This window comes from Pipra filicauda, unplaced genomic scaffold, assembly GCF_003945595.2.
Source record: "Pipra filicauda isolate LSUMZ 115617 unplaced genomic scaffold, ASM394559v2 scaffold213_size2393758_pilon, whole genome shotgun sequence".
Taxonomy (NCBI): domain Eukaryota; kingdom Metazoa; phylum Chordata; class Aves; order Passeriformes; family Pipridae; genus Pipra; species Pipra filicauda.
Window position 1 is genome coordinate 1,540,101 of NW_024104325.1, and position 262,421 is coordinate 1,802,521.

General features: G+C 42.3%; 2 protein-coding genes across 5 annotated transcripts; one reads left to right on the forward strand and one right to left on the reverse strand.

The window, feature by feature from the left end:
• Positions 1-20,530: 20,530 nt before the first annotated feature.
• Positions 20,531-118,441, reverse strand: ADD3 (adducin 3). Of its 3 annotated transcripts, XM_027735246.2 has the most exons (16): positions 118,363-118,441; positions 84,703-84,748; positions 47,304-47,527; positions 34,547-34,685; positions 32,906-33,057; positions 32,710-32,790; positions 31,510-31,659; positions 30,467-30,610; positions 30,280-30,378; positions 30,012-30,194; positions 28,565-28,822; positions 27,376-27,495; positions 25,946-26,035; positions 24,603-24,723; positions 23,609-23,704; positions 20,531-22,910 (listed from the first exon to the last, which is right to left on the reverse strand). In XM_027735246.2, the coding sequence occupies exons 3-16, from the start codon at positions 47,496-47,498 to the stop codon at positions 22,612-22,614; spliced, it is 2,127 nt and encodes a 708-aa protein (XP_027591047.1). In that variant the 5' UTR covers positions 47,499-47,527; positions 84,703-84,748; positions 118,363-118,441; the 3' UTR covers positions 20,531-22,611. The 3 variants fall into 3 exon arrangements, with proteins under 3 accessions (XP_027591047.1, XP_027591053.1, XP_027591048.1); XM_027735252.2 differs by lacking the exon at positions 23,609-23,704 and having other exon boundaries at positions 20,533-22,910; positions 118,363-118,440; XM_027735247.2 differs by lacking the exons at positions 84,703-84,748; positions 118,363-118,441 and adding an exon at positions 51,981-52,245 and having other exon boundaries at positions 22,499-22,910.
• A 21,466-nt stretch (positions 118,442-139,907) lies between these two features.
• Positions 139,908-171,249, forward strand: XPNPEP1 (X-prolyl aminopeptidase 1). Of its 2 annotated transcripts, none has more exons than XM_027735286.2 (21): positions 139,908-139,971; positions 141,522-141,617; positions 144,309-144,439; positions 149,948-150,011; positions 151,730-151,834; positions 152,142-152,234; positions 153,129-153,272; positions 153,667-153,762; positions 155,956-156,037; positions 156,999-157,209; positions 160,018-160,107; positions 161,427-161,477; positions 162,617-162,675; positions 163,361-163,438; positions 163,954-164,025; positions 165,617-165,677; positions 166,503-166,572; positions 167,758-167,931; positions 168,784-168,860; positions 169,572-169,670; positions 170,685-171,249. In XM_027735286.2, exons 3-21 carry the CDS (start codon positions 144,323-144,325, stop codon positions 170,811-170,813), a joined length of 1,872 nt encoding a protein of 623 aa, XP_027591087.1. In that variant the 5' UTR covers positions 139,908-139,971; positions 141,522-141,617; positions 144,309-144,322; the 3' UTR covers positions 170,814-171,249. The 2 variants fall into 2 exon arrangements, with proteins under 2 accessions (XP_027591087.1, XP_027591088.1); XM_027735287.2 differs by lacking the exon at positions 139,908-139,971 and adding an exon at positions 140,309-140,330.
• Positions 171,250-262,421: the final 91,172 nt, after the last annotated feature.

Consider the following 262,421-nt stretch of genomic DNA (forward strand, 5'->3'; position numbering starts at 1 on the left):
TTTTGCAGTCAGGCAGGTGAGAAAGAGCATGTGCACCCTGGGGAGAGAGCACAGGACCTCACACAGGCCAAGGAGGAGGGCAAGGATTTGCACTTCCACAAGTCATTTGCCGTCTCAGGTCCATGAATTTTGAGGGAGTAGGTGTGGACCGCACTGTCACCAGGCCATCAGCAAGCCACCCTCCTGGCTCCCCTTCCATCACCCGAGCCACGGAGCTATGTTGGCAGCAGGAAATCCCGCTCCTGCCTGGCCGGTCAGGTTGGTCTGGATCCATTGAGGAGCCCTGTGGGAGCGGCCGGGGTGAAGCATTGCCCCGGAGATGTGCTGGGGTGTGGGGACCTGCTCAAGCCTGGCTGTTGTGGGGTTCCATGGGCCTCGCCGGGCTCGCCGGCCTCCCAGAGATCAGCACTGGAGGGAAGCAGAGGAGAGGTCGTGGTGGCGTCTAAAAATGCTGTATTGCTAAGTGTTAATTGGTACCTGGAGCCTGCAGTGTCACAGGGAACTGAATCATCTGAGAGGGAACGATGCCCCAGACTGCAGCACATGCAATGAAGTCCCTCTGGCTCTCAATTGCTGGGGGCCAGCAGGCTATTTTTGGGAAGCATGGCTGCAGGATTTCATCAGTCACATGCCCTTCCCGCAGCACGTGCCGGGGCTGGGCCAACTCTCCGTGCGGCTCAACCCAGCCTCTCTCATGGCCATATGGCACCTCCATGCCAGCAGCACCGCATGGCTGCTGCCACATCAGCAATGCCAAAGTCCCATCACTGCTTTTGGCAGCCTGAAATGGGCTGATGGGTCTGAGGAAGGGCAGGAAACATCAGCTGGATTTAGTTGTGGCCTGGAGAAGAGTGGAGAGAAGGCAGAGCTTGGTGTGCTGGGAGTGGAGCGGGACAGCACTCTGCTGCTGGGCTGGGGTGTGCTCAGCACAGGCGACTGGCCATCCAGAAGAGAGGGATTTAACCTGGGAAAGCAAAGGCTGATCAGAGCAGGGGTGGAGGTGACAACCAGGCTGAGCCATAAGCTACATCCAGGCAAGTGAAGGATTAAAAAAGTACTTGGTTTTTATTGACTTCACTAACAAGCTGAGATAAGACACGATTCCTGCTTTACAAGCATGCACTCCTATTAAACCATCAGTCAGAAAGTCTTTGGCTTTCTAATTGTACAGGGACCAAGACAGGGGTGAGATTCTGCTCTAACCAGTCCTGGTTGCATCCACTGGAAACCTGGGCACAAGCAGTTGTCCAGCTCAGCATAGCACTGAGGGCACCTCTCTGCCTGCTCACCATCAGGGAAAAGGCTTTCCATGACCTTCGTTTAAAAGTACACCAAAGGCAGCAGAAGCAAACAGCATCAGATTGCCTAAAAATCAGATGATTTAAAAATCTCAGCCCCTCTCCCAAATGAGGATGTGTATGTCCATCCAGAGTCCTTTGAGCTTACCCTGAAGTCTCACTGTCAGTTTTTTCTCTGGAAAGTGATGGTGGCGCTGCTTCTTGGACAAAAGTGGAGGGACCAAGTGGAATTCCAGGGGTCCATGGAAATGGGGTGGGAGGGGGTGAGCTGCTGGCACAGCCCCACCACCCACACCTTCAGCATGGCCTCTGCTTCCCAGGCACATGGCCAAAGAATCACTCACCAAATGGGAGATCCCTGGAACTTTTATCAGCAGCCTGTGGCCATGCGCTGCCCTTGGTACAGCACGGCACAGTGAGGGTAGCATGGCCCAGAGGAGCAGAGGTTGGGTGCCCACAGTGCTGTTGACAAATTCACACTCATGGAAGTGGGAAAAATATCCACGCTATCATTTGGGGATTGGGCCAGGTCAGAGGTAAAGTTGCTGGAGTGCTTTCATTTTGCAGTGCTCCATAACACAGCAAGGTGCAAAGCTGCCTAGTGGTTGCCATGAGAAACCCATGGGTTAGAGAGTGAGCATCCCTTCTCCTCTGTGGTGGAAATCATCTCATGTGTGTGTGTGTGTGTGTGTGTGTGTGGTGCCCTTGTTGGGAAACAGAACTACTACTCTGAGCACAAATTGTAAGTCCCCTTTGTTGGTTGTATTTTGACCTTGGTCTGGTGGTATCACACACACCAGCTGTTTCCCCACATTGCAGGTGTTGTCTGTTCAGCTTGTTCCAGTGGCAGCACCAGTGTAAATCACCTCCTGGACAGACCTAGCAGGGTTCACAGAAGTCGGGGCCAGGACAACCCTGGGTTTTGGTCTGCAAAGGCTCCTGGAAGCACCTGCTCTCTCTCTGCTCTCCCTCCCATTTTAATCCTTTTATAAAATTTAATCTGCCTTTAAATGCTACTGCTGCCCTTTTGGAAGGATGAACCCATTTTCCAAGCGATAGTTGCACTGCCTGTCTGCCAAGGGCAGGCATTTCTCACTGCGCAAGAGTGACATCAAGATATTAAAAAATTGTTTGGAGGGCTATCACGTATCTTTTTTTTTTTTTTTAAGGAAACAGTTGTTGTGGTAATGATGGGCTAGAGCTGGTCTGGAGCAGCTGTACCCTGGGGGGGGAGCAGATCTATGATGGATCCTGGGTGACTCCTAAAGGCTTGATTTTGCTGTTGGACCCGGGAAGTTTATGAGCTCAAGCCCCAGCCAAGAAGCTGCTACTGCAACCAGGATGGTTCTAGTAGGCACTGTTAGCCCTTGCAGCCCTTTTGGGTGCCCAAGTGGGTTGCCCAGCAGTGCCCCAACAACTGCTGTGTGTGGATTTTCCTGTGCCACTGCGTTCACTAGGACACGCTGTAGGTTGCAGCAGAGAAGCAGAAAGCCTCCAGTCCTGCTAAGAAGCATGGCTACAAGGAAGAGCATTTTCTTCTTCAGCAATTGTTTTCCTGCTCTGATATCATCCTTTTCGCTTCCAAGTATCCAGGTGCTTGTTTTTTCATTGCAACATGGTTTGCAAAAAAAATCAGTCCTTGGACTTGGAACTCTGTGGTGTCTCAGGCCGCAGGGGCTTGTTTAGCGGGTGAGCTCCATATGAGGAGATGTGTTACTGGCATCACTCTTTGTGATCAGCCAAGTGGCCCAGCCCACTGGTGAGGACAGGTATTGCCCTGCTCCTCACCCAGGCACGATTTGATTGGGGTATAGAAATCTGCCCGCACAGAGAGATGCACCGAGGTCAGTGAAATCTTGCATTTCATCTTTCACTAGTCAATAACTAGTACATGTAGCTCTCCCCAGCACTGGCTACAGGCTCTCCTGGCAGGCCATCAGCTGTCACCTGCTATTGCTGCCTCTTGTTCCTGGTCCTGAGGTGGGACATGGAACCATGATTTGCAGCAGAGCCGCACGTCCTTCTGTAGGGCAGGTAGATGTTTGCAGCCAAGGGTCATGTCTTCTTAGGAATGCTGTCAGATCCTGACTCTCACTTGGCCAGACCCAGAGTGGGGAGATGCATCCAGCCCTGTTACGAAGCCATCATTAAGAAGATTTTTCACTTCCCCAGTTAGTCCTCAAATTAAAAAAGAGATCAGAGTAACTTAGAGAATAGCCCTTGTCAATGTTTTGGGTGTCTGCTCCAGCTCTCAAACACATGGGGTGGATCCTCAGGCTCTTGAGCAGACCTGATGGCTCTTTGCTGGGGCTCAGGGAAGTGCTGTGATTTCACTGGGTGTCTCTGGCTGCCCACGGGTACATCACCTCTGAGATCTGTCGTTTGATGCTCTTTTTTGGTGTGTGCTAGAAATAACTAAACTAGAAAGAGTGTTGATGTTCCCTCTTGCCTGCTCCTGCCTTGCCCAGCCATACCTACTTACCTCGGATCCATTTATGCTGCTGTTATTTACTGTTTCATCCTACCTCTAAAGCTTCTACATTTCCTTTGAAATCTCTCCTTGCAAGCTCCCTCTGTGGTGCCCCCTGATCTCCTCTGGCATTCATTAGGCAAAGCTGAGCTATGACCTGTGCATATACAATGACCATTTTTTATTTCTCCCTCCAGCCTCCTAACTACCCTCCCCACTTTCTATCTTTGCAATTGTAGGTTTTCTCTGTTGCAGACTGGGAGCTTGCACAAGCTCTTCTCAGCTCCTACTAGTTCTTCACTGTTCATGCTTGGCCTTTTACAGTAGTTGCCATGCAGTACTGATATAAAAATAATAAAGAATTTTTCTTGCCCACTCTTAAGGGAAAGCAGACATATGGTCTGAAATTGCCTTGTGCCAGCACAAAAAAGCACATCTCCGGGTGGGTGGATTCACTGCTGAATATTCCTGGTGGGTCTAGGTGGCTTCATAAGGGGTGGATGGGACCTGATGAGGTGGGTGGGAAGATGTAAGTGGTGAAAGGCTCAAGTGCACATCCCTGGTGGAAAGGGCCAAGTGAAGGATCTAGTTCTCCATCTGTTCAGCTGAAAACTTTACACCACTCCTAGGAATACACTGATTGATCCTTGAGTCTGGGCTGGGCTGGCAGATCAAAAGAAGGTCATTTGACATTGCTCCAGGCAGAAGGATCTTGTAATATTCTCAGTGTGCAATTTTGCATGCTCTGGCTTTGGGTTTTTGTGTTAAACTCGGTGTCTGTGACATCCAACACATTGCTGGGATTTGTGCTTTCTGGGCCAGGGCCAAGGGGCCGTTAGGACAAGCCCAGTAGGATGCACTGGGGGAAGAGCAGGGAAAGAGAATCCCACACCTCCTAGTGGATGGTAGTTTGAGCCTCTTCTCACTTTTGAATACCTTGTGTCCCTCCATCCAGCTGGCCTTTTAACCAATTTCACAGCAAACAACCTCCCGATCCCCCTGTGTTTTGATACATTAGTTCAGGATGGCCTTCCTGAGGTGCTGACGGCTGAAATCGGGCATCTCTGGGGCCATGCACAAATTGGACCTGCTCAGGTGCCTCATTTTTCCCTTTCACCCCCCTGAGCCTGATGTCTTGGCAAGCCAGCTGCAGAAAATAAAGCCTAGAGGAAAACAAAGGCAGCAGCTTTATGAGGACGAGTGTCCTGGGAGGATTCCAGTCGCACTCCTACAAGATGATGGAGCACACAAGAATGATGGTCAGGGGTTTGGAGGGATGGGGGCTCAGTTTTGGCCTTCCCAGACTGTCCCTTCAGCAACACCTTATTTCTGCTTTCCAAAGCTTTTGGAGCTTGAACTCATCATACAGTCTCTACAGAGGAGATCTGGGTGTTTGCAGAATCAATTTAGTTTCCTTGGATTTCATGGCTAACTTGGGCCAGCTGGGGCTGGTGTTAAGGTGGGAAATCCATCAGGGTACAGCTGATACTTGACTCTAGCATGGCAGCAACAAAATAATAGTGAAGATCTACATTCTTCCCTTCAAAGGGGCTTTCTGGTTACTCTGAATAAAAAGCTGGATAAAGGTTTAATTTTGAAAATTTGTTAAATTTTGAAAAAATATCATGTGCTAAAGGGATTATGCCCAGACCTGGAGTTACTGCTCATCTGCAGTCAGTAGAAGGGGTCAGTGCCCAGGGAAAGACTGCAGGAGCCCGATGGGCACAGGCTGCTGGGGTGGATTTGGAGGCCAGTGGGGCACAAGGACTCTGCCCTTGGCCCTAATGCCATGCCACAGTGGCAGGGGAAAGCAGAAAGTGGCCCCCAGCTGTGATACCAGCAGTGATGGACACCAGCTGGCCAAGGGAGTGCATAGCTTGAAGGGGATAGTGCTTCCTGGGAGTAGCTCTGCTTCAGGAGGAACCTTGGGAGCATCCAGTGCCACGAGCCACCAGCTCTGCTGGTTCAGTGTGGTTGCAATGCATTGAGAGGTAACTCACAAGTCTCACAGTGTAATTACAGTTGCCTAATTATTTCCTTCATTTCTCACAAGCATCTCCCTCTAACACCTCTGTGTCCTGGCAGCACAGCTCGCATCGCCTCTGTGGGCCACTGGCAGGCAGGTTTCGACTACAGAAGCTGATGCAGGAGGGTTTCCTAGTACATCCCAAGAACAGAAAAAACACAGCAGTGTTTGGGTGCAGTTTTGCTCATCTTTACTTGCTTGACAGCCTAATATTCAAATATGAAGATCGGCGCCACTGCTACTCCAAGCATGTGGTGTCATAAGGGGAGGGCGAAACCAGAGGGGATCTGCTGGGTCATTTAGTCCAACTATTCTGAGCAGCCACGTCATATAATCCCCTCCACAAATTTCCCAGTCTCCCAGCAGCCCCCACCAGTTAATACCCATTTGTTCGTGTGCCAACATTATCTGTGGTTTAAAAGCTATTTTCTCTCCCCAGTATTTCCCTACAGTTTCCTCCTCATCTTCCTCTGTTTCCTCTATTCTAACTAAGGAGAAGGATCATGCACCCTCCCAGGCTGATCCTGCCCGGCATCCTCTGCCTTCATCCCAGCCATGGATGATTGTTGCACCAGCACCATGGGCAAGTCTCAGCATCCATCCTGCCCCTGGTTTGCTGCCCACAGCCACACCACGTGGATGGCTTTTCATTCCTTTCCAATCGACTGAGGTCCTCATGTCTTATGCCAACCATAGGCCAATGTATGTCACAGCAAAACCCACTGATGCTTGTCCTGACTCTCCTTTTGTGCAGGTCTCAGCTCTGCTGAGTGGGGGTTACACCCCCAAGCCTTTTGCTCCCTTTGGCCAGCACATTACTCAGTTTGCAGCTAATTTATTAATCCTCGCCTGCTCTGGTTCCACTGATGATGACTCTCACAGTGTGGTCAGATACCTGTCTGAAAAAGGCATTTGATCCTGTTGCATTGCCTGGCCTAGAAAAATCTCTGGTTGCAAAGAGAAATTTGCATTTTTAACCCTGTGTCCTTCCTCTCCAGGACTGTGACTGTTGTTTCCTTCAGGACTCCACTTGCTGTAGGATACCCCAAATAGCAAACAGCTTGCAGAATAAAGCCAAATAAAATGCCCCCAAACCAATGTGCAGAGCAGGAGAGAGTGACTGTGGGTTCCTGATAGGGCCAACCTGGCAGAACACTTGCTTAAATCAGCAGCTGATTGTGGGCAATGGCTTTGGCAGGAACATGTTTGCTCCATGTTACTGATGTGCTGCCCTGCCATGAGTATTCACCTTCCCGGGAACCCCTCGGGCACTCTTTGTTCAGGGCTCACAAAACTCTCTCTGGTCCTTTGAGTGTTGACTCTCAGAAAGCTGGTACCAGAGAGGAGCACAAATTATCTGCTCTGCATTTCAGAAGGCTGAACTCAATGGCAGATGACTGTCCACACAGTCAATTTAAATCCTTGGCTGCAATGAGACTCCAATGCTGATTTTTGAATCGCCTGCTCCAGCTGCTTCGCTATAAGAGCATCACTTCAATGATGCTTAAAGATACTCTTTTCAAACGTACCCCTCTAAATCTACCAAGAAATGCTTTCAGCACCTGCGGGAAGCTGATCCTAGAGACTCTTGTTCAAACCTACTCCCTTTTTTTTGTATAACAGCGAGAAAACACTCCAGCCTGCAGTGAGATAGCCCCATCCCTTAGAGTGCTAACAGCATCTGGAGGGAAAAGTTATTTATTGGGGTGCCCAGGACTAGCAGCAGGATTCATGGTCTTCAAAACACTTGGTATGATTCAGCGTTGGAGCCTGAGGGCTGGAGATGTGAATGTGCTGTGGATCATGGCAGGTGAAGCAGAATGACAGCAAATCTCACCTGGGGACAGTGCAGGAGGCTGCTGGTGGGGAGGCACTGACAAAAGCTCAGTGCCAGGAGCTCAGGCACAAAGGCACTGAAGAAGATGACATAGAAAACTGGGGTTGATTTGATGGGCATCCAAGCTGAAGCACTAAGTCCTACAAGGGACGTACAGGATGCGACCACCCAGCTCTACTGCCAAAGAGAACATCTGGAAAGCAGCCAGAGAAAGGCTGTGCAGGGCAAGAGCAGAGTCCTGTGACTGCTGGTGAGCTGACCCGGCACCATACAGGATGGACATCGCCAGCCACTTGGACTCAAATCAAACCAGTGAAAACTCACTGGATCCAGGCGTCAATCCTCCCTGGTCCCTGCCAAATTCTGCCCTGCACAGGTTTCACCCAGCCAGGCAGCCAGACACGGCAGAGGGTAGAGCAAAGACATAAATAAAAAGGTTAATGTTTTCCACCCGTCACTCCCAGCTGCCATGCAGATTGCAGCTGTTTCTCCCCAGTCACGCTGGCCACAATACTCGTTGGGTTGGTATTTAATTGCCTCTCCCTAACAACGCATTAGGCAGGGTGTAATTTGCCGGCGCTGGTCAAACAATACAGATAAACCCGGTTTGCACACAAAGGCAGCGGAGCAGGGAAACTCCGCTGTCTGATTCTGCTCCCCTTTGGAGCTGGTGGCTCCAGACATGGGCGGGATGTGAAGCAACAGACGTCTTGGCCTTCGGGAGGAGGAAGGAAAATGTCAAATAACAGGAGACACCCTCTTGCGCTGTGGTGAGCTGGGGTGAAGCTCTGAGTGCCCACAACGTCACCAGGGTTGGGCTGCCATGTGCCAGCGCAGGGGCTGCCAACCTGTTGTTGCAGCTCAGCACATCCCTTTTCCTGGGTTTCCTTTTCTTTTTCCTGAATTTCAGGTGTCAAGATATATTAAGACTTCTCTCTGTGCTATTTTTTATCCTTAATGGTGTGAGCACATATATGGGAGATGACAACTTCACTCCTGTGTGGGAATCACCCAGCTGGATATTAAAAACACAAGAGATTCTTAACTTAGGAGGTAGAAGAGCTGCCATAACACCTATGGTGGCTCTCAGTGTTTCTCGGGACTTTGGTTTCAGCAGAAGTAGGTAAAAAAGGAACAAAAAAGGGAAAGCTTCACCCCTCACCCACATCTTACCCTGGCTCTGCAGCACCACGATACTCAGAGCATCCTTGCCCTTCCCAGCTCCCCTCACACCCCAGCAGAGAGAGATTTCACCCAGATGCTATGAATAAATGAGAAGGAGAGAGTTAAAAATTAGCCTGTCCTTGCAATGCAAGTGCTGAAAAAGCAAAACACGCCCTTCCTTGTGCTGGCCTAGGGCACGGACCTGTGTTTATGAGCACATCTAATACAGTCATGTATTAGTAAAAAAGATAAATGAGCAACCCCCAATATTGATATAGAGAGAAGGGCAGTTATATAGATCATGGGTGGATATTAGTGTTCCTTAAATATTTACCCAAAATAAACTGTTAGTCAGAGTTGCTGTTAGAGGACTGCAAATTGCCAGCAAGCAGTGAGCCTTAAAATGCTTGGAAATGAAGTATCCCCATTAAAATTACCTCGGGAATCACTTTTTTGGGGGCACTCCAGTATTTTTAGGACAGTGGGGGTGTGATCCTACCTGGGCAGCGGGTATTCCTGTGGATCACCCACTTTGTGCTTGGATTAGCAGGAGCCCAACTGCCCTGCCTCACCCTGCAGAGGGTAGTCTTGTTTGGGATGGCACCAGCCTCCCTCATCTCATCCCTGGACTGCTCAGTGTGCGCGTGCCACACACGCAATAGAACCAGCTGCTTCGTCACCAAGTTGCACATTAATGCCCACACCTACAGTGTGGGATAATTTATGAGGAACTGTCAGATAGCCCTGTCCCAGTGCCCGACGTCCTGGCACCTGGTACCTGACATGTGCCCAGGCACAGGCGCCACCACTGCCGCCTTCTTGGACGCAAGCTGGGAGGAAGCAAACAAACAGCAGAAAAAGGGGCTGTTTGTTTGAAGGTCTCTGGAACAGGAGGAAATCAAGGGCGCGTCAAAATGGAAAAGCACAAAGACAGCAGGGAAATGGGGTTTATTTATAAACTTTGAGAAGACGGCTGTGAACAATGGGGTACCACCCACCCAGAGATGGAAGAGGAGTCTGGGTCTCTCAGCCACCGGCACAGCAGGATGGGCTTGCTGGAGAGACCTGGCTGAGCACTCAGCCTGTGGAATTGGGGGTTCTCCAGAATGTGGCTCTACCACCTGTGCAGAGCCCTATCCTTTTCAGGCAGGCATGGAATGCTTCCTGGCTTCCTCCAAAGGTCCACTGCACCAAAATATCTGTGTTAGCAATGGTAAAGGGCTGCACAACATCCATGGTGCATGTTTCCCTGTGGGGTAGTTGGGAGCCCCCATCAGCGGGCAGGTTTTTGGGGTAGGTCCTGTTTGTGTGCAGCAGCGGCTCTGAGCGCGTTTCAGAGCAGGTGATGCAACAGCAAATCTCACTCCTGCTTGTTGGCAGTTTGTTGTCCAGTTTGTCCAGGCTGCCCAGGAGCGGTTTGTCACTTACTGCACAGCCTCATTTCTAATGATTTTTCTCTTGTCTACAAGGAGGGTCCAGGTGAGCCATGGCCAGTGGCAAGTCATACCCTGGTGTTGTTTTCCAAATGCTGGGCTGGAGAGAGGAGTGGGCAGAGGTTTGGCAGGGCCACTGGAGCAGCTCTCATTCACTACACTCCCAGCCAAGAGGCCCTTCACCTCTCTGTACATCTTATGTGATATTTTAAAACAATCCCAGGAAAGGCAGCCAGCCTGGGTTGCGGCATGCTCTCCTGTGCAGAGTTTAAGCTGTGGGGGGTGGTATATTGGAGATCACCCCATCAAGCCCCAGCAAATGAATTTGATGATCATCTCAGACCTGACTTATCCTTTCCTCCCTGGTGGAACAGAGCATCAGTATCTTTTTCAATCAAAATATTTTTGGAGAGGCACCCTCCTGAACTATTTAAGCTGGGATTGCCCCTCCCTGTTCCCTTCACTGCTGCTTAGCCCTTGGCCCAGAGCCAAAGCATGCGCCGAAACTGAGCCCTGTGCCCTGGGCTCCTGGGGACACAGTCCTGGCAGTGCCAGGCCTGGATCTGGTCAGGAGTTCAAGAGCTCCACTGCCTTTGCTTTAGGAGCAGGAAGGTCACAGCAGGAATCCAGTAAATCCATTACCCAGGTGTTTAAGGCCGTGTGGGTAGTCGAGTGCATGGATAAGAGCCCTGCAGAATGAGGCCCAAGCAAAGAAATTTGTCACTACAGTTCCTTTCCTTTCATACACATATAAAGTTAAATCTATGCAACAGAAGAATTATCCTATGGACTCTTCTTGCTTTTCAAATGTTTTTGGTTTTGGTTTTTTTTAAGTGATGATTGCACAAACCTTTTTTCCTCAGCAGAGGTGGCTGAGGAAGGCAGCAGTCCTGGAAAAGATTACATGAACATAGAAATGACAACGATGTTTTCACTGAGAACTTTAGAAGTTTCAATGCATACACACAGGGATCTGCATATCTGTGTGTATACCCACCTGACCCCATAACCACATACTCCCATTTTCCCTTGCGATGTTAAATGCTCTCTCTGACAACTGCAGCTGGATGAAGTGGAGTGGTACACAGCACTAATGAGACTGGCAAGGTAACTCACAGAGACAGGAACCAGACACTGCACCAACAGGAGAGTAATAGGATGAAGGGAACCATCAGTAACTTGACATTATCCCTGCTGCCCAGCAAGTGCAGCATTGAGCATCACTGGTTCTCCAACAGCCGCCAGAGGAAGCTGAAGCAGGGGAATGGCCATCCTAGTCTCGAGCCACAGCACTTCAGTTAACACAGGAGCTAAGACCTGTTATCATTCCTTTAGGACTGGGGGAATTGTGTTGTATAATCCTAAAATCAATCCATAACTGTATATATCAAGTTAGAGGCAGCTGCCAAAAATGGCACACACACATAGGCACTCATGTTCCTCAAAAAGGCTGTCTGGCTTTGTGCAGGAAAAGATATTTAATCCATATGCTGGGCACAGGCTGACATGCCAGACCTTCTCTTCGTACGGGAATATGCCCCTTTCAATCTGAATTTTCCAGATATTAAGACATTTGTGGGGTACAGAGACATGGGCATTAAGGCAGGCAGAGGTACATTAGTGGTTCGTCTGGAAGGGGAAAATCTCATTGCTGACCCACAGATCTGAAGAATTTGCCCTTTTATAGCCTGGCTAAAACCAGGTTGGCTCTGGCTGCCTCCACCTGCCTGTGCCCCAAAGCAGCTCAGACGGGAGGGCAGCGTGCCCAGTGCTCCTCCTGCGGCAGCTCAGCTTCAGCTCCAGAGTCCATATCAGCCAAGAGGTGATAGTGATGGGAGCTGGGCCACAGCAGTTGCTGTTCTGATGCTTCTCCAGCCATCCCGCTGCAGCCAGGGGTGTCCAGGGCTGCACCACACATGCTGTCAGGCCAGTGGGTTTGGTGCCCAGAGGGGAATTGCAGTTGCCATCCCTGACAGCTCTATTGCAGATCTCAGACTTCTGTTCAAAGTTATTTATTTATGGTAGGAACCACTTCTCCTCTCTCAAAAACTGCCAGAGCTCAGATTATCCTGCAGGAGTAATTTGCAGCCTCTCCTTCAAGCCCCTACACAGGCACAGAGAGGCTCTGGGTGAGGAGCATCCGTTTCCTGCCCAGCCAAGCAGGAGAAGAGCTCAAACTCGCTTCTCACAGCATCCCCTCATGTTGTTAGGAACAAGTCAAAGCACTAAAGATGCTCAAGATCACAAGTTCATGTTAAAACCCCATGGCACTTCACGACCTTGCTGCTGCAAAGAGCCACATAATGCATTGGCCCACGGAGATGAGATTGGTGCCCTTGGCATTGCATACGGATCCTGCACTGCTTTAACACCCTCTGCAGCTGTCCAGGGCTCTGGTGAGGCAGGTGCTGCACTGTGTGTGGTGCAGATGGCAGCTGTACAGATGCCGAGGGAGCGTGGCACTGTGTTCCAGATCACCCAGACACCACTTTGGTTCTTTCTCGTCATATCGATTTCTCAAAGTAAACGTGTTTTTTCCGACTGTCCAGTAATTCAGTGGTATTGACAGCCTTGATTAGATCTAAATGACAGCAGGACTAAATGGGGGGAGCAGCGCTCCTCTGCTTTAGGGGCAGCACCTGGGGTGCACCGGGATTAAAGGCCGAATCCTGATCTCGAAGGGGGCAAATGAAAAGTGCGTGGCTTTCACAAAACTCACCCTGAAATGGCACTGGCAGCACATGACGAGCCTCCATGAGCTGTGCCGTGCTGATGTTCAGGGTTCAGGGAGGCTGGAAGTGCTGTCTGGAAGCCCCATCCCTCCAGGAGAACCTTTGACCGGCTCACACAAACCTTCCGCAGGTTGAAAATAACCTCTCAGATGAGATTATTTTCACATAGACAGAGGTGCTGGTCCCCTGTGTAAAACATAGTGATCTCTCTAGCCAAATTGCTGCCTGTGTAGCACTGTCACTGTGTTCACACCAGCACTCATGTGGGTTAAATTGAAGGCAGAGGCTGATAGCAAAAGCAAAGTGTACATTGCTTTCAAACTTAAAATGCCCAGTGTAAGAAAATCATCAAGAATGGAAGAATATACTGAGTTGGAAGGGACCCACAAGGATTATTGGGCCCAACTCCCTTGTCACCCCTTGTTTGCACAAAGCTCATTTTCAATGAAGGGATAGGACAACTGTTATTCCTTGAAATATTTGTGAGAGGCTCAGTAGCCCCAGTGAGTGGCTGGTACCACAGGTATCCTGGTGCTGGCAGGATGGAACAGGTAACACTCACAAAGCACCTTCACCCCCACCCTGAGAAGGCATTTGGGACATCTCTAGTACCATAAAGCAACTGGAAAAGCAGAAATCAAGCCAAATGGAGTGAGTCATCAGCCCCAAACATCTGGTCATAAGAAAATCACTCCAATACCCCAAATATTCTCCTATTAAACAGACAGTGGTAGAGCAAATTCTGCCCAACATTCCTCTTTCAGGTCACTTGTGAATTTGGTCCCATTAAATAAACCCAGGAAGAACCAGCTGCTCCAGCTGAAGGCGAATGATCACATGTAGGTGACATGCCAGCACTTAAATGGATGTGGTTACTTATTAGATGTAAACACTGTTGAATAAATCTAAATAAATTCTAATTATTTATACAGCATATTCCTAATGTTAGTTGAATGTTGCCAACTTTAAAATAAAACTGGGTAAATGTTTTAATGCCTCTGTAGATATAATTAGCATGTGTAATATGTATATACAAATATACATAATATATGTAATTATAGGTATTGGTGTTTGAGAGAGCTGTCTAGCCAGATGGAAAGAGTAAGTACTGAAAACACTGTGCCACTGTCTGCTAGAGAGGGGAGAATGCTTAAACTCACTGGAATATGAAACTGGTAGTTGGTATTTGAGGAAGGGAGTTATTGCCCTATGTTCCCTGTCTGCTGAGTGAATTTGACAGCCAACTTCTCCTTCTTGTCCATCCAGCTAAAAAAGAATTGAGGTTGGAAGTGTCTGACATCCAAGGGCAAAGCACTGTGTATAAACCACAGCTGCTACACTGTGTTCAGAGTTTTCTGTAGGTCCTTTTTAGCACCCAGCAAAGGTGCAACTCAGGAGATGAGGCAAGTTTGGTCCTCTGGTGCACCTCTGAGGCTCCAGCACAGCACCTGCCTGAGGACATGACTGCAACTCCTGGGTGATAAATAGAGTCCTGTGTTTGTCCTCCCTGCTCAGCTGGGCTTGTCCCACACATCCTCTGCACAGGTCACTGGTACTGCAGACCCCAGAGACACTTTCAGATCAGCTGTGCTGAGAAACTCCCCTGCTGCTTCTGCCTTCCCTTCTCCACTCCAAACACCTGGCAGGTGGTAGACAAGAAGCAGCAAGGTAGACATCCTCCACTTCATGACCCATCTGGGCTTTAGACTATAGTGTGGCCATGGCAAGAACTGGTCCTTGTGGCTTGTCTTGCTGACAGAGAGGTACCACACATTTGCTTGTGCAGCACTGGCTGCAATTTCTTTTCACTCAAGTTCGATATTTGGGCTTTGGAGTCCAAGGAGCAGGGTTCCATGCCAAAGGGGCCTTCAGGCAGACAGAGGGACATGGTGATGGCCTCCAACACACAGGCCATGGTGCAACAAGTCCATCCCACCACCCCAGCTTAGAGCTAGATTTCTTTACAACAAGTATTTCACAAGCAAGGTACCTTCTCAGGCAGACACAGCTTGGACTGAGCGTACACAAGTTTAATGAAGTTATGAAAGTTTGCAGACCCTCTGTTATTGCTGTTGGAACAGAAGGAAAAGGAATGAGCCACCAGCTGCTTTACCGCCCCACGTGGCCATCAGTGCAGGGACTCGAAGTGTCCCCAAGCTTCAGTGCCATTGTGCCAAGTGCCAGCTTGTGAGACATGCTGAGGCAGGCCCCTGCACTGCCATTAACACTGAGAGACCCTTAACATGCCATGTTTATTAAGGGTCAATTAGCTGCTCTCAGCACCTCGGATACAGAAAATCAGCCATCTGCGGCAACCTTCCCTTTCCCGTTTCAGTGAGGGCATGGAGGAGAGGGGAAGAGCTGGGCTGCTGGGATGTTCATTGGGAAACTCAGCCCCTGCAAGGTACTCAAGCACAACAGCCACTCAACACGCTGCTGCTGGGGGCTGCTTTTCCCCCCGCAGCTCAGGGGTTATTTGTCTCTCAATGCATCAAGCCGAGGACTGAACAAGCAACTTGCTCTTCTCCAGCTCTCCCTGGCATCGCAAACGTGCTCAGCTCCTTGAGAAAAGCCAGGCCATTAAGTCAAGCATCTCATTTTAGGCAATGTTTGAACTTTCTGTACCTTTGGGACGAGAGAGATGAGTGCTGCGTCTGGTAAGGAGGTCAGAGAGCAGCCAGCAGCTGGCATACCAAAGGTCAAACCCAGCACCAACAGGCAATGTCTGCCAGGGCTGGGAGCTCTCAGAGCTGTGCCGGGGACCGTGTCATCACCCCAGAGAATTTTAGTCATTCCTTACAGAGTTTAACTACTCGCTAACCCGATAACCCAGGGCACAAGTTTTGTTTTTATGACATTTGCAAATTAAAAATTTGCAAAAGCTACAGTAGCGTCCAGAGACAGGTGGTTGTACGGAAGTACCACTGCAAATGCAAAAGGAAATGCGCCTGGAAATTTAAGACGCTGAAGTAGGTGGGACAGAAAAGTGCAGAGGTACCAGTGGATATTGCATATCTACCCCTGGAGAGACAGGGAGCCCTGGGAAGGGCCTTCAGCAGACCCTTACTCTTCTGTCCGGGGTGAGTGAAGGGCTGGGCAGCTCTGGCACAGAGGGAATGAAACCTCTCAAATCAGTTGATCCCACATCCCTCCAGCATTCTGCCTGGGATTGGCATGAAGCACTCCAACTAAATGTGGGAAGAGAAGGACACAAAGCCTGTAGGAGATGTCCCCTTCCTTGTGTGTCCCTGTGCCACACAGTGATGGCAGCCAAGTGTCAGGTATAGCAAATATTTCCAGGTGAGGTGCTCATGCCTGGCGTGGGCGGCCAAAACCAACATGTCCACTTTCTCCAGTCCCAAAGCCCTCCACAACAAGAGCTCCCAAAGGAGCTTGGCAAGATGTTGCTCAGCACAGAACACATGCATTTCTGGGGTGAAATTTAAGTGCAAGAATAGGTTGGAGTTCCTGAAAAATGAGATTGAAGAAGAGCTTTACCACCACTGAAGCCAGAGTTCAGCCCAGCTCTCAGCTCTGTGGTGCAAACACCCCAGTTCCAGGGGGTTGGCAGAAGATGACCAGGATCTCACCTTGAGTGCTAGCCCTTGGCAGCAACACCTTGAACCATACACACTTTCTCAAATACCCACTCCCCCACAGAAAATCCAGCAGCACCTTCAGGATAAAAAAATGGAGTCAGTCTGAAAAGACACTTGCTGGGGATGCAGTGGCCCGGGAAGCCTTTGTGCACACACCAGCAGCCAGTTCTGCCCCTAATTCATTTTTTCATTCCCTTTTTCATTGTTGATACACAGCCATTCTCATACAGGTGTGAAGGACGAGGTGTTTTGCACTTAACTTCTTTGGCTGGGGAAGGCAAGAGAGACTAAAAAGGAGAAACTGAACAGCAGAGAGCAGCCCATCAGCATTGGGAGGGCAGGTGGATGCAGAAGGATTTGTCCCACATTTCCATTGCTCTGGACTGCAGGGATGCTGTCAGAGCTGACACGTGTCTCCTGGAGTCTGGGCAGCCCGGCATGGCTGGCAGGGCAGGGTGGACAGCGGGCAGGAGGAGGCCAGTGAACCTCAGCCCCGCATTTGCTGGCTGCCAGACTGTTCTTTCCCTCTTCATTTATCTAACATTAAAATAAAACAAGTCAGGAGCTGCTGGCAGCGAAGGGACAGGTGTGGTGAAGAGTGGAGCTGGCTTCAGCCAGTGCCGAGTGGCAGCTACTGAGGCTCCTTTGGGCACATGCAGGCTCAGCTGCTCTCCAGAGTGGCCAAACAAATGCAATACCAAGAGGGACACGGCCTGTGCTCACCCAGGCTGCACCCCTGGAGTGATGTTCCCTACCCTGGCCAGAGCTTCAGCAGTAGAGGGAGGAGGAGCCGCACACAGGGGCAAATGGCACCTTTACCTCCTCGGTTCCTGTGCCTGCTGGCACTGGGGAGTGTCACCATCTTTGGGTCGTGCCTCTTCACAGAATGTGACAGTGACCCCCTGTGCTCACCCTACTCTGTGGCCAGACTCAGTATCAAATGCAACCCTTGACTCTGCCAGGATAATGTCTCTGCCATGGCACAGCTTGATTTAAAGATACAGCTGAGGAACTGCATTAATGTCACACCTCAGTATAAGATCCTAGAGGGAAAACCATCTGAATCTGTTGCATGTGAGCTCAAGCCTTTGGTTTTCTCTCCCTGAGTTTGATCCAGTGCAAACACTGATCAGGGTTAGGAAGGAGAAACTAGAAAAGTCAGGCAAGACAGGCCAAAAAGCAAGTTCTGCTAAACACATGCTCTAGGTACTTCCAGACACCTTTATGGGCTTCATTAACAGGCAGATCCCCAGTAAGAAACACTGACAACACCTTTCACTCTTTTGAAAGTAAAACAATTGAAGACAGTTCAGAGCATCTGTCCCTTTGATAACACATAGGAGAGATACAATAGTATATAATAATATGCTATATTTATACATATATATTATAAATAATATATACAATATATTATGTAAAATATAACATACATCTATCTCCATCCTCCCCCTTTCTCTGATTTTCCATGCACAACAGTTAACAGCACCAACAGCTCAGACTTTCCCTTCTCTTTGACCACTACAGAAAAACAATAGTAACAACTCAGAACAAGGGTCCAACTTGCCCAGTAGGCTGTTTCCCACAAAGATGAAGGAAAGACAGTCAGAGGAAGGTGTCAAACACAGTGATGCTTTCTGAGACCTTGCCCTCAGCCTCCAGCTATGTGCAATTCAGGGACTGGGGCTGAGACCAAGATGCCAAGTGCAGTCTGGCAGAATTTATCTGCTGCAGAGCAAGAAGACACAAGCAGGCCAGCAGTAGCAAAGCACATAATTCCCTTTTAAAGAGACACATAAAAATTTACCACAAACTGCCAAAACTGGTGTGATTAAACTTGCGAAGCAGCAGGTTTTTCTAGTACTTCCTTCACTGTAGATCCTCCTAGAGACACAGCTGCTGTGACTTCTGGTTCTCTGCTCACATACCCGCACTTCACCCAAGGGAGAAGGTCAGCAAGGCTCTGCCTCAGCCCCAAGACACCTGAAGCTCTGCTGCTTCTCAGTCATCCCTGTCCCCCCTGCACACTTCCACTGGAGTCTCCTGTCACTTCTGCCCCCACCATCCAGAAACGCTCAGAGCTATCTGGCCTGTGGGTAAGGTTCCTAGAGAGAAAATATTGAACATAAGGATATTCTCCTGCTCAGTGGAGTCAACCAACATTCTTAGCTAGTTGCAAAAGTGCAACTAGGATGGAGGGGAGCAGAGGAGTTTTGCTTCCCAGACAAAGCCTGCTCCACTGATGGATTTTGAAATGAATCAATATAGAAAATGAGTCCGACAGCTTTCATCTCTCTCATGTCTGCTTTCATCTTGCTATTCTGGAATAAAGCCCACAAAATCTCCAAAATACCTTCTTTGAAAGCGCTTTGTTGGTGGCTTTGCAACTGCAGGGAACAAAGGCAGCAAACGTGAAAGTCTGATGCCACCTAAAGGCCGCTTGAATTTTCACCTCTCAGAGGCTGTGTTGGTGACTCAACCACAATTTCAGAGTGCTCAACAACATACAGTGACTCAACCGGCAAGGCAGGAAAATATGGCCTGTTACAGCCCCAACCATGACATCATTCTGTCTTCTTGTGAAATCTAAAGCCTGATACCTCATTGTGCAAATTTTGCAAAATCTGGTTTGCTATGTAACACATCTCCAGAGCAGGTGAGAGTCTGTAAAAGATGATGGCAGGTGATCACCTGGATCACAACACAGATTTTAGTACGGCTGTACATAGACAAAAGTGGGGTAGAAAGATGCACAGCTTTACAAATCCTTTTCCTTTTTAATGTTCTCAGGTAGCAGCTTGAATGTAATTCTTTATAGCAACCACTGCTTCTCTGTATTGCTCTCTCTCGGGTTAAGTAGCCTGATGACAATAATTATTTCCTATCAGGTCAATGACCCATTTTGAAGCTCATCTTTCCAAAGGCTCCTGCTTCTCAAGATTTAAGCCTTAATCTGTTATGCCTGTTATGAACATCTACTTTATTTCCATGCTTTGGTTTGCAGAATCTCAGATCTTTGTGACACCATAAAAGAGTAAGATTTAAGTGAAAATGAAGGGTCCGATGTGGTTTGTAGACCCTTGGGAATAGAGAGTTCAAAGAAGAAAACTATAGACACACTTGGCCTTACAGTGTACACTCCTCTGTGTTGACACAGTGTCTACTTTGACATTAGTGCAGCCCTGAGCAGACTGCAGATGCTCCTGGAGACAAATGATCGTCAGAAAATTACTTAAATCTTGGATAAGATTTATTTAAAATGCTAAACCAAAATTATCCTCCCACATAGGGACCGAGTTCATGAAACTGTCACCAAACTCAGAGGGCTGAATTTTGACTTGCTTGTAAACAGAAACAAAAGGCTGATTTGTGGAAGGACAGGGAAAATAAACATTTGTGAAGTCCTTAAAGACATTTCACAGAGTTGATACAGCTACAAAAACATTAGACTGCAACTTCTGCAGCCTCAGAGGCTCTGACATATACCATATGCTGGCAGGGCATGACAGATATCTACAAATAACTTCGTATTAAAAGCCTTCCCTACAGGAAAACTTTGTTTTCATTAATGAAAAAAAAAAAAAAGGTAATTTCTGCAAGCTATTTCCCTGTTTTGTACTTACACAGCACTTAAACCACCCCAGCCACACGTCCTGGGCCATCACATCTAAGCCCATGATGCTGCAGAGCAAAAGATGCAGCCCAAGTCACCTGGGGCTCAAAACAACTGCCTGCCAGTGCCATGTTTTTTACCACAGGCCTGTCCTTTTTCACCTCCAGGACCTGTGACAGAGAGAACAACTGTTTAACAACAGGATCAGGTTATTTGCTTGCATAGCTTTCAGGATAAGCACAAGCAAGGAGCCATCTTCAGAATAAATTCTTGAGAACCAACATGCATAATCAGAGCATCTTCTCTACAAGGGAGAGATATAAGAGGACTGTATAAACAAAAGGCTGCCATATGAGATCCATATATTTAAAATACTGTTTATTTGTGATTTAACATTAATTAGCATTACATCTATGAGCAATTTCAGATAACATTTATATATTTTCCACAGGACACAAGAGTTGGCTGGCTCATTCTTTATGCCAAAGCAAGTAAATAGAGGCATTAGCAAAAGGTGCAAATAGTTCACGGTTGCATTTTAAAAAATATTTATGCACATTGCATTCATTTAGATATATTTTTAAAAAAGTTATGAAAAGCGTAGTTCACAGGTTACTGTTTCTACATATGTTGTAATACAACACAAATAATGTAGAACATAAAAAACAAAGTAAGCAACTGAAAGTTTCCACTATGATTAAAAACACTGATTCCAGTATTTAGTGATAGCTAGAAAATTGTTTCCAGGATCCATTCCAACATCGCATTATCACACTTACACGGTCAAAGCTAACCAGCCCCGAACATGCTATAATCAACATTTTTGCATGCCAAACCACTCTCCAGCCATATTTAACAATTATATATGGTATAATATTTCAACCGGCAATTTGGGAATCACATGGATGTTAAAAACATACTTCCTATTGCGATGACTGATTTACAGACATTTGACACAGCGAAGAAACCCCTATGTTAATTTCTATGTTTAGTTTGTATTTACAATACAGTAAAAGTACTAAAATGACAATACAAGTAAAAATGAGTAAGTGGCAGTACCACCCTTACCCATGGCACTAGGCTCTGATTTGCTCTGGGTTCATCCAAAGGACAACACAGATTCACAAGACCCTTTTACAATTTGAATGAAACTGAATTAAAAACCCACAGTGTTGCACTCTGTATGAATCCATACAAATTATTTAAAACATCTAATATGGAAATGTCACTCTGCTGATTTAATAAAAATATCCCGCAATCCATATCATATAGTTAAAAAAAATAATCACCGAACTTTTACTTTCTTTGTCTCCTCCTATTTTCCTACTATTTCACTTTCCCTTTTAACAGTTTTGTTTCCTTCATTTGGTTATGTTAAGAGATTATTTTTCTTCATTCATTAACAATACCATGAGAGAAAAAAAGAACAACCCATGACTAATTTTTAAACATGAATCCAGTTCAATTTTATATGCTTTTATCCTTTGATTTCTAAGTCCCTGGATTCCTGAATTATATTTAAGTATATTCTAAACCAAGCATTCTTAAATACACTCTAACTATTAAATGCTTGGTTCACATGCTTATCATACCTTTATACTGAATGGTATACAAACATTTGAACATATAAAATCTTCTTTTTGTTTTGCCAGTTAAACTAAATTATCAATGTTAAGTGTATAAAATCCCCCTTCTTGAAAAATAAGGGTTTCCCCCGCCCCAACTGATAGAATAAAAAAGAAGTCTTCAAAAATTATATTTCACTAAAATGAAATATTTGGCAAAAAAGTTATTGAATAATGGAATTCTTTAGACATTTTGTATAATTCCAAATAAACTTTCTCTTACACAGTTTTTCCCCTAATATTATGTGCCAGTGTATAATATTTCTATGTGAGCTAATCTTAAAAAAGATTTAAAGGTGTGCTGTTAATATGTACCCACTCGAACAGGGGTACAGAAACATAAAATATATGGTCAAAAATCACAATACAAAAATGTATGATCTGGTTTCCAAATGAGACAGCAGTTTTAAAAAGTCATATGATCACTCAACAGTAACTTTAATAAAGACTTTAACTGTACTGAAAATTTTAAGGTCTGCAAAATACTCCAAGCAGAACTTGCTGCTGCATACTGTGATGGTATTTGACCTTGCTATGATGGTAATGGAGCACCTGCCAGTGTAGTTCTACATGAAACTAATCAATGTTTCCAGCCCTCATAGCAATTTTGGACACAGTTAAGTGAGAGATGAATTAACTTTCAATTAACATGTAAAGTTTTTTTTGTCTCTTTGTTTTTTTTTTTTAAAGCAAAACCTCTTCCAGTTTCTTTTTGTTTAGGTTAAAAGTCCAGTTACTGCACACCCCTAACACTACGCTGTTAATGGAAAACTTAAACGTTTAAAATGTGCAATGTCTCCTCACAACAGAACTGCACTTATGCTTCTACTTTCTCCTTCTTTTTACTCTTTTTCAGGAAGGATGGGGTGCGGAATTTCTTCTTCTTCTTTGATGGGGATTTGGAAGGTGACCCTTCAGGAGACAGGGCCTCTTCTATCTTTTCAGAGCTTTTGATGGTAATCTCTACGCTCTCCACAGTACTTGTGGTTAACTGACTGACCCTCTTGGTGAGATCCTCTTCCACGTCATGTGCATCTTCCTTCCCATTCACCACCACAACTGGCATCTCCACAGATATTAGGTTTGCATTCTGGGTATAGGAATCCTCATGGTTTTCTGAAAGAGCAAATGATTTTGCAATCATTTATGTACACTACTTTGCAAAAAAAAACCCAGTATAGAAGCAAATACTGTGAGTCTGGACTCTGATCCAAAGAATGAAACCCAGAGTGCTTAGATGTGGGTTTTTCCCCTTTATCCACACTCTTTGTTGTTGTAAGCAGATAATACTGTGAAAATGTCATCAAAGGAAAATGGGCTGAAAAATCTAACTTTATCTCTGCCAGGTGCATACGCAGATCAAACTGCATAGAGTATGTACAAATACAGTCTACACAGCATAGATGTACGTAGTCTCAAGCACACTCAAAATTACACTTTACTGCAAGAGACTAATTCCATACAGAAGTCTTTGGAGAACTTCCCTTTCAAAATGCCTACTTAGACTTTGCTAGGAAAGTCTTAGGCATAAAATCTAATCTTAACATATTCAATAAAATAAAAGTTTAATATCTATTTCCTTCATCAGATTAATATCCAAGTTTCAGCATGCCTTGTGTTGTTTTCTGTTTGTGAGAATTATGTATTAGAAAAGACTGGGAAAAATAGTTTTCTGGACAAAGTCCCTCCCAGACTTTGTAGAAGTGGGCTCTTTCTGGCTCAGTTGATTTCATGCAAGTGTAAGAATGCAGCAGAAAAGTGGATGACTTGGGTTATTGGAGCCATTGGCATTGTACAGAAATTGCATGGAATACCTTCTAATTTTTCTGGGACATTTTGCGGGGATTGAGTTTGTGACTGAATTTGTGACACAGATGAACCGTCATCTGAGAATAATTCCTGTTCAGCATCTGCAGGACAAGATTGGAGTTAGTAGCCATGCAAAAGTGAAAGTCAAGCAAGAGTGTCAGTGCTAGTGCTACAAGACTTACAGCTCTGCTATAGCATTGCCTTGCTCAGGCTGACAACTTCAAGAAGTTACAATACACAATTGAAACACTACAGAATTGTGGATTTACATGTTTTATCCACTAAAAATCATTATATATTAGTTCTTTAATAGAAAGGATTAAAAAGCTGGCAGGGTTGCATTTCAAGTGCCATGCCCCGTGGTCTTCTCTAGCCATAAGTCACAGTCTGCTGTTACAGTAAGCTACTATAGTATGTCCTGAATGTGACATATAACAAAATTGGTTTATTACACAGTATTAGTGAAGAAGAAATCACAGTGTTATTGTTAAAAAAAAACATATAAAAGATCAACACTGAATTAGTAATTCTCTATGAAACAGTAGTATTGGTAGTATTGGAAAAAGATGTAAAAAGTGAAAGAGTTGTGCACACTGAGAGAACAGAAGAAAAATTAAAGGAGCCGAGACCAAACATCCCAGTAAACTTTAGCTCAGCTGGGCACATCTAACTTTAATATCAACTCTGAGGAGGAGGTTGGACTACGATGACCTTCAGGGACTCTCCCACCTGAAGTTATTCTATGATTCTGACAAGAAAATTCATCATGTTAAAGTGTGTTTCTGTCAACCCCATTTCTGTGCAAACCTTTCATTGCTTCAATTTTACCACTAACTAAAGAACAAACAACATTTAAAAAAGAATTCTACCACCTCAAGGAATGATGAGTTCTAAAGTAGCTGTATGTGTTAATAATTAACATGTATACAATTTTACAGTAGGTATTTTCCCACTCATTATTAAAATGTAAACCCCAACAATCTAAACCACATCACTGACCTTCCAGCCCTTGCTGCTTGCGCTCAATTGTTTTCTTGTACTCTTCCAGTTCCTTTTCAGTGAGATGGCTGAACGGGTTGGGCGGTGCCGGTGGCGCGTGCTCGTCATCAAATTGCATTGGCTGGAAAAGAGAAAACCACAGAATTTAACAGTTAAAAAAAGAAGCAAAAGCAAGACATACAGAGACAATGTCTCTTTTTTTGCCCAGAGTTTGTGACACCAGATTCCCAGGGAATACAGAACTAAAACACGGATGCATCCAGGCAAAAGTTACCCCATCTAAGAGGCATTCTCATAATAATGAATACTGACTGCTGAGCTGTAAAAGAATTACCCTTTTGCAGCAGTTAAGTAATTAGTTGTTTGTTTTTTTTTTTGTTTGGGTGCTTTGGTTTTTTTTTAATCAAGGGGGGACAGCTCCAGAGTAGAGACCTGCCTTAAGAGTTTACAGTTCAGGGCCTCTTCACAGAAGTGAAAGTCCTTTCACACAGTTGATCCTAACAGGGGATCAAAAATGAGGTTTCCCTATTTTCTACAGATGCCCAAGTTCTAGGATTTTTTTTTGCAGGAAAGTAACTGTGCTCATGTTCCTGTTTAGGAATCTAAGTGGAAGGTCTCCAAGATGAATCTTAAAATGACAAATTTTAAAATCATTCTCATGTTGAAAGAAAATTCATTTGCAAAATATTCTTTTTGTCTGAAATAAATAAGGAAACCCAGTGTTATCTCAAAACAATAGTTGAAACCAAAATGGGAAAATAAGACTTACTAACTCATGGACAGTTGAAAACTAGATTTATAGGTTTCCAATTAGAATTCATCACAGTTTGTTGGATAACTTTATTAGGGATATCTGTGTTGTTTGGAAGTAAGTATATTCTATTCAAGAAAAGATTACTGTGGACAGTCAAGAAACTAAAAAACCTCCCTCCCAGTAAGAAGCCTGTTTCTAATGAAAGCTGTGTCTTCTACATGGTCAAATCCCACCTTTTAAACTCAGATATTTCAGGGCCTCAATCACTACTGTGGACATCAGTTCCACAAACTAATGAAGATTATTTTTGGCCCCATGCATTGCAAAGTTCATCCTCTCTCACTTAGACAGGGTCCTACTTCATTAATATTAATAGTGGCAAACTTAACGTGCATATCGCGATTTGAAACTAACATTTTAAACCTTTCAAATGAAATATGAATAAAATGTGTCACACCTCTGAAATTTGGCATGAAAATAATCAGTTCTAACCAATCGCTTAAAAAGACAATGGCCCGAACTGACATTTGAAAGACAGGCAGCCAGACAACTCAAACAGCTGTAAATTAGTGAATTACGTTGTACTCACTGAACTTGGCTTTTTATCCACAACGATCCCTGCGAGCAGCTGAGACTGTGGTCCTGCTGTCTTTAGGTCATATCGGTTTTGCTCCCTTATCTATACAGAGAAAGTAAACCTGGTTAGAAACAGGTATTTCTCTTTAACAAATCCTACGCCCATGAGCTTTCCAAAGCCATTAACACACTGAATGGCTGGAGGATCAAGCTGTATGCTGCTGCACCTAAAAACTAAGAACTCTTCTTCCACCTCTGAATATACAGCATATATTATTTCGATATTGCAGTACTCCCAAATATCCACCATAGTCCCAGCTCCTGCACTTCATCATGCAAGCCAATGTTTAGAAATAAGCTCCAAGGAATATTCTCTGAACCTGTCCTCCCCACCTCATAAATGACACATGTTCAGCTACTGGAGAGAACTCTGTGGTCATAAAGGTTGGTAAAGTTTTTCCTTTTGTGAATAGCTTATTATTTTCCCTAAACTAACAGCCCTAACTTCAAATTGTCAGTGCTTAAGAGACTGACAGATCAGATATAAATACCAATACAGATCTTATAAAAAAATTCTAAACCAGAAAATTAGGAATAAACTATCTATGAGACAGTGACATGCATGAATTTAAAAATCATTGCCTGGGACACGTATTATTAATCCCTAGATGATTAGAGGGTGCCTTTCCAGTTCTGAGGAAGGGATTTGCTCCTTTTAACTCCAGTCTCCAAGGATACTGATATAGTGCTTTCCAAAAAAGAAAAAAATATGTAATCAAATGAAAAATGTCCTGAATATCTGTTAATATAGTTATGCTGAGGGTGGAGTATTTGGTCAGTCTGATAGTCAGTGTCTTATGTGCTGGAAGGGAAAAGCGGTGAGATATTTCTGTTTACAGAGAGGTCCAAAAATAATCTCTCGTTTTCTTTTTTTTACTGCCATTAGAAAGAGGACTGGGTCACAAAAACTCCAGCCTAATAAGCACTAGGCAAATTAAAACAGAGCAGAGCAAGATTAGAGTCTGAGATTGAATCATGCTGTAGATGATGCACAGCAACTCGGTTCATGTTGACACCTAATTATCCACTAAATATGACACTAAATAGCAGGGACTACCCTTTCCAATCTATAATTTCCAGAGTTAATACTCATCCTTCAGACTACTGCACTCAAAATTTAAATATATACATACTACGTATGTGTCTCCAGACTTCACGTATGTCACACATTTAAATACACGCTTTTGAGTGTCTCCAGACTTCACGTATGTCACACATTTAAATACACGCTTCTGAGTGCCAAAAATCACACATAGTGTAAGAAACTTCTTAATAAAATCAAAACATCTGAAAATGTTATTTTACTGCTCTGCTGAATCATTGCTTGAACATATAATTTTACTTGGAAATGTTACAATTTTCAGTTCATCACACTTCGTTTACCTTATTTCTCTTTTCCAACACTTCACTTGGGTTTGTGTTTAGAGGGACAAATTGGTTTGGATCTTCAATTTTGATTGGCGTTCCTCCACTAGTCTTGGAAGAGTCGTCAGCTTTCATCCACTTAAAGGGGAAGAAAATAAAGAAGCTAAAACTTCCAGCATGATGGAGAGGAACAATTCTTAGTGTTGTCTTACTGCTAATGAAGAGATATAAAAGAAAGGACTTTCTGCCTTTATTTTCGATTCCACATGACACTCACAAAATAATCCCATCTCCTTACAGGTTTATGTGTTTGCCCAAGAGGATTTAAGTTGCCTTGAACATATACAATTAAGATTACTTTTTTGTAAACACTGAAATACATTCCAGAAAAATGCAGTATTACGGTGTACTTATGACTCTGTATTTAGGAAGGATCACAATTCCTAGTAACTGGGACATAGATCCAGAGACCTTGTTCATGCAATTGACTTCCACCTTTGCACATTCTGACTGCAGGTTTTTTCTCTTCATAAGCAGGGTTTCCTTCTAAACTTAAGTTTAGAAACCTGCCAGCCTGCCAGCAGGAGGAGCTGATGCTTTTGCAGTTGTACTGCACAACTGGGAGTAGTCAATAGCAAATAACACACTTTGTAGTCCCATGAAAGCCACCTCTCTGCAGGCTGGAAACTTAAGTAGAAGCATCTTGGTGAGCTGCAGGAGGGGGAAAAAAATCTTGATCATCATTAAAAGCCGTAGCATGAACAGACTCTTTGAAAGCTGTTTTCAGCAGGCTCACAAACAGGAAAGGGGCAGCTAGAGATGGATTAGAGCTTGTGTCTCCCTTGTATAAAAAAAGAGAACCACCCCTGGATGATTTAAAACCTTACTATGTTTGTTGGTTAACTAATAGCACAAAAAGATCCGGCAGAAAATCTGTTGTCTGCTTCAGGAATCAGAATAGCTAGTAACAACAGGGAAATAATTGTTAAATTTTATCATAAACTGTTACTCTTACAAACTATTAACCCCCCCCTCACCAAACAAAGGGAACCCTTAGTACTAATGTCATTAAGTCTCTGAAAAGCCTATTTTAATTTGCTTGATAAACTTACTTGCTAATCCTGTTAAAGATTTTCTCATAAAAACTGTGCATAACTTACTTTCAAATAGGGCAAAAATGAAGTGGCTGCCCAAAATCTCTACCTACCGTGATCTTAGTCCTGGGACTGGTTTCCCCGTTCCAGGACTCCTCAGGCACATTAACTTTCAAGTACGTGTTTGGAGAGTTCAGCCATCTTGTCTTTTCTCTCTGTTGCTTCTGTGCAAGGAATTTCAGGGGGGAAAGTGGGACTGTATCATCTTCAAAGGAAAAGGCAGTCACAGTGGCTGGGATCTCAACATCACTCTTATGTCTGGGTTTTTCCCTGACTAATGGTTGCCTATAGGCATAGCCAGTTCTGTATCCCTACAGAGAAGTAAAAAAGAAAAATAATTAAAAACATAAATAGAAGGAATTATTTATTAAAAATCAGAAAAAGGTATCCAAAGTAGCAATGGATTTTTTGTGCTGCCCTATATGCATTAAGCAGGTCCACTGAGTTCTCTTCAGAGACCTGGTTAGTGGTGTTGTCCATCATTAATTCATACTATTTACATTCAAGAGACATATTTACAACACAGTACAGCAGCAGTTGAACAGGACTCCACTCTCACTTCACCTTCCTCCTGCCTTTGCACATGTATGACCACCAAATGACCCCCTGCTCAGGTTATGGTCTAGGCAGCTTCCATGAGGACATTTATGTCTTGCACAACAGCACATCCCAGCTCATGACACTCCCCCACTCCTCACTCTATTGGTATGGGAGGCTGTTCCAGAATTCATAGAGCAGTGAAATGGACATTTTAAAAATAATAAATTATCATCTGATTTCCTAATCATACAATGGTTTGGGTTGGAAGGGATGACCTTAAAGATCATCTAGTTCCAAGTCCCCTGCCATAGGCAGGGATGCCATTCACTAGATCAGGTTGCTCAAGTCCCCATCCTGGCCTTGAACACTTCCAGGGATGAGGCAGCCACAACATCCCTGGGCAACCTGTTCCAGTGCCTCACCACCTTCACAGTAAGGAATTTCTTTCTAAAATCTAATTTAAACCTGGCAGTTTAAAACCATTGCCCCTTGTCCTGTCACTTTCTGCACATATTAAAAGTCCCTCTCCCTCCTTTTTATAAGCCCCTCTAAGGTACTGAAAGGCCTCAGTGAGTTTTCCCTGGAGCCTTTTCTTCTCCTAATACTAGAGTTAATAACAAAATATAGAGAGGGAACCTGCCATGTCTATTTACTAGGTGGTAATTACAATATATTTTTACTATTAAGCTACTATAAGGAGCAAATCATGTTTGTAAGATGGTTGGACAAAATCAAAGTCCAAAGCATTATAAATTCTTATCATGACAAAATACCACTGTCAGAAACAGTGACATATGACAAACTAAAGCAAGTAGAATAGATTTTACATACACAAAGTTGCTCTGTCTTCGTTTCAAAAATCACAAAGAAACCAGAAAAAATTGTTTGCTTTCCAGAAGCTAATCCTGCACTCAAAAGCTTACAGGGACCATATGGACAACACCATCCATGTGCTCTCACCAGGTTGTCCAGCATCCGCATGAGCGCTTCAAATTCTTGCTCCCCAACTTTCCATTTGTGTTGCGAAGCCATATTAACTCCACCTCCTCCCATTGCTGCCACGGCGTGCGTGGAAGGCTTGAACTTCTGCAGATCCAGTAGTAGGAGATTGTCTATCCCACCTGCTCCAGCTAATGCATGAACCTGGGGACACCAGTGATTATTTCATTTGTGAAAAAGCTTTTGCAGCATAAGTGTTTGGAATTAAATACAGATAATTCTCTCTCACCTGTGTTTCACAGGCCAGCTGCACATTGAAAATATAGTGGAATGCTTCTTCCAGTGTCTCTCCTAGTGCTACCACACCATGGTTTCTCAAGACTAATACCTAGTAAATGAAGACACTAATGTTAAGTGGTAGAAACTGGCACAGGACATGAAAATCGTTTATGAAGAGCATGAAGGAGGTTGAATACCTTGCAACTGGGTCCAAGAACTTTTTGAAGTTGAATTCTCTCATCCTGTTCATCAAGAGATCCCTGGTAGTTGTAATAAGCAACATCTCCCAGAATCAGAGCCTCTTGTGATATGGGAAGGATGCCACATTTCATAGAGGAAACCTGTTTCATGAAAATGAAGTGCTGATAATTAGGAAAAAATGAAACTTAAAACTCATATCTCAACCACCCAAGCCTTAGCAGGATGTACTTTTGTATCTTTGCTACAAGAGAGACAAACTCTCCACAGTGAAAGCTTAGAATCAATCCCCCTCTACCAGACTAGTTTCCAATAGGATGACAGAGGTGCTGCTACCCAGCCTAGGAACAGATTCATTAGAGGAAAATACAAATTAACCCAACTGAGTTAATTTTTGTGAATTTTTATCCATGTTTAATTCTCAGCATAAGCTTAATTTTTTTTCCTTCTTTCGCACATTTATAATTTCAAAAAGCTAGTATAAAAGAAATTATTGATCCCTTTTTTTTTTGTCTGTGGTCAAGGAATACATATATATTTATAGATAAATAAATTAATATTATTTTATTTCAAACCAGTTTTTTCAAGCCTCATTACATTTTTATCACTATTATGCAGACCATTTTAAATTTATGTTAAGTATGACATTTTAATAGTGACATAAATCCAAACTGAACATAACTACTAATTAAACCACCTAAAAAATGGAACTGCATAATGCAAATGATGATCTATATAGCATAATATATTGTCTAAGATGCTATAAATGAAACTTGTGTAAACCCTATGCTTTACAACCTCCACAACCTGACCATAACGATATCTAAGCATCACTTTATTTCTATCCCATTTCACTGCAGTGGCCCAGCCCTCTTTCTCTGGTTATTTGATAACCTCAGACTCTTGTTTGCCAGCATAGAGCCGGTATTAAAAACAAAAATAAAATCACTGCCATGAGCAGTGATTGAGATTCAGAAACACACTTTTAAGTTCATAAGGTAAAGCTGTTTTCTTTTACTCTTTATCCTGAAGGAAGACTTACAGCCGCCGTTGCAGGGGTGTGTATGTGTATCACACATCTGACGTCGGGGCGGGTGGAGTAGATGGCCACGTGTGGACTGAATCCTACACTGTCAATACTAAGAGCTGTACTTCCCTGGTCCACTACATCTCCTAGGATGTTTACTTTAACCTGAAAGAGCCAAACAAACAAATGATATTCAGAAAGTTTGTGACAATTTCAATAGTCTAGAAACTACCCTCCCTTTCTTATTTAGCACCAAATTCCCCCCTATGTATTTAGGGCTCAGAGCACAAAAAAAAGTAGGAGAGCAGCCATGAATCTGTGTGTCAATAAACCATCCTGCTGTACAAGCCCCTGACAGTTGTTGGAAGTCCAGCCATGGAAGAAGTAAGGATAAGACTCTGATACAACATATATTCCACTTCAGTCTAGCTGACCTTTCCTGGTTTCTGACTTTCAAAAATTAATTTTGTTAACATTTCCTACATTTTAAATATGAAGAAAATTCAGCCCCTGAGAAATGTCCAGTAGGAACATTAAATGCATAAGGAATTTTCAGTTTCGTGGGAACATTAAAATTGTAATTCCTGTATCAACAAAAAACAACAGCAAGGTCATATCTCAAGGTGTTTTGTTATGTAATGCTGTCAATCTCTATCTGGTACCCTTTTGACCTGGAGGTAAGTTTCCTTACAGATATCTACTGTCACGAAGAACATATGGCAGGTTCTGCACCAAAAGATGTGTGATTTATCAGCTGCCATTGCCTAAATAACAGCCTGTAACTTCACCCAGCTCATTTATTGGGCCTAGAGAAGATATTCAACTTTATTTCCCCACTTAAAACAATAAGAGCTGATTCTACTAACGCTTCTCCTGTGGAGTAATTTCACACATATTATCATACTGTCAGGTTATAAAAGGTTACTGCTACACAGAGGCTATTTGATGAGCTTCATCAGACAGGGAAACAAAACCGCTGCTCCACACTGAAACTGAAGACAAAGCAACAGAAAGTAAAGCTAAACCTAAGGAGAAATGCTGAGAAACAAAGGATGCTAGTATCTAAAGTTAATCAGCTTTTCATCTGGTGGATAAATATTAAAAAAACCCAAATAACAGCGTGATTATAGATTAGAAGTCCATTTTAGCAGCCACAGAAGTATTTTAGAAAACAGGTTGAGCCTCATTGGTTATTACAGGAGGTGAATCACGTACCAAATTAGAAGCTGAAGCTTCAGAAAAGGACAGACCTCTTGGAATGATTAGAATATGGTCATGTTCTTTGCTTACTCTTACCTGCAAAGGAAGAATAAAATAGATTACTGATCTTATTTACTTTATTCAGGGGAAAAATAATTTGAATGAATAAGTAGCATTCTAAATAAAAAATGTTATTCTTTAAAATACTTACTGTGATATAGGTATTTGGCAAATGTGCCCACCCAAACAAGTCAGCCAGTCTATATAAACTGGCTAACTTGCAACGAGTAAGTTTTTCTCCCTTAACAAACGAGGAGGTATCTATCCCAGGTAGGTCATTGATGGGTGTAATCATTCCATGGCCTGAGAAACAGACAAAAAAAGATGATAGCCACTTGGACAATTAAATGACTTCTAGCACAATCTTCCAGATGCAGTGTATTTAAGTTGTTAGCCTAGCAGTACCAGCAATTACTAGACTGGAACTTCACTACTGGGATTTCTAAGGTTGTTACTGAAACATCTGTTACTTTAAGACAGTAGGAACCATACCTGAATTTAAGTGTTCCTCCCTTTTCAAATCTAAGAGAGGTGAAATAAAGGTTTTCCTGAGCTCTCTCCTGAATCAATATCCTGTACAGGACTGGAAATGTGCTTTAAGACATTTGTCACTAATGAAGTATTTTTACATGTTACTTTGTTTTGTTTTTTTTTTTTTTTTACAGGACAACACATTCCTTATGGACTTCTGACACCAATATAACTACTTTGAAGAGCTATCTCAGTACTTTAATTCAGTCCTAATGAGAAAATTAGGATTAGTGCAAGAGTTCTCAAAGGGATTAACAGAAGGGATCACCTCTTAACAGAGAAATCACAAAGATCAATTCATCTCTTTGACTTGTGACTACACAAACATACCCTTTTCCCCTTCGTGAATACATAATATCTTTTGGACAGCTTACAACCTTTGTTTACAGGGAGAATTACAACCAGAAGAAGTAAAAACCATTTTGGTTTTCAGCAAAAAGAGTATGCACTTTGAGATCAGTCACCACTGCCTCTGGGTAAATGTAGCAGAGACAACAGTCGGACACATCATTTCAGTAACCAACCAGAGATGTGAAGATGAGACTGTTTGGGCTCTTTGCTCTTCTATTCCACTCGTTTTGTTAAATGAACCCTGAAGCACCATTTTGGGACCAATTCTCAAAAAATTATGAATGCTGACAGCTGCCACTGTACTTCAGGCTTGTAAGCTCCTGTATGATGTCCACCCACAGAACCTAAATTGACTTGGGCGTTTCAATGCTTCATGACTTGGAAAGAAGAACTTGGGTGTTAACTGAAAGATCCCAGTGACATCTCTATAACTGGAGTGCAGACTACAAGCTGTTTTTAACTGTGGGAGCTGTTTGTGTAATGACTCAATTTGCCAGGGTATTCTTCCCCCCCCTTGTTTTTTTTTTTTTTTAGTAACAATTTGTATGCAAGAGTAGAAAAATAAACAATCTGAATGGCAATGTACTTCACATCTCGGTTTATGCTCATGTTAAAACTGCTAATAATAACAGGGCACAACATTTTGTTCCCTAACCCAGTTAAACTTTTATTTGCAAATTATAGAACTGAGTGTGAGGATCCCAACCATTTTGTACATCATTATACAAATCAAGGAATCTGGGAGAAAGAAGCCTAAAAAGGCAAGTTAAGGCCACCATCTGTACTACTTCACAGCTGAGGCAAGCTCTGGCAGAATTTGTATTCAAAGAAAGTGGAGATCACAACATTGCCGGTGACAATTAAAAAAAAAAAAAAAGGAAAAGTGCAATTATATGTTTGATTCACTTACTGAGTGAAGCTGAAGAAAAACCTGTAAAAGTGCTCGCTGTAATGTATTCAGCAATCTGCTGTAACGCAAGCAGTCCAGTGGGGTTATTGCCCTTCTTCATCTGTTCTTGAATAAGGCATTCCAGATCTTCTCTAAAAGCCTGTAGAAACATTTGAGAATCATCAAGGAAACCTGGCTTTGATAACCATATTTCTATTATAGGTGGGGCTGGTAGTTTTGCCTCTTATTGTTACATGAAACTTCCCCTTAGACCTTGTTTTTAGCTGCTTATAACTTTGCCAGACTTTAACCATCTGACCTGAAGTTTGTGTGCTGGGTATTTGCAATTTGGGGGGCAGAAAGGAGGAGTTTGGTCGCAGAGGATTAACTATTTCCCAGTACAAGACAAGATAAAATGTATTTTTTTAAATGATAAAAAACATTTTTATGAATAATTAAAGTGTTGTCCATATTTTGGAAGATGTACTTGAAATTTGACCAGGATACGCTGCTTTTAGTACTAGATATTTTTTAATAATGTAGTCCCTCTGAAAATCCATCCAAATTTGATAAAGTTATAAACAACTGGAAAACTGGAGCTCATCCATGCTCAAGTAGTATCACAGACATGCAGAAACTAGAAGGAATGCCAGGATGCTATCTCCTCTCTCTTTCCTTCTCCCAAAGGGAAAACCCCTCCCTTCTTTTCCTGAATAAAATGTCTGCAAGCCCAAGAGATATAGTCTTGCAGAATATATCATGAAAAAGGTTTTTATAGTATCAAATTTAATATACTATGCACTGTGGACAAAGCCTGTTCCTTTGAAATGACAGGCAGATTATCCCCTATCCACAGCGAATGCCTGTCCTAGGACTACTGCAATCCTGACATTTCTGGACTAAGTAAATTCTGTTCCTTCAAACTTCCATTATAAGTTACATTTGCTACCTCTCTCATTATTTCTTGGCAGCATCTTCCAGCCTTTGTCCAAACTAGCAGTACCCAAAGCTGCACACAACACGAGCTGAGGTGTATTGCGAACACTCCTGCCAGTTCATTCCAAAAAGACATTTGGTGTCTTTACCAGCAGCTGGCTCCCATTTTAACTCCAGGCTATTCCCTGTATGTAATTGCTCCTTGCAGTTTGCCTTGCTTAGCGGAGTACTTGCTCTCAATTAAAAAAAGAAAATAGTTCTGTATGACAAACGTGATTTCCTCACTGAATTTTAATTCAGGCCTTCAAAACGCCCACTTTGCTGGGTAAAATCCACCAATCTCATGACAGCCTGTTCATCAACAGGTTTTGACTCTGTAAGAGAGAGCACTACTGGACTCCTAAAAACGTCCTCAAGATTCTACTTGATATGGCCTCTTGGTTGGACAGTTGAGCCTCCACAACTGCACTTTAATGACCGAGTTTTCAGACACCCATGCTCTCCTTAGAATAATTTTTGTCAGGATTGAGTGTACCTGAGACTTGACAGATAAATAAAGCCTCTAAAGATTCCCACCAACTGACTATGCAGTGACCTGTTCCATGGATTTCTCAACACAGACCAGACTATGCTCGTGGCAGCCCTCAAATTGCTGAACAACCTCTTGGCAGTCTGAAGGTGCACAGGCAAAGTCAGATTTTTGTCTTCAGAGGTTCATGGAGGTAACATCTATGCAGCAGGAGAAAGCAGCAGATGAGAAAAAGGAAAGAAGAAACAGTGAATTGCGTGAGGAAAGGAACCTAACTGGGAGAAAAGTGGAAGTATGGGAGGTGCCTCAGCAGTGAGAGCCTGTAAAGACCTGATGGGAGGGAGTTATGGGGAGGCAGCTGCCAGAAAAGCAAAGTACTTGTATAAAACACCAAGTGGTTGGAGAAAACATCCTGACTTTCATCCTTCATCTATGAGCAGATGATGTGAAACCCACCCCCTTCAATCTGATTCAGCTCTGAGGATGGCCATCATCCTCGTGTTCCAATGGCAATGCGGATGCCTGGACTGCTGGAAGTTAAGACAAGCAGGGGATGTGTCTTGGTCCCTGTTGCACCTAGGTAATAATCTTTAAGCACAGACACCTTGTCTTTGTGCCTCATTTGGCACACAGTGGCTCATTCTCACTAGAAAAGCAGGTCAGTATTTTTTCTCTTCTTGTGGCTCAGCATGCAGCCCTGTGCCTTTTGTGGAGGCTGCACATACTCTGCTGAGGTAACAATTATTATTTATCTGACAAGATTTTCTGTGGGCAGATAATTACTGTAAATCCAAGTGCTTCACAAACATTAACTTACTAATTCACAAAATGTGCCTTTAAGATGCAGCAAGGCCCTGTTATTTCCACAGAATGCCAGTGAGGAGGTCAAGGTAAGGTGCTTCCACCAATTTGGGATGTTCATTCCGAGAGGCCCAGAGCCCCATTTGCAGAACACTGGGCAGTAAGTAGCTTCTCACATACACAAAGCTCAACTCTCACTGAAAATTCAAGTGCAGCACTGAGTGTCTAGCGCACTGCTGTTCCCCAGGGTATCAAGTCGGATACATGGAAAATCACAGTCTGAAAAATGGGAAACAGATGATTTGGCATCACTCATGCCTGAGATGGGTTAGTACCTGAATCTGAGCATCTCTCACCAAAGTGGTTTTGAATGAAAAACCACCGAAATGGTTTTGAATGAAAATCAGATGTGCATGATTTATACAATCCCCTGTAGAAGACAAGGGTTTTTCAAATAAATAGAAGATGCATTTTGGTGGTCAAACAGCTCAGAGGCCATAGAAAAAGGAGTCGAGGTTCAACCTCCATATTTTATCAAAAGTGAAAAAAACGTAAAACAACAGAGGTACTTCCTTGGTTCTTGGCACATCACATCCCCCATGTTACAAAACACTTAAAACAGACATTCGGGCACCAGCCGTCCCAGTGCCAGCTCCCTCCCCTACTGATGGTTCACCATGAGATGATGGCTTTATGTGACTTTCTGCTTCTGTTCCCATGACCTATTAAGATTGCAGAGATGACCGGCCAATATATTCCATCAGGAAGCTACATTTACTTTCAAATTCTGTCATTTCAAGATATTTAGTTACTTCTCAATTATTACTGAAAGAGGCCCCCTGCAAGAAACTCTACCATTTTACACTCTGTAAGGCTGAAATGTTCTTTCAGCCTTGTTTACAATATGTATATATGGAAACTGCACATTTGTAGTCTCCTGGGGGCCATGTGGAAGACGGAATTCATGATATTCATGGAAGCATTTGCTTGGGAGGAGATGGAGATAAACAGTTATCTGTATTACATTAAATCATTCCCACTTCAATTCAACGAGGACTATAAAAAAGATCTGCAAAAACATTCACAGTAAATTCTTACCAATTATATTTAGAATTTTTTTTTATAACCTGTACAAGTAATATTACTTCTATAGCAGAAAGAAAGGTAGTATAATTGATAGTATTTTGGGCAATTTTTGACAGAAAGATCGTTTATTTCTTATTGTATTTTTAATTCTTCTGCTTTTTGATCATGTTGTTTTCAGTCCTCTGAGCTTAGTTTTGCTCTTTTATGCTAACAGTAGTATGTTAACATACTTGCTGAGACTACTACAAATGAGGATTTAGGGTTGTATCAACAATTCTGTTAAAGCAAAAAAGTAGCATCCCTTAAAGATAATTTTAGAAATAACAGAAGATAGGTAAGAGCCAGGAAAGTAGGAAATATGGAGGTTTGGGATGAGCTGTAAAACAGAGGTGAGAATATGGATGAAGTGCATAGAATCAAGTATGCAATTTATCCACACGCCACTGAGTAGTGATGTTTTCTAGCAGCCTTCAGCATGTCACACACGTGACTCATGCACACTTCTTCATGGACATTTATGAATATTTCCGTACCTTTCATTCAATGCTACAGACCTTTAAAACCTAAAAAGGTCTTTATGTCCTTAAATGACTATCCCATGTGTGCTCACACAACCTTCCCCCATTTCTGCTAATGGGTATGGAGCCTGGAGACCAAGTGGTTTGGTTTTGCTTTGATTCATAAGACTGTGATATGTACATATGTGACATTACACTGCAACTGCCCACAAGTGATCAAGTAAAAGTCATACTTGAGAGAGATGTTTTCAAAAAGATGACAAACACGCTGCTCTGGCACAAAGCAGATATTTTTCATGCAGAAAGGTCACTGGTAATTTCAGATGTAGTATTTGACAAGAAAATGCTGACAAAGTAAAACTGTACTGTCAGATGAATGAAAAATTGTGTTATTCGGCTGTAAGCTCAGCATTGCTCAATCAAGAGAAAGTTTCAGCTCTGGGATTTAAATGGCTCTTTGGGGTTTTTGTTTGTTTGTTTTAAACCACTAAAACCTTAGATATAAGTTACTACAGTAACTTTTCACAGTGACTTTTCACAGCAGGGTACCCAAAGTGAGAAGCACAGCACTTCATGGCTGTCCATGATCCCATCATCAACAGAGCTGCACCACTTCTGGACTTGGACAACCTGTGTGCCCACAGCACTGCCACAGCTGGATAACCCACCATGCCATAGCTGAGAATCATTTCCTGTTTGCACAAGCATCCTTCTGCCTTCAGCAAGTTCATCTGCCCAGCCAAGCACCTGTGTCCCCCCCTTGTTTGTGCTGAAACAGCTCCCCAAGCACCCCACTGAAAGTTTGCATAGGGAGCAGCCTGTGGTATGACAACTGGGCCCAGGACAGCTACTAGAAAAGAGGTAAAGCAACTTTTCAGACAAGATGCACAACTGGGAGGGTGCTTTTATTCACCTGGCAGCAGCAGACACCCAAGCGAGCAGCCTGACCTTGGTATGCCGCAGGCTGCTGCTCTGCTCCCATCTCACCTTCTCAATGTCACTCCACCACCTTGATTTAAGACATGAATTTACTCACAACTCACCAGTAAAAATAAACAGGGCAGCTCAACCTGTTCCTAAAACTGTTTCTAGAACACCACTCTTTCCAAAACTGCAGTCAGCTCTTTTAAACCAGCTTAGACAGCCTTACACAGTACTGCAGCTGGCAGAACAGACACAGCTTTTCTTGATGGAGTCATTAGTAGCATGATTAGGTCAAGGCCTTTCTAACACCATAAAATTACTTCTCCAGAAATATTTCCAATCATTTTCCAAATACACATCATAAACTCAGGCAGTTTAGATGCAAGAATCTTACAGTTTAGATCTGCAACAGCTCTCTGAAACTTGAGAGTGAAGTTAGAAGCCTTAGTTCTCACTCATTTACTTCCATTTTCTTTCAGAAGAGCAGTCTAAGTGTGAACTGACAGTGTAAATTTGGGCTTTTAAGAATCAAAGCAACATTTGCATGTACCAGTTGACAACTGGTATTTTTCAGTCAATATATGCAGAAAAACTGGAATAAGCAACTTGCTAGAATAACCTATTTTACATGGGTACGCAAATATATATAGCACAGAATAATGACGCTGTTAAAAAATTTGGTATTAATCTCTTCATTTTGGTAGGCAGATCTCTGAGGATATTAAAAAGTACACAGGCTCTTAAGTATTTTGACCATCTATGCTATTTCTTGTTTGTTGACCACTGATTTCTCCGTATATCCACTCAAAAGAAGTAGAAAAAAAAATAAGAAAAAACCCAATGGTATACAGGTCACCTGCAAATACTCCACACCATCGCAAACCTTTAAGGGGAGAAAGCATGTGCTCACATCAGGACTAATTACAGTAATGTCCAAACAGTCTCATGTCATTCCAAAGGAAAGTAGCCCCTACATTTCATAGAAGCACTTAAAAGCTGCAGAACAATATGAGAAACCCCTTCACCCATTTTCACGTTTGCCCATTTTAAACAGAGTTTATATATCCAAAAACCATTTTCAAAAAGTGTATAGCTCCACTTATCTATGTTACATATAAACGCGCCCACACAGAGTCTCTAAGCTAAATCTCAACCACTGAAGAAAAGTTTCAAAACTTAACTGGTATTTTGTTCTCGAGAGTGAAGAGACGTTAATTTTAACTCCTGTGCTGCAAACACAGCTGCCCGTGGAGAGGAAGACCTTCACCCAAACAGCCGATACAGCTCATAACAGGCTGTTTGAAGACTGGAGTTTAGATACAAACAGCCGGTGCCCCGAGTGGAAAAGGGTGGAGTTGGCCACAAAAAAACCGCCACTGAGTTAAGGCTGGCGGGGAGAAGATAAGAGCCACAAAAAAGTGTTTGTTAATGCCATGGAAAAGAAAAAGGGAGAGGGGGCTTCTGTGTTAAGACAGAAAGAAATAGCCTCAGTAATAACTACAGGGAATTAGCTAAAGTTATAATAATCTCTTCACTTGCAGTGAAGCGTGAGGGTACCTGGGCTGGATTTAGTGACTCAACTGACAGCAAGGCTGTCCCCAAACAGAGCTCGACTGTGCCAGTTTTTCCAGCTCTTCTAACCCAGCACACACTGACTTTCCTGTGAGCTGAAGCAGCATGTTTACTCCTGAGATAAGCAGCCTAGAGATAACCTACGATTACAGCAAAACCCGAAGCACCAAACTCCTTTGCAAAGCCCATCTCCAGCACACCCAGCTGCCGACTTCCCAGCGCCAGCCATCCCCACGCTCAGAGCTGCTGCTGTGAATGGGGGTCTGGGTCCCTCCCTCGTGTTTTCTCATGGAATAAAGCCACACTGTGCGTCTTGCTGGATGGAATATAACCACTGAAATTTAAAATGCCAGAAGACATGAAATTTCAGCTCCTCAGGGGTCTCACATTTCTAAGCATAATTAAGTGGTTTTCAGTAAGTGCAGGAGTAGGGATCACATGTGGTGTCAATGCACCAGGAGGGATGGCAGGTAGAGCTCTTGTAGGGCACTCTGGATGAATGTCCTCCTGCAGTCAGGGAGGAAACTCATCAGTCATAACCTTCCAGGATTTTCCAGGCACTGTTAAGAGCGTGTACTAAACCAAAGGATTATTTAACAGCCCAAAATAATAATAATAAAAAAGGATTTAAAAATTAATTGAGCTAAGTAAATACTTTAATTGTTATTCTTTACTTGTACTGCAGTGGAAACTCCTCTTCCTGCCCTCATCAGACCAAGCTGATGCCTTAATTGGACAGAATCTACAAGACCAGCAAATGAAAGAAAAAGAGTGGATTTTGTTACAGTGCATTTTATATCTCCTTATTACTGACCTAGGAAAATAAATCAGATCACAGTGCTATTTGCAATTAATAACTTCAACTACACAGAGCATCATAGAAGAGTCAGCACACAAAGGAAGACGGATCTGATTGTTCGATGATTTCAATAATCTAAAGAACATGGCACCAGAAGTACAACAGAATCTGTAGACATCCCCCAAGACTACAAGAACCCAAACCCAAGCAGTTAACAACCAGCAGGAACATTAGAAACACGGATATGAGGGAAAAAAATATCGTTTTGGATACTGTTGGCATTTATATCTAATGGAAACCACAGTTCAAACTAAACGGAAAGCAGCAACATGGAAATAAGAGAGGAGTGAAAGGCACCCCATTTTTAAGGTGAGGAAGCAGGGAAATAAAATAGCACTCGTGGTGCAGGACATGAGTGTGATTTGACCATGAACCATTGCAGCTACAGAAATGAAAGTTACGCAATGGAATTTCTTGGGTCCTCACAGACATCTAGTGGATGGCCTTGGTTTAAGACAACACCCTTAGCACAAATTCCCTCTCACTGAAATTGTTGTCATGGCTCAGAGAGGATCTTTAAGGGACATTTTTTGGTATGTCTTAAATGCTGAGTTGAGTTCCTGTCTCCCAGTGAACAAAACACTGCACAGGTTGTATGACAAAAGCATGCAATTAAATAAGCTATTGCAACAAGAGGAGAGTCATGACTCCCCAGCAGGAAATTGGGAAGATGTCAGAGAAGACAAAAGCCAGAAGAAGGAGCTACAAGGCAAGAGGGCTGCCCAGTGAGGAGGCCCCCAGGTGATGTACAAGGTTGTGAGCCCTTTGTGGCCAAAGGCTTCTGAAGGATCTGAAAGGCTTTTGAACTTGTGAGAAAAGAGCAGTAGAAGCCAAAACATATGAGGAACTGAAAGGACTTTGATATTTTTAAGAAAATAAACTGCCTCAAAAGGGAGTGGTATTACAAAAATACTAGATGTTCACTCGATACAAATAAAGTAAGCTAAACAACTGCAAAAGCTGGGGAAAAAAATAAATCAAACCATCCTTCATCTCTGAACTGATAGTTTGAAAATAACATAGCTAGGAAAAAAAAATTCAAGTGTGGGTGGGATTGCTTGTTTTTGAGGAGAAAAATCTGTCTGCATGCTGCATGCTAAGGCAGACTTCTGAAGAGAGGAGTTGCTAAGCTGCACAGTTCTCTCCCCACTTTCTTGGGCAAGACTGGCTAGTGTGGGAGGCGGGGGGGGGGTATGCATGTACAAGGCAGGAAGGAAGAGAGGCACAGGAGAGAAGGACATTTTTAACCTCAGCATAAACCCCCCCCTTATTTTGCAATCCTGGTGGATAGACCTGATCCAGGGCCTTCATGTAATGGCAGCATCAAGCCAAAATCATCCTGAACACTCTGCAGAGCTGTGGTGGGTTGGTAGACACTCTCTGTATCCAACACAGAATTAAAGCAGAGCATGATGAGATCCTGCCAACGCAGTGCTCAACTTCAGAAAAAAAAACCCCAAACCCAAGCTCCAAATAGCTGTGCAAAAATAGGAAGTGCACATTCAATGGGTCTCAACAAGCCACTCAACATTTTCATTTTGGAAAATTCAAAACATAAACTGGGCATTTAAATTCCAATCACCAGGCATTTTTATGTTTACATAAAACAGCTGTTCAACTCACAACTTCATACACAAATTTGACTACTCCAACTTCTTATGTCAGTAAAAATAATGAAGTATATCTCATATAACAGCTTATGTACAAGAATGCATCCGCTCTCATTTCCACCCTGACCTGCAGCTTTCCTTCAAATACAGTGATATAAAGGGGATGTATGGTACTCCTCAGTGCAGTTTAAGCTGTGATCCTAATTTCCTGTCAGATTACACACAGTCCTGTTAGCTAAAACCTGTAGTTAGCTTTCCTGCTGGTGAAAGAGTTGTTTCACAGGGTCTCACTGCACTGGAAGCAGCGTGGCACTGCCGCCTGCCTGCAGAAACACACATCACCTTCCCTGGCTCTGGGAGGGCTGTGGGGATTTTCTCCCTTCTCTATGTTCATTCAGCTCCTCAATGCTGAACAGATTGTTCAGTCTTCACACACACCATGACTGCACAACCATTGCCTTTCCCTTTTTTTTTTTTTTGATAGTCTTTGTCTTTTAAGAGTTTCTGGTTGCTATGGTGAGGGCACCAGAGAAATGCTAGAAGGAAATGAAGGCCAGAAGGACTTGCATACCATAACTGAAATAAGGGGTCTGATGGTGAAGCAAATACATGTTTACTCTTTGAAAGACATAGTTAATCTGTATAACAAGCAACATATGACTGCTTAGCAGACAGACAGAACTGTTTTTAACTAAGTTAAGTTGGAAAATATTTTAAAAAAACCCTAAACAACCAACCCATCTTTTCAAATTTTGGATATATTATAGAGCAAGTACCTCAGACCCAAGAAGCAATGCACTGAAGAAATGCAGTACCTTTCCTTTAAAAATAACAACACACTACCGGAACCTCCTCAAACTGAAGACATTACTAAAATAAACCTAAATGGCTTTATCCCAAAGATTGGCCAGCAGTATCTCTGGATGCTTTCAGGCTGCTCAGACCCAGCTGATATTAATTTCTTTCCACCTTTCTAACAGACACAGAACAGCAAACATGTGAGTGCTATCAGATTGTCCAGGCTGTCAGATGTTCATGGGCTACATGCAATATTAGGCAAACACGTCTGAGAACTCACTGATAATGTCAGGACATTCTCTGTGGGCAACGGTCATAAAACTCCTATGATTTGTTTAAGGCTTATTATGAACAGACTCTAAGACATTAGCAAACATCAGAGGTAATGGAAATAGCTTTTCAGTAGCTTTTAAATTATTTAATTTAGGAAAGGGAAATTGCACATCAGAGAGGAGTAGTCAGACTGCACACTAGTATGTGACCAAACAGCACATCAGAGAGATGCAGCAGTTTGATGTCTGAAGATGTCTGGTTAGGGCTGTAGCCCTTACAATAACAGGCACTGAACAAAATATACTGCGGTTCCTGAAATATATTCTCTAATTTATTTTCTTGCTACAGGATTTAGATTTTCCTACTTGAAAGAAAGAAAAAAGCTTGTTAATAAAACCAGATTAAATCAATACCTAAACTTCCTGCTATATGACAGTGATTAACCCTTTAGGTTTGCACCTTTGCTCAGAGAAAGTGCATGTTCAAAGCTCACCTCAAGTCCATACATGCTTCTATATTTTTAAGACAGTTACCAGCTTTGCTACATACACCTCATATTTACTAATACTTGCCAGAATATGAGTCAATCACTGTTTCTCTGATCTGAATCCATATATCAAGACTTGGTGAAGATATGAACGCATATATCTAAGACTGGGTGAAGATTTACCATCAAGCAAGCTCTTCTTTAAAATGTTTCTGATAACCTCTCTTCCTCTTCTTCTAAACACCTTCAAATGATATCCTTGCCAACTGGAATAATCCAGAAAAGCAACAAAGTTCTATGAAAATGTCTAATGCAATGTAATTCTGCAGCTACAGAACAAAAACACTAAGCACAATACTCATCAATCAATCCTGAACCTGTGTTACACAGACTGATAACAGGAAAAATACTTTCTGGACATTTCGTGATAAATTTTAAATTCAGGAGATCAAGGTAATTATTTTCAGTCCTGAGTCTCAAGAACAGTATGGTCCATGGCAGCGGGAACCTGGAAGAAATACTGCCCCTTCCATCCCCAAATCAGAAAATCAGTTGTGCAATTTGCTTGATGGACATTTGGTCACAGATACTGTAGAAAAATGCTTTTATTTCCTCACACAAGAAATCACAGCAGGGTTCGTCTAAATTTTCTGTATCAAGGGAGAATAAAAGAAGATACTCGAGGGGAAATTGCAGCTCAGACAACTCCTCTTCGTGCCTGATCACACACTCAGCTCCCACGTTCCTGTTGTTCCCTGAGCCAAGCAGGCAGCAGGCCCCTGGCTTATTTGGACAACTGCTCCCTTACACAACAAAAACTTGCAACTTACTGGCAGCTCCAAACAGACACTTTCCAAAAAGTGCTGGGCTCAGCTTCTCTTGCAGCAGGACACTAACAGCAGCCCAGCAGCTCTTTGTCCCTCAACCTTCTATTAAAACAGTTACCTAAACTCAGGGGTTGCCCCTCTTCATACCCCTTCCTAAAATCTGCACCCTGACACTGTACATATTGAAAAAAACACCACAGAGGCTGCAGCAAAGGGACATTAATTACATCTGGTAGACTTGGCAAAAGGTGCCCCCCAAAATGTTAATGAAATAGTTATGCTCATCAGATTCAATACTGCCATCAAAAGGACCAAAAAACAACATACATACAAACGCAAACAAGATCTCTCTAACTTATTTTTACCTCTTAGGCTAAAGATTTAGTCTTTTCTGTGAGTCCTGGCTATTCATTATGTGAATATTTTAATAGGAAGGGGGAGACTCTGATCACATTTTACAACTGAGTGTTTAACCTAAAATTATCATGATTTAAGCATTATGCAATACCTCCTTAGAATATTTTCTTTATAAAAGAGCCTGGCTGCAAACCCAAGCTTGCACAAATTGACTTGAAAAATAATAAATTCCTTAGTCAACAGGTTCACATTATACTCAAAGCAACACACAGATCCAAGAGACACTCCAGGACAACACTTTAGCAAACAATCCTGTTATTCATGGATGACTATAATAGAGTGATTACTAACAGCTGTTTGCCATCTTATTACATATGGAAAAGCTTCAAAAAAAGTTACAGAAGCAGCACCCCAACTTACAGAGGAACTGAAGAGAGAAGGATCTGTAAAGCTACTTAACCCCTTCTCAGTCCCCATTATTCTCATTACTCAACACCCCCACAGGCTCACCCTCGCACAGGCCTTGCTTGCTCCCTACGGCTTCAAAATACTTAAGGCAACAGTATTATTTTCCAGTGTATTCATCGAGTTAAGCCCAAAGAATACAGGCATTAAAATATAAAATAAAGCTACTATGAGTGTGGCTCAATAGATGTGATAGAATTATATGTAGCCTACACAAGTATTGAACTTACACAACCAGTAGATGAGTGCCAATATGGCCAAGTACAGGTATGATTACCCCCAAGGACATAAAAAGAACACACAGTCTACCTTTTAAATAAATTTAACTCAATCATAGATGTTAATTAAAGCATTCTTGATGCAAAGGTTAGGTTAATATTCAAACCCAGAATGCAGAACATCAAGTAATACCCTAATTTATTTCTATTTGACCAATGACTCCTTCACTCTCTTTCCTGCCCCTAAGTTCTAATTAAGTACCCTGCAGCCAGCCACATCTTTTTGTAATACTGCAATGGAGCATAAGAATGTAAAAGCACCCGGAGAAAAAACAACACAATAAAGGCTGCTTGTTCACAGACAAAACACTATGCAAACAAAATGCTGGATAATCTCTTTCGTGATTCTTCTTAGGAGATGGTTCAGAGATATTCTATCTAGCTGTGACACAGATTTCTTTTTCTTAGTCTCCAAAAATAACACCCTTTCCTTTTTATTCCCCCTTAATGGCACTCACAGGGCTCTGCAGTATCTGAGTGACTCTCTTCCTTTGCTCCATCATGTTGAAGTCCTGTCTCAGGTCAGGAGACATGTTTCTCTCCCGGAGATACTCTGGGTCGTTCTCATTGATGCGATCGAAGTACCGCTCTTTGTGAGGCATCGTGGCCGGGGGAGGAGTAGTGACCACCACCTGACTGGCATCAGTACTCATCCTTCAGCAGTGCAGAGGGCAGGCTTCACCTGAAACATGAAAAAGAGGGAAGAACGGTTAACAATTCAAAGCAGGTAATTGCATATAACTTCCAAGTCTGGACACAACTAATGCTCTTTTTCGTGTCCGCAGAACACCATCTGAAATGAAAGGAGACCAAATGAACAACAGTCATAATCAGAAAACTGTGGAAAAATCCTAGAAAAGTGCTTAAAACCCATTAATAAGTTTTCTGATAGCACATAACCATCACTATTCAAGTTAAAATGAAACCCCAGCAGAACAAAATTAAGAATGAAATTTGAAATGACCATTATATATTTTATGACAAACTTTCCTGTATCATTTTAGACTGCACTTATCACCCCCCCAAGGTTTTTATACAGCTCTCCTTCCTGAGCTGTTCAAGCAAACACATCCAGAAAACAACAGCCTCTGTTTAATATCTGCTAAGAGCTCATCTCCCAACTTGAAGGAAGGCATTCCTCAATTACAGCATTTCCAAAGCATCTCATAACTGCAGCTTCAAGGCAAGGCATCAGGCCACTCAAAGACCACCAGGAAATTTCTGCAGAGCTCCAGCTGGTGTCCGTACTTTCAGGAGACACTTGGAGACAACTGCAGAGAAGGTTATATCTTGGGTTACGCAGGAGTGAGGTTACATCCACACCAAATAGCTGAGTTTTAGTTTTTCTCCTTTTGTGAGCAATTGTATGCAAAGATTCTCACTAAAGCTCATCACCTTAAGAAAAAAAAAACACCCCAAGAACTTTCATGTCTTGGTAGAAGGTTCAAAATCTCATTAAAAAACCTGATAAGCATTTTTAAACACAAACAGAACTGGATCAAAAGGAAAGGAGAAGACACCTGTATTTTCATACAAAGAATAAGGCTCAGAAGCACACTCAGGAACACCATTCCTCAAAAGGCTACTGAAGAGGGATGCTTTCTCAGGTTTGAGGAATAAAGAGAAGCAAGATTTGAAGGAAGAGATAGTGCATTATGAAAATGCACATTTTAACATGCAAATATCTACATTCAGTAATATATGTAATACAAAAATATCTGCATGCAAATATATTTGGTATGTAGATAATTCACATCTTCTGAGGAAAAAAGCCAAAGTGTTAAACAGCGTGGTTTGACATTATGGTATCAGTGGTTTAAAGTGTCCTTGCTCTGTGGCACAGTTCACCCATCCCTCATTCAGGTCACTGCAAATACTGTTTGGGGTATTCTGCGAACAGTGGAGCATCTGAACTGCTTCAACTATAACCTCACATATTTTCCAGATGAAACACTAGGAAGCCCTGTCAAAACCAGCTCCAGCAGCCCAAGCCCTCCTCCTGCCTGCAGCAAGTCCTGTCGGTCCTTGTGCTGCACCCTCTGCTGCACAGCCACGCCAGGAACAAGGCTGGCAGGAGGATGCAAATTGGTTTTCAGCCAGTTTCCCACACTGATTCCCAAATGGCTTTGCTGACACAATGCAAGGGAGAGTGCAAGGATGAAATCCTGGGGCACTGCAGCCCTGCAACCAAGCATGAAACTCCAGACACAAAACAAGACAGACACCACCTATGGAGCTGGGAAAGCATTAGCAGCTAAGAGCCAAGACAACCACATCTACAATTTTCTTGTAAATTTGGGATCAAGATGAAATACAACAGTTTTTACAGGTTGTAATTGGGTTTGTTCTTTCTGCCCTCTTTTTTTGTTTTGTTTTGTTTTTGAGAGAGACACACACACGTGATCTGGGATGCAATGTTATCCAGCTGCACACACATAGCTCCCAAGAGGTACCTGGCATGCTGGATGAACATACCATGTTCTGGGATGTATAATTCACATCCTGGAGACAAGCTCCATGAACTCTGATGGCTTCATTCCAGAGGCTGTGGAAACACGTCGGTGAGTTTTTCATTTGCTGCTTGAGTGCAACATGAGTTCACTCGGCATTTGCTGACTGACCGCGGGGAAGCCTGGTATGTGTGATCAGTTTAGGGATGCTGGGGAGAAAACAAGGGGCTTGCTTCAAGGAAGTGAGGGTTTGGGAAAAATCTAGTAGAAGTATAAAAGGAGCTTAAGTTTTTCTAAAGAATTAACTATTGTCTTTCCCAAGTGGGAGCACTGAAGCAGAAGGATAAGCCTCCTGGGTTAGTGCCTGGGACTATGATCACTGCTCAGCTTAAGAAAGATACCTTATAAATGTAATCATGTATTAGGTCTCCACTCCTCTAACCTGAGTGTACCTCCCTCTTTCTCCCCCCACCCAAAGTGATGAGGTTTAAGATGAGAAAGAAAAGAAGCATCAGGAGAAAATACAAGACCTTGAGCTCTCTCGCCAAATGCCACAAGGTATGAAGAGCTTGAGACCAGACCCGTCATTCTACACTGTTCTCCATTTGTGCTGGGTTATGAGCCTCCATCTGAGCCAGAACAGACACTTTCCAGCACCTGCAGGTAACTGAAAGCAGTCTAGAAACGCAGATAGCAAAAATCTTGCTTGAATTGGTGACTAGCTGTGACTCCTCCTCTTTTCTTCCTTCCCAGGAGTTGTCTTATCTGATTGTTTTTTTCCCTAAAATGCTCCTGAGTCCCGTTACCAAGTAGCAGACTTGCTCAGCTGCTGATCCACTCAGTTGACTGGATCAACTACACGCATGTGTGAACTTCAAAACAAGTTTATTGTTGTTATTATTATAGGTTTACAGGACATAATTAGTTCAAGTCCGTTACTTTGCAATTCACTCTTACAGTGACATAAAAGCCCATTCATCTGTAAAAATGACACAAATGTGGCTAGCAAAACCTAAAATCCACAAAAAAGATTTTTCTAATTGCTTTGGACTTTATTTTTTCCTCTTTTCTTTTAGCTTGGTTTGTTACCTCTAGCCATTAAGATTATAACATTAAAGTCCTTGTACTACAAACCCCCCTCCATTACTGAACATAATATGGGTATTGGGTCCAGTTGTTCTTATTAGGTCTGGTTCAATGCCCGCTCTGTTGGGCCCAGGCTGACTCTCATATAACCCCTACTGTATCCAGGAAATTTTTTAAACAAATCGGCCATTCTTTTATTATTTATTTGCATCATCCACTGATTTCTTTTTAAGAAAGAGGACATTTGTTAAAAATGCGATTGGCTTTTGGGGATCAAAAAATCAGTACCTCCCCTTCTCAGCACAGAACTGGCAATGACATAAAAGTAAGTATTTGCAGAAAACCCAGATCCCAAAATCTATGAATGGTGATAGAGGATCCTCTCCCCCTCCCCATGTTTATTTTTTTTTTTTGCAAGATACTTTTGCCTAGAAATAAAATCAGCTTTGCTGCAAGGCTACTTTTAGCTTTCACCCCTTCCGATGATGTATTTATGAACTGCAGAAATTGAGGTCCCACCTTCCTAAGCAGTACTAGCTAACGTTTCTTCTGCACGCTCAAGAGTGGTTCCAGAGACTGGGGCACAAGTAGAAATGACAGACCCCATAGCAACATGACACTTTATCTAGACAGGTCAGAAAGGACAAACACAGAGAAATCAAACAAACTAGGATCTGATTCTATCCTGGTGAGAGACACCACTCTCGCTCAGCTGAGACACAATTTAGCCCACATTTTGGCCTAACTTGCACATGCTGACATGCTAAAAAGAGATTCAAAGCATATGGAAGAGTAAGCTCCCCACCCATGGTTCAAGTGTTCCAAAGGGGACAAGAGAAACTAAGAAGAGTAAGTCAGCAGGGATAAATTTTTGTTACACAGAATCTTCACGTCTGCTGAAAATACTTTTAGGGACCTGTGAAAGGAAGAGGCTCACAAACTGTTGCTACAAAGTAACTTGTTAATCTAACTCTGCTTCCCCCTTCTAATTCTGCCCTCCTGGTTCATGCTGAACTCAATTCTGATACAAAAGAAAACAGGTCGTGTCCTCCCGTGCTTTGATGCCTTATATAGCTCATGGGTTTGGCCTCCATATCCTGTTCTGTATTTTATACTCGTAACTGGGCTAGAGAGAAAGTAGAACATTCCCCCTCCCACCCCATCAGGAAACTGTGTATCACTCTACTTAGGAGTAAGTTCTATTTAACAAAAGCTTCCAATTTATTCCAGGAACTTGAAACTGTTGATTTTAGGTTGCAACATTACATCCTGAGCATCCCTATCTGACAGTTTGTATAGTCTAGGTAACATGCTGTGCTGCTTTTGTTGCAAATAACTATTTTGAATGTCAAATCACAAAAGAAAAAAAAAAGATAATAAAGAGGTCAGAGAAACAAGAAGTACTAAAGAAAAAAAATGCAAGAGACCAAATGCAAGGAAAATTTATCTTGCCAAAGAACTCCCCGGAAAGAACTGACTTGATGTATTTATATCTTTCATAATGTACTGAATGTATATAAAAATAAATACCACCACAAGACAGAGTAACAGAAAAGGGACCAAATCATTACATCACCTAGCAACGGAACATTAACCTACCTTTTATGCTGATTTTTTATGGCTGGTTTCAGACATCTCCATTTTCTCTATGCAGTACAATCCATCTTATTGAGAGTTTCCAGCCCTGCAAACCTGCAGTGTGTGCGCTGCATCATTAACAGGAGCGACTGATCTCAGGTCTGAGCACTCGAGTGAGACTACACTGCATGTGAGCAGCTCCTTTTTAAGGAGCACGTTGTGCTATTCTGCTCTCGCTATTTCTCGTCTGCTTGTTTTTAAGGAACACTCTGCTCTTTCTTCCCCCCACCCTCCAGTATCTTGTCTGCCAGGAGACTTGTTGGAAGCAAACTGGGTGTCTCTTGATCTCAGTTCCAGCCTCCCTATGAAACAGGCAGGTTCCAGTCTGAATCAAAGACTTGGCTTTAGAGAACACCTCCAGCTGCGTAAGTAAGCTGGCAGAAACACACACACTTAAGGAATATGAGGGAATGCTTAACAGGGACAGGGAAATATGCAGGAGAATATGGACTGAGAAAAGCATCACCAGTGCTATTTTCTTGCATTAGAAAGTCAACTATTCGTCCTTCCTCACGTAAATCTTAGTAATGACATAGAATTGAATCTCTTTCAGGGCAAAAAATGTAATTAATTTTTTTAGTCTCCTGATCAGGACATCAAATACTATAAATATCTGACAAGGAGCTGCCAGATTTTTTTTTTTTAATTCTTTTTCTTTTATTTATGTTACAATGGGTTTGGGTTTCATTTATACATCTTACTTTACACACTGTTCAGACGTTAGCATTTTCTAAATGCAATTTGGGGAACTGAAAATAAATAGATAGGTAGCATTTGTTCAAAAGTATATTAACTGATCTTACTACTACACAGTGATTCTGTATGCTGGCACTCAAGCCAAACTACACCCTTGAATTGACACAATATAATATTTGCATTAAAAAAATAATCGCACCTTCTCTCAACCTTCCCAGCCATTCCGTCTTTCTCCCTTTATCACATCTTCATATTCATGCCAGCAAAAGCTTCCAAGGTCAGATGGTGGAATGGGTAGGAAAAACTACTCTATGGCTGAGTTGCAGAGGTTTTTTGCTTTTGTTGTTGTTTGTTTTTCTTGTTTGTTTGGTTTGGTCTGTTTTTGTTTTTTTTTAATTTTTTTTAAGTGGCTTTATTTTTTAGCTGTATCAGTTCCCCTGCCAGCTAATTGCATATCTACACAAATGTTTGTTCTGAAACAAAGATAATGATGATACAGAGGTGTCTAATACCACTTCTTCCAGTAGCAATGCAGCCATAAACAATTTGTCATACTACAGCCCAAACCAGTTACTAATCAAATATTCTAATTCAGCGCTGCATATTTAAGGTCTTCTGCTTTTGAACAGAGCAAGCTAATAATTTTATTAATCTCTTTTCAGACACCACATTAGAGAGACTATATGGCAGCAAGATATATTTTTCCTAAGAAGTAGGAACTTGTGTGTATCTGAACACAGTTTTTGTGTTGCTGTGTTAAATCTAAAGCATTATTTTTGCCCAATTCTATAGTGCCATGTTAAAGTCAACATGAATATTCAAGCTGTGCAACTTATGCTTTACTCAGCGTAAACTGGAACTGAGCCAGATACTCTCTATTGTCAAGAAGTGAGAACTAAGAATTGCTGAAAACCATCCAGAATATGAGGGCTACACCTCTACCTTTAACTGAAGATGTGACATTTCTTCCCCATTACAGAAGCCTCCTTGTAATGCACCCAGACTGTAGCAGGTGCAATCTGCACCTCCACATTTGCAGGCCAGCCTGCCAACATTTTGCAGCACAAGCAGTGGGGGAAAAAACCTCCCAAGCCTAGAATGATGGTTTGATGTATTCAATATGCTCTACCACATGGCCTTAAATGCTATTTGCATGCATTGAGTCTCATAAGTGAACTTGCCTGCTTAACCCTGTAGCCCCAAACTACTTCATTCATTCACATTTTAGTATTCCTTCACTGCTGCGTGAGCTTTTCATGATGGAGAGAACCCTTGATGAGTGAATTACGCAGTTACCCTTTTTCTAAGAGACAGTGTGATAAAAGACAAAACTGCTCTCAAAAGCACAGCCTCTAGAATCTAGTTCCAGGGTCCATCCTGCCTACTATGGAACCTCTTGTGCCAAGGGAAGGCTGTTTCCATCACTGTGTGACACTTGAGCAGTCGGCAGCATAAGGGCTTCCTTGCCGCGCTCCACAAAATGTTTTCTTCTAGTTAAGGTTGTGCAGACAGTAAGAACATTTTGAGACTATGCTGTTCTGTACAGAGAACATTAAAATCAGAACAAACCTCATCACACAAGCAAACTGGTTACTGAGAAGTAGCAGAGGAGGAATCCAGAGTTAGTTGGTGAAATGATTCACACAGGTGACTCCTGCATCGCAGCAGGAAGGGGTGGCTGAACCATAAGAAAGCACTGAAATGTCAGAGTGGTAAAGGGGGATTCGTGTCACATGCTGATAATTCACTATAAATCCTCTGTACTGCTGGACACAGTTTGCCATACCAGTTCTCTATAACTGTATAATAGAAGCAAGTAAGAACTAATAATCTGTAACTTTGAAGAGACACAACAGATTGTGTCACTAAAACCTCGCTTTAAGAGAAGAATGTTAGTCATCCAGAAATATCACATTGGTTTGTTTTGTCCCTTTCCCTAAACTTGTTCCTTGAAATTTTTTCTCTTTGATAGCTTTATTTCCTCCTTTTGTTTATTTGTTATTTTTAATAACTACCTGGTTCACTGAAATATACCAGAAACAGTTTGGAAGCTGATTATATTTTGCTCTTATGTAAATTTTATTTACTCATGTCTTTATTTTGAAACAACATTAAGCTGCACTTTGGAGTGCTGATATTTATTTGTCACCTCTGCTTGGGTACACAGGGTGACTGGTCCTATGAAACAGTGTGGACAGAGACTATTTCTAAGGCAGTTAAAAAAACCCCACATCTCCTTCAATTGAATAAAACCACCAGAACATCTAATACATTGAATTATTAAACTGTAAAATAGTTTCTGTACTCACTAGACTTGAAAAGCATCTCAGTCCTACCTCACACCTACTTTTCCTCTGTTTTTCTCTCATCTTCGATGTTATACTGAAGTTCATGAAAAAGCACAGGAAAAAATTAGTTCTATGATGAGAATGTAAATTTCTCCTGGCTTAAGCTATTTTCATAGAGGAGCATTAAATTAAAATTTCATGCAGAGGATATGAGATCACTCAAAATATCTGAACATTGAGCTTAAATAATCTGCTTCTATCCAAAGGCAAGACTGCTGTTTGGGAAGCGTGTCCTCACCGTAGCAGAAAGCTAAGGACATGTACTGGGGCTGCCAGGGAAAAGAAAACCTCTCCCTATAACATATGCAAAAAGCTGCTCTCACACAAAGCACAGATGCACTGAATGACAACAATGGAAATGAAGTTACTTCCCCTCCTCTAACATTTTTCATCTCACTATGACTTTGCTCCAGGATAATAATTCATCTGTCATTCACAGAAAGCCCCCTCCCCCCTCCACTGCTCCAGAGGATTTGGTAAGGACCAGAGCAGCATGAACTGCTGCAGATTTTCAAGTTGCAAGTGTTTTGAAGCTGTTCTGAATGCAGAAGACCTGTGGCAGAGGAGCCAGCCAGCACAGTGATGGCAGCAGTGCCATTGCTCTGGTCCTCCCTCAGCCAGTTCACAGGCAGCAGGAATGCTCCACCTGCAAGAACTCAACCAAGTCTCCTCTGAAAGTGGTTTCTTTTGGCAAATCCAACTGAAGATACAAGCAGTGGCCCTCTCCCAATGCCACCTTGAAGCTTAGGCACTAGAGGGAATAAACTATGCATCCAAATATAAACATCACGGGACTGCAGGAAGGCCCAGGCCCTCCCAAGCTGCTCCCATCAGCACAGCCCATGTCAGAGCTGACCCATGGGGCAGAACTGGTGGGCTCTCCCAAACTGGCAGCGTATTTTGGCTCTTGCTGACCCTGCTTTGTTATCCTTCTTTTACAGAGAACACCATCTACCCACTCACGTCAAACCCATTTGCTAATAACAAATATTATTAGCAAATATTGACATACTTCAAAGAATCCATCTGTCATCTCAAGGCTTATTGGGAATTAATGTCCTGTATTTACCCATTCCTGACACCAACTAGTGCAGAGCTAGTATCAATAAGGGATACAAGCAAATTATACCGACAGAGCAGAAATAAGATTATTTATTTGTGTTTGACCTTTTCTTAAGTCATGGAACCCCTAAAAATAAAGTCAGGGAGCTTTAACTCCTAATGTGTATTTCAATTTTAATAAAAAAACAGAAATTAAGACATAAGACACATATATCAGTTTTCATGAGGAATAATTGCTTTTTCCTTTTGGTTTTAAGAATTCTGATGAAATGCAAATGCTCCACCACCAAAGAGGCTTCAACTTTTGGTTCTCACAACCCTGTGCCTATTCATGCTCCAAGAGGACCCAGCAAACTACAAATGAGAGGGGAATAAGAATTTAGGACAGTATTTTTGATTTCATTTAGATTCAGAGATACCTGGAACCTTGATAATGAAAAAGTATGGCAGTATTTTCCAAAATATTGCAACTTTAAGACAATAAAAAGCACTTTTTTATTTTTAAGGACTCATCTCCGCTTATCTACATAATCACTTGTGCTTAAGTCACCTAAAAATATTTCACGAGTCAGTAGACAACACAGAGCTAAATTAAAAGATTACGTTCTGGTGGCACTTATCCGTATTAAGCCGTGAAAGTACGCAAACACATAACCCGCACACAGACAACGGCTGAAAAATCCCCCTGAACCTTTGAAAAGATGAAACCTGGGTTCCTCCGTAGTATCAACTAAGAACTTCCCCGTGAGAAAAAAACACGTAACTGGAAAAGCTGATTGCAGTCAAAACCTTTTGTATTTTGCAACACTTTATTTCTCTTACAGAGCCTCCAGCTTCCTCTGGTGACTCTTTTCTTGGGGTGTCCCTGAACTGCACAGATGCAAGGGAGACAGTTACACTCTTTATGCAGATCTACACAGTCATGGGGTAGAAGAAGCAAGTTTTTATGTAAATATTTTTTTAAAATCCCACTGACTCATACCAACCTGGAAAGCACTACCTGGAGTAACAAGGGTTGCTCTTGGCAATCTTCAAGAGCCCTCCTCGGTCACTGGTACAACGTGTGACCTTAGAGAGCCGGGAAAACTTATTGATGCCAAGGCACATGAAAAGTCTTCGTGATTTACGGCAGTTTGATTATCCTGAGAAATGTCATGGCCAAAGCAGCTGCCTCCTGTGTTTTGCTGGAGGGTCAGAGGCTGCGATGGTGGGCAAACCAGATGATCGACACGGGGCAACTGCTGGATTGTACAAATATTTACACGAACAACCGATCTCGTGTATGGCAGCACGCAGCCAAACCTTTTTATAGCCCAAACCCCTGGAGTTCCTCTCTCTTCACATCAAATCCTGACCTTTACCATCAGCAACGGTTCTGTCTTAAACCCCATTTAAGACCACCACCGTGCACTGACCATACAGAATTGCAGCTCAACACCCTCTGTAACTCATAAGTGAGGAATGGGAAGCCTGGCCAACAGCTAATCTCAGTAGGATATTTGTAACTGGAGGCTTGGGGAAAAGATGAAATTGTGCCAGGTCTTCGATCATAAAGTCTTCAGGACAAATTGTATCTTTATTTACATTATGCACCACACCCTGCACGATTCCCCCCAGTTCATCTTGGGACCTCTGAATCATGCTGACATAAATTTTAAATAAAGAGCAATAACACAAGTCACATTAATACACCAATATCAGCTTGACCATGTCAAAATAAATTGGCTAGCGTCTCAAAAAGGGAATTTTAACATTTTACTGACTTATATGTCATTCTCACATTAAACAGAAAACAACAGCATTTAAAAAAAGCTGATTTATGATAGTTACAGTCAAAAACTCTGAATATTTTAGATAAAACAACAATCGCATATGTTGATTTCAAATATGAACAAGAGGCTTAGTGGAAATGTTATAGCTGTCTTAAGGTTTTTAACTGGAATTTAAAAATAGTAATTTTAGGGATTGATGCCAGCCAAGTCCAGGCCTGACTGTGCAGGAGGCACATTGCCAATGATTTGCCATGAGAAGCATGGAAAAAAACCTAGGCAACTTGAGAAAAAAGCTACACCTTTACTTTAGTAAATGCTCCAAAAAGCAAGCTCAAATTGAGGTGTAGAGGGAAAGCTCTGCTGATAGGATTTTAACAGCTTCTATCAGCCATGGGATGGCATAAGGGACAAAAAACTGTAAATCGCTATATCCAAATTATTCTGAGAAGTGTCTTCTGTCACCCTATTCAAGACTTGCTTTTTTACTGCATTATCAGACTTAATTTTGCCTCAATACATGGAAAAATTTTTCCCCTCCTTGGTCCATTTACAAATATGAATGTTGATGAATGTTAAAACATAACACGAAAAAAGTTAACAAACACACAGAATTTGATTTAGGTTATGGGGGCATCCCTAATACCTACAAAATTATTATCTTCAGAGGACTTAAGTTAAACACACCTTATGCTACAGTTTTTTGTGTTTTCCCGGCTGACTCAAGGCAATCCTGCCCCTCGTGTTTCAGCTCCCCACCTCTCAAAACACTATTCCCCCCTAGCTGTGCTAGCACACCTCTCCAGGAAGCTTGAGTCTACACTGGTTACACAAAAGGATCAGGTTTAAAAATAACCTGGGCAAGAAGGGCAGGGGAAAGTGCGGAGCAGAGAAGGGCCACAAAGGCCTGGCTGCCCTCACCATAAGTTCAAAAGGCAGCTACTTTATCAGCTGTGTTCAAAGCATGTTGCTTTAATTATCCTTCCCAGGGAAATCCCTAGGATTTACGGTGGTGCAGAAACACTTTTTCTGTGTATAGTCACATGGCTAATATTGTCTTCAGCTTGCTGGAAAATAATTTAAAAAAACCCCCAACCAATTACCTAACTAGTAAATACAAAAAATTTCATTTGCTTTCAATGTTTAACCTATATAATTATGTACATCAATCTCAACTGACTTGGCCTGAATTTGACCTGCTTCTTGTCTCTGCCACCTTTTGCTCATGGTACTCAAAAAGTAAATTGAATTTAGAGAGCCAAAGGTCTTCTACACCTTCAGGAATGGAAAGTTACTTCACTGAATCTCAAGCAAGCCTGTCTGAAGGCAGAGGGTTATTTTGGACTTAACCACAGAAGGAGACATGCCCAGAGCAGTAGCCAGCACATCCCTGAACGAGAGCTGAAGATTTACTAACAAAAGCTTTGGTAAGACGCACACTGAGGGGGTGAGTCAGCATCAGGCACAGTAGTAAGAGTAGTATTTTAAAAGTCAAAAGCAGAATATAGAAATATTTCATAATTAGGTTACTATTATTTTCCAGTGCAAGCAAGCAATTATCTACTGTTATCCCACAATTCATCTTCTCCGTCGTTACTCATAAGCACTGGAAACTTGCATAAAATAAAAGACACTCCACAGCAAACAACTCTGGTATCACCAGACCATGGATGAATCCTGGCATGTTACGCAAAATCCTGGGGACTTGCAAACATCTGTGTTGGTTGTTTCTAGAATGCAAAACCAGCTGACATTGAACACTTGTCCTAGAGATTCACCCTCTCTTTTGTCCTAAGCAGTTCATGAAGCATATTTTCGCGTCTAAAAAGAACAGAACTTCCTGGCAGCCAAGGCAGCACAAACACCATCCACCAGAGTCTGCTTCAGAAGACACTTTATACTACTGCATTGGCACACAAATGAAGAAAAGCTTGTTCATGGTTTCTCCTCAAACCATGGACTTGAAAGAGCTGCAGCACCAGTGGCTCAGAATCCCAGCTGCAAAGACCTCAGTTATAATTTTGAAGGCACATACAGCCTTTAATCTGTCACACATGCAGCAGGAAGGACTCTTCCTCAAGTCCTTTCCCAGCAATTCTTCCAGTTTTGACTTCTACTGTTTTTTGTTTGTAATTCCAAGAATATGCTGAAGCCAACAGATATATTAGATGGATCCATCTCCTAGATAAAACTAAAAACATAAGAGTTGTTTTATTTGAATTTCCAAAGCTCATTTGTAAACCGAGCCTGAAAATGCTATTTGTTTGTTTGCATTCCAACTTGTTTATATTTATATTGAATGCAAGTATCAGACATGTTACCCGTGGGATGGAATTCAGAGCCTGAGTGCAGAGAGATGCGGGGGCAAATTTTTCTCTTAACTGTAACATTATGATTTAAAAGCAACAAATTTAAAAATCAATTAACAACTGTAAAAATTACATTGTTTTCTGAGCTATAGTGATGTTTATTTTTGAATATTTGAATAACTCATGGAAACCATCCTGGGTAAGTGGAATTTCAGTTCATATCATAATTACTGATGATACAAAAAATGCTTGAGACTAGACAGATCACATCTGTTTGAGGAGTGAAGGTAAGTAACATCTCTTCTAGGTCTTTCAGTTATTTTTTTCACTTATGTATTGGGCATTTTGTGGATTTTTTTTTTTAAACATCTGTAAAAACCTAACATTGTTCAAAGCATTAAAGATCTCCACATTAATGCAAAGACATGCCAAAAAAATACCACAAAACTTGATTAATAAAGTGCTGAATAATAGGTGATTAGATGCTTGCCAAAGGCTCATTCATGACAGCTCTCACAGACGTGCTGGAATGTTGTGGAGGACGACACCGACCCAGGGCAGCCAGAGCTCTGGATTAACCACAGTGGGGATGCGGAGGAACCACATCTTTTTTTGGAAATCACTTCTTAATCCAAAGAGGAAAAAAGGAATCTGCAGGACTAATCTGGTCTCAGGAGTCTGATCTCAAAGGTTTCTGGAAGTGTTGGAATGGGTGCTGCTTTTAGAGTTGGGTAGTATTTAGATTTTTTTTTCCCCTTCAAGATGCATTGCTCTAACTTGCTAATTTATTGCATTATTTTGGGCAGGGAGATAGCTAGATTTCAAATTTTTTCAATTTCAGTTATTGAGTGATGCTTCCAGTGTGTATTGAAACAAGCATGTCAGATGCCATTTGTGGGTTGCTAAGGGTTTTTCATTTTGTTCTTTTTAATTGCCTGGCAAATTGCTAAGGAATTTTGACTTCAGCCTGCCTCATCAGTATTGTGTTCTCTCTTCGTGATAAATTTTCAAAACTGATCAGAGTTTGTGCTGCAAAGCAGTCAGGATGAAGCGATGAAAAGCATACAAAGTTTTGTGCTATATGAACAGACTTGAGACTTCTGGCTTCAAATTCAGAAAACTGGAATTCATAATGAAAAACACTCCTACCTGGCACACAACCCCCATCCCTCACAGAGTGCAATTATACAATTATGCTATATGAAACTTGAAGAAAGGTTTTCATTACATCTATCCTGTGCTCATTTTCATGTCATATTCAATGTGTTGTTTGCAATCGTGTGATACTGGGCTGGAAGACTTGTGGTTTCTACAAGACTAACATGGACGGTTTATTTTTTTGAAGTTATTTTTATCTGTCACATTCCTGAGGCACTGGATACAAGGCTTTTAATAATTACACATCTGATATCTAAATAACAAAACATGAGAAATAAGTAAACAAACAAATCCATCCCTTCCTGGCCCCTCCTGGCATGGTGCAGCAGGTCATGGGCATGCCTAGCTGTCCAAAAGTAAGTCAGCAGTATGCTGAGCTAACAGCACATTCCACCTTTTCATTCTGCATTAGAAACTATTGCCCACAACAGTAGGTGCTCCAAGTTGGCTGTTTCATCCTTGTGTGAGATATCCACAAAAAGTAATTACTAAATGCTGCTTTGTATAATTGAGACAGCACTTTCACAAGTTCAGAAACACAATTAATGCCAAGGTTACTTGCCTATATTAGATGGGAATATCTTACGCACCTAAGAGGTTGTCACGCTTTTTTGAGCAAAGCACGTTTTATTCTTTAAAACCGAGAATTTAAATTGTCTCGAATCTGCAAACCTGATTACCAGTTCAATTGATTATGTACACTGAGCCTGGACTTGTTCTTTAGTCACTGCCCTATGATCAGATGGAATGAGCAACTTGTACCTCTGTTGAACCTCAGCATCGAAATCCTACATCTTTGTCTTCTAACCAGACATCAACTTTTGTAATGCACAAATGAATTACGTTTTTACCTTTGTACCAAGTTTGGCTCAAAGTAACCAACAGGTTCAAAAGATAAGTGGCAGGAAGGAATATATGCGTAGTGTGATCAGGTAAGATTCTCATGTTCATAGAGCAGCAGGTGAACAACAAACAGGTACCTGGACCTCTCTCTGATCTACAGCAGAAGCCCAGACATGAGATCAGCCATTTGAAATAACCTCCCATGATAATTAAGCTGAACTTGTGAACAAGCACAATTTTGCAAACATGGGCAGTCAAAAGGAAACTCAGATAATGCTATAGAAGAGTCAATACTTCTCTTTCTTCTTAATAAGTAGCAGTTGTGCCCATGGTGGGTGTACTTCCTGAAACATGAACAAAGCAATAGGTATGCCTGGAAATTTAAATTTAAAATCAGCATGAACTCTCAAAGCATACTAAAGGCTAGCCAGTGTTAAAACTAGTGTCTACAAATAGCATAGGTTCATATTTCTAAGAGGAGACAAACATTCAAAATTCCCCACGTGCCAGCGAGCAATGACCTGAGTTAGTTCTACCTGAGCAATAAAAGCACTCAACAGAATTGAGAATTGTACTAGTAGGGGCAGAATGGGTTGATTGGTTTTTTTGTGCCCTGTTCTTCCACTGCCAATTGCACCATTATCACTAACAGAAAGATAAATCAATTCAAATAATGATATTCAAGTGATCCTATGTAAAAAAAACTAAAATAAAAAACACATTTTCATTGTTATTCTTGTAGCTCATCTGGCCTCCTCAGTACAACCACGACAAAAGCTTAGGCAAGGGTGGATGGGGGGAAAGGAGGGGGAAAAGAAGACTAAACCAAAAATCTGAACAAATTGTTTCATAGGCTCAAAGTATCAGTTAAGAAATATAGCTGCTCTGAAACACTTAAAGAGAACACAAAAGGGCCTCTACAATAGTATAACCTTTGGCTCTGTCTGCTAGCATCACAGTTTACATGGTTTCCATGGAAACCCTCTGCAAACATATGAATGTGCTTGTTGCATTAGATGTCGAACAGAAAATCCTTTGTGGCAACTCTGGAGGGCCATGGCCAGTGCCAACCTCCCAGAGGAATAATGCCCTTCACTATGCCTTGCCCAGCAGGCTCATGACACACTCGCTCACATGGCACAGCTGCTGCCATGGCTTGTTTTTCCTCAACTGATGCGAAAAAAAAATGAAAAAAAAAGGTGCACATCATAACTATTAAATATTTCTTCCCTAATGGATAGCCCATTTTATTTCTTCCCTCATGGGCAGTCCATTCTGCCCCCATCAGACTGATGGAAAAGTCTCTGGCTCTGGACTGTCAGATGCAACCCAGGAACTGCACAGTGAGGACCGACTGGGAGCCTTCCAGCAGGCTTCCAGTCAGGACACTGGGGAATACATTTGCATATTGAGTAGATAACTACCCAGGAAGGGGATGCCAGAATTCTTATTACGTGTTAGAGAAAAACACATTTAAAAAATGTACATACATTTACATACTCAGCATACGACAGGTACACCAGTCCAGAAGATAAAGGTAGTTTTTCATCACCTTGTTAATTCTCTAAGACCAACTGACTTTCAAATAACTCACTGGATGGGCTCCTCCTTCAGCATGGGAGGCAGGAAAAGTCTACCCAAGACAGATTGATGAGTCATCAGGAAGGCTGGTTTCTTTATTTGTTGTTAAGGGTATGTGTGCAAGTGAAAGCTGAGGGACTAAGAAACTGGTTTCTGCTTTACAAAACAGGAGCTACTGGCAAACATCTGAATGTTGTGTCCCTTCTGAATTTCCTTAAAATGCATGTCTACTCTGCAGCTCTATATATTTTACCAGCATTGAAATATGAGTGCTTCTAATTAAAATGCACCTTTAAGACTAATGGCCCATAGCTGGAACATACCTTGTTCATAGATTAAAACATTCTCCTACACCCTTATTCCTCTGAAAAAACAAAGTCTTAGTACAGTATGTTAGATATTAGAAAAAGGTTCTTCACCCAGATGGTGGTTGGGCACTGGAACAGCTTCCCCAGGGAAGTGGTCACAGGACCAAACCTGATTGAGTTCAAGAAGTGCTTGGACAACACAACATGGTGAGATTCCTAGGGTGTCCTTCACAGGGCTAAGAGTTGGATTCAGTGATCCTTGTGGGTCGCCTCCAACTCAGAATATTCTGTGATTCTGCGACTCTAATTTCTGAGATATCAATGGCATAATTTATCTAATTACTTACAGATGCACACCGTCTCAGGAAGGATGACATCTCCAAAGGCTACATTCAAGACTAAATCAGGTCTCTGGACTGTGCATGGATGTGACAGCCTGCTTGTGCCATTCTGTGTAGGACTGGGGAGGCCACCACCTTTCTGCTTGTGACCGGACACTTCACCTGCGATTCAGCCATTTCCAGCCCCTTGGAGTCACAGTGACAAAAATCAGCAATGTAACAGTTTTGTCATAAAAGCTGAAGAATGAAGGAAAACAGATTTTGTACCAGAAAGAAAAATCAAACCAAGGGCTTTCAGCTCTGCCAGCTCTCTGTTTCTATGTTTACTGCTCTCCTTTCCCATGGGCAGCCCTGAGGGGAAGCCCTCTGTGCTCTCTCATGGTCACCCTCACCTCACACCCACCACCAGACCAGGCCTCCACACACTGGCTGCCAAATTAACTCTGAGGGCAGCCAATCTCTCCTCTTTTAGCCTCGCCTGCCCAACACAGTAACACGGGGGTCACTCAAAGCCTGTGTTGTTCCAATGCTCTAATAACCTATTGTTCTGCCTTTGCCTCGGCGAGATAAAACGAGAGGCAGCGTTTTCTGAGGATAAGCAAATTCCCACTGTCGGCCAAGGGCTCGGCCTCACATCAGGGCCAGCCTGTCCTGCGACTTGGTGGGGAGATGGTGGGTTTGTTTTTGTTAGCAGGAGGTGTTTGCAGGAACATCTGCTCAGGGAAGCAGTGGTGTGGCTCTCACTATCATCGCCCGCAGGCCCTTCCCGCGGATCTGTGCAAACCCACGTTTGCTCCCTCCGCACGTGGCTCTCACTATAGAGGTACTACACTGACATTCTCATGCCTAAAATCTGGCTCCTACCTGATGGATGTTTATGATCTGCTCCCTGCCTTAAATTGCAGAAGGATTGAAAACCTAATGGTTGCTACTGAGCTGCAGTAAATTTCCAAGGAGAGGGGAGCCACAGCACAGGCTCAGGGCAGAGAGACTATGACAGTGGGGCTGAAGCACCTCCAGCATCATATCCACCACATTACAGGTAGCAATGTTTAAGTGCTGGGATGAGAGAAAGTGCACAACAGGCAGAAGTTAATCCAATAACATAGGAAGTTATAAGATTGAGAAGTCACTTATTTTATATTTTCACCGCATCCTCTTGTCCAGTAACGAAGTTCACTGGACATCATTAACGTCCCACTAATGAGACATCCAACTGCCCAGAACACAGCAATAACGAACGTGAGCTCTGTTTCCACCAAATCTACCAGAAAGATTTGTAAGGCTCTGCTTTCCCACTGACATGAACACATGACTCCCATTAGCCTTAATAAAGGAAGAGAGCATTCAGTGGGAGAGAAATTTCCCAAGGTTGCATAACTGAACTGTGGCATGCTGAAGACAGTATAGACTGCTAAGAGAAGTCAGCAGTCCCAAAACTACACTGATAGGACAAATTCTTTCATTACTTTCCCATTAAGCTGTTCAACTTTTGCCATAGTTAGGAATTCCTTGCTTTACGCCAGCGAAAGTACTCAAAACTTTTTTATGCCAAAAAAATGGAAAACCAAATTTTTTTTATGGAACAGCACATCAGGTAGTGGGAAGTTTAGATCCTATTTTTAGGATGAAAAAAACAACTTCAGATATGCACTTTCTTTATCTTAATACATTGTCCCTACATACTATTCTTGACTCCATGGTATATAAATTCTTACTTCTGTAACAATGCAAATTTTTTGACAGGATGACAGGTTAAAGTTTATCTTTCAGGCTGCTTCCCTTGCCCCAGTCACAAAATTCTAGTTATGTCAATTTATGTCCCTTTCAGTGCTCAGTGAGGCAAGGAAATGAAGTGGAGTGCCAGAATGTGGAAACAATGCAAAAAAACTAATGCCAGAACTGAGTATCTGCCTCCTAGGCTAAGCTCTGCACACCCTCACAAAGCTTTGGGATTAATACTACATATCTCAAAACTGTGTTTAAGAAAAACTTTAATTCCAGATGTTGAAAGTATGATTAATCTACTGAAAGTTAGAAGCTTTTTCTTCATCTTTTCTCCCCAGTTCAAGTTTATAAGTTTATGTATTTTAAAAGTACTTGAGTGTTTTGCCTTGTTTTGTTGGGGGTTTTTTTTTTTTTGTTTTTGAGGGGTGGTGGAGGGGAAGGTGGGATTGGGGTAGTTTTGGACCTTAGAAAATTAAATTTTATGGACAATTTAAAAATTGTTGGTCATGTTTATCATAAGAATCTCTCTGACACAATCCAAGACATTCAATGCTATTACAGTACACATTAATGAAGGCTGCCTTATGCACTCTGCTATAGCTTTAAATGAGAACAGACCTCTCCATTATCTACCACACTGCAACGACTTATACAGGAGAATATCTAGTCTGCTGCTAATCACCCATACTCACAGAAGTTGAACTACTTTGACACAATAAGCAGAGATGAAAAACTACAGTGCAACAACTGGTGTAACTGTGTGACCACTATGTGCTGTGTTCTAGAACCATGTGTTAAAACGTATCTTACAAACTAAATCAAGATACCTATTTGTACTCAGCTTTAAAAAAAAACAACAACCAAAAAACAAAACCAACAACAACAAAAAAACCCCCAAAGCCAAACTCAACCACAAAACAAAACAAAACATATTTGATTTATTTTATTTCACAGACTTAAAATTAAAACCTCAAAGGTCACTACAGCAACCCACGGTACTGCACCATAGCAGAATCAGCCCTGTGCCCCATGTGGTTGTGCACAATTTAGCTGCCAACATATACTCAAAACTCTGAGCCCAGTCCTAATGAGGCTGGTGTTCTGGACTTAAGAAGAAGCAAAATCAGATAATATTCCCTTAAAAAAAAACCAAAACAAAACACACAACCCAAACCACCCCATAATATGCAGAACAACCAATGTTAAAGGAGTAACTGATTTATGGATATGTAGACACTAAGTACAGCGGAAAACTTCATTCGAACACAGAAATCGTAACTCACCAGCCATGTCATGACCCTGAAGATAGAAATCACGCAGGTCTCAAAATACACTCAAAATACAAGACAATTTTCTGCAGCATCCATCCCCAACCCTTCTGTCAAATACACAACTGCAATAGCACAAAGCATCTTTATGACAGGAATAAAAGGCTCTTTAAATGCTCCTTTTATTTTTTATTGAATGAACCCACTCTTACACAAAGTTCGCTCAACGATGTCTCGAGCTTTAGTACTGCCAGATCCTGTATTTCATTAGTCAAATACCACTTGTAAGTCACATATAGAACAATCTGAAATATTTATTAATTGCATTCAGTTTCTTCATGTAGCAAGTCAGGTGGTTGATTAGGACACTGAACTTATTACTATATTGCTATATGTAGTTGTCAAGAAGATTAAAATCTTTTTGGTGTTTCACCATAACTGACCAAACACTTCTCTGCTCCAAGTCACTGGCAAAACCCAAAGGGAGTTTAGAACCAAAGCCACAGACTCCTCCCAGCTGCAATGTTAGTTTCAGCACTTTGTGTGGTTGACTCTTCTCACAGAATTAGTAATCTTTACTAACAGATTAGTAATCTTTCCTCCCTCCAAGGAAGCACATTGCACCACACCTCCCAATTGTTTTAGAAGTACACATATACAAAGACCACAGTTGAAAAAGATATCATCAGATGTGGTGAGTCCAGAGAAATCTTGTCCTAAATATTTTTCAAGTTTATTCATGAGAAAAGGGTGGAGGAAGAAACCGCAGCTGAAAGATTCACAAACACGAACTCATTTACAGGTTTGCAAAGCAAATCATGCCACCAACCTGTCACGTAACCCAGAAGAAAGCACAGTGCAGACTCTGGATCAAGATATTCACTGCTGGATGAAATTAAATTGCCCTGCTACTATATGAGTTCCTTAAAACTGGCTGGGTTTTTTGTCTCTCTTAATCTCTCAGTCAGACAGGCACTGGATTAAAGCGAAGGCAGAGCAGAGAACAACCAGTTTCTAAATTTTAACAACTTCTTGCAATGCAGGGCAGTTAAGAGCACTGTTCTCATACACTGCTTAGTGCTTTGAAATGAACACAGTTGGTTACTGGCCATAAAAGCAACTGCAGCTCTATAATTTCTTAAATATTTACTAATAAGATACACCAGAGTACAAACCCCAGAACTATATTCCTGATACTCAGATCTTTCTGTCAAAACACAAATAGACAAAAAGACCTTCTGGCAAAACCACTCCAGAATGCTTTTACGTTTTGGTTTTGAAGTACATATCTGCCTTTTTTCCCCTCCCTATAACACCACCCACTCTTCCAAACAAATAAGTATTCCAGCATTGCACAGGAATTTTAATTGTTTCCATAACTTCTGTTTGTTACCTGCCAAAAAAGTACTTTATAGGACAGATATGGGACAGGGTGCCTATGATACATGCATATTTATCAATACATATAATACATATATGTTTTATCAAAACATATAAATACAGACATATATGCATACATATATCATATGACTTATGTAACAGTTAACTTTTATATAGCTATAAAAACTAGAAGGCTTTCAAAGGGGAAGTCTTCATTCTTTGAAATAACAGCCACGATTCAGATATACTGACTCTCTGGCTCAGATTTACAACTGAATTACTACAGCTGAACTTCCTGCATTCCACGTGAGCCAGACTCGGTTTGGTGTCCCCTGGTGTGCTATTAGCTGTGACAGACGCAAGGTCGCAGCGGATATCCCTTGCATGGAAGGCCAAAAAAATAGGATGCACTACTTTGTACTGGCTGCAAGTACAGTCCCACAGATCTCTGCAGCAGTCTCTGCAAGAGTTTGGCTGATGTGGGTGCTGTGACTGAAAGTCTGGCTCCTTGCAAGAGTTGTGTAATTTTTATTTATTTATTAAGATTTTGGTCTGTCAACCCTTCCTCACCCTGCACAGTATTTACCACAAATAATGGCCCTGGTTTCAGTGGGACCTTTGAAATACTCGTCTTGTGGTAACAAGGCACTGCACAACACAAGCTGGTGAGGACATTTTCAGCATATTTGTACAACTTCATTTATTTAGTTATTAGGACCAGGCCTTAAAACAACAAAACCTTTTTCTAGCATTTGTTTAAAGAATCTGTTCTGTGTATAAGACTATTTATAAATATACATCGTGCAAATACTGTGTACTAGTGAAATACCTAAGAGAGTTGTAATTATTTTGGCAAAAGAGCTTATAGATCTTCCCCTGAGTAAACTGCATGGCAGCATAAGCCTGTTGGAAGAGGAGGCCTAACAATTCTGTAAAACAAAAGCACATTAAAACAGTTTAATAAACAAGGCAAAAAATATCTGTGGGACTTATAGGGTGGAAGCTCACAAAATATTATCTTCAACAATAGGTACCACACATTTTTCCACTGATTTTACAACTAAATCCAACAAGCTGCAGCTTCTCACAGCATTAGTGCTCAGAACCTACTTTTGACAGCATTTTTTGATTTGTGATGGGCGGTTTGTTTTTGCATTGTTATGGGCTGGGTGAAGCCTCGAGGCAGACAGGCAGCCCTGTTGATAACATGTGTATTTTCCAACCCTGTGATAAATTTCCCATAACTGCTGGCCTGAAACATGACTTTCAGCAACTTGACTGTTCCATACTTGGCTAAAGCAGCCCCAGTCCATTTTGCATAATAGCTCCAAGACTGTAGATGGAAGACAACCATTTTCTTAACAGCTTGCTTTCAACACTCAACTTCAGACTCCTATTTTCAGAAAACAATGACTATTGCGTTCAGAAATACAAACCTCCCCAAACAGAATTTTTTTTCAAGCTAGAAATCCAAAGTCAGAAATGGAAGGTGCACTTAGAATTTGAATATCAAGGTCAACACTGCTGGTTGTTATAGTTTAGGAGGGCTTTTATTTTGTATGCAAATCCTAATCTGCATATATATTTCAGTGCTGGTACATCACTACCACTGAGAAGGTCTGCGCTGTTTTCAAAGCCTAAAAAACTTGCCTTTCACAGCTGCAAAGGAAATGACAAGAGAAGAAAAACACAGCCAGTGTATATCAGCAATTAATTCCATCCACAACTGCCCAGCTGTTTGCTCATGGAGGAACCAGCCTTCTTCCCCTCCGAGCTCTTGCCACTGAAAGCTGATCCGGCACTTTCAGAGCCGTGGGCTGTTGGTAACGCGTCAGGAATGCGCGAGAGATCACACGGAGCTGAGGAAGAAGAAATGAAATCCAGACTGGAGCGCTGAGTATCTGTGATATGAGGATAAAGTTATCTGGGGTAGAGGGTGGCAGAGGGGGAGGACGAGGAGCTGCCAGCAAAGCCAGGCTCAGCTTACAGGATGGACACGACTGTCACACTGGCAGAGACAGGGTGGGATGGCCTCAGAAACCCCCATATCTACATCAGCTCTGCCAAGGTGGTTTTACACTGGCTGATGTCAGGTAGACTTGGGGGCACTTTACAAAAGCTGTCACTTTTATTTGGGATCGTGCTTTCCCAACAAAGTTGCTATAGAGACATGGCTTCATCTATGCTGGAATAAGACTTTTTGGTAAGTAATTACTATTATTGGTAATTATTGCACCCCTGAAGCTCCAGAACTTAAGGCAGATTTCAGCCCTTTCTTTCTTATGAATGAAATCACCCCATGCCACACTTGGGATTTCAGGAAAGGCATAGAGCATATAAAAAGAGGATGCTATCAGTAACATCAACAAACCCCACAGTGCTGAGCACCTGGAAATTTCATCCCACTTAAATAAACTCACCAGGTTACACAAACAGGTCGTTTTTTCCTATAACATATTTAAAACAACAAAAATAACTTTTTTTTCCCCCTCCCTTTACCCAAGCCAACCCCCATTTAAAAATCCCAAACTATCCATATGGATTCCTTTTTGCTGGGTAAAGCCACACACAGCAAGACTCTTCTAATATATATTACTGGTGCTTTTTAATTCAGTCCCAACACCACCAGTTAAAAAGAACTCCTTTGACTTCTTTGATCTTTATTAGCAGCAGGTCACCTTTTCATTGGCTGGACCACTCAGTCATCTCAAACTGCACAGGTATCAGGAAGAATGGCACTATTAGAAAACATCTTCACTCGGCCACTTTCAATTCCGGTACCTGAGGTAAGAAGTAACTGTCAGAGCTAATCCCTTTACAAAGAGGCAGACTGAAATACCAGCTTGTGTGTTTTGCTGAATAAACCTAGTCTGCTCAAACTACAAGTTTGCATCCCAGTGTGTAGAAAGAAAAATATTCTACAGAACAGGACTGTGATATTGTGTCCATACAGTAATGAAAAAAATGTGAGAGCAACATCCTTCTGTCAAACAAGACTGATGAAGTATTTAAACATTACCTTTTTTAAAAAGAATCTCTACAATGTAGAGCTATGCTTCTGGAAGATTGGTATCATCTCCACAATAGCTATACAAGCAGGCAGTGTTATCACTCAGAAAATACAAAAGCAGAGGACTTTCAGTAATTTACAGTTTCCCAAGGAAAGTAAATCTAAATCCTATGGTTGACTGGAAAGTATGAATTCGTACAAATGGCTTAAAATACCATGTCTTTTTTTCTCCCTTGGAACCAGTGACACAATTACGGGTAAACAGAAGCAGCACAATTTTGTTAAATCAGAAGCATAGCACAATTTTGACTGCAAGCAATCTCACTATATTGTTGCGTGAACAGTTCCACTGCTCCTTGAAAGCAAGAACAGCACTCACCACTCTTACCACAATTTCACTTTTATCTGCTTAACACTGAGCAAATCCATTGGGGGATGATTTCTTACATTGCTTATTGTCTGCCACAGTAAAATCTGACTTTCTCATATACTAGAAATGTGCATAGAAAGTTTCTGCAGTTGATCGATCCATCACATCACATCACACTGAGCAACACCAAGACCTTCAAGGTACATAGGCCACTTCTCCAAGACTGTTAATTCTTTTCACATGAAGTGCTGCAATACAAAGTATTATATTACTTATCCTAAATACTGGACAACACAAGGCAAAAATTATACTTAAACAGCAGAACATAGAGAGGTTTTTAAACTAAAAGAACGATTAAAGGCTTTATTAGACCTACTTCAAAATGGAAGATATTTCAGTAAAGTAGGGAATGGTGACAGTGCTGTTGATGCCTTAAAAAAACTACACAGTTCAGAAATTACTCTCACCCCACCCATAATTATTAGAATGGGTATTAGTTATTAATTTCAAAATTTTTTCTCAAACTGTTTTCAGCAACATTTTGATAGAAGACTGTGAAAATATTGATAGATGTTAAAAGTGGTAACAGTACATTTCACTGCATCAGTAAAACTCAGCTGAGCAGTACAAACAGAAATCACACAAGTGTACACATGCCAACTGTTAACTAAACTCAACTCTTTGCTGACTAGTCTCTTCTCTGTTTGCTACTTCTCCAGAGTAAAATTCTTTCTTGTGCAGCAAATCTATCCAGGATCTATGTATTGCTTAAAAGCATGGAAGATGTGTCCCAGAAATAAATACCACGATTATTCTGCTCTTAAGGATTTACCATTTAAATTTAGGCATGACACTTCAAGCTAGAGATAAATTTCAGTGACTGAGGCTGAAATAAGGATGCAGAGAGGGCTCCAAACCTGTATACCACTTATATTCCAAAATAACACCTCACTACTACTTCCATGTGAGTCTAAGCAGCACACACTTCTCAGATTTGCTACACAGCAAAGAATTTCACACTAAAAGAATGCAAAAGGGGTTTAGAAAGTCCCTAGTTTTCACATCCAGCCACAACAAAAGGAAGTTGCTTAACTTATGCTGAACATGAACACATATCACATATGTTAGAATAATCCCTGAAATGCCTAGAAATGCTTATATTACATAATGGTTAAGGATAAACAGTGCCATCTGAACTTGCAAGAGGAGTTCATACTTTATGGTTAAATAATTTGTGAGTCACTTGGGATGACTTATGCTTTTCTCTCTCCAAAATCTGAATCAGGAACAAAGTTGCTCAATGTCTGAAAGTTCCCAGTCTGAAAGGAAAATTCCTAAGTCCTAAAGTAACAGTTTTCATTTATCATCCATATAATGTACAAACTACTGAAACTTAACACCTTCCTGTTCAACATTTGTATTTGTGAATTCATTAGGTCCTGAAGTGCGTTTTTTTTCACCTAACTTTAGATAATGACATAACATTTGAATTCACTGTCTAATTAAGCTCTCTCTTTAGGATGAGGTGCATAATATTCTAGACTTCATTGCCTGCACCACAGGCTTACAGTGATTCCAATGGAGGCACATAATCCACAAGTAGACATCCATATTGCAGACACCTCAAGTCATGCAAGACACGTGCTGCTCTAAAACAGTAACAAGCCACATGCAAGACGGAGGAAATGTGTTCGAAGAGATCACTTAACTACATTAATAACCAAGGGGAAAAAAAATGAAAAATGGCAGATTTAAAAACAAGAGCCTACTCTTTAAATTCTTAAAATTCACATGCAGGATGTGTAGTACAGTTTTCTATGCATCCCACTAATCAGAGGCAAAGGAGTATTTTACATTGCCCAAGTCAACAACACATGGTACAGACTAATTCGTGGCACTGGGATACAACACAGTATAAAATGAGAACCTCATGGTGCCAAGTAAATACCAAGATCTGGCAACAGTGTGAGTGTAGACTAAAATATGCTGTGAGAAACTGTCACCAGGCACAAACAAGCTTTTGGAATACCAAGTGCGGGAGCTGCTAACATAACAATCATTAAGCGAAAATATGTGACCAATTCCTCAAAAAAAAAAAAAAAAAAAGAAGTAAAATGTCAACATGTAGAGGATAACGAAGGAGAAAAAGTGAAGGAACGAGGAAGGGGGGAAATGTAGCAGACAAATTTTATTGGGTTTGTGATCAAAATACAAATGTACTTGGTTAGGAAAATGTTCATCCATGGGGTTAAAAAAGCAAACAAGCTTAACAGAAAATAGTGTTTAACAAGTTCCATAAAAGATTTTTAATTCAATAATAATGCTCTCTCCCACTCTCACTAAGTGCTTGAAGCTAATGTACATCTCAAAGACTGTCTTCTGTATTTTATTATTGCTGTTAAGAAAGAAAAATGAGCCAAAAAGTTAGAAAATGCATTACACAACTCACATTTCTGGACATCAACATGGTACTAGAGTCTTTTCATTTCATGTTAGCATGACATGTAAATAAACAAAGTACTCCTTTATACTAGAAATCATGGTGAAAGTTGGGTCAAAGCAACAATAAACCCCTTGCATTCATTAGCCCACTCTAAGCACCTTGCTATACTCATGGCAACAAAAAGTTTATTGCAGTGAAATGTATTGGACGTACTGCACCAAAATGTGTTTGGTAAAAGCTAATTTAAGCTCCTGTCCTCATATGACAGCTAGATGATCTGGGGCTTAATTAGCATGATTCATGACAAACATGCAACACTAAGTTACAGTGATGATGAAAGGATTTTTGAATACTTTTCTAAATCATACAAGCTTATCAGTACCCACCTACAAACATATGCTTTCTTCCATATGACGCAACATGTGCAAACTAACAATGGTGTAAACTTGGTGGTTTATGCTTTAAAGAGAATAGCGTAAATTTATCTGTATATTCCCAAAGACTGAAGAACAGATTTGGTCAAAGAAAATATTTCCATGGAAGTAACCTGACCTTTCTAGTAATCTCCACTCATTTTGTAATTCTTTGGTACAAAACTGATACATAGTTGATATACCAGCTGATCTACAGCTGCAGGTGAAGGCCTTTTGGCTGGTCTAGTAAATCTTTTCACTTTAAAGCTATTTCATCATCACAAGGTATTAAACGTTTCACACAAATCAGTATTAAGGTGAGGTCTTTCCCCCACAGTTACTTAGCTTTACAAATATCCACAGGTCATCAGCAACTTTCTACACAGTTGGTGAAATGCAAGTTCTTTTTGCTTAGGATGATAAGTAGGAGAAAAAACCCCTGTATTCAGTCTACACGCAAAGTCAGACACCTTACAGAGGCTGTACCCATAGAACAGCTTGAAACCACTATTAGTCCAAAGAATCTTTTTTCCCTGAAGCCCAGAATCTGATGGCAAGATGACACCTTACCTTATTTATTTTGTATCTTCTTACCAAGAAGTGTGCGTTATCAGCAACGTAAAAAAAAAAAAAAGTCACGCACATCCAGTGTCACGTGTGCCAACCACGCATGAAGACAGGATAAAATTCAGACTTGGCAGATTTCATAGCAAACTAGTTAACGTCCACATCCCCTCCACCACAAACTAAGTTGCATTTAAATCTTGTGGACAGAACTTGACCAAAATTGAATAAACATTCACATCTAAACTAACGTATGTCGGCAGTCATAGATTTTGACTACATACAGGTCATTTAGTGTGCTTGATGCCAGACAGTTAATTTCAGTCCATCATTTCCTACTAAATATTTATTATTTGTATTTATTATTATTATTAATATTTATTTATTATCCAGTTATTTATTGACATACATCTAATTTAACACAAAGTTACACTGTGGTATAGTATACTGTTTCTGGCTGTTAAGTAAGTATCTTTTTCACAAAGTTATATGACTGTAGAACAAATTAGTGGGTTTTTTTGCATTTGACGCCAACAGCAAGTTTAATTCCACAAGCTGAAGACGAGGAGAAAGAAGAGAGCTAAATAACTGCATGTCCCACCCTAAGGCTAAAGGTCATCTATTTGAAGCGCACAAATATTTTCCTCAAATAATGAGATAAACTGTATATGCCCATGTGTTTACCAATTCTGTGGTCTTTGTTCCTAAGGAAACACCCCAACTTGCCTGTACAGACCTGCTGGTCTGTGGTACCCTGACTATTTCTGGAATGTTTTTAATATATTGAAATTGCATTCACCTTTTTTCCTGCCTCTGATCTCGCAGTCGCCTTAAGTAACAGATCACAGTTGCCAGATCAGTGTTGTCACCAGCAGTTACTATAAGATCTCTTGAACAAATGTTATCTACTCCTGGCAATTTGCTACATTTTTTTAATGTTCTAAAAGTCTTTTATACCAACATTTCAATTTGAGACCAATTCTCAAAATATCACCTGCGAAGTGAAGTTCCTGCACTAAAATCTCTCAGGAAAGTCAATTTGGGTAAAAAATATTTAGCTTTTTTTCTGTGGCTTATCTTCATCATGTATTTCTTTTACACTTCAGGCATCTATCAGCTCTCCAGTCTGTCTGGCAGGATGTCCATTTCTGATGTACTTGAAATGATTCAATTTAAATGATTTATTGTAGGCTCTGGTATCTTTAGCAAATTGTTTCTCAGAATATCTTTTGGACAGACTTATTATACTTTAAAATTTAATTTGTGAGAGGCTTTTTTTTTCCCTTTCTATTTTCTTCAGAGGAAACTTCAGCTTTAGAAAGATGGTTCCTCGTTGCTAAGAGAGTCCTAAAATCTGCTTTGAAGCCCTCCTTACCTCTTAAAAATAAAAAGCAGCAACAACAAAAAGTTTGAAGTCTTTAATAGATGGGTATACATTTTATCCAACTTCTAATTCAGTCTTTAAAAAGACACTTTACTACTTCCAATCTTCAACTTCCTTATAACAAACATTCTCATTTTTATGACTAGCAAAGGCAGGAGGCTGGCAGGAGAATTGCAGGGTTCAGTGCACCAGTTCAGATGTGACCAGTGAACTTTAATCATACAAATATATTATTAGGAGTCAGGTAAGAACAGCTTTGCTATTCCAGATCCCAGTTGCCAATGCATCTAAAGCAACACTGACGCTTTCTGAAGTCACTGACTTCTACAAGCTTGAGCGTGGTATCAGCAGCCTTTGGAAACACCCACAGAATTACCTCCTTCTGTACCTTCATGGGAGCAGGTTGCTGCTCCGAACATCAGGGTGACTTGTTCAATGTATTACAACCAGGACTGGGATTCTTGTGAGTTACAATGTTTCATAATACCATGTGTTTTGTAACTTTTTTTTTCAAGGTACACACATTCAAAGACTGCAAACAGAATGCCAAGAGGCTTGTTCTGCTGCCGTTAAATTGTAGTATTTGGGGGCTTGACTGCTTTAGCTTATTAGAAGAATTAACTCAATCTAAAGTTACAATCTATGTCCAGTATAAATGGTCTATTGCTATGGAGAATAAACACATCTAATTCAGCAGTTCACTTACTGATTTGTGTAGCTGCACTACTGTTAATCTGAAAAATGTGAATAAATTGAATTTAAAATTAAGAGAATTACAGGTTACTCCAATTACTTGTATAGACAAGCTTCCAACTGAACCACTTGACATGAAACCCTCCATATCTCTACATTAAGGGGTAGACACTGGGCAATAACAGCAACTGTTGACCACTGGTAAACAGTTCCTGAATGCAGCTCACAAAGAAATCATACTTCCATGCTTTGTTAGTGATTGTTTTACCTCATCCTCCTTCAACCAAGTCTCTCTTCAGCCTAAAGATGACACAACACAAATCACACTTCCTGGCACTCCATGCTGATAACCAGCAGAGACTGGAGTGTTGGCAAGTCTCAGTTAACAGTATAAGCCCTTCAGAAGAAGCAGAATTAAGAGGAGCATCAGCTGCAAAGAACTCGGCTGACACTGTTTTAACCTGACCCAGCAAGGTACACAACAAAGCTGAATCTTAAAACTAGTTCCACATTTAACAGAGTCTTCTCTATAAAGAGTCACAGGTCATTAGCAGACAGAGAAAAATCTTCATGGTACTACAACTGAACTGTTAAGTAAATCCAGTTTCAGCAGAGGGGAAACAAAAAGCTATATGTTTATTAAACTGACTTTCTAAATATCAATATTTGCTAAGAACCTTGTAATTTCTGAATATAGTTCAATGAGTGAAGGGGGGAAAAATCCTAAAAACACAGGCTGTTGTTGCAAGTATTAAATCATTATTGAGTGGGAGAGTTTTAAGTCTTATAACCACTTCAGAAAAAAATTCAATTTTTAAACACATATTCCTCATTCACTCTACTCAGCTTATGAATAAAGTCAAACCAGATGAAATCCAACAATCTCCATGGTAAAGACACAGTGATGAGCTAATACACATCTATCCACATTTTTTTTTTATGCTCACAAAGATTCAACATTTTTAAGCCATCAGGGACAGACTTATTCCTAAGCTAAGGAGCAATTAAAAAAATTAAGTACGAGATAGAGATAGGGTGACACATTTAAACCCACTTCATTAATAGTTATAATGTTAGCAAAACAGAATGAGTTTACCTTTTGGAAAAAAATATTTAATTTTAAGCTAGATCTGTTCTTTTGTAGTGAGAAGCTGAATCATTTAAAATATGCCAGTCTGCAATTTTGAATATTATTTTCAGCTTGAATTCCAGCATCACATATGAAGATCTAAAAATCTGATTACCATGTCACAATCAACTGAATAATTACACCAACCCCTCTCTGTAGAGCTGTTCTTCATTAATTCATAATTAACTGGGGTTGGTAACACAATCTGTACTACTAACTTTTAACAGTCTGCTTGCATCACCTGAAAAAGGACAATTTTTTGTTTGGTGAACCCCAGAGCTCCAGTGCTTCTCTCCCATGCTCAGCAACACACACTCCCCTTACAATTCCTCCTCCTGGAGGTGCCCACCAAGCTCCCCTGCTGCAATCAGAGACTTTACATGAATGCTGTCCTCCTCCTCTTCCTGCCTCTCATGAAACTCCTTTATCACACGGACTGAGGAATTTGACAGGGAATGAGATATAGAAACTTTGCTGCCAGCAAACTGTTTCCATGAGAGAGGTATTGGAAAGATAAAATGGCAAAGACCAATCCAACACTCTTCAACCCATTTCAGGCACTCATGGGAAATAAAACAAACAACCCCCCAAAACAGTGAGAAAAGAATAAAAAAAAAGGCAGCACCAACGATTTAGGATTTTAACATTATTAAAATAACACCTTCAAAAACTATGCTGTCTGGGAAAGCCCGAATGTCTCTTTCCTCAATCCACACCAGAAGTCACAGCTACAGAAATTCTGTACAAACTCAAGGAGTAGCAGCATGCCTGAGGGAGCAGGATCTTCGCTTCAAGCACCCTATTCATGTTTTAAAAGGCTGCAGGAATTTGAATAAGCTTTCCTCGCTGCTATGGATCATAGCAGGAGCAGCAATTCTGAAAGTATCCTAGGATGATGTTTTTCTATTTTAATTATAAATCTTCCTCATCCTCAACTACTAAGCTACTCCAGCTTTCTATCACAGTGAGACAAGCAGTGCAAGTGCTCAAGCTTAGTCTGATTATACCACAGAAACTTTGGGTTTGGTTCTTTTGAGACAAGATAATCATCAGCTTGATGCTGAGGTTACAGAGAACCAGGTTCTATTTTGTAACAGCAATCTATACTGAAAACTATGGTGTTTTTAAAATAATAATTAAAAACACAATCAGCAATCCCCCAGCTCTTTTACACATGTATCAAAGAATAGGAGCTACACACAAAGCAAGTGGTTTTTTTCCAGGAGAAAGGTAACAACTGTAGAAATGTTGAATAGGATCTCCTTTTGTCTTTTTATTTAATTCCCTTTGATTACTTTAGATTGCACAATATATATCCCACAATGTATTTCATTTGTTTATGAGTATCTGGGCAGAGCTGCAGTGCTTTGATGCAAGTGGTCACAGTGAACAGCTCAGTTCAGCATGAGCACTACCACCAGCAGGGAAAGCTGGAGAAGTGGGAGAGATACAGCCTCCATACTGTCAGGAGATACAGCCATTATCCATACTGGACAAGGCTGAGACCAGCCAAGCAAACGGGAACTGAGTTCCAGAATGTTTCTTCACCTCAACAGGAAAAAGTCCAACAAATGCAGGACTCCAGAAAAATACAGTCATCTTCATGATGAGTATGGTTATCTTTTTCCACTCCGTAGGACAAAAATGTAGAGTGCAGGTACAATATGAACCAATATTACTGTTTGCTACTGCAAATACTTAGTGAGAAGATTAAGTCAAAGACTCAGACTTTTATGCATTGAAGCTTCCATGCTAGGAACAAAAAAGCTTCAAACTGATTCACTGTGGGGAATGAGGTATCAGATTACATGATTTCATGAAATGTGCATGAGCCCAACTCTGCATTTAAATTTGGTTTTATCAGACTGCAAAACCAACTTCTTTTTATGAATATTTACTGGAAACAGGTATTTAAGGCATAAATACACTTGTATCATATATTCTGCTTCATCACTCATGCAGACAGGATTATCTACACTGACATTTGAAGAGCCTCACCTGGGGGACTTAATCAGCCCCAATTAAAAAATTGACCAAAATAAGAAGCTGACTCTAGCAATGAGGCTCAGAAAGGACAATGAAGCCACATTAAGCCAGAGGATTCCAGGCCTCTAGGATGCTGAAGTATGGTTCCGTAGGGCTCGTAGCTGACAGAAGACAGAGAAGACAATTCCTCTATGTTTGCATGAAACTCCTGTATATCCAGAAGTAAACACTTATTAAACAGTTTCCCTTGCTCAAACCTAGGAAGTAGTGTGCCTAAAGGGATTTCGAGCCAATGTCCATCCCAATTCCTCCTTGCTGGATTGGGAGGGTGAGGGCTGGTAGGATCATGGAGATGGACATGTTGAAAGATGCACTGGGCAGGGAGGGGAAAGCACTCAAGGGCTTGCTTGAAATAGTTCCACAAACAACATTTAGCCCCTCTCAAAAGTACAGCAGACTAATTAGGAACATGACCTTCACCAGAGCTGCTACATCCAGTGTGCAAAACAGGTATGCCCTTATATCATGCATGTGTGTGTGGGGGGAGGAATGGGACAGTACAGGTTGACACTTCTAGTAGGGCACAGACAAAAGTTTGGGTCAACTCTATATTGGTAACATGCAAAAATACTTTGGTAACTGTCCTGCTCTGCTCTACTTCGACCTCTTCCTCAGTATTATGAGTAAGGGGATTTTAAAAGTCTCAATTTCTAGCAAAATGAGTAATTCTACCTGGGGCTCAGAAACATGCTTCATATCACAGAGAGGCATTAAAACTGTATTAGAAAAAAAAAATCAACTTTATAAACTTGCTGAACCTTAAGAGTTTTGCAAGATGGTTTCAGAAAACAGCCCCAACAAGTCCCTTGAATGTTTTAATAGTTCAAGGACGGAACTTCCTCACATAAACAATGTGGGACAGCAGAAGCTAAAGGAAGTGCAGATGCCCAGGGGCCAAGAGAACACTGAATTTTATTTAACCAGGTTAAATGGTATGGGGTAATGCAGCCACACTCCCTGTATTTCAAGGAGGGCTTGAGAGTTTTATTATTATTTTTAAAAGAAAAAAATTAATTCAGGTGATAGATTTAAAAACATATTTAGATTAATCTTGAATCTTACTGTATTTTTGAACTATTTACTTTAGACTGTTCCTTAGACAAAGCAGGAAAGAAAAAGGCAATTGCTTTACCACGTTCTCCCATCATTATAATGGCATGCACCAGATTGCTGTTATTGAATAGATCAATCCCCCAGGTTACACATTCTTCTTCATCTTCAGCCTTGCCTTTCAAGTGAGCTCTATCCTTATTAAAAGGACTAGAAGCTGTCCTCAGGCATACCCTGTCTTTGAAGATGAAGCCCCAACCACATTTTATGGAAAAGACCTCTCGGTTTGTACCTCTGCCAAACTGTGTAGCAGGTTTAAACAATTATGCAAGACAGTAGATTTCAATTCCAGGCTCCTCTTACTCAGTCTCAAGTTTTAAAAATAATATTTTTCTTTCTACTAGGGCACTTCCAAACAATGATGATCCAAAGGCATTAAAGAAAAAAAAGTTACAGCTTAAACAGTGTGACACAGATTACGAAAAAAGAAACCCTTCCCATATGGAAAAGCTTTAAAAATTTGACATTTCTTTTCAATATGTGTTAATCAGAAAGACAGTAGTGAATTTTGACTGCTTCAGACAGAAAAGAATCAAAACTCTTGGGATACATTACACAAAAGAGCAATTGCAAAGAAGGAAGAACAATCCTATAGTTTCTTTTAAAACTGGACTCCTAACAGTGTTTTCTTAAATGGCTGGGAAAGTCAGCAGTTTGGAGCCAGCCACATGTTACTTATCAATGCTTCAAATGCAGGGTTAGTAAGAAAGGCCATGTCTGGTTCCTTTTGCTATTGGGAAAAATCTCTTTTGAACTCCTTCTGAGGGACTGACGGGGGAGAAAGTGTCAGGAAAAGGATCTGACAGGTTCTGCACAGTGAGGGGCAAGGAACGTCTAGAGTAAAATCTCTAGTCTAAAATGAGCAAAGAGACAGAAACCTCTCCTTCAGCACTGGAGACGCCAGATAAAATGTCTGACTCCCTTGTATCTTTTTTCCAGCCACACATTAATTCCTTTTTATGCTTTATGCCAGCTTCTCATCTTACCAGGAGCCTACAGGGGAGGCCAGTCCAGCACTGCAGGGAATGCAGCCACATTGGGACTCCACGTATAGCATTCTCCCAAGATCCCAGGAAAACATCTTATATTTTAAATACCCCAAGCATCACAGAAGACCTCAATTTAAAGGTGGAACCAATCATCTGAGTGATCTTAAAGGAAAAGTCAAAGGACCAGGAAATTACTCTGTTTCTTGAAATGAAAGGCATTATGGATGAACACTGCCAATATCACCGGTTTTGCTCCTGGACAGGATTTCTCTCCTGTATTTTCAATTCTGTCCAAATTACAGACCTGAGTAGTTCTGTGTCGCCTGCAATGTAAGCATAACTACCCACCAACAGGTCAAGAACTGAACACATTTCATATTTACCAGCACTGTAAGTTTCTCTGTCCTTTCTTTTCAGTTCCCACACTCTTCAAGACACCAAACAAAAACACCTGTTACTTTTTCCCTAAATCACAAAGACAAATGTTTGATATAACCCGTCTCTAAATATGTACTAATAGTAGAAATTTGAGAAATTAATTCCACATAAACTGTACTCTCACCTGTAGCAAACTGCTCTTGCAGGTGTGGCACATGCAACCTATACAGCTACAAATATGGAAACTTAGCATTAACAGGACAGAAAGCGCTAGAGTTTACAGTAATAATTCGATGCACTCTTAGTGGAAGAAGGCAGCTCAGCACCTCTCAATTTGTAATGCTCAGAAGTATAAAGTCAGCTTTTATTAATCAAAGCCATTGTCTTCACATTTTAATGAAATGGTAATAATTTTACTCCTTCCTTGCTTCTGCCTCACAGCATTCCATTTGCAAGGTACATGTAGCATTTCACAGGTAATATTTCACAGCAAATAAAGGAAAGAAAGTTTCTCCAACTAAAAAAAAAAAATCCAAGTGCTAGTAACAGGATTATTTTAATATAGTCTTTTTAGTTACATAACAGGCATGAAAATGCAAGTTATAACACTGTCTTATTTTAATCTAGGCCTGAGGAGCTACAGACAAGAGTTGTAGACAAAAAATACTTCAGATAAGAGATTAGGCATCCAAATCCCTAAAAGTCTGCACTGTAAGAATGCTTGCTGCCTATCATTATAAAAATGAAGAACACAACACAGTATATGCTATCTATACCACAGGAACACTTGTAAGACATAATAGCAGTGTCTGAAAAAGGTATTAAAAAATCCTCAGTTCCTCACTTGTAAAATACAGGCTGCTGCTCAGGTTCTGCCACTTTCTTACTCCTCCTTTTGCATCTTTAGGAACTGTACACATAAAAGCTAACTGGTGTGCAAAGTCTGCTAACTACTGTGAAGAATATCAAAGCTGCAAGCTTTGATGATACTTATCAACTAGTCCATGCATCCCACTGTACAAATAGGGAATATCCACCTCACTGTAGCTGGAACCAGCAGGACACATCGTTATCCTTATGCATATGCAGTTCCATTACATATTTAGAGCAAATATTATGCAGTACTGTTCGGACTCTTGTACACACCCCAAAGCTGAGGTACAATTTCATCCCACAATGAGGAAAGTATTCTGTGCAACATTAATGAGATTATTGTGAAAGGTTTTTTTGTCTTTACTTTCTAATAAAACCACCTCCAAAGTGCCAATTTCCGATTCAGTTCCCTCTCCCCCCTTAAAATCATTACACTAAATGCTCAGCAGGAACACAGCCAAGAATTCAGACAGTAAAATTTTTTAGGTACCTTGATTTTTTCCACAGCTCTCCTTCTTTCTAGTAATGTAGTTGACCTGTAAAACAGAAGAAAGAGATGACTGACTTCTGGTAGGCTTTTGAATATTACTGGAATATACTGTACACTTAAAGTATTGATGCAACATTCAGTTTCTTGAACTCTTTTCAGATTTTTTCATTGAATTACATTTTGTTATCATACAGTGCATTTTTCACATACATAAATCTCATTTAAGAGCATCTCATTGGGAATCTTGCCATTTACCAGGTTCCAAAACAGAAAGTAAAATCCAGACTACCAGCCTCACTTTTAAAGTAGAGTGTAACAGCCACAATTCACAATTCCTCTTCTAGCCCAGCAGAAGAACTGAACTTCAGAGCAGTCACTATGCTGTGGGGCAGGTGGGGAACCGGGACAGGGACACAATACCCCCCTTTGAGGGCTGGTGTGCAAATTCATATGGAAACAACTGCCTTGCTCCGACCCTTTCCCACCACTGAGCAGTGATGGGTCTTCCTCTTGCCTTTGTCTTCTAACATGAAAGTAAATTAATAAATAAAATAGCAATTGTTTATTTCTTTCATCCTCTCAGTCTTTGAGTACAAGTTGTCTTCAGTCAAACCTGAGAAATCATTTCCATCACCTCCCCTTTTCCCTGAACTGTTCCGCCAAGGAAAAACAGTTGAATTTCCTGGGGTACAGGGGCCAGACTCCTTGATTTCATACATATATACAAAACAGATGCTACATTTTCTTTTTTAAGATCTATACATGGCAAATTAGACATTTTATGCATTGTGAAAACACCGAGCTCAGCCAACCATCAGGCATGGCTGGTACTTTTCACCAACCTGTTAACCCATTTTTATTCATCAGGTTGTAACAGCCTCTTTCAACTGTCCCCAGCTTTTCCTTTTTACTCTTTCATGACTTCATTGTAGTATCCTCAAACATTACTGCTTAGGTTTTCTACTATCATACTACAAATACTTCACCAGTTTCAACATTCCAGTAGGTTGGTTATCCTGTTCCCCATCATCACTAATAGCTCAGTTATTCAACATTCTCTATGAGTTTCAGGAGTAAAGAACTAACTTTTGAAAAAAACACGGGGTACACAAAAATAATGCAAGTAGAATTATGCAAAATTACCGTAAGAAATTACTGCCACAAGATTGTCCAAAGCAAAAAACAAGCTTCCAAGAGAAGTTAAAATGTTAGTGCACATGTGCTCAAATTGTCTATTTTCCCTGAATTATACAGTTACAGAAAGTCAATTCCTTGCTCACTTGAAAAATACATGTTGCCACAGTATGGCATTATTTTCAGCATGTTTGCATTTAGGAATGAACAATGTACTTACACAGAGTATTAATACAGGTAAACAGCCACAAAACAATTTCATCTACTTTTAGACTTGAGAGGAATATAGATTTAGGGGACAAAACTGTCTCTATCCAGGTGCTCTGCATGGGGCTTGGGCATATTTGCTTATTTTGCTGTCCTGCCAATGCTCCCTGGCAGAGCACACAAAGTGATAGCAGTGACTGGGGAAAGAAGAGGAAACGTGTTGGCATCAAAATGCCACATTAAAGCAGGAGTACTCCACAGCATCAGGAATTTAAACACTTTAACGTGACTGTTTATTCTTGGCATGAGTACAGTTTATTTTTCATCTACTTCACACTGCTAGAGATAAGGGAATGCTATTTTTATGCAAGTTCCTGATATGTTATTTTAAGCGTAGCTGTCACCAGCAAGAAGAGACCCCCGTCTTGCAGGCTAGCAGCTACTGTTTCCAGAGGGCATCAGTAGACCACTCTCAGACATGAAAATTTGATAGCCTCTCCAATTTTGCCAGCTTCAGGTCTAATAGCACTGGTTGTTAGAGCACAGAGATGCCCATATCTGATGGTGTTTGACATGCTTTAGCCTCCCTAGAGTTGCAGAGCACTGCTCACACTCCCACGGGGGCCAGTGGAGCATGGGCATCTTGCTCAGCTGTGTCCCCACCTCTGGGCACTGGGGGAGTTGGAGATCCTACAGCTCTCAGTAAAAGGAGGCGGTCTGGGAAACTGCTGAATCCAGGAACCGTGACACTCCAAATATATGTGCTTTTGAGCAAATTTTTTTTCTGCCCTTTGTCACAAGCTCTTTGCTACAATCCCTTTCTTTTTCTCCCTCTTTGCGACCCTTCTCCCTATTACCACTCAATGCACTTTCACAAGCTCTTCCTCCCATTCCAATTCAAAATTCTCATTATTAAAACAACAACAAAAACACTTGACAACTGTGAAACTACTATGCTGTTTGGTACCATGACCTTATTCACTCTGCTTAATCCACTGGGGTCTTTTCACCCTGCTCTACACACCCCTGGAGTATGGGCAAGAAACTCTTCGACGTAGGCACTGGCCAGGAGTTGTCTTCACTGTGCTTGTTTAGGCTGCATTGTCAGCTTTTTTTCATCAAAATGCCTCTACGGCCAAAATAAAATTATACAATCAGTAACAAGGGATGCAGATCAAATCAAGAACTAGAAAAAGAAAATCTGGAAAGGAGTAACAGTCACACTCTAAAGAACAAACTTAAAGTCAGTTCTCAGATCAGGGAAAATAATAACTGAAATACATTCTTGGATTAATAAATTAGGAAGAGAGATGGACGTTAACTCAAGATATGACAGCAGCGAGACAAATATTGAACATGAGCAGCTTCAAAAAAATTTGCAATACATCTGAGTAACTGTGTATGTCAGAAATCAGACATATTACACAAATCTTAACAGGATATTGAAAATGCAAGTACAAATTAAATGTTACATGAGGGTTTCAGCCTATAGGAAAAAACAATTTGTGTGTCAGAGATACCATTTATCTTCTTGAGAATTAAAGCCACTTGGTTACTTGAGAGCTACCACTCCCTCAGTCAGAGAAGCAACATTTTAGAGCTGCATCCAGAAAGTACGAGTAATCATAATGACAGATAGTTCAGGAACTGATGGGATATCCCAAAGAAACATGTCCTGGAATGAAATTATAATCTTCCTCAGCTACTCATATTATAATGGTTGATCAGTGTGCAATAGGAAAATACGCTTCTGGTTTGAATCCAAACCTTGAGTATAAAAGTAAAGCTCTAGTAAATATTTAAGAGAATTTTGAGTTCCAAACTGAAAGGCTAGCAACTAAGTTCTTTTCTTTTTAACAAACAAAACCATCAAAAGATTGTGCAACTCTAAGAGCTCTTAAGGAAACAATTGGGAATTTTTCATAACATGGTATTTCCTTATACCACTGGCCACAGGAATGCAAACAGTTCCACCAAACAGAGATGTGTTCATTGGAAACAACTGACAAGCTAACCATGTTTCCATCTTTTCCACTCTCAGCACTCAGCATACAAAACAGATGATATAATAGAATACAGAACTATCATACCAGGGCCACAAGACATCTTTAACTCAGCACCTGAGACTTAACAAGAATATATTTCTCCTGATGTTTAGAGAAAGAACTTATGTCTAATTATTTAGCATCTTTATCTAAACAAAATTTATTTTTCTACTGCAATTTCTATTTATTTGTCAGATTTCCCCTAAATAACGTTACATCCCTTTTAACCAGAAACAGATCTCTAGCCCCAACCACAAATCAGCACATCAGTAACAAGACTCACTCCCGCAGCATTCCCTGACAGTAAGGCAGGTGAGGCTAGGGAGAAGCACTGGCACAAAAACGTGGGTTGGTGCTCAACTTGGTTAGTGAAAGCAAAAGCAATGCTACTGGTAGTACACCCTTTGTATCTTATACAGTATCCTCTGTGTAATTCCAATGAATAGATTTCCACGCCACCTTCTCCATTTGGGATTATTATTTGAGCGATGCCAACTGACACTGCGAATCCCTCCAAAGGAAGCTGGAAATGTTTGTGTATATGTTCAGGCAATGGCACCCTTAGTGCTCACAATCTACTGGTCTTCAGACCTTACTGAGGAGACAAAGTATCAGAGACACTTCAAGGGAAAGGCAAGACAAGACTGACAATGGCATTTAATTTTCTTGACAGCTAATTAACAAGTCACTATCGCAGAGAAAGCAATTTACACTCTGTGCTGAGCTTCATGCTGTGAAGAGGGAAAAGGAGAATAAATGAACATAAGCAATTGTAAAAACAGAGAGTACTGTCAGAATCCAGGAGGGCACCAGGAATGCCAAAAGGTGCTACATCAGCACCCTGACCAATATCTGTCATTGCAAATTTGCAACTCAATTAAGGCAAGATTATAATCAGAGCTACAACTGGACTTAATTCTCTCCATTCAAGCTGAAGGAAAGCAAGGAGAAGAAGTCATAAAAACAGAACAAAACTGAAATGTGCTACAAAGAGACCAAATTGTTTTCAAAAGGAAAAAAACCAAAACAAACAAAGTCCATGAAAAACACAGCTTTATGGAATTAGTTTGCCAAACAAGTCAAGAATTTTGGATAGTAGAAAAGACAGACAAATGTCTTAACTTGAGATAGAGATGTAAAAAGACTTCGCTTGTGTGGAACTGTTTACAATCCATGGCAGAGAGATTATTTCTCTTGTAGTCAAGGAAACCACTCCTACAATTACAAGATTTCAAATTTTGGATTTCCCCTTTTAGGAGGGAACATGGGAAAATCCTCCATGCTCTTCAAAAAGGAAAATGGGATATAGCTGTGATGTCCCATGTGTAGACAAAAAGGGCCAAAAGTATCTGACAACAAACTCATCCCAATGGCACCACAGAGGAAGAAACATGTCCATACTGTACTTCAATCTTCTGAGATAATCAATAATAAAATAGTCACTGATTGCAAGTCTCCCATAATATTTTCACATACGAAACCATTTACCAGAAGTTACTAAACAGGAAGCTAAAAATTTCAAGCCAGGCTTTAACTGTTGCATCTCTTAATCTTTTCTTTCTATAGGAGATGCACACTGAACTCTTGAACACTGACCTTTTGTCACAGCACATTCATGATTCCGGAGAATTCAACTTTTTGAAGTCAAACACATTAACTCTCCCCTCCTTTTTAGATGATTCTGAAGATCTAAACATAAGTCATGCAAAGAAGCAGCTTGGTTTAATTATAATAGTAGAGCAAAAATTATTTTTCCAGTTATCTTGACTAGATAACCAAAGCGTGTTACACAACCTTGACTAGTGCCAAAGCGTGCTGAGATTTAGAACACTACTCAAAAGCTAGCTTTTATTTTTATTACTGTCAGCATCCTAGAAAAAAAACATGTACCAAAAGCTTTTCAATTTAATCTCACTGGTGATGATATAGAGAACTACCCAAACTCTGCAGACCGTAAGGTAAAGTCAGTAGAACACATCACGGATTTCCATAATTAGAACATAATAATACCAAGCTATGCAAGAAATTATTTGCTAGTTTTCATTAAAATGTCCAGTTCATTTTTATTTTTTCCTACAGTCACTGCAACAAGATGCATGTTCAGAATGACAAGAAACTACCGGGTAAAGTCTATGTAACATTCATACTCAGGCTGAATTAGCACTACCATCAGTGGAAGCTTTGGTGTTGATAAGGAAGCAGAGACTGATTTTAGAAAGGTGGCAAAAATCCAAGCTATTGAAGAATATCTGAAAAGCTTTAATTGTGTCTTCTGGCTGAAATAAATACATGTGAAAATGAAGGTACTAATTCACACTCATCTTATGGGTTATAGTTTACGATAATACTTGTTATTTCATTTTACCTCTGTTATCTGATAAATCCCACTAATAAAAGCCCAATGCTCAACAATTTGGTGTTGTACAGAATAGAGCTGCTGTCTGGTAGCTACCTTAATGACTTTCTCAGGAAGACTGTAAAATTAGTTTCAGGTGAGGTATTTTAAGTACTGTATTATTAAATTTCACATAAATACAGTCCAAGCAATAGGAAATGGCACTGTCAGAAATCATCCGAATGGCCTTAAGATCCGGATGCCGGGTACAGTTCTGCTACAAGCCTCCTAAGTGGCCTCAGAAAAATCATTTCTACGTTATATATTTCTGCTTCCTTTGGTCCCTTAAAATGAGGTGAAGTGCCTACTGAGATTGGCATGAGCAAAGGTGTGTGTTAATAAACTGCATCTCTTTCAGTAACAGGTACTTCAAGCCAGACAAAAGACAAATGCCAAGTGCAGCTTTGAAAAGGCCTGTCAAGGGGAGGTGGACAGTGCTCCTTCAGCTTTCATGATGAAAAATGAAAAAGCATAGGTTAAAGCAACACAAAAGGTACAAGCATCAAAGTTTCAAGAAAGGAATGGGCACTTCAAGTAGCAAGACCTCTGCTTCCTTGGGATCCATCTCTCACAGAAGGAAACAAGACCGTCTTCCCAACTCGCTCGGGTATGCGCACTTGAGACACCATTCTCTTAGACTTGCATGTAAAATATATACTTACACACCTGCAGTTACAGCAGTGGTCTGCCCAAGGATACAAAGCAAGGCAAGACTCATAGGGACTCTTTCCAAGTCTTCATATTAAATAACAATAAGACCTGGCAGAGTCTCATGCTACATTTCATTTCACAGCAATTTTTTTTGCAAACTGCCTTTGCCACTTCAGCTCTAAAAAATGTCTGTTCGGGATGTTTTTACTAGGAAGTAATTTTTGCTAACTTGATGCTTCGACCACCTGAGAAGCCACTGATTCTTTTCTAATCTCACCTTTTCCTTTAATACTGTTTTGGTTTTATTACCGAATCATTGAATCCACAGCACCTCTACACCTCCACTCACACAGTTTTGTCTTTCAGCTCTGAACCTCTGATTCTACTACAGCAATAATACTTCTGAGCATTTCCAGCAGGGTTTACTGGCATTCTGCGGCTCATTCTGAGACTGTTGAAACTTGGCTCATACTGTGCCTGCAAACAAGAAGAGAATAGTGGAAATCAAAGTGAAGGCCTGCAGCTGAAGTTTCAAGGGGCTGGAGAGGATTTTCCCTGTGCTCCCAATAGTGATTGGGACACTTAGCCCAGTCACATCAAGGCATGACACAACTTCTCAAGAGGAATCTCTGTCTGACAACAGATGAACGGAAGATGTTTCACAACATAAACTTCAAAAGTATGGAATTATTTTCTTCCAGTATTAACTTACGGATAAAGCCGTAGCTGGATTCATGACACCACCATTACTGCAAAACTAATAATGTTCAGTGTACATACAGATCTTAAAATATTTTCCCTCAGCTACAAAGTACTGAACCCCTTAATTATTGGAACAAGCTGTATTTGGAAGTTAAGATTATGATTTGTTTACGAATTGACCAACTTCTGACCAACTGGTAAAACAAAACCACACTTTCATCAGTATTCTTCCTAATTAATTCTGACATTGTGAACAGAAATGTTGCCTCTTTATATTCTATTTAATCATGCTCCTGAAATGGTCAATCCAGGCCCCAAAGCTTAGAAAGGATAGAAACCAACTACACTTTTTTTCCTTTTTTTAAACTTTTATCTCACTTGTTCACTTTTGACTTCTACACAGCTTAATTCAGCCAACCTCCACCCTAACCCCTGGGAGTATCTTGTACTTTTCCAGCCATCTGGACTGTATTTACATTACTAAGAAGTAAGTCAAACTTGTTCATGAACAAAGAAAAACCTCCTTACTATCTTTTTGTCTTGTCTGTGCAGTTATTTTCTAGGTTCTTATTTTCTCAAAAAAACCTATTGTTCTCTATGAAGAGCTCACACAATCTTCCTTGAGCTCTACTGATGTCATACAACTTCTTTGCTTACCATTTTCTAGTGCTGCCTTAATAAAAAAAAAAATTTTAAAAAGACAAATTACTATTTTTCCCCTCAGTTTTCACCTTTTCGTCACAAAAGTCCTTACAAACAGCATGAAAGTTCACGTATGATGGTTTAGGACAGAAAAAATTGTACCAAAGTGTTTATTTAGAGAGTTTTGCAAATGAAGTGAATTATTGCCAAACTAAGATCAGAGACAAACTTTAAAAGGAACAGAGACAAACATTTACTTTTGAACTTGTACCCATTTTGATGGCATCCCTCCCCCTGGCAGCAACTGCTGCATCTCAGCTCCTCCAGAAAAGAGGGACATGTCATTTTTCTAAATGATATTTTCATCAAAATATCTGTGCTGTGACCCCTCTCCCAAAACAGTGGATCACGTGTGCTGAGGAACACTCACAGAAAAAGCATAAACTGCAGAAGACAAGCAACTGCCTCAAACTGGTTTTACTTCCAACCACATGTTCTTAAACCCCACCTACTTTTATCTGTTTTTATCTGAGCTGCCATATAAGTCTGCCTTTTAGTGCATTTTATAACCCTATTTTTCAAGGCACACTATCTCTTTCGATCAAAGGTAGTCAACTACAGATTATCATTAAAAGCTATTTTGCAGACTACTCTGCTCCACTTGATACGCACCAGAAATCTGCATCAGGTTTAAATGAAAGCCAGATTCGTGCCTTTGTTACAGGGAAAATTAATGAAAGCAATGAGCAATACTTGACATTCAGCTAACTTTTTAACCAGGAATTGAAGGTTCCCAATGCTTTGCAATGCTTGATCCAAACATCTGATTAATTTCAAATATTAATTCAGTCTAATGAGCTAATTTAATACCTGCATAAGGGAAAAATGCCAGTGTAGAACTATAGTGTAGCATAAATTAGAAAACACATACTAGGAAGAAAAATATCTCTCTAGAGGGGTGATTGCTTAGCTGCTGTTTATTTTCAAGTTGAACCTCTGAATTTAATTCAACAAAGTGAGCTTTCAGAAGCATAATGACTTCTAATGATCATGTTAAGTATCTTCTCGTCCCTTCAGCAACTCTTCTGGAATACCAAGGAGTACAAGTTCAATTACAGATGTGTAGGAGTCTGCATACCACCAGTACAGTAAATTCATTAGAGCAGGAAATATACAGTAGAGAGGTAACAATGAATTAAAAATGTAATGAATAGGTCCACATGAAAAAATAACTACTGAAATAACTCAGCCAAACACTACCACATATAAAATAACGCAAAAGCTCTGGACACAAATGCTTGAACCAGCATAATTAAGGGTACAAAGCTGGGGCAGAAACACTTCCCCTGCCAACATTTACCTCTTCCACATCTGTGAAAAGAGGACTTAATGCAATATTAACAGAACCAAACATTCTGCTTCCTTGCATTCATAGATGCCAGTTTCTAGACTGATTCAACACTGTCCCTTCCCATTTTTTACCTCCTCATCTCCAAAATCTAAAAAAGACCATCAGTATGAATAAACACAGTTTGTCATTAAAAGTAGCTGAAGATGCAACATTATTTCTGCTTTAGGGAAGCACTGCCAAATTACTCACCAGAAAAAAACCCAAAAACAGGACATCCGCTGAGCAATACCTCTACTAAGAAGAACTTCTCCCCTCCATGCGATTTCAAGCTGTTCAAATTTTGCCCATACTTTGCAATACTTTTTTCTTTTTGGAGTGAAGACATGGACAATAATCAATTAGGCAACTGAACTTCCTCTTCTTGAGACACAAGCTGAATGTTTCATGCAAGCTACTAAAAATAAGTTTTACTTCCAGCAATGACAACTCCTTGCAGCTTAATCAAAGGAATAGCAATCACAGCCTAATGGGCTCTATTCTCTAGAACAGCCGAGTTGGAAAATGATCAGTAAGAGAAGATTCACTGCAGAGAAGAGAAGAAACTGCAAAGAAGTGAGGACCAATAATATTTGCACTTAGTCTGCATCGATTTGATTTTATAGGTTTCTAACATACAGAATGTGAAGCGACTTGATGCTCAGTCCACAGATACGTTATGAAATCAGTTTCTAAGGAAACAGAGCAGAATCTGAGGGAACAAAATTTCTGTGTTTGTGCTGCTTCTGTAGCAAACACAGCATCAGCTGCGGAAAGCACAAGAAGCAAAATTCCTCCAAACCGATTGAGGAACCTTGAGCATCCTAAACTAGCAATTTAACTGGCAGCCTCACTGGTGAGGCACATGCATCTATTTGAGGAGGGAGAGCACAGGGTGTAAGCAGGATGCACACCAGCTCACTGCCAGCACCAGCCTACTCCTCTCAACTGCAGTGCAGGAAGAGACACTAAAAATAATACCTCTGGCACTTAATATAGTCTGCTCGTTCATGCATGCAGAGGCTCCTCAGTGACTTCTAAAAAATCTGACTGCCCACGTCTCATGGTTCCTCTTTCAGAGAAAAAACAAATTTATAACTAGTGAGGCAGCAAACTTTTCTGTACAAGAACTCAAAGGGAGTCAGGTAAACGGTGGGGATTTTCAAGAGGGGTTTCCACACCATGAATGCCAAGCAGGTTTCCCTGCTGCCATAAGTACCGGACTTCAGAAAGCATCCCTCCAAGCCTGATGGGATGGGGCTGTTTCAGATGCTCTCCCCAGCTGGCAGTGTGCCCCGGCATGCAGGGACTGCACTCAGGATGCAGACAGACCCAAAGGGCAGCTATACCAGGGGACTCCACGTGATGAGATCCTCCAGGCCAAAATAATCAGAATTCTTTGGAGAATTTAAAACTTTAGAGGTACGTAGTGCACTTCCTAAACTTTGAAATGAAACATTCCTTCTACCAACCAGCCACATAACCCACTGCTTAGCAACAGAGCCTGCACACGTGTATGTGTCTGCAAGAGGCAAAGCAAGCTTTGTAATCCATCATTCTCACGACACAGCAAGACAGCTTCTCTCTGGGTATACACAGAGTTTTAAAAATAAATAAAAATAATCTTAAATTCACATTTAAAAAAAAATCCATGCCCCCTTTATGTTTAATAAAAACTAGATGGTGAATTGAAAATATAATCTTTCTAAAGCAGTTTCAATAAATGTGTTTGAGTGAGGTTAATTTCAACTCCTTGGTTTGCCTATGTGCTCTGTTGTTTTGGACAGTGACAATTCTTTTTGCACAGCTATTTACTTTGCAATAGCAAAGCATTGATGTAACTTGAAATATCAGTGTTAAGAGTCTACTGCTAAAAGTGTCTGCATGAAGGCCAGCAGCCCAGAGATGACAGCCCAGGCCTGAAATCCCAAATACATTACCACAGGCTGTGATATTATTTCCACTGTGCTATCCCACTGTAGAATGCACAACAATAGTCATCTCTATCTATAAATCAATGGAACCTATTTTAGGCACAAAAGCTTCAAAATAAATCCTTCTGACCAACCTCTCAAATTAATTACACAAATGCTGTATGAAAGTGCACAGATCATTTTTAATTCAAATTTTTAAAACCCTACACAGACACTCTGAAAGGAAAAGAAAGCAAATGCCTAATTATACATGTTGAATAATCCAGATAATGGTCTGTCACAAGCGTCGTTCTGAATGCAAATCAGAACAATGGTTTTAGCTGCAAACTAAACGTGGAAATGTCAAATAACTTTGATCTCGTCTCTGGCAAGAACACGCTTCTTTAAGATACCATTCTGTATTCAATGGGATATATGTATATATAGCATTTTTTCCTGTTGAGTCTCAAAGCCTTTCCTTATAAAATGTACCTTATGAGATATTCCAGTGGAGATGAATAATCATATTTCCCCAAGCAGAAGGATGCTGCCGCTCACTGCCCTGCACTAGAAGCAACAACACTTTGTTTACTGCATTACCTTTGTTCAAGCAAAGTGTGATTGTTTCTGTATCCAAAATGCCCATAAAGGAAGGCTGTACTCAAAAGTTCCTGTGCTGAGGGGCACTTACCACTTCAGAGAGAGGAAGCAAGGCATACCCACAGCAAGCAACCAAACCTCTAACACCTGTTGTGGAAATGAGTCCTAACATGCACTCCAGGCACGTTTAGCAGGTAGGATTTTCTTCATTTCAGTCTATATCTTTCTTACTCAGCAATAAAACCAAGCAGAAGTCAAGAGGCATTTGAAAGGAAGGGCGAAAACTGAACAGATGAGAATGTCCAGGTTACACATGCCAGGGAGGCAGCAGGAACCACTGGTTTCCTCTTCATGCCTGGTACTAGAGAAGTTTCTTGTACCACTGCCTGACAAATTCAGTATGTGTTGAAATTCATTTCAAGACAACATTATTAAGGGGAGATTAGGCTCTTAATGAGAAGTTCCACAACTTGAGAAATTTAGGCTATCATTTGGAAAAGAACAAGTAAAGAATTTCAGTGGTGACATGATGACAGTGGCTATTTCAGGTATAAGTGCAACAAGAATGTCTATTTGCTGCATGGTGAAGCAGCCTTTGCTTCCCACCCAGGCTTTGCTTCCTAACACCTTTTTCCACTTACAGGTAAAACAAAGATATTAAATTTCATGTTGAGATTACACTAGTCTTAAGGTATGAAGAAATTCTATGAAAATAACAATACAGGAAAATAAATGCACAACTTCTTAAGTGACAGATAACTGGAATATATTTAGGGGTCAGCCCAATGAAAACGCTGCTGCTGCACAGTTGTGCCTGGTTGGACCACCGTGCAGAGACAAAAGACAGATCCTGTCAGACACTGCTGCAACAGATACTGTAACGAAGTTTACTGATGCAATCCTTGTTTGTCATTCGCCACACGGATTCCTGTTTTCCAAAGGAGAAAAGAAAAAAAAACAGGGCCATTAAAACTATACACAAGTGTTACAGTTAGTTTAACAAAGATGTAGACAAGAACGATACCCAAACTTACTTAAATTCAGAGAAAAAAAATCTCTCCTTTGATGAATGCCTGGACTGTGCAAAGCTTCAGAAGATCGCTCAATTAGTCTAACTTGTTTTGCCACAAGAAGCAAAAGGAAATTCTCACATCTTTACTTTGAAAGACACTTCATTCCACAATACACAGCTCAAGCTTTCTCGAAAATAGAAGCTACCAGGATATAAGAACAGGACCAGTTAAGCTTTCTTTCCCCTTCAGAAATCAAGGGGACCTTTTTCTTTTTTCCTCAGTTGAGACAAAATATCATTTGCAACTTAGTCAAAGTGACTCACTTCCACATGCTCCTCCAACACACTTCTAGCAAAGCCCTTTTGGGAGGGAATAGATTATCCTCCTTCAAAACCTTCAGTTGAAATGATACTCAAGTGTACAGTTAGAACAGTACAAATATAAATTACTGCTATGTAAAAAGGATGCTAAGTATTTTTATACGTTCCTCCCCCAAGAATGGAAGGATGAAAACTCATTTGGTTTCAATCAAACCATGCCATCCCCCTCCTCACCTCTCAGTAGCCGTATTTCTAATAAGATCCTCAGCTTAGGCTAAAGGCATTCATTGTACACACCTTGATCCCTTCAACAAAAATTACTTAAAAGAAGGTTAGAGAACATGTGCTGATCAAATAGAATGCTACATATAGACTGCATGAGATATATGTTGAAAGGCCAGCAGAATTAATCCAAGTCCAGGTCTAAAATAAAACAGGACATTACAAAAGTGTAAGAGTCCCTGAGTATGTGCATCTCATTCAGTTCACAAAAGCCCTTACCCATCTCTGCAACTCACTTGCTTTCACTGCTAAAACTGCTAAACTTCAGAAAAAACCCAGCCACTTTCATGTGCTGCGTCTACAACACTGTCACATTGAGAACTTGTAATCAAATTCGGCTAGGAAAGGGAACAAAACTAGGACAGACATCTTCAACTTGAATTTGTGGAATGTTTTAATGATTCAAGTCTAATCTTGAGGTTTTAGCTAAGCTTTTCTTTTTACTCTTTGTTAGTAATATTTGCCCATTCAGATAAAGTTTGGAAATGTAAACAGAGACTTGTTACCTAGTTAAACAGAAATCCTATCCAGTGTAACATTTTACTAAGTCAAGACACTACTTAGACACCATCTGTATTCTCCCCTCACTGTCTTCCTGTCCACCAGCTCACTCCTCATTTCCTGTTCCATTTACCACCTCTTGTTACTTGTTCCATTTCTGTTCAGCAAAATCCGTAAGTTTGTATATTTCTATGGAAACAACCATAACTCCTTGACAAACACCATAGGAATTGCAAGTTGCAATATCATAACATCTTATGAGCTTTCTCCTAAGTTTGCATCAGTCTACAGGTTTACTAGCAAAGTGCAGTCATGCAAGTTTCCTGTTTTAATATTCCCCCTCCTCTTGTTTTAAGCAAGTTTATTCTCATCCTTAGAAACAGGAAGTCATTAAGTCAAAAATGTTTATACTAAATGAAAACACACATATTGCCATGACTTCTATTTAGTGACTATTGGGTGGTCTCAATCTGACTCCACTTTCTCACCAGCAAGTGTTTCCCTTGGAGAAATTATCAAAGCACAGCCTCAGACACCAAGGATTGGAAAGGTATAAACAATCAGCTATTGTAGTTACAGTTCACAATTTTTTTTTAGAAGACTTTAATATATCCAAATAGAACTCCCAAACATCTGTTTTCAGTAAGTATTTAAATAATGTTTTCCCCAAACTGTATCAGAAATTGGCTAGTGCTGTGCGTTTCTTGGGATGAGGTCAGCAATGTGCACTAGTGCAGTGCCTTTGTTGCAGAAATTACCATGTTTATTTGTGACAGTGTGTGGTTAAAGGGGGAAATCCACAGCCCACTGGCATGATCCACCAGTAACCTTCAGAACACTGTCTGCAACTGCCTGTGATCAGTGTCTCCAACATGCCAACCTCTGGTCATACTGTTCTTGTTCATAAACTCCTCATGTTTCCTCTTAAATTTGAAAAACGTTAGAAAAACCAACTTCAATTTAGTACTTTAATAATAATACATTAATAGGTGGCCCACAAAGACTCTCCATACACAGAATATCTGACTGTAACTCCCTCCACACTAAGAAAAATCTGTCACTTGTGATTTGAGTTTACTGCCAAACTAATCCCAATATACTACAGTTTGCCTTTTGTAGACATAAATTACATCCTGGGAAAAATCAAACTTCAGTCCATCAGCACAATTTTTCACTTGATTTTTCAACACTACTTGTCCTTATTACAGGAAAATGTACTTCCTCCCAACCTCAATATTTTAATTATTAAATACTATTTGGAAGAAATTTAAAACTCTTCTCAGAAGGGAGCTGCAAAGCAGTTCCTCAGTAATCATGAGCATTTTCGGGAAACTCAAATGCTCCTGCAGCACACCCACTTGCTTCCTGTGAACCACTAGTGTTCAGAATTATCTGGAGAGGTCTTCCAAAGTGCTGAGAACATGATTTCTGAGCATTTTGATGCTCTATGAATCATCAAGAACAGAACATGAAGCCAAGAAACAGTAAAACATGCACATGCACATGTACAAACAACAAATAAGAGCTGCTAAGACTAAAAATACCAAACTATATCCTGAACAGAGCAGGAAAAGACCAACAGGAACTTACACACTATACCACTTCCACCTGAGACTCTTTACTTTTGTTTGGACCCACAGATCAATCTGAATGTCAGGAATTAATAAAGCTAAGCAGTACAGATCAGCTCTCCAGAGACCAGGCACATCTGCTCAGCAATGCCAAGCTGCCAGCTGGATAGAGTCCCAAAAGCCTTTAAAGGGTCATCATGCACAGCAAAAGCTTGTACTTGAGTAAAAACCTTTTAGCCTAGCAACTAAAAAGGTAATAGATATTCTGTTAATTACATTAAGTAATTAAGTCATGTTTAGCTCTGTTAATTAGGACGCCTAATTTTAAAAGGTCTGATAGCCACAATATTTAAATTTCTGGTTTGTTCTGGGAACACAATAAAAGTCTATTCTAAACCCCTGCCATTTTTTTTTGACTGACTCAGAAAAAGAAGTTATGCTGTTAACAGATAAGCTAATCAGTTGAAATGGAAAGAGTCAAATAAACTATTACTTGTTGAATACTGCATATTCTAAGCAACTTTAAAGTATAAATAATCAATTAAAAAATCCAAAATTAAAGACAACCTGGATCTCACCTGAGATCATCAACCACCCAAGGATAGTTCATCTGGGTACAAATTGTCAAAATGTCCTTTCCTCGTTAAGGTTTGATCAGAGCCTGTTCATGGAAGAAATAAACCCTGCAGTAGATGGATGACACTTGCCTCCCTCCCCAGTATGCCTCCCACTGACACACAAGGTCTGGCAGGGCATAAAAGCTCCCATCAAGTTTTTGATACATGAAGCTCTTTCTGAAATAACTGCTGGCCTACATGGAAATATCTCAAATTAGGGGTGCAGTACTGTGCATGCTCGGTTAAACACAGCTTCATCTACAGCTTTTTCTACAGCTCCAAGTGGCTCAACTTTCACGCTGTAAAGACAAGGCTGACACCCTTTAACACCTCGGTGGGCATGTGCTAAAGAGATCTGTTGTTTAGGATCACAACAGCCAAACCCCCATTGCTTAGCTCCTCCTGCTCTGAGGGCATCACAGCTCAATACTCTTTACTACAGGATGTTACATCTCTGCTATTTGCAAGGTATTTCCAATTCTTCTCTTTTGGCTCATTCCCAAGGGGAATCCAAAAGGTGAATCCAGGCTGCACTACTTCACAAGACCCACAAACTGCTTGTTTTGTAAGGAAAGGAGCCACTTTCAAGAGCATAGTTCAGATCAATTATCTGAAATCTGTCTGAACTATTTACGTGAGCAACTGCTATACTGTCCACTTTATTAAAAGTAAATCACTGCTTCCAAATTTTACTCATGGCAGTGAGTACTACCAGGGGGTCATTACCAGTCCTAAAAGGCACTGTGTCTGTGAAGGTTTGTCACTACACAGTATTCCCCTTTCTGACCCCATGTGAAGCTTCAGAAGTGCTACCAGCATCACAGGGCCACTACAGGATGTGGGACACTATCCACGAAGGCACCTAGAATTATTAGCCCCCATTCAATTAGCAAATTCAGCTACTAATTTTATATCCCCTTAAGCAGGGCTTATAAACCACACAACACAGTGCCCCAGAGCAGCCATCTGGAAATGCAGATGTCATCTGCTCACCTTTGTAATCTGCTGTAAGGTCTTTCAGATGACGACGTATTTCACTGTGGTGCTATATAAATAAACAAAGTATTATAAACAATCATTTTATCTGACTGGGGTTATGTCATATGGTTTGCTTTCTCTATGAAAGAAAACACGTACATAAAGTGCAACCAGATGTTGTTGGCAGGGAATCGATTTAATATGGACTCATTTCTAAAAACATGATTACAGATGTGGCCTATATCCTGAACCTAATGTTTAGAGAAAAATTCTCTATATGTATAAGAATTTCACTCATTTTCTACATTTTCTCTAAATCTCTTAATTCACAAAAAAAAAAAAAATGTTTCCAAGAACTAAAAAAGTTACACACCCTCCCCTTTCACACATCCACCACAAAAAATAATTGAAGCACATTCTTATCAAAGGAAAGCTCAGCATGTTACTGAGGAAACCCTGCTTTGCAGCAGCTTATTGCTATAGCAGCTATGAGAAGGCAACGATGCAGGATAGAACTAAGTCTAGACTGAGCTTCTTTGCAGCAAACAGTACTTAGCTGGATCTGCGCCTGACTTATAATTTGATTTTCAAAGTACAAAAACAGTTACTATAATTCTGCTTGTAGGATTAGGGAAAGTTCAGATGCTTTAAGCAATAATTTTCAGTGTTTTAAGTAAAAAAAAAAAAATATACATACCAAAGTTTTTGATCGCTAATATCATCCTTAAAATCTCTGACCAAATTCATAGAGCTCTCAGTAAATAAGTCAAACATATGATCAAGATTTATTTGGTATGCTCTAGGATTGCTTAGGATAAAAGGTAGTAGAATTTTGATATAATGACGAGCAATCAACAAAATAATGGAAATAACACAAGTTTCATATCGAAAATCAGTAAAGTTTGAACAAGAACTTGGTTCTTTCATGCTGGCTGATTTATAAAATCCTATCAACTTACCTCAAGAAAATTGGAATAAAACTCAAACTCATTTCGAAACAGGATAGAAACAGCACAGAAAGACTGATTGCATCACTCCACACCTAAACCCAAAAGATTTTCACCATATTTGATATCCAGATACTGAAGTATTTAAGAAAGTCTTCTTAACAATCACTCTCCTGAACTACATAAGACAAGTCCATCTTCATATGAATAGAGAATCCAATGGTTAAGAAAAATTCTCTCTACTTAGAATCATTACTCTCACTCCACATTCATGCTCATATAGAATTTAACTAGTAAAACCCCAAATATTCAATGGTTACTGAGACTATTGCCTTTACAATGTATTTATTGAAGGAACTAAAGGACTTGAAGCTAGGTTAGTTAACTACCAGGAACATCACTTAAAATCAACAGTTGAAAACAACCCTTTTCCCCAAATTATCTTTTGATTGGACCTTTAGAAAACAAAGATAAGTAACTCTTTCAGAGGACACTGCCACTTAACGAGCACCTACATTTACTGGTAAAGCTCAGATATTTGATTAATCTAGATTACCTTTTCCCAGCAAGGTATTATAAAGGTCATATGAAATGATGAAAAAGTCAGTGAATAAAAATCAAAGTAGAGAAAAGTCCTACTTTAACCTAAGAAATTCCACGTCAGATGATGTGAATGCAGCTGCAATTTTAAAATCCTCTCACAACCAGCCAATTTCTAATCAACAGGTACCTAGCTACTTGCTTCTGGAGGCAGGAGGATGAGAAAACTGGAATGTTACACAACTATTTAAAGTGTCCCAAGCAACCTTTAACAAGAGCTTTAAATATCTGTTTTGAACATCATTTACAACAGGATTAAATATATATATATATATATACACGGTTGTATAAACACAATCTCTAGTGGAGGAATCAGATTGATTTAAAGTACGGTTAGACCTAACGGCTTGTTCAGAGAGGAAACTTTGGCAAGGGTGGATAAACAAGCACTCTGAGCCCAGAGGTGAGCAAAGCACTTGTCTCTGCTCCACGAGGAAAACGTTCTTTCAGTGAGAGAGGCTGCTGAAGTGTCTGAGCTCTGAGGCTCAGCTGTGTTCTCACCCAAGTGTTTCCAGCTACTTTGGTTTGTGGGGGTGATGCAGGTGAGCAGCTCTGCCCACATGCCATCTATCTATGTGGTACCTAAAAATTACTTCCAAACTTCAACTGCTATAGTCTCACTTAAAGAGACAAGCCCTGCTGTGTAGGTGCACTCACCTACTATTTATAACAGAAGCCTTGCTAGCAAAGCATTTTCCTTAAACATAAAAGAAACCCCAATTTGAGAAGCCTACCTATGGCTGGGAGAAACAAAGGAGGATATGTGCATTTGTTTATTTTCTTAAGAAGGAAGACAAATAAACTGAGAAGGCAAAACATAAAGGTGGTTTTGTGGACACATTAATAAATCAATGGCAAAGCTTCCATTCATTTAGTAGTTACCAACTATTTCACACGAAGGGTTTCACTATCCCAAAAAAGGGGTGAACAACAGTAGCTGTAGCATCACTATGGGATAAAATATCTTAAAAGGAGAAAGATAACATACTGCAGCATTTACACAGTTTATGTTAAAAAGTATAAAAAAAAAAAAATCTCACAGTCCAAGTCTGTTCAGAAATTAAGCCAATATGCAGACAAAATACTTGAATATATATGAATAATGAGCTGAGAACTAAGCAGAGAATCATTATCTGGGTGTTATCGGCACAGAGCTGAGAGGACCCAGGGATCCAGGCCTCATCGTACAAAGAATTTAGATGCAGGCATAATAACCAAAGTGTGCTATTCACTACTCTGCTGGGGCACCTTAATTAGCCAGCCAAGCCCGAGTTGCGTTTGCCTTGTTTTAAGGCTTCCGGCATCCTTAGAGAGTTCTCCAAAAAGCAATTCAAATCAGGAATGTGATTAAGGGGAGAGCCTCAGCCGGCTGTGCTGAGTGGTGTGAATACCTCCAGCCTTTCTGCTCCCTCATGGGCCAAGCCAAAGAAAGAGGCTGTGGTTCAAGAGAAAGTCTCAGTAGCTGTGGATCCCAGTCCAGTGCAGACTCCTCCCCATAAGATGCTACAAGGAAATCACTGCATCTCACAACCAAGACTGTTCTATTTGCTGCCTTTATAACCACCACCCCTCAACGCTGATCTATCAAATACACTAAAGAGAGCACACTAATTAGAAAGCTGCACAATTGCACACTTTTGGTCATTTGTGATAGTTCAGGCTACCACAAGGAACAAACAACTAGAAGATCAGATCCTCTTACACTAAATACTGTCACTCAGACCTCTCAGGAAACTTAATTTCACACAACTGCAAGGTAAATAAATAATCTGACGATATCAGCTGCAACCTTTTATGTTTTTTACACCGAGTTACACAACCTTGTAACCCTCAAAATCCGCAGGCTCCTGTAGATGACTAGGATTTTACAAAGCATCCACACTCATCTCGCCTCTGGTCAGAAGTTGACATTGCAATAAATTTTGGGACAGACAAATCCTGCTTTTACAAATGCTTTAATAACTTAGGCACTTCAGGGCAAACTTTTTTTCTTTCTTATGTAATGCCCATTGCTGTAATTCACACAAATATTTCCAAAACTTTATCCTTGGGGCAATGTGTAGTTTTACCCCTTCTATCTTCTTTCTTTTTTTCATCAAGCAGAATCCTGTTGTATGAGAGGCATATTATGGTATTAAAAGAAAAAAGACTAAAAATGCTGTGTCCATTAAATTTGACCATAATGCACAGTGCTGATGCACTGCAAGTGTTCACCTCAAATCACATACAGCTTTTTGCCCCATGAGGAATCCAGTTTTCATCTTCCAAATTGCTACATGATTAGTCACTGTAAGGACTTTCATTTTAACCAGAGAGTGCCTTCTAAGCCACTAAGGGTAGGAAAGATGTAAGAACAGAAGGTAAAGTTATGCCTTTGAACCTCAATAAGAGAAAGAGCATTAGGAAAGCTTCTCCTAGATTTCTATGAATAAACAAATGGATAAGTTATACTGAAGAGCAGGTGCAGAAATAGATGGAGAGAGAAAACAGTTTTGTGTACTGGGTATGATTCAATCATTGCACCCAATTTCACCAAAGTGCAAAGACGGAGAAGTTATTGAGAATAAGAAGGGAGAGGAATACTCCAAAACCTTCCAAAATAGTTAAAAGGTTTTTATATAATATATAAAGGCTTTTAAATAATTAAAAGCCATTAAAAACAATGTCTACAGTTTTGACTTCGGCAGCTTTACCGTGGTATCTATTAGTTTGTAAATGTCAAAACTAATATTATGTTTTTTCCTCCTCTCTCCTTTAGAAGTACCTGCAGAAAACTGCAGTACTGCACACTCTCTACCCTGAAAGACCAATATTCTGGCATAGCAGAGGCAGTGAAAAACAGATTCAGCATCATTCCCCTTCTGGCACTCAACACCAGAGAGAGAAAGCTACTGGCATACCCTGTGTTCTTGCTTCACACTGTATTTCTGGCTGAGAGGCACAGTCATCTATTTATAGAATCTCTCAAGCAAATTTGCTTGCATGCTGAGGTGCATTTTGATTATTCTATCTCTATTTTAGCATATTACAGTTAATAACATTTTATAACTGCAGTAAAAGGCAAAATATACCATTAACATTAAGAGAGTTGCAGTAAGTCACAGGCAACAGAAACAAAGGTCAGATACTCACTCTGCCAGAAAACAGTACTGCTTCTCACAAAGCACGAGCTCAGTGCTTGGAATCAAAGTTTCAGAAACCCCAGGCACAGCCAGGTCTGTTACACTGGCTTTAGTGATAGTCCTTTTGGTGACTCTGGATGTCTCCTGTTGAATTTACTGCTCTAATGGCATTTGAATCAAGGCAACTTCCTGAGTAAGCCAGAATTCAGAATAAATGCATGAGGATAGGATACAGCAATTAAAAGTACCGCCCAATTTGTCTGCTTTCGGTTCCTTCAGGCACTCAAACTGCCTGAGTTTTAAATTCTGCTTAAAGTAAAATGAATTAATGCCAATAAAAAAGTTTGATGGAAAATCCAACATCAGCCAAGTCTGGCATTGTTTGTTTCAGTTATATAGAATCATTGTGTCCGGTCCTCGGATCTTCTTTATTATACCCTCATTTCCCCTGACTGAAGAAACCTCTGTAACAGAAAACCCTCAGGAGCCATAATTTAACAAAGACAGCATCCAAACTTGATACAACTGTATGAATGAAGCCAGTAATCTATGTATGGTTAGAGTTTAAGAAAAAAATAATTTCCAATGGACAAAATGAAAAGCTACATTTGTTAATAAATCTTCTTTTTATGAGTCGGCCTAATACCCTTCCTCTTGGTACAAGAATGTAATACTGTCTTCCTTGCCAAGAAACAAAAAAAGCACAGAAAACCTACACAGAACAAGAACCGTAAAAAATGGAATAAACATCAGATACACAAAGTATTTTCAAAAACCTGTACCTTTCTTTTGCATATGACCTATATTTCATTAACCAGACTTTTTAAGAATGTCAATGCTTTAAATAAGTCTTTAGAAAGGCAAAAGAAGTCAGAGACAAACCAGGGCTGGGGTGAGATGAGACAATTACATGGGAATTACTAGCAAGCTCCTCCTCATGCTTTACTATTACAAGAAAGCAACAGCCTACATGTGTGCAAGCATGGCAGTCACAGACTGACAGACCTTGGGCTGGAACATACACACACCACCTTTTTCCTGCAGAAAAACCACCACACCATCAAACAGCTGAGAACCCAAAACTACTGAGCTTAGATGAGGGCAATGTTGGCACCCAAACCCAGACACCACTGTTTTGACAATGTGAACAAGACCAAAAATGCTGCTACTCCTGTTTGTGCATTTAAAAGATGCCCACTACAACAAGTTCTCTCTCAAGCCATTTGGCTACTTATATTTACAACTTGGGGGCTCTGTTTTGGTTTGTCTTACACTGAAACGCTACTAACAGAAATCAAGTTCACACTGGGGGCGATACGTGCAACAGGCAAAGTGATTTTCAGAAGCTCTTTCTGTTGCAGTCAGTATCAGGTCGTCCAACACGCTGACACAGCCAGAGCTGTTATTTTTAAACACAGCCACAGTCTATTTAACTAAAGCATCTTTACTCTGACTGAGCCAGTATTATTTTGATAAGACTCCTTAAGTATTTACACTGAAGCCTGCATATCATATCACACATACAAAATACAAACTTTTGGAAATGACCCTTCATTGCAGCTAGGAAAAGAGAGAAAAGGAGAAAGAGAGGTCCAGGAAAAACCAAGGAGGACCCAGCACTGAAGACCAAAAAGCGCTATCTGCAGGACAGCTATTCACACTGTGAACTTGTATCACGCACCACCTGCACAGACACTCACTGGAATAATTTCAGTCAACTTAAACAGCAAACAGCTTTTTGCTGTTAGAAACTCAGCATTACACTTCTAAAGCAATTCTTCTGCCAAATTTGTTGCTAGTAACACTAGGTTTTCTCACACATCATTTAACCTATAAAAATCTGGATGAAATGAGAAGAGAGACAATGCCATCATCAAAGGCATGAAGGAGACTGCAAGAGAGTTACACATTTCAGGAGGCAGGCTGAATTACACTAAGCAACTTACTTGTATACATTTTCCTCAATGTAATTCTTAATCTTCATATATAAAGTTGTCTTGTAAACATACACATAAGTTCACTGCTAGAACCAAGCACAACCCCATCCTCCCCTCTTCTATACACACAGCCACTGTGGTCTACCCAACTAATTAAGTAATTAAGTTCTCTTATGGCAGTATTTAGTCTCCATTTCTGGTACATAACCGTGAAATAGAACCAAAAAGTAAGAGCAGCGATGGTACACACTGCTCAACAGTGATAACCTTGTAATTTTACAATAGAAAATGCAGTTGTGCATCTTGTGCTGTGTGTGTATACTGTAGGCTCTGAAGGCAAGGGAAGGCAGACAAAGAAAGCAACCCCAAGCACCCAACACCACTGCACTCCACTGGACTGTCACGCACTGGCAGCCTCACGGAGCTGGGATATGGGTGTGTGGCATGGCAGTCAAAGAGCCGCTCAGCCTAGCATGTTGAGATTATTTTCATTAAAATAATTTTGAAGTCTGTGTAGTTTTTCCCAAACGTGGCATTTATCCCAGAATCTCCTTTTAAACATGACTGTTCCCTCTCAGATTTTGACAGCTCTGGAAGGGTAAGGGGGAACCTCCTAACCTAGGGGCTGCCACATTGTGTCTCAAAGCCTAGAGAAATGGCTTTTTCATTCTTGCTGTCCTACTAAAGAGTCCCCTTGCAGAAGGCTCAGCTTACCAATACATTTACCAATACCAATACCTTCCACATACATTTTTGTGTTGCCTCCCAGTACTGCAGGCAGTGCCCAGCCTGCAGAGCTGTCACCACTGAAGGATTAAGGGGCTGGAGTTAACCTGAAGCCCGGTGCTGTCAGTGCCCCATCTCCCTGTTCCCCCCTTTCCCCACAGGTTCTCACCGCTGCCTTCAACACCTCGTACCCACCCTAGTGTTCACTCAATCCTCTCTTGAGCTAATTCAACTTATTAAAGAGAGTTAATTCAGTCGGGGAGGGGGGGAGAGGAGCTTTCCTGCTGCAATTCAGAGTGAATTGCACAAGTTCAGCAAGCGGCAGCGCTTACACAAGAGAGGACAGGGCAGGACCACATGGCCACGAGGAAAAAGCAAGATATCCCCTCTAGCTTGATTGTAATGTACAATCCAAGTATTTAAATCGAATGGAAATCGGAGTCCTAGAGAGGAGTGACTGTATAAAGAGGTGATTATATTTATTGGAACGGTGACATGCAGACTTCTTATTTGACAGGGTTCTTAAATAGGATTACAGGGCTTTAATTTGGTTCTTTAAATTGGTTTTGGAGAGAGAAAGAAAAACACAGAAAAAGTTTAGAGTGAGAGTGGAATAACCTTGGAAAGAGTACACTACATTATGCCATGTCAACTATAATAGCTTCCCCAGTACAAATATATGCTAGTACACATTCTTCAAGTTAACTAATAAACAGAAGAGCTATAAAAAATAATTACTTACACTATGCATTTGCACATTGCAACCAGTAATTCTGTAGCTTTAGTTTCATCTTCAAACTATCACTTATATTGACAAGCAACAGTGGTAGCACTGTATAACACAAAAGGGGTAAACAAATGACCTTTACCTAACTTTATTAAAGTAATAAAAGACACTTTCTTTTTTTTTTTTTTACTTACTTCAAAGAGAGTTTTATAGCTAACTACCAGCAGGGTGTGGACTGAAGCTAAAAACTTTGAAATAGGTCCCTGTGAAACCTGAAACCAAAATACAGCAGAGGTCACCTCTCTGTGAAGAACCGCCTTGTCTGTATGTATACTATAAGCAAAGCTCTGTTAGCTCAGCCTCAGCAATAATGTAATTCAACTTAGCCCCTGGGAATAGCAACAACATCAGGTTTCTACTACAAAGATAAATTTACTGCACACAATACCTGTTACTATATATTTGCAGCATGTTTGATAGTAGCCAGACACTAGTGTTACATGGTATACCTCAAGCTATTTTTCCCTTGTTAAAGGCTAACCCAGGCTATAAATACGACATTGTTATTCTTACTCCCACCATTAGCCAGTTCTTTTCAGTCAACATTGCACATACATCAGTCTTATGCAACATACTAGCCAATAGTAATAGGAAAGGAAGTAATACATCGGGGTTTCTTTTTTTTTTTTTAATTTTTTACTGCTTTTACCCTATAGGGGAAGATTTCAACCCTTTTCAACAAAAAAACTGATAATTTTTCCAGTGGAGAGACAGAACCTCCCGACACAAGTATTGGGACAGTAACTTTGTTCTGACTCATGGGCTCCTGTGAAACAGTTCACAGACCCAAATTTAGAGATAAGTGCCATACAGCGCTCAAGGTTCTTCGAAAGGGTTGCCCATAAACACACCACTCTGCTGATACATATGAGCTAGGCAGTCTATTCTTCCAGCTATAGGAAAAGACCAGGCAGACAAAGCTGCTGGCATTGGAACTGCTGGGTGAACCTGCTTGCCTTGCCAACTGAGGACAGATATGGGAATCTTCACATCTAAGCAAAGACTCCCCAAAGCACAGGAATGAAATGCTGACTACCCTTGCTGGACTACACTTCTCTAGTACAGAAGAAATCCCACCACGCTAACAGTCTCCACAGGCCACTTTGGGTCCATTGTTGGAGAGAGGTGTCTTGATCCAGATAATTGGACACTTTCATATTTAAGATATTTTGAAGGACACAGGATCCCCCCTGGCAATACATTGTCACTTGATTTGATTAGAAACACTGACACACAATAAAACATTATGAATAGCAAGAAAACAAGAACATTTTCCGCTGACCAGAGAGGAAAAATTTCCATTTCAAATGGCATGGTGCTTGAGAAGAACTAAGCAGTCTTTGAAATCTAGCCCTTAACTGGGAGTTGTCTTAGGGCATGTAGAATTAGGGGCACTGCTCTTTAAAAACATCTAAATTTAAGCAAACAAACACAAAGAGCATAATGTATATGTAGAAAACATTTAAAGAGGAAGCAGTATTTCAGTTTTTCCCCAAGTGCTTGGCCCACAGGAAAACATCTGATGCAACGAGGGAACCGGCTCACTCTGCCCCTCTACCACCTAAGGGCAAATTATCCAGGCACCTATAAAAAAAAAGAAACCCTCCCAATTTTTTTTCAGCTTAAATGTTTTATATAGTTAAACTGAGTTGTCTTGAGTTCACGTGCTTTATGTTATTCGATATGTTTTAACTAGGAAGCTACCTGGATTCATTTCAAGATTTTTTTTTTTTTTTGAACTAACCTGTTTTTGAGCACAGACTCACTCATGCTAGCTCTACACAGATGTATTCAATCTCTTTGCATGCTGCAAAAGTATTTAAAATAAGTTTGAAACAGATTAAAAAAAAGGAGGGGGGTACACCCTGACTGCCACATCACTGGGTTTGGTTTCTGCTTTTGGTTGGGGTTCTTTTACTTATTTCAAAACACTATGCATTTCAAAGGATGTGCAAGTTCTGCTGCACATTTCTTACTTTTTTTCTGCCCGCTGATTTTGATCAGGTTGATAAGGAACAGGACAAACATCTAAAGGGGGCTTTGCTGGTTACAGACATACTTGGCTTTACAAAACATGGTAGAAGCCATTATTAAAGCATGTATCACAAGTTCTTTCTTCTTCTTCAGCTGCTCAGGATTAAATCTCTGCAATAAAAATATTCATGAAAATTTGACTGAGAAATCTACTTTGGACACTTTGTCTTAGAAGATGGAGTTTTTTGTTCCAAATCATGCACACGCAGACGTATCCGCCAAGCTCCCCAACTGTGTCACTCCAGTCCTTAAGCCATTTAACACAGAACATGCACGTGTCCTTCGAATGCCAAGTCAGCTACGTGTAAAAGACAAACAGCTCTGCATAGCCAACCCATAACAATCAGCACGTCAGTAAGAAATCTAATTTGTATTCAGTATTATATCCATCGATGGGAATGGGGGGGGGAGGAGAGGAAAAAAGAAAAAAACTGACACATGCCCACAAATTCTTTTACAACCTCAATAACTTTAGGAATAACAAGTTTACACAGCCATTGCCTGAAAATACAGTTTGCCCTAAGGGGGAACAGTACACGAGTATAAGTGAAGTAAAGACTATGAACATCTTTGCTTTCTGCTCTGACTGCTGGGTCAAAAAAAATTTGAGTACCAGAAGAGCCTTTGCATATATTTTTAGACATATTTAGGCATTTAAAGACAGCTGCAATTGAAAGCCAGAAATTATACAGATTAACTGTGAACTCTACAATTACCCCTTAACTGGGTATTTAATATAATCCTTCATACATGACCAAAACCTGAAACAGGATGATGGGCTTGTTGTGGGCACTATCGCACTTCAACCATGATAAGAGAAATATCTATTAAACTAGTTAGTCATTTATTATGGCAGTAATGCTACATCAGAAGAGCTAATGTTGTATTCAGTTAACACAGGAATGCCTCCTGCACCTTAAATCTCAGCACCTCCACAGACATTGCAGATAATACAGCTGAAAACATTCGTAATAGAATACTTGATCTGACCCTTCATGGGCTACTTATATCATGCAATCCCCAAATACAGTTTGTATGTTCCAAGAACGAAGTTGTTAGGTTTGCTTTTGGTGGTTTAGGGTACACAGGAAATACGGTACATTGTCTGGTGTATAGCAATAATTGGTATATTAAAAGACAGCTTGCTTAAATTGTGTTTTACTCTTGTTTTAGCACTGACCAGGAGACTGGAGAAATTGTTATACAATTCATGAGCTCTCCTAAAAACAGCAGTGTTTCTGAATCAGGAAAACACAAAGACACTTGTGAGGTCAGTACTTTCGAGTCATTGTATTCAGTTCTAGACAGAGCTGGATGCACTGCCTAACACTGTCTGCTGTTTCTGTCCCAAAATCCTATTTTCAATTTCACCTAATTTTTCATATGGTAGTTTGAAGGTTGCCTCTGCTAAGTGTCTGCTACATCTGAAGCATCTGAGCCAAAACACTTCTACTCTTCCTGACATCAGGGCTCCTAAGTGTACTTTCCAATGCTATAGTTTAATTTTCATTTTTAAACTAAGGATATTTTCTTTGGAAAGCACTACCCAGCTTTCAAACACTTGACTTTGTGGCCTTACTGATGCTCTTTATAAATACGGAGGTTTTTTGTATATCCATCCATAAAGGCTAATATGTTGTAGGGGTTGCTAAGGAAGTGCTGGGATACTGGATTTTATGAAATTACTTACACTGATATCAGCAATCTCTCTGAACCCAGCCAATTTATAACTTACACTGCTCTAGAAATTATTTATTTGAATCATACAGACAACTTCAGTACCAAATTGCTCCCACAACATTCTGTGAAGACTTCTAGAGCTGTCAAAAAAAAGCCAGTCTACATTTGGAGGGGGGAATAATACATATTTCAAATTATATTTTTCTTTCCTTGTTTTGAACGTATTGGAACAATTAAGCAAGCTTTATCGATCAAGTAAGCTTTTCTATTTTGCACTCTATTTACCATCAGAAGGACATGCACAGTTTGAGTGGTAAACCATCCTGCCTCCAGGACCGACATTTACCGTACATCTGCAAACATAAGATGAAGATCCACATGGCCTCCAAACTATGTTGTATTTAGTGTAATAACTATGGATGATATGCAGGGGAATGCTTGTTTTCTACAAGAAAAAAAAAGTATCATGTAACACTTAAATATACGTATCAATAAAAAAGCTTGAGACCAGGTATAGATGAAGAAAACAAGCAGAGATTTTCAAAGCAATTCCAAGAATCCTCTTAGTATGGCCAACACAGCGGACAGTTCAGGTCTTGGCTGAAGTGCCAGCTGCCAGTAACACCAGCACTGTGTGAGGTGCTCATTCAGGGCAGCGCAGCAACAATAGCAACAGCAGCAAACTGCTGTCAACTCTATGGTATTCAGCGCTGCCACGTACCTCAGCTGGAAAAGTAACTTCAGGAGGTTGCTACTGCAGAAGGGAAAAGGGATTTACCAGTTGTTAGCTGCTGTGGGTGAAGAAAACACAATGTGAAATGCTACAAAGCAAGCTGGAGCTCTCACACCAGTCTGTGATTTACTGATCTTCACCTCAACCTGCTGACTCACGTGAAAACTGCCTCCTGCTTTGATGTCATTTGGATTTTAACACATTAAACAATACAACACAAGCAAAGAATTTATTTCTACCCAAGAACAGAACACTGTAAGAGACTGGGACAATGAATGAGGCTATTATAATATTTCCCTCATTAGCACTTTAACAGCTGATTGCATCCTTGTCAAGCAGAATTGACATTACTACTATAAGACACAAACTAAATTTAGTATGCTCTCAGAGTCCTAAATGACTAGACACCTACAGTACATTCACCAAACTGTAACAATCCAGGAGGGAATAAAACAACCAGGAGCCGTCACCCTCACACTGAGGTCTGAACCTCTCAAGCCTTCTTTCATTATCCAACTGTTCAATGAATCTGCAGAACATCTCAACCTTTTAGTAATCAACATTTTTTAATTTACTCTACAATTTTGAAGTGAAGCCTCCCCCTTCCCCCAGCCAAGGTTAAGAGTGTGCCATAACTACAGATACTTTCTTACCTATCCAATTAAAATTTGCTTGTCCTAACTAATAGTCTGGACCACAAATTATCCACAAAACAGCCACGTACTTGCTAGGATATCTTTAAAAGAAATCCCTCAAAATCTCATTTGTGATGATGTACAATGACTTGTGTTATCTTGAATAAAGAAACAACAGTGTTTCCCCATATGCCAAATGACTCAAATTTAATATGGAAGCCGAGCAGACTCTGTGGGCAAACAGAGCTAATATTAACACACAATGAGTAAGTTACTGCTTGTTCCCTAAGGGTCAAGTAGTTTTATTCATCCTCATCTGCCAAAAAATGCTACACCAAAGACAACTACCCCCCAAGAACCCTGCCAGAAGCCACACCACCATCTACCACCATCTCTCATATAGCAACAGGCATTTCAAAACACAGCTTGAAGAAAAGCCTGTGATGTAATGGGAAGCAATGCTATTAAAAAATATAGATTGCATTCTTTTAAGTCAATACCAAAACAATGACCGACTCAGTTTTTGAAACAGCAGCACTATGAAAATGCAGAATTGATTTACAAGGGAAATAATAGCCAGAGGTTACTATGACTGCTAAAGTTACAGGACATTTTTTTAAGAAACTAAAATTTGAATTGAGTTTAAAAAAAGCTAGCAAAGGCAATTTTATGCACTATCTCAAAGTCATAAAAGTTATTCTCCTAAATTAAATTGTTTTTTTAAAAGCATTATCATTCCAACACCATCCACAGCAAGGCAAGGACATTTGCTGCATTTTTAACCAGCAACAATGATTTTAACAAGGGAAAATCTTGCAGCCTTTTCCCTTCTTTCATTTCAGTTTTTAATCTGTAAAACATTCCCCTTACAAAGGGAAACAAACTAAGGTTGACCTGTCTTAAAATAGTTTTCATTTTTCATCTCTTACACGTTAATTTCTCATGATTTTAACAGCAAATAGAGTCTTATGCCAGGTCATTTGGCCCATAACAAGTGGAGCTGAACAAAAGCAGGCAGCCCCGCATGCAATGTCACCTCTAACATCACATGCAACAGGGACCGTTCCAGCACAGTTTCACCGAGTCTGGCTCAGCTCAGCCAGCCCTGTCGAACAGCCCACGCTCATTTCATTGCCAGCAAAGGGTCGCCAGAAGAGCTGCAGTACCTCTAGCTGACCGTCACGGTAAGACGGCCCCATTCACCCACGTCCCTCCGGTCCAACCACTCCACAAGCAGTGCAAAGCCTCTGGGGTGAGAGGCACCACCTGGACCTCCTCTTTAGGTTAGATGATCATGGTGTCAGACAGCCTGACTGCACCACCCTAAAAATCACCATTTCCTTAAATAAAAATGTCAGCTGCCTCAATCCTCAGGCAAGAGTCAAGGATAATGACTGATTTAACCAAGAGACCATTAAATCCCCAGATATCCTAAAGCATAAAAGCACTCCATCTATTGGTCAGGAATTAAGGACATGCTTAATCATCATCATCATCATGCACTAACCTCTGTCATTAAACACTCAACCTCTAAACAGCCCACCCATTCCTGCTTAGGGCTTCAGGTTCTCCCAGAGAAAATTAAGCTCAAGTAATGTCTTCTGAAAAATAATGTGAGTATCACTAAAAGTGTTAACGTGACAGCATCTAAAGTTAAAACTGGTACGCTCTATTAATCACACAATTATCATTTTGTTTCACTGAGAAGCACATGCACTCGTTACTCAAAGCAGCATTGAGGAGCTTGTCTGATAATGGCCAAAGAGCTCACGCCGTTCCCAGAGCTGACACTTTCTTTCCCTGTAAGTACAGGATGCCACCAAGAAGGTTTGTACAATTTGTTCATACACAGTTTCCCTCCAGCAAGGCCACTTCAGTGGCTGCATGTGCAGTCCTGAGAACTCCCTGATACAAGGCAAACCCTGGCAGGGAGGCAAAAGGGAGGCTTTCACAGCAGATCTGCTGTCAAAGCAGGCAGGTGGAGAACTGCCCCGTCTTGCACTGCTCCCCCCAAAGCCATCACCGTCCCTTCCCAGCAGATCACACACAGACATACATCTGCCACACCTGCCCTTTATTCCAATCACCAGCAACTGGACCAGAAGGCAGGTGAGACAACCTGAATCTGCCCCAGGCACAGCAAAGTGCTCTTTTAAAAGCTGAAGTCACATTTATCAGGCTTCATTCCTCTGGAACCAAAGCTCATTTAAGCAGCAACTTCTCCCACACAATTCAGCAATTCCATACATTCGTGCTTTTATAACCCTTGGCCAACTATTTTTTGCCCAGATATTCATTGCCATTGATTTTATCTATTTGTTTTAAAACTTAACTCCTCCACACAGTGGCACCATGCACATGTGGCACGAGCCTACAGATTTTTCCTTTGCTTGGTATCACATCACTACCCTCCAGACCTGAGTCCAGGACCTGTGAATGAAAATCAGCAGATTCAGGCTCAACCTGCCTGTAACTTAACCATGCTGTGAAGACAGAAACAGAGGCAACCCAACTCCATGACCAGCTTATTGCTTTTGAGACATGTTCTACCCTCCCTAGAGGGCCAGTCCAAGGCTTCCCTGCTAAAACCACATCGTTTGGCCATGCAGACCCTGCCTGTCCTGAAATCTGCGGTGAACACTGACTGATAACTCTGCTCCGAATTCCTAAATAAGCTTTATAATGAGAGATGAAACTGATCAAAAACCGCGGAAGAAACTCCCAACAGGCCCATCGCAAATCATCATTTCTGGAGCCTAAAGTTCAAGGTAGCAATGTTGAATTTCCTCCTCGCTAATACAAACACAGAGTGGCAATAATTCCAAACTGCGAGCAGAACAGGGGGGCGTGTGGCCAGCAGCGAGCGCCGCGGGGCTGATGCTGCTCACGCCGACGGGTCCGCGCTGCCGTGACCGGAATGCGTGTGCCTGCACCGGGAAAGCGCATTCCCGGGCTCTCCGCACCGCGATCCACAGCAAAGGTGGAGCCGTGCGCGACTAAACGCACAAAAAGCCTAAAAAACATTAATTTTAAGAAGTTTCCTGAGACGCATAGGGGAGTCCGGAGCCTTGCGGTGGAGCAAGGGCAGTGCGTAGTTACAGCAGTCACTCGCCAGGTTTTATTTGATTAGCGGAGTTTCGGAGCAGAGGCGCATTATTTAAAGCCCCGTCCTCCTGCCCAGCCCAGCGCCGAGGCAGAGCGGCAGCGCTGCAGCATCTCCCCGGGCCGGAGCGCTGGCGTAGCCCCGCGGGCGAGTCGCCCCCGCGCCCCGCGGCCGCCGCGGTCCCGCCCCGCCGCCCCATCCCGCCGCCCGGCGCGGCCCCGCGCTCCCCCCGCAGCCCCGGGGCGGCCGCGGGACGGCGGGGAGAGCTCGGGGCCTCCGGCCACCGCCGCCGCCCCCCCTTCCCGGCTGCGGGGCGGCCACGGCCCCGCGCTCGGCGGGAAAGGAGATTCCCCCCGCTCCCCGCTCGCCCTCCCGCCCGCGCCCCGCGGGAGCGATACCTCAGCGGGCCCGCGCCTTTGTGCTGCAGTCCATCCCCGCGCCGGCGGCGGGAGCGCCAGCACCACCGCGGGAGCGGGCGGGGAAAGGGGTGGCGCACTATGTGGCAGGAAGGGACACCTGGGCTCCTCCCCCCGCGCCCGCCCGCCCGCCTTGGATCACTATCTGGCAGCCGGCGGGGACGCGCCCGCCGTCCTTCTCCAGCCGCCCCTCCGCCGAGTTGGAAGAGCTGCCGCCCTCCCCTCGCCCTCCGCCGGCTTCCAACTTGGCCGAGGGACGGCGGCGCCGCCAGTGTCGTCCGCCCCGCCTGCCCTCCATTGTTGTCCCACGCCCCGCGCCTCGGCGGTACCTGCAGTGCGGGGCTGGAGCATCGGTCCCCGAGGGGCCGTGACGCGAGGAGATGGGGTCCTCGGTGCTCAGCGCACTGCTGAGGCGGCGGTGGGGGATACAGGGAGGTGTACGGGGGGGAAAATGAATAAAGAAACCTCCCCGAGACAAAAAACAACAACGGAAAACCCCCTTGTTTTGAAGTGAAATTTTGAGAGATTTAAACAGTTGTTGGGGCTGAAAGGCAGCAGAAGGCTCCTCCAGATGGCTCATGCTGCTCAGGAAAAGGCTCTTGTACTGAGAGCAGCCCTGGCTAAAGAAAGCTGCACAAAATGCTAAAGTCATCTTGGCAAACATTGTTCTTTCTTTCTTTTTCTTTCTTTTTCTTTCTTTTTCTTTCTTTTTCTTTCTTTTTCTTTCTTTTTCTTTCTTTTTCTTTCTTTTTCTTTCTTTTTCTTTCTTTTTCTTTCTTTTTCTTTCGTCTCTTTCTTTCTTTTTCTTTCTTTTTTCTGTCTCTTTCTTTCTTTTCTGTCTCTTTCTTTCTCTCTCTTTCTGTCTCTTTCTGTAATTGTTCTGCTTTGCAGCTGAAAACACCCCTGTCTTGTTTCCCCACCCTAAGTTACTTGTTTCTCAGTTTCAGAGCTGGTTTGGTTACATCTGAGCAGTTCTGACCAGACGTTTGAAGTCACGGAACCAATGGGTGATTGTTCCCCTTTATATGCAAAAAAATAGTCTGTATTTTAACTACATTTTTAATTATTTCTAAAACTCAGAACTCCTGAAGTCCAAGAAGTCCCCATGATTCAGGCTATGAATGGATTATAAGCAGGATCAGGGAGAAACTTTCTAAAATATGTTTGAAAGGCTTAAAACGTTCCTTTGAAATCAACAATACTGCTTACAGGTGTAAAATTACACACGTTAACCAACTTCATGTATGTTCAGGAACAAAACCTTTTAATTCTGCATCCTGATCACTTTTAAAGAGCCCCTAGGGGGCTGTGGTCATGGGGAAATGAGCAGAGCTGGAGTAAGGACACTGCACACCAGGACCCTCTTCTGATGGAGTCACCAAAGAGGCTCCAGCCTGGCTGGCTGCTGCCACCACATCAGGATAGAAGCTGCAAGTCCACCATAGAAAGGCGAGCAAGGGCCTTTGGGAGCTAGAGAGGTCCTTGGAGAAAAAAGTGCTTGAGGCATCAAACTATCCAGACATGTGTATTTGATTTGAATAGGGAGAGGATGCAGAACATGTTTTAACTTTGCAAATGTGTACATGGCACTGAGATGCCTCCACCTGACCGGACCAGCACCACAGGAACCTGTAGGTACCAGCCACTAATAATGGGATGAGGTGGTACAGCATCTGTTATTTAATACAAAACCTCTAACTATCTGGTGGATGTTGTAAATTAAAACTTACCTTAGGCATTGGAAGAATATATAACTACATGTGGATTGTGCTATGAAGGTTGAAGCAATTGGCTCTCTCCAATTTGCATATTTATTCAATTTAACAGTCATGGAATTAGTGGGGCTGTTCCATCCATGTTCATCCCCTGTTTTTCATTTCCTTTCAGAAAAAATTACAGCTGTATCATGCCTTAGTAAACTTTCAACCTTGAAAAGCTGAGAAATAACAAACTTTAGGTGTGGTTTTGAAAGTGAGGATGGAATGGAATTAGTGGATCAGAACTTGCCTCGAACTCTGAGCTCTGGCCCAAAAAACTGCTTGGCTAGAGAGGATGCTTGGCATACAAGCAACTGGATATGAACTGGCCACACACAGATTTCATCTGGAAATTAGAAGAGGGTTGCTAAGCATTAGAGCAATTAAATTCTGCCTTTTCCAAGGATGGTATTGGAAATGGAAAATCTCATTGCTTTTGAGATGAAGTTTATTAAATTCATTATACAATGCATTGTCTGCAACAGCAGGGGACAGACTTGATGTCTCAGGAGGTTGATTTGAGTGCTAAGGTGCTATGTGACATTGATCACACACCCTGATATTTGAATTTCAGAGGCAGCAGCTGCTTATCCCAGCAGATGCCTTTCCTGTTTATTGTAGGGTGAGTTTTCTTCTCCTGGGCATGTGGATGAGTTTTACTTTACTCCTGGAAAGATTATGGAGATGACAAGTACTCATCATGATTCGGGCTATAAATGGATTACAAGCAGGATATAGAAGAAACTTTCCTGCATGGAAAAGACTTCTCCCATTAGTTCTGGAGGTTTTGTTCCCTCTTTCAAAACAACTGCCAGGTGCTCCTGGAGAGTCACTGGCCTGGGCCAATTCTAGTTATAGGCAGATGTCTGCACTGCAGCTCCTGCAGATGATGCAGCAAATGGAGGTCTCTGACCATGCTGCCTGTGGGTCCCTGCAGTGCCTGGGGGCTGCTGTGCATCCTTCTGTGAATTAGAACAAGTAACATCTAGAGCAGAGAGAACACAGGAAGTGAAACCAAACCCATAGTAAGCTACAACAGCATTGTATTTTTGGAGAGCGCGTCCTCAGACATACATCCGGCTCTGTTACTCTCTCGAGCTCAATGTTTCTCCCTGTCTGCCAAGTCAAGGAAACCCTCTCCGTGTACATCTCTGGCTAAACATATCACAAAAAAAATTCACAAAAGAGGTAAAGCATTTCCTTTTCAGGGTCCCAATCTGGCAGAAATGCTTTGCCACTTCACATGGTACTGCAGCCTTTACACCCTCTGTAAAGCCATGTGTCTAAATCAGTGAACCTAACTGAGCTACTCATTAGAAACTTGGCCAAACCACAAACATTTGTTTCCTTGCTTTATGCCAAACTCTGAGAAAGGGGGAGGGAGTGGCATGGAGCTCATGTTAATGAGTTCTTCAATCCCCACAGAGAGATAATCGGAGCATTGCTCAGAGATTCATCAACTTTTTTTATTAGCACTTTAATGACCTACATGTTGGGATTTTTTTTTTTTAAGGAGTTACTTCAGCTAAGAGCTAGATAATTCCTCATGCAGCTGTGGTTTAGGAAGCAGCTCAGGGAACATGCATGCCAAATTACTTTAGCTCTAGTTAAAAAAAAAACCAACACCAAACAAAAACAAAAACCAAAAAAAACCGACAAAACATATACTATGAGGTTTCCTGGGTGCCTCCCTTTTCAATCAAGGGCATTATGTCCTCAGTCTGTGTCTTCTGGGTTACATGTGGGGGGTTGGTTTCTTTTGCAATCTTTGCAGCTTCATGAGCCATGCAGCAAAGTGCCAAACACTGGTGGTACTGCATGTTCCCCACGGACAAAGAACTGTAACAGTTCCCTGACCCTGGTCACTCTGGGAGGCAGGTTCCCTCGGGAGGGATGAAAGGCATTTCCAGGGACCAGCACAGATCTTACAGAGCACTCCTGCTTCAGATGGCTCTATGAGGAACAAAGTTGCTAAATGCTGAGGGCTGGAACCTTTTCCAAGTTGCTGCAGGGTGAACCTCTAACAAGGGATTCCCTGGTGTCTGCTGAGGAGTCCGTGGCCCTGCACACCTGGTGGGAACTCATTACAACCATCTATACATAACAGTGAGAGCCGATGGCAACAGACAGCTCTCACAGGCTTGGTGGAGGCTGCTCAGAAATTACTCCAAGTTTGGTATTTGCAGCTTTCCTCCCATAAGGAACTGCTCATGGTGGCAGTCCATAACAGCAGCTGCTCAGGAGTCCGTTTGGTTTAAAAGGGGGAGAGCTGAGATGGCCTTTTGCTGTCACTCAGTAGGGCCGTCGGATGGAAAATGCCGTACAATCTCTTCCCATGCCTCCCCCGCTCCCCAGTGGCCAGATTTCCTTCTGGTGTTCTGGAGAGAGCTGTGAGAATATATACATTAAAGACAGGGATGTAGTCAAATATTGCAGGATAACCAGGGTTATGAAAGTATTATAGAGGAATACTATTTACTTTTTCCTGAATCAAACCCCAAGTGTTTCCTGTCAGACCTCAGTACAATGGGATACAAATGTACAGTCCATTACATTCACATTTCCTCCAAACTGCTGTCTCTTTCCTTCGAACAGAGTACAGGAAAGGATGCTTTCTGCCCCCACTTGCAACTCTCAACTGACTTTATCTCTTTTGAAAAGGGATTTGAGACGTTCAGCATGCACTGTCTTCAGTAGGTTGCCTCCCTTCTAATGCCTATTGCCTTAGGATGGGAGAGGTTGTAAACAAGAAGGAATTCCTTTGATATCAAAGAGATCTTCATTGGAGTAACATCAGCATGAATGAATGCAAAACGAGGTCCATGGAGAATAAAATGCTAAGCCTGGAGAAAAAAAAATAAATCAAGATTCAGAGCACTAGTCCCGAAGAATAGTAGCTTATACCATATAAGAACCCCATAGTTCTCATTTCCTCTTTATCCCTTCAGGACAGGAAAGAACATCCTGCTCTTCTAATATGAACAAAATAAAAGTTATTTTTGGAAGCAAAAACTCATGTTCAGAGCACATTTTTAAGAAGACACCACTAATCTGTGATTCTGATGATGCATTTGGAGCACAGTACATCCTCTTGCATCAAGAAACCCATGTTTGTTGGCTCAGCACCGTCTACACTTGGGCAAAAGTTTTATGTTGGTTGAACAAGGTAGGGATTCTCTGTCAGCACGTTAACTGTGACTTGAACCTCAATTGCCATCTCTGACAGGAGTGTGCTGTCAGCAGACCCATACCAGATGGGAAGCCCTGTACAACTGCCCGGGGGAGAGGAGCATGGAAGTACAGGAGTGTAAGGTCATGGGCTGGTAGATGTGAGTGTTGATTCAGTAAGTCTGAAAAAGGCTTTCTGTACCAAACCTGGACTCTAGGGTAAGCTTCCACTTTCTTCTTTGTTACACCAAGACAAATTGGACATAGGACACCTCAGTGGTGAGGCATCTTTGTATGCTGTGCTTGTTGTTCTCGCCCTGGACCCACAGAGGAGCATGTGGCATAATTTGCTGGACAGATGTTTTGAAGTTTAGAGCATCAAATCAAATTCAGGGCCTTCTGGGCAAGCTGCTGCTTTTCGTATTTGATGGATTGCTTGAAAAGACAGCACAGAGACAAAATCAAACTTTTTAATATGCATAAACAATATTAATTCATGAATAAAGTTTTATTTTGGATTGTGCATTGGTAACTGTCACTCCCAAAGCCTCTTAGGAAGCAACTAAGATCAAAGAATATATATGAGCTCAATCTCTAACAATAAGGATAAACAAACTATAGAGGAGTTAGTAATTTACCAATTCAAGATTAGCAAACAGCTAATGTACTATAAAAAGAGTTCCACTTTCCCTTTAAAAGCCATTCATAGAGCACAAGATTTTAACTACTCTCAGTGTCAAGGGCCCCAAATACCTAAGCAGACTCTTGGGAATGACCTCATCTGTAGTTTCGGAGTATATTCCCAGGGATGTGTAATGGTAGGAAGGGCTGGATGGAAAGCTGGGGGGGCAGGAGCTCGCTGCCCCAGCACAGCAGGGCTCCCTACATTGCAGCACGGGCCAGCAGTGCCTGCGGGGAGCTCCTGGCACTCGCCTGCAGCGTGCAAATGTGTGCTCAGAGCAGTGTCCTTCTGTCGCTGCAGCCATCGAGAGCACGCTTAAAAAACCCACCCAGAGATATTCCTATGAAGTCAGTGGATTGCTCACATACTTGAAGCACTCATTTCCCTGGCGGGACAAATTGTGTTCAGTGGTTTTCATATGAAAGGACGTGTGATTGCTGTTGGTGACTGTCTCCATTTGTTCTCAGACAGGAAGCGGAGAAGGGCAGTGGGACCGATGATCAGGTCTGTGCAAACAGACACTGGAAACTCAAAACAAATCAGTCACAGAGGTATGTGGATAGAGAGAAGAGAAGAGAAAAACCTTTGCTTCTCTTTGCCCAGCAAATTCTGATAATTCGCCAGAATGTGTACTAACCAGCTCCAAGTCTGTCTCTCACCCTGCTGATGACTTACCCTAAATTGCAAAGTCTGTGGTTTTAACTGGGATAGCTGAACTCTCTGGAATTCTGCAGGGGAAAGATAAATGAATCTACACAGCAGACTTCAATATCTCAGCCATTTTGCTGTGGAAGATAAGGAAATTGTGGAGGAATAAAAGCACAAATTCCCTTTAAGAAGAGAAATGTGTAATTTTACATACCATCACTTATGTACTAGAAAATAATATACAGATCCACTATCTAATTAGAGTTCTGCATGTGTGTGTTATATGGCAGAAGAAGCAGCTCAAACTACTGTGCAGAAAACAGACCTTGGATTGTCTAAAGATAGAGGGTGAAAAGCTATCAAACATCCACAGAGATCCGTAGACTTCACCAGAGTGAGAGATACATCAGTACAAATTGAGTCTTTGGCCTCCTGTAGCTCTGCAAACCATCAAAAAGGACATTAATGTCATTAGCAAAACCAACAAACGTGCCTATACTTATTACTTGTTTGTAATAAGATTTGGCTAGTGTATAATTAGCAGGCTGCAGAAGTCTTTTACAACCTCTGAGAACAGTCTCTGCCATGTTGAGGTTCACCAGAAAATTCCTGTTTTTTCTGTGTAGTTACAAATTGCCCATCAGTTACTACCCCATCAGATGGACTGACATAAGCATATGCAATATCATATAAATCCACGTGAACTATGTATGTATATATACACATCTACAAATGCATTAGTTTGGTTTGATTATTTACTCTACAAGGATAATTTTTGATGAGGAGTGCTTGTTCCCCAAGAGCCAATAACACTTCTGCCAAGTAGGACAGTGAGTTATCTTGTTTTTGTGGTACATAGGCACAGGATTACCCATTAGATGGCTTGAACACATCTCATTGTGAGTGGTTGATCAAGCCCATTCTCTGTCCTTCTGCTGGGATACTTTTTTCTCTAGGCTTGACCATGGCTGTACTGAGTTATTTAAACATCTAACTAAGCAAATGCACAGCCCAAATGAGACTGGAATGGGACAAGTCTCCGAGTAGCTGCTGAACCAAGATCCTGATTTGGATCCCAGTGTCAAAAATATTAACTGGGTGACAGCAAATGACACTGAACAAGAATGCAATTCATGCCACCACCTGTAGAAAGCTGGGGGAACTTTAGTCTTTGATTTAGGCTCATATGTTGCTGGGTGGGAAAATGGCACATAAATGTTCAGCTGACACTAAAGCAGATGAGAACAGCGGTGTTGGAGTTGGCCCTCTGTCAAGCCAAACTGCAGCTACAGATCCGGCATCCTGCCTGGCTTTCAGATAGGAAACCAACTCCAGACCTCGCAGCTCTGCTCCGTTTTTCTACAACTGGGGGGCTTTTCAGAGCTGTTGAACGTATACATGAGAACCGGCTGTTTCACTTCCTTTTCCAACACCCGAGGTGTAAAGAGGCTGGCACACAGCCAAGAAATGGGGCTGAGAGTCAACTGGGGGTTTCTGAGCATCTGACTGATAGATACCCTTACTCGTATCGAGCGCTCCAGGTGCTGGGGCCGGCTGCTGCTGCTGGGGGCCAGCTCTCAGGTTCCTTTAGAGCGTTCTCTGTGCTGTGCTCCGAAGCTGAGCTCAGTGATATGAGTGCTTTGGGAAGCTGGCGTGGAGGGACCTGTTCTGTGATACTCTGTCACTTGCACCGGTGCTCTGCCAGCCACGCTTTGGGAAAGCTGCTCCTGGCTTGTAAGATGTGTATGTTGCCTCTCTGCCTTGCAAGTGTGTGCTTGGGACAGCAATGTTCTGGGACTGTGGGAGGGGTTTCTCCCATCTAATGGATGAACAGTACGGTCCCTTCACTTGTGATATTGTTATCAACGATTCAAAATGAGATAGCAAAAATACTTTCCATGCTGTGTAACTAGCTTCCCAGCAGAGATCCAGCTGCAGATATGATAGTCACACTCTTGTGCTTTCAAGGGTTATCAGTGTGATTTTGGACGCTAATGGAAAGACAGCACTGAATGATAAAACCCCCCAAAACAACAGCTATAATAAAAAGGGACTGTAGTTCTGTTGCTGCTATGAACTTGGTGTATGAACATGGGCAGATCTTCAGGAGAAAACATTAAATTTCTATCCCCACATATGACAGTCCAACTTTTCAGCTATCATGACAGATGGTCTTTCAAATCCTCTTGCAGCAGGTGTGCCCATAATTCATAACCTGTCTTCCACCTGGGTGTTCATTTTCCCAACCCTTGACTGAAGTGTCCTGAGTCACTGACTCCTCTAATTTTATCCAACACTTTGTGCTTCTGTTCCAAAGCCTGTTAGCAGGCAGGCATCAGCAGCCAGCTTTACTCATGGAGTCCTTCTGGTTTGTGGGGAACTTTCATTTCTCTCGAAGTCAGACTGATGATTCAAGACTAATGAACTGCTGTGAATACTCTGCTTTATCAGAGGAAATAGTTGGAGGCTGAAGTCTTGGTCCCTAACAAGTCTTTGCGAAGATATTAACATGTCTTGCCAAGACATAGTAATTCGCTCGCAGCCAATGTAACATTCCTCAGAGGCCATAAGGCAAGACTCGAAAAAAGGATCATGTGGCTGGGTCCAAGCTGAATTAGCTACTCCAGAGAAACACCCTGAGCATGTGACTTCTTTGCAGACAGATCTAAGGTAACAAATCGCACCAGATTTTGGTGAATCCATTCATCTATTCTCAAGATGTTTCATGCAAGAAAGAGAAGAATACATTTTCAAAAAAAGAAATGAAAAACTGTCCATACAATGCAGTAGTCACAGGAAAAGAAGTAACCTTAATGACTGGGGTTAAAAAAAAAAGGAATTGTGGAAGAGGACATTGCACAGCTATGCCTACATTTTGTTTGCTTGCTCTCCTATGAGAAAAGTGTCAGGAGAAATAAAACAGAAAAATGCTACACATATTCCCTGTAACTGATTATGCAAAATACTGTCCTTCTGGGAGCTGCCTTCAGTAGGTTAAACCTGACTTTCAGAAGATGAACAGCAGGTATTCAATTATGGCATTTGAGATCTGTGGGGTGGGGATTATGAGAAGACAGTGTAAGTCAGATGGCTCTTTGGAGACATGCTTTTTATTCAATGACAGGACAAGCCCTCACACTGGTACTCTCACCGGCACTCAAGGTATGTACAGCAAAGGGCAACACAAAGGTCCCCAAACAAGCTCCAGCAACAGTGGAGCACGGTTTGGTCTGGGGGAGGATCAGTGCCTTGAATCCTGGGTGTTACCATCCCTGTGCCTCTGCTCAAATGCCATGCAGCTAATTAGTTGTGGGAATAGCCTTGGTGCCTTATAGTTGGGTTACCTCTGTGCCACATGCTACTGCTGGGCTATTTCTCCAGCCTGAAGGGCAGTGGCGATTTTATCAGCAGCTTCAGTGAAAACAGGCCAGCAGGCAGTGCTTTGCATCTCCTACGCTAAAAATCGTTACTTGGTTCACCACTCATTGTTCTGACAGTTGTCTCCTTTATTCACTTTTTACATCAAAATCCATTCCTCTAAAGCTTATATTCAGCCTTAAGCTTCAGCATGTGTTAATAGTATTAATCATTCTGGAAATAGCTCTGTCTGCTCTGCTATCAGTAGCTATCTTGAAGACACACTGTCCCGGCTCCACATTGCTTCCTGCTCCCTGGGGGTGACTCTCGAGCAAATAAATAGGTGCACAGAAGGGGAGAGGGGTAGGAGGCAGAAGGAAGCAGAGGGGGATGCCCTTGGGCTGTGCATCCATATTTTAGAGGCTGTGCCAAGGTGCATTTAGCTGCAGTGTGATTCAGCCATGGTTCTTTCTGGGGGGGGTCTGACCTTCCCCTATGCATCCCATCTGTCCTGAAGGAGGCATAACACAACATGTTCAGGGTGGTAAACATCATCTAGGAACCTAGGAGCCTTCCAAGAAGGATCCTATTGTCACAGGCATCAGGGGCAGATGGGACCTGCAGATAGGAGAGCTGGGCCTTGGAAACGCTCTGGGATCCTGCAGTTCAAGTAAGTGTTGATGTTGCTGAGTGACCTGCCCATATGGTTTTGCCTTTTTACTTGCCTGACTTCTATGTATGCATCTCTTCAGAAAAACGAAGGGTATTCTGGAGGGCTTTGAAACCTTCTCCTGCATATATTAAGAAATAATACCATATGTGGAATCACCAGCAGAGAAATTCAACTAAGACTAAAAATAGAGGTTTTTTTTTGCTTTCTTATTAAAAAAAAATGCTAATGCCCAGTTCTAGGATCCTCACATTTCTTTATCTAATGGACAGTCTCCAAATAAAAGCATCCTCTGGGGCAATGTCATGTTCTCTTCACAATTGCCTGAACTGTTTTTCCCCTTCTTTCTGATTCTATAACATCTCACAGCTGACTATGGCAACTGTGGAAAAATGCCAGTAATAGTAGTAGGGGTACAAGTAACGCATTGCTACCTTCTTTGAATATAACTCAGCAGCTGAAAAACAAATGATGGTTACAAGCATATGACCAGTTACCTGCCTGCTTCCTGGACCATGGCTTAAGAACTTCAAAATAGTAAAAAAATATTTCACAGTTAATCAAAAACCTTACTTTTATCAAGGTCAATAGAGGTGGCTCTGCCCATGATTGCACACAAAAAACATTCCAGCACAACTGGCAAATCCCTTCCCATGTCTAAGTTTCCCATATTTGAATAGTACAAAGTACTCACAGACCTGATTTTCCATGATCCACAGCAGATGCCAGAAGAAAAAATTTCCGCATAGGGCATTTGGTCAGGTATAGTACTGTTGTACTGCAAGTTGCACATGATGAAACAGTTATTGAATAGAAAAACATGAGGTCACCTTTTGCTATTGATAATCCATGAAAATGTAAAATACATGGGACATAAGTAGGAGTGGATCAGAACACTGCCATGGTAATTGTTTAAGAAACATTATGCTTTTACTCACAAATCAATAGAGAAGTCAACAAGTTCATCTGAGATCATTGTGTATCTCTTTGAGGCACTTCTGTAGTACTTGCATTTTAGAACACTAGTATCCCATAGCACATGTCAAAATATTGTATTGGTAGTTGAAATTAACTTAATTACCTGACTTCTTTGGCTTTGATCATTTATTTTGACTCTGTGGTCCTTGGAGTAATACTCTTCCTTCAATTCAGAGTATAGTGTCAGCATGAACAGTGAATCACAGACAAGAGAGAATAATCAACTTGCAGCCTCATCTCTTTTCTAGCTAACATTTTGCCATGAAGCACATTTAAAAAGGCTGGAAATGAACATAAAACTGAAAGTTAACTTAGCTACTTCATGGTTTTCACTACAGCAGCAACAATATTCGTGCCACTGAACAAATTTACTGAGGAAATTATTTTTGCTGTCAACACCATTGGGAAAAAGCCAAAGTTCCTGTTCAATTGACAGCAGTACTGTCCAAGTCAAACAAATTTTAAAAATGAGGATTTTGTGATTCTTTTTTACTCCCTCCAAAAATGTGGTGCATTTCTTGCATCACGGGCTAAGACTTCCTGTTTAACTATATGGCTTTTTAACCAAATGCTTTCCTTTACCTGTTACTTGACATTAACCCACCAGTCCTCCTCTGGATCCTCTCCTCCCTCTCTGTGCTCCCCTTTCCCTTCTGCTCTTTAAGTTAACATCACTTTCACAAGTTCCCTTTTAATCAGCCCATGCCTGCTGGCACGAGCTGTCAGCAGTATTCATTTCTCTAGGCGCTAGCCTTGTGTTGCATTGCCTTGGCAACAAGATTTAGCAGCAAGGCAACAGCCTTGAACTTGTCAGAGTCTGTTGCAACGCGCCGAGCATGTATTACTCTCCAGCACCTCAGGTTGCTATAACAACTACTAACAATAAAACTCATCTCCTGGCTTTAAATACAGGAACTTCTACAGTCTGTTTCCTGGCAGGACTGCAGCAATATTATGTGATTCCTGGCTGTGCTTGTTTTGCCTTCTTCTTCCTTTTTGCACATGATAGCAGCCTCCAGGAGCAAGGCGCTGAGGCATGGCAAGGAGCTCGGCAATGGGAAGCACAGCCCCTGACAGTGAGCATGGGCACTGCTGGTGCAGGGCTGGAGGAACAAAATGCCAAGTGACCCCAGGGACAGTGCAAGGCACAGAGCCCCAGCAGCAAACTCCAAATGCTCCAGACCACAGGCTGTACCCAGTGACACTCAGAGCACCTGGTCGCATCAGGCCTTTGGCTGTAGCATTTTGATTTTTCCCCCATTCCTTCAAAATACATCCTGAGTGGCTGGTAACAGCATCCTGGGGAGGACACTGCAGCCATCAGAGAGGCATTTTTGGTATCTATCAGCACAAAGTATTTCCTCCCACCCTTGCAAATATTCAGCTGGCAATACTGATGAGAATAAAGGAGCAGTGCTAGTGTGGAAGGACAGGCAAGGGACCAATGACTGTCGTAGAATTGTGTCTCTCAAGTTGGAAGGGACCCATAAGGATCACTGAGTCTAATTCCCTGCTCCTCACAGAATTACCTACAACTAAACCATACGATTGAGAACATCCTCCAAATGCTCTTTGAACTCTGGCAGGCTTGATGTCATGACCAGTTCCCTGGGAAGCCTGTTCTAGAGATCAACCACCCTCTCAGTGAAGAACCTTTTCCTAATGTCCAGTCTGAACTTCCCCTGACACAGCTTCATTCCATATTCTTGTGTCCTATTGCTGGTCACCAGAGAGATCAGGACCTGCCTTTCTCCTGCCTGCTGTGAAGAAGCTGTAGACTGCAGGCTGTCATGACACAGATGTCACAAATTATGTCTGAATCACTAGTGTTAAGTATTTAAAAAACATTTTAGCAGAGACAAGACTTTTAGTGCCAGAGGAGCCCTTTATGATCTACATTTTCAGTTAATGAAAATGCAGAGTGAGGACGCAAACTGAGCCAGCGCAAAATCAGGAACCATGGAAATTTCTCAGCAGCTCATCCGGTGCCCTGTCACACCTCCTTCCTGTGCCTTCATTCATGAGGACAGTGCAAAGCATTCATCCTTTTCCTGTATGTCACATCCATGAGTATCTCATGCAGACTTAACATCATTCTCACTTTTCCATACCACGTGTCATATTTCTTCAAAGAGACAGAACTCATAACCTGCAACTCAAACAATAGGAAAGCTTGTACCAGAATAGCTCAGGATATAGATCATGTCAAGTGTGCTGAGGGATGCAAACAGGAACAGAAAAGGAGCAGCAGGTCTTTCCTCCCGCATGAGTGAAGCCCAGATTCTGTAGCCAGGAAGTACTGCGATTGGTGGGATGTGGGAGGAGGCTGAGCTGTGTCTGAGCAAAGGTCTGTTTGTTCAAACAGATTTTACAATGTAGAAATGGTGCTTTTCATTTTCCGCAGTGCTTGCCAGCCAAAGGACAGTGGTTGCATGTGGCAGGAGAGGCTGGAAGTCTGGTCACACTGTTTTTACTGACTGCCATCCTGCAGGGCCAGAGGCTGGGATCCCTCAGGGACCCCAAGCACAGGGCACTGCCTGGACCCACAGGGCTTTTAGAAATTACCCCAAACAGGACCCATGTGGGCAATGCTGCTGACGATAAAAGAATCAGTGCAGGGCAGAAAAGTTGAAGGCAAGGAGCATCCCTGGATATGCACAATCTTTCTACAAGGATCCTTTTCTTTACCTCACTTGTTTTTTTGGGCTCATGCTTTCTCCTGTATAGAGTTTTGAGCAAACATTCCCTGTACTGAGTTGCTAAGAGTCAAGCAGCCAGCCTGATAGAGATACCCCAGCCCGCAAACTTCTCTGGAGCTTCTCATATTTCATGTTTTATTTGGGGGGAGTTTTCCTCATACTTAATCTAGAGTTTTGGCATAACAGATAAAAACAACTGATCAAACACAATGAGCCTTTGTTTTAAGGAAAACAGCTCATTTGAAAAGACCAGAGTTCAGTTCTGCAGTTAGATCTAAAGACACTAGTGTCCAAAGACCTGAAATATCATAGACGATGTCTCAGATAGTCCCAAACCTCTCTTAGATATGGGCTATGGATCACCATCCCTTGGGCATGGGAGTAAAAAAAATGTGGCCAGGCACCAAACTAAAGCACCCAAGTGCTTTACATGTTACACTGAGGTTGGTGTAACATGCGGGACATGTGCCAGTGCCCAGGTTTGTGCCCAAGTGCTGATTGCAGCCTGGGAATGCAGCACAGCAAATGCAGGTTTGCTCCCATAAGGCCAGTTACAAGGACCTGGGCTACATTTTTAAGGTTTAAAGTTTCTACATTGGGCACATGTAGAATGTTTAATCCCAACTTTTCTGCTTTGTCCCGTTATCTGAGACAGAGAGTAACCCAATACTTTGTGTGTGGACTCCTGCACTCCCTGGAATAAGCATCTGTTTCTTGTACTGTGATTCATTTAATATATTACACAGCTTGGGACACAAAATTATTTCAACACGATCGGGCTCAAGGGATTTTTCATCAGGTGAGTGGGCCTCGCTTACAAAGGCAGTGACTTCGGGTGGGAGCTGGGGCTTGTAAAATGTGGCCATATATAAATACACATACAAATAAATGTCCACTACACTGAAAATGTTAATTAGAAACAAAATCCATGTCTGATCCCTCACTGGCAATGCCAGAGACTTGAGTGAGCACTGAGAGAAGTGCCACTAACCCAGGCTCTGGCAGGAACTTGCAGGAGGGCTCCCATTTGCCTCCCAAGCAGACAGCAAGAGGAGTGGGACCTATCAGACACCTGGCTCCATTAGTTTTATTGCTGGAGCAGATAAGGAAACATTGTGTAATAGAAATACTTCCCAGGTGTCAGGCCAAAACACAGACAGGTCATTGCACCTTGTTAATGTTTGTGGTAGTGAAGACTTTGAGGAAGAACGGCATTGTAGGAACTAAATAAAAGTCTCTGTTGTGCAATAAGCATGATTTTGATATTTAAATATGGACTATACCCATAAATGTATGCAATTCATCAGCATATACTTCCTTAGCTGCATGGAGTTTTATGCAGGCTGAAGAAATGATCTCCTAAAGCACTTAACACCAGTGCTGCACCACTGACCACTATGGTTTGTTTTGCATACATTAGATCTAGCTTTTTCCATCTCTTTTTATCTAGAACAGGCAAGGGAAAACTAAAGAGTCCTGGAAATCGCCACAGGGCTCACATTTTACTTGCAAACAGGCAAGTACAGGTGAGTGGGGATCTGTGAGCATTGTTTGGTGTTGAAATGGAGCCAGGCAGAAAACGCAGCAAACATTTCATTTTCATCCCTGTTGTTAAAGGTTTACAGGCAAAGTCTAAACATCTGGTATTTAACTGAAAAGAGCAGACGTGGAAGTACTCAGATATCTACCTGGCCTGCTGCTGCCTCCCTTTCCTTTCCAAATGCAGCTGCCGGGAACCACCCAACCACGATCAAACTTCCAGTGCTGGCTGCATAAATTGTCCTCCCAAGAAAAACGAAGATAAGATCTCTAGATAGGCTTGTTTCTTGTCTCCCTGCTATCTTTTCCCCCAAACAGACCATTTGTTGTTGCAGTTTCCAGTTTCACTGTTTCCAAACACACAAAATTTATTTTAAACGTGATCCAAGAGGACTCGAGCCACATGTTTGAAACTTTCATTTAACTCAGAGCTGAGAGCTGAAAATACAAACAATATTTTGCTGTTCTCAGGCCCTTCCTTGTCTTGGCAAATTACAGCGCTGATGATATATACCAGCAAAACACCAGCATTAATTGTTGTTAGGTAATTTTCTAGGGTGGAATAGGAAGAAAACTGGACTTACAACACTTGCTCTCCCCTGCATGGACACAGGTGTGCCTCTGGGCGGGGAGGATGTGACCCTGCCCAGGCAGCACAGAGACATGAATGCAGCCAAACTCGCTGAGGGTCTTTGTGAGTAAAACAACCTGCATGTGACCGTTTGCAGGACAGCCCCTGGAAACACAAACACAAGTGGGTGGGTTATTGTTCCAGCAATCCCAGTGCTGTTACACGGATGGGAGAGGCTGTTTGGCCATGCGTGCAACCTTGTAAAAGTGTGTTTTGTACCTGTGTCGACAGAGAGGAAGCGATCTCTGGTCATCACCTCCAACCCCTTATGTATCTCCTAATACATTTCCCAGCTTGGAAGCACTGCTGAGACTGTGGGACTGTGGGACCATGGAAAGGTACAGTCCAGCAGTGCTGGTGGCACTGGTCTCTGTGTCAGGAAAGCAGGGCTGAGAGCACCCTTTCACCTGTCCGGTGACCAGGAGATGTCCCAAGCCACTGTCAGATACCACTGGCACCCCCTGTCCTCGTCAACAGCTGTGTAGATGCCCAGCCCCCCCGCTACAAATCCCCATTTCCTACTGCTGTCTTCCACATCCTGCATCACTCTGAGGGGAAAAAAAATCCATTCTGGTCACAGACCAACACCATGATCTCACCAAGGTGCCAAACAGCTTCTGCCAGGAAAAGCCTGTGGGCTTGCTTAAGGTGGGCAGGGATCATTTTGGGAGATTACACTGCAAAGCAGGAGTCAAAATTTCACAGGTGTCCAAAAGGAGAAGGTAAAGGAAATGAAAGTTACAACTGCAATAAAGGTATCATGGGTATAGGAGGGTTGATAAGATAAGGTGAGTTCTTTTATGGCTTATTTCCTGGCCTTGATCACTTGATACAGATCAAGATTACAACAGAGTAAATGGCTCTGTCATTTGGTGAGGTTGGTGTCAGGGAATTTTGGTTGCTACTCCTCAGGTCTTTCTCCCTCACCTCTTTCTTTTGTAATCTGATGCAAATACAGCATTATAAAAACATAAAAGATAGTCCAATTAGGACAGTTTAATTCAAAGCAAGGTGTATTGAAGTGCTTCCATAAAAGATCTTTGCAGAACTTGCACCATTTTAATTGAGATCAAACAACCACTTAGAAAGGACAGTTCTATCTCTTTAAACATTTCAGAATATATTTCATAGACAGCATTGCCTGATAAATTAATTATTAAAGATTTTACATTATCTACATCGGCAAGTTCATTAGGACCACTTCAAAGCTTCCCAGAGACCCAAAATGCCCAGGAAACAAGCATCAAACATTTTGGCTTAACCGGAAAGCTCACTTTGCTTTCTCTTATTTAACTTACTAGTCATGTATTATTCAAATGAAATAAATAGTGCTGCCTCCCGTGCTTATCTGGGCAAAGCCTTTAGCAGCAATTCACTGGCTCATTCAGTCTGAGTATCCATCAGCTGTGGGCCATATCTCAGCACCAGCCTGCCATGCAATCCAGACTCCATCAGGGCTTGTCCATGGGCCTAACACTGGTCCTGCTGGCTCAGGCCACCAGTGGTACTGGGATGCTTGCAGTGTTTAGACTCAGCTCTCTGCAGACAGACAGGACAGCAGCCCACGTGGCACAGTCACGGTTCCACCTGTAAAATGGCTGTTTACTGCAGAGGACTTGTCACAAGCACAGTCAGAAGGTGTCTGCAAAATGCTTTTTGATCTGACTACATCTTTTCTTACGAGATCATTACTCTCCTGGAATGAGGTTCCTATGCAGAATACCCGTCAGTTTGTCATTATTAATTCTACTAGGAAGGAAAGCAAATTAGTCTAAATTTTAGTGCTCAATGAGTCAGAACCAGTTAGAAGTCACCTCTGGGTACAAAAGCCTTCACAATGTGGCTCTGCAATACCAGGCGCTCAGTAGCAACTAAGAAGCTCTTGTAGACATCAATATTTTCCCTTCTGTTTTCTGCTTCCTTTAGCACATTTTTAGGAGACAGGAATGCAGACTTGTTTTACCTTTATTAAATAAAGATCTTGATCAGGAAGACAGAATGGGGACACATTTTGGTCACCACACAATGGAGTAAGGTGTTTTTGAGTGGTGGCTTAATTCATTTTAAATTACAAAGAGACATCAATATCACATTGATAGTCTGTCCACAGTGATGCTTGTTATTTCTGCCCTGAGCTGGGTCCAAAGTAGCGAGAGTTAATCAAATTCAATGTTCCTGTTTTGCTCTCCTCTCATGCTGGGGTTGCAGGGTAACTAAAGGAGGCAGGACAGAGCTGCTCTCATGCTGTAGTTCTCCTTGGACTGGCTGCAGGCAGGCAGAATGATATCTCCAGACCTGGAGGAATTGAGGCAAGTTCTGAGAAGATGCTGAGCTTTCCCCTGCCCTGTCCTCCCTCTGGTACTCTGGGCTCTGCCAGCAGCTTGATTATTTCATGCTGTGCACACTCCCCAGGTCACACTCCCACACAGGAGAAGTATTTTCTTTCCTCCCTGTATTTGATTGCCACTGCTCCCACGGTCCGTTAGCTAGCTCAAACTGATATAATAATGATTCACCGGCAAAAAACAATCAAACAATTTCACTGGCACAGGCATTAAGACTACCTTGTGTTTAGCTACTGTCCTAAATTCAACCAAACTGAAAGCACTGCAGATCAGGAAGGGAAGAGGCAAGACACCCTTAGCTCTGCCCCTGGGAATCAAGCATGAAGAACAATGCCAAGGGGGAGAATGCCAATGGGAGACCAGAGTCTTCTGTTCCCTTGGGTACAACATGCACAAGCCAAAAAGAACAGGAGAGGAAAAGGCATCCCCACTTGGAGAGCTGGAAAGGCATGTGACAAACATTTGAAGTGTTTCAGACTGATCCTTCCCCCTTCCCTGGGCTGGTTCAGTTCTGGCAGGTGCAGGTCTCCACAACCCTCTATTAAGAGCCACAACCAAATGCAAAATCTAACCCCAAATTATTATTATTATTGTGAGTCAGAGGAGGCTGAAAGGACCATTTCACAACCCTGATTGGATTCAGCTGCAGAGTTCACCATTGGCAAATTATCTCTGTGATCATCGTGACAATGTTGCAGGGCTTTTAAAATGTCCTGACACGTGCTTTAGTATAAGCATCGCTGGATTCTGGCTGGTTTCCAAGAAATGAATCTCCTCAGCAAATATTCTGCAGGGTGAGCATAATGTGGTCTGTAACACAAATGAAAAACACGGCTGTAGTTTACCCTGAGGGGGACACTGATGTGATGATCTAAATGGGCCTTTCCGGGCCAGATTGCCAGGATTGCAGGAATCCCTTGTGGGCAAGGCTGGAATATAGGGTGAGAATAATCGGGAAACAGCAATTAGCTTCACCCAAGGAGGTTAACGAGGACAGAAAATTTCCTGCTATATCAGTTGTGGTCACCAGCCTCCCTCTCCCCTCTCTGCCGTCCCTCCTCAGGGACAGTCTGCAACCCCAGTCCCATCCAATGACCCTTCCCAATGCTGGGATGCTGGTTGCAGGACAGACCTTTTATTCTCTTCTGTTGGATTACAAGTTTTGCTGTGCTGTGTTATGCTCTAAATTTTATTGCAGAAATCTATGAGACAGAGATCTGCAAAGTGGAGAGAGCCGCAGTTGCTCGCCGGGACTGGCTGCAGGGGAGCTGGAATTGCTGAGCCTGGAGAATGGTCAGAGAGAAAAAGGAGCCAGATCCTTTCCAGATGTGCACAGCAAAAGGTCAAGGGGCAAGATGCAATGAGGAAAATCTGTTTGGATATCAGGAACAAACCTTTTTTGCTCCATGGTGGTCAGTGCTAGCATGAGGTGCTGAGGGAGGTTGTGCTTATCTGTTCTTGGACATACTCAAAACCCAGCAGGACCTGCTCTAGCTTTGAAGACGGCCTTCCTTTTAGGAGGAGGGTTGGACTAGAGACATCCAAAAGCCTCTTTCCCCTGAATTATTCTACATTTATCTCATCCTGGTTTTGCTTCATGCTTCTCCTGGAAATACATGAATAGTTGGGGAGACCCAGCCTGGCTCATGTTTGCTCACTAGATGCAGCAGCAAATGTTTGGCAGTCTGCGGGTAAAGCTCTGCAGGCTACAGCATTGGTGTAGACTGAGGGAGAAGAGGAGGAGGAAGGGCAGAGTAGCCGCTGGCTGCACTTTTTCTCCTGGAAAAATGCAAACAGACTGAGGCCCAGGAACTGTTTTCATGAGCTGGTCATGTACCCACACAGTCTTTCCCTACCAGTGGGATGTTGGGTGTAGCCCCCAGCCTGTGCATCTTCAAGGGCCCAGTACTGGGCCCATGCAGCCAATTGAGCACCTTCTCCTCTACTGAGGCCCCAGGATTTGTGAGAGGCCCTGAACTAAGATGGGTCCCACTGAGCAGATTTTCCTCCTCTATTCACCCTTTGCAGAGTCATAGTTAACTGAGGTGCAGTGCTGAACCCCATGGGAAAGGGGTGGCTGCAGCACTGCCACAATGCTGGGGCCAGAGGGTCCCCAGGGTACACACTGCTGCAAGCAAACTCCTCTTGCCTGGACACAGTTACAAAGCACTTTTTTTATTTTGTTGTAGCCTTTCTTGGTGCTGATCTTCTGGTGTCTCCATTTCTGTAATAGCCTCATGTTTCTGTCAGTAGGGTTTACTTCAGCCCACCTGTAAAAAACTGCCGGGGCAGAGCAGGGTGGTGGAAGGTATTTTCATTAGGGAGCACACATGGCAAACGGCCAGATTTTCATAGAATCATAGAATGGTTTGGGTTGGAAGGGACCTTAAAGATTATCTAGTCTCAACCATGGGCAGGGACACCTTCCACTAGACCAGGTTGCTCAAAGCCCCATCCAGCCTGGCTTTCAACATTTCCAGGGACGTGGGATCCACAGCTGCTCTGGGCAACCCGTTCCAGTGCCTCACCACCCCCACAGCACTGAATTTCTTCCTAATACCTAATCTCAACCTGTCCATCAGTTTGGTGCTGGGGTGGCAAGTCTGTGAGCCCCCAGCCCCTTCTTCTCCCCCCGCCTCGGGCAGCTCCCAAATCCCAGCGGCCAGAGGCCTGCGGGGCGTGGAGGGCGCGGAGCCGGGTGCGCTCGCTGAGCGGCCACAGACACTTGCAACCCCCAAAGACGTATTTTTGGAAGTTCAAGAGCGAGGAGGGTCGCGGAGGTGAGAGGTGTGGGACAGGGCCTCCGCTCCGGTCCCTCCCCGGGGAGGGGTTCGGCGGGGCTGCAGTGCACTGGGGCTGCCCCGGCCCCCCCGGGCTCAGTCGGTCGGCCACGCCGGGCAGCGCGGCTGCGGCGGCACCGGTGCGCGGTGCCCATCCCGGTCCCGATTCTGACCCTGATCCCGATTCCGACCCCGGTCCCGGTCCCAGCCCCAGTCCCGATCCCAGTCCCAGTCCCGATCCCGGTCCCGCCCCGTGACGCCAGCCGTGATGCCACAGGGGGAGGCCCGGCCGGCCCACGTGTCGCTGACGCGGCGCAGGCGGGCGGGCCGGCGGCAGGTGAGGAGCGGCGGGCGGGGGCGGCCCCGGGCGGGAGCCCCGGGCTGGTGGCACGGAGCGGTTCGTGTGGCCGGAGCCCGGCTGCGGGGGTCAGCACGGCCCGGGCACAGCTTGCCCCTCCGGCCGGTCCCTGGCCGGGTGTCCAGGCCCAGGCCTTGTCACGGCATCCAGCACTGACAGCCAGGCCCAGGCGGGGTGTCCGGGCCCAGCGGCCCTGTCACTCCTGAGTGGGGCTGGGGGAGGCTTTGGCTCATGGGGCAGGAGCATCTCTCCTATGAGCAGAGACTGCAGGAGCTGGGCCTGTTCAGTCTAGAGAAGACTGAGAGGGGATCTCATTAATGCATATAAATATCTCAAAGGTGGGTACCAAAAGGATGCTGCCAGACTCTTTTTGGTGGTGCCCAGCGACAAGACAAGAAGTAATGGCCATAAACTAAAACACAAGAAGTTCCACCTCAACACGGGGAAGAACTTCTTTATGTTGAGGGTGGCAGAGCACTGGGACAGGCTACCCAGGGAGTCTTCTTCTTTGGAGTCATTCCTGAAATCTGGACATGTTCCTGTGTCACGTGCTCTAGGTGACCCTGCCTTGGCACAGGGGTTGAACTAGATCATCTCTAGAGGTCCCTTCCAACCCTGACAGTTCTGTAATTCTGTTTGGTGAGTGTGCAGGCAGATACGAGGGAGGGACGAGCAATGGGGCTTGTGCCTCCATATGTAGCTGTGAGTGCTTGGGCTGCCCTGCGTGCAGCCAGCCCAGGCCAGAGAGGCCTGGCTTTGGGGTGGTGCTGCTGAATCCTCACTATGCAAGCTTACGTGCTTATTTTGAACAAGGCTATACGTAAAAGAGAAAGCGAAGAGGAAATTGTCACAGGATGAGCATATATGAAGAAAACGGGGCATAAACGCTCAGAGTGATCTGACACAGGCGTAAGCAGACCCAGCTGTAGCCAGACCTCCTGGCCTTGCCTCCTGTCCCTGCCATGACACTGACACACACCTTGACAAATTGGGCCTGGTATCCCCAGCCCTCGCTGGCAGCCCATTGCTGTCCATGCATGTGGGAGGCAGGAGGGGGTGTCTGGTTCCTCTGGCAGCATTTTCACGATTGCTCTTTGCCCTGTGTGTCTGATGGAGTTGCTGCCCAGGCAGGATCTGCTCTGAGCTCTTGCAGAACTGCCTCCTGCAGTCTGAGTGAGTTGTAGATAATATATGTCTCGACAGTGACAGATTTTGGGATCCAGCTCTGACTGTCGTCATGCAGTGGTACTTTGCATGTTACTCCTGCTCTGCCTTGGTTTCCCCATGGGAAATGGGGAACAAATTGGCATAAACCAGCACACACTTTCAAGATCTAATCATAAGTCTTGACAAGCAAATGCCTGGCCCTTGACTTTCCCTATTGCCTCATGGTTCACCCTCAGTGCATCTCTAATCATGCCAGTAGAACGTAGTGTTAATGCATTTTCAGCTCATTGCTGGGGGATGAGAATGTTTTATTGGGGGGCAAAGTTTGTTAGCCATTCCAGTTTTGCCCTTTGCTTTCTCAGGTACAGTGGAGCTTATGAAGGCCGAGCAAAGAGCTGGATGGTATTTTGTGTGAGCAGAGTTGAGCGGCATCCAGACGTGGGGAACTACCGAGACAGGTAATAACGGAGCCTGATACCTTTGAAAAAGTTAGGACATGGAAGGGGACTGGTCCTTGAACTGTTAAATCCTCTACCTTAATTCCAGCCATGTTTGATTTTGATCACTGGCATGAGTAAATAATGATTGAGAAGCTGTTTTAACTTTATAGAGGCTTATAATTATGGCCAAGGAAGGAGCAGTCACCTGTGAAAAGTTATATGAGGACCAGAATAAAGGGCTACCAAAGATCTGTGAGAAAATAGCTTCTCTTTCTCTGGAAACTGAAGACAATTTTTATTGTAAAGTTTGTGGAGGATTTTTTGAAAGGGATTTCTTATACTGTGGGGATTATCTAAAATAAATGTCCTTCTCAATATGAGTTTCGTTGCTAATCTAGCTTAGTTTTGTTTTTAATATTGTAAGCAAATCTTTCAACAGGGAGAGTACTTTTTAAATGATTTTTTTTGTCCTTGAGAGAATCTCTTGCTTGCTAAGAAAACCGTGGCTTGTCAGCAAGGAGCTTTATTAAAAGGCAAAGCCTTGTCATGCCTTGCCTGTTTATATGAGACTTTTAGATTCCTAGAGACAAAGCACAGGCCAAGAATGGAAGCTATGTCCTTATGAGTTTGTAGAAAAAGATTCTTTTCTGGTGGCTCGTCGCTATGTTGTTGCTCTCTCTCCTTTGTATTTTACTCTATCAGAACATAAATCAGCAGTAACGTTATAGAATGTTACAGCAGCTCATTGCAGAGGACAGACAGAAACAATCACAGTATTATAAAGTTCAGTGTAGCTTGCAAATACTGTATAAAAATATGAAAATTGTCCTGGAAATAAATCTGAGGTGTAATCTAATCCCAGCGAAGGGACAAGATAATACCAATTTGAGGATTCAGTGCCTTTTGACCTTAATTTGCTTCATGTGGTCTGGGTTTTGAAACACAGTGTACCTGTGTGGGCAAAGTCAGTCACACACAAGTCTTGTGTGCTCTAAACTTCCTGTGATGAGACGTGAATGGTGGGCTTGGATTGAGATTTTTATACCTGAATGGGTCAGATCTTGGTTCAGTTCTTGACTTGGTCACAGCTCTGCTGTGTGATCTTGGTCAAATCATGTCTTCTTATGGCTTGTGAAGGGGAGGCAGCTTTTCTACTTTCCCAGTTAGATGGTAAACGTCACAGGGCAAGGATGTGCCTTACTGTGTTTTGGCATAAGACCATAATGTCACTTGGGACTCCTGGTAGTTAGGGAGGTGTAAATAGAGTAAGTGCCTGGATAAGCAAAAAATGTTTTAGACTTGCATGCTGTTTGCTTCTCCCATCATGATCTGTTTGTAGACATGGCTGTGAAATGAGCTGTGAAATTAACTGGTCAGAATAAAATACTGCGTAGTGTGGCATTCGAGCAGCACACAGCCTGCCCACCTTGCCCTGGAATGTGACAGTATTAAAGTTTTAAGATCCCAACACATTCTTAAAAATGTGAAAGAAGTGGGTAGAGAACTGGGAAGAGGCTCCCTTTGGGCACCCTTTGGAGATGTGAGTGAAGAAAAGATGGAAAGAATCTCTGAAGAAGTTCAGGTTACTTGATTTTCATAGACTTTCTGGCCAGGCATCCCCCACAGCTGCACATCCCCCCCACTGACATCCTGCAGTCAGTGAGTGCCTTCCCCTGCAGCTTTCTCTTGTGCCAGCACAGCAGCACAGCCTGGTGCATCACTGTGCATGGTGCTCACAGCGGGCCCTGGCTGGAGCCCGTTTTTGGGTAGCAAATTGAGAGGCTGATGTTCACTGCAATGCCAAAGATGCATCCATTGCAAAACCACAGCCAAGGAGTGTGATTGGCCTGTGCCCTTGTTTTCCCCTGTGATCTTCCATCCAGGCTGTACCCCACCCCTGCCTGACACCAGCTGAGATCTGCAGAGCATTTGCCAAAGGTCTTTAGAGGAGGTTCCCATAAGTTGTCCTCTGGCAGTCCCTTGTGAGAGCTCAGCGGGCTGTTCCTCCTGTTATAGTTGTGTTCTTCTAGATGAACTAGCACACAGCCCAGAGGTGAATGTGGCCAGTGAATGCATCCCTCTGTGTCCTTGGGAGCAGATATCTTTTGTCTGAGTTAATCCACTCACCAGTCCACTATGAAACTCTGGGCTATAGTGAAACTTCTAAAAATTGCATTTGTAGTTGGTCCCTTCCTGAGTTCCTGATGTCGTGTCTTGCTCTCCCAGCAGCCTGAGCATATAAGCCACAGCATCTCTGACCCCAGAGTGAAAAGATTGGAAGTTTCTCTCAGTGCATGTCACAGACGGAGCTACTTCTGATCTGTGGATACTTGGAACCATCCACATCGCATGCCAAGCCCTTTCCTGGCTGTCATAGGGAATGTATGAGGTGCTGTGGTTCCTGGTCCAGTCTACATGCAAGAAGGGTTGACCAGTGTGTTAAGCTCATGTGTATCACCACAGGTCATGCCATCCTTCACCAGGTGGGAAAAACCCTTTACAGGGCCGACCAGCTGTGATTCTCTGGCCTTAACCTGATCCCTCATTCTTAAGGAAAATGAGTGACAAGACAGACAAAATTCTGATCTGAGAGGGACGATATTGGCACACTTGTCCTCAAGGGGAGTTTCCAGTGGTGATGGCTCCTTGCCTGTGCATGTGAGTGACTTGGAATGGTTGGATAAACTGAGGTTTTGTGCTTTGTTTTAGTTGTAGGTAGGAAGATGAGTCCGAAAATTACAACAGAGCTGCTGAAGCAACTGCGGCAGGTGATGAAGAATCCCAAGTATGTCCAGGAGCCTATCCAAGCCTACATAGTGCCCTCTGGAGATGCCCACCAGGTATGGATGGATGGATTGATTGTGGGAACGATCGTGCTTTCCTTCCCTGCAAAAGGTAAAAGCCAGAGATAACTGAAATCACCCTTCGTTCACTTGCTTTAATGGTTACAGCATAAAAATCTTTGTAACCTGAGAAATACTGTGTTGAAAAATGTTTCTGGGGTCTATTCAGGAGACTGAGGTTTTTATGTTCTTGTAAGAAATCGGAGTGGACAGTCTACCAACACCTTCTCATCAGATTGTCTCCAGGGAACTCACACTGCAGAAAAGAGAGCTTGCCAGAGCACTTACTGTGCCCATCTTGGCTGTTGGGAAGAATGGATTTACTGGGTGAGGAACAAACATTATCTAGGCTTTAGTTTCGCCATTAGCATCTCCTGATCAACACATACTGTTAAGTGAGGTGATGAAGGATTAGTTGCAGAGCTTTCCCTTTACTAGATCAAGTTCTTACTGGAATTTGCTGCCTTATGCTAAAGCCCTTCAGATCTCACATGGAGGAGCCTTTGGAGAGGCAGGGAAGGAACAGACCACAATGATGCTTCCCTTTCCATGCTTCTCTGCATCATGTTCTATGCTCTTAAGATAGGAGGGAAGTCTGGGCCCAGGGTGGTAACCCATGGCAGTAACTGTGATGTGTGCTGCTTCCACTGTTAAGATTTGTGTAGTCTGTGACATAAATTTGAAATTGCTGAACTGCCTTTTACCTCCCCTGCTGGCTCACGTGCTCGTTTTACTCTTCAGTTCATTCTGTTAAGAGACCCAAGAACTGCCGAGGGTTTTTCCCACCTCAGCCATTTTCAGGAAATAAAAGACCTGAAGCTTTCCTGGCTCACACCCAAAACTCCCTTTTTCCCCAGGGTGCACAAGAGCAAAATGCAACTGATTCGGAACCTTTGCCCTTGACTTGGCACTGGGGTGAGCCGGGTCCAGACTTGCCTGTGCCCTGGGACCATATGTGCAGCTTCGTATTTCCTCTTAGGGAGATCCAAACTTGGGCAGGTAGGGGGAAGGCGTTTTCTGCAGCTGCTATTGTCTGCTGCATTCCTGCCTCAAGCTGCCTCTGTCCATATATAACTCCGGTTTCATTTCACTAGACATTAAATGCTGTCATGTGAGTTGAAGAATGTGACCCTCAGGACTTCTGGGTTTTTCTTTTCCTTGACAGAGTGCAGTTAAGCAGAGAACCCCATGTTGCTATTTCCTGCCAGGCGAGTTGGTCAGGTTTCTCTGCAGAGCAAATCTATCTGAATGGAAACGATTACTGAACACTGCTGATCCTGGTGCCTCCTGACTAACTGGTGCAGGATTTTTTTTCTGTGAAGTTTGGGAATTGGTGCAATTTTTGGCATTGACGGGAACGTGTTGATCCCAGAACGGCCTTACTGATTCCAGGTACACTGAGATAACCTGACATTTGTAGCTTCCCCATGTTCCAAGCAAGGGTTTGTTTGCTGTGTGCAAGCAAGAACTTTACAGCCCCACAGTCAGATTTTGGTCTTGGGCAGCTCCTTCCATGACTCAGAACATTGTTCTTGGGTATTTAATGATACCTAAGTGTTTGGTGGCCTAAACCATTTCCTCCCCACAGCCTAAGCAAGCTGTGTATTGCCGTCCTTGCCTCAGCTATTCCTGAGGCTGTCCTGGGATCCACATCACAGAACTTGTCAACAAAGAGGGCTTTCCCTCCTGTGGTGTTGCCACAGGGTTAGACTGGGGGAAGCTCTATTCCCTTCTGGGTAGCAAAGGAACCCTGGGATTGGACTGATGCTGATACACCCTGATGCTGCAACTTGCTGACTAATTTCTCTTTGTAACACTGGGATTGTTTGAGCTTTGAGTTCTGTCATGCTTTTAATACTGGTTTTCCTGCAAGGCTAGGAGGTTTAGATTATAATACTGCCAGGAGTTCTGCCACCGTTTGTATCCTTTGCTTTCCATGTTTAGTTGTGTAAGGAACTGAAAGACTTGCAGAGCTTCTCAAAAGCAGCTGGCTCTGACTCTGGCTTAACCGAAGCCGCTAATACCTTGGATTTGTGGCTCTTGCAGTCAGCCCTGGATGTTGTCTGGCTGCTTTAATTTTTGCAAATTTTGATGCTGGTGATAAGAAGTCTGAAGAAACAGACTGTTTCCTTGGAGACCTGGGTGGTCCAGAGGCAGATGAGAAAGGAGAGCAGTCCCAGTCAAAAGTGGGATGAAGTCCATGCAAAGAGTCCCACTTCCTTTCATGAATGCTAGGTGGATCTTGTGGCTGCAGGTGTCCAAAGATGACAAAGGGGTGAAAAGCCATGTTTTTGGGAAAGAGGCATGTAAGTCCTTTGTGGTTTGGTTAAAAATGTCTATCAGAGCTTTTGGAGCGTTGCAGTGCTAAATGCAGGATCCATTTTTTATGTTGAGTCATGCAGTTTACATTGAATCTGGAGTTTGCCCATATGAAAATATTCAGAGATTGGAGGAGCTTCTTAATGGGAGGGAATGATGTTTGGATTAGAGCTTGGGTTTGGAGGCAGTTACAGCTTAACTGGGGCTGGCTTCTACCTCCAGGCCTTGACTCAAAACAAATTTAGTCATATCTGACTGGTCTTCCACATCAAGGAAACACCTGCCCAGCTCAGGGCCCTGTGTTTGGGTTGGCAGAGGTGCTGTCTTCTGCTCAGGGCTGGCTCCTCTCACACACACTTGTGCTGAGCTGAGGAATCAGCAGGGCTATAAAGCAAGAGAGAGCTTGTGCACAGGTTGTACTGACCTGTTCCAGTTCTTACCAGTGCAGTTTGGTTTTTGGCAGTGAGTACTGACCTCCCTTCAGGTACACGGCAGTGTTTGTTCTTTAATGACACCAGTGTTGTTAAAGCTAAGGGTAGTGAGCTGCACTTTTCATTGCTGATCTTGGTTGACATTCGGCTAGAATAAGCTTTAATATGTTAATGGCTTAACCTTGCAGGCTTTGGGGTTAAGCACCACTGATATTTGGGGTTCTTTCTGGCTTAGATGAGCATTTTTGTGATGTAGCCCCAAGTTTTGTCTGCTGGACTGACAGGTGTGGTGAAAAGCAGATGTAAAAGGCCTGAGGAGGGCCAGGTTGAAGGCCAACAGAGCTGCAAGACAAGCCCCAGGGAAATACCTTGTTCTGACTGTGCTGTGGTCTCTGCTTTGTTTGGCATACACAGGTGTTCCCCTGGTAATTTTAGCTCGTGCAAAACATGGGTTCATCTTTGCACCGTGGGGGTTGCTGCTTGAAACAGAACAGGTGGGTGTGCAAGAATTCAGGCTGACAGATGAATGAACCATCTTTCCCTCCAGATCCCTTATACTCCCTTTTAAAGCCCATTTGCCTCATGCCCTGGATTTGGCTGTGGATGGGACAGCATGAGGTAATTTCAAACAGTCAAGGTCTTTGCTAATTTAGGTCAACTTTTACCAGATCTAAAACAGATACACTTGTTTTTTTCTTTTTATATTTTTTGAACTGTTTTCATCCGTTTCACAGTTTTGTGTTGCTAACTTATCCTATGAATGTGAGATTCATGTCTGCACAAGCAAACTAGTCTGTAGTCTCTGCTGTGTCGGTCAAGAGAAATGGAAGAGAAATCACTGCTCTGTTTTGGAATGTACTTAGTGATACGTCAGGCTGAATAGTTGTTAGGAAATGTTGAAATGGGGAATCCTCATTGCTCTGCCTTCATGTTCTGTCCTGCTGCTGTGAAATGGGCAGCGGGGAAACAAACACTTGATTCTGTTCCCTGAATGCCTTTGTCCTCTCTGTCTGCTGATGCCTTTGTTATTATTTTAAAGGGGGTTAGTGGTGAGAGCGTGCTGTGTGGGGCTGAGGCAGAGCTGCCCCATCAGCTAGAGTTGTGCCAAGGGCAGTTCTCTCTTCCCAAGGTGGGTATCCTGACCCCTCTCCTCTCCACAGCTGCTGAGCATACGTCACAGCCCAGTGGGGCTTGACAAGAAAAGGCATGGGAAAGTCACTGGTCAGAGATGAGGGTATGCATGGTCTGCATACCCCCCTCCTTTCTGCCAGCTTTCACTAGTGTTTGGATGAAATGGAGGATTTCTTTGGAGCATATCCCAGGAATCTTCTCTGGCAATTGAGAGCAAAAGCTGCTCAGCCAGATCCTCTTTTGGGCCATGAGATTTGCTGTTGCAAGGCTCCATTTCAAAATGATCGTGGTGAATGGTTGGTAGCTGCTGCCTGGGGCTTCTCCCAGGAGGGGAGAGACATGGCTGTTCTGGAGGGGGTTTGATCATGGCATGATTTGGAGCAGAAATAAAGAGCTGGTCTCAGGTGCTGTGATTTGTGCTTCCTCACTGCTGTGCTTTGAACCCTCTGCCTTCTTCAGAACAGTGAAGAGTAACAGATCTGAAGGGAGCATTTTCTAACAATCAGGTGATTCTATCACAGTAGGAACTAAAACTGCCTGAGAATTGGGCTGTAATTTCTTATCTCAGTCCATAAGATGTTTCTTTTGCCCCAGCACAGCTGGGTGCAGAGAAACTTTCTGGGCTGAGAAACAGATTTGGGTTTCTAACCATTTGTAAGGTACAAATCCAGGGGGTTTGCAGCTCAAACATTGGTGCTGTCAGCCTGGATTAAGCTAATTTGCTGAGTTGCACTAGTTAATTAACAGGCCTACTCAGCAGTTCTGACCTCCAAACTTGCCAGAATGGGGTCCCATAAAAAAGGCTTGTAGGCCACATAAAGTTACAGTTGTTCTTTTAATTTTGGCAGCTCCTGAGGGTATCAGATGTTTGTGCATTCTCAAGGTCTTCTACAATACTGCCAAGGGATGTGCCCACAATCACAGCTTGTGATAGGTTTGGGATGAGGATGGACTAGTAGCCTTTGATTCCCTCTCATCCATCAAACCATGTGCTGGTGTTTTTTGCTGTAGTCTGATTTTGAGTAGGCAAGGGAGGAGTGAGAGGATCAGCATCTATTTATGAAAGGTCCTAAGGATTAAATTTTTTACAGTTTTACCACTTTGATTATTTTCTTTCAATGTCATTGTTACGGAAAGGAATTCCTGTAAATGCGAGTGAGGGGACTTCGCTGGAGATAGTCGATTTTACAGATTTTATGCACTGATTAGTCTGGTCTCCAAGATCAAGGAGTGCCTCTGGTTTCTCTTCCTTTTGCATTGCAACTTCAAAGGCATCATTTGTTTGTTGCCCAAAGGGGAGGCTGAGTGTGAAATAAAGGTCTGCAAACTCTGAAGCACTTCAGTGTTTACAGATGTTTGTGGGAGAAAAGTGCTGCAGCTTAAAAAAACCCACTAGTTGAACATAAATACAGTATAATCACAGATGATTAAATGTTCCAGTGGAGTAGAGCCTAGGATTTTTTAACTCATTTTGTTCTCCCTGTGGTGTCCTTTAGGAGAAAAAGCTTATCAAAGTATTTGTCATCAGCTGATCGGTTTTTTTTCCCCTGCTGCTATAAATAATTGCTGCCTCTTTTGTTTTCTAGAGCGAGTATAAATAATTGCTGCCTCTTTTGTTTTCTAGAGCGAGTACATTGCACCCTGTGATTGCAGAAGGGCGTTCATCTCTGGATTTGATGGCTCTGCAGGTACCTTTCCGGAACTTGGGTTCTTGCATAATTCTCCTATAAAGAAATAGTTCCATTCATGGCATAGAGGCAGGATGGAAAAGGAAACCTATTCAGCTTGTTTGGACTGTTTATTCCCATTTCAGCATCTGTAGAATTATGTCTTGGCTACCCTCTGGAATTATGTAATATCAGCAGAATAACAAGTTTTCAGAAAATGTTTGACCCCTAAATGAACCTCTCTTAAAGTAAAATCCTGTTAACTCTTTAATGTGGTGCTTATAACCTGCGGTCATTTCTTTTGATGTGCAGCCAGTACGAACAGATTTTTATGTTGCCCATTTGGGCTGGGTGAATAGTAGCTGGACTTTAGTTGGCCTTTCTGTTTAAATAGAGCCAGGGCCAGAAACACTGCATTTGGAAACCGAACACTGTGGAAAAGTTTGCTTATCTTGCCGAGACAGGATGTTTTCTTGGCTGTAGGATAGGTCTGTGTTTCAAGAGACCTAGTTTTTACCCTGGCTGTACCCTAAGCTCTGCAAATTACTCTGCTTTGTGGTTGCTGGAAAGTCACTTTAGTCTACTGAAGTCTTTTTTCTCCTCTAATTGTAAATCAGTTTAATAAATACCAGTACCTATGTGTTTGGAGGGTCTGTTCATCAGTTCCTATGAGCTCTGGGATCTCATGTGGAAGGTGATAAATCCAGGGCTGTGGACTGCTGTTAATGGCTAACATGAATCCTGTATGAATTTCGTGCCTTCTGCATGACCTCTTCATAACCTTCCTCTATAATTTGTGCCCTTGCTATATACTTGGAAGGTCCATTTTCCCAGCCTAATGCTCAGCAAATCAGCGAGGTTTCACACAAGGATCACCTTGTGTTTCTTGCTTCATCTTTTTGGGCTGAAGCAGCTGAAAATGTGGTTTGTGTTGGGGGAGTTTGGTAGAAGGCAATGAATTCATACTTGGAAACTCTGTTCTGGTAATCTGGGCTTCAGTTTCTGGTGCCAGAGAGTATGATCAAGATGCAGACTCAAAGGACTTGGATTCTGTTTTCTGTTCGTGCCATGGTTTTTTTAGTATTGCCAAGAGCAAGGCAGCTCAAGTGCCTTGCTGAGATGTCACTGCCCCTCAGCTGTCTGCTTGCATCCCTCCATCTGGAGTCACTGGAATGGGACAGACTCTGGAACCAACAGAAGTTTATGTTCATGTTTCCTATTCAGCCATCTCTGCTAGAGCTGTAACATTTGGGAAAGAGGTGCAGCTGACAGCTGGGAGTGATACTCATGATACTCATGTATACTCTGCAGACCTAGTATCAGCTGCTTCTTGTGCATGGCCAGAGCCCAGGCTTCCTCCCCAGAAGAAGATGGGATGGAGTTTAGGGATGCACAGTATGCGTTACTGTGACAACAGCCAAGTGGAGACCACAGTCTGTTACAGAAGGTTTGGAAGGCCCCATTTACTCAGTTCCACTGACTGCTGAGGTTTGCTTAAGTCAAATGCATCTGAGGCAATTCATTAGGGTGCATCCTTGTACATACTGTCTCAGATAGGATTTGGAAAGTCATAGTTCAGAGGAAACAGTGAGTACTGAAATAGGACCAACTTTTGAACAGTGAGCAGAGGTGCCTTTTAGGGAATTAGAGTGCATTTCAGACACTGTCCCTGCTGTCTGTATCTCTGCACAGTGTCTGCACACTTTTGAATCACTACACCTTTCTACCTTCCTGCCTAGGTACTGCCATAGTCACTGAGCAGCACGCGGCCATGTGGACTGACGGGCGCTACTTCCTGCAGGCAGCACATCAGATGGATAACAACTGGACACTCATGAAAATGGGTATGCAGGAGGCTGGGATACTGCTCCACTGATAAACAGAGAACTGATAAACAGGCTGTTCACAGGCTGTTCACTGTTTGGTCACTTCACACATGTACAGTTTGGGCTCTTGGGATATCCCATCGTGCAGGGACTTAGGGACATCTTGGATACACCGCTCCTGCTTTAGTGTCCTGTGATGACTGTTGCCGATGGGTTTAGACATTCGTTACTAAATGCATTAGTTCGGACTTTTTGCATATGTGGGAACGTTTCAGTGTGACTGCTTCTTTGAACCTCTTTTTTTTTTTTTTTTAAATCCTTTAAGGTCTGAAAGATACACCAACTCAGGAGGATTGGCTAGTGAGTGTCCTCCCAGAATGTTCCAAGGTGGGAGTGGATCCTTTCATTATTCCAGCTGGTTGGTTTTACTTTATTTTATAATTCTGGGTTGGGCAACTATATTCTGGGTCCTTGCTTCTCTGTCTAGCTGTTGTATGATGGTGTGCAGCTAAACATGTTCCAGCCCAGATGGGATGGTGGGTTAAACTGTTACACAAAACAGGTTGGATTTTGGTATAGGCATGTATCACGACAGCTCCACAGCAATGGATTGAGTACAAAACACAAGAGATGAGAACTGCTTTCTAGGCTTGCAGTGACCTTACCTGAAAAGCAGAATCCCGATCTACCTCCTTTTGTCTGTGCTTTGGCTTGTCATAGGCACTTCAGTACAAAGCTGCTGAATGCCTTGGCCAGCATGTGAGCAAGAACACCCTGGCAAAATCCACACTGCTACTCCTGTTTGGTGGTCTCAGCATCTCTGCAGCTTCCCCTGTAGGAAGCACAGTGAGAGGTACCATTTATATCAGAGTACATATCTATTTGTGCTTCAACACATAGGGCTCAATGCAAAGGTCACTGGAGGCAAGGGGAGATATTTGCTTGATTTAGGTGGGCTAAGGATCCATCTCCTGGCTCTATGGAGGCTTAGATCTAGCTTAGATCTAGCATGGTTCTGCACTGGGGTAGAGGAACACCCTTATGGCAGCTTCTGGGCTTCTTCCAGGGACTTTTGTCCAGGACTGTGACTATCTGCCAGCACTGGCTGCAGTGATGTGTTTGTATAACTGTAATTGCAATAGATTTTGCCTTTTTTTTTTTTTTTTTTTTTTTTTTTTTTTTAAGGGAATGGGAAGAAGAGGAGTCTGGAAAGAAAGGAGGAGACTCAGATTCTTGCCCTGTGAACAGGGCTATTGTTGAACCCGTGTGTGTTCTTTAAAGCCATCACTCTTGACTTTTTTCCCTTTGTCAGACCAGTGGAAGAGGATGTCCAAAGTCTTGAGAAGTGCTGGCCATGACCTTGTGCCTGTCAAAGAAAACCTGATCGATACAATCTGGACAGATTGTCCTCAACGCCCCTGCAAGCCTCTCATCGTGCTTGACCTGAGTTACACAGGTGAGAAGCTTAACTCCCAACAGACCTGGGTTGTTTCTACTGTCCTATCCCCCTTCTGCTTTTCTCTTATAAAGTAGTGAGAAAAACAGTACTGCAGCACAATATGATCCACTATGAATAGGTCAAGAAGATGATTGAACCTCAGCTAACAACCCCTTTGTCCTCAAAACTCTAAATAACCATTTGCTGGAAGTTGGGTGATTTCAAAACAAACCATGGGTGGGTGTCTGGAGGGCAGCTTGTTTGAGATCGTTCCTATCACTTAATAGAATGGAGTGAGGAGCGGAAGCACAGTGTGTTTTGGGTCCCTTCACAATCCAGTGTGTTGGTCTGTGTTTAAGTGATCTTCCTCAGTAAAGTTAGTGACTGTAGCTTTTCATACTATGTTTTGCAGGGGTCAGCTGGAGAGACAAAATTACAGCCCTCCGTTCAAAAATGGCTGAGAGGAAAGTCATGTGGTTTGTGGTAACGGCCTTGGATGAAGTAGCATGTAAGTCTTTGCATGTCCTTTCTCAGTTCTTCCTACAATGTTCTTCCTGCCTTGGAAAGGAAGAACCATGCCAGGGTTAGAGGCACTTTTGACAGACAACTTGTTTGTGAGACATCGATTAACTTGTGTATCAAGTGCAGTGGTGATAACAGGTCACAAATAGTGTGCCTATATTTCTGCACAGTGCCTTATTACACCAGTGCAGCTCCTGAGAACCTTTTTAGCCCAGGAAATGCAGTAAGTCACCTTTGAAAAGCAGCCCAGGCAAAGGGAGAAGAAGAAGGTTATGTGTAAAGCCTGAGGCAGTTTGATAGAAAAAAAAGAACTGTGAGGTTTTCTGGCTGTAAAATATCTTGATGCTGCCTCACCCAGTGGAAAGATGGAGACTGTTTTCTGCTGTGAAGTCTGGCTATAAACAAAGCAGTGCAACATGTGGCTTTGTATACATAAGGCAAGGGTGGGGTACACAGCATTCACAGTCATCTTCCTAATTGTTACAACTTCTTAAGCCAGTCTTTACCTCTCCTGTGTTCAGCAAATGCTTTGGTTAAAACAAGTAAGTCTGGGCTCAACTTGTGTTTCTTGATCATTTCTATCTAGGGTCTTACTGGAATCCCCTCTGTGTTTGGGGCCCCAGGATGGCTAGGTCATCATACCCTGGCTCTCAGCCCAGTGTGTAGGAGGGGAGAATGGCCACAAAACAGAGTGATTTCCCCAGAACTGCTGTTTCTAGTGCTGTGTGTCCTTTGTGCAGAAATCACCAGTGCACAGACTGGTGCAGTAGGAACACAGCACTGGCAGAGTGTCAGCGCTGCCAATGCCTGTGCCCCATGTCTGATCTGAAAAGGTAGAAATGCAGGTGGTGTGTTCCCAGCTCCAGCACTGCCACTGCCACATCTCTGGCGCTGGGTGAAGCTCTCCTGGATCTGGGACACCGAGCAAAGAGGTGTTGTGAAAGAAGTACTTTGGAGAGTGGTGAATATGACTCCTCCCTGGGGAGGCCTGCATGAGCAGAGATTGTGTGTCTCACCTTTTCAGGCGCACCTCCAATTAAATTAATGATAAATTGGTGCCCTGAAGTGGTTTCAGATTAAATGTCTCCAGGAAAGCCAAGCTTGGTTATGAATCAAGAGTTTTAAGATGGACCAGAGAAGGTCATGAGAGAAGCTCATTGTCAGGTGCCTGGTTGATTTCTTATCCTAAAGAGGGAAGGGGAGAAGTTGTCTTTAATTTTATCTAATTCAATTCACTCCAGACAAGTTCTGGGGACAGAAAGAGAACCACAAAGGAGACTGTTGCCTCCTTACTGCATTGGGAGTCGGCTGAGCAAGGAAGTTTGTACCCATGCTGTAAAGAGTTCTTTGTGGCTCTTTCCTGCATTCAAGTGACCTACTCCTTCCCTGGAGAGAATTAAACTCTATTTTTACTTTCATGGCAGAATTTGCACAGTTCAATGAATACAGTGCTAGGTTGTGATTTAGGACATGTTGGTTCTTTTCCCAGCTGTCCTACTGGCTGGCCTTTTTGGCTTGAGTAACTCATTTCAGCTAATTGGATACCCTGGAGTTTTTATTTGACCCTAAAATCAGGAGTTTGGAGATGCTGAACATGTACTTCCCTTCTTGACTTTGTCTGGAGTTGTGGGGGATAAAATCTTTGTGAAAAATAGCTAAGACTATACAGTCTGAATCTGAGATATTGTAGGCACTCAAATGAGAGGCCTTTTTGGGGTATTTTATTCTTGCCTATTGTGTCTTGCTCTTCCCTCAATTATCAAAAGAAGGACTGGAATGAAATGATAACTTGTAACTTTGAAGTTTTCTGACTGTTAAGAAGTGAGCTTTTATTGCATTGCACAGACTAGAAAGGGTCAGATGCTACTTTCTGTACACGTATCCCTGTCTTTTTTTGACTGTATCTGCTTTCTTCCAAGCCAGCCCTCCTTTAGAAGTTAAACACCAGTTTTCTTTCCCTATGAGTGTTTAAACTGCAGTTCTGGTGCCATCTCCTGGCAAAAATTTAGGATTGCCTGGAAAGCAGCAGGACGTGGGACAACTGGGTGGGAGCTGGACCCACGGCCTGAAGTCGTGACGTCTCACTGCTTGACTGTGTTTTGCTGAGATTATTTTTGGCTTTCTCTGATGTTGCAAAAGACAAACCAGGACTGTGATTCTTGGCATTCTTATTTTTCAGGGCTTTTCAACCTCCGAGGCTCTGATGTTGAGTACAATCCTGTATTTTTTGCATACGCCGTCATAGGAATGAACACAATCAGGTGCTTGTATTCCCTTCTTCAGTTCCCCAAGATTCATTCTTCTGTGGGAGAGCTGTTCTGGCAAAGCACTTATCTTTTGAAATACCTGTGCTGGAGTACCTTGGTGTCCTTTCTGAGCAGTTTTGTCCTCAATGTTAATTACTCTTCTGCCCTGATCAGAGCTAGAGAGGCAGTCAAGAGCTCTGCTGTGCTCCTCAGCACCTTGGCTGACGTGCTGAGTGACCTTGGACATGATGGGTGACCCCTCTGTCTGTCACCCTGAGATAATGTGGAGGGCCCTTGGAGCTCTGGGTGAAATGTGAATAAGAGCCAATGCTGGCCTGGACACTGGAAAACTTTTCACTACTGTCTAATTGCTGAGTCACTTCAAAACTGCAGGGACTGTGTAGGAAAGTTTCAGGGCTGGCTTATGACAGAGGGCTTCTTTCCTGTGACTGCCCCATATATTGAGCCTTAGCAAGCAAAAGTCTTTTAGAGGCATCTACAAGCCGCCACCTAGATCCATCTAAGGTGAAACCTGGCTGGATGAGTACAGGTTGTTGTGTGAAGGTTGAGTTGAACTTTTCAATTCAGTGAACGTGAGAACAAAGTGATACTTAGAACAACACTAGCTTTTCTATTTCCAGATGTTGCACTTAAAAATTAGACTGGCTGTTGTGTGTCTCTGTTACTCTCCTATTTCAAGCACAGTGGTAGGATGTAGCCATTTTGAATGTATCATACAAAAAAAAAAATGCTGTCAGCTCCTTTCCTCTCAGCAGGGTGGCACATCTTAATTTTGAAGCGGGATTTAAGCTGAGTGAAGGCCAGTGGTTAAAACAACATAGGACACAGTATAGCACATAATTCACGAACTCCTTTCTCCCTGAAATGTTGCCAGAAGGGTTTCTCATTCCTTCCTTAACTCCAGCCACTGTCAGATGTGGTCCCATTTATTTGTTCTATCCGATTTGTTTCACAGGCTTTTCATTGATGGTGACCGGATGATGGACCCAGCTGTGAGAGAGCACTTACAGCTTGACTCCACCCTGGAGCCTGAGTTTAAAATCCAGGTGATGCCCTATGGATCTATCCTGTCAGAGCTGCAGGCTGTTGGTGCAGGCCTCTCACCCAAGGAGAAAGTGTGGCTCAGCGACAAAGCCAGCTATGCTCTTACTGAGGCCATTCCCAAGGTCAGTGGCTCTTGCAAGGGAAAATACTTTTCTCTGCTCATCCTGGTTAGGAATGGTGTGAATGAGGGCAACTGACCACAGTTTCCCCTCTGCAAAGCACAGTGCAGGCTGGAGCTTGTGCTGAAGGGATCCAGCCCTGCTGAGGTATTGAGGGGTTGTTAATCCTGGAGTTGCTCTCACTGGGGCTGCCCTTCTAACTCGCTAAGCCGATTTAGCCAAAGAATTGTCAGCTTAAGAAAAAACAAGTACAGCGAGAGAGGGGAGGGAGAGAGGGAGCAGGGTGAACTCGGGTCATTCTGACCACGGGTGGAGCATCTGCCTTACATGGACCAGCAGTAAGAACTGGAAACTTGCAGAAATTGAAAGTTGAGCAGGACCTCTGGGAGGGTGTATTTGGCTTGATCTGAGTGTCTGAAGGTGGTTGCCCTTATTTAGTTCAGTAGCTTGAGGATATCAGGCTTGTACCAAAGGCAGGAGGGACAAGGTGACAGTCATTGCAGCAGGGAACCTTGTGAGGACACAGATAACCTGCAGGCACTGGTTGTCCACGCAGTGAGTACATCTGCTGAGGGACAGTTGTAGCAACAGAATAATTTCTGTGCAGCCATACATGCTATATCTTGCTACCCTTGTACTTGAATTTGTCTGTCTGGGACTCCCACAGTCCACCTAATATTCCAGTAACCATGAAAGGAGATACCTGGGGAAGAATACAGCAGCAACTATGGACAAATAAGCTGGTTTCCATGCATCTTGTGTACATCTCTTGTTTGCCAGAGATCACATTCTCTGGAATGCCATCCAGTTTACAGTAACTAACAGATACTGTGAATAAATATTGTTTTGTGAGTCTATGGAGGATTCACGATAAACTTTTGTTCTTTTAACAAAGCCCCTTGCTGTAGGTGTAGTCTATGATCTATTCCCAGCTTGGGTTAGTTGCTGTAGATGATTTATGTAGAGCATCCCGTCTGACCTAGATTAAGGAATGTAATGAGTTGGAGTGACATTATTTACCCCGTGAGCTCTGGAAATTTTGGCTGATACTGAGTCATTACAGTGCTACATGCCCTCTGTATGCAATGGGGAGAGTCCCTGCCTCAGGGAGCTCTGTGCAATAGAAAGCAGAAAAGGAGGACTGAAATGTCTTGATTAAAAACCACTTAGAGAGTCACTGAAAGAGCCAAAGTTTTCGTAGTTCCTTTCTGGCTCTCCACCACTTCACACCAGCTGAGAACTGGCCTGCAGTGCTTTGAAGAACATTAGTGCTGTAAGTCCATCTACTGTCTGTCTCCATCAGAGCCAAATATTGACACTGGCAAAAATCCAGTCCATTATTAAACACAGATCTGCAAACCCTTTATAGATTTGCTTACAGCTGCATGTAAATATGCTTTTCACTGAAGATTAATGGAACTACCAGTATCTGTAAAAGGCAAGCCAGTCCAAGACTCTGACCATTTATCCTGTCTTTGATAAAAAGACTTTCCTGACTTTTTTGTCAGGAAAGTGATTTCTTTTTTACTTTGCATTCTGACAATTATGTCATCGTCTTGCTGTTTTTAAGACTTTGGAAATTGTGAGCATGTAGGATTTATGTGAAATTGGTCTTTGCTGAGGGTCTACCGTGCCTTTCCATGAATTTGAGTGATATCTATTTGTATGCTGATGCATTGAAAATAGGAAAAAAGCGTGTTGCTTGGGCTGTGCATCTGTAGTGCTCATCCCACCTCCTGATATATGATGGGTAGAGCAGAGAACTGTGGGGCAATAGGCTTGGTTCTTCTTCCTTCTTCTGATGCCAAGTGTGATGAGGCTTGGGCAAGTCACCTCAGCTGGTGTATTTCTGAAGACTTGCTCAGAACCAGCCAAGCATTCCTGCTAATCTGAGGACAGCTGATGTTTGGGGAAGTGTGCAGTGGTAAGGGATCAGTTACTAGCTCTTAATGCAGGGTCACCCCATCCAGGCACGGGAAAGCTTTGTCACAAACCGCTGATATAAGCTCCTTTCAGAATGGGCAGCATGTAAAGCTCAACTTTGCAAAGGTCTTCCATTTTTCTTGAGGCCTTGATGTGTTTGTCAGAGCTGCTGATCATTAACAGTGGTCATGCTCAGTGCTGGAGGAGACAGAGCCTTGCAGGGCCAGCCAGATTCAACTCCAGTGCTTGATACCCGGGCTGGGCACCCTTTGCTCCCTGCCACTTGAGGTTGACAGTCAGGTAACAAGACAAGATGACTTTTAGGTTTGTTTCCACTGCCCAAGTTCTACCGTAGTCTCTGGGATTTCTCACTGGCTGTCTCTGGGCCTTCAGTGTACATCAGCAACAGGAAACCTATGGCTCAGACATTTATTTATATATATGGTATTGAGGATATCTAGATCTTCCCCCTGCTCCCATTCATTTTACACAGACCAAAGCTAGAATAAGTGAGGAATGACCTAAACAGGCTTAGTGTAGTGTTGATACTGTCTTGTGCTTGTTTGGTGGTGTAAGTAATGAAATAATATCCAGCTTGATAGAATACTTTGGAATTATTGTCACGATAATCAGGGTTGTCTGGCAGTATGAACAGTATGGACTCTTTAGTTCTTTGGATTTCCCTGTGGCTGTTCTTCCTTCAGTCAGGGACCGTTTTCTCCTCTTTACTCCCCAGTGCACTTAGCTGAATACTAGCAACCAGTATCTCACTGCGCTGAAGGGTGAGAGAGGCTGCCAAAGTACAAATTGCGGCCAAGCTGAGTTATTAAATCTGTAGGATTATGTAGTCTGACTAATCCACAAGTAATCCCTGTCCTTCTGCTGCAGGCTTACCGATACCTCACCCCATATACCCCCATCTGCATTGCAAAAGCTGTGAAGAACGCGTCGGAAACAGAAGGCATGAGAAGAGCACATGTAAGTGAAGCCTTGAGAGTCTCCTTGCACATGGCGACAGGTTTGCTTTATGTTTAGGGAAAGAAATTACATTTTCCTTTCAGTTTTAATGTTATGGATAGAAAGCAAACAAGAATTTGGATGACAGGATAAAAAAGGCTTTCTGTCAGACATCCACTGCTGTTGAAGCAGGTTTTTTGCTTGTTTTGCATTCCCTTGAAGAACAACATTTGCAATAGTGTGAGGAAACAGCCTTGCTCTGTTGGAAGACCACGCAGACTTGAGAAGTGCTGTTTGGAGTGTGGACCCTTAAAGGGATGTTCTTTCCCCTTTGCTAGTTCTGTTTTCTTTGTCAGTGGAGTCTTAAAATTGTTATCACTTGAATAAACAGAGCTTAAAGAACACAGAGACATTCTTCGACACATGGTGCAAAACACAGGCCAAGATGTTCAGAAGCAGCCAGTGTCCTCAAAGCTCTCTGTTATTGTCTCATCATCATGACATTCTGGAAACAAGGTTGATTTCCCAGGAAGCTTCATATTTTCAAGCAAAGAAACTGCCTGTGAAATAGGTTCATGGTGGGGCTGAACTTTTCTTTCCTGTTAATTTTTAAGCAGCAGTTTTCACAACAGGAGAAATGTGCCAGTTAAAGCAGGGTTGGCAGTTCTGGGCTTGTCCCATATTTTCTTTTAGGTTCTTGGGAACTGTTACTTTCTGTTTCAATGCTTTTTTTCTCCCTGTTAGTTAAGAGGAAGTAAAAATAGTTGTACTGAGCAGAGACACTTTGTCACCCGCCACCTGAGGACAAAGTTGTACCTTGCTCTTGTACATGTACCTCCTGCTTCTTGCCCCTGCATGCTGCAAGCATGTAGTAAAATAGGAACAAAAATGGGGGTCATCATGCAAGAGAACCAGAAGCTGTGTGACAGAGGCTGTGTGGTGCCCATGTGCCCAAAGGACATGTTCCCCTGTCACATCACCAGATGTGTTGTGTGGTTACCTTCTGCTATCTGAAATGCCAAATCGTGTGTGTTGAAGCAAAAGAGTCTTGAAAGTCTTGAGTGAGGTAAAGCCAGTATTTGCTGACTACTTGGTAATTCTTCATGGTAAGATATGTCCCAGCAGTAAACCTTTATTAATGTTTATTTAGCTGTCCAGATACATTTCTGGTGCTTATAATAATTACAGGATGCAAAAACCTGAAAATACCTCTTAGATCATCTATTAGTTTGTGTTTTGGAAACTTGCAGGTTTGTTTTGCATCAAAACCTGTTTATACTGGGGCTCGATAAATCTTTTTTTCCCCTCAATTCCCTTTTCTTGTGCTTATTTTAACATAGATTAAAGATGCTGTTGCCCTGTGTGAGCTCTTTAACTGGCTGGAAAAGGAGGTATTGTATTATTTTTTTAACTTGAAGGTTTTATTGGTGTGTAAAATTATTCATTGGCATAAAATTTTTGCTAGTCTTTATAGTGCTCTTGCTAAAAGTGGGGAAACAGCTGGGAGTTCATCTGGTGGAGTTTTTTTGGGGTGATTCTTTTTGGTGTGGATTTAAATAATTCTTTTATCTAAGGCTGAATGAATTTTTTTGAAAACATGCTCCCATTCATTTTACACAGACCAAAGCTAGAATAAGTGAGGAATGACCTAAACAGGCTTAGTGTAGCGTTGATACTGTCTTGTGCTTGTTTGGTGGTGTAAGTAATGAAATAATATCCAGCTTGATAGAATACTTTGGAATTATTGTCACGATAATCAGGGTTGTCTGGCAGTATGAACAGATTTGGCATTTATGAATGGAGAGGTGTAGTGGAAATGGGATAAAAACAAATTACTTGTGTATTCACTGGTTTAGAAGTACACAGTGAAGGTGCAGGGTGCTCAGTGTTACACAGCAGCTTACTAAGCTGTGCTCCTTCTGTGCTACTGCATGTCTGAGTCCATTGACTTTATTTATGGAGATGGCTTGATGACTTCCAGAAGGTGCCTTTTTACATGTCTGAGTACCTCAAGAAGTCTGCCTCAGGGGTTTGAAACATAGCTCCTGCCCCCTTTGCCTGTTATCCTGGGGAAGTTGTGTCACAGGTTTTAATTTGTCAAATGCCTAAAGTAAAATTTAACATACTTTGTTTTTCCTGCAACTGCTTCCATTTCTGATTTAAAAGCATAAAATTTCTAATACCATTTGGAGAGAACTGTTCAAGCTTAGTGTAACCTGTCTGTGAGGAGATGTTGCCTTGTGAGATGTTAGCTCTGTACATATCTCAGTGAAGTTAGTACTGCACTAACTGCTCCCTAGTCAGGATTCAGCAATCCTGCTGTGACCATCTCTGCTTCCTGCTTTTCACATGCCCTGCACGATATTGCTAGGTTTGTGTTTGTCATTACTGAGGAATGAGGACAGAAAACCTGGAAAGAGGACCCTTCCAGACTGGATTTCATAATGCACAGACAAGGCCCAGTGCTTAAGCATATAGCATTTTCTTTGCTTGTTGGTGTACTAATTCAACCCCTGTCTTTGCCCACTAGGTTCCAAAGGGAACAGTAACAGAAATAATAGCTGCAGACAAAGCAGAGGAATTCCGCAGGTAAAAAGTAAATCCACTCTGAGGAAGTTTTCTGGGTGGAGTTTTTATCCTTTGTTTTTTATTCTTTAGAAATCCATCTCACTTGCAAGTATATTTTACCTGAGGACAAACCATTACTGCAGGATTTCTTTGAAAACTTGAAAGAGTTGTGAAGAATTGGGTCTCTTGGGAGATACAAGTCCCAGCCCACTGGATCCTATCTGCTTTTCTTTTGAGATAGCAATGAGGAGTGCTGCAGGTTAGGACACTTAAATACAAGAGAGTTGCTTTCTTACCACAGAGGAATTGATGTAAAAGTTAGATTTGCTCCTCTTCTGATGGAGAAGGAACACCATCTGTATTGAGAGTTACTCCCGTGTGTAGATCAGCAGGTCCTCTAAATGCCTTTGAGTAAATAAGTAACAAAGTAGAAAATGTTCAGCACATCTCTTCCCTGGGTAGTTTGGGTGGTGAATTTTCTATTTCTAAGGAAAGAGTAGAGATGAAAAGCAGGTTTCCACGTGGTTGGGAGAAGAGGGCTTTAAATTGTACAGTTCTTCTTCCTAAATGTGCTGGCCCAGATGGCTTTCATGGCCAAGGGGAAGGCTGAGGTGATGTGAAATTGAGGATGGGGCACTCCAGGTGCCCCAAGTGCCTGGTGTGCTCCTCTCACTTATGCTGTAGTGATCACAATCTTTTCTTTCAGTCAACAGAAAGACTTTGTTGAATTGAGTTTTGCTACCATATCAAGCACAGGTCCAAATGGAGCCATCATTCACTACAAGTAAGAGAAACACAGAGTCTCCTTTCATCTTTCAGCAAACAGAGCTGGAATGAGTGTCTTGCTTCTTCATGGAGTCACAACAGAGTACTCCAGGGAGATGCTGCTTTCTGTCTTTCTTTATTCCACACTTACTAAATAAGGATCTTTCCCTGCTGGCAACATGCATGTATTGTGATGCTGATCTGCTCAGGACCATAGAAAAGGGCTATTTTGGAGCTAGAAGTCTGGGAAGGACAAGTATAAAGTGCAAACTGTTCTGAAATACATCTAGGAACAGATGTTGAGGGTTTTGCTGGAAGAAACAAAGCTATTCTCTGTACTGTAGTGCTATTTGCAGTATACAAATACTCCCCTCAGTATGATCCCTGGCTCAGCATGTGTGGGATTTCCATCACTGCCACAAAAAATCAGAGCCGACACATCCAAGCTTGCACTTAATATAGTTTCTGAACTGCAGATGTGGGCTGGACACCTTAAAACTGTGGAACAAAAAAACTTTGTGTTTAACTGAACAGGCCAGTTCCTGAGACCAACAGAACGCTGTCTGTGAACGAGATCTACCTCCTGGACTCAGGAGCACAATACAAGTAAGTGGGATGAATGGGTTTTCTGCTCCCAGTGACCCCCTGCAGGGTCAACTCACAGTTGCCTTGGCAAGCAAGGCAATGTATAGCTTTGAGCAGGACAGCAGATGAGGGCTGACAAGCCTTGCTGGGGTAAAGGACAAAATGTCAAGATGCAGTTCCCGTCTGAGTCCCATTCCCATTGGGATGGGAGCTGTGCTTTAGCTGCTGGTGTGTTTTTCTGTGTGTTGCAGCTCTGCACACCTGGCACACTCATGTTAGAATTGCTATAACAGGGAGCAGGCCTGACTGCCCTGGCTTAGCCTTGGACTGCCTACACAGCAGCCTGCACAGCTGGGTGAGGCACCTACCCTGCCAGGATCTGCCCTGGGGGCAGATTTGACTGATGTTAAAGTTAGAACAAGGTGAGGCAAAAGAGCAGGACAGCACTGTCCTTTCCAGAGGGACTCATCCCAGTGGCCACTTGGATCTTAAGTTTGCTTGTGGGAAGGCATCATGGTTGAAGATTCACTCGGTGCTGTTTTGACAGTGCCATTCAGTGGCCGCATTTCCTTTACTGTGGAACTGGTTCCACGGAAAATGAGAGAAGTGATGTTTTTAGCCAATGTAAATAGATGAGAAGTGGCTTGTTCAGGAAGATACAGGACAAGCCTGGCTTCTCCTTTGAGATGAGCTTTGTCTTTAGAGCTATGCCTTTTTGTTATGTCAGTCAGGAAGAGCTTTGAAAAAGAACCATACAGACATCCTTTGATAAGATTTTTACAAGGAGATCTTTTTTCCTCCCCTCTGATGGCCTAATTAATGATTTCCTTAGTGCCACTATGAAAAGCAGCCCTTTGAATACAATATAATCTGGACATCAATGGCACTTACCACAGCATTGTGACAGGGATGCTTTGCTTGTCCCTGCTGAGAAGTTAAACCGTGAGCTCTTTGTGACCATGGCCTGTGTGTGCTGGGGAAGAGCCCAGGGACAGGAGTGAGCGTCTCAAAGAGAACTCGTTATTTCAAGAGCCATTGTGTTTTTGACAGCAGGCTCAAAATGCTGCTTGTAGAAGGAACTTTGAGCCAGTTTCTGACATCTCAGACTAACCCCATCCAAATGCAGGATAGTTTGTAGAAATCTTAGCACAAGACATCCTAAGGATGAAAGGGATATTATACCCTCTTACACTTCCCTTTCCTGAGAGGGTAGCCGTCATTTGTGCGTAAGTGTATATTTTTAAGCAGTTGATGAATCATCTTCCATACAAACAGGCTAAATTTGGCCTGTTCTCAATGGACAGGTACCAGTTACTGAACCTCAAATTAGCATCATTTTTATGAGCAGTTTAGATCCTAATTTGCGAGAAGCTTTGGGATGCTTATGGTTGAAAGATAACAGTTTGAACTGTAAATCATTATTGCCGCATCTAGGGCATTGTGTTCAGGAATTTTTGAGATTAAGAACTGTTACATCATCAGGCTTGTGTAGCACAGACTTTATGAGCTTGGTTGGTTTGCTGCAGTGTGACTGGATTTTCTGTGTATTCACACTTTGATCTTTCTTTTTCCCACATCCCTTTGCTTTCTGCATCTTTGTTTGCCTCTGAAGAGATGGTACAACAGATGTGACCAGGACAATGCATTTTGGCACACCATCAGCCTACGAAAAGGTAAGTTGGCATCTCAGTGTGCTTTGTGATCTGACCCTCGTTATTAGAGATACTTAAATTAGTAATGTGCCCTCTTGCTATATTGTTGAAGTGCTTTATCAAATATCATTTATTTACTAGTATGTGACAGCATTTGGATAAAGACTGAAAAGGAAACTGTCAGACTTTGGACTTTCAAAATATAAAAGTGATTTAGAGAATGGATACTTTTCTATCTTAAAATGCACAATTCTCATCTGCAAAATGACATGGCTCCTCTAAGAAATTATAAAATCAGCAGGCTGAGGATGAACATTACTGGCTTGTCCAACATGGGAGTTAGGGGGATGATATTTAGTGCAAAGCTCAGTATCTTATGCAAAGCTCCAGTTGGTGTGTACCATATAAAAAATCAGTCTCAGACTTCCCTGAGAAGGTCTGTGTTGGAAATTCAGCAATGTAATTTTGTTTATTTTAAATTGCTTCTTTAATTAAAACTAATTTCATCATTATAGTTCACTTAGTGACAAAAATATGCTGTAGGGTATGCTCAGGAAGTAAAAGTACAGTCATAAAGAAAATCAAGCATGTAGGTCAGATGAATCCTGCTGCTAAACCTGCTGCCTGAGTTTATGACGCACTTCCATAATTACCGGAGAAGACTCTTCAGAGTAATTTAAACTTTCTGCTCATGGTTTGCTTTGGCATTACCAGCCACAGGAGAGCATGAGCAAGTTTTTCCAGATCCTCCACAATTTGCTACAAGATGCAGTCTTTCTTTCCATTCCTGGGGAATACAAAGTTTTGGCTTTCCCTGTTTACTTATGGCATGCATTTCTTTGACAGGAATGCTTCACCTATGTCCTGAAGGGACATATAGCTGTGAGTGCAGCCATCTTCCCAAATGGAACCAAAGGTGGGTTGGTGAGTTGGAGTGTTTTGACCACAGCAGTGACCTCTGAAGAACCATTAAGTTGTCTGAGAACAACATTATGATTGAAAACATTATGTTTTAGGCAAATGTTGATGTAACTCTCTATTTCCATCACAACAGTTTGGATTCTAGATTACTGATGCCTTCTCTCTCATCATCAATCAGTCTGAGGGGGAAAGTCTGAAGGGTGTTTGAAGTGCTCTGGTTCTAGGGTGATAGTGACTTTGATCAGTCAGTGGCACTCTAGCCCATCTGTGGCCTTTCTGTGCTTGGAGGTTGTCTTTATTCTTTACTAATGGCCCTGTCAAAGCAAGGTCACTTTCCAGCTTCAAAAGGACTGTCTAATTCTCTTCCAGTTACTGTGAAATCTCTTGTATCTGTGGCAAAATGACACACAAAGGAGCTGTTTTGATTTTGTGCAGGAGAAGCTGTGACATACATTCACCTCTGGTGAATTTGTTGCAGAACTATTTTCTGCCTGGTCACACCTTGTACAAAACCACTTCATTTTAGAGTTTTCTTCAGTTTGCATTCTTGGGCAGGCAAGTTATAAAACCAGCTGCATAGGGGTACGAGAAACCCAAACTGAAACTGAAGGGTGGCTAAACTTGGTATATGGGCTTGGTGTTCACATGCAGGTAACATAAATTCTGTCCCCTCTGGCCAAAGCAGTCTGAAATGGTTGGCCATCAGGCAAGAAGTTTGGCTGATTAGTTCACCAAATACAATTGGCAGGTCTCCTACTTTGAGTTTAATTAGTGCAGCTCCCTTTAAGAAAAGTACTGAGTTCTCTGTGAGACACTTAACCATTAGATTCTTTCCTGAAAACACCAGTGGAGCAAGCAGCAATGTTTCTGTTACAGATTATCTTCTGAAAACCTCTGTAACAGGAGAGAGCAAGGCTCTTTAGCTGAGAAAGGGCTTGAATGTCAGACTTGCCAAACCCACTGTATAACTTCTAACCATTCAATGACTTAAATTTCTTTGGTTGGTTGCAGGGCTCTTTGAGGAGGTGATTGTAGGTTTTTTGGTTTGTTTGTTGTTTTTTTTTTTTTTTTGGTTGGTTGGTTTTTTTGCATGTTTTCCAGGTTTGAGCCTTCAGTGTGATTATCAGCTTCTTTGAGGGAGCCTCACTTGATTAAATTCTCTCTCTCTGTCTGTCTACAGGTCACCTTCTAGATTCCTTTGCCCGCTCTGCCTTGTGGGATTGTGGTTTGGATTACTTGCATGGGACAGGACATGGAGTTGGCTCTTTCCTAAATGTACATGAGGGTCCTTGTGGCATCAGCTACAAAACCTTTGCAGATGAGCCCTTGGAGGCTGGCATGATCGTGTCTGATGGTATTTAGCACTGGTGACTCTCTGGTTACTGGGGGGGGATGACAAAGTTCGTTAAGATGCAGAGGGAATAAATTTGATAGTGGTGTAAGGGAAAGGTCAGATCAAAAGTTCTGGTCCTGCCTTCTTGTTATTTTAATTGTCATTTAAGCTCTCTAGGTAAAAAGCTTCCTTTTAGCTCTTTCACCTTTCATGAAGCACCTTTACAGTCAGGTGCTGCAGTTCTGCTTCCTGCTCTGTACAGTGCAAACCTCAGGAGACCTGTGCTCCTGACCAGCCCGGCTCTGGCATGCTGTGGAAGAACTGGCTGTGGTACAAGGTGGACACCAAGCTTTCAGGAGCTAATCCTGTCTTTGCTATGGGCTATTTGAGGCAACTGTTAAATCTTTACATGCCTTATTCTTCCAGTAGTAAATTAACAGCCTGCTTAGAGATCTACCTTCCTTCAGGGGCGCAAAGGCCTCTCAGGGAGTCAGGGGAACACTATAAGAAGTGTTTTGCAGAAGGGGTTATTTACCCACCTGCCTCTCATAAAGACATCAGCATTTTCAGAGTTTCTGGTATTTGGAACACATGTATTCTGTGCTCTCTCTTGACTTGCAAGGAGACTCTCTGAAGCTCGAGGGCTGTCTGTCTTGTTTCTTCTCTCTTTGAGAACTTCTGCTGTCACCTTGCTCGGGGCTTCCGTGCAGGCTAAGTAGAGTCAGAAATTTGTTTGCCTCTGTGGTTTCTTGATGTCAAGATTGCTTAGTGACTTCAGTGGACTAAAGCCATTGAGGGGAAGTTTGGCCATAGGGAATAAGTACTTGTACAGTGCAACCATGTGGCTTAGTTAATTACTGTCTGTTTCTGCAGAGCCTGGGTATTATGAAGATGGGTCCTTTGGGATCCGAATAGAAAATGTTGTCCTTGTGATCCCTGCTGAAACCAAGGTGAATGACCTACTCAAGATGCACCTTTCTCCACAACTTGCTGGTTGTAAAACTTAAAGTACTGGAACTTGAAGTGGGACCATGCTGCAGACAGTTGAATCCTACTCAAGATTCCTGGTCTCCAAAACTCCACATTGGTGAACACTGATTTTAAGTCTCCCTTGCTAATGGGGACAGAGAAGACAGTTATAATTCTGCAGAGTTTCCATATGTTGAAATGTGTGTGTGTGAGTTGGTTTAAAATGTTTTATATCTGGATATGAAAGATCAGAAGCATCTTATTCAGCCCATTGGAGTCATTGCTGTAGGGTTGGTTGATGTTCTTAAGGTGGGACTTTCCTCTCTGGTAGAGAGTCTTCAGTGGCATTCGAAACAAAAGTACAGACAGATTTTGACACTATAGTTGCCCGCCTGGCTGGGTTATGCTTTTAGAAATGCCAAACTGAAAATGATCATATAATCATCAAGCTAAAGTCCTGTACAGCTGTGACCTTGCACATGGCCCTTAGAAAGGGACCACTGAAAGAAATAACTAAGGTTTATATCGAGATTCGTTGTTTGAACTGGAAGAAAAATGCTACTGTAAGTTGCTACTCTCTCATCTGAATGTTTCCTGGGTGGTTCTGTAGTGATGACACAAACCAAGGAGCAAGTGTGATCTGGCTGGAACTGTTTCTAAAACTGTACAATCCCTTTGTCTTTCTGCTGCAGTACAATTTCAAGAACAGAGGGAGCCTGACTTTTGAACCCTTAACCCTGGTTCCAATACAGACGAAAATGATTGATGTTAATTTGCTGACTCAAAAAGAGGTGAGTAAAACAGGTTTGCATTGCCACCTTTTCACTGGAACCACCTTGTTCTACAAGGGCCACTGGCCTCTGTTCCATTTCACAGATCTGGAGAGCAGTCCTGAGCACTGTGACTTATTTTTAAACTTTATCTATCTTTGAGTGGGAGGGTGGACTAAACAAGCTTTTCAGAGGTCTGTCCAATCTAAATTATTCTATGATGAAGGCAGCAAGGATCCTGATTATTAGGTTGTTTTGGTAGTTCCTTTGATATGATATTTACCACTATCATCTCTTTTCCTACTCCTGCCTTAATTTGCTTCTCTCGGACTATCATGCTGTGTCCCCAGGGACTATGTGATGACTGTCCCATCATGTTGTCTGTATCTGCTTGTGACCAGTCTCATTCAGCCACACCCCAGTTCAGTACCTGAGCAAACTTCTATGATACCTGCTCAGCAGCATTTATTTCCTGAATAGCTTCATACTCTAAAATTTCTGTTTAGGTCTGTCACTACCTTCTTGTTTCATCCTGGTTTTCTACCATACTCTTCATTTTGCCTTGACACATCGTCCTTTTCATAATTATAACCCTGTTTGCATTCCCATTTGCTGAAGGGGGCTGTGAAGGGTACCAAGATCTGCCCTAGGATTACCTGTTCAAATCAATAGGGCAGTTTGTCCCTCAGGAGTGCATTGTCCATTTACAATTTTGCAAAGCTTATTAAACTGTGCCAAGGTAGCTATTTGGACTTGCTGGAGGCAGTGATTTACAGAGACTTTACTTGTTACCTGAGCTGAACCTTGGCTCCTCTGAAAACCGAGGACAAATTGCTTCAGTTCCTACCCTCGTCAAATTTGCAAGTCACTTCCATATAATAGAGGTCTGTCTCTTTGAGACAGGATTCCATCCCAGCCTAACAGCTCAGGCCCCAAGAGCACAGGGGCCTACAAATGTCTTTGGCTGCGCATAACTTGTAAGGACATGAAATCTTCTGTGTTTATGCTGAGTGTCGTACCCCTCCCTTTCTCTAGTGTAACTGGGTGAATGACTACCATCAGAAATGCAGGGAAGTAGTTGGAGCAGAACTGGAGAGGCAAGGCCGGCACGAAGCTCTTCGGTGGCTCATCCGGGAGACGGAGCCTCTCGCCAGAGTCCAGTAGCACCACAGTTGTCTGCGGTGTGCAGAACACCAGGACCGCTCGGTGTCCCAGTAATCTACGTCTTCTTGGACCTTGGCACCGCTGGGAGGATGTTCTTCAGTTAACCTTTGGAAATCAGGAAGGGATTTCATGTAGTGTTTCTCACCCTGCAACATGTGTGGGTAGTGTGGGGGTAAGGAGGGTTACTGTCTAAAAAATTTTTTTGGCGGGGAGAGTTTGAGCATAGAAAGCAAACAAAATAAATGAGCACATTGCCTTTGAAACAGGGGTCTTATTTCAATAATGGTTCTAAGAGGCAATACTGGAATATTTTATACTGTCTGGTTTTTCACTGTGAAAACTCGGTATTTTTGCATATTTGGGTTCCAGTTGCTAAGATGTTACACACACAGCAGGACTGATTACTGAATAAAAGATTCCAACCCGCTATTTGCTCCATCTGCCTTCTCTTGCAGTCAGTCACGTGTTGGGTTTGACAGCCTGAAGAAGGGCAAGAACCCAATCGTTCCACCCTTACCTGTGCATCCAGCTCAGACAGGGAAGAAATATATATTTATAGGACTGCCTTGTGCCAGGCTCTGGGCAGGTGTTATGGAGAGGCCTAGCAGGAGCAGTCAGTTCTGCTCCGTGACAGGTCCTGGAAGGATGTGGAGACACTCGGCAGAGGTTTGTGTGCACAGAGCACCCGGGCCAGTGCTTCTGTCTATTGTTACAGCTTACTGAGTGCTTGGATAGCCCGTGGCAGGGCAGGATGCGTGGGCAGTATCATGGAATTGCAGCTCTTCCTGGACACAAAGAAATTATTAGTTAAAATAAATAAATATGCATACAATGGACAAAGGAAGAACTGCGACTTGGGTTCAGTCAGCCCGGCCGGTGCCGTGTAGTGCGCAGGGACACCTGGTGGTTAAGCGAGGTGATGCAAGCTGAACGCTTTCTGAAGTCATTCTTAACATTTACACCTTAAAACTCAAGTTCAATATAAGATGTAAAAAATCCAACTCAATCAGCAACTCAATTCCTGATATTTCAAAGAAATGGTCTGTGCAAATAGAAATGTTTGTGTACATAATTTTCTTCCCCCAGGAATTTCTGAGGAAATACTAATCTCTGCTAAACGGCATGAAATTAGTATTTCCCTTGAGTTCTGGAAGCTGAAAGCAGGATCATGTAGCCAAACAGAAAAGTACTGAGAAACAAAACAAAAGTTCCTGGCTTCCTAGCTGTATTATCCAAGGAGGTGATAAAATAAAAGTGCAATAAGTGCTTTAAAAGTTCATTTTCACACCCCAGCCTCTGCAGCTGGGTACAGGTATTTAAATATTCAAGTGGTTTCCCACCAGCTGGAAGCATTAGCTTTCAGCTCAGCTGTGCCTATGGAAACCCTGCTCACTCATCAACCAGTCCACAGTGTCTCGTGAGTATGTGCTATTAATTGGGGAAAATGTTTCTACAAAAGCTGCCTGTTGCCTCTGTGGGTTCTGGCTGTGCCACAGCATCAAAGGAAAACTGAAGGATATCTAAACAGGTTGTACTGTGACAAAGTGTGTCTTTCCCAGCAAAATGGATGTGTGTGCCTTGAGGCGGAATGGTCAGAGAGCTGTCAGCTGAACGCTGCAGCCTCTCCTGGCTGTGTGGGAACCCTCGGAGGCTGGAAGGAAGGCAGCTGCTCTCCAGGGTGGTGGGGGGAGCTCAAGCAGAAGACTCTGCTGGTCAGTGCAGACCTGTAGGGGGAACTGCACCATATGCTACCCCAGATGGTCCCGAGAATGCCGTCCCAGGTGTCCTGGCAAAGAGCCAGCCTGGGTAGATCTCTCCTCAAACTTAAGGGCAGGTGTTTCCCACAGGAAGGTGGAAGAGGAGGATTTCTACCAAAAGGAGAAACTTTTGTCCTCATGGCCCAAAGCCACCATGGCTGGCTTAGACACTTAAGTGGGAAAGGGGGACACAACACCAAAAGCAATTTGCTGGGTTTGAATGGCCCTATTAGACCTTTTCCCCACCTCAATTCCCTCTTTACAGTCAGACACCAACCTGGGACCATTCCCTCACACAGCCCAGAAATTCATGGCTCATTGCCATCCCGAAATTTCCTCCAATGCACAGGGCCAGAGATGGGGCAATCCAGACTTGTCTTCTCCTCTGGACACCTGCCCCAAGAGCTTGAGAAGATACCTCCCCCCCATTCGGTCCCCAACTCATCCCTCTGTGCCACCTCGACCCTGTGGGCTTCTGGTGCAGGGAATGTGACCCCACCGTTTGGTCACAGATTGGAGATCTTTACCCCTTGCTCAGATTTGGCACCTCAGCAGAGGGAGATGAGAGGGTGTTTTGCAGGGCAGGGCTGGCTGACACACATTCCTGTCTAAGGTGTTTCTCTCTCCCTATTCACTCCTTGAAAACACAACTACATTTGATATCCTTTCCTGTCTTGAGTTTCAGGTTTCTGGTGGAAACTAAAATATCTTTTTTTTTTTCCTTCTTCTAGGTTTTGATCTATTCCATCAGTGCCTGCTTTCCCTGGGTGGTCTCTCCCTTCCCCTCTCCTGGTGGAAGGAAAAAGTTAAGGAAAAGAGGAGCGAGGAAAAGATTGAATGGAAACCAAGTTTGTGCCAAGTTTGAATTTTATTTTTATTTGAACCATCCCCAGAAATAACCACAAAATTATACTGTTCAAGTGAAGATTGTAATTTTATTTGATTAAAAAAAAAAAACCCACCATAGAGGCTTTTGTTGTTGTGGGAAGGAAGGAGGAAGGAAGGAAGGAAGGAAGGAAGGAAAGAGGGAAGGGCATTTTTAATAACAGCATACTTAATGGTCTATTTTCTAGCCATTCTGTTTTGCAGTACTTTTAATCTAGTGGGCATCTCATAGCTTTACATCATGCTGCAAAGCACAATTTCTGCTCCTTAGGCAGCCTCCTACAGGGGAGCTTGTGGGGTAAGCCTGTCCAGTCCTATCCCTTCACCAACCCAGGAACTTGGTGGGTAATTTTACCTCGCCAGCACTGCCACCACCATCTGAGTCTGTTTCTACCTATGGGACAGGGCTTCAGCAAATGCAAACCATACTCAAGGTCCATGTGGACACCCTGATTTATGTCACCAGAGCACTTTCCTCTCTGTCACCTTCCCAGCTGTTTATAAATGTTTGTGATAGAAATCTCCAACTACACTGTAACTGTGTTTAGAGGCTCTGGAATTCTTTGTTTCCCTTTGAATAAAAATGTTACAGCAGGAGAGAGAGACCCTATTTTACAGTGAAGGAAAAGCCACATCAGCTTTACCATTCCATTACGAATCATGATGCATGCATTGGCAATGTGCCTGTTGGTGTACGAGGCTTTTGAGGCAAATAGATAATTTCTCCTTGAGCAGAAGGATTCATATTCATTTATCACCAGCAACAAGTGCTCCTTCCCTCCATAAGCCAGGTGACTGCTAGGCTTCTCCACAGTCACCCCTCCTTCCTCAGTCTGTGGGTGTTACCTTAGGTGTGCCTAGTAGCAGTAAAATTCAGTTGTTTTTTAACTTAGATGGCTCATAACTCACCTATAATGAAACCCCCACCATTGTTTCAGTGAAGCTTTCAGAGTAAGTTTTGATTTGCCCCAGCCCAGCCTTAGAAAGAAAACTTCTGAGAACACCATCACTGAGGGTCTCCTCAGCAAACCCATCAAACCAGCCTGACGTTCAGGCTGCACACAGTGCTTTAGAGTCCCAGCAATGATGAAGGGCTGGGGTGTGCCATGGGGCACTGGTGCTTATTGCTGTGTTTCCTTCAGCAGATAGTGACAGTGAGAGCCAGATAGTTGGAGCAGTCAAATATTAAAGCTTTCCTGGGGATCGAGAGATACCATCCTTTTTCCTTTGCCACTTCCCTTCCTGAGGGGTCTCCTCTGGGTAGTGTGAGCATCTTGGAAGATGCTCATGGTATGCTGAACGGGGTTCCTTGGTCATTCAGGCGACTGTCAAAAACATCTGCTTGTGGTCTGGATGCCTGGAGAGGACCTGTCTTTTCCCAGCGCCATTTCCTTGCACTCAGTGGGGGTGATTTGGCTGCTGGTGCTAAGGATTATTGACATTTATTTTTGTTGAACTTGTAGCAATTCACACCTTGTTCTTGGAATCCTGTGGCTTCTTTTTGGAAAGGAAACTGCAGGTCTGGACATCTGGCAATGGTATCTGGAGATCGGGAGTTAAATAACTTGCATGGTGTCACTGCCCTTAGCTTGTTTTACATGATTAGGATAAAACTCCCCATGGCTTTGGATGTAATAAGAAAAAAAAATGAAACAAGAGCCTCTGGAGAGTAGAAATATGAACTGTGTTAGTGCTTAATTAAGTTGCCTATTAACAGTTGTGTAGTGGCCTGGAAGAATTTTAATGTACCAATTAAAGCAAGGAGCTATCTCCTCAGCTTTCCACCACCTCTGGGGACGCTGTCAAGAATGAGGAGCTTGCAGATCAAGTGTTGTTTATTTTGCTGCTTCCAGCTTGTTAAAAATTGTTCTAAATTTGGGATGTGGCAGATGCCCACAGATGTGTTTGCTTCCGCGAGGCAGTGGAGCGATGTCTGTCTGATGAAGATTAACATGGGAAAGAAACAGGGCTGTAATGCTGTCTGACCCCATAAAACCCCTCTTGTTTCTTACAGTTCCTCTGTGTTGCTGCAGGAGGAGGAGGGGGCTGGAGGCCTCGGGGCAGCTCCATGCTGACAGTAGGGTGCGTTGGTTTGGCACATACAGCCTGGACAGCTGGTGTGAGCTCACAGCGGTTTTTTGGAAGGGATGTGCCAAGTTATCCTGCCTGTTCTCTGGCTGTCCCATCACCGTGTCACACCTCCTTTGAGCAGTTTCCCCCTGCTCCATCATAAGCTGTGGTGATGAGAGTTTCCCCTCCAAATGGGCTTTGTGCAAGGTGGTCAGAGAACATGGCTGCTCTGATGCCTAAGATCCTTCTGCTTTACAGCCAGAAGGCACTTAAGGCTATTTTAGTGCCAGCAGCCTAAGACATATCAACAAACAGAGAGAAACACTTTTTTTTCAATTATTTCATTTAAATTGCTTATATTTTACTGGCCTGAGGGCTGGTGAAGGTTGCAGGGAAGTTGGTTTGTCGGGGCTGCCCACTGCCATGCTCCTGGAAGCATGGGCTCCTGGAGCACAGTGTTGCCCTGCTCCCAGGATGCACTGTCTGCAAAGCAATCTCCATGCTCAGATGGCATTTGAATTAAAATAAAATCCAATTCCATCCATTATTCATGTACCTGCTGATTGCTCGCTCTGGCTTCTGGTGTTGGGGCAGCGTTTTTTGGATGGCCTCTTGTGTGTGTGCTTGGCTATGAGCCCCTTCTTGCAGCAATCAGAGCCTGTGACTTCCCTGCACAAAGCTGCATAGGACTGATCCTGCTTAAAAACCAGTCCAGGGCCAGCATATTGGAAACATCTCCCAGAATGGAACATTAACCAACTGCAGGGGGTTCTGCTGTGTGCCTTTGATATCGCCTCATCACCCCACAATCACGTCAAGTATTCCTGGCTGGGTATCTCCAGAGCTGGAACAAATTCCCTCTCGCTGAACCCTGTCCCCCTGTGCGTCCTCTCTTCTGCACAAATGCTGCTCTCCCCTCTGCCATGACTGGGGGCTCAGAGAGTGACTTTTCCTTCCACTTGCATTTGGAGCACATCTTTCAATAAACACCATCACATTCCTCTTGAGGTTTTAATACAAAATAAGCTGGGGGATTTCAGACAAAAGTAGCCTTAGTTTGGAGCACCACAGTCTTCTAGGAAGGGATTTAAGGAGCTTGTAGTGGTTGTGAGAATATCTCAAGCAGGCAGCTCGGTAAGTGCAAGTTGAGGAAAATGTCCTCTTCTTGTATTCTATTAATATTTAGGTCTGAGCTTCAATTATTCATTCCTTCAGGGTGTGCTTTTATCATCTCAGTGCTACAGAATTAGCTTGTGCACTGTCTCTGGGCACTCAGAAGAGACCTTTTCGTAATATTTGTGAAATTTCATGTCTAAGAGGCCTTTTGCAAGCAAAATATATGCCATTATTCAGAAAGAGCAAATCTTCCCCATCCCCCCCCCAGGCTTCTTTAAGACCACACAGAGCTGAGCCTCAGCAGATATACAGGATCTGGCCTTGGCTGGAGATGGGCTAATCCAGCATTGCTTGGTTAGAGATTGGGTCCATTATTGCTTTTTTTATACAAGAATGAGGAGATATTTGATGATATTGGATAGACTCAGACCAGTTCCATACACATCCACCACCCTTGGCACAGGCAGCTCGTTCATCTGAGCTGTGGACAAATCGAAGTATGCTGTGACTTAAATGCTCTAAATTGTTGACATCTGCATTGTAAACACCTGACTTGTCAACAGCCCATCTTCCTGCTGGGTCACAAAGCCTGACAGTCAGTTTGCTCAAATGAGCATAATCAGCTAACATGTTTTTGAGTGCAGCTTGATCAGGGCAAGGTCTGGGAAGAATTCTGCTTTATTTGTCCAAATATTCTTTTTATTTAATTAAGTAAAGCCAACCACGAAATTAGCATTCCCTTTCTTCCTTCAGGAACCTGAATGCCACTGGGAACTCAACACCTCAGCAGTCACTGCAATTTCAGAGTTGGTCAAAACAAGGGAAAAACATAACATTTTCTTTTTTTTTCCTGTCTTTTCAAAATATTTTGTGGGGTTATTCTGTTCTGGGGTGAGATCATAAGACTGTGAAAAGTTTCACATACAAAAAAAAATAGAAAAATTATTGAGCTAAAAGAGTCACATCCACCGAACATTTTCATTTTTGGTTTTATAGAAGAAGTTTTGTGAATATTGGCTATTCTAATTAAACATAAAAGATTGGATTAATTTTTAAAGTAAACAAAAAAAAAGAGCTAGAAGTTTTCTATTTAGAACTTGTTGGAACCAGGCACTCTGGCATTTTTTGAAACTTTGAAATATTTTTTACATAAACCTGATGAAACCTGGACTTAATCTCCTGTGCGGGCTGAATTTTAAAGAACTTGAACTTTTCAGATAAGAAACACAAAAGCATAAAATACCCCTTGAAGTCAAACATTTTGCTGAAAAACTGCTGCAGCGATTGCACTATTTCCAAGAAACAGGAGTAGCAGCTGAAATGCATCCAAGTGTGTGTTCATCCTATCAAACAGGGCTAACACCTTGAGTTTGCCTTCTGCAGTCAGTGGAGACATAGGTAACCCCAGTAATGATGTAGCAAACTCGTGAGTTGAAGTGTCCTTTTGGGGTTCTGGACTTCTCTGTTGGCTTGACAAGCAGACAAGGCTTCTTTCTCAGCCATCCTAAGCACATGTTTATAGCTAGGTGGAATAAATAAACCTTGTCTTCAAGTGACAAGACTCTGGAGTGAAGCGTAAACCTCTCCTTGGTTTCAGGCAATGCTTCCCACTGTGGACCTTCACCGACCCCCTCTGGGAACAATGCTGAGGTACCACTTCTGAAAGGCTCACACCATTTACAAAGTTCTAAATTATTCAGATTTAAAAAGTGTTTCAATTTCAGACCAATGGCACTGGGCAGCTCTGAACCGATGCGGTTTTGAACACAGCTGGGTGAGAAATGCTGATCCAGGTGAGCAGCTTGATGGACCATGCTTGTAGCCAGCAACTGTTTGGGCATCATTGCTGATGCTCAGACCTGCTGTGGCACCTGTGGGCAGAGAGCACCATGTGCCAGCACAGTGAGCAAACTGCATCCTGCCCCAGCTGCCCACAGCTGAGCTATGGCAACAGGTGTTTTGTCTAACCTCTTGTCCAGATTATGGCAAGGCAGTTTAAAAGAGTTCAGCACCCAAGGCAGAGGCATCAGGTGCTGTTACTGTCTTTGGGTTTCCCACAGGGGGATAAAGCCAAATGTTTTCGCTTGGCAAAGCAAATAACCCTGGGCACTGATGGTTCTGCATTTCCTTTGCTGAAGGCCGTGGGTACTGGTACCTGCACACCTCGCAGTGCAGGGGATGGGATGGAGATGCCTTGTGCAGTTTGCCTTGCTTCTGTTCCAGGGTGGAGGTGACAGGAGGCAGGTGTCTGGGCCATGGCTTTAAAAACAGCTCCTCTTTACAAGTGCACTGTTTAAAGATGCTTGTTGTTATTACCACAGGAGCAAACTTGGGTGTTTCCATAACAACATAAGGTGAACATCATATGTTTGCCCCACAACAGGCAGCAACACAAACCTCTTCCTGGGCAAGAGGCAACAAGTAAAACTGTGGCTGTTTTGGGGTAACCAGCCTCTTATGAAGCCAGGCTGCAATGTAACATCTCCTGCGAAAAGCTCCCATGAAAGCTTGTGATAGTGTAAGCAGCCTGATGGAGATACCCAGCTGCCTCACCCTTCCTCACAGGGTCTTCCACCAAAAGCTGCAAACCTATTTTATATTAAAGGCTCAGCATGGCTACAAGGAGGCTCAGTGGGACTCAATTTTTCATTGTGAAATATCGATAGAGACAGCTTTTTTTGCATGCTGCCTCTTGCTCCTGCAGCACAGGCTATAATTTCTTGTCAGCTCTGGATTCTGCAAGCAACCCCAGCTGAGGACCAGGGAGGTGCAAACATTAAAGAGGGGGCACCGTGGGCCCTGAGACAGGGGTGGAGAGTGGGAATGTTAAGTGGCACTAACAGCTCACAACCATAAATTAATGTTTCTTTTTCCTATCAGCTCTCAGTAAAAATAAACCTTGAATCCTAGCAGGCATAGCTGTAAAACTGCACGGATCTTGCTTTAATTATCACCTGAGCACCCTGTGCTCTCTGCTGCTGTCTCAGGGTTGATGGCACAGCGCCCATTCAGCTAATTAAACAAAAGGTGGAGATAATGTGAATCCAACACTCTAGCAAGGGGGGTTGGCTCTGTCAAAATGTGGGTGGTCCCCAGGGAACAGCCTCATCCAGGAGCACCCTCAGTCCTATCAAGGTAGCCTGCTATGTCCTGCCACTCCTACTCTGGGATGGAAGATGGGCTCCAGGGCAGGGATCACCCATCATCCTCTGCCTGTATTCTTCCTCCTGAGCCATGCCAGACATCTTAAGAACGGTTGGGACACCCACCTTTTTCTTGAACCTGAAGATATGAAGTTAATCTTACAACATGTGTGAACACAAGCTGTTGTGCAAGACCCAGATAAATGGGAAAGCTCTTGAAGAAGTAGGAGGGTTTTCTGCAAGAGAAGTACTTATAATAGTACAGCCTGTCTAGAAGATGCTCTAGCTCCATTTATCCAGTTTTCTGTGTACAGAGGGATATCGCTCAATCACAGCTCAGTCTTTGTAGGCTGAAGTATCAGGGATACAGCAGGAGAAAAGTGTTCCAAATATAGGGTGGAAGAACTGTAAAAATCCAGAAAAGTTCCAGCTGTGAATCAAGGGGAGACGTGCAATGGCACCAGATAAGCACCAGAGTCACAACTAACCTGGTAATGACCCTGCAGTAGATCAGCTTCTCATTACCTTTAAAGAACAAAGCAAGTGAGCTTTATGCTGCTACGCCCAAGCATTTGAAAGTGCATTTCATAAACATAGAATTTTTAATACAAGCCATCCCACCATTAATAACAGTCTACCAGCATTACAAATTGTGCTGCAGATGCGTGGTTTTGCCAGCTTTGAAACATCAGCAAATTTAGTTTTAATCTGCTGTACAGCTAGAAATAGGATGACACTGTTTTGCATTCAGTGCATTTATTGAGATGAGAAAACCAGCAGGCATTAATTTAAAGTGATTAATTCAGGAACATGCAAATGTGAAGGCTGTATGGAAGCAACAGACCATGTGTTGCAGAACCACAGTTCAGTTCCTTGGTTCCCCTGGGTTCACCACCTCAGAGCAAACCCTCTGCACACAGGGAGGGAGAACACAGTCTAAAGCAAAAGTGCTGATTCCAATGGGGAATCTGGGATGGGATTTAGTTTGGCTCTCAGCTACCTGGGTGGCAGAAACATAGCAAGGAGGGAGATTTACAGGTGGTGCTGGGCAGTGAGTTGGACATAAGCCTAGCCAGGTTGGACACTGTGGTCCAGAGACTTCTCACACAAGAGGTCTGAAACAAATCCTACCCAAAGGGGAGCTCCTTGTATGAGGCAGGCAGTGTGACCTACCCCTGCTGTGTACATTGCATATTGAAAATGACTCTCAGCTATCTGTGACATTTTCACAGCACTTGACAGTGTGAAAGTGCTTTTAAAAGACAAGAAACAGCCCAAGGAGAGGAGCCTTTCCACAGCCCTCCTCATTTGCTGGAGAACAGTCAGGGGACCTATGTGAGCTCTGCCCTCATGAATAGGGCAGAAGCAGATTCAAGCCCAGCACAAATTGCTCTCAATTACCACCTGCTCCCCAGGCTCAAGACGACTTTTGGGAAGATGACAACCATAAGTCTCCTTCATCCCACTGGGTACCCCCCACCAAGCTGCAATAAAGAAGCCACTGTATTGATTTGCCTTCCCCTTCTGAGGACCAAACCTTGGCTTGGTCTGTAACACACACAAACCAGCTGGCAAAGACAAACTGGATCATTAAGGCAATAAAAACAGTGAACACATAAAGAAACGTGAAAAAATGACCTTGGGATGTGTTCATATTTTATGCAATTGCTGGGATAAAACCTTGAGTCTATAATATTAAATGAGCACTTCAAAGGGATAGCTTATGCTAATTTAATTAAAGGCAGCATCCTGGCTGAATTAAGGAGCTGAATTAATATTGTGCACCACCCCCTAATTTTACCTGCCATGGGTGTGCTTACTCTGTGTTGTCCTGATGTGCTCACAGTTTGTTTTTTCTGGACAGGATGAGTATAACCTACCCCCTACCTGTCTCCCCCCCTCCAGTTAGGCAGGGTCAAATTTTACACTTCTAAGTCCCAACACTCACAAATTGTGTGTAAATACCATCTCTGGGCACCTGGGCACTAATTTATCCACCTGTGCTAGAGAAGTGTGAGTCCTTGCCTTCCTTGGCTTCCCATGGGGAAAAAAAGAGAGAGGTTTATTAAAGAAGCCTGAAGTGAACGATTCCTCCCCTACCCTTTCCCTAAGTATGAAACAGGATTGAACTCTTCTGGAAAACAAATCAACTTGTTAATGGAGTTTGAGACATCATAAAGGTACCATAAGCCTTCAGCTTCACACTTCATACATTTATATCCTAATTTTGCTTTGGGCATATTCTCTTCCTTCATGTGTGTGGGAAAATCATCCTTCAAGAGTCATAGTAGGGTGTGATGTTGGAAAGTTTGACCCTTACATAGGTGCCAAAATGGAGCTTCACTAGCTGACTGGCAGGGCCAGGGGATGGGGAAATCTGTCTGCCATTTGGGTGGAGAGATGCATCCACCCACTGCTCTTGTCCCTTCCAACTATGTCTTCCCACTCTCGGCAATTAGAAATTATAGGGGTGGATGTTCTGGTTATTTATACAACAAGGACATCTTAAGTCCTCAAAGAAGAAACAAACACCTCATATCCTTATGTGCTGGACCTTGGAAAAAGCTAGATGACTCTTTAGGAAATTGTCTCTGGGCACAACTCAAACCTCAGCCAAGCTAATGGGAGAGTTTTGGTGAATCTCAAGGGGATATGGATAAAATGTTGGATGCAGAAAAGAGCTTATGGCTTCTTTGTGCGATACATTGCAATGTGCTGAACTTCGAGAATGTGTTGAAGTCTCTCAAAGTTTCTTGGTAGCAACAAAACTGCCAGAAAACTTCTGAGATGCCATGTCCTCACTGCTTCTACTTTGGCATGGCAGTGTTTGTGAAACAAGCTTGTTTTTCCTACCCAGCCTGCATTATGAAAAGGGCCAACAGGAAATTAAAACATCATTGGGTAAAACCTGGTATTAGTCCGTAATACTGATTTGATGGTTAGATTTTCAAATCTTCTTACAAGGAGCTTTTCAAATGCTTTTGCCCTCTGAAAATTAGGCATAGAGCTTGAGTCCTTGAAGATGGAGTTACTTGGGGCTGAACCTGCAGCCTAATTTGAGCCCATCAGAATCAGAGGCAATTTGTTTGCCTGTTTGCTTCAATGGGGCACTGTCACTCTGCTTCAAAGTGCCTGGGGGTTAAGGGTGCCAAGAAAGTGGAGTTTCATTACTGACTGTGGGAATCATGGAGGGAGGTGCATCTCTGAGGGCATGAGGATTGCCTTCCTGGGGAATAAGACTGTCATTATAAGACAGACTGGGTGCAGTTTTGATGAGAAGAAAGTAAAATAGGAAAAAATTGTAGTATAAAGTTTCCTCTTAGTGCTCTTTTTCCAGGCAGAGGAAGCACTAAGCATGAGTGTACTAAATGGGCAACTGAATTCTAAGACTGCAGTAATACCTTCTGCTGATAAGTAAAAAGAAGAGAAAAGCATTTGCTGGATGGCACCTGTTACTCCTCACTGTTGGGCTAAAAATGGCTTATGGAGCACGTAAGTGCCTTTGCAAAAAAACCTGCCTGGGTGCAGAGACGTCTGTGCTCCGCAGCAGACTGAGACACTTGGTCACAAGGCCAGATCTGCCCATTAGCTGTGAACATACTGAAAATAGTAACCATGGAGAAAAGTATCCAGTCCCAAATGAAGTGTCAAGACTGAGCTCTCAGAGAATGCAGGCGTCGTTGAGAACAGTCAGTGAGTACAAGGGATCGTTGCCACCATCCAGGATATTAAGATGGAACTTTTCTAGAGTGTGTCACTGCTGAAACACAGCAGATCCATTCGTATGGTCCATAGAAGAGATGCTTCAGTGTTTTCTGAGCCACCATCCTCAGTGTTTATAGAACACTCTGTGCTACCTTATAGCACTGTCAGAAAGCTGGCACACTGCCCTTAGAGAAGGTGTATTTACAAACATCTGTATTCTGCAAACATTGGACTAAGAAGCAGACATTTCTTCTTCCATTAAAGCTGAGCTCCTCAGATGATAAACACCTATTTATGAAAGCTGGAAAAAACTAATATGCCAAACTAGGCATGAAATCTGCAATACTTGGGTCTTGGATTTACACTTAGTTCTGCTTCCTGCCAAAGGTGTGAATGAAGCAAGTTAATAAGTTAATAACTTACTTGCCTGAGGAGTACGTAATGTCAGACCCCCAGAGGAGTTGGAAGGACTGCTCTCACCTCTCAGAATTTCCCGCTGGCTACCAGTTATTCTTTTATCATCACACTTTAAAGTGAAAACACTCTACATTATTCTCTATGACTGTATTGCAGAACACGACTTGGGAATGACCTGAATAGGAAGGTCTGACAGATTGCTTTTTCTAAAGGCTCTTTAGGGAAAAAAACAGACATGACCCTCTGCTAAATTACACCTGTGTTAAAGTAGTGCACTGCCACCGCTATTGACAGCACTGCACCTGGCTAAATGAGTGTGGAAGAAGGACTGGGACCAGCATCACATTATTTTCCACTTAGCAGAATTGCTACCGTCTCCCCTGAGCCCAGGAGTTTCTATAAAAACTTCTTTGGTTCTGACCTTCTTCCCCCAGGTTTGACAGGTCATTAGAGATAGTGAATTGGCCATATCTTCAATCCAGTGCTTTAGGGCACTTGGAATGTAAATAATATTCTAAAGATGATTTCATTATTTTGGACTACATTGGTGGGAACGTACTGTAAATGATTTGTGAGAAAAAATTTGAAGTCAATTTGTTGGGTATGAGCTGCTGAGCTCATGAAAATGACTTTTCGTCCATTCTCTACTCCCCGCACTAAGTTCATTCATCCTTTCCATGTTTTGCCTTTTTTTCCCAAAATGCTGTTGGCGTGGGAATTTGTAATTTGTGGCTGGGTCCCTGTTGAGGGGAGGTGTCATGGTTTGAGATAGTCCCAAAATCCAATTCCCTAGCTCCATTCCCCCTCCCACATCTCAACCTAATGTGAGATGGGTTTTTCCAGACAAAACACACCATATGTATTTACAATGATCAGATCTCTTCTCCCCTCCAAATAAAAGTCCAGGAGGGAAAGAAGGACAGATCCCTTCCAGTCCTTAAGCAGCAGGATCTTCTAATGCAACAGATTTCTCCTCATCTCATGCATGCAGCAGCTGATAGCTGGCTTTCTGCCAGCACTCCACGAGGGAGGTATCCAAACCTCTCTCTCGGCCCCATCGCCTCACAACCGAGGGGTCTTCCGTGGGCTTCATAACCCCAGACAAGGTCGTATCACCACGTCATATCACGAAGACACAGGGGGGTCTTCATGATGGTCTGGTATCTCTTGCAGGGCCTCTGTGCCCTGTCTCTCAGGCTGCCACCGTGGCAGCAGTGCAAGGGGGGAGAGCCAAGGTCAACTCCCCCTGCATTCCATCTGGCCGTCCCGGTCCAGCTCCAGGACGCTCTGAGCTTCTCAGCTCCTCTCTCTCTCTGGTGCTGCATGTCCAAAACTGCTCTCTAAAATAGGAGTCCATGTCCCTCTTCTCCAAGAGGGGTCTCAAGGGAGTTTTGGGGGGCTGATATCAGTCTTACCCCCAAGAACTCTGTAGCTCTCAGCTGCTGACTCTCCTTTCCTCGTCTCTCCTTCCAGGAGTCTCCTCTGCGGTGCTGCATGTTGCTTCTGCTGCTCCTCCAGTTCAGGTCCTTATCTCTGGCTCTCTGCCACCGTTTCTCTGGTCAGTGTCGGCTGCTGCTCTGCGCCCGTGGAGAAAACATCTCCCGGCATAACTACAGGCACCTAGCCCAGCTTTATGCTGTTCCAGGTCCCTGCAGACCCCAGCCAGGGGCTGGGAGGGGGCCAGAGGCCCCAAGGGGCTCAGAGCCCCTACCTCGTGGCTCTACAACATGGCCACCTCTCCTACAACAACCAAACTACAACTCTTCTTTTCCGGTCTGGTTGTGGTATGTTTACATTTCTGCAGGAGCGTCCATTGGGCAGAACTTCAAAACTTCCAGGGGTTTCCACCCCTTGGGGTCTACCACTTCTCTTAGCCTCTGGGGGAAAACAAGATTCAAACCACGACAGGAGGTACTATAGATTCATTTCCTTAAGGCTGGGGAGGAATAGTATTTCCTGTTCATGAAAGTTCAGATTACTTGGCTGAAAACCTGAGTGCAGGCAGTGCCTTGTTTTGTGTTTGGGATGTGAAACCTGCTGATCCCCTCCTTGCTCCAAGGTGGAGGAGAGGGAAGGATGCTGTGGGGCCACATTACCACCTGCACTGCTGTAGGGGCAAGTAATCCCATGGCCCTGAAGAGGGGGCTGTCAGCACTGTCGTGGTGCTCTGCTGCCTGACCCAGTGGGCTGTGCACCACCATGGTATCAGATCCCATGTGGCCACCAATGAAAAACCCATCTTAAAACATAGAATCATAGAATTGTCTGGGTTGGAGAAGACCTCTAAGGTCTTAAGTCCAACTGTTAACCCATCACTGCCAAGGCGACCACTATTACCCTAATCACCACATCTACACTTTTAAACACCTTCAGGGATGGACACTCCACCACTTCCCTCGGCAGCCTATTCCAATGCCTCACCAACCTTTTGGGAGGAAATTTTTCCTAATACCAATCTAAACCACCCAGCTGCAATTTGAATCCTTTTCCTCTCCCCCTATCACTTGTTACCCTACCTGGCTACAGCCTTCTTTCAAATGGAGAGGTGTCCCCTGAGCCTCCTTTCCTCCTGGCTAAACGCCCGCAGCTCCCTCAGCCGCTCCTCACGACACACATTTTCTAGACCCTTCATCGCCTGTTTCTGGACACGCTCCAGTACCTCAATGTCCTCCTAGTAGTGAGGGACCCAGAACAGAATCCAATGTTTCTGTGCTGGGCTGGCGGTGTAAGGGCACCCTGGGCAGGGTCGGGGGTACCCCGGGCAGGGTGCAGGGCAGCAGGCAGGGCTCTCCGGGAGCCAGACCGGGCAGCTCTCGGTTTGGAGAAAGGAAAGAGCAGGAGCAGCCCCAGCTCTGCTCCAGCCGCCGCCGCCGCTTCCCATCAGCAGAGGGACCCCTCGGACCGGCCATGGCGCTCGCCGGGGTGGCGAGCGGGGAGAGCCCTGCGTGGGCGCGGGGATTGACTGCGCTGCCAGGAACCCCCGCGCTTCGGCTGACCCGAGAGAATGGCAAACAGCAGGCTCGGCACGGAGATGCCAGACAGGCTGGATTCACCCTCCATCCCAGCGCCCGTGTGTGCCCGTTGGGAATACCTGAGGACGCCATGTGTCCCAGACTCCGCACACATCACCCGCTCTCTGCCGGGGTGAGCCAATGTGGGAAAGAGCTGTGGACGAAGGGAAAACAGATGAGGGAGAAAGGAAAAAGCGAATAATCAAAAGTGAATAATCAAGTCTTTCCAGTCGCAGTCTGTTTAACACCTTTTGTTGCTGACAAGTGTTTGAAATTATGGAGGTAAAGGAGTCTTGATAAAACTAATGCCTGTTGCTACCAAACTTGTTCTGCAATAGTGTTATTCATGATTTTGTGAGCGCTAAGACACAAATATGGATGATTACATGTGGGTTTAGGTGAATGCAGGAGTCTGGTCTCTTTGCTTGGAGAACATTATATGCCTCTACATTATATGCTGGTGCCTCAGTGAGTGTCATCCCCGTCTCCATCCCCCCCCTCCAAAAAAAGAAAGAAATGTCCCATCAATGTCCTGGAAGTAATAAATAGAATCACAGCATCATTAAGACTGTAAAAGATCTTCAAGATCATTGAGTCCAACCATTATCCTAAATTAGCAATAGGAAAAAAAGCAGAGCAATCAGAGGGCATCTGCTGCGTCCTAAAAAACTGCTGGGTATCACTATGCTAAAAGGTGCAATTATTAATGTGACAGATAATGGGGTTGACTTGAAACCTTTGGTGAAGTCTGTAATGTTTTTTTTCACCCCATCAGGTTTAAAATTTGGATTATAGCCTTGCAGAGAGCAGTTTTCCTCAGAGTGAGTGCAGCTCCTGGTTTTGAAGAACAGGAACTCCCCAGCTTCAGCCTGCTCTGCGAATGGCCCCTTGGAGAGGAGTTTGCTGGGCGTCCGCGCTCGCAGTGCAGCCTGACGGCTGTGTGCTCCAGCTGTGCCAAGAGCTCCCTGGGCACCCCTATGAATTCTGCAGCTGAAAATGCTTCACAAAGTTCTTGCCTTTCTGCTGTCCTTCAGAAACTGCCAGTTGAAGGAGTTAGAGTTTTTAGTGCATTGAACAAGATCAGTTCAGGAAGTCAAACACTTTTTTCAGTTCGTCACTCCTCTCTCTTTGCAAAGGATTTCCTTTCTTTCATAATTGCCACATGCAGTGTTGTAGGAGTGTCTAGGAGATGCCAAACACAGGTAGATAGACCGCAAGCCAGAAGCTTTATACCCAGCTGAAGTGGAAGAATGGGTCCCTGCCCCGACTGCCCGAGTCATCTGTATTCATCTGTGCTGCAGTAATCCTTCCTGCAAAGCCCAGCCATATGCCTTTGGTACAGCTGCGTGACTAATCCTTAAGTAATCGTTTATTTGGGGAATGTCACCTCTGGATGTGCAATTTATTGGTCCGTAACAGTACATTTTGAAGGGAGCAGGTTGAAATAATCCAATCAGCATTTTGTGAAGGGGGATATGACCCCTTCCCCTTTTCTCCTTGTCCCCAGCGGAGTACAAGGAGTACATGGTGTGCATGTGAAGAGATGGGAATCTCAGTTTCAATGAGATGAGGGGTGTCTGAAGGCTGATTGCAGTGTGAAGGGCAGACCTGGGAGGAAACACAGGGAAACACAATATGGGAAAAGCTGCTTTGCCTGGCTGTTGGAGCTGCCTGCTGTAGGGTAGTAGAGTCCCAGAGTGCTTTACGAAGAAATGATGGAAGCCGTATAATTGTGCCTTGAGTGGAATGCTCTGTGGCTTGAGAATATCTGGGCTTCTGTGTCTGAGGCCGTGTCATGGCCACACTGTGCTGTATGAGTTACGTGCAGCATAAGCATTTCTAGTACTCCTGAAATGTCCAGGTCATGATCCTCTGGGTGCAGAATTCTCTAGTGCTGGTTCTTCATGAGCTTTGGTGGCCTGGAGGAGTGTAGTTGGGCTTAGATGTGTCCATCCTGCTACAAGCTGGTATGTTGTGAAAGTCAAAGCACAACCAGCTAGTCATTAAGGGTGCTCTCAAGACTGACAGCTAGGAAGAATGTTGTATCTGGAACCAAATCCCATCCCAGCAACCCCCATGCAGTGGAGAACTTACTTTCTCAATATGTGGCTCCTGAACATAATGCTCCAACCTTCATGTAAGGAAATGGAAAGAACATTTTCAGTCTGAATTCCTCCTGTTTTTTTACTTCGTGTCTTTTTTCTCCTCTTATGAGTTAAGAACTCAGTAGCTTGAAGAGGAGGGTGCTGACGGTCCCTGGGGCTGGTTTCTTGCCCTGGCCTGCATTCCAAAACATGATTTGAGTTGTTGATATAACTCAGGGAAAATTCAGCCCATTGCAGGACTGGTTGCTATGACATTTTGTAGATCACTATATCAGGAGCTATTGGTGCAAGAGTAACCTACATTCTGCTTTGTGTCTGATTAAAGCCTTTTTGACAGGAACTCTATATGTTTGACATGAATACGGATGATTTGGGCTTCACAAATCAGAAAAATCTCTATTTACCCAGTGGTGGTAAAGTATAACTCCTGTGGGACAGCTCTGGGGTTATTATGCCTTTTAAGGAATAAGTTAAAAATAAAGTTATTTTTAATTCATCTGTTGCTTCCTTTGGCAGTAATATTCATTACTTACATTTTGGCATAATGATGAAGAATTTCTAGGTGACAATTTGATTTGAAAAGTCAGAGGAAATGTTTCTAAAAAAACTGATTCTCGCAAAATGAAGAGAGGAGTGGGCTAGCTTTTTCCTCTAGTGTGTGACAAAGAGGTCAAAACTGGGCATTTCCAGACAAGGCTGAAGGTATGTTTCTGTCCTGCTCACTAAAAATTGGAGATGGTCAATGGGTCATTGAGCAGTTATCCCAGGGGCATTATATGTAAGGCAACTTTGCTGACTTTCAGTCAACTTCCTCAACACTGCTGTAGTGAAGGAAAAAATAGCTGGTTCAAATGAGGACCAGAATCTGGATGTCTGGTTCCAGGAGGATTTTTAAGGCAATGCAAATGTTTCTTTAGGCTATTTTTTTGCATTCTAGTTCAAACTGCTGTCTAATCCTGTCTAGCATCTGGTGCTTCAGAGAAAGGAAGGGAAGAATGAAATGAAACCTCCCTGTAGACTCAGAGCATTCAAGTAAACTGCGATTTTTTCCTGTCTCAAACAAGACTAGCAATCATTAAAAAGACAACTCACAGAAGAACAGTGCAGGGGTGTGGTCATTTGCATGAAGTTATCAATATGTCCCTAGGCATGAAATCTTCATTTGCAACACCTTCCATCAAAAAACAGCCCAGTGGGGTCATCACGAGGTCACTGACATTGGTTACTTTTCCCAGCTGATGCTACTACCTATTTTGACTTTGCCCTTTGGCTTGCCTTTGGCACTTGGACTGTATTAACCACTAGCAATATGAATCAGTGCACAGCACTGACAGTCTCACGGCTACTCAGGCAAGCTGGAGATGTGCCGAATAAATAATCAAAGCTTCTAATGAGGCTGCATAACGCTGGGGGCTTTCAGGGAACTTTCTTGCAATGTGGTTGTGTCACAGTTGTTTGAGAAGAAGAAGAAAAACATAATGTTTGTTACAGGAGAGAAAAAATCCAACTAGAATATCTTAAGTCAAGTGAGTAGCAGCTATGGTGTTTAGATTTTCTTACCACACGGTTTATGATGTTCATTATTTATGATATTATTGTTGGAGCTACTGTGGCATAGAGAGAAGGGCAAAATGATTTTTATAAGGAGAAGTAATAGCTTTTAGCTGTAAAAAGAGCTATTAGCACTATCTAAAAAACCTTTCTTTTGTTGTTTTCACATAGGTGTTTGCACATCTGGGAAGTGATTGTGCAAACTGCAAGCAAACCATCTGCTTTTTTGGCCAGAGGAATTCTTCACTATAGATTTTGAAAGCTATAGGCTTATCTCCTCCAGGAATTTACATGAGTTAAAACATCAGTTATCAGCTGAGACTTGTGGCAAGATACACTAAGGAAAACACTGCTTCTGCACTTCAGATTTACCAGGAGAGTGGAAAGAAAGAAGGTGCAGAGCTCACGTGCAGCACTGGGAACAAATTGTCACAATCCTCAGCAACCTTTGCCACTGGAACCTGCTGTCCATCTTTCCAGATATAATAGCTCACTTAATATAGAGCAAACATGCTCAGGTCTTGCTTTGACAAACTACCTCATAGCACATCTAGCCAAACAGCTAATCCCTGCCTGTCCTCAGTTTTTTCTGTAGGTTATTGCCAGAGGAGGAGGAGAGAGGAGGAAGCTTGTCCTTTTCTGTCCTGTGCTGTAGTATGTATTTACAGCCTCTTGGTCTCTCTCCCCACTCAGAACTAAAGGGAAGGTGGAAAATCTGATTTGATAGAGGTAACTAGAACAGTTTGTCAGGTAAAGCCTATGGGTCAGCAGGCACACTTCACCTGTTCTCTGCAGGAATTTCTTATCACATTTTGAGTATTTCTGAAAATCCATTCTCCGTTCCCCATGTTTCTAAATACTGAGTTTGGAATTTTTAGTCCCCTTTAAAAAAATCCAACAAAAAATAAAGAGGTGTGCTGTATTATCTCTTCTCTCAGCTTCTTTCATTTTGCAAAATTTTGCTTCAGTCACAAGGACCACCATTGCTCCTCACCCACCCTGCTGGCAGCCTGCTGCAGCTGCAGTGCTGTGACTGCTAAATCCACCTTGGTGCCTCTATGTATGGGAGGGATGGAGGACATAGAACATGGGACATCCTTGATTCCTCACAGCCCTGATCTCAGAGGACCTGGGTACCATTTTGCCTGGCAGATCCAGGGCATGTTGCCTTGGGGAACAGCTTGCATAGCCCAGACAAGTGAGACACAGCTACCGATCACTTTAAAATCCTCTGGCACCTTATGCAGAAGTCAATTCATTATGCCCCAGCCTCAAAATCATTAGTCAGCAGTGGCCATTTTTTTCAATTATGGGGTTTAAGGGATTATTGTGAGTCATTACCCTGAGGTATTAATAGTTGCATTGCTTCTGAAACAGTTCAGGTAAGGAGGTGGTGCAGCAGCTGCACCCAGGGCAGCCGGGAGCTGGGAGCGCGACCCTTTCTTTTAGTCTCTAGAGCAGAACTGAAAGGAAAACATGCCCTTGTGTTAAATATTCAGCTAATTTCACAAGCTTTTCACTTTGTCTCTCGAGGGGTCAATTAAAGCTTCACGGTCTTTCCTGCCACACCGGCAAAAAAAGATCTTCATCTGCCCTTCCTTTGATTAACTATGTTGTTGTAAACAGACGATGCAGCACAAGCAAGGGAAACTAATATGCCTTCCCCCCCAGCTGAGGTCCTCGTAAATGAATCCATTAATTTGAACCAGAGCACCCCTGTGCTTGAAAAGGTGCAAAGCTGGCACACGGCTAAAATCCTGCTGAGGTCTAGGTGTTTTGGGGACAAGTAGCCTCAGATACAGGAAGCCACCCTTGCACACATGGGCTTCACACATGCGCCTGGACATCGGCTTGCTGAGATGTTTTTCTACTGCAGATCCTTCCCCCAGTTTGGCCTCTTAGTTCCACGAAAAAGAGGCTTGTAGCAGGCATTTAAATTTTTATGAAGTGCTTGCTTTATTATCTTAATAAATCCTTGTTTGGTTTGCAGAATGCATCCCCGTTGAAGTTAAGGGTTTATATGAAAATTAAAACGGCACTATATCGTCTTAATTAGACAAATGTATAGATAAAAAGAAACAAATGTCAGCTGGCAGTGGAATTTAGCTTTGCTGGGAGGGTTCTTTTTTATTTGTCTCCCAAGATGTTTGCAGAGTTTAATGCTGGTGCTGCAGTCATTCAAAGGGACAGCAAAACTGTCCCTTATCAGTAGGCAAAACACGGGAACAGCCCGTTCTTCTGTGTTGTGCATCTCATCAGTGCTGAATTATTTACTTCCAAAAATAAGTTACATAATTGTTATCACATAAAAATTAACCAGATTTTATTTTTCACAGGTAAACAGCAAAGGCTGAGCCCATGAAGCCTTTGCTCTGGCACATTTTTTAAGGTACACTAATTTACAGGCTTAATTGCCAAAAAATGGTGGGAGAATACTGATCAATGAATTTTTAATTCAGATTGTTTTTGGCTTTCAGAAGCAAGACATTTAAGAAGCAGGTCATTATTATTTCTTACATCTCCTAAAGACTCTAGCTGTAAATCAAGGGGAGTTATCCAATGTTCTCTAAAAGCACCTCTTTTTTTTTCTTCTCTGAAAAGATAAAGGAAGAAAATTTTAGCTGAATTGTAGGAATAGTTTTCTTCTAGCTCAGAGGTGGTTCCATGGTGAATCTCAGGCTGCATTTGCGCTCTTAGCTACACGTGGCAGAATAGTTTCTGGTTCTCAGAATGAAATACAGTAGGAGAAATGACTGGATTATAAACTCTTGCAGTTACTGGCTCTGATGTCCTGGGCTTTAGTAATGGGTTTTATCCCATGTAATGGGTGGATAACTGCTACTCTACAGTGGGTCTAGTGCAGCAGAGATGGTCCTGGCTGTAGGGCTCCTCATCTTCTTTCTTGTGATAAAGCAGGAGGCATCAGCCTGGAGATTTACCAAAGTGTTTCAAGACGCTTGGCTGTGCAAGGAGAGCACTGGCTTCATGACCCTGCCTTGAAGTGTGATGAGACCTGGCAGAGCTGTCACTTCAGTGGCTGAAATAGGGGTAGAAAGCAGATAAGCAAAAATGTAATACAAAGATATTTAAAGATATCTTTTTTGAGCAAATCAGATACTTTCTGTTTACCGTACAGCTTAAAACACTATTGCCAATGAACTCTGCTTGAAAGATTTCTCATCTTCCCATGCTTCTTTTAAATACTTTCTAAGTTAGGAAATTTGTTCTGCTATTAAAGAGAACATAAGAGACTCGAGGAAACTTTCACACTTATAGAACAAAACCAAGACCATCAAAACAAAATCCTTGGTCAGGGCAGCCTTTTTGTCTATGGGAAATAGCAGGCGGGAAGTTTAAAGCAGTCCTGATACTGGCAGAGGGGAGGAGACTTGCAAACTTCACTGTGCCATGAGGTGCACTGGTAAATTATCAGCCTCTTGGGAACCGAGACCAATTCCACAAGCACCGCGAACCTGACGGCAGGTCTCGTTAATCTGCCGATGTGTGGGTGCTCCTTGCTTTGCTGGTGAGTTCAGCTGCTGCCGAGTGGTGAGCAGGGGCTGATGGCAGCTGTGCCCCGGCACAGCGCTGCTGTTGGATGTGCTGCTGTACTCGGGGAGATTGTGCCCGAGAAAGATTTTGCAGGGGAATAGCCCAGCTCAATTTTTGAAGCATTGAGCTGTGACCACTTGAGCTGGGGCTGGGCAGGAACAGAATGTATTTGCTGCCTGAGTTAGCTGACCTTCATCTCCCCTGGGAAAGGTAGGATGGGACAAGCAGGCTTCCTAGGGAGAACACCCTTTTCCAAGGGGGAGATTTCCTCTCCAAGGCACACAGCAGCAGCCATCATTAGTTATTTTGCAAGTGTATCTTGCAAATGCAGAGATCAATTCTGAATATTTTATGGCTTTAATTACACCACCCTGCATGTGATGCAGAGAATAGGTTATTAGGCTGCTGGATGCTAATTTCCTTCTCGGATGAGTTTTTTTTTTTTTTTTTTCTCATGCTTTTCCTGCTTTGGATAGCAAAACATTGCATGCAAGAAGACAAAAGTTCACAGCCGTGTTTAACTAGCAGGTAGGCTCAAAGCAAGATCTGGCAGAGCAAAAGGTCTCCACTCTTTTCCAATATGACTCAATAGCTGGACTATCAGCAGTATATGGATTTCAAAGGGCAGGGAAGGATTATTTATCAGAAAGTCATTCATATTTGCTGTCAGAGAGATTCTTCTGCAGTTTGATCAAACAGTTCTTGGAGTCCCTGGATTTTGGTCTAACACCCAGGATACACAGATAGTGTTCAAGAGGGGCTAATTCAGGACAGGGGTGTTGCCTGGCCCTTCTATGTCTGCTTCAAAGAAAGGCACCAAACTTACTACTGTGATGTGCTACTAGACTCACTCCTAGCAAGAACAGTCAAAGCCTGGGCATTGGAGCTACATGTAGAGCTTAGTTTCTACCTCTGAAACAACAGCAGTAATATTGCAACTCCCACAGACATGGTCTGGACTATCTCTTCATGCTTTCTAAGCTCACCTGCAGGCAGATCTTTCTGTCTATGCAGGCAGGTCTGCAAATCTTTGAAAAGTCAGGTCTAAGGAAACAACCAAGACACTATGATTGCAAATCAGAGGTTTGATGAAGAGGTTTTTTTCCATCTGAAGCACCTGCTTGCCTCTCCTCTGGTATCTTTTACGAGATCTTTCAAAGTCATTTCTTTTGACAGTCTGCATGATGACATGATATAACAGAGGCTGTCTGCTTCAGCAAGTAATGAGTTCAAATATTTTGCTTTGTATATGGGTGCAAAAGGCCATTGCCCTTAGTTGGCCTATCATCACATCAAATCTCATAAATAAAATAGAATTGAATCATAGAATCATAGAACTGTTTAGGTTGGAGAAGACCTCGAAGATCATCACGTCCAACCATTAACCCAGTGCTGCCAAGGCCACCACTAAACCATGGCCCTAAGTGATACATCTACACATCTTTTAAATATCTCCCAGGCATGGTGACACCATCGCTTCCATGGGCAGTTTTTCTTATGCCTGACAACCCTTTTGGTAAAGAATTTTTTCCTAATATCCAATCTAAACCTACCGTGGTGCAATTTGAGGCCATTTACTCTTGTCCTATTACTTGTTGCCTGAGAGAAGAGGCTGACCCCCACCTGAGTACAAACTCCTTTCAGGTAGCTATAGAGAGAGATAATTCCAGGTCCTGGGCCGCCTGAGAGAGGCTACACAAGCACATTTGTTCTGTAACTTCCAGATGTTAAAACATACATGTACATCTTTGGGCAACCATGGACCAGGGGATCAACCAGCTCCCCTAGAACATGGTATGTGCTCTTTGCCCATGTGTGAGTGCTTGAGCTGCTTTCTTCTCCAAAGCAGGTTATGCTGCTGTACTGTGCTGTTTGAAAGGTCCATGTGCTGCCCTGGCAGAGGCTGTGATTCAGAGGACATTGCTTTCAGCCATGAGTTGCACTTGTCTGAATTCAAAGGAACCGGTTATGGCTGGAATATAGCTCTCCTCAGTTCTATCATTTATCGATGATGCACATTGCACTTATCTTCTTTGGGACTGGATTTATAGTCTGATAAAGTCAATGGCAGTCTCTTCATTGCCTTAAGAGGATTTTTGGGTTAGTTTCACAATTACCACTTGGTACAGTAAAGGTATACTGCCCTTGGAAGTCAAGGAAAAATAACCCATGTTAAACTAAATTTTACTCTCCTAAATGGTTTGCATTCCTTTTATTACACCATTTCCCATAACTGTGCTGTTTTAGGGAGTCTGTTTTGTAATTGTGCAGAAGACATAGTTCTTTTCTTCTCCAAATAACTTCAAAATACACCTTGTGTTTTTTGCTCTTCATCCGGTGCAGCTGAAGGCTTAATGCATGTCAACCTTTAGCAAATCTGCCTTTTTAAGACCTATCTGACTTCCTTTGTGAGTATTCTTTGTGGGGCAAAGAAATTACACTATTCTTATATCACCTTCCATAGCAGGAATTTCTCTAAATTGTGGGTTTCCTTTCCCTTTCCATTAAACTTGTGTGTCCTCATAGACCCCTGTGAACACTGAGAAATTTTGTGTGCAAATCAGGCATTTCTTATTCACCTCTTTGAAATCCTAAGTCTTTTCCCTTTTCCAAATGGTATTTTTTCAGGAGTTCTTTACAATCATGTATGAATTAGCTGTGCATTTGGAAAATGAATTGAAAAGCTTTTAGAGCATAAATCTCTAACAATTCTCAGTCTGAGGTTCTAATCATGGTTACAGCGCCGAGGGAGGAGGGATGTCAAGGAGTGTTAGCAGAAACCTGGGAAGTTTTCTGAGTAGGAGCCTGAATCACTCTCTTCCTCCCATCCTTTATCTTACCTCTATAGGGCTTACTCCTTTGGTGTTCGTGGGAAAGCCCTGATTATTATTTCTTACAAACAGGGAATCAGGGTAAGAGCAGCCTTTGTCAGCCTTCCTCATTCCCAGAATTATGTAGTTTCTCTTATTTGTTAAAAAAAACCCTGTCTCTCCCAATAACTTTTCCTCTCTCTTCATTGATCTCCTGTTGTGGTACAGCCAGGGGAGAGGAACAGCTGCACTTGCATTGCTACAAATCATCTTCTCATATCTTGAAGATTTTCCCTTCCCAGCAGAAGAGATGATCTCCATCTATGCTTATCTTTAATCTCATTCCGTTGCCTATGATTCCTTCTGTGATTTCATTAAGTGTCCCTTATGCTTATCTTGGAGAAATTTAGAAAAGCACAGAAAGATCTGTGTGATGAGAAGGTGATGAGAAAGTGTGCTCTCAGAGGTACATATCAGGTAGGGAAGAAATAATGATTGCAAGATATGTGAATACTATTGCTATGGGGGTCAGAGTTAAGGTTAATTAAATGTCTTCATTGTGCATTGTCTTCCCCTTAAGGTGTTTGAGAGCCTTCTAAGAGAACCATTAACTCTGAGCAGCCACGGTTTTTAATGAATATTTTTATTGATTTTGCTTGCAACAGGTTTGCTCTTAACTCCCCTCTATGTATTCTTCATGTATTTTGCCTTGAAACTATATTTAAATTTTCCCAATTCAATATTACTAACTGGTACATTTTAAATCAGATATGGCATGTAAATATGCCTACTTTTTAAAGAGAAAGCCTTCAAAGTGCATATAATCCTTTTTTTTCAGTCTTTCTACAAACATGGTATGAATAAAATATTCTGAAAATTATATGCAGCCAGCTAATGGCTCCTACTGAACTAGGCAATTAAACTATCTCCATATGAATTGCTTGGTGATATGCAAAAGTATATGTTTTAGCATTTCCTACATTATACAAGATTTAATATAAAAAAGAAGATTTTTGCATCTAGATAAAGATATGAAAATTGTTGGGTCTCTTGTTTATAACCTCCATGTTACTGTGAGATATTTAAGCGGATATTAAGTATGAGCATTTGTGATTCATTCCTTCTATATCTACAGGCATTTCCTTTCAAAATGCCTGCTTCTCAGCTTGCATGAAAACTATTGTGTCGCTGCCATGGAGATGAGAAATTGTGAGAATTAATGGAATGATGAATCTCCATTGCTTGAAGACTTTCAATCAAGGCTGGCTGTCTTGGAAAGTTATTGTTCTTTTTGTAGGAGGAACTAGAGGAGGTAGTGGCCTATGGCTTTCTTTAAGGCCCTTTTCTGGCCTTAATGTGATGACTCTGATGCAAATTTCTTTTTTTATACTCAGTCTAACCAGACCCTCTGGAGGTCTCTGCTCCTGCTGACAGTGCTGTATGCGTCTTTTGGAATGCTCTTGACCTGACACGGATTTGTTTAGAGTTCACTTGGGACAAGGCTGTGGATCTCCATGATATTTTGGTTTATCACTTTATGGAAGTCTTCAAGTATCTGCATTCCGTGTTTGGACTGTGGGGCAGCTGATCTCCACAGAGGTCTCCAAAATCCTCAGTACTGATTGTACAACCCAGAGATCCAGCTGGAGCATCCGTGCTGCTCTGTGTGCCTGTTCAAAAGACAAGTGAGGTGAGGGGCAGGGAGAGGTAAGTGGTGTGTGCTGACACTGAGTTGGGTCACAGTCTGGGACAGCAACCTGAGTGCTCCAGGTTAGTCACCATCATGACTTAAACATACCAGCATCATCTTCTCCATGCAGTGGGGGCACCTCTTCTCCATGGGAGTCAGGGTAGTGGGGGCAGTTGCATGTGTGTGTGGAGTGGATCCCAGGGTTGAGATGCTGCACGTGCCACATGCTACACAGGTATGTCCCTTCCCCACGTATGGGTGCATGTGAATGGGGGAGCCACTTAGTCCTTGGGTAAGCTCCTGCCACTCGTAGATGGGGAAGCTTACTCAGAGATGCTGGGGACACAAGACCTTCTTCCCAACCCCTTCCACTGGAGCAGGATGCTGGAGGAGCCCTTGTAGGCTGGTGTTTACTGGGCAGTCATCTGCTTACTCCACCATCTGCAAAAGAGTGTGTGAGCCAGGCTGACACATCTCATGTGCCAGGATGGCCTTAGAGAGACACCCACTTCAACCTTTTTTAAATGAAGCACTTCCCCTTTGAGTAAAGCTAAAGGATGAATTAGTCCCACAAAACCCAAGCAATTATGTGGGAGACCAAACTGTGGTCTGAACTGCAATGGTGTTTCTTATATCCTTCTATCCAATGGTGTATCTTATATCTTGTGCTGAGACTTATTTTTGACTGCTCACATTTTACCCCTGCTTGTATGGACAAAGATTTAAAGTTTCTACAGGTCACAACTCATTTCACCTATGTCAGTGATATCAAAATTCCAGCTCTAATATGTATAGTCCTGATGATGTTTTGCAGCAGCTGGGAACTGTCCAGTGGTTTGAATGTATAGCTCAACAGCTTCGTGGGAGTCAGTCCAGGTACTTAGAATAATGACACACCCTTCACATGTAACATACCTGAAGCAATGGATTGTCCACCTCATATTAATAAACAGCTGGAGATGAAGCAGGCAAACTGGAAGGGTTCAGCAGGCCCCATGATTTAAAAGTTAAGCTGGGTGTCCATGCTATTCTTACATTTTTCCTGCATCCATTCACAGATGCCTAGCTTATAACAGCTCTAAACTCACTAGAGGTCTTGTGTGTCTTACCCCTGTTACTCATCTAACAAAACTCTCAGGTCTCTTCTTTTCTTACAAAGGGAAATGTTCAGTTCTGCTCCTGTTCAAACAATCTATCAGCTCTGTGTTATAAAATACAACAGTACAGATCTGAGGCCATTAGTTAAAGACATAAAGAATCACACTCAAAGTTGTAAACGTAAATTTTTGTGAATTATTATTTTATTGAAGTATATTCAAGAAATTTACATATAGATTAAACCCTAAATATACCAAATGTCAGTCTGTTTACATCCTGATGCTTTCACATTGCTGCTGTGTATGGATTGAGTTCAGAGCTGGAGCATTCTCCTCATTGCCTCTAACTGAAATAGTAGAGCAGCGACGGTTAAAAGAGATCCTTATAGGTCACAGACATGCCTGGGAGATCTTTGACGTGTTTGGACTTTGGTATGAACTTGTCAGAATTTTAATATATGTTGCCTGAAAAGCTAATGAGGCTCCATCTGGAGACATATAACTGATTACAGGCTCAATTATTTCTCCTACCTGAACAGCTCAGTCCTTTGTTCATACTCACTTCAATAAAAACAACAGCAGCAGCAACTTCTCATCAGAAGGAGGTATTCTTTGCTGAAGGCTGTTATTCTGTGGACTTGTACCCCATGCAGGCAAATGTCTCTTTTTTTTTTTTTTGGCTTTGTCTTTTTCCCCTCTAAGTTTCATTTCTTGGGCATTTGAAACGCCTCCTCCCTCAAGGTGATCTTGTAGTGTTTAGTGGTTCATCAGGATGGATGTACAGATAATATCGATATCCTTGCCTCCACAGATGGGGTGGTATAATCTAATAGCTGAGGCACCTGAGGGGTCAGAGCAGTGGGATAATGTAGAGTGATCACTTCTAACTAAAATGTGATAGCACTGAAGGAGAAAATAAAAGCTTAAGGAGCAAAAGAAGGTAGAAAGGGCATTTGAGTTGTTTGTACAGATATAACAACAGGAATATGTCCACAAACCTTGCTAATCAAGCCTGGTTCTCAAGGCAAAGGATTTGAAATCTGCCCTGTAGACTCACTATTTCCTGCTGCAATCCCCTTCTTTCATCTTTCTGTCTTCATCTAGAAAAGAAGAAATTGTGTTACAGGCAGTCTAAACAAAGATTGTCCACGGCACCTGGTCTGTATGAGTTCAGCCCCATTTGGATCCCAAGGTCACAGGAGCAAAGTGGAGCAGAGGTGATTTGGCACCCTGACTACCCAGAGCACTCCACTGCAGGATTTGTAAACCAGAGAGAATAGGGGAAGTTCCTAAAAATTTAATAGCTCATTTGAGAATTTCAGTTGATATGCTTAGTCCCCCATCAGTTTGAGGGTTTGGTTTTTACGGGCACTTTTATTATTTATTATTTTACAGAGTACCTACCACAACATTTTTCTTCCTGTCCGTGTTGCTTTATTCCCGTGAACTGTTGGTGGTGACCAGAGTCGTCTCCAGTTCAACGGGGTCAGAATATAATAATTTCTGTAATGAATTGGGCTGAGCTTATGTCAGCCTTTCTGCTGGACGATACCAAGATCACTGAACCATGATAGGCTGATAAGGTGGTATGGTAGGCTGCAGTTAGCATCTTCTTTTAAGTCATGCAGTAAAAATTAGAAGATCTGTGTCAGTCAGGGAGCAGGATCTAAACCCTGATGAGACAACAGGTACAACCAGATGATGATGATGATGATGAGGGTATTAAGATCTCTGCCCTGCTTCACAGGAATGTAAAAGTGGTTTTTGGCTTGCTGGGAACCGGAGGAAATTATTCTGCTCAAGCAATAACTACTTTAAAAGAGATGAAAAAAAGTTTTCCTTGTTTGGTTTAAACATCCATCTGAGACAATAACTACCTATACCTGGCTCTTACAGATAGCCAGAGAAATGTCCCCAGGTCTTCAAGACAGCTGTGAAATGAAAACTTTCTCCCAACAGATGATACATTCCTCTTATTAGTTACAGCCTGGTAGCCACTGTCAAACACATATTAATTATTTCTCTATTTTTTTTCCTTTTTAGCACCTGCAAGAAGATTTTCCCTTTCATAAGCAGCTCTTTATTGACCAGCAGTTTGTTATTGATTTCTGTATTCAGTAAAAAGTGTGGTAAATGGGGACATTAAATTACTTTAGAGCTCTCACTTTTAAAAATGCAAGAGAAAATAGGTCACTATGGTGTGTTATGTTAACACATGCAAGGTAGAGAGATAACCTTTGCTGTGGTGGACTGCCTGAAATTTGTCTGGTTTCATTGCAAATAGACAAAATTTGGTCTGTTGCACGTGCAAGTACACGTGCATACGTGTGCACAGCCACATATGGGAAGTTTTTCCTGCTGAGAGAACTGTAAGTTATCTCTCCTTTGAAGCCCGAGTCCAATCATTCTCATTTGGATCAAAAATAATTGCGAAGCCATATTATGACATTCATTAGGCAGAACTTTGAAAACAGTCCCTCAGGCTGCTGTCAGGCCAGTCATGAAGCAAGATGTGGGGCAGGACTGGAGAATAAATTTAGTTTAGGTTAATGAAGGTTGGTAGGGCTTGCACCAATCAATGGGAATGTTGTTGTCTCTGCCAGTGACCCTCTCAAAATGAATGTGTGGGCACCTAGCTGTGAGCCGAAGGCCTGCAGACGGGATCTTAAGCCACAGGAAAGGTTGTTAAATGTGTGAAGCGGTGGAATATCCAGGTTTCCAATACTGAAGGCAGTGACCTTAACTTTTGAGGAGTTCCTCATTTTGGCAGATGACTTGGGTGTTCTTGCAGATAAAACATCTTGAGGTTAAGCATCCATCCCTACTAGGTAATAGTATAGCAAATATGATAATTTGCTCACACAGAGCTTGCCTTGACCTACAACAAGCATGATGTTACAGTTGCTTTAGAACAGGCATATATGGTTAATCCAAGTGAGTGAGAGTGAAATCTGATATGAGGAGCAAGGCAGGGGGGAGGTTAAGTCACTGTGAAGGTAAATGTGATACTAGTCCCTTTTGCACCCTAGGTAAAATGAGATCTCTCTTTTCCTCAAGTTTCCTTTCAATATGATTCACTGTTCAAAGCCACTCTAAGTACATCTGGGCTGTGCTTGATTTTCTATATGATTTTACTGTTTCTTCAAACAGGGAGATGAAAAGTGGGTCAGGTAGGGTAAATGCAACCGAGCAATCTGCTCAGTGGGTGAAGTCAACTGCAGGACTGGGATGTCTCTAGAGGCTTCCTTAATGCACGTCTCAATAAGCTTAAGGCTGGAAAAAAACCCCAAAACCTATTGCTTTACCCTCTGCATGATTTCTTCCCTTCTAGAGCTATAACAAATAAATATGTGACTCCTGATTCTCCTTCCATGCTTGGGGCAGTCAGGACAAATCAATTTTGAGCTCTGGGGAATTACATGGGCGTGGAGGGTTTTTCTCTCTACTGTGGTCTTCTGTAGTTCTTCCCAGTTGCTGGATTCTTGGATGTGGGTTAGAGAACCAGCTGTAGTGTCCTGGCTTTGCTGCTACTGCTCTCTTGTCTGCAAAGAGAACTAGCATGGCTGTTCTGTGAGTACAGTATGAGCTTCATATAGCAAATGATTTGTCCTGTTGTAGGTACATGTATTTCTAAACAGAACTAAATGGTGGCCCTAGTCATAATGCAGTCAGAGGGTCTGAAAAGTGCCAAGCACAGTGACATTGGAGTAATGGCATCAGTAAAAACCTGTCCAGTTCAATGCCTCTGAATGGTGACAGTACTGAGCCTGTGGATGTATGAACATGTCTCTCACAGTGCTTATTTAACTAGGTACCCCCACTCAATGCTTCATGGTCATCTTTTGTCTCTAGGCAGCTACAGTTCCACAAACCCCAGAGGTTTCTCTGTGAGATGGCTGTGGAGCAGTTCCTGGTGCTGGGTGAGGAGCAGCAGGGACCATGTTTGCAGACTGCTCATGTTGCTGGTCTGCAGTGGTGCACACTACTCTGGTGTGCCTCTGCCCTGGAACAGCCTGTGCTGTTCAGGGAAAGTGTGATGGTGTACGAGAAAGGTAGAGCAGGGCTGAGCAGGAAGATTTTCTTTCCAGGCAACCTCTCTTCCCCCAGAAACAGTCTCTTCAGTCTCAGGGGTCCTCAGCTCAAGGTTTGTGAATGACACTGTGTCTACACTGTCACATGAAATTGGAATTTGAGTACACTGAGATTCAGACTCCCCTGTTATCCACCCCACTTAGGTGTTGGCTTTGGCTTTGCACTGGTTCCTCAAGGGAGAAGAAGTGGGGAAGGACTGGGTCAGACTGGGCTCCAGCTGAACCCTCTCTCTATAGGTAGTAGGAATGCAGCCTGCTGAATTCCTGCCTTACCCAGGCACAGGCGACGGAGGCACAAGGAACAAAACTAAAGCTGATCTGAAGCTGTAAAAAATGAAATGGGAATAACTGAAAGGGAATAAAACCAAGACAAAAGCCTGCTGCACTCTTCCTGATCTACATGGACCTGTATGTTGTGGTGTTCTACTGAGGGACTACTGAGGCTGAACTGTTCTCTCAGCAGGCGTTGTGTTTCCAGGGCTTGTCTTTATAGTATTTGGGGCTTGGGGAAGAAATGGGGGCAGAGGACTGCACTCCAGCAACTCCTTCCATCACCAGAAGGGACTCCAAAATGAAGGGAAGGGAAAGGGTTGGGGCTCCCATGGCAGCACCACTGCTGTGATGTTGGTATTGCTGACCTGAGGGAAATGTCTAGCTCCCACTAATGGATCTTCTTCTTCTGGAGGCAGATGTGAAGGGAGAGGAACATGCCACAGCACTTTGTTTCAAGAAATGCTTGTGCTTAACCCAACACCTGCGCAGAAGTGGGAAGCAGGAGTGGGATTTGTGCCCCAGTAGCTCCACAAGCTTTGCAGCCCCAACACACAACCCCCCTCCTGGAGGTTGCACTGCTTTGCTGTCTTTCCTGAATGAACAGGAACCTTGAGTCTTTTGGGCCATTTGTCATTTTTTATGAACACACCAATTCACTCGAAATTCTCCCACACTATCTTCCCTCCCGGCTCTCACTCGGTCCATTTAGTTGATTGCTGCATACTCCTGTTAGTGCTGTGTTGAGCTGCTGATGTATGTTTAGTAACTCTCCATAGTAGACTAGTTCTAAAAAATACAGCGTTAAGAATTTTTGACACAGTGATCTGAAGAGTCAGGGATATGTATTTCAGAGTGAAGCCCTGCTCTTGGCCTCTCACCCTCTCATTGACATTGCACAATGGGATTGGCAATAGAAACTTTTGTTCCGTGTCCCTGTGTTAAGGTGACTTAAACAGGGTTGGATGTTTGAGGTTTGGTTTTTTTTGCAGTTAATTATAGTTTGGCAATCGTGCTTTGTGATGATCGGAGCAGCTCTGCATAAAATAGATGTACTCAGGTAATTACCTCGTCTGTTTAAAAAGGCCTCACGGACCAATAAATTTCCCTTTCTCGTTTTTTTCCCCCCTTCTGAGAGGAGGGGAGGAGAGGAATGCTGAACAAACAGTGCTTGTATTCTGACAGAGCCCTGACCTATGTCACATGCAGAGAGACACACAGGCACACAGGGAAGCAGGTCTGGCTCTCTCCTGTGCTACAGTGCCATGGTCAGACCCAGGATTCCCACCCTGCGGTATCTTCACACTGCAACTGCACTCAGCAATAGCAAAATCTTTTAATGGATTACGCTTGGTGCTTTCATGATATGAACCCGTCAGGCTCCATTTCCTTCCCACACATATCGTGCTGTTTTACAGCTTTCTCATGCCTTGGGTGAGAAAAAGCTTCCCCTTGCTTTCAGCTTGGGCTGGAGAGCTATTTTATCTCTGGCTCCCAGCTCTCGCTGGCAGGGAGGCTTGGCAGACAGCTCCCTGCTGGCATTAGGGCAGCCCCACAGTGTGGGGGGACGAGAACGGCTGCAGCAAGAAGTGCTCTTGGCTGCTGCTTGCCCCGGCGTCGGCAGGGACACCAGCACACTGGTCTGGGTCTGCAGACACTAAATGGGGTCAAACTGTACACTGCTCCTGCTGAAATGATTGCTCTGCTAGTGGTGCAGGGAAATTGCTCCAGATGGGGTTTAAAAGCGAGTGAGTTCCTTACTGCCGTGGGAAGGAGCGAGTGCCTCGCTGTCCGAGGTTACCTTTGAAAGGACTGACCTCTGCTGGCAGGGGCTCGGATCCAGTCACATTCCCGTCGTGTGGGTAAATGGCACTGCTGAAAGGCAGCAGTAGTTATTCGCAGAGTATGCTTTAATACACACCTCGTGTCTTACACCTGTGGCACCATACATGTGGATTGCCAAGAGAGTAAATGAGCCAAAAAGCTTCCACTAATTAATGTAATATGTCATTTTCTACGTACAATATAACCATAGATGCAAATTTTACATCTGGGACTAGAAGTAATCGTTTGCTGGACTTTCCTTATGATTGAATCTCTAGTCTTGAAGTTTCCTTAGGAAAAGGAATAATTATGAGAGGTCATTTGTCAAAAAGGGTTCATGCATATGATTAATTTATTGCACTTCAGCAATTTACCATGTATCAGCTGGAAGATGGAGACTATTTGTGTGTCCCTTGCCCTAAGCATATACATGCGGCTAGGCTAACAAGAATTTACATAACAATATATTTCTATAGCATGAACTTTCAAAACAGGAGTGAAAAGCCAGAGATTTTCCTGGAATTGCTTGTAATTTTTTGCCAAGCCTGTGGTATACCTGTAGTGTAACTCTGTTACAGAGCTCAAACTGTAATCTGGCAATATTTCCTAATGGTGGTAGTGCTGTTGTTTAAGTTAACTTTCCCTGGAAGATGCTTTTCAAGCCACATCTTATTAGCAGATAAGGTTTTGCCCCCAGCTGTCAAATATTTCATCCCTGGTTTCATGAAGTCTATGTCCAGAGAAATTGTCAGTCACTTACAGAGTAAAATCTTTGCTCCAATTCATTTTGATCCCTGAATGGCTATGAATAATGCTCTTCTCCATGTTCAATACTGAGGAATTATTTCTCATTTCACTAACTTTATTTTGATGATTCTCTTTTCTTATATATTATATGTACTAAAACGCCTTGTGTCTTCTTGTGCAGGGTCATTCTAGGAAGGCCTTAGGATTTGATCTCAATTGGTGAAATAAACTTCCACAATCTGCAGTGCAAGAATTCACGTGCATAAAAAGTGATGTCTAGGGCTTTCAGCTCCTCCCTCTGAGCTGAAAGGCCAGGAAGAAACAGGCATAGGTGTGTTTGGGAGGCTGAGAGGACTTAGCAGAGAAAAGGCTGAGCTCTCTAAAGATGACTTCCAAGGACTTTCTTGCCAAGGCAGTTATCAGTTCTTGTTCAGTCAAGTCAGAAAGGATTGCTAGACGAGAGTGGCCTTTTCTACCATAGGAAACTAATGTTTCCCTGTTTATTGCTCTTCCTTTTTTATGAAGCAGAAGCCAGGTCAATTAGTTGGAGGAGGCTGGTAGCCTGCTGGGAAATCTGTAAAGCTAAAACCAGTGTTAAGAGAGTACTTCGATAAAATGCTGAATCTGTGCTCATTAACATGTAACAAAAATGCTTAAGCATGAGTTTAGGCATGATGAGCTTAAGGGACTTGTTAAATTACGTGAATTCTAGGGTTACACAAGCACTCTCTCTCTCTGGAACAAAGATGACTGTGAAGATACCAAGAAAACAATGTTATTAAAGTTCATTTGTTGCTAAGTCTAGGTTGTATCAATCAGACTACTTCTCCGCGTGAAAAAGAGCTAGAAATGTCACGACCTTTTCGTTTGTATTTCTCACACTTCAGAGGCTCAACATTGAAGTAAAACCTTACCTTTTGAAGCAAAGTATGTGAACAAAAAGAGACAAAAATCCACAGTCAGGATATTCAGAAAGTCTTTTGAGGACATTGTAGAGCTAATGACAAGCTCAGTGGTTTTCAATTTCCAGTACAATTTTGCAGATTGAGGAAATATGAATAGTTCAGAGATGACTGAAGTCTCTTCATTGTTGCATTATTATTTCACCTAATGCAAATCAAAGATCCCTGTAATCTTCTTCTATCCCTTTCCTCAACAAACAGGAAAAGCAGACAGGGATGGGTGAGATCTGCAGTTATGAGCAGATACAGAGCAGCAGGGCTGGAAATTCAGTGTCTCTGTCAGCTGTTAGCATAAGGGTGTATGCAGTGCAATAAGCCCATTTTTTGTCCCTTTTTCATGAGAAGGTGTATCCTTATCTGACTGTGAGCGAGTGGATCAGTGCATCATAGTCCAGGACACTTCACAGGTGAAATGCTCTGCCTGCTGCTGTTCCTAGGGATGAGTCAAACACCATGGCTTTGCTTGGGTGGACCAGTCCCAGGATGGGGCTGTAAAAGAAGTAACTTGTTTTCAGGCCAGCAGATGCAGCTAATGAGGCATTCACTGGATTAATGATAAAGCTGGAAAAGACCACTACAGATCACTGAGAATGTCTCCAGGTTCAGCTGGCTCCTTAACATGAGAATCCTGACAGTGTTATTTGCACCTAGCTTCTGGGACTATCAAACCCAACCCAACCCAAAGCAACAAATGAAAAGTATGCAGAAGTTCCTAAGGCAAGAAAAGGAGACAACAGAACTAGTTTTCCAAAACACAGTGAAACAGCTTCAAAACAAAATGAGAGACCAAATATGTGTGTGCATGTATTTCAGGATGTTCTCTTGTGTGCTCAGTTCTCTCATAGCCTCACCTCTGCTATTTAAATGATGACACATAATCTTATCAGGAGGGAGGATCACACAGCTGTTGGTAGTCACCATCAGAATCTCCTCACTGCAATGGATTACAGTTCTGAAGGAAAAGATATACTATAACAGCTGCGTGCCTTCATTTTTATCTTCAAAATAAATAAAACATGTATGGAGTAATATTTATAGGCTTGCAATTTTGTCTTATTTCAGTTACCTGAGGTACAGAAGAAACCCTCTGCCCTCTATGTTATGCACGAGGAGTGTTCACAATCAGAAGGGACATTTGTCTTTTTTATTTTCCAATGAGCTCATAAAATAGTAAATATTTTCATCTGCCTGCTATGTCTCTGTGTAAAGACATGTGTGCATATTTGTTTTTAGAGATGACTGAGTAATTGGAAACAAATCATTTATTTAACATATTTTCCTTCAGCTGAATCTACAAAGAAATGCAGCATAATTGGGAAAGCAGCTCTGTGCCTCCCAATGCAGAGAACCTTAGAGTAGGATTGATGGAAAAGTTGTCAGCAAGTCATTTATGAAGAAAATGTCCATATAAAAAATCGGGGAAAAGAAACATGTTTTCTGTTTTTTTTTTTCCTTTCAAGAAAACAGCTTTGAAAATTATTATTTCATTTATTTATTGAAAAAAGCATCGAGGACAGAGGAGCAGGAAGCAAAACCAAACAATTCATTATCGTAGGCTGGAGCAAGAAGCTCTAGCACCAAGAGGGGACCCAACTCTGTAGTAAAACCCCAGACAGCCTAGAATTTCTGGGGTTTCAGGACAGGATTTGGATCTCTGCTGCAGAGTTAACAACCTGCCAGGCACACATCAAAGATCCTCATACATGTATGATGGGGATGTGACATTTGGCTTAGAATACTGCTTCTCTCTGGTAAAACACAACTCAGAGAAACACCTCCCAAAATACTAAGTTTATTATGGTACTGAGGAGGAATATATTTGAGAGGTCACCTTATATCATTGGTGTCTAATGATAGTAAAAATCCAGCTATTGGTTTGCAGCACTTCTCAACTCCAGTGGATCATTTTTTATTGGAAATTAAAACTCTCCATCTCACACCAACAAATATCTGCTGTTCTTTGATAACGGGGTCACTCTTCTGTTTCACTGCCAAAAACTGCTGCAGCAACCATGGACTGTGTGGTCTTATCAAGATATTAAGTGTGGATCTCTATAGTGAGTGCACAGGCTAAACTGTGTTAGTGATTGTTAAGTCAGTCTCTCCCCTGGTTTTGAGCTTCCTCCACGTTGCCTTTATCTGATCTTGGTCCTTCTCATCTAAACAGTATCAGTTCATTACAATAGGATAAAAATACATATTCATATGTTTAGGAAATAGCTTAGCACTGAGTTTGTTTTCTGCATCTCACTGGAAGTTATTGGCCATGCACTCCATTGTCTGAAAAATTTATTTGGAGTGATGCTTATGATAATGTCTCTTGGGGTGCATTTATCATTCATGCTTCTGAAGTGAGTCCTGTGGAAAACAAAGGTTGACATATCTCTTTCCCTGTTCAATTAGCAGCATTAGCTGCTCTTAAAATATTAATCTTCCAAGCTAAATTGCAAAAGAATTTTTGGAAAGAAGGCAGCCCCGGGTTACAGGGATGGAGGAATGTAAGATCTTTTTGCAATGGTGCTATAATTCAGAATGAAAACATTTTTAACAATAATTATGCTGCAGTTATTTCATACCTTTTGTCTTGGGATTACAAAGCATCTCACAAGCCTCAAACCAATGCTCATGTTCTTAATGTTACAAGGCCACATAAAGACAAATGATCGATTCCAGATTGTTGGAAGGATCAGAGGAGCTGGAGAAAGTAGAGTCTGCTCTCCTTTTTCATCAATCTCACTTTTCTTGCGATCCCTGCTCTATTTATTATTTGAAAATATGCTCCCTCAATTCAGCCTAACCTGTTCTTCATCCCTTCCACTTGTGGAACTTTCTGGACATCTATTCCAGTTGACTTCCCAGAGGGTATGCAGGGACATGGCCCCCTGTGTGGCTGCCCACAGCTGGGACATCAAATATAAAGTTTGGTACTCAGGATGTTGGGATTTCAGGATGTGTCACTTTGTAAATCAGATTGCTTATTTATAAGACAAAAGTAGAAACACACTGCTTATATTAACACTGCTGTAAATGAGTTTCATCATCTTAGGCATGGCTTGAATGTATCCTGCGAGCCCCAGACATGCAGAAGCTACAGTTTACTTGGACGCACACACTCAACTGGTGGTTGGCAGCAATGTTACATGATCCATGTCTTCTAAATTCCCATGCTTGTGTCTACTATAAAGGAGTCACTGGCAGTGGCACCCTCAGCACTTGAAGACACAGACAGTGTCAAAATCAAGATGCAAGTACTGAATTTTGGGTACCTTTCTCGGCTGCATTTGGTGGAAGCATGGCAATCGTCAGGCTCCAGATGTGTTGAAAGCAATGTCTCAGTGCCGACCCAGATGGTCACTTTGTTTCTTTATATTCCTTCATCTTTTATTTCTTTTCTTATCCAGGGAAGTGCTGAGGGCAAGGAACATATTTGGAATCTGCATTTGTAAATGATCCAATAAGGGCATGGCTTATGAATGAGCCCTCAAGGCACTGCAGCAGTAACATAAGTGGTAAATAACAATAATTATGATAATAACGGAGATGACATCTATTAGCAGAGACACTAATAGAGTTCTAATAAGAATCACAACTGGGTGATGTTTTTTAATCAGAATAAATGACATGTGTTAAAATATGTTGTAGCAGGATGCCATTGATTCAACAGCTGGGTATCAAACAGAATCTCAGACCTTTCTCTAAGTATATTCAGGCCAAAGGTAATTACTTGGAATATAGTTAAGGAAATTATTAAAAGCTATACTTTCCTTTGGGAGAAAAATTTATCCATATATCTCTGTGTGTATGTATGTATGTATGTATGTATGTATCTATCTATCTATCTATCTATCTATCTATCTATCTATCTATCTATTTATTATTTAGTGTTAAAGTGAACACTTGAATGCATTATTTACCATTGGGACCATCAGAAAATGTATTGCTTTTCCAGTTACATGCACATATATCAAACACAAAATGGTAGGTATTTTGCCACGGTGTTATTCTCTTAAAACACTGAAACACAGTGTGCTAACAGAAGCCATATATTAAGCAGATAACTGTCAGGATCTTATATGTCAAAGTAGTCAACTCTGATCAGTAAAAAATTGCCATATTAAATACAAAGCCCCATTTTATGGCAAGCTGACCTACAGCTCATCACTTAGTACAAAACTAGGGAGATAGAAGAAGTTTAGTCTTGTTCTGAGATCTCCAGTATTCTATGGAAATGTACATTCAAGCTCTGTGTAGGAAGAGCGACCTACCAGCTGCTCCCTCTTCATATAAAAGGGAGAGCAGCTCCAGAAACATTGCTCCTGTGTGGTGCCTCCCAGAGCTGGTGAATGTTGGGTACATTGGTGAAGTCAGAAGGACTCCTAGCTCTCACTCCCTTTGGATATCCAGTTGTACATGGGTGCCCAGAGGCTGGTACCTGTGGCTGATCTAAGAATTCTATCGCTAAGGGCATGCGGGGCTCTCTCTAGGAGATGCTCTTCTCTGCTTTCATGGTGCATGTGTCTGGTCACTGAGCTGGTGGCTGCAGTCACTCTTCTGCTTAGGGGTTTGCTGGCTCCTGCACTGGAAGCTCCTCCCAATGCCAGAGACTAGGAGCTAGTGCATCTGGGTTGCACAGGGAACAATGCCTGCTGGGATCTGCAGTGTTGGAATGGATGAAGAGATGATGATTCAAGAGAAGTCATTGCTAAAATGATTGGCTTCAGCAGTCATCACGAGTGCCCTGGAGGATTTCAGGGGACGAAGGACATCCCCAAAACAATGAAGAGGTGTCTTTCCCTCATGGACAGATCTTCACAATTCATCTGGAAAGGTCTAAGAGCAAGGGACATACATTGGAAAAAGAGAGAATTACCTCCCAGCAGTATGGGAGTCGAGATTTCAAGTATTTTCTACTGAATGTCACTGCTCACTCACTCTGGTAGCCTGTCAGCACCACACAGCACTGTCGTGCAATTAAACAGCAGTAGCAGCACCAGTGGAAGGTGACAGACAAGTAACTGCTCATGACTGATTCACCCTTCCTTCTTCAGGGGTCTGTCCCCTGGTCTTGAACGGAGAACATGAGGACAAAGCAACAATTGCCATTCCTCTCCAGTGGCACTGGGCTAGCCATGCCCTGGTAGGACTTCCCTCTCAGTACACACACTGTGCCATCGATGGATCACAGTGCCTCTCTGCTGTGTCTCTGCTAATGAGCAATCACGAGTTCCTTGATGTAAATCTCCTCGCATCCCTTCTTAATGGTACTGAGTTTGTTATGATCATTGTTCTGGCATCCCATCTATTATGGCACCATTTATTTAGCGAGGGCTTTAAAAAAAATAAAAAAAACCACAAGAAGATAATTATTCCATTCTGCTCTTGTTCCAGATGGCTTCTATAATTAGTTTAATACTTTTGCAGATGTTGTATGAAAACTTCAGGATGTGAGCCAGCAATGGGGAGATGAAGCTAATGAAAGTGAGTTTTCAGCTGATTATTCACAATGTGGAAATAAATATATTCTGTGTGTCAAATAAGTGCAATGCAGAATGCAAAGCATGTATCTGGAGCATTTGATTCCACCAAATGGTATGTGTTGTATCAAAGCCTCTGGCTTCAGGTCATGTTCTTGTCCCCTGCTTCTATGGGCAGGAGACAGGGAATGTCTTTTCTGCTCAAAATACCCGGGTACAGTGATCAACAACAAGAGTGCAGAGTCTCATTTCCAATCCCTAGCTGCTAACCATATTTTAGCCTTACCTGGATCCTTTCTCTCCCTGCTCTAGTCTCCAAAATGAGAACATCCCTGTTTGGTTTTCATGTCTGCTTTCTTATACTTCACTGTTTTTTACAGCAGCTGCACCGCAAAAACAAACATCCTGCCCTCCGTTCATATGGTAATGAGGTGATCACATATTTACTAATTTTTTGGGATGGCAGTTATTTCATTAAGGGCAATTATTCATTCCCCTTTTGGATTTAGATTGCAATTAAAATAAAAAAAAAAAGAAAAAAAAGAAAAAAAAAAAAGGAGACTTGAGAAAACCTCTCTTGCATTGGAAAACAGTGTTTCACTCCAAAGAACTCCAGTATCCATTTATAAGCCCTCCTGGATAGGTTTCAATGTTAATATCCTTGGCTGAAAATGCTTAGTGATTAATAGCATTGACTGGCTAGTTAAATACACGATCAACCTGGGAGCAGTCATGCTTCTCAAGTAACAACAGTAATTGACAGAATGTTCAGCAAATAAAACTAGTTTAATGCTGTACTAATATATAATTAAAATACCTGTAACTCTTTCTCCCAGTGGGGATACAATGCCGCCACAGAAATGCCAAGTGTTCCAGTTTAAAAAAAAGAATCAGGTTTAAAAAGCCTGATTTTTCTTTTTGAAGCCTCCCTCCCCCTCTGCCCCATAAATAGCCAGAGTGGTAATTTTGTATTCAGAGGTGCCAGCAAACACAAGACCATTTCAGTTTACAGTTGCTCCCACTCATTGTGCCTGCAAACAGGAGGCAATGTATATTTAAAGAGCTGCTTATTGGCGTCCTCCCTTTCTGCCTGAAACGTATCCCACCTACAGCTCAGGAACATGAATTATTTACTGCCAAACAAAAAGTAAGGGCATTTAGCCATGACACTCTGATGGTTTGAGTAAGAAAATTCAGCCTCTCCTGTACATCTTCTCCCCCTCCTGCTGGGCTTGTCTGCGCTGGGCTGAGCACTCTGGAGGGTTCTCTGCAGCCTGTCTGTGCCCTGCAGTGCAGGGATCCTCCTGCTTATGTGTAAGACATCAGCTTCATATTCTTCAAACTTATTGTCCTGCTCTTAATCTGCCCTCATCCCCTCTTCAGACACATCCTAGAAGGGATTTTCTGGCAGCGCACATTCAAATGTAGCGCACGTCTTGAGCTTCAAGAGCTCTGCAGCTTTCTCGTCCAGATCTTTCACCGTCCCTGAAAACAAGAGCAGAGGGGAGACATTAACCTGTATCTGTGCATTACACTGAGCTGCCAGACACAGCAGTGTGATAATCTCCTTTCTCTTTCCATTGGCAACACATCTCCAGTTATAACAGAATTACGACGTGTAGTTCCCCCAGCACTGCTGGCACTGCAGCAGATATTAATCAAGGTGTGCTATCCATCCAACTATTTGTTTTTCTCAGATATGTTATTAACCTTCTTTCCATCAATCCTGCAAGGGCCAGAAGTGTTTGGAAGTATGTGTATGTTCACTGCTTTCACAAAGGGTATAGTAAAAAAATTAAAACTCCGTAAAACATCAGGTCAGACTCACACCAGTATAATTCTTCTGCAGCTGGTGAAAAGACCAAAGGAGTGCTGGAGTCCAGCCATTCCTATAGAAAAGCATTAAATTCATGCTTAATTCTAGAGCTCTGTGAGAACAGGGAAAAAAGAAGAAATCAAAGTAATTACCTTTATTAATTAAAGTAGTTTATAGAACAAAACCACAACCAGAAATAAAGCAACGGTAGCACAGGGCTGTTAATAGGAATATTTCATAGTATGGAAGTAGGCAAAGGAGTCAGGGGCAAGAAATGGGAGTATATGAAATCTAAATGCTGTGTAAAAATATAATTAAACATCAGTCCTCTCCTAAAGACTTTCTAGTCTTTGGACAAAAAAAGAGACATTTTTCTCATATTTTTTTCAAATTAGGAAACATGATTACGATGAAGTGGCTTATTAGAAGTTAGACAGAGAGTCTGTAGGATGCCCATGACTTACCTCCAAGTGTTGGGAATTGTCTCCTTTTTAGAGGATTGGCCACCTCTTTCACTGGAGAGAAAACAGGTTCTGACAGAAATAGCTTTCAGCTCCTTAACTGGAGAGTACTGAGAGGACATGGAGAGATACAATGAAGATAAATTGCTGTAATAATGGAAATTGAGAAATTTGATTGATTTTATACAGTGGTCAGCTCACTAAGGCTTTGTTTGGATTACCGTTCTTTATATTGCACAAAAAGAGAAAAAGATTTTTTAATATATATGTTCACAGAAATATTACATTAAATTAAATCAAAATTACAAAATATTCTCCATTTTATAGCAATTTCTATCTCAAAACAACTCCTTTCCTGTCTTTTTATTATCATCATTCTCTGACTGCTGCTTGGATGCTTTGTGCAGCACCGTTGCAGAGCTGACACCTGTTGTGATGCAGCTATTCTTACAAACAGGCCTATCTCTAGTACCAGGCAGTGCCTTTTTTCTCATATGGTTGTTCATGTTGTTGTTTTCCACAGGTTTTACCTTTTAAGTTAGCAAAGGGCAAAACCCGAAAAAGTTGTCAAGGAACTTCGCAGTCATTTTGCAAAGAGTTACATGATTATGAGTGTGCTGGTTCTGGTGGGGAAAGGGGCAAAACATCTGTTGCTACAGACTCAGGTATGAGAAAGGTGTCAAAAATTGTCTTCTCAGACAATTTTTCTTTATGATCCAAGTCAAAATCAGTAGGACAGAAAAGCTTTAGGGGAACATCATACCCAGACACTGTTGTAGCAATGCCTTTCATGAGTTCTGAGTGTGGGTTAGCAAGCTGTTTAGTCTTTTGGCTGTAGATCTGATGCTTCCTAGCTCTTACCCCAGTCCAGATCCTTTGCCTTTAAATTGTCTTCTGGAGTTGTTTTATTGACAACCTCCCTAGGCTGACAGATCACGTGTGCTCTTGAACACACTGATCTGTTCATTTGTATCTACCTTCAGAGAACCTTAGAATGGTTTTGGTTGGAAGGGACCTTAGAGATCATCTTGTTCCAACCCCCCTGCCATGGGCCAGTACACCTTCCACTAGACCAGGTTTCTCTAGTTAAGATCTCAGTGAAAACTGATTCTTTATCATTTTCATAAGCTGGCAGTGGGGCCCCTTAAACTGCCATCATTATCCAGATGAGGAGTCATCCCAGAGTGATTTGCTGCAGGCATCTGTGAAATGGCTGCAAGCTTGAGAACAAAATAAAAACATGATGGCAAGTGAAAATAACAGGGGTTGTCACCGTCACTCACCTTCAAGTCTGACTAGCTGTGGAAGTTTTATCTGAAAATCCACTTATTGGCTTGGTATCGTCTCCCTGATAAAATCTGGTATATGATACTGGAGGGTTGGTGCAAAGTGATCCTCTTCAATATCATTTTAGGCTCAGTGTAGAGCCTCACAAAACTTGTGATTTTTCAGCACTAAATGCACAGTGCACTACCTCTTTTAGACAGATATTTTGGGCACTAAAATCCTTAGTGCTCCTTACCTGCACAGAGAGTTCCTCAAACACCAGATAAGAGATGATTATAAGGCAGATCCATGGCATGCTATTAGTGATTTCAGTCTTGAATAATATGAGTGGTTGAATCACTTTTAATGGTAGAAAGGGACTTGGCTAACAGGTTAAGTCAAGGATGATCCTAAACCTTGAGGAAAGCTGCACTCATGTCTGAATTTCATGGCTTCAATATTGACTTTATGGGCCATATGATGGCTCCTGTGATGCATCATTCTCTCTTTTGCATCAGACTTTTTCTACAGTTAATGGCTTGATGCTTTGGAGTCGGCACTTTTAGTGTAGGGGACTGTATTTCTCTTCACATGGCTCATGAGCAGATAATCAGAGCGCTGAATAATATAGCTCATATTCTATAGGCATTATCTCTCTAAGGGAAAAAGGCTGTGGCACGTTAAACAGCTGTTAGGGATACTATCTTTTAATAGGATACAAAGTCTTTCTAAGAGTGATCTACAGCTCCAGAGAATTGTTTTTTTGGCTGTATAATTAACCTGATTGAAAAGTCTGCAAAAGTGAGGAACAAGTATATATGGATCTATGTGTGACAAATGGCCTCTAGTACCAAACAAAAATCTAAGGTTCGGTACAGTCTGGATAAAAAATGGATGTCCTGCTATTGCCTTGGCTCAAACTACATTAATTCCCTGCATCATCTGTGATAAAAATATCAGAATTAGGCCATGATTTGACATCTGTAACTGCTATTAAGGGTTGGTGCACTGTGGTGTTTTTAGTGTCATGAGCATGGAATCTCCGTAAGATCTGCTGCTCAGATGGCAGACAGAGTTGAACTCTTCTACCAGGAGAAAATCAGCAAATCAAAATGATACAACCCTGAAGAGAAAGAAACTGAGGATGGTAAAACCAACGTGATTTTCTACTGACCTGAATTCACCACAGATGAATGAGCAAATGGAGGAACCTTAAGAAAAGAAGCAAGGTTGTGGTATTTAGGAGTTTTACATTTTGGGAAAGTTGTTTCAGAGCCTAGGAGAGAGATTTGATCATGGACCAATTAAATGCTGAACCTTGAAAATTGTTTAGTGTTATGTATAATTACTTTTCCAACTATAACAGGAAATTATTTAAATGCAAATTAAACTATGCTGCCAGAAGGTAGATGTATGGTGCTGAATAGAGCTGTTTTAGGAAACAATGTAATTTTAGGAAAATTACCTCCGTTGTCCCGAGGAAAAAAACAACGGCTGTGAAATTAGCCCTACAAATAATGTTGTATCACTAAGATCAGTTAAACGTTGTTATTCTCCAGGACTTGAGCTGCTATAAAACTCCTAAAATGAGTAAAATGAGTAACAATTGTTGCCTAAGTCTGTAAGGAGACTTCAGAAGTGAAACAATGTCCCTGGTTTTCTTGTATAATAAAGCATATACCACTTAACTCCAGCTGGTTGGGAGGGTGGGTGGAAAGCTGGGAAGGTTTTAAAGCTTAAACATCTGTACTTTTGGTTCCCAAAACTAGAAGCTTTGTATGCACCAGTCTGATTTGTCTGTTACAGTACTGTGGAGCTGCTTGCCATTTTAATTGGGAGGTTCCTAGAAACCATCCAGGTCCCATAGTGTGACTTTCTGATTCACTTGGTGAAAGCCACAGGAGGTCCTTCTAGGACCTTCAAGGGGAGAAGAAAAACCACCACACCTAAAAAAAGAAATTAGCTCATATTAATGTAGAGAGAATACCAAAGCATACTGAAAGTGGGGAAGTGTTTTGTTTGGTTTTCATGAGAGGACTGAACTCTATTGACTCTCACTTTCCATCCATCAGGCTTTACTGCAGGACCATTGCAGGCCATCCTACTGGTCCAGCAAGAACCAGGCTTCTGTGAGGAGTCTAGGAATTTAGCAGTTCTTGTGACACAGTCAGATCTTCCTTTGCTTTCCCCTGGGATGATAAAAACTGAAAAAAAAGAGAATGTTTTACTGTACATTAACACATTTAGGGGTTCAAGCATTCAAACAGGCTTGTGGAAGAAAGAGCCTAAAGATTAGGCATAAGTGGTGAAAGCACATGTGTAGAGGGAATGGTGTTAGCTCTTGTCCTGTTGGTCTTTCTGTCAGCCCTGCTGGGACAGGTTTGGTAACAGCTCAGAAGGGGTTTTCATCTATCATCAAGGGCAAAATCTGAAAAAGATTTTAAACCCCTAGTGGACATGGGTCCACCTCAATTAAAAAAAAACAAAACAAAACACCAAAAAGTCTAATGGGAAGAAAAATTGTTTTTTATCTACAAATATTTTTCTCAGGGAATAGTGAAAGCTTTTCTCCCCACAGCCCTTTTGATGATGGTCCCTGAAAAGGAGGACACAGTGACAAAAATAAATGAACTCTTCCCTGAAGGCTGTCCCCCAGACTCCAGAGCAGAGTGAGTTTCCAGAACAGCAAGTGATTTAACACTGCATCTAACACATTTGTACTCAGTGTCTGGGAGTCAGTCACAGGTACAGAACGTGGGCAGGAAACCCAGTCCCTGTCCGCTCAGAAATTCAGAGAAGAGCTGAGATACAGCCCCTAGGAAAGGGAGATTCAGCTGGCTGGAGGAATAACCCAAGGCAGGAGGCAGCAAGATGCAAATCATGGGAAAATCAGACAGATAAATATCTTTTAGAAGACAGTCATTTCCACCAGTGTAAGAAAGCTGTCAGGTGCATCAGAGACAGGTCAGAGAGGGAGAGCAATTTCGTTATGTTGATAGCACCCAGCATGGACCCTCTTGCACATGGGATGTGTACCCTTGTGCAAACACATATGGCCAAATGTTTCTCTGGGGTGCATCATAAAGCACATAATTGCAAGGCATTTCCCACACATCCCTAGGAGCCTGCCGTGACAGCTGCTGAAAGACAAATGCCAGTAGCAATCAGCACCTGGCTAGCAATGTTTCAAGCAACTGTGTACCCAAGAAAAAGGTTCCCTTGCTGACTGCGGTGCCACTGGCTTCCAAAAGTGAGTGTCTGAGATCAGATCTGCACCTTGAAACCTGAGGTGTCAATGTGCCTTGCATCAGTGTAGGGGGGTAGGGGACTTATCACCCATCTCTTCCTTTCTTATTTCCCCATTTCCAGCAGCCTGCAACTCTGTCTTCCCGGCATGGGAACATCCAGAAGGTATAGGACAGTGGCTAGCTTTGTATGTGCCTGAAAAACTCCCTGTCCCTTATTTCCAAGGCATTTGAGAGCCTCTTGCAGGCACACTGCATTAAGCATGTCTTTACTGAGGGGACTAAAACCCATTGTAAAGACACAAAGCATTAAATGTTGATCAGGTTAGAGAGGCCAGGTGTGCACCACACGCAATGAGCCTTGCAGGAGACAGCAGTTTAAATTACTGTGTTGCTTATACAGCTGCCTTGGGGTGTGCTGAGGCCTCTTTATGTCACCCTGGCAGCAGAAAGAAGTTTTAAACCATTATTTTGCCTAAAGAGCCTCCTTGAATAGGCCACAAGTACATGAATGCTTATTCACAGTTGAAATTAAACTGCCTAACAGTAAGGGTTTTGCTTTCCAGAGCCTGTGGGAAGTAGAGGGTGAGACAGTTTCTCCACAGGAATGTGAATGTACTGCAGGGGGGCTGGGGAGGCTCCTGCTGCACTGTGGGGCAGACTGTGGGGCCACGTTTTCACATAAGAATTGTTCTTCTCTCTTTTTCCCAAAGGATTGTACTAAAAATGAGACCTTCATAACCTCTGAGAAGAGTCATGTAGGAAATAAAAGGCTGCAATGTAAAGACATGGAATCATTCTGGGCAAAAATCCATCAGCAATTTGAACAGGGGAGCACTGAGGCAGGAATCAAGCACCCTGTGAAATGAGGACCTCTGTCGACAATTCAGTTCCTTGTTGGAGGTTTTTGACAGCTTGGCCCTGGATGTCTGTTCTCGCAAGATTTTTCTTGTTTTGGCTTCTGTCTCTGGCCTGAAAGAATTGGCAGAGGAAGGTCATGTTTACCTAGCAATATATAATTTATATAACTTGAATTTGAGGGGGACTCTTGATATGAAATATGGATTGTACTGCAAAGTCTGACAAGCTGTCATACTCGAGGAAGGGACCCTGTCCTTGGTTTAGCTCTGCAAAAAAGTACAGCAGGATGGTGATAAACACGAGATGCGTGCTGCCTCGGGCAGAGGCTGGATGGAGCATTTCAAAGGTGTGCCCAAGGGTATTACAGCTGAGCTGAAATCTTTCTGCCTACACAACTAGGACATCTTAGTACCTTCAAGGTCCTCTTCAACCCCCATCTGTGAGCTCCTGGTTTTCATTTTACACTGGTCATGGATCTGGTTTTAGGCTGCTCATTTAAGAGAGAGTAGAAAAGCTGCCAAAGCAGCCTAAACATGGAGGAATACATGTCTAGGGAGAAGCTATAATTCAACATTCCTGGCATCTTCTTTTTTTGCAAGTAACAAGAAATAAAGGACTTGGAACTTCAGGCAGCCCTTTTCACTGAGCCAGGCGCAATAAATGAGTGGTGTTCGCCTACTGATCACTGATAGTGTAGGAAGTTCAGGTCTGGGGTAGTACCCACACTGTACAAAACATTTTGTAAAGTTGTTCTTACTATTGCTTAATCAGTAAAAATATTCTTTAATGACCTTCATATCTGAGAGGAGAAAAAAAATCAGAGCAATGAAATAAGTCCTCTTAAAAGCTTAATTAAAATACAAAACCTTTGATTTCAGGCAATTAAATGAGACATTTTATGCCTTTAAATTAAGTATTCTGATACTCTCTAAAAAGAATATGCTTATGGCTGAAACTGTATTCAAGATTATAATGGTCTGGATTAGTAGTGCTTCAGATATGCACCTCAAAGCAAAACTGACTGCAGAAATGAAGCAGAGATTGCTTCCCAAAGACTAATGAGAGCTGAAGACGCTCTGCTGGTGGCTGTCAGAATTGGCAGCTGCCTTATGAAGCTGAAGGACATAGATAAAAAACCTATGGAAAATTTGAAGATGGTGCTTCTCTGGAGTCAGATGTCCAAGTATAGGTGGCCACAAACATCCCACTGTATATTGAGGAACAACCTGAAATGGCTACTGTCTGTCTGTTTGGGAGCAATCTGAAAAAGATGTCTTTTTCCAGCTGAACCATTTGTCTGTTCAGCCTAAGGCATCCCTTAACATTTGGGTGAGGGCAGAGAGACAAGATGAGCTTGGTTGTCAGCCAAATCTCGGCTTTGGAAAGTAGCTTTTACCTGCCTAAATTTAATCTAATTGCACATAGTTGTAGCTTTTGCTTTTACACCCTACCCTAAAATATTGAATACCCTAGCAGCATACTAGGCAATTAAATAGCTGTCATGCCTTCTCCCAGATCTAGCAACACTTTGGGGACATATATGACTCCTGATTTGTACAATCAGTTAATAAAAACTTTGTAGAGCACTTTTGGATTCATCTGAATGAGAGGTACCACCATAAATGTAAGATCGTTCTCATTACCATTAATATTCTTTTATAAGGGACCTTATCAAAAGCATTTTGAAAAGCGAAGTAAATTATATCTACCAAGGCACCTTTATGTACTATTTTATTAACTTTTCAGATGAAGAATTGCTTTGAAGTAACAATATTTCCTTACGGTGACTGAAGTGTATTTTCTTCCTATCGTCATTCATTTGCCTTCATTATGGTGACATTACAGGCTACAGCTGAGGTCGAGGGCCTGTTGTGCTTAAGGCTGCATAAACATGAAAGAAGAGAATGGTGACATTTTGGGAAACTTAAAAAAAAAAAGTAAATAAACTTTTTGGTTTTGTCCATGCTGAGATCCTTGTACTCATGTCCTGTGTGGCACCAGCTGGATGGTGGTTGTTTCAAGGGGTCAGGGATCATGGGGGATCCTGTCCCAGCCAGGGTGTCTCTACCACTTTTGGGGTGTGAATCTGCCCCAGAGATGCTGTATCCTTCCCTGCAGTGCTGGTATTGCTGCAAGGGGAGCACTGCCTGGATGGGCAGCATTTCCACAAGCGTTGGGGGTACCGCTCCTGCAGTAGCTCCCAGTGAGTTTTCCCTTGCGGTTGTTGCACAATAGGAGTCAGCACTGAACCCTTTCCTTTGTTTTCAGGAGGGAATTTCACCCCATAAGGTGAATGGGGCACCTTGTTTGACAGGTTCACTATTGTGTGGTTTGTTTTCTCTGCAGGTTGGGCTGGGCACTGCCTAGTCCAGGTGATTTACTGCCCTGGTAAACCGGCGGCCATATAACTCCTTCCTCAGATCCTGTTCACCTCCCACAGTGTTAAAGTAAGTCATTGCTGAATTCACTCTCTATTTTCCCAGAGAAAGCAGCAGAGACAAGAAATCTCTTTAGTTACATCCATACAAATAACTCATGCCATGGTTTTATTCCTGCTTCAGCATCCTCTGAAATTTCAGTCTCCCCTCTCCTCACAAAGATAGAGGGCTGTGCAGAAGAAATGCCTGCTTTAGTACATCTGACAGCAAGTAACCATGGAGAGTGGTGTCTTCCAGCCGATACATATATTTGAGTTAATTAGGTACAATAAAGCTGTCACATAACAACAGCGCTTTCTAAGTTTCACTCATTATATGCCTGGTTGGGGGTTTAATTTTTTCTCTTCTACTGTATCAGAAATACTTTGATTTTTTTTTTAATAGACCTGTACATCTATGTCCCTTTCCTTTCTAGCTTGTCTGCATTTACTCTACCCTCTGTTCTGCTCTTTAGTCAGATATCCTTTCTAATTTTTAAAAGAATGTTTATTTTCAGTAAACTCTGCTCAGCTGTGCAAATTTCATTCTTCCTGTTCTTATTTTCAACTCAAAGGTCCAAGCACCATCTGCCCCTCTAAGAACAGATTCTTAAATAGCCTCCGGATTGATTACATTAGCCAAACTCACCCTTGGTACAACTCCAGAGGCTGCCAGAGCAGTTACTCTAGGAACAAATTTGCTCTAAGTTGTTAAAGAGTTTCACTATGCCCTTGAGCCTTCTGTTAATCATTTTTCTCGTAGTTTTAAAATCTGGCCTTTTAAAGTTCACCCTCACTGCATTACCCCTAGGAGAGTAACCTTCTATTATGATATCAAACCTAATTGCACAGTGATTATGATTACCCAGTGGATTTCTGACTCTCACCTCCCTTAACTCTTGTGCATAATTTAGCACAGAGTTGAGATTCAGTCCCTCCAACAAAGAACTCCTCTGAAAAGCAGTCTTTAAATAATATCAATTAATTGGCTTTTCATACTATGGACTTTTCAACTGATAGGCAGCAAAGGCATGGAAGTCATAACTCTTCCACTACTGACTCAGTGCCCTCCAAGGGGTCAACCTGCATTGTTCCAATGGAGTCATAGAATTGTCCTCAGAGTCATAGAATCACAGAATCATAGAATGGCCTGGCCTTGTGCTGCCTCCAGTGGACCCTGCAGCTTATCCAGGTGGCCTTGGCACTGGCAGAATGGTGATAGGGAAAGAAAGGAGCCCCTTTAAAAGCCAGAAAAGTGAAAGAGCATAACGTTTGGAAATTAAAAGACTCTCTATGTGATAACAGTCAGAGGATAATAGAAAGGAAGGAGGTGATGGGGTTCAGTGCACTTCTGTAATGGCTGTTTGGTGACTGCAGTTCTTGCAGCATGTGGGCAATATGTATTAATACAGCTGCACATCCCACCAAAGCCTCTTGGACCCTGTGCTCACTCTCCTGTTCTTCCCATGACCCTTTGTAATGAGCTTGATGGCAGACCAGATCAATTTGTTTGGTGGTTTCCATGAACGGAGAACAAATGGAACAATCTGGAGAAAGCATGTTGCTAATTTGAGAATGTAATAGCTTCTGGTGACGGCACTGGCCATTTCAAAAATGTTTCCCCTTCAAGGGCTTCTGAAAATTCCGTGGAAATGTTTAGGGCTGAGTACATGACAGAGGTAAATATTCTGGTCTTTTTAGGTTTCTGAGTGGGAGTACTTCAGCTGTGGACCAGTCACCCCTTTTATAAATAGTGGTTAGCAGAAAATACAATTCATATAACAAAAAAATAAACACTCATTTTCTTTTTTAAAAAGCCAAGCTGCAAAGAAATGAAGGAAATAAGAACTAGCTCATAAAGATTAATTCATCACAGGAGAAATTTCCTCTCTGAAAGGTAAAGTGTGGTAGGGTTCTAACTGCCTGCAATAAATGCAAATGAATATTTTCTGTTTGCCCTAGTGACTGCTAATATACATATTTATCTTAATGCATTTGGAAAAAAAATTAAGTAAAATAAAAATAAAGCTCAATGGCTTGTTCTAAATGGATTCCCAACACTGGCAGAAAAAGACACACAAGGCACTTTGCTAAACACTGTATGAGTGTGTAGCAGCACTGCTGAAAACAACATAATGGGCTATTGCCTTTCAGCTTTGCAATTGTGGCTACACGGTGCTGTTGGGCAATCTTCTGCTTTATGTGTGGGATGTGCTGAGCAGAGGCTGGTGCTGGTACTGGGCCAAGCAGTAGCTGTGCTTGGATTGATACCAATCCCATCTTTTCCTGCTTTTCACCTGTCCCTGACGTGAAGCCCTCCCTGCTGATGGTTCATAATTTCCTTAGAGCTGTGAGATGGCATGACAAGCTAAAGCACTCACAGAAACATTTGGAAGCTACAGGCTTTTATTTTTACATGGATCTGACATGTCACTTGAGTGTCCTCTCTGTTATCCCTGACTGACAGTTCAATATCGTCCTGGTCATTTTCTTTGGCTGTTGTTTGCAGCACTTTGCTTTTAGGAAGTGATTATGCAAGCACTGTCAAGCTTTCTCTGTGTTCCTTTTCCTTTTGAATCATTTCTTCACCAAGATGCACCCTGTGCATTTCCATTAGAACATTGGGCACAAATTGGCTGGGATTTAATCTCTGATATATCAAGAAAACACATTCTCATCTTTGTTGTTGAATGCTATGCAATAAACATAGGAATAAAAATCACAGAGTCATTTAAGTCTAGAGTAAAAAAAAACTGCACTGATTTACTGCACCTAAAGGTTTCCTCTCCCTGCACTGGATTTTTTTTTGTTGGTACTGGATGAAAAGAGAACTTGCAAAGACAAATCCAGCCGAGCACCATCAGATTAAGTCTTCATCTCACAATGCTCAACGTGTCTCTACCACCAGCATCTACAAGTGCAGGATGATATGAAAAAAAATACACAGTAGACAGGTATCCACAATAAGCCACATCCCATCCTGCCCATGCTGCCAGGCTGTTCCAGACTCTGGGAGAGATGGGTGCCACTGTGGGGTAAGGGGTTAATGGGGCTATGATCAGATGGTAATAAGGGGTGTGCTATGTTCCCATTAGGTAGCTAATGCATTCCTTGCCAATATTCCTCTCCTGAAGTAAGTCTAGCTAGACCAAATCAATTGAAGAGCTTTCAAGGACTTGAAAGTGTACCCAGTCTATGCAGTGGGGGATAATTTGCACAATCAGTGGAACAGAGGGCAGAACTGTGTCTGAACCAGGAAGCCAAAGGCAATAACTAATGTGTATCCATAAAAAATTCATGGAAAATTTCATCTTGGGTAAAAGAGAATGAATAACTATGTTGATTAAGTATTAAAAGTTCATTTTATTTTTAGAAGTGCTCAGAAAATTGAAAACATCTGGGAACATTATGCAATTTTTTTATGTAATATCTTCCATTTACATTTCATCAATGCCATCAATTTAACCCTGACCTGTACGGAGGCAACCCACAAGACCCAGTCCTCTTTCTTGCTGGGCTGCAAGAAGTGATTGAATTCAAGCACTTTTCTCTCTCTGTGGAAAAAGTGTTGTGTGTATAAATGATGGTCTGTATCAGAGCATAATGACCAAATCCTTCTACATATTTGACTCTCATCATCCTACTAGCAAAGCGTACCAAGTTTGAGATGTGAGTGGCAGAAAAATGTCTTAACCTGATATATCTGTTAAAATGTTGAATCCCTGGGAATTTGCCCCGGGACATCTCATAGGACTAACTGTGGATCCTGTTAAATCACAAGCAAGAAGCTTGCAGAGAAAGCTTAGATCTGCAAAGATCTTTTGCTAGGTCATGCCAGAGGTTAGCATCTAGAAGGTAGAAACAGAAGTGCCTTTATGGGTCTACTGTCACTTCTGCAGTAACAAGGTCAGGTCTGTTGATACTTAACTGCAAGATATTTTACTTGGAAACTGTGGTGATATTATTCTTTTTATTTTTCTTTAAGGAGGTGACATGGAGCCATTAGGAGTATTAACTGTGTCAGATTGGGCATGTTGGATTGTGTCCCAACTCCCTGGGGGAGTGATTCCTCCGTGGATCAGCTGAGAGCAGACGGAGGGTGTAATGTGTAGCTCCAGCCTCTCCAAAGGTCTCTGGCAGAGGGTGGAGCAAAAGGACAGCAACTTTTTGGATCACCTTCCACCTCCAGTAAGCATTCTTGCTTTGGCCCAGATCTCTACAATTTTCATTAGGTACCAATACACTAAAGCAAATTTATTTTGTCCATCATTAAAAGGCTCGTTCACAGTCATTGTATCACCTCTGAACATGGGGACAAGTCCCTGTCCTACAGGGAGCTCTATTCCATATCCCATGGAGGAATCACCTTTCAAGGACAAGGCTTGTTATTTCCTCCCATGCAGAGAAGCTGCCAGCAGGAGGGACCTGGTTTCATTTGTGTGTATTTTTGAGACTGTGGCAGGAGATTAACTCATGTAGGATTTACCAGATGTCTCTCTGTGGAGTGGGCTGCTTTGAAGAGCAAAAGAGTTCTTCAGTCTATGCCTAACCAAAGGAATGAATCATACACCTGCACACTCTCCTTTCTTTCAAGGACACAGTGCCCTGTGTAGGTGGGGGTGTTCTTTTCTTGCCTGGAGAATCTCACATCATCAGAGGCAGAATATTAGAGGAATGGGGAAGGGACAATGCATCGACTTTGCTTTATAGCCTGCCTCCTTCCTAATCTCTCTGGCAGGTCAGATAAGTTCTGCCTAATCTTGCATTGAGTTTTACCAGTGTCTGCTTTCTTTTTTTTTTTTTTTTTATTTCTTCCCTGTTTTAGCTTCCATTAACACTTACTCAGTTGACATAAGGTCTTGCAGCCTCTAAGTGCTTGCAGAAATGTGCTTTCTCTGGCTGATTTCAGTCAAAGGGAAGTAGGGATGCACCAAGAGCTATCTGAATCTGAGCAGAGGCTTCCTAGAAAGTCTAATTGCAGTGGGGACAGTTTAGCTGGTCACACTCTTAACAAGCGCTATCGCTCACCTCTTCATCAGCATTGGCGTGATGACTCTGCAGAGCTGGCTGGGATGTCCCCAGTGAGCTGTGAAGACTACCTGATGCCGAAAATTGTGGGGGGACACTGGCCTTTGCAGGTTATCTTGAGAGCTGAGGGCAGCAGTGAGGTGTGGAGTCCACCCCACCAGCCAGTGCTGAGCAGTGTCTGGAGCTCACGCTGACAGATGGGTTGGATGGGTAATAGGGTCTCTTCTTTCTCACTGCCATCAAGGACTCTGATTGATTTGTCCAGCTTGCCATGATGAAGTCATTAATCTTGATGACACTTGCTGCAGCTCAGCCTCTGGCACGCCAGAGTAATTCTTTTTGCACCTGCCAACATACAGGTCAGATAGCAGGATATGCACTGTCTGAAAGTTGTAGACCTGATTTCTAAGAAAGGTCTGATAGGTAGCCATTAAAGGGAACAGGTCAGGAGATGACTTGCCTTTGGTACAGACTGGAGGAAAGAGCCTGTTTCCTTAGTGAAAGCAAAGCTAAAGATGGACCATGTTTTCAAGAGTTCATATAGTTCCCATGACAAATCTAAGACAAACATCACTATCCCTGCTGTCCGGTATGCAATGGTATAGTGAATCCCACAGGAAGGTACTTGGCAGGACAACGATCTGGCCAACAAAACATACCAGTGTGTGTCCTGCTATTCAATACAGTCAGTAATCCTCCTACCAGTATGGAGGCTCTATTCCAGGACAGAGGTACCTTATTGCGATGCAGCTCTTGTCTTGTAATAACAGCTTGATATTAAATTGCAATTGTATAAGACACTTACTGGTGAGCTGTCATTGCCCTTCTTGAGTGCGGCATTAGATACTTTGGCTTTCTCAGTGTTCAGACAATGCCTAAGCATGGCAGGAATGGACTTCAAGGGGGAATGACTTTTTCAACAGAAAGTAGGAGTTGCTTCCTAGGAATTGTTTGTACCAATGACTCCTCGTTTCTTTGTCATTTCTTACAACACCTATTGAGTCAACACTAAACAAAATTACATGAGTCAATAATTTTTAAAACTTGAGCAACAAATGCTATCAGGCTGTAACATGGAAGGGAAAGGATAAATGCATTGGATGAGGTTTAATATTAAACCTCTGTGGAAAGGTTAAATGTTTAATTTCTGTCCACTGAAAATCTACCTATTTTTTTATCATGGCTATAACTCTAGCAGAATGAAAGTTTAAATGATTAACCACAAATCACAGCACAGTCCACTGCTAGCAAGGTTAGCATTAATAGATTATCAATCAATGTAATGGTAAGTGGTAAACTAGTTTTTCCCCATCAGCTCTCTTACTGGTCAATTGTTTTTTTTTGGGGGGGGAAAAGATGTAACAGAGCTCTGCATTGAATTAGCTTAGAGAGTTAAATTGTATGTACAGCTGGTAGGTTCAGCCCAGGATACTACCAGAGCCCTCTAGATGTTCAGACACGCTTCAAAGCAATTTTTTTCTTTACTGTTGAGACCGGTAAATCCTTTGTTGAGAGCTGGGAAAGGTTTGCAAACACTGAGATAAGAGGACTGTATCTCCCTGTACCATCACCCACTGACACCTGCTTGCGCTTGAATAATTTTCCAATTATACAGAATCTTTTCAGTACTGTGACAGGGTGTCCCTGGAAGAGAGGTTGCTAGTAGTCTTGCTGCACCTGAGAAGATATCTGAGTGCGTGATGGAAAGCAGCTTTTGAGGCACAAACTTACGGAAATTTTGTGCTTATAAAGAGGATGTTAATAGTGTTGGAAAAATTATTTGTTCTGTGCACTTCTAAGAAGTGAGTGACTGAGGACATCTACATCATTACAAACACTCCTTGGATATTAAAAATGTCCTTTACTTACTCTTCTCTGCTTGTATGGCACAATATCATGTACAGCTTCCAACTTTTTGGATGAGAAACCTTAAGCTTTCTAGAGACTCCCAGGCTCAGAAGGTGGAGCAAGGGTGACCTGGTTCCACACAGTGTAGTTGTGCTGTGACAAAGCACCTGGCTCTTTTTTTGGATCTCAGGACTTTGGTGGACACTTGACACAGTCTGGTCCTGTTACATTGATTTGGGCTGGGTACCAAAGGTGGAGTTGGTGTCCAGCTTTGATCATCCACTGAAAGGGATTTCAAAGCTTGTAAGTCTGGTGTAGAATAAAACAATTAATTCCTTATCCTAGGGAGTCAATATTTTATCTCAGTTTGCAAAATCTTACTTTGTGCTGACTGGATGCACTATCACTATGTATACACATAGAACACTAAGGCATCCTGTACTTTCAAGAGCTTGCTATGCCATCCGTAGCAATGGATGGATGAGAGATATATTAATGGGAAGAATCCATGGAAACTAATATGGGAAATCAGCAATGACCCTTGCTCAGCCAAAGATCAGAAATAAATGTTTTTTCACCCTTGGAGAATTTCTGAGATTAGAACAATTTTTTTCCTTCTTCTAAGATGGAATGAAAAAATCAAATTATTGATGTGGGATTATTCCATTGAACCAATAAGCCGAAAATAAATACATAAAAAGATAATTTCAAACACTTCATTTTGAGCTCTTGACATTTTCCAGTTTTTAATTTCTCTAAACCACAATTTTCAATGTAATAAAACTTCAACCCTCCTCTCTTTACCTCAAGTCTTCAAATTACATCTTGCTGAGCACCTCTTGCCTGGCTCTATTAATAACAAAATGCTAATTAGCAACCTTAAACTTAACCAGCCAACAGAGAGCAACTATGGTGGTTTGCGTGGGGTTTAGTTTCTCTCCCTTATCTGTAAATGCCAGGATCCCACGGCCAAGGCATCCTGGCACATCAGTGTGAAATGCTGATGCAAACTCATTTCCGATCACTCTGATGGAGACACTGGCATGAAAAGCTGCTCTGGCTGAGACAGCTTGTTTGTCATCACAGTTCTCCATCCAGAGAGATTTTCCTGGGAGATGACAGCAACCTCTGGTTTATGTTCTTTTATCACATAGGGACAGGGACTGACCCCTCTCCTGACCATCTCTCTGGAGAAGGAATAGAAGAGGTACCTGCTGGGGATGGACCAGCAAAGCAGACTGAGATATTTGTCTGCTCCTGAGGGGGAAGGCTCCTCCTTCCCCCTCTGGCTCTGGGTATCACCACGGTTTGTGCTGCAGATAAAAGTGGTACCAAGCAAGAGATATTCCAGAACCACCTGGATACAATCTTGTGCCGTGTGCTCTGGGATGACCCTGCTTGAGCAGGGAGGTTGGACCAGATGACCTGCTGTAGTCCCTTCCATCCTGACTTCCTATGCGATTTCTCAAAGGATCAGCCATCTTCTTTTGGTAGCATGTAATTTCACTAATGCAAATGTTACGTGCACACCCATACTTACACATAGACATATAAATACACAAATGTATGCAAATGCACATATATGTACTTACAATTTGTGCTTATGCTTATATTTGTGTTCATACACTCAGAGAAGAGAAAGGTTAATGTGTGTTTTGCAAAGACAGAGGACACTTATTTGCTCACTGGGAAAGAAGAAGCAATCAATATGTTTGGGTAGAGGAAAATGGATTATCCTTAAACATTCTGCACAAGACAGAAAAGTTTCTATTGGATGTTGATGTTGATGTGAACCTGCACTAAAGGTCAGCCCAATCACACTATTTTGGTTGTAGCCAGCACAATAAAATACTGCATTCAATCTTCCAAAAATTTGCATGTATTTTTCTGCATGTTACTGACTTAAAAGCAAGTTTACTGTATGGAAGTGGAAGTGGACAGATTCCTTTGGTGCTTCTGAATACAGACGAATATTTTTTGCTTCAGCTTCCACTTGTATCTTTCCTTTAAAGATATTTTTCTTCCCCAGCCCCCCCCCCCCCCCCCCCCCCCCGCTTATTCTGTTTCCTATGTTGCAGGTTCTGAGGCAATAAAAATCCACTTAACCCTCATACAGGAGCAAAGATTTTTGATCTAATTTTTTTCATTTTTTTTAAACAAGACTGTATACATTTAGCATGTAAAAGAAAAGGGAATGTGTGTGCACATGTGTGTCCTCTGACAGATGATCCAGATTTAAGACCCATCCTCTGGTAATATTTATTCAAATAAACAGTGTCTGCATGGAGTAACTCCATTAGCAGACAGGAAAGGTTGGCTCGGATCTTGCTTCAAGTAACATTGAAGGGGAGCACAAGATGTGCTTGAGATTGCAGATAACCTGGCTTTCGCATACCAGGCCAATTTTTGAAATAATTTACCAGAGTAATTTCAGTTAAAGACATAAGGACTTAGGCATTTTAGTGAACTGAAAAAAATCAATTATTGCTCAAGGGAATTGGAAAGTTTCGTTTTTCAACATTTTTTTCTTTTAGATTTCTGCCTCCCACCAAGTAATAACTTTTATAAAAGTACAGTTGTTTTAAACCTCCTAAATGAAAAAAAACCCACAGAACAACACCTCACAGCAAAATTTGGGTTGTGAAACTGTCACAAATATCACTGAAACAGAGATGGGCTGCAAATGGCCTTTTCCTGGCATCCCTTGCAATTTTGACAAATTCACCAGGTGTACCAAGCTGCATGTGCATAGATGAGCATACTTTTAGAAGTGACAGTGTTGTACATGAAATCAGCACTGTGTAAAAATCCTTCTGTTCCTTATTTGTACTTTTGAAATGCATGCAGAAGGGCTGTGGACTTTTAAGGCCCATTGCTGTGCAACGCTCTGATGTGGCCACAGCCTCCCAGGCATTTGTTTCCATAAAATATATCCAGGTGTTTGCCTTCAAAGATGGGACCAAGCTGAAGCAGCAGTGAAATAAATTTTGTAACTAATAAAAAGCCTAACACCTTGTTCCTTTCTTCACTCCCTATAGTTTCAGTATCTGCTTTACTTGATTTGAGGCTGCAAGAAAAAAACACAAAAGGAGATTTTTTTCGATGAAGAGTCCAAAATTAATACCACTGCCCTGACACAGCAGCAGCAGTGACATAAAAAACAAGTAATGCTTAGCTACAGAGTTTTGTTTTCAGACAGATAATCAAAAGGGAACTTGGAGAGATAATCAATTGCAAGGAGACCTGGTGGTTTGAACAGCATCAAAGCACAGCGTGCCTCTGCTGTGGTTGAAGGCACACGAGATTGGGAAGTGCCAACGGGGAGGAGGGAGAGTTCTCGGGGGATGCCAGCATCAGTCAGCATCCCTGCTTCTGTCAGCCACAGGCCACAGCATCTGGTGGCAGAGCCTGCTGGCACGAGGGGCAGAGGAGGGGATGTACAGGGGATCCACATGTACTGGATGGTTGTCTTCTCCAAGCTCCTCTGCTCATGCTGTGGGACCCTGGTCCTTCCAAAGGACTAATGCAGCATTTTCTGAATGTGCCACAGAAACAAGCTGCATGAAGTGACAGAGATGTCTCCAACTGTGCCACACGTGGGTATCAGATGAAAGTGCCCAGGTGTATAATTAGATTCCAGTAGTGTCAGGGTGCTGCACAGCAGCTAATGCAGACATCTCACCTGGAAATCTATTACTGCTGAGGCCCAGTGTGTTATCACATCTTTACAGATTGGTGGCATTTACTTGAGGGAAATGAAAAGACGACAGCAGCAGAAACTTGTAGTTTTTTTGTCTGCTGATGTTCATGCACCTGAAGTAAGGAAGCTGTGGCAACGGCAACTTGATTTCCTCCTTGCCTTGGAAAGAGTAGTTGAGGTGATAGCCCAAAGAAATGGCTCTCCTGGAGTCTCTGATGGACTCCTGTGTGTTTCCTGCAAACAGTGGGGAAACAGAGTGTTTCCCAGGAGAAACTCAGGGAGAAACACTGTCAGGGGAGTCCTCACCTACTGGCTTTGGCTGCCTGATAGAGGGCATAGAGAAGGCAGAGCCAGACTCCTCTAAGCAGTGAGAGACTATGGATAAAATTTGCAGAAAGAGACTCAGATTTCCCTTTCTCTCTCACCCCTTGCCTCCTCCCTCACTCACGACATTGCTCAAACATGGGAACAAGGGTCCAAGGAAGCTGTGAAATCTCCATGCTCACAGATACTCAAACCTTGACTGGACACATGCCTGAGCAACCAGCACTGAGCTGTCCCTGTCTCCTGCAGGGGTTTGGACTGGAGACCTTACAGCTATACTGCCATTCTGATGAACAAAATCAGGTTCCTAAATGTCACAGTTCAGGTGAAGCTTTGCAGCAAACAAGAATGGCAACAAGATCCTTTTCCCTCCTCCAAATTAACTTTGTGAAGAAATGTCATACATTTTTCCTGAAAAGGCCAGTCTCGCCATTTGATCTTCATTCTGAAGAAATCATAATCCTCCTTCACTGCCTGTAAGCCATTGGTTTAATCTGTAGCTCCTTGCTGACCATTCCAGGTATCACCAGCTCAATCCTTGCTGAGTTAACCAATACAGCATCTATGACAAAAACACCACTTGAATCTCCCTCTTCCAGGAGTTTTTCTGCTTGTTAGCAGGGGTCTGATATTCACCCATAGACTGAAGTTATTTAGTTACATTAAAGTAATCTTCTTAGAAAGGACTTACTGATGACTTATACTCAAATGTGCAAATAATATGCTTGTAGAACATTAAAATGGCTGTAATAGTGTGGTAATAAATTTCTTTTCTCAATATAGATGATTAGAAACTTCAGTAGTTAGAAGCTATTAATGTACTCACCATAAAGCATGAAAGTCCATCCTCATGAAACCCTAAATGACAGTACTGCCTATAAATTTTACTGGAGGTGGAAAGAGCAGTAATTATATGGCTGGCATTAGATGTCGTTCTTTCTGCAGAGGTACTAGTGGCAAATCTTTTCCTCCTGTTGTTAAGCACTATTTTTGGCCATAACCAGTAGCCAGAGCGTACTGTAAATAATACTGTTTTCTATGATGGATTTCTGCACAAACAGGAAGAAAGAGATTTTTTATTAAAAGAAAAATTGGCAAACAGTCAAGTGTAGATGGCTTTGAGAATGGCAATGCAATAAAGAGCATTGAGCATCTGGTTCAATGTTGTCTGACTGACCTATGTGGATGGAGATGACTGAAAAACCCATTAACTGCTGGCAGAGAAGTGTGTCTGATATTATCGTCCAGGCACTAACGTGGAAAATCACCAAATCATGTTGCAAAATCACCAATTCCATTGGCATTCTCATTGGCAGGAGTAGTGGAACAGCCAGAGAGTGGGTAGTCTCATATGGAGACTAGTTTGTACCCAAAAAATTGTCTGAAACGCCAAATCAATTAAAAACTCTTTATGATTTTTTTTCCCTACTTCTCCAAATTGAGCAGTGAAATGAGATGCAGGTACAGTCAGGGTTGCTTCCTGCCTTCCATACAGCAAGTATTTTGGGGTAGCAATGGCACATGCCTTCCTTCTCTATAGCCTTCCTTTGAACCTCTCATCCAAACTAAGCCAGACTCGTATTCAGTAAAACACTTCACAGAAGTATTTCAGTTCTTCTCCAGTTTTATTACTGCAGTGTACTTCTTTCTGACAAAACACCTATTTTTACTCTCAGTTCTTGAAAGAAGTTCACGGGGGCAGAACAAGCTATTGTACTTCCTGGTAGGATTCTTTGAGTAGCAGGACCTAATTCTCAGGCTGGAAAATCCAAGTGTTTGTGACACAGATTATAATGGGAAGCAGCTGGCTGGCAACACCTTCTGATTTCTCATTAAATAAATGAAAAATATTCAACATGATGCATGTTTCTACTAGAGCTAAAAATACCTACAAAGATACACCTCTTCTACCATCCAAGCTATTTGCCTTATAGTCTTTGATCATGCACATGGAGCAAAACAAACAGAAAACAATCATTATCAGAAATACAAATAGTTGACTAATATGATATACAAAACTTTTCCTGTGATATCATTGTGCCATCAAACCCCAATGATGAAACATTTGGAAGGATTAAGGTCTTCTGATAAATAGAATGACACAAAGGAAACCTCAGTAATTTCCAAATGAAAGACTTTTTGCAGAAAGCATTGTCGTGGGCATGGTTCATTAACCCAGTGTATCTTTTTCTCTGTCTTCTGCATCACTTCTTCCATGGTCAAGTTATATGGTGCAGATCTCAGCAATAAATGTTTTGCTCAGAATTATTCAAGCATATAACAGAGAGAACGTGCAAAAACTCAACTGGGACAAATTTGATTTAAGGTCTTGATTTCCTTATTCTAGAAGGAAACTCTCTTGTGAGTGGTAAGAACTGGCAGATTTAAAGACAGGTGAGCAGACAGAGGTTTGGGGGATCAGACTCAAAGACTTTTAAGACTTGATCAGAATTTAGAAACATGTGAGAGCTTTCCCAGTCTGAAGGAGACAATATTGATGCCTAAGGGACCACAGGGTAGATACCTGTTTGGGATCTATGATTTATATCTGCCTGGAAAACTGGCTTGTGTGTGCTGCCTCAGCAGCAAAGAGGCTCCCTGTGAGGCTTCACACTACTGTGAACTGATGTGACTTATGGGGGCACTATGTAACCCTTTTCTTCTGATAATCACTTTCCCCTGATGATGAAGGATCCTTCTCATGGGCTGCTTCTGATGTGAAAAATACCATTCATGGCGATTTCCAAGCAGAAAGTATCTTTTCTCCTCTTCTAGACCACTTTGTCCCTGCATGTCAAACACAGCCAAGACCATGCTGGATGCCTTTAAGAACGTCATAGGATGTGTGGTGGATAAATGGGCAGCTGGTCCCAGTGGCATGAAGCTACACAATCTCCATGACCTCAGAACCCTTGTCTCACCAGATGTCACAGCGTGCAACATTATTAAATACACACAGCAGGCAACACACAACGGTCTTAATTAAGGTAAAAAGAAAGCACCCACCCTTTTCAGAAAATCGGTGCCTTAGAATATGTTCCTTAGGGTCACGTTCAAAAGATCTGATGCTTCATCAGTCTTTGCAAGTACACTGATTTCATGCTGGCCAGAATTTAATAACATCAAAAATGTCCTCTTACCACTGCGCTGGGGATATCACAAGCTGTAATTAGTTAATGATTCTTGTGTTTTGGGTCTCTTTGGATGAATAATTTCCTTGTTGAAAACCGAAACTTCCTGTAAAGGAAATTATTCTTATTTGATTGAGGATTGTTTTGGGGGAAAAAAAGAACAGAAATGTTTGTTTTATTATGCACAGAAGGCATCAAATTTTCAATTTGATCAGAACAACCCTGGCTGAGCTTAATTTAAAAACAAATAAAAATAAATCAATAACATGAAACAAATTATCCTTTAGCTACGTAAACAAAATATTGTACCTCACCAGACAGCTTATGAAGAAAAACAATATTTGGGATCAACCAAAGGAATATTCTGATTTTATTTTTCATTTATAATGAAAAAAAATTTACTCGCAAAGCTGTGGGTGCTAGGTTTTTAGAGAGTGTTTCTGACAGACAGTGGTTTTTCCTTGTCTCCTTAGCTGGAGTCTTGGTGCAGGCTCCCTGATTTGGGCTCACTGTGGAGGTTGAATGGCTAAAGTGCTGTCTCATGATGAAGCTGAACATTTGCAGCTTTTCAGGTCTTTAACAAACACAGAGACCAGTGATGGGATTGATGCCAATTTAGTTTTCTAGCTCCAACTACTAATAAAGATTTCCCTGACAGTCAATGGTGAGAGGGAGAAACATTTCCAATGAAGAGTTTCCTCATCACAAGACAGACGTCTAAGAGAGACTGGATCCTTCATGGACATCCCTTTCTGTATCTACTGTGTAAGGTGAAGGAATACGTCTTTTGGGTGGGTCGAAATGTCTGAGATGAATCTCATTGTTACGTCAGATTCCTTATGCCAGGGAAATTCTGTGCCAGATATTCCTCCTCATTATTTCTAAGTAAAAATGAACACCATTAGCAACCTGACATTTTCACTGAGAAGATCTGGTTCTCTTTTTACTTATACAGATATAAAAAAGGTGTATCTTCATTAAAGCCAACAGATTTTATCTAGTGTAAAGCTGGTGGAACATAGTGAAGGTCTTTTATGTTTGACTGTACATATAGTATGAAGAATGGCTGAGCACAGGCCTTGAAGGTGTTAAACATAAAACGCAATTCATCCAGATACCTTTGCAGGCTTCAGCAAATAATTATTCCAGTTTCCGGTCAATGCTTGAATTAATTTTATATATGGAAAGATTTAGAGTTAGTTGTGGGTTTTGTTTCCATCTCTTACCACACACTGCATGGTATATGCAGAGCAACTACATTTTCTGGCACCATATGAACTAAGACTTTTTTTCCCAACAAGAAACTGAGGTTCTTGTTTTAAGACGCGTTTGAGAAGAAAACACTACGGTTGAGATGACATACACACTCCCTAAACTCTTCAATGTGTTAACATGAGATGGAGAAAAATTACGAGATGTCTTCTACAGCACTTTGCCCTTAACAAATGAGGATGATGAATATGTGGCCACAAAAGTTGGGGCACTTCAAGCACTCTGTTCCCTAACCAACATAAAGAAATGAATGAGTGAATCAGTTCTGTCTTTGTGAGGGAATAGTCTATCTTCACAGCCAAGGAAACACCAATGTCGAGGTGAAGGCCCATGATTCACCAGGTTAGGTTGGGTAAGTCATGCATTCTCTTCTTGTTTTTCTCTCCCCTCTCATCCCTTTACCTTGTTTGCTCTTGCTCCTCGGGAACAGAAGCTGTTCCTGGCTGTGTGTCTGCATGGGGCAGTAACAGGCTCATCTTCGATGAGTTTTTTGCTGCAACAAATGAATCTCAATGAACAATAATAATAATAATGCAGGGCAGAAATTGAAAATGATAGCAATTTAGTATTGCATCACTGAAGGATCACTTTTTGAGGACCAGCCTTGCAGTCAGGTCCTTCAGGTGGTTAGGCTTAGCTGTGCGTCACAGGGTCTTTGTGCAATGATAAAGAGCTGAAGTATACACCAAGCTAATTATACTGTTGGTTGTGGTCCAGTGATGGCTTAAATTTGCAACTTATTAGAGAGTTTATTGAATTGCCAACCCAAGCATTTCTTAGAATAAACAGTTTTTCCTTAATTTTGCTGAAACTTCACATGCTTATAATATGATGGTTAAAAGCAATAAAATTCAGCATGTTAAATAGCCAAAGTTTTGGATGTTCAGTAAAGCAGAACTAATCTAGTTTTAAAGTGGAAGGCTTTCCTCTAACACTTGGAGTTTACTGAGGAAACCAGCCCTTAGTCCAGATGGAGGCAGAAAGAGCATATGGGTTTTGTTTTAGTGCAACACCCAGATGATGCTGGGGACCTTGGCACCTGGGCCGTGCCTGCAGACAACCTTCCTGCAGCAGCTCCTCCGCAGTGACATGTGGGTTTGCAAGAGGATAAAAGCCAAGAAGTTTGGAAGCTTTTGTTCCTCCTGCATCTGAGACCCAGTTTTAACCTGGACTGGGTTCAAGCTTTGTTGGAAAGGACAAATATGGGATGGGTTGGAAATCTGTGAAGTCTTCTGGGCATGTAATCAGATTTCTAGCTGAACAACAGTAAGTAAATTCTGACCCCATCTACATATCTACAGCTTTCTGTGGTTCAGGGAGAAAAGTTTGGTCTTTCTCTTAAAGAAGATTGAAAAATGGAGTTTCCCTTGAGGAATTCTGATATTTAGACACTTGTTTTCATTACAAATTGGGATGAAAAATTAAAAGATCAAAACTTTTGGAAAACAAACCCCTCAAACATCTATTGATCTATAAATGTCAAGTTGCATTGTTTCAACATGTTTTATTCTAAGATGTTTTGACTCTTACTGACCAACAGAATTTGTTTGAGTGTATTGACACTTTGGGATTTGTTTATTGGTAGTCTCTGTTCCTGTGTTGCTACTATAACATTTTGTGTTGTAAGTCCATGCTCAAGTTATGCAAAGCTGCATCTCATGCCTCATGGGGCTTGTAGTCCAATGAGGGAAAATAATCTGCAATGGATGATGAAAAAGTGATTTGGCTCACTCTGGTCTCTGAGACAAATGCAGAGTTTTAGGGTGACTTGATCCAGTCAAACATTTTCCTTTTCTTTATATACAATTATTTTAAAATTATTTTTCTCCCCAAAATTTAGACTAAGATGGGACTGAGTTTTCTGAGGCAAAAAGTTCAACAGGCTTTGTGTTTAATATTGAAGATTCTTATAGCTTTTCTCTGCAGTAACTCAGTCTTCAATGCAGTTTCACCTATCTATTTATTTTGTGTTTGTACAAGAAATGAAATAATGTAGTCACTGTGCTGCTGAGAGTTTTTTCTAGTTGGGATGAAGTGAACTCATCTTTCACACTTTGAGACAGATGTGGGTATAGTTTTTTCTTTAAGCCCACCTCAGTCTTGTCACTTCCCTCCATTTTAATTTATCTGTCTGGTTTACAGTGTATACCCATATCAGCATTTGTAACAGACTTTTAGAACTGCTGTAATAATGGCAAGGATTGCAAGGGCAGGCCTTAACTTTTGTTAAGCTAGCTGATATGACTGAAGGAGCAGAGAAGCTTTTGACTTCCTCTCCCACAACACACATATGGTGCTTTTCAGCCTAACCAGTGGGTCTAATAAAAAGACAGTTTCTCTCACTATCCTCCTTATACAAGAAATCTGTATAAGGAAAACAAGTCTTGGTTTGTAGCCCATTCAGTATAATGGCAGATGCCATTCTGACTCATTGCAGGCTGTATGGCAAATATCATAATGGAAGTGGAAGATTTAGGCTCTCCCCTTCTGTTGTCCCAGAGTAAAAATGTCATCAACCAAATAAAATCCTTCTTTAAATAAGATTATCTTTTGGTTTGGTTATCTATAGTTCCTACACCACTTTTTTCTTGTTTCCAAAAAATGATCCTTCCTGATTGCTTAAGCTTGTGTCAGCCAGAGGGCGATGAGGATATCAAGCTTTCAGATTTTCCAGGGAGGCAGGTAGCTAAGCAGAGGGTCTGCAGAGCTCACCCATTTTAAAGGCTAAAGGATCTATGCAGGAGAAAGGCAACAAAAGTGTTGCAGGATGTCTGTCCCCTGGCAGGCATCTTGTGTCCTCCCTGGGGCCAGCTGGGAGCAGGGGAGGTCTCACCCCTGGGGATGCTCCCTTTGACCGCTGCCGCAGCAGCTCGTGTCAACTGGCCTCTGGTGTTCCGAGTGCCTCTGGGATCAGCTGGGCTGAGGTATGTAAATATAGACAGATAACATGCAGAGAGAGGAATCCTGTCCTTGTCAACAAAAATCAAGTCAGGCCTGAGCTTTCTCTCTGAAGAAGGAAACATTGCTCCCCCATGTCTTTCATGGAACAGGGCATTTGCCCTGACCCTGGTGGCACTCATGACCCCTCTCCAGGGCATCTGAATTTGGGAACTGTGCTGTGGCCAAGGCTGAATCATCACTCCTGGCTCTGTTCCTGCATCTTGATGCTCTGCACTTACTGTCACAATCTAGGGTACATTTCTTATTCAGAGTTAAAACTCTTGAGTATAAGTGATCAGTTCTTATTGATCTGAAAAGGCTGAACTTGAAATAGCTGTTGTTTAATGTCCTGGAACATTAATATTAGATTAGAAAGATGTCCCCGACTCAGTGCCCTGAACACCAGAAAATATATGCATCAAACAATTCTGCTCTTCCAGGACCATTTGTGACAGTATTGACCCGTAATAATGAGTTGACTTTTGTTAGGTTAGGGTGGTTAGGGTTCCTTTTGCTGGGCTAGACAGAACTGGAAAGAAGAGTCTGATCATTTATTCCAGTTCCCCTTAATCTCGGGAAACTGTGTAGCAAAGACCGAATCAGAAGCACCCATAGCAGCAAACACTGTGAGTCTCCAGCCAAACATACTCCAGAAAATGTTTGTCGGCATCCCATGACAAGCTTAAGATCTTTTGAAATATTAGATCAAAATCCTCAGAAACATCTTTGCATCACAGAAGAGAGCAGTAAACTTCACAAACCGCTGGTGCAGTTTGTTATTTTCCTTGTCTTAGCAGTTTTCTTAAATAAATCTGAACTACATGTTTATTATTATGACCTTTCTATAATCCATGCATGCACACTATCTCTGAGTGAGTATGTATATGTGATTTACATGAATGCATACTCCTACAGCTTTTAGCTGCTCTCACTTTTCTGTTAAGACAATTAATTTTTTTAGTCAGTAAACTTTCACATAGTAGGAGTGTGGCTTTTAGGTTTTATCACGAAATGTTCTTAAATGGTTCCAAATCTCCATTTTCCACTGCCCCCCAATTCAGATACTCCCTTCTGGCTTGCTTGGCACATAACCATTTTCAGATCTATTTATTATACTATCTTTTAAAGCAGCAGGTTAGTGGAGTCCTGGTTTGGGTTGTGTATTTTCTCTGCATAGGGCAAATGTGATGAAATTAGAGTTACCGCATTATGTCACTGGCTAAATTTCAGGTGCTTGAGGGTTTTAACTGTTGCAAATAAAGGTTATATTCATGTCTCATAGACATGTCTATGGCATATTATTCCACTCAATAGATAGTTACTCTTACTGTAGTCACCGTATCTTACACAAACTCTTTCTTTCTAAATGTCATTGGTGACTGTAATGATCAAGCGAAAGTAAATTGTGCTACAGAAGGACTTAGTAATTAAAAAATCACGACAACAAACACCTCCCAGCCAAGCAGAACAGCAAACAACTCATTATAATTATTCCAGCCTGTTAGAACCTGCCTTCCGCTCATGCACTCAGGCAGAGCCGCAGGGCACTTCTTCTCCATCAGGTCTGAATTAGACTTTTGCTGACTTCTTATAATGCAGTGTTGATAAGAGCTCTTCAGGGGTAATTTGCTTGAGTTCTTAATAAGAAGAGATTTTAGAAAGCAGAGACTAGTGTATGCAATAAGCTAAATGTATCTGTATCTGTAAGTAAGCAGATCAGAGTGCTGTTTCTTTCTTCCTTTTTCTTCTTTGTGCTTTAGAAACTGAAGCAATTAAAGGGCTTGGGAGCCTTTATTTTTCCCTCTTAGCTATTTAACCTACGTGTTCCTACAGTTTGCAAGATGCTGTTTTCACAACTGTTCTCCTGGATTTGTGTCTGTGAACCAGGTGGTACTGCAAGACCCCGAGGCTGCATGGCGTGTGACACGGTGAGCTGTGCTTTTCTGATGGACCTCAGTGGCTGACTGAGGCCAGGGCTTGGGCAGTGCCCAGACACAGTACACCAAGTGCTTTGTAGTTATCACAGGATGTTTGATATGCAAGCCTATCTTTGCAGTGCTCGTCCGAACCTGAGCACAGGCTTTCCAGAGAGACCAACAGGAGCTGCTCCAGTGGGGAGCTCAAGGATGAGTTTAAGGCTGGGTCAGAGCAAGGGGTGCTTTGAGGTCAAAGATGATGAGTAAAGTGATACCAGAGTCAGCACCACCTGGGATAAGAGGGAGTTTAGGTATCATGGAACTCACAAAAAGTGAAAGGGGTAGTTTGCGGGAAACATCTTGGCTTCATTGTTCTTGTCACAAAATATCGGAAATCTGTGGTGTTATGTCATGATAAAAAAATAGGAAGGTAGATCCAGGGTGTGTTGGGGACATGCCACAGTCTGATTTGTGAACAGCACAAAAGGCAGTTTGACACTGACATTTATGACAAGTCATAGCCAGGAATGAGAATATTTGGGGCAGATCTTCTTAACTGGAGGTTACCAAATTGTGGCAGTCAGGAAACACCGAGGAGAAGCTGAAATGCCCATTTTAACAGAGACAACAGGAAAGAATGGTTTAGGTTGTGCACTTCCGTGGTTGGGCTGAAATGAGCCAACGAGGAAGATGGCTTAGTTTTGCAATGACCTGTGCAGTGGGAAATGTGCATCCATTTATTTCGAGACTGCAAGTAAAATTAATCAAAAGGCCAGATTGGATCTATGAACCAATTGCATCCTACTCAAATCGTTGTGCACAGGAATGAATTTCACCTTGTCTGACCCACGAAGGAGTGTGAATACTTATCTCCCTTTCTTTAAGAATTTATTTTTATAGTTTCAAATAGCTAGATTTCTTTTTCAATAGTAACTTTCCTTGATGTACATCTGTCTCTAGTTTAATACTTCCAAGTAACTTGACAAGAATGGCAGAGATGTCTTTTGTCTGCAGTTTAATATGGGGGCAACTGAGTCATTTACATTTATAAAGCAAAATCCACTTCGTCTCAAGTCTTCTGCTACTGAGGTTATGTTTGCAAAATGCTTTACTGATGAAAAGCACTACAGTATATAAACATTAAGTATTATTTTTATATCTTTATCATCTATGCTTTTAAAATTAATATGAACAAAATCCTATTAATACCCAAATGCCCAGTAAAGTGCATATCCTTCTTCTAATCTTAAAGCTTAATTTTCATCTATGAATCCTCTTAATCTTTGAAATTAATTACCATGATTAAAAATGGGAGATGTGTTTTCCCAGAACAATCAAATCGTTCTATAGCGAATAGTCATATTCATTTGGGGTCATTATTTTAATTTCTTTTGATATTAAAACACACACACACACACATGCTCTCTCACATTCCTGGATACAACATCTTCTCTCGCTTTACGGTAAGAAGAAGTCTTATTTTACTACTTGCGAAAAATGACCCTGTGAAGCAGTAACCTGGGAAGGAGAAGGGAAACTGCCTTGTCTGCCTCAGAGTCTCCTGTACAGGCAAAGGCCATGACTCTTGGCTTGTCATCCAGAGCTCAGAAGAGCGTGTTCAGCCACCTATCCAAAAGAATCAGCTTACAGAAATGAGACCTTCAACAGACAGGGCATATTCACTCTGATGACATGAATATTCCGCTGCCAGTGGAAGGGGATAGTTAGAGTTACAGCGAGACATTTAAAAATGGCAATTTGAGTTTAGTCCAAAGTGCTGTTTCTTTTAGTCCATGTGATTCGTCTTATTTTCTAGACCAGTAACAGAGAAGTAAATGTGAGAGTAATTTTATATGATTTGGGGAAGCAAAATGGAACAAAGATGGATACTTCAGTGCCTGACAGATTAACAGGGCCAACACATGTGTTTCCTGGCAATCAAAGCAGGAGAAAATTCTCACTGCAGTTGGGTTTTGTTCTTATCTTCTCCAGATATTGGTGATATTTGGATCCAGGCTTGTGTCTCATTTTTGTTCAGTACCTACTGCAGGTTTGTACATCTGAGCCCTGTTCCCTATTAACTGTTCACAAAATGAAGAGGGAAAGTATCTAAGTCTTTACACTGTCCAGATTCCCTTGCCAGAACCAGTGTGAGAGAAGAGGGGAAGGAACTCTTTGAAAATATTAGTATCAGTACATTTTGGAGAGCCTCTACATGCAGCATTCGCAACCTGAGGCTTTAAGTAAGTCAGTTGAATGGTTCCCTGGGAAGATCTTGCTTTGATATCACACAGAGAGTTCCTTTTGTTGCAAAAATGGCAAAAAGAAAGGGGACAAAATGTGATAGTTGAAAAGGAAGAGAAACTGAAATAGAGTCAAATCACAGGCGCTGAAAACGGATTTTTTTTGTAGATTGCAACAATACTGAGTTTCTAATACAGAAAGGATGTGGGAATAGAAAAGAAGGCATCCAGTGTGCAGGAAAGGCGCAAGAAGATATGCCTTTTATTGCCCTTTTATTTTTTTTCTGCCCCTCTCATCAGAACAATAAGAAAGGTCAGGCATAAGATGTGGAGATTATTTTGGCAATACAGACGCTGTTGTAGTGATATGTGACGGAGAAAGCAGGGAGATCATCTGTGTGGAGACCTCACTGAACTAATTGTTGGCCCAGAAAACGGCCAGGTAGTTGTGAAAGAGGTGCATGTGTATGAGGGAGAAAAAACGAGACAGCTTAGACAAAAATGGAAAGAGAAACAGTTGTACAAAGAAACAAGAACTGAAATGAGAGAAGCCTGGAAAGTGGTTATGTTGAAGGGACACTTGGACACTGGGATTGTGGAGCCATGGAACTGAATAGGATGGGGACAGATGGGTTTCTACAGGTTACACAGCAAAGTCCTTACAGAGAATCAAATATCTGTATGTTTTTGGTCTGGGGCATCCAAGCCAGAGACTCAGACTGGCTGGGAAATGGTTTGTTTGTTCTTGAAGAGTCATCGAAAGTATGGAAATCACCTTCACCTACAACTTCCTATCTTTTTTTTAAAAAAACCCCCATGAATGTATATTATCAAATTTGGATGCAGACTCTGAAAATGCAGTGTTTTGAACTTTAAAAGGACATAATATTTGAATTCCAACTTGAGGAAATCCTGATTTTTTTCTCAATATAGTCACCAACTGTGAATGGCGCAGAACAAAGGCTTTCCACAAATGCCCTGGTTTGGCTTGTGACAAGACTGTTGAGTATGAACACTGAATTTCTTTGATATGTGAAGGTGAACATGGTGGTGAGAAGTGCAGCCTGGTTTGAGTGCCCACCAGTAGTAAGGTGAATCTTTAGCTTGGGTGAAGGGAAGAGGGAGCCCTGGCATGTGGGAATGTTGTTGAGTGTCCCCATGCGTGAATGGAGGTGTCCAACCCCGATGCTGCCGAGGACAGCTGGGCAAAACCCAGAGATCCACGTGGCTGATATGTGGGGAGGGATATAGCCCTCCAAGTGGGCAGCAAGTGAGTGTGGTGACAAGGATTATCAAGGGACAGTGAAGGAAGGGAGTCCACAGAGACATGGCCATTTTCTACTTAGTCATGGAGAGAGATGGAAAGAAAGAGTGGGAGGAATCTGATATTTCCACATTTTCCAAAGCAGGAAGTTGCAGGTTATTACTCAAATTAAAACAACAGAGCAAGTGACTACAAAACTGCATCTTGACATCCCTGCCTCCCCTCCTCTCGGTGCAGAGAGAGAGAGAGGATTAACTGTAAGCTCCATTCCACGGTCAGTGCCTGTACTCACTGTATTGTTTCGTCTGTTTCTTTCTGTGCTTGTGGAAACTACAGAAAAGATTTTATGTAATGAAAGTTAGCCCAGGAAAAGGATCTACTCTGATGAGATTCCCCAGAAGACAATACTAGCTCTAATTCCACCAGTTTAACTTTCTACTTCCGGAGGATTTGCCAAGGAAGCAATTTAATTTTTTCCCTAGACGAATGTATTAATATTTAATAAAAAGCAAAGCCAGATGACACTCCTAGAGAAAATAACGAATTTACATAAATCTTTTGCTGTATTTGAAAAGAACAAGATAAATTGAGGGGGCTTAACTGAGACATTTTTTTTCTTTTCTAAAAAATAATAACTGTAAAATACCCAAAAGTCTTCAACTTCAGGAAATGGGTTTTTGTGTTACTCCATATCAAATCATATTGGGTCTTAGAGAATGTATCACATCTTCTTCCCTACTAATTTGTCTCCTGATTCTGACTTGCCTTCCTAGCCTGTGCTTGCCCCCAGTACCAGGCACTGGGAGATGGCTCACCAGGAAAGCACTGAGTCAGACGAGGTTTTTCTGCCTCAGACATACATTGACATACATTGTCTCCTCGTACCCTGACTGTGGTACTAAGCCATTTCTCAGCATTTTCACTCATAAATATTTGTTGTCCACCCCCTTTTACAAAAGGCTCCATGTGACCTGTGTAATTTTTGGAGGTTGATTGGAGTCTAAAAGTTTATATGGGCCATTTTAAAGAAAACGGAGAGTTCACCCTAAAGGAAGTAAAAATGAACGGTGAAACTTTCTCTCAGTGGGTAGTTCTGCCTGATGTCAAGCTCACTTCCCTTCCCTTTGGGTTTCCTTCAAGAGCATGTCAAATATGATCTCCTTTTGGATGCTGGGGAACACAGATTTCACCACAGCAATTGAGAGGGATTGTAAAATTCATGAATGCCATGATGCAGCATCTCCAGTTTGGCACACTGAAGAGAGATTTGATTTTAGAGTGCCTTTACACTAACCTGTTTCACTGGTTTTCTCTTCCCTCTTCTTTTATGTGCCCCATACTGGTGAAAGCACAAGTAAAGGACTGTTCGGATAAAGATCATTTCCCTCATTTCTCACCATTTTGCTTGAAAGACTGTACAGGGACATTTATTAACTCTATTTCAGAAGGATATATCGAGTCTCCTACCAGTACCCTGCACAGACTTTTTTGGTATCACTTCACTTTCCATTGCCAAGCTTTTAAACAAAAATAAACCAAAATAGTATTAATAAATCATCTTCCCTCCTTTCCAGCATAGCACCAGTGGAAGACTGTGGTAAGTTATCATGTTTTTAACTATGAACCTGTCTGGTTCTTTGTCATTTGTCTTGTGTCTCCCACTCTGGTCTGGCCCAAGGCTGAACATTAGCAAATGATGAATGCAGAGCTGTCTCTTCTGGTTTCTACTGGCATTATTAACCCATATTCTGCTGAATATTTAATGCCACAATACATTAATCATGAGTTGCTGGAGTCATGGCAGTTGACTCTCAGGTTAGTTGCCCTGTGTCTGAGGGCAGGACAAAAATATTTGCTATTGGATAATCCCTATTTTGCATTCTGAAAGATTTTCCTTAGCCCTGTGATCCTGAGCATTGTAAAGTAGATTGGCTAGTGTAAACTGGCTATTTCGCATGTATTTACATCGGTATCTGTCCTAATGATGTTTTTTCAGGTGGCTATAGTATCACATTTTGATTTATTGTGATTTTAAGAAAGCCAAGAACCAATTGTGTAATGTAACAACTCTGTGACTGTAACATATATTCAGCTTTCTGTTGATTCAGTCATGATCTATCAGTTATTATCCTCTTTTTCCTTTTTTCCTTATATTTCTATTATTTTCTCTTTCTTTTTTTTTTTTTTCCAGTTTGTATTCTTTTTTTTCCCTTTGCCTCAGAAGACAGATGCTATTCACAGACAGCAGCAGTAGAATAAGACAGATTTTTGTGTTCCCCTCTGGACATGGCTAAGCTTGTGTGAGACAAACCTCTGGAAGCCCAGAGTTCAGTGCTTTGGTGAGCAGAGTTGGACTCTGAAGGTTTGATGGTTGCTTATTGTGCATGCAGGAGGCAAGGTCTTCAAATTCAGTCTGGAAGTGAGTAAAGAACCATCTTTGTGTCATACGCTGTTTTACTGTTTGTTTAGGTGGGCATGTCACAGAGTAATAGCTTTATGCCTGATGCTTCTCCAGGAAACCCCACACTGAGAAGCAGCTCATAGTGAGTGGCAACACTACACATATATAAACTGGGGTCTTCCTTAGAAAGTGATGCATCTGTCTGCTGACCTCCTGATGGTGAAGCAGTCTTCATTTTCTGATTGACATACGTGTGATTCACATGTGTAGTGATAGATGAGCATTTTCTGACACAAGGTCTTGAAAGATGTTGACAGCTGTTGCTCATTTATGGGCTTAAAGCTTTCACATCTTCTCTTTCTGACTGTATGGTTGCTGGAATGGATGACTAGTAACTGTGGAAGATCCCCAGGCAAATGGCTGGTACAGATTTCAGGTTGTTTATTTCAAGGACTATAACCTGCATTTTTTTCTTTAAAAAATAAAATGCTGAACACTTTTGACCCACTTTAGACTAAGAAATCATCCAGAAGTTGTTCTATTTCCTCCCCAAGCTCCTGTTCAATGGCCCATATCATCACTATCTTCAACCTGCAGAACTGCTCAGTTCTCTGCTCCTGAAAGATAGTACTTCGACGCTGTGGTAAAAACTAAGGGAAGGACCATAATCCTGTGCCTTTAGCACCAGTCTACGTAGATGAGGTAAAAAAATCATGAATTGGGAAACATGAGTTCTGAGAAACTAAAAGATGCTCTAGTGTCCCCAGTTCTATATTCCTTTCTTCTGCACTTCTGCCATCAAGGAAATGCAACCCAAAAAAAGGATTAGATTATGTTGCCTATGGCTGTTTGCATATGTACAAAATTGTAACAAAGAGATAATCTCCAGGAGAGCTCAGGGTCATGACTGGAGGAGCTGGATTTTTCTGTGGAACATCTGCAGATCCCCCTGCAGTGATGATTACCAAACCGTGTGTCATGTAATGAGGGGCTAAATATGTCTGACACTAGAGGCCTGTAGGTACATGGTTAATGAGTTGCTAATTGGGTAAGAAAAAAAGAGAAAGAGGAAATGAGTAGGGAAGATAGTGTATCTGATTCAGAAGAGCTCTGGAATGTGCAGTCATACAGGCTATTTTTGGCTCTAGCTCATATTCCTTTATTCTCACTTGTGTAGATGAATCTTTCCCCTGACTCATGTGGAGACCTCATTGTTCAGCATGAGCACTCTGCTGGGGCACAGACGTGGGGCTCATGTACCATTTCATCTTGTTGCAGCTCAGCTGCTGCCAGCTCTGCCTACATGGAGGGAGGGAGGTGTGGAGGGAGGGAGCAGGTGGTGGGGTGAAGGTCTGGCAGGAGCTTCTGAGAGCTCCTCATTGTTTCTGTGCTTGAAGTTAACTGATGTGACTGACTTGCTTACAGATCTCCAGGGGTCTTGGGGTCCTCCTGACTTTGTGCTTTAGTGAAGTATGAAATCTTACATGAAGTAAGAGTAGGACAGGAGTGATCCAGGGGCCAAGGATGTTGGAGCAGAAGCACTTGGAGCTAAAATCCTGTGCATAAAAGGCATCAGAGGTGAGCTAAAATACTTTGTTCTATCCTCCTTATTACTCAGCAGCTATGGCAGCAAAATGAGCATTGACACTTGGTAATCACGGTTTTGGAGACTACTGGAGAGAGGTCAACAGGTTCCCAAAGTAAGGTGTTGTAGGTGGTTTGAGTCTACATGCAGCTCTGTCCACTGCTACTTTTTCCCAGCCCTCAAAGGCTCACTCTGGCAGCTGCTGCTGAGGTAATGTTCTCATTACCTACGCCCAACATAGGAAAGACTACAGATAACGTTTCTTGCTTCTGACCAACAGATGGTCTCCCAGGATCTAAATTGCCCAGTGATTCAGTTATTGTGGGTTCCCCTCCCCATCCCATTGCTTTGTGACAAACATCTTCCCTCTTTCAGCTCTTGACGTGAAACATTCTATTTGCATCTCTATTTTAGCAGTGCACTAGGGAATTATACACTTTTGGAAAACCCCACTCATTTCCTCCCTTCTTCTTTGCCATGTTATCTTTTGATAATGATCTTTATGAAAACATTTCACTTGAACATCATCAATTGTTATATTAAAACTCTATAAACTCTATACTAGTGTCCTCAGTTTCTCAATATAATTTAATTTTCTTTGAAATGTTTGCTTTTTAAAAGTATAGCTATGGACAAAACCTAACAATTTCAGTCACAGCGTTGATTCAGACTTTTCATATGCCATAAAACAGTTCCTGTGGTTTAGCTAGCTTAAACAGAGAGTGTGTTATACTCCTGCTTGTTGCAGAGTGGGCAGTGAGATTATGGCAATCAGTGATTATCCTTTGATTGAAGGAGCAGGCCCATACACACACAAAATGCTAGTGTTCCATATATTCCTGCTGTCTATAATTTTCACCCACCTTTCAGGCTGAATGACATTGAGTTGCTGTTCAAAACGCATTTAGATCCTCTGAGTACAGCAGGATTTTCAAGGACTACAACCATGTGCAGTGAAAGATGTGATAAATACTGAAGTTGTTTCCTAAGTGAAATGAAGAAAACTAAAATAATACTGGTGCTGGTGAAGGTGAGCAGCAGGCCTGAGATTTAAAGGGAGAAAGTGACAGATTATCAGCCAGGTATCATGGCAACCAAGGAGCCTAGAATTTGGTGTCAACTTTCCATTCATATTGTCTTTTACCTGGCATAACAAGGTACATTTTGCTCCAGAGAATTTAATCACTTTTCCACTGGAGGTCATTCAAATGTTTGAGCACCTGACCTTGCTCAGGAACTTGAGGAATTCAAATTGCTTCTGGATACCTGTATTCATGTATATTTGTAGAAGAAAAACAAAACCCAAAGCAAACCCACAAAAAACAACCCATGAGACAAGTCTGTCTTACTCTCAGGGACATGGTGTGACTCTTGGGGATGTTCCTGTGCAGGGCTAAGAGCTGGACTTGATGATCCTCATGGGTCCCTTCCAACTCAGCATATTCTGTGATTCTGTGAAAGCCAGGAAGAAAAATCACAATTGTGTAAGATATCCTGTTTGTTATTGTAACATCTTGGTGGATACAAATTTTATCCTCAGTGTTAACCAGTGTCTGGATTAAAAACATCGTAAATCCGGATCTTTTCTAGAGACAACACAGGTCACTTTTTGCACAGTGAACTGAACCAAGGATGATAACAAGGCCAGAGAAGTCTACCATGAAAAGTCATCTTTGAATGACGCACTTGTCTCATTGTAGACACGTGCATATGCCCACGTCTACATTACAGTCTGGGATGAGAGATCTGCAAAAGGCTTTAGAAGGATGAATTTAGTCAGGAACAACTTTTCTTTGAGGCAGAGAAATGAGATTATGAAGTAAAATAAATTAGTGGCAGCATTAGAATGTAGAAAGTCTGAGATCTGGAATACTTAATCCTTGACCTGTTACTCAGATGATGCCAGGAGCAAACGGGTTACACAGGAATCCTCTTACTGAGTATGTGCTGAACATGTAATGTGTTCCTACATTATGAACTGCAGGGGGTTTATTCAGAGCTTATTTTTTTGTGTTGTTGTCTGAGATAGGGACTAAGAACAACACCTGCAGGATATAAACGTAAGACAATGGTCGATGCAGATGGGGGTGCAACATCTTCCTAGCACAAATTGTTTCCTTCAAATCATGTGTATACAAGGCATGCAGTTTCTTTTATCGTATAGGTATCAGTGACAGACCAAGCTATCACAAAGAAAGTTCTTCTGATTTCCTGATTGGAGGAAAGCAGCTATCTAGTGTTATATAACACAACAATGTGGTACTGTGCTACTGCTTTTATGCAAAGCTTTTGAGCTTAACTGTATGGCCTGTAGACAAGCTTCACTCTTTCATTTCTGTATTGAACTTAAATCACAGATTTGAAAGCCTTTGCATTTTAGTCAGTTTCTTGCTTGCTTTTAAAACCAAATAGAGGACGGATTAAACATTGTTTAAAACAACAACAAAAAAAGAACCCCAAACATGTTTGATATATTGTTATTCAGAAAGTCACAGCAAGGTTTAAAACCATGTTTATATGGACATATTACTAGTCTAGTGGGAATCAACCTAATTTCTCACTCCTATGCTGAAATTCACTGAATATGAGTCACCAAACATCATTCAACCAGTACCATCCTGGGCTCATCTTTTTTCCAGCAAATGAGAGGACTGGGACAGGACTTTAGAGCTAATTGCATGATGCCATGAGCAGTGTCCTAGAGAAGCTCTCCAAAAGTCAAGCTCTGATGAATGAAATGGTAGGACACTTGGAGCAGTGGCTTTGTTAAAAGAATAGCAGTGTGGTTATCTATGCCTGGGACTTGGAAATGCTCATTACAGAATTATCTTCTCTTTCTAAATCCATCAAGGTTTATAGGTATATGACACAGGATTCAGTTCAGGCAAAGTGGTTTTGCTTTTGCTGAATTTCAGTGTCAGGGACCTGCATGTGTAACCTGTGCTCAGCTGATTCTCAGTTTGGAAGTTACCCAGCATCACACCACAGTGCTTCAGGTGCCTCTGAGTCTGTTTCTCTAGAAACAGATGTACTTTAATGTGGAAAACTATGCTTTGTATTTAAGCCTTTTAAGTATGCACCTGCACAGTATGATCTGAGACCTTGGAGATGATTTGTGGTCCAAGGACAGAAGACAAAAGCTGGAGAAGCTTGTTTATGCTGGGTATGTGACATGAAGGGCTGTGCTGGGAAGGATGCTGTTTGGAAAGGAGAGAGGCATTGATGATGTGAGTGGATGCAGACATTAGAGTCCCTCAGGGGGACTATTTTAATTAAGGCACAGTGTCTCAGAGCCTTACATCTGTTGAAGTATCACATCCTCCTCCACAGTTGGACTTCTGGAGAGACGTGTTTGTAGGGAAGAGGAAATTGGGAGGTTTGCTGGTTGTCTTCCATGTGAGGGAATTACATACCTGCTATTCAACAGCATTTAGAAGTTCCCTTAGGGCTGCTGCAGTGATACAAACAGCATTTATGGAGATGAGCAGACTTTGGTTCTTTTGGTCCCACAGAGTGTGTGAATCTTGCCCTTGGGTATTATATCCTTCCATGAGGAAGATGTCTCTTAGTTTGCTTCTTGTTTGACTCTTTGTACTCATCTTTATTTCAGATTCTTTTGTTATACAATAAGTTTATTGCTAGAAGTTATATGTAGGACTGTAAACACCTTTCCACTTTAAACATAATTACTTCAAAGTGAAAAGTAAGAAAACACATGCTGTCAACTATAAATGTGTTGCAGGTCATGTAAATTGTGTTAAAAGTTGGAATCAGATAGGGAGTCTTGCAAAACCAAGTGCTATGTAAATTTTCTGGTTCACATGCACATATTCTCTCCAAAACCGGAAGACAAATTCTCTCTTCTCCTGCGATCTCCTCAGTTCAAAGCCCTCCCCAGACTGCAGTCTCTTGAATGGCACAACACTTGCTAGGGAGATTAGTCAGATCCACACCTCAACAAAATAAACTGAGGGCAGAGAAGACTTCCTGCAGGTGTGAGAAATATTGGGCTGAAATAATGTAACAGCAGATGTTATGGAAGTAATTCTGCATCTCCCAGTTTTTGGCTGGTAGAAAACTGGCAGCTACCAGAAATAGAAAATGGTGTCCTAATGTAATTATTCTGAGCCATCCTGCAGTTAAGAGAGTTTCTTTATTCCTTTTTTTCTTTTGAAGCAGGGATACTTTGCTACTTTGGAAGATTAGAAGTATAGGTAAGTCTTTGCCCTGAGTTTGTCTGGAGTGATTGCCTTCTCTTGTGACTCATTTTAACTGCGTTAGTGAGGGATCATGCTTGTGCAGTTTAAGAAATTAGGCTGAATTTCTTGGTGAGGGAGATGGAGGATGGATACTCCTTAGATACTTGACTGTGCTATACCTTTCGCAGAGTTGTAAAAGGGGAATGAAGGAGTGTGACAGAAAGCTTCTACATTTCTTGCACAGAGGTTAGAAGGTATTTTAGTAGAAATTTATGCCATCAATTGGATTTTTCCTCTGAACTCTTCAGAAACTCATACCAGACTTGTTATATTGTACTGTTACTGCTGCTGCTGGCACACGGTAATTTCTAGTATATCTCCTCATGGATGACAACTTTAACATGCTAGGTGCTGTACAAACACCAGCCTTCAGTGGACAAGGCTTATTAAACATATTTCCACAGATAACAAGGTACAACCTGGAGGGTTTTAGAATGAGCCCTTCCACTCTGAAATACAAGTCTGACCCAGCACCAGAACTAACCAGTCTCAGAGAAGCTGAAAACAGGAGATGCAGAGGGAGTTGTGCAGCTGAAGGAATGACTGTTTAGCTGCAGGTGCATCCATCCCCCACAGAGATGTGTCAAACTCCACCACACTGGTGGAAATTGAATCATGTCAGCTCGAAGATAAGGAGGTTGGTGTGACTATTGCTGTCTCTATCCAGCTTCAGTTTTCATTTTGGCTTCAGTGCCTTGCTGTCTGCATTAAGAAGAAGGCTGTAATTTATCTCCCTTCCAACTAGAAATTCACCTGCAGAGTTGTTCTCACACTTGTACTCCATCTCCTTTTCATTTTCCTTCTATTACTGCAGTCTTCCTTCCTTCATCCCACCCTGAAGCATCCCATAACTGCTGTGGAAGGAAGACAAATGGATGTGAGTGCATAGGTGGGCTCTGAGATTTTCTGCCAATATTTGCCCGAGTGTGTCTTTCTCCTGGTTGGGAAGAGTCCTCTCTCCCCTTCCTCCTCCTGCACTGGGGAGAGGCCAGGGAGGCTGCAGGGGACAGGAGGGTGTTGTTTTGATCCACAGTGGTTTTACACCTGGCATGTCCAGCCAACAGAGACTGCAGGTGTGTGGTATGGGCCATGGGATCTAGCAGGGGAATCCTGCTGAAATCCTGGAGATTTCTGCTCTAGAGATCACCTTAAGTAGTTGTGTCCCAGCTCCTGGGGCTGGGCAGCAGCCTCTCTCCTCAATCAACAGTGTAGTGTGTTCATTGTGCTGGGATCCTTGTAGGAAAGGTGGGGGATTTTGCTGCTATCATTGTAAGCAGGGCTTAATGGGCACTAATATTAGTGGTATAAAGGCTGGTGTTTTAGCTCTAGGTCTGTCTATAGTCAGGCTGCTGTAGTTTTTGCTGGCTCTGCAGTCTGATGTCCTCTTTCAGGATGGGATGAGGATGAGTCAGCCTCTTTCTCTGCTGAATTTCTGAGAAGCCTGTAAACTAGCTTGAAAAGGGTTTCCTAATTCAGAGAGTTCCTATTAGCTGAGCAGCATCCCCCCTTCGGGAAGAACCTCACTAATTTATGGGCTGCTAATTTCCATGGAAATATCTTTTGTGAACAAAATCTCCCCCAAGGTCCCTGCTTCTTTGTCAGCAAGCATCAGAAGCTTGTAGTGAAGCCTTGTATTACTAAGATTTCATTACTTATACTAAATACACTCCAGAGCATTTATTAATGTACTGTAAAGCAAAAGGAATAATTAAAAATAAACTATGCTTGTCACAGAAATAAAGTGCATCTTATGATGCATGATCCTAGGGTTTTTTTGATAATTGCCCTTGTTCCTTTTGCCATTAATTCAGGGTATGAAAGAATTGCAGTACAGTCTGCAAGATTTTAGAACAGTTTAATGATGCTTTTCTTTAAAGAACAAAAAACAGCACCTTCGTTTTCCACAAGTGGAGAGCCAATGACAGAAGCCTTCAAGTTTTTTACATCAGGATTTCAATAGCATATGTGATTTCAAGAAAACATTGTAAAAGCTCTGTCCACCCTACACGGTCCACTTATTTGAGTTTGAAGCAGTCCCCAAAATGTTTAGAGACTTCCCTCCAGGTTGAACAGATATTTTCTCTGCTAGGTTAACGTTTTTCTTCTAAAATGTAAACTTCCAAAGTTGTAATTTGTAGCTCAGTTTTCAGGTTCCTTCTTGGTAAAACATCTCCTGCCATTCTGGCAAGACAGTGACCAGAAGAAAATAGGGATAAGGTTCAAACCTAACAACTGAAGACCATATTCAGAGGTGGTTTGCTGTTCCCATGTCCCTAACATCACATCTTTAGAGTTGAACCTGTACAGAAACAAGAAATGTATTTTAAATTTAATCAAGCTATTATTGTCTCAAACTGTGGAACAGAACTGTACTTATTTATCTTTCCCTCAGTATCTCTATCTGATATGATTGTAGGAAGAATTGCCTCCAATCTCATTAATACACTCAAATCCATTCAGTTGTATTGTTTTCCCAGAGGAAAATTAGGGAAATTGAAAAAACAAAGTGCTTATGAAAATGTTGCCAATACATGCAGATAGAATTCAAGGAAAAGCATCATTCCTACGTAGTAGCTGTTGAGGGTTTTTTTGCTTTTGTTCAAAACCAACTTGCTTCTCATATCTGTACTCCAGGGAAAGAGACATTTGCAGCTAACAATGTTTGCAACTAGAAGAATAATTAGAACAACAGCATATATCTCAGAACCAGCAGTACATTTTAAGCTTGTTCACTATGGGGATTTTTTTTTGTCCTGACCTACTGGGATGTGTTTCTCAGATGTAAATGATATGAAATAGGGGTTGTTTAAAGAGCAATTGCATTCCAGAAGATGTTTGCATTCTAAAATTCTGCTCCACTGGTTGAGTTTAAACCATTAAGGAAAAGACTAACTCATCCTATTCATAAAGATAGGCCTGAATGAAAATCTGTGATTCAAATACAGCGTCAACTCTAATTTTTCTTCCTTTTACCAATTGAACTTACATTTTGTAGTGAAAATGCTGTTCTATCCCTATTTTACCAGGGTATCACTAGATAAACTTGAGGAAATCCTCATCCCCAATTTCTTCACCCGCACAAGATCATCTTCCATTTGTGAACCCTTTTCACTAGATTAAAAGCGTGTTTTCAAGAATAATGTTATCTGTATCTTACAGAACAATTTTCATCAGCAGTCATTGAGGTACTTAAATAACAGAGGAAAAATTATGTAAGAAAACTGATGTAGAGAAGGCATCCCCAGATGATTCCAAGGACAGAAGCAGAAAATGATCACATCTCCACTAACTGGAGACAGCCTTGGTCCAGTAAACTGCCCTGTTGAGGTACAGTGTGACATTGTTCTGACCCAGGGAAAAAGCTTCCACCGTTACCCCCATGCAGGCCCCCTCCAGCCTCCCCACAAGGGGTTGGACTGTTATTCCCAGTGGTCTGACTACTGTTAATTGACAAACAAAGCAATGGCCTAAAAGGTCTTATGGCCAAGCAGAATCTGGCACAGGACTTCTCCTTACCTTGTCTGACTGATGGGAAGAGTCCTCTCATGTTTTGGTCCTCAGGGGGTTCTTAGGGGTCTCAGAGTCAAGGTGCAACATATTTGCTGAGGATACCTTTTTGGACATCTAACCACCCTTCCCCATGCCTCATTTTCCCTCTTATTTTCCTCCTTTGTCACTTTGCCATTTGGAGTCTGCTTTAACATAGCCTGTTCTAGTGGAAACCTACTCATGTTTTTACACAGTACCCCACGTGGTGAGATCCTGAGGCAACTGTAGCTGATAAAAATAATAAAAGCCTTTGAGAAAGGATAGCAAATTTGTTTCCATGCTACCAAGATGCTTCTTGTTAAACCTTGAAATCTTTTCACCTATGAGTATGAATGAGGTTTGCTATTTTTAGTCACAGTTCTTTTAGGATGAATATGTGGAATAGTTATTGTAAAATAATGGTACCTTGGCAACAGAATAAGTTCAGGCCCTTTCCAGCCTTTTGTATTTTAAAAAAATTACAGTTCCGAGAGGTTAAGAGAGACTTTTATTTTCCTTCACAGAATTCCTTCTGCATTTATTCTATGATTTGACACTCCAGACAGGAACAGAGAGAATAAAATTTGGAGACTTGTGCTTGTATATTTAAGAATTTTGAAATGTTTTCTTTTCTGAGAAATGAAATAAATTAATTTTATTTTGTTTTTCTAATTATGTCTGCTAGATTAGCTGGCGGAAGAGGTCTGCACTGGGTTACAATAAAGACAAAATAAACAGCTTTTCTACAGTGTGTATTCAAATCTGATCTTCCTGCCCCAAAGAGAGAAAGGACTCTAAACCAAGGGAGGAGATCTCATCTGGGGTCAGCACAGGGAACTGTTCAAGCTTTCAGCTGTGGCTCCTCCTATGGCTTTTGCAGTGGTGCAAACAGCCTTCTTCTCAAGGCTGCTTGGACCTATCTCCTTGTTTAGCTGTTGAAGAGCAGAGCCTGAAATGTTTCAGTTATGTACATGTGGTAAGGAAGTGGAGCACAGCCTGCTTCTCATTGTAAAGACAGTCAGACATTCTCCAGTAAGCAATGAAAGGAATTGCTTAAAAGAAATTTGAACACGAGTACCAAATCAGTCTCCTAAGGTTTGTGCTTGACTTTCTGGACCAGGGCTGGAACTGTTCCTTCCTGGAAGCCTCTTCAATGTGTAGGAAAGGTCATATTTGCTGGGGGCAAATGCTGATGTAACAAGTGAGAGATGGATTTTATTCATAGTGGTGGCTGAGAAAGGCTAAAGCTTTGAGGAATGAATGTAGAAACAACCTGAAAGATTTAGACACTGCCAGAATCTAAGGCCTGTGAGAAGATGCTCAGGTTCTTGGTTGGAGCATGGGCAGCACCACCGTTAGGTTTGCAGTAATTAAGAATGGAGATGACAAGGAGGGTGCAAAAGATGTGCTCTGCTTTAACCTGTATTTGAACATGTGCTCGCAGGCAAACAGGGGGGTCGGAATGGGTGAGACACAGGCTGTGTAAGGCTGACTGATGGTTGTACTCCTTTAAGTTTCTCTTTTGAGGAATCAATGGAGATGTCTGCAAAGATAGCAGTGAGGTGGAAGGAAATGAAAAATCTGAACAATTAGAGATGATGAAGAAGAAACAGAATTTCCCCTGTCTTGATTTGTGTCTGGGACTCAATTAACACCAGATTCATTTTAGGAAGAGTTAAAAAGTTCCACTGCCATGTACCCAGGGCCCAGTGGAACGAGATAATTCAGTTTCCAGTGGATTGGCCTTTTTTTCTGTATTACATATGCAAAACTGACACCAGTCCACACAAGGGTATTGGGGAGGTATAGAAGGCATCCACATGCTATGGTTCAACTCTTCACGTCAAGTGACTGACAGCCCCAGCTCTGTCTCCACTTCAAAAAGGAAAGGTTCTTTTTTTGCCCCATTTGCAAACGTTTGTCCTGTTATTTTTGTTCAGGAAATGTAATCCTAAATTCATCCCTCAGTTTCTGGGGTGGCCTGACAGGACACAGCAAGAAAGGAGCAAGGTAGTCTGTAGTCTGCTACTGGTGGTTTGTGTCCTGCTTGACAAGTAAATTGCAAGTGATACAACAGTCTTCATACAACAGTCACAGCTGTGTTGTACACCTTTTCTACCTCATTCTGCATGGATGTGAACTCGTAGATAAATACACCTTAAGACTTGCCACTCCCATTCCAAGATCATCTTGTGTGAGATATTTCAAGAAGTAGAGCATTTCCAGTTCATTAAGTCGCGGGACGGGGAGTTGTTCTGCTATAGCCAGGGAGTTTGCTTTCCACAAGGCCAGTGGTTCTTTCCTATTGGGAAGCCCCAGTCTCTTAATATAATGGTTTTAGCTGTGGTTGGTGGTGTTGGAGAAGGCTGAAGGGCGGGAAGGAAGCTCTGGCACTTGCTCTACCTGCAACACCACACGCCCCGGCTATGGTCCAAGCTTTGTGAGGAAGACACAATCACCATCTCCTATCTGAGGCTTGAATCAGAACAGCTCTGTAGCTGGCTGGCTGATGTACCATAGCCCTTCTGCAGCAGTGAAAGCTGCATCCTACGGGGATCCCAAAGGGTCTTCATCTCCACTGAGGTGATGGCATTGCAAAACCCAGGAACAAGAGTGAAAAGGACAGATGCTGGCTGTAGGAAGTGACTTCCTACAGTGGGACTGCCACTTGCACTAGAGAAGGAAAGGCTTTGCTTGTCAAATTTAATCTAATCTCATGTTATCACAGCCTGCATAAAACCTTGCTTTACATGACCCTCTCTGGAAGAGCTTTATGTTTTGCAAAGCTAATTTGTGGTTGGCAATAATACATAACTAAGTATTAGCTAAGTATTCAGCTAACTTACATAACTAAGCAGATTCTTGATTTTCCTGCCTTAGAGTCAGCAGATGACTTTCACTACCTAGAGCACAGCCACAATTACATGGTTTATGCTTTTTTGGGATTGGATGCTGTTGAGATATGTATTTCCAAACTGATCTAGATCACATTTTTTCTTTTCAGACCAAACCTTTTCTCCCCATGTCCTTGCAAGCAGCCAGGAATATAAGACCAACAACACAAAGAAAAGCCCATAACTAATGCCACCCATTCACACTGCCTGATAAATCAGGCAGGCTGAAGCCATTTGTCAGAAAGATATTTGCTTGAATCGGATCCACTTTGTGTGCAGGGGATGTTTGGGAGGTTAGTATTTGCTAAATGATTAATCAGCCCATGATTTGTTAGGAATACAATGCAAAAACAACAAGCACAAAATGAGGCTTTCAGCTAATGTGGCTTGAGCATTTGAAGAACATTTAATTATATCATCCTTTGATCAACACATGCAGCCTTTAAATATAGACAGAGAAAAAGAGTTTCAATGAGGTGGTTAATAACCTTCTTGTTGACTGATACACATTATTAAAAGAGAAAGAAACTACTATTTCCTGGCCTATACTTTTCATAATGGAAAGCACTATCATTTTTTTGTCTCCTAAAACCCTTTATGTTTTCAAGCAATATTTCTTGTGGGCTTAGAAAGCTGTGAGAAAACTAAAAGTGAGCGTAGTTCTGGTCTCTGATCTATGCTGCACAGAGCCACTAACTCCTACCATCATGCTGAGTGGCAGAAGTAGTCTCTAGCAGACCTGGCAAAGTGCATTTTACCAAACCATATCTGCCTTCTGAGAAGTCAATGGTGTTTCATGGCCCCCTGGGTTGGGCAGTTTGTCTCACAGTACAGTTTCCACAGAGTAAACTGGGTAACTGGGAAGATCAATGTTAGCTCCAGTCTCAAAGTATTGCTCCCAGGGCAATATGACTACATCCTCATCTCAACAAC

Excerpts from the sequence above, each read along its gene's own strand:
- ADD3 (XM_027735246.2), bottom strand. The coding sequence starts at position 47,498 with ATGAGTACTGATGCCAGTCAGGTGGTGGTCACTACTCCTCCCCCGGCC. Across the intron at positions 33,058-34,546 it reads TTTTTCTTCAGCTTCACTCA|GCCATGGAATGATTACACCC; the intron begins GTAAGTGAATCA and ends TCTGTTTCTCAG. Across the intron at positions 32,791-32,905 it reads TGCCAAATACCTATATCACA|GTAAGAGTAAGCAAAGAACA; the intron begins GTAAGTATTTTA and ends CTTCCTTTGCAG.
- XPNPEP1 (XM_027735286.2), top strand. The coding sequence starts at position 144,323 with ATGAGTCCGAAAATTACAACAGAGCTGCTGAAGCAACTGCGGCAGGTG. Across the intron at positions 150,012-151,729 it reads TGGATTTGATGGCTCTGCAG|GTACTGCCATAGTCACTGAG; the intron begins GTACCTTTCCGG and ends CTTCCTGCCTAG. Across the intron at positions 165,678-166,502 it reads CACCATCAGCCTACGAAAAG|GAATGCTTCACCTATGTCCT; the intron begins GTAAGTTGGCAT and ends TTTCTTTGACAG.